The sequence below is a fragment of the Trichosurus vulpecula genome, chromosome 6 (genome assembly GCF_011100635.1).
Source record: "Trichosurus vulpecula isolate mTriVul1 chromosome 6, mTriVul1.pri, whole genome shotgun sequence".
Taxonomy (NCBI): Eukaryota; Metazoa; Chordata; class Mammalia; order Diprotodontia; family Phalangeridae; genus Trichosurus; species Trichosurus vulpecula.
The window spans coordinates 183,047,584-183,335,941 of NC_050578.1; the positions used below are offsets into that span (position 1 = coordinate 183,047,584).

Sequence of the window (288,358 nt, forward strand, 5' to 3'; positions counted from 1 at the left end):
TCAGGGAAAGCCTCCTGAAAGGGAAAGGAGCTGAATCACTTAAATACTGCGGTAGGCTGCCTGTGTCCACCTCAGCCTTTCTTTCCTTGGATATGGGGAAATGGGTTCCCTCTACTTGCTTCTCACAAGGCCTCATGTTTTCGGGTAAACGTGCAGGAAAGAATTGCCCACAGGACTTTTCTATGGAACAATGGCTTGCATCCTCCTTGTTGACAAGTTGTTACAACCAAACAGAATAGGCAGACAGTGGAGAATCGTGAAAAGAGCACAGAACCTGGAGTGAGAAGACCTGGGTTCTGGTCCCAGCTTGGATACTGAAGTAGCTATACTACCCTGGATATACTGCTTTTGTGAGGAACAAATAAGACAATGGATAACAAGTGCTTTGTATAGCCATAAAAGGATACATAAAGTTATTCTTATTACCAATAACTAACATTCTCAAACCCCAGATACCAAACACAGGAACATTCTGGAATGCCCTTAATTATCGCTCTCATTAACAGTGATGAAGTTCCCTTAAACTAGGACCTAGTGCACACAGAGGAAGACTCTTCTCTAGATAATTTCAGCCCAGGAACAAGACTGGCCTCACTGGGAGAGCAAGGACTATCCAATATTTATCCCTTATGAGAACATGAGTAATTATTAGTATATATTAAATAAATATGTATTGAGCACCCATTGTGCACTGGGTACCACATTAGGTGTTGGCAGAGACTCACAGGTGAGTGAAATATCACAGTCTAATAGAGGAATTTGCAATATAACAGATGGTATAATGGCATGGCATGATTTATGGGCCCCAGGGTTTCTTTTCCTCTGAAATTAGAGATTAATGTCTTTGAGTTAATAAGATGATTTTTTCAAATGGAAATACTACCTGAAGAAGTTAATATTTGTTCAGCTAGATAGCAGTTATTCATACCTTGGTTTGAATAAATATAATAGTTGCTTTACCCCCACCCCCGACAAATGAGACAAAGAGGAAAATGAGAATCTTAAACTATAGGACACTTTTCTGGGAGGGCAGGCTTGAGAATACTCTGAGAATGGTTGCCTGAAGGCGGAGATGAGGGGAAAGGGCAGGAGATTAGAGAGGGAATAAGAAGGAAAGAGAATGGGGAAAGGTAGTCAGACATGTACTTTAACTGCTTCACATTTTCTGAGGACAACCCTTTCCAGGAGCTAGCCAAAGGACCGTCTAGGAAACAGTCAACTCTTGGGATTTTTCCAATCCCATTTCAACAGAACTAATAGCTAGACCATGGAAATACTACAAGTCAAGGGAATTTAATACAAAAAAGGCTGGACTTGATTTGAAGGCGACTGGAGGAGGTCTCCTCATCCAATACCTGTTCTGGCAGCAGAACAGCATTGCAGATTCATTCCTTTGGGTTAAACATCTCTACTTCTTTTAATATGCATATATCTGTGGGAGGGCTAACACATCAAGTCATGGACACCTCATTGTCAGCGGATGCATTTATCAGATCAATTTCCCCAACAGGAAGGTATTGGAAAAGGGATAATGCTGTGGAGCCTGCAGGAAAGCAAGTACAGGAGGGGGAACTGGGAAGTTCCAAAGAGAAACTTAATTCAACCCCCAATTTAGTCCAGGGCAGTCATCCTAGACAAGGGGTTCTTAACCTTTTCTGTGGCATGGACCCATTCTGACAGTCTGGTAAAGTCTATGGGCCTCTTCTCAGCATAGTAAAGTAATAAGTAATGCATATAGTAAAGTGTATAGCATTATAAAGGAAACCAATTATATTGAGACGGTTATTAAACTATATATTTAAAAACCCCACGAGGTTACAGATTTTGAGTTAAGAACCCCCTGTCCTAGAAGTACTCTGAACCGCATTTTTTTTATTATTGGTTAGAAGACTTTCTGGAGGAAGTGGCATTTGAGTTGGGCTTTTAAGGATGGAGAGAAATTCAGCAGGCGGTGAGAAGGAAAGGCATTGCACATATATGGAATAATGAGGACAAAGGCCCAAGGCTTCCAACGTGTAAGAGAGATGGGGGAGGGTTTCTGGGGAACTAGCCACAAGCTAAGTGTAGCCTTTTGTCTAAGCTTCTGAATTCTTGTTTTGTAATAAACTCACCAACAGTAATATGACAGAAACTGAGGCTCCAGGTTGGGACCAAGGCTCAGTACATGACAGACATTTGTAAATTTAGGACTGGTGAGGTGGGGGAAGGATAGGGCTACAGATGTAGTTTCTCTGGGGGTGGCTACTAGTTCCTCGGAATGAAAAGTGTCTCTGAAGCCTTCCCAACCCTCTCCAGTCCCCAGTGATATCTCCTTTTTGCCCGTACTGACTCAAGCATGCATTGGCTTCTATTTCTTTAGCAATTATCATGAACTGCTTTGTGGCATCATTTAAATTACTGTCTTGTTATTCTGTGTTCATGTTTATGGTCTCTAGCTTCCTAGTCAAGTGGGAGGCTCAGTCATTTACTGGGAATGAGAGAGGAAAGTCAGAGTCAGGCTTTTGAAGAGAAAGGCATAGGGACGAAGGTCCTGGAGCCAGTTAGTGGACGGGAGCAGAACTCAGGTGTCCTAACTCTTAGGAAGTAAGGACAAACCTGATATGATAAGTGACTTCCCACACAAAAGGAGTTCAAGAAATGTTTGGTCAATCAGCAAACCAGTAAGACTGGCTCTTTGAGAACAGAGACTGTTTTTTTGTTTGTTTATTTGAAACAGTGGATAGAGGGTTAGGGCTGCGGCCAGGAAGACCTGATTTCAAATCCAGCTTCAGACATTTCCAAGCTATGTGACCCTGGGCAAGTCGCCTAACCTCTGCTTCAGTTTCTTCACCTGTAAAATGGGGATAATAATAGCACCTACATCCCACGATTGTTTTGAAGATGAAACGAGATAATAATCGTAAAGCATTTGGCTTAGCACAGGGCCTGCGACGTAGTAAACACTACATAATGTTATTATCTTTTTGACTTTCGGCACATAGCACCTACTGACACACAGTAGGTATTTCATACATGTTTGGTGGATTACTGAACTGAGCAGGTCTGGAAAGGGAGCATTTTCCACTCCATTCTGTTTCTCCACCTCATCCTCCTCAAAAGGGCTCCCAGGGAACACATGACCTCCAGAAGCAGCCCATTCCACTCTGGATAGCTCTAATTGTTTGGACAAGACAGACGGCCAGCAAAACCTCTGATTTGGTTTGTGGAATCGATGCTTACAGGCTGTGGAAAGAGCTTCTGAGAAACTCTCTGTCTCTGTAAATTGGTGCCAAAGGATGTAAGCTTGACTGATGGTAACTGCCAAGACAGGGGAAGGAAGGAGAACCTTTAGGGCAATAGTGGGTAGAAACTACAGTTCTATACTGAAAGCTGGACAGCTGAGGAAGGTAAGACAGGCTTATGGAGACTGTTCTTCAAATTCAAGGCTGGGGCAGGGGAGACTGGAAGCTTTATCTGTCTTCTCTACTCCTCTAAACATCTCTGTCAAATAACAGGAAGAAGTACAGCTGAGCTCCCCACCTTCCTTCCCCTCCCCCACAACAACACCTTCAAGTAGTTCTATAAGATATACCAGACCAAGTTCTGATTGGCCCATCCAAGAAGATCACAGTGGATCCTTCTTCTAGTCCAAGTCTGGTTAGGGAGGCAGAGAAGTCAACAGACACAAGGGACAGGGTCTAACTAGGAATAGCCATGGTGGAACATTCTAGCACATGGCTGTGCAGCATGGTGAGAAGAGGTCCCAGATAGAGCACAGAAAGGAGTGAGGGTTTGGGGACAGGTGCCAGCTGGCAGCTCCATCATTCATTACTTGGTTCTGGGTCGCACATCCAGGGAATTCTAAGGAAGGGATCTATATGTTGGGGTGGCATTTCAGAGTAAGGACTGATCATGGACCCTAGGCTACATTCTGAGCAAAGAGCAAGTTTAGCAACAAATATCTACTGTGTGGCTCCGACACCTGGAGCAGAGCAAGGTCTTAGTTCCAGCCTCCAATCTAGTTGGAAGCCTGTAGTGAAATGACTAAGGCAGAAATTCCAGACCAAAAGGAAGCCTGCAGTTCTGTCATTCTGAACCAGCAGAGATTTCCAGCTAGTTGAAAGTAGTTGAAGGCATAGACCAACGTCTTACACCATATACCAAGATAAGGTCAAAATGGGTACATGATTTAGACGTAAAGGCTGATACCATAAGCAAATTAGGAGAGCAAGGAATAGTTTATCTGACAGATCTATGGAGAATGGAAGAATTTACAACCAAACAAGAAATAGAGAACATTATGAAATGCAAAATGGATAATTTTGATTACATTAAATTGAAAAGTTTTTGCACAAACAAAGCCAATGCAACCAACATTAGGAGGGAAACAGAAGGCTTGGAAACAATTTTTACAACCAGTGTCTCTGATAAAGGCCTCATTTCTAAAATATATAGAGAACTCAGTCAAATCTATAAGAATACAAGTCATTCCCCAAATGATAAATGGTCAAAGGATATGAACAGGCAGTTTTTGGATGAAGAAAGTAAACGTATAGAAAAAAAAGTGAACATGAAAAAATGCTTTAAATCATTATTGATTAGAGAAACACAAATTAAAACAGCTCTGAGATACCACTTCACGCCTATCAGATTGGCTAACATGACAAAATAAGAAAATGATAAATGTTGGAGAAGATGTGGAAAATTGGAACACTAGCGCATTGTTGGTGGATTTGTGAACTGATTCAATCATTCTGGAGAACAATTTGGAACTATGCCCAAAGGGCTATAAGACTGTGCATATGATTTAATCCAGCAATACCACTACTAGGTCTGTCTCCCAAAGAGATCATAAAAAAGGTGAAATGACTCACGTGTACAAAAATATTTATAGCAGCTCTTTTTGTGACGGCCAAGAGTTGGAAATTGAAGGGATGTCCAACAAATGGGAAATGGCTGAACAAGTTGTGGCATATGAATGTAAAGGAAGGTTACTGTTCCATAAGAAATGGTGAGCAGGCAGATTTCAGAAAAACCTGGAAAGAACTGATGCTGAGTGAAGTGAGCAGAACCAAGAGAATATTGTACAAACTCATAGCAACATTTTGTGATGACTGACTTTGTTAGATTTAGCTCTTCTGAGCAATGCAATGATCTAAGACAATTCCAAAAGACCCATGATGGAAAATGCTATCCACACCTAGAGAAAGAACTATGGAGTCTGAATGCAGATCGAAGCATACTGTTTTCTCTTTTTTGTTGTTGTTTTTTGTTTTTTCTTTCTCGTGGTTTTCCCCTTTTGTTCTGACTCTTCTTTCACAACATGATTAATGTGGAAATATACTTAATATGATCATACATGTATAGCCTATATCAGATTACATGCCATCTTGGGGAGAGGAGAGGGGGGTGAAATTTAGAACTTAAAATCTTATAAAATTGAATGTTGAAAATCAATAATAAATAGATTAATTTCTAAAAAAGAAAAAGAAAGTAGTTGAGTCCAGGAGCATCCTACTTGAACTCCAAATGGGACAAGCCCATTTGTTGGGTTGTTCAGTCTCAAACTGAAGTCATGAACTTGCAGAGCTCAGACCAGGACAGAAGCAATTAGACTCAACCTTGGATCAGACCACTTTGGGAGCATTGAAAGTGCTTGCACGACCCAACCTGAGCTATCCCTGAGATCGTGAAATAACATGACACTCAATACCCCAAGCAAACAGCAGCAAGGGCATACCAGACATTCCTTTCAGAAGTTTAAAGAGCCTGGCCCTAGTACCAAGTCCAAAGTCAGAAAGTCGGCTAGAAGAATAAGCAAACAAAAAAAGAATGCCATCATAAAAAGCTACTGTGGTGACGGGGAGGCTCAAGACACAATCCCCCCAAAAAAGAATGACTCCAGAATACCTACAATCGAAGCCTCAAAGAAAAAGACAGTGTGGATACAAGTTCAATTATAATTAGAGATGAAGTAATAGGTTTAGAGATGAAGTAATAGGTTTTTTTTTCAGTTTTAAAATGTTTTACAAATGAGATGAGAACGTTAAAATAAATACATAGAGAAAAACCAAAAGCTATGGAAGGAAAATAGAAAAGGAATTAACAGCTTGCTACAAAATCTTACATATGCAACAAACTCTCTAAAAATTCAAATGGACCAAACAGATGACAATAACTTCATGAAACAACATAAAATATTAAAGCAAAGTCAAAAGCCTGAAAAAAATAGAAGATAACTGCAAAACAACTGACCTGGAAAACAGATTGAGGAGAAATAATCTAAGAATCACTGGACTATCTGAACAACATGACCAATTATCATGAGAAAAGAGTAGAGAAAGGGAAAGGAAGAGGAATACACTGGGTGGGGTGGGGGTGGGGAGATAAAGGAAGTGTAGGGGAAATCATTTCACATAATTTGGGGTAAAGGAGGAAGGGGTGGGGGAAGTGGGAGACACTTGAACCTCATTCTCTTCTGAACTGGTCAAAGAAAGCAACAACGTACACACACACATACAGAAATACATTTCATTTAATGGGAAAACAGATGGGAAAGAGAAGGGGGAGAGAATTGAGGAAGAGTAGGTTAAAAGAAGGATTAATTTTAAGAAAAAGAAACTCTAAGAAATGTGAAAGGATAGAATCATAAACAAATTAGAGGAGCAACTGATAGGGGACCAATTGCTATTGATAGGGGAAGAGTTCATAACCAAACATGAGATAGATAGATTCACAGAAGGTAAAAGGGGCAATTCAATGACTTGAAATTAAAGTATTTGCACTAATAAAACCAATGCAGCTAAAATTAGAAGAGAAGCATGCAAATGGTGGGTGGGGAGGGGAATCTTTGCAGCAAGTTTTACTGATAAACTTTCATTTCTAAGATACATTGGGAACAGATTTAAATTTGTAAGAATGGGAGTCATTTCCCAATTAATAAATGGTCAAATCACATGAACAGGCATTTTTTAGAGGAAGAAATCTAACATGAAAAAAAAAAAAGCTTTAAAGTTCAAATAATTAGAAAAATTCAAATCAAGACAACTCTTAGGTTCTACCTTACACCCATCAGTTTTGCAAAGTTGACCCAAAAAAGGAAAAAAAAACCAAATACTGGAGGGGCTGGTGTACCTAGTGTAAACAGGGATTTTTAATAGCCTATTGATGGAGCTCTGAAGTTGTACAGTCATTCTACAAAACAATTTGGATCTATGCTCCCAAAGCTATTAAACTATTCAAACTCTTTGACCCAGTGATACAAATATTAGGTCTCTACCCCAAAAGAATAAGGAAAGAGGAAAAGTACCCATATGGACACACATACAAAAATATTGATAGCAGAACTTTTTTGCAACAGCAAAGAACTGGAAATTGAGAGGATGCCTATCTACTGGGGAATGTTTAAGCAAGTTACGATATAGAAATATGATAGAATACTATTATGCTGTAAAAATTATAAAGGGGATGATTTTGAAGAAACCTGAGGACACTTGTATGAACTGATGAAGAATTAGGTGAACAGAACCAGAAAAGTAATCTTTCTAACAATATTATAAAGGCACACAGCTTTGATCGATGCAATGACCAAACACAATTCCAGAAAACTCATGATGAAACATGCTGTGCACTTCCTGACAGAGAGCTAAAGAAGATGGTGTAGAGATTTTTTGGTATAATATTTGTTTTGGAACATTGTTAATTCAAAAAATTTATTTTGTTTGACTGTACATATTTGTAACAAGAATTTTGTTTTTCTTGCTTTCCCAATAAGGGTGGAAGAAATGGGAGGGAGAGAAGGCAGATTTTCTTTCCTTGAAAAAATTAATAAAAATAAATCTCATTTCCATCATCATTTATCCTTTCTTTGTCTTATGTTTCAGAGGAAAGAGCAGCTGACTCGTGTGTGTGCGTGTGTGTGTGTGTGTGTGTGTGTGTGTGTGTATGTGTCGGGGGTGGGGGGGACGTATGTGCATGTGTACGTGTGTATGTGTGTGTGTGTGTGTTTGTGTGTGTGTGGACTCCTTTGGCAGTCTCGTGAAGCCCATGCACCCCTTTTCAGAATGTTTTTAAATGCATAAAATAAAATACATAGAAGTACAAAGGAAACCAATTATGTTGAAATATAATTAGCAATTATTTTTAAGTTCCCAGATCCCAGGTTAAGAATTCCTGCTTTAGAATGAAGACGGAGGCTAACAATGGCAAGTTAAGAGCTATCTATAGGCAAACGGAAGTAGGTTAAATTTGTTGTCAACACTCTGAGCTTCCTTTCCTTTGCTTTAACCAATTCAGTCTTCACTGACCCAATTGCTCCAGCTTTCTTTTCTGCCCCCTTTCCTAATTTCATTAATCCTAGCCCTCAAGAAAAGATTTGATCTCAGCCATTTACAGCTTAGTGTGAGTTGAAGTTTTACCCCTGCTAGGAATATTTGCATTTCAACCCTGCTCTCCCATGAAGGACTTTCTGTCTGAAGGAATTTGGAAGTCAGGTGTGTTGGCTCCTCCCTGGACCCTCTTTCCTTTCCCCTCCAGAATCCCTGGAGAGAATCAAGCTGCCTACCCTCTTGCCTATATTAAAGGTGACCTTAGTGAGTGACTGTCAGGAAACATTTCTTCAAAGAAAAGAGAGCTCATCCCCTTAGCTGGGCATTTCGGGATGCCTTTTTCCTCCCCCCACAAAGCTTGGCTGATTCCCCAGTCTGAATGAATGTGTATGTTCAAGAAGATGATTAATGTTAGCAGCAGGCTCCAGAGAAGTCTCTTTGGCCTCTTGTGTTTATTAAATATAAAAATCTATGTTTAAATAATGTCAAAGGTACAACATAGGCCAACATGATCCAGGACAAAATGTCAGCCTTAACCTTCAATAACTAAATGTTAGGCAAGCGTTGGTTTCAGGGCCCCAAGACTTCCAAAGAAGACTTTCTGGGGGCAGGGTATTCTGTGGATGGAATGGGTCCTAAAAGAACAATTCAGATTTTCTGCTTCTCCAGAACACCTGTTTAGAATGCATGTTCTTGATGGCAGAAATCCAGGCCTCTGGATGCTGAGTTGGGGAACTAACCTGAGGATGGTTCTTTAGTAAAACCAGAGTCAGGCAACTTGACCTCTGGCAAGTGGTCATTTAAAGGATCCCAAATCACTCTGTTTAAAAAAAATACTTTTGTCTAAAAGATGTATTAATAGTATATTGTATCACGTTCAGCTATGCCTTGGCTTTCCATTTCTCATCCTTTTTCTCTCTCTGTCCCCTTCCTCCTTTTTCTACTGTTCCTTACTTAAGCTCTCACCCTTTCTTCCCCTCCATTTTCCTAGGAAGCATTATCACTTCCAGCTATTCATCTCCTTTCCATTTCTTACCCTCCCTCCCTTCTCTTTACCCTTCCTCCCTTCTCTCCTATGCCTTTCCTTTCCATAGTTGGCTTCCCGGGAATTATACTTGTTCTATCTGGCCTCAGGGGCAGCTAGGTGGCACAGTGGATGAAGCGCCAGGCCTGGAGTCAGGAGGACTTGAGTTCAAATCCAGCCTCAGATACTTACTAGCTGTGTGACCTGGGCAAGCCACTTAAGCCTGTTTGCCTCAGTTTCCTTATCTGTAAAATAAGCTGGAGAAGGAAATAGCAACCCAGTCCAATATCTTCACCAAGAAAACACCAAATGGGATCATGGAGAGTCAGATTCAACTGAAACAACTCAACCAGAAGAAGTGGGTAGAAAATGATAGTGGACAAATTTAGACACTAGGAAAAATTTCATAACAGAGCTATTTGAAAGTGGCCTTGGACTGCCTTGGGAGGAGGTGGTTTCCCCTTCTCTTCAGGTTTTCAAGCAGAGTCTAGATGACCCCTTGTCGGCTATGTGATAGTCAGGATTCTTCTTAAGATGGTCAATGTGAGCCACAGAGTTGAACACAATATTCCAGATTTGGAATATGCATGTAGCACAAAGTACCTTGGGTCTATTTCTTCCCATGGCTTTAGCATTGCATTAATTGTATTAATGCATTTTTTTTTGCTCATAGTAAACTACAGCCCTAAGAATGCTTACACACACACACACACATACACACACACACACACACACACCACTACACAGTTAGGTCTCCCTCATTTACTTTTGAAAGAAATTTTTTAAAAAAGAACCATAAAAGTAGGACTTTACATTTATCTCTCATGGGGTTTTATTTTGTGCAATTGGCCAAGCCTTTGAGACCGTCAAGAAACTTTAGATTACCAACTCTGTCATATATGGCATGAGCTTAGCTTCTCAGCCTTGTCTCATCTGCAAATTTTATAAACAGGTCTTGTACATCTTCATTTGCATCAATGAGGAGAAAAGGGCCAAGAGTACAGAAGCAGACAAGCTACTGGGAGCCCTTAGAGATCCCTCCCCCACTACAGACAACAGTCATCCATTAATCAGCCTTATTTGGCCATATTTGATCACTGGCTTCCAGAGTCTTCTAATCATGCTATTATCTAGACCACATTTCACCAACTTATCTATATCAGTATCTTGAAAGATTACATCAGATGTTTTGCTTTAATTAAGATACATTTATGATGTCTAGATCATTTCCTTCATCTGCCAGACTAGCAAACCTATCAAACAGGCAAAAGGAAAGGACAAATGTGTGGGGATCCGAGTGTTCCTTTTTTCTGCCTTTTCTGTCTTATTCTATTTCATCTCTCATCTCCAGCACCCTTACCTCACAGATCATTCTCATTCTTTCTCTCATTTTCAATCTCTCCCTCTCTAATGCCTCCTTCCCTTCCATCTACAAATGTACTCAGGTCAAACCTCCCCTTTAAATAACAAACAAACCCTCCCATCAATCCTGCCACCCCTTTAAGGTTTTATCCTTCATCTGTCCTCTCTCACTTACAGAATTCTTGAAACAGTAGTTTATACACACTTAACTCTACAGTTCTCCTTTCTGCATCTTGACTTTCCCAGTTGCGGTTTCTGTAAATCGTGGGTTGGCATAAGAAATGAAATGGGAACTTGGGGGGAATTTTTTGGAAGCTGCAGCTGACGCTCAAAGGCCAACAGATGACACAGTAAAAAGTTTAGAAACTCAGAAATACATAATATATATATAGTATTGCATAACATCAACCCAAATTTTATAAGGTACTGTAAACACTCCATAAAAGAAAAAAAAATCAGACTTCTCTGGTATGAAAGGAGGGCCAAAAAATTTTACATGTTTTTTCCAGATTGTGGAGGCACCACACCCCTAACTCCTACAATGTGAAAGGGATAGCTATACTTCCTCACCATACACTCATTCCTCAACTCTTTGCCATCTGAATTCTATCCGCATAAAGAACCCCTAATGAGGAAACTCTCCACAGATGCAGATTCCTTTTTGCTCTGCAACTTATTGTCTTATCCAGTCAGTATATGTCAGAGATAGGACTCAAACTCAGAACTGGCTATGATGCCAGCTCTCTACGCACTATACCAAAGCTGCCTTAAAATAGGAAGCTACCTGTCCTCAGGTGCTACACCTCCACACCTCACATGAGTTTCTTCTCAATCTGGTTTAACTCTGTTGCCTTCCTTCCACTGGTGGCACCTCCAGATGCCCTTGGGGAGATTGCCACCAGTGGGGGGAAGGGAATAGAGTTAAAACAGACTAGGGACCATTATCCTGGCATCTCTGTCCTTAGCTACTCCACCTCCCAAAAAGCAATATCTTGAGGTCTCTTCCTCAGAGGCCTTGTGTCCTATTGTCTGTTTCTACCATTTCTCCCCCTAACTCTCTCCTCCCAAGTTGAATTTGTCTTAAAAATTTGATTTGAGAGCATGTTTTGTAGTGCTTGCCTCCAAAACTAAAACTGCTGTTTGTGGCTCTGGCTCTGGCTCTCACTTTGCTTGTTTGTTGTCAGAGAAACTGTAATAAGAAGAGATTGTATACAATAGTGAAATACAGTTATTGGGAAAAAAATTAAGAAATTTTGCTCCTTATTGCACATTATTTCTATCCTACCTACAGCTCAAGCTACTAACGTTGTAAAATAAAGGGTTTTATGAAAACTCTGTCTCCTGAGGGGAAGGGGGGGATAATTGAAGGTCCTATTTCCCGTTTGTGTAGCATAGTGGATAGAAAGTCAAGCCTTGGAGTCAATAAAGAACTGGATTCAAATCCTGAACCCAACATATACTAGCTGTTGAAGTCAGGTCACCACTCATTCTCACAGGAAGGAAACAAGCAAACATTTATTGAATGCCTATGTTAGCACTTAAAAAAAAAAAGTCCGATTTCATCCTTAGAACAACCTAGAGAGACAGGGGTTATTATTATCCGCATTTTAGTAGTTGAGGAATCTGAAGCAGAATGAGATTAAGTGAATTGCTCAGGGTCACCCAGCCAGTAAGTGTCTGCTGTCAGATTTGAACTCAGATCTTCCTGACAGCAGGCTTAGCATTCTTACTACTGCAGCTCTTGGCTGCCCACAGCAGCCCAGGTAACTTTCTAAAACAATAAAGTTGTGGAGAGGTGTTAATCTACATTGTTATGAGTTTCCTCATGAGAGAGTTCTCTAGTTTAATGAAATCACAAGTCAGGAAAAAAGTTACATTTTTACCTTGATTTCTTTGGGAATCATTTGCCCTCTGCAGGGTGATATTTACTGTGAGCAGGACTGAAGACACTTCTTTTAAAGAGTAACTTCAGACTTGCTTCCACCTAATGGTCAACATTTAAAAGTGCACTTACATGGAAGGATTCAGAGTTTAGCTGAAATCCAAATCACACCATGTAACGTGAAACATTAAGTCCCTAGAAAATGTAAGGAAAGGGACCTTCAAGCAGGTCTTAATAACTTCCCTTCACTGGAAAAAATATATATTTGAACAAAAACTACCATAATTGGGTTAGTAATAGGCCTTATGAAAGGCTTCACTCACACCTTTCAGCTTGATGAAATTTCAAATTTATTTCTCTGTATACCTATACATTCAATCAATCTTTTCCTTGGTGGATGCTAAAATGGCTCCTCCTCACAATACTAAAAACAAAGAAAATATTTATTAAGCACCTACAGAATACCAAGAAGAGAGTACTGTGCTAGGCTAGGGAGACAGCAAGTTTGGAAAAGATAAGGCTCCTGCCATCAAGAAGCTTTCAGTCATCTGGGAGATAGGATAGACAGACAGACAGACAGACACACACACACACACGCACACACACAAATATATAGTACACTGGTATATAATAAGTACTTAAACATCCTGAAACCATTAGGAAGTTAAAAAACAAAAGTCTTTCAAACTGCATAAACTGTCAGACCTGGCTGATGTGTTGGTTTGTTTTGCTGAGCTGATTTTTTTCCTCATTCTTTTTTATTCTTCATTATAAGCGATGGCTCTCTGAGTATAGGAAGGAGAGGGATAAATTGGGAAAAGGTAATATAAAAACAAAAGATACCAATGAACAATTTTAGTGTTCTCGCTGAGAGGTATTCAGACAATCCCTGAAGGGGTATCCCTGATGCTTGAAGAAGGCAGTCCTTTTGGGAGTATGTTGTAGAGTGCTAGATTCAGCTGGGTTCACATCCTGACTGCCACTTACTAGCTGCGTGAACCTGAACAAGACACCTAACTTCTTTGAACCTCAGTTTCTCTAACTGTAAAATGAAGGGGTTGGCCTAGGTAACCTAGCACATCCCTTCCATTTCTGAAGTATAATCCTAATACTCCCATATCTCCATAGCCCAAGAGAACCCAAGCTACTGGATTTATGCACTTCAATGGACAGCATCCTCTCCCATATCTCCACTGAACAGTATCACTGTATGCCTAGGGAAGGGCAGGAGAGGTGGAAATAACCCCAAGAATAATAGCAATGATGACTAATATTTATATAATACTTCAGGGTTTGGTAAAAAACTTTACACACGTAATTTCCTTATAATATCACAACAACACTGGAAGGTACATGCTACTACAACCCCCATTTTACAGGTAAGGAAATTCAGTGACTCGCCCAGAGCCACACAGCTACTAAGTGTCCGAAGATTTTAAGCTCAGGCCTATCTGCCATATTGCCTGGCTGTCTACAGAGGGGTAGAGAAAGAAATGTAGGCGGGCAGCAAGATCATCTATTTCCTTTCTTCTAAGACACTAGATATAAAGTAATTCTACCTTCTGAAAAAGGTCCCCAAGAAGGGAAAACTCCAGGGCCCTGCCCAAATCATCACCCTGACCTGAAGAACAGGAAGTCGTAGGGGTGGGTAGGGGTGGACCTGGGGAGAAGGGAGGTGTAGGCAAACTTTTCTAGTCTCAGGATCAAAAGGTCCCAATGGGTGAAATATTTGAGTCTCTTCTACTTCTCAGATCAGTTGCTAATCCTTTTTAGAAATTCTGCAATGCTTTGGTCTATTCTACTGCTATTTGGCAATTAGGAAGTTTTTAAGGGCTACACAAGTGCCAATTATTATTATTATGCTCTGTTGTCCTTTTGTCTTTTTATGTATGTGATCTGTCTCCTCAGAAGTCTCTGAAGCTGACTCAACTTGGCAGCCAAATAAGCTCATTTAATCAATCTTGGAGTGCATTGAGAGGCGCATTGTCCAGGAATATGGGGGTAATAGGCCTTGCCTTGATCTGACCACACCGAGAGTTTTGTGTTCAGTTCTGGGCAGCATAATTTAAAAGGACATTGATAAGCTGAAAGGCATCCAGACAAGAGCATCCTGAAACTATCAGTTGAAGGAATTGGGGAATTTTAGCCAAGAGAAGACTTCTGAGGGGTCACAATAGCTGCCTTTAAAAAGCTGGCAAAGAGGAGGCAACTTCTCCTTGGCCACTGAGGGCAGAACTGGGAACAATGAGTAGCAGGAGTAAAGAAATACATGTAGACTTAATGTCAAGAACCACTTTCTACTCATTGGAGCTAGCCAAAAGTGGAGTGGGCTGCCTTCAGAGGTAGGGGGCTCCCTCTCACTAGAGGTGTTTAGACAAAGATAGGATGCCACTTTTGGAGTATGCCATAGAAAGGATTTTTTTCTGGTACACATTGGACTAGATAATGGGAATATACAATTAGTGATTGAAAAGACCTCAAAGACCATTTAGTGAACTCCCATTATTTTAACAAATAGGGAAATGGAGTCCTAGGAATGTTTAGTGACTTGCCCAAGTTCACAGAGATAACAAATAAATGGCAGGGCTGGGCTGGGTCCTTGGACACTAAATCCAGTGGTCTTTTCACCATACCCTGTCCCTTCCAAGTCTGAGATTCTGTGGTTTTTCCATTAGACTGGAAGCATAGACTTGAGTGCAGGTATTAGGTTTATGCCTTTATATCCCCAGCCCCCAGTAGCATGGTGCCTTGATGTACCCAGTTCCCAGTAGCATGGTGCCTTTATGTCCCCATCCCCCAGTAGCGTGGTGCCTTTATGTCCACAGCCCCCAGTAGTGTGGTGCCTTTATGGGCCCTACAAGTAGTAGTTATGACAATAATGATAGGCCAGGTTACAAAGTGTTTTCCTAGGAAAAATCTTGTGATGTTAATTTGTGTGTTTTATTCCTTTGTAACAGACAAAGAAAATGATCTGCAGACTAGTGAAGTGACTTGCCTAGAGTCACACAGTCAGTAAGCATCCAGTCAAATCCTGTCCAGCCTTTGAGTCCAGGGTTCTTTCTCCCGCCTCTCAGCCTTGCCTCAGGTCCTAGTGTGGCAACCGCCTGTTTGTCAATGAAAATCACCTTGATGCCATTTCTGGCACTTGCCATGGTTTATCAGTTTCGGGTACACCCTGTAAACGTGAAGCTGATCTTTGTGTGAGTTAAAACACTGACCACACTCTATCAAAGCATGTACAGGGTGTCCCAAAGGTCTTAATGAGGTTTTGAGCTTTAATGGCATACAACTGCACTAAACTTTTTAGGACCTCCTATATATTAAAAAAAGCCAGTATATTTCAAATCTATGTAACCAGGTCTGTTAGCGTATTGTAATAATGACAATATTTCTATACCTCTTTCAGGTTGACAAGACACTTCCCTTACTGCCTGTGTTGGTAACCAAAAATGGGCTCCTTAGCACTTAGTCAACAAGTGCCCTTGACTAGTTTGGCTTTTTCCCCTGAACTGAATGCTGTTTGTATGTTGGGTTGGAGTAAGCTTGTCGGCCCCTTCACCTTGCTTCCCTTGCTTAAGCTGATGGAAAGAACCTGTGCTTTCCTGGTCAACCCCTTCACCTTGCTTAAGCAGATTGAAAGAACCTGTGCTTTCCCCAGGGTACCTTACACCCCCGCAGAAGCTGGATGGTTAAAAACAGCTTCCGTTGGACCCAGAGGCTGCTACAGCTACAGCCACAGCCACAGCTGAAGCAGGAGCTGCCAGTAGCAGAGCTGACCTACGGGAGGAAGCTGAACAAGGACTTCAGGCCAGTAGGTAATCTTTTTACCATAGAGGGGGAAGCATGATTTTGCTTTACACCATCATGCTTCTCTGTAGCCTCCTGGTTACTCTTGTGAGGCGGACTTATTGGGCCTGGAAGCTTTTGATCAATATATCAAAATGGGGATGCTGGTTCATGGGTTGGTTACTGTGGAGCCTAAATATATGCTTTGATTCTTCTGCCTCCTACTTTGAGAGTTTCTTATATCCAGCGGTTCCGAACCTCTCAGACATATATATGATCCTCTTTGAGATTATAAACTCTGCCCTCCTAATACACTGCCCTGTGAGGCAGGTAATCTAGGAGAGATCAAGAGACCTATTCCACAAAAAAAAAATGCTATATCAGTGTTTCCTTTTTGTTTGTAGAGATATTCCCTTTGCCTCCAACCCTAGAACTGAACCACATGTTACAACAAAAGAAAACAATTAAATAAAATTTCTAAAAATTGAAAAAAATACCATGACTGCATCTGACACCACATACAACTTTCTGCCCCTGTAGTCATCTTTAGTAAGAGGAGGAAGATGTGTTGGAGACCTTTAAAAGAACATTTTTTAAAGCTAGTATCTGTAGAGTGTTTCAAGGTTTGCTATGTCTTATTATTATTAGGTCTTATTTGATCCTCCCAACAACCATGTGAGGTAGGTCTATTATTATTCTTGCTTTTACAGATGAGGAAACTGAGGCAGAGAGAGCTTAAGTGACGTGCTCCAGGTCATGCAGTTGGTTAGGATCTGAGATGGGATTTGAATCTAAGACTTCTTGACTCTAAGTCCAAAGCTCAAATAGCTACTCCATCCAGCTGCCTCCCAAGGACAAAATATGACATACCTCTTTAAAACCTACCTTCTTTGTAATATTGCCTATAATTATTTTCTAACATATTGGAAATCCTCTTCTGATGTTTCATTGATTCATGGAGGTTGACCTGGGTGCTCAAAGGACAGTAAAGTACAAGCTCTGGCGTGTCCTAAACAGACTGGAAAGACTGACCATGGCATTCAGGTTCATCACACTCAGAGGCCAGCTCGTCATCAGAAGGTTGGTAGGCCGTTGATGAAGCCTCTGATTTCCTAAGGCTGGAAGTAGTCAGATCTGCCTAGGTGGAGCAAACCACCTCAAGTGGTCAGGGCTTTAGACTTGCAGTCAGGAAGTCTTGAATTCAAATTTGACCTTAGGTACTTAAAATCAGTGTAACCCTAGGCAAGTCACTTAACTGCTCTCTACCTCAGTTTTCTCATCTGTAAAATGAGTGGAACAGTGGCTTCAATGGCCTCTAAAGTCTCTTTCAGTTCTAAATCTAAGATCCTATGACATAAGAATGGAAGTTACGTATCAAGCTAGACTAAATAGCCAAGAGGAAAACGTATATCACATGATGAATGGTTCACTTCTGAAGAGGTAAGAAAAAGACTCTGAAAGTGGGTGAGAGTACCTCCCTTATCTCTGGTCTCCAGTCTTGCCCTTACCTAACAGGAGCAGGAGAGGAAGCTTCCATGATCCAGAACATTTCTGTTCAGTACCCACTATTAAGTGATTATGTAATCTAGCACAGGTTACAACCTCCCAGAGCCTACCTTCTCGGCAGCTTAAGTGGCAATAGAATTACCTATCTTAGCCTGCCTTCCACAGTTGAAATGAGGCCACAATATGTGAGAGGAAGATTTGAAAAATATAAAAATATGTGGTCTTATTATCCAGTACTCACCTATCTAGCAAATTCAATTATCTGGAATGCGTCTAAGATACTGTGAGGCAAGAGGGAATAAAAAAGCTCTGAACAGTCAAAATAGGGCTCACAAAATCCCTAAGAAATCTTCTCAGGCTTTCACTCAGCTCCTATTTGCTCTCACCTTGGACACAATTCTATTGTTTATCTGACTTCCCCACCCACAGCAGACTATCAGCAGTGAATTAGATAGAAGGGATGTGGGAGGCTGCAGAGGCAGACACATTGACAGCAACAACAACGGCAGAGGCAGAAAAATTCTAAGATAGATATATAAGAATTCAAAAAGCTTCGTAGTCTAGGACCATTAGGTAAGAAGTGGCAGAATTACAAACCTCAAAAGCCTCCAAGCCCATTGCTGTTTTAAATGTAACAATAATATTAAAAAAAGAATATACCTAAATTAATCTATCTATTCAGTGCCATACCAATCGAACTACCAAAAAATTATTTTACTGAGCTGGACAAAATAATAACAAAATTCATCTGGAAAAACAAGAGTTCTAGAATATCTAGGGTATTAACGAAAAGAAATGCTAGAGAAGGTGGCCTTGCCATACCAGATATTAAACTGTATTACAGAGCAGCAGTCATCAAAACTGCCTGGTACTGGTTAAGAAATAGGGGTGTGGATCAGTGGAATAGGATAGGCACACAAGTAGGAGAAATCAACAAGTTTAGCAATCTACTCTTTGATAAACCTAAAGAGGCCAGCTTCTGGGCTAATAATTCACTATTTCACAAAAACTGTTGGGAAAATTGGAAAATGGTAGGGCAGAAACTGGGCATAGACCAATATCTTACACCATACACCAAAATAAAGTCAAAATGGGTTCATGATCTAGGAGTAAAATCTGATACTATAAGTAATTTGGGAAAGCAAGGAATAGTTTACTTATCAGATTTATGGAAAAGTAAAGAATTCATGACCCAACAAGAGATAGAGAGCATTACAAAATGCAAAATGGATAATTTTGATTATGTTAAATTGAAAGGTTTTGTACAAAAAAAGCCAATGCAACAAAAATTAGGAGGGAAGCAGAAAATTGGGAGAAAATCTTTGCAACTAGTTTCTCTGATAAAGGCCTCATTTCTAAAATATACAGGGAACTGAGCCAAATATATAGGAATACGAGCCATTCCCCAATTGAGAAATGGTCAAAGGATATGAACAGGCAGTTTTCAGAGGAAGAAATTAAAGCTATCTATAGGCATATGCAAAAATGCTCTGGATCACTACTTATTAGAGAAATGCAAATCAAAACAACTCTTAGATACCACATCTCTCCTGTCAGATTGGCTAAAATAACAAAACAAGAGGATGACAAATGCTGGAGAGGATGTGGGAAAATTGGAACATTGCTACATTGCTGGTGGAGTTGTGAGCTGATCCAGCCATTTGGGAGAGCAATTTGGAACTATGCCCAAAGGGCTATACCACTTCTAGGGTTGTATCCCAAAGAAATCACACAAGCGGGAAAAGGACTCATATGTACAAGGATATTTATAGCGGCTCTTTTTGTGGTAGCCAAGAAATGGAAATCAAAGGGATGCCCATCAGTTGGGGAATGGCTGAACAAGCTGTGGTATATGAAAGTAATGGAATACTATTGTGCCATAAGAAATGGGGATGATACGGACTTCGTAACAATCTGGAAAAACCTACACGATATAATGCTGAGTGAGCGGAGCAGAGCCAGGAGAACATTGTACACAACCACAGATATATGGATTCTGTGAGGACCAACCCTGACATACTTCGCTCTTCTCAGCAATGTAAGGTGCAAGGACAACTCCAGGGGACTCACAATGGAGAATGCTATCTTCATCCAGAGAAAGAACTGTGAAGTTTGAATGCAGATTGAGGCACACTTCATGCTCGCCTTTTTTCTTCTCTTTTGTTTTTGTTTTTGGGTTTGTTTTTTTTTGGTTCTGTCTCTTCTTTCTCATGATTCACCCCATTGGTCATAATTCTTCTCCACAACTTGACTAGTGTATAAATTAATTCAATGCGAAGTTATACATGGTAGTTATATGAGATTCCATGCCGTCTTGGGGAGGGAAGGGGGAGGGAGGGGAGAAAATCTGGATCTCAAAATTATGTAGAACTGTGTGTTGTAAACTAAAAATAAAAAAAAATTAATAAAAAAAAAAGAATAACAACATCGTGTAGTCCCTCCTGTGCCTCGCATTGTGCTGTGCTTTACAATTATTATCTCGTTTGATCTTTACAACCAACCTTTAGGGTGTGTGTGTGCTATTATTATTGTCCACATTTTACCAATGAGGAAACTGAGGCTGAGAGAAGTTATGGAACTTGCCCACACAACTAGTAAGTGTCTGAGGCTAGATTTGAACTCGGGTCATCCTGACTCCAGGCCAGGTTCTCTATCTACTATACCACCAGCATGAGTCCAAATTATTAAAAAAAAAAAGGTTAAAAAAATAAAACAAAACATAATCAACATAATTTGTGTAAGAAAGGGACATAACCCTGCTTAGAAAGGGTTTAAGTTTTTGGAAATTAAAAGAGCATGCTTTAATTCTAGGGAAAATTCCCTCATGGAGAATTCCGAATATTTTGGAAAGGCCAGAGAATTGTCACCTTATTGTCTTAAAGTTATAGTACCTCACAGTACTTGCTCACAACTAAAGGAAGAGTATCATTTTGTATAAGCTTTACCCAGGCCAAATGCTGGCCTGTGAGGGAAGGAGGGATCAGGTAAAAGATTGTGGGGGTGTTTAATTATAATAGCAATTTAGATTTGAAGATCTTTCCCACTCATTAATAGGCCATGTGATATGCTTACATCACAGGAAGCCTAAGTCACATGTGGTGGGAGGAGCTTGCTGAGAGGAAAAGGAAGTTGTATCACAGGAAATGCTGAGAGAGCTGTTATGACAGTTAGAATTGAGGTAAAGAGAGCAGACCTGTGATAGCTGAGCAGACTGTGTTGGCTGTGGGTGAGTGAGTTTTGGGGAAGGCCCCAGCAGGGGGTTGGAGAGGTTTTGGGATGGCAAGGCTCCAGGCTGTGATGTTATGTTTTAAGTTCCTTGCTGTTATGATAAAGCGGGCTTACTGGTTTGGGGAATCTGGTTCTCTGGTATCTGAATAAATGTTTTACTTCTTCTGCATTCTATATGGAGAGTCTTTCATACTTTGCAATACAGAACTACATAGGCATATTCATGATTATTGTCGATGTTGTGTTTATTGCCTTACTGATACATTAATGCACAACAAATCTTCTTCATTGAAGCAAATCTAGCATAAAATGATACTGTCTGGGAGCTGGTTCTTTGCCTGAAGTGAATCTATGAGCTGTTTTCCTGACTGACCTTTCAGCCATTTTCCCCTCTAACCTATGGATTTGGTAACTCACTAACAGGTGAACTCCTGTCTCTGGCTACTGGACTGTAACCATGCTCTGTTGATCCCAGGCCACAGAAGGGCGCATCCTCTTTTAAGTGATGCTTGTTCTTTCTCCCACACCTTGGCATAAAACTATGGTTAGTTACTTATTTCCTGCCTATCTACTCCACCACCCCCTCTGCCTCCTCCCTAGGTGACATGACATAGGTAGTTTGGGGTGAACTTGGGTCCATGGCAAGATGGTTAGATACCAGCAGACTCCATCTTTGAGGATAAAGTCCAAGCTGAAAAGTCAATGTTCATCCTGTTCCTTGGTTTCAAGGTCATGAATTTTCATGTTCCTTCGTTTAAGGTATTTTTTCTAGCTCCATTAGAGTAATGAGAGAGCTCCTAGCATAAGGAGTCTTGACATTTTTTGTGTTGTGGACCCCTTTTGCAATCTGGTAAAGCCTATGGACGCCTTCTCAGAATAATGTTTTCAAGTATCTGTGCATGTGTGTATATATATATATATATATATATATATATGTGTGTATATGTATGTATATGTATCTATGTATGTGTGTACACATACACACATACATAGGATCAGTGCTCTATCCACTGTGCCACATAGCTACACGGGGCCATTTCTTATGTTTTGGTCTCTCAGAGCACCTGACACAGTGGTGGGACACAGAGTCAAGGAATACTTCTTCATAGATTTATTCCCTTTACCAGTCCAAGCTATTTATTTGAAAAGCACATAATAATCATAATTGATCAGAGGCTTAGATTTGGAAGGGACCTTAGGGATCTGATTCAATGACATTTGGAGGTAGGGGAACACTCCCAGCAGAAGTACTTATTTCTCTTCCTCACTCAGGAGAGAACTTCTCTTTTTTGGTTTCAAGCATGGAGTCACTTTGGAGCCTCCCAGCCCTCTGAACCAGATAAATGTTTAGCCTGCTGCACCTATGTTCAATTCAGTGAGTAGGATTAACAAATCTTTTTGGACAACAAAGATTAAGATAGGAGTGGTACAAATAGTAAACTTAAATCTGAAATCTTCTTTCCTCTCAGTTTCCCAAGGACAGATGTCCTTGGGCAGTAATTCCCAGAATGATTCTTGAGAACATTTTTACCCTTTTGACTATAGCAATAGTATAGCTAAACATGGAATCGATGTTTAGGTTCCAGTTGGCCTTTGCCCCACACTTCTGTTGGCTGGACATTATATCATTGAGGGCATTGTGGTATACCTGGCATAGAAATAAACCAGATCTAGAGGCTGTGCCATGTGGATTATGTTTTCTTCCTTCCTTTCCACCCCTCCTCTCCCCCCTTCTCCCTCTCTTACTCCTGGCATTTCCCGGAGAAATCAGTCAGAACTGGATGGCAGCTGTGTATTCTACAAACTTGGAATTAACAGATGTGGCTGCAGGTGTTTCTTAATTAGGCATTGAGTTTGGGGGGCTGGAAGGAGAGGAAAACTTCACAGCAATGTTGCCACACTCCTGGGGCTGGGGCTGGGGTGATGAGACTGAATCTTGAAACCTTGAATCAAACACTGGCCAGTTCAGTGATCCGAGCCTGAATGAGATCGTTAGGGCCCCTACTTTTCTTGCTACTCTGTGTCCATTGCACACAGAGTCCCAAGACTTGCAGAAAGTTAGCTAATGGGGTTCAGGTTACTTTGAATGAAATTAATTTTTAAATACTTATTTACAACATATATTAACCCTTTTGCCAGCTGGTTTGCTCATAGTTTTGATGGCCCATGGTGAAATCATTATGGACTGAATGCTGATGTGGATACAGTAAACTCTATTGTATGTAAATATAATTATCTCACTCATCAGTTTTCCAGAATTATTGGGGGCAACTATGACATTTTTTGTGTTGTGGACCCCTTTTGCAGTCTGGTAAAGTCTATGGACCAGTTTAAAGGCCAGTTTCACCCTCTCCCCTCATATACTAATTGATTATATTGATTACTGAAAAGTCAGAAAATTACTATGCCCTAAAGTCCTGGGTTTCAGTTCAACAAATATTTATTAAGCCACTGCTAAAATCCAGGCACCGGGGCTAGACAGTGGGAATGCAGAGACAAAAATTAAAACTTTACCTGCCCAAAAGAAGTCAATGTGTTGCTAATATTTGCATATGTTGGGAATGGGGCAAGCCATCATTGAGGTAGGTGGAGAGGGAGTAGAGCTGCTAATCTATCAAAATATTTTATCCTATTGGGAACTCCCTGGTGGATCTGAGTGAACATGTTGGCAAACAGCACTAGAATTTTCTGAAAATGAGAGAATTTGATCTGCTGCTAAATTATCACATTGAGGAAGCCCTTGTCATTGCAAGGTCATGGCTGGCAGATGACAGGGCAAATCACGTCCAAGAACTGAGTCAAGCTGGTGGGGAGGGACAGAAAGTGTAGCATGTATAATGGTAGTCAGGATGGGACTTTTTTTACTGTTTTCTCTTTTGGAATGCTAAGGTAATTAAATATCTTTGACGAGTCTTGCCTTTCAAATGTAATGGAAAACAAAGTGAGACTTTTGCTGTTTTTCGTTTGAGTGCTTCTCAGCACTGAGGTAATCAAGTGCCTTTGATGAGTCTTGCCTTTGTTTCTTTGATTGAATCAAGAGTCTTTGATGACCTGCTTAAGAAACAAGAAAGCCTAGTTCACATGAGTTTGAGTCCCATGGTTGTGATGCCCTCTGACCCTGAGGAGGGTATATAAGATCTGAGGTTGTCATTTTGTTTTGGGGTTCTCACTCATTGGAAGAGTGTTGTGTGATTTGACCAGAATAGATTCTGGGTAGATGTCATGGAGCCCCACCCTACCCCCCACTTTGAAAACCCAGATATTGGTGATTTTCTCTCTCTGGTAACTGTATGTATTGCTACAGTTAGACTGTTGGAAGCCTGTCTACTGATTTGTGTTCATTTGTTCTGTTTATATAATGTATGCTTGTAATTTCTGTTTGTATTTGCTCTGAAGTTCAGGGTGCTGACTTTTCCCCCTGAACTAGGTGAATGATACATGTTTGTTTAATTAAAGTAAGATTGTAAATCCCTTAAAGTTGCTTTCCTTAGAAAAGCAGATCAAAGAATCTGTGCTAGCAGCCCTTCTGTGTGCTGGTGTTATTGGCCTTACACCTCCACAGCAGCTGCAAGCAGCATTGTTAATACAGCATGCTCACAAGAACTTACCATGATGGAGTCTTCTGGGAGAGGAGGGCACTTAATCTGAGTCCTGAGGATAAAGCCGTGGTCAAATTGTAGGGTGTCAAGCCAAGCTTGCAAGCACAGGTTATGTATGATAGGCTCTCTGGATTAGTGCCCAGAGATCTAAGTTGCACAAGGGAGGGGATCTAAGTAGAAGCAGAGTCACAGTCTGTAGTCTATAGGCTGAGGTCAGAATTCCAGGTGCCAAAGGAAAAGGTAGAGAATAGAATCTGGGACAGAATCTCCAGCTCTGGCACAGGCCCTTGGTGGAGAGGGGGAGCAGTGTGGTGGGGTGGAGTTCCACATCACAGCAGAAGTAGAGGACCACTGTTGCCACAGTGTTAGAAACCCTTCCTAATGTGGTTGGCTAAAGGCTAGCATGTGTCAGAGTCTCCCCAGAGGCAGAAAGGTTTCTGTTGGTGTTATGCCTGGTGCTTATACTACAGAGACAGAGATAACTTCATGGTGGGATGGGGTGGAAGGGATCTAGGTGGGAGGGAGAGTCCCCAGAGTTTTCTAATAGGATCTTCCCCAACCACCAGGAATTCCAAGAATTCTAAGAACGGCTCTTGATAATGATTTAGAGAAGATGCCTCCTTTTTTTCCCCATTATGGACAGAGCGATAGCACACTCCAACACCTCCCCAAACCTTGAGGAGGATGGATATTGTATCAGTAAGACCCCTGTGGTAATCCTAGCATAGAAATTAACCAGACCTAGTGGCAGCCCAATGTAGATTCTCTCTCTCTCTCTCTCTCTCTCTCTCTCTCTCTCTCTCTCTCTCTCTCTCTCTCTCTCTCTCTCTCTCTCTCTCTTTTTACAACTGGCATTTCCTAGGGAAATCAGTCAGTTTGGTTGGCAGCAATGTATTAGCCAAACCTTGGATAAATAGATGTGGCTGCCAGGGTTTCTCCCTTAATTAGGTATAGTGTTTGGGGGCTGGAACAAAGTAGGGGCTTTGTAAATGCTTGTTGAGTGACTGATTAATTCCTTTTGTAGTTCTCTTAGAAATATTCTTAGAGATCCTGGTACAAGCAGGCACTATGTAAATATTAGTTCTTCTTCTTCTTATTATTATTAGTCTAGCAGTTCAGAGAAGAAATTCACCCAAGTGGTGCCCATGTCATAGACTTGGTTCTGAATCCCAGCTTTACCAGGAACAAGCTAAGTGACCTTGGGCAATGAGAATGAGAATGAGAATAATAATTCTCATTAATACTTACATAGTACTTGAAGGTTTTGCAAAGTTCCTTTTTTGTAATGAATTATCACATTTGGTCTTTGAAACCACCCTGTAAGGTAGGTGCTATCATTATTATTCTTAACACATGGAGAAACTGAAGCTGAAAGGTAAGTGACTTATCCAGGGTCACTGTAGTATAACCGTGATCAAAGATCTTCCCCACCCATTCAGTAGGCCTCAGGTGGGGCTAGGTGGGAAAGCTTGGTTATATCTGTGTTTATAAGTAGGCCTAAAGCCTCTACTTACTAGGTACTAAGCCCATTTGAGCTTGAATCCCTCAGGGCCTTACGGGGAGTTGCTAAGACCAGAGCCCATGGTGTGTGCACTGAGTTCTAGTCAATCACAAATTCAGCCAATCAGAGACCTGAGTTCTAGCCAATCAGACGCCGGCTAGGACTGTATATAAGGAGAGCCCAGACTATGAGAGAACCAGAATTGAAGAGGGACAGAACTGAAGAGAAGCAGAATCGAGAAGCAGACATCAAGAAGACACTGAGGCAGCAGACCTCAAGAGGGCGCTGAAGAGCAGACATTGAGGGAGCCAGCATGGACAGAGCTGCAGTAGAGAGTGCTGAGTAGAGAGTTAGGATTCCAGAGTGATTGTTTACAGGAAGACCCTAGCAAGGGGGAAGGTTCCTGGATGATTTGGTTCCTTGCTATAATACCATGTTGTAATCTCCTTGTTGCTACATTGAGGTGGGCTTACTGGTGTTGGAATATAAATACTGCTATATCGAGTTAGGATTATTGGTCTTGGGATTTTATCCTCTGGAGTTTAAATAAATGTTATACTTCCTCTGCCTTCTACCTAGAGAGTTTTTCATAATTTGCGATTCCGAACCATTCAGGCATGTTCATGGTCATTCTTGAGGTCATGAATCTTGCCTTACTGCTACAGTCACTCAGATAGCAAGTGTTTGAGGCAGGATCTGAATTTGGGTCTTCCTGACTCCCCAGTCCAGCGCTCTAGACATTGTCCCACCTGGTTACCTAACTGGCAAGTTCTTTGGTATCTCTGAGCTCAAATTTCCTCATCTATAAAATGAGGGAGATTGACTCCCCAGCACAGACACTAAGGCCTATTCTAGGTCTAAATCTGTGATCCTATAATCCTATCAGGCAGTCATGAGGTTGTAGGTGGAGCTTAGTTCTTTGCTTCCCTGCAAGTTGGCTTCCTCGGCAGGGCATTCAACTTTGGACTTGGATTATACAAACTGAACTCTCTGCCAGGAGTTCTTCTCCACATAAGAGAGTGCCCTAGATAGGGCCTGGCCTGCGCTTACTGATGGACTCATGAGATTTCTTCCTGTGTTTGTGCGTGAGGATGGTAGGACTGCCAGGAAGGAGCCATTGTTGAGTGATCCAGAGTAAACAGAAAGGAAGAGTCACAAACGGAGCCTGAGAATACATAAGATGAGGTCAAAGAGTAGTACTTGAACAAGAGTATGTGGGAATAGGCAGAAAATGGAAGGCCAATGGGCAAGGCAACTACAACTAATGTCTTGGTGTCCAGGATGGTCAGATGACATAGCAAATCAGTACAATGAGTAACTGGTGATGATGATAAGAATGAACAATAATAATTATACAACAGTCACATAGCGCTTTAAAGTTTATGATGTACTTCACAAAATATTATTTCACTTGATCCTCACTCAATAACCATAGAAGGCAGGTATTATAACTATTCCCTTTTTTTTACAGATGAAGAAACTGAGGCATAGTGAGGTTAAGTGACTTGCCCAGGGTCACACAGCTAAGAAGCATCTGAAGCTGACTCTCAGTCCAGGTCTTCCTGACTTGAAGTCCATCAGAACACCTAGCTGCTTACAATCCCAGGCCAGAGGCTGTGTCTCTGCAGAGGTTTTAGTCCGAGTAATTACTGCAAGCAGAAAAGATCTTGTTGCTCCCTAGAAGGAGTCAAGGTTCAGCAGGCATGGGTGGCTGATGATTTTGCCCTGATCAGCCACCTGCTAGGACCTCTGGGAAGTCCTCCTACTGTCCACCACCTGCATCAGCTGGGCTTCCGGCAGCGCAGCAAAGTCACTGGTGTTACCTCGCCTGTCCCTCTCCCTCCACCACCTGTCATTCGACAGCCGGCTAAATAGATATAAATGTGCTTTTCGGGAGGAAGAACTTGAGGAAGGAATTGGAACAGAATTGCATTTCCCTGTTCCCGAGTCCTCCCCCATCCTCCTGACCCAGGCTCCGGCTTCAGACGCGACACTTTCTCTTTCTGTCAAAATGGCTACAGCCCATTTGCTGGGAGCAGGCTCAGGAGACAAGGAATGAATGCTTAGACAATGGCCTGTCTGCTCTGGCCAGCAGAGCCTGCAACTCAACCTAACTGCCCCAGACAGGCCTGGGCTTAGTTGAAAAATTAATGAAAACTTAGCCTGGATGCAATTTTATAATCAACTGGTGACTCAATTATCTAAAAAGTAAATGGCCAATCGATTGAGTTAAACTCCCCACTTTCCATCCCCCACCAAGACAGATAAAGTCCAATTGAACAGGGCCTCCTGCCCTTTAGTCAGTTCAAAGGAGTCTTATTTTTCTGCCAGCATTTGCTTAGGAACCACTCCTGTTTCTCTGTCCCTGTGTCTTCTCAGTCTCTGTTTCTCTCTGTGTCTCTGTTTCTATTTGTTGCCTTGTGTGGAGACTTAGGCAACACAGGGATGGAGTGGCCAAGCTGTGAGATTCTGCACACCTGTGTGACACTCATAGTTTTTATCTCCCGCTGAGCTGGGCATGCTCAACTCCAGGAGATGAAAGCACCAATTATGGCACTGAAACATACCTGGGAAATTTCCTCAGCTATATTGGGGGAAGAACAGGTCTTCTCAAATCCCTGCCAGGGAGAACGCTCCTTGAGCACTTCCCACAGCATCTACCTTCTGGTGCCTATTACAGACTCAACAGCATTTAGAATTCCACATCTGATTACCAAGACCAACTTATCCTGACTATTTAAATGACTTACAGACTTCAGTTAGATTAAGGGGTGTGCTGGTAAAAGTTTATCAGCTATATGGGAAACAAATAAGCAGAAAACATCACACTCCATGACACTTTCTAGGGTGGAACAAGTCACTTACTATAGCTCTTGATTGGATTCCTTGATCATTATTCAGTCTGGTTTGAATTTCAGGTTTTTACTAGAGTAGCTACATGGGAGGAAGAAGAAGGAAGAAGGAAGAAGAAGGAAGAAGAAGGAAGAAGACACAATACTTTACAATTATTATATCATTTGATCCTCATGACAACCCTGGGAGGAAGTTGTTATTATCATCCCTATTTTACAGTTGAAGAAACTGAGACACATAGAGGTTAGGTAACTTGCCTAGGGTCACACCACTAGTAAATGTCTGAGCTCACGTTTGGATCCTGACTCCAGGCCTGGCGCTCTAACCATTGTACCACCTAATTGCCTCCTTTAAGGCTTTAGCTTGCAGAACAGCTGCTAATCTGCATTGGTAGACTTTTCCCCCCGCAAGGAATTAATTCCCTGAACCAATGAAGTCACAGATTTGTTCTGCCCCCTCCCCACCTAGGTCTTTGTAGAAAGGCTTATCACTCCATGAATTTCTTTGGCAACAGCAATTATTTTAGCCCAGAGGCTAGAGCACATGCCCTCAGAGAGACTGGCCTCTCTCCCTCCCTCCTCAAGCAAGCCTCTCAAATTGGGCTTCTCAGATGCTGATTAAAAAGGGGTACTCTCCATCCTTATCTTATCTCCCAGGCCCTGGCTATGCCACCTCATAGAACTAGATGGTACTATAGAAATAATAATGCTACAATGATACATTTAGAGGATCCTAGAGAACCAAGTAAAACACTACTTGAAATAAAAAACAACTTTAGTGAACTTGCAGGATATAAAATAAACCCACACAAATCATCGACATTTCTATATTACCAACAAAGCCCAACAGCAAGAAATAGAGAAATTCCATTTAAAGTTACTGTATAAAATATTTGGGAGTCTACCTGCCAAAACAAACCCAGAAACTATATGAATACAATTACAAAACACTTTTCACACAAATAAAGTCAGTTCTAAAGAACTGGAAAAACATCAGTTGCTCATGGGTATGCCGAGCTAATATAATAAAAATGACAATTGTACCTACATTAATTTACTTATTCAGTGCCATACCAATCAAACTATCAAAAAATTATTTTATAGAGCTAGAAAAAATAATAACAAAATTCATCTGGAAGAACAAAAGGTCCAGAATATCAAGAGAATCAATGAAAAGAAATGCTAGGGAAGGTGGCTGAGCCATACCAGATCTTTAACTGTATCATAAAACAGCAGTCTTCAAAACTACTTGGTACTGGCTAAGAAATAGAGTGGTGGATCAGTGGAATAGGTTAGGTACGCAAGACACAGTAGTCAATGACTATAGTAACCTCTATTTGATAAACCCAAAGACCCCAGCTTCTGGGATAAGAACTCACTATTTGACAAAAATTGCTGGGAAAACTGGAAAATAGTATGGCAGAAACTGGGTATAGACCAACATCTTATACCATATACCAAAATAAAGTCAAGATGGATACACAATTTAGCTATAAAGGCTGATACTATAAGCAAATTGGGAGAGCAAGGAATAGTTTACCTGTCAGATCTATGGAGAACAGAAGAATTTATGACCAAACAAGAGGTACAGAATATGATTAAATGCAAAATCGATAATTTTGATTACATTAAATGGAAAAGTTTTTGTGCAAACAAAACCAATGCAACCAAGATTAGGAGGGAAGCAAAAAATTGGGAAAGAATTTTTACAACTTGTGTCTCTGATAAAGGCCTCATTTCTAAAGTATACAGAGAACTCAGTCAAATTTAAGAGAATAAAGTCATTCCCCAACTGATAAATAGTCAAAGGATATGAACAGGCAGTTTTCACATGAAGAAATTAATGCTATCTATAGTCATATGAAAAAATTGTCTAAATCACTATTGATTAGAGAAATGCAAATCAAAACAACTCTGAGGTACCATATCAACCCTATTAGATTGGCTAACATGACAAAACAGGAAAATTATAAATGCTGGAGAAGATGTGGAAAAATTGGAACACTAATACATTGTTGGTGGAGTTGTGAACTGATCCAACCATTCTGGAGAACAATTTGAAATTATGCCCAAAGAGCTGTAAAATGTGCATGTCCTTTGACCCAAAAATACCACTTCTATGGCTGTATCCCAAAGAGATCATAAAAATGGGAAAAGGACCCATATGAACAAAAATATTTATAGTAGCTCTTTTTGTGGTGGCCAAGAATTAGAAATTGAGGGGATGCCCATCAATTGAGGAATGGTTGAAGAAGTTGTGGTATATGAATGTGATGGAATACTATTGTGCTATAAGAAATGATGAGCAGGTAGACTTCAGAAAAACCTGGAAAGACTTATATGAACTGATGCTGAGTGAGAGGAGCAGAACCATGAGAACATTGTACACAGTAACAGCAACATTGTGCAATGACTAAATTTGATAGACTTTGCTCTTCTCAGCAATGCAAGGATCTAAGATAACTCCAAAAGACTCATGATGGGAAATACTATCCACATCCAGAGAAAGAACTATGGAGTCTGAATGCAGGTTGAGTGGTACTATTTGCTCTCTTTCTGTTTGTTTTGTTTTTTCTTTCTCATGGCTCCTCCCATTCATTTTAATTCTTCTTTACAAGTTGACTAATGTGAAAGTATTTTTACTAAGAATGTATATGTAGAGCCTATATCAGATTGCATGCCATCTTGGGGAAGGGGGAATCAAGGGAGGGGAGGAATTTAAAACTCAAAAGCTTATGGAAGTGAATGTGAAAACAAAAAAAAAATAAATAAATTTAAAAATAATTAAGAAAAAAAAGAAAGAATAATGCTCTGCAGATCAGCACTACCATTTTGCCCTGGCTGGACCACAAACTTACTATGTGTTTGGGAAACTCACCGAACCTTTCTAAGCCATCTTTGTAATATGACATGGTTGGTCTAGTTCTCTGGGGTCTATCCCAGTACTAACATTCCTGGTTGTGAATAAATACTCTGAGTTGCTAAAGGTTTTTTAATTTTGTAAATTGAGGGAAATGGCTAGTGGTTATTAAGAGAAACCACAAATTAACCATAAAGTTTTAAAGAGTCAGGCGATCAGGACTGCCATGTGGAAAACCTTCAATACTTCCCATTGCTTAATGAATAAATGGCATTTATTAAATGACTACTTGTATAAGTCAATATGCTAGGCACTGGGAGAGATACTAAATTGATCTCTTACAGAACTCACAGCCTAGTAGGAAAACAATGTCCCAGTCCTTTAACTTGTCAGATGCCCTAGTGAATAGAGTGCTGGGCTCATAGGAAGACCTGATTTCAAATCCTGTGACCTAGGCAAGTCTCAGTTTCCTCAACTGCAAAATGGAACAATGATATCACCTACCTCCCAGAGTTTTTGTGAGGATCAGATGATATAATATTTGCAAAGTTCTTAGCACAGTGCCTGGCACATAGTAGGTGCTTAATAAATGCTTAGTTTCTTCCTTGAATTCTACTGCCCAAGTAGATTCCATAGAATATGATAAAGAAATAGTGTGGTGTAGTGGAAAGAATTATGGACTCTCTCCATACAACCCAAGATTCTAGAGATCAATTTGGAGTTAGTACTGAGTCTTAGACATATTTACAGCAGAAGATTCATCATCTTCACATAGAGGATGAAAAAACTTTTGAAAAGTAGCCAGGATGATGCTATCCAGGGTCTTTGTGGCTAAACACTTACATAAACAAGGACATTACACAGCATAAGAACATGCCAAACAACGCTGCGAGTGGATCGTCCAACGAAGAGCATTGACTAGAATGTCAAAGCAACAACGTGTAACTTTGAGGCATCTGTTCTCTCTCTGAAAGCAAACACTGAATTAGAGCTGATAAGAGAAAACCCATTCCACCAAAGCAGATTCATCTGCCAAATTAGTTAGAATGAATTGTTTTTAGTAAGTCTGACTGCAACTCATATTCCACTTGCAGTCCACTATGACTCTCAATCTTGTATATATGTATGACATACACACACAGACACATACACTCACATAGACACACACATACTGGTGTATGTTGGCCAAGAGGTTAAACTATTGAGTGAAATAGACTCTCACAAAAACCATATCTGCATCACAGACACAAAATATACCAATCATAAACCAAGTGGAATTACCTTGGTCATCTTCTTGCCATCTGCCCTGATGATCCATGTGGACCACCCACACCAACTCCACTTTCCATGTCCTGCTTTTGGAAGAGTTATAAAAAATAAACATTACCATTGCTTCTGGTAAGACTATATCAATTGACTGCTGTGTTCCTCTACTTGGCACCTCTGTGACTTCCTAGACCAAAACATGCGGTGATTATCACAGTACTTGGCATGTAGCAAATGCCTTCTCATTCATTCATTCTTGGAAGATGCGATGGACTGTTTTTCTACTCCCTCCTCACCCCTTGTTTGGCAAGGAAACCTTGTTTAGAATGTGTTTTGCAATATTCTAAGAATTGATGACTGATTGTCTAGGAATTGAGGAGGACTAGAGAAGAGAGAAGGAAAGAAGCAAAAGAAAAAAATGAAGAAGAATTACAGCTGGTGCTAAGAGATAAAGAGAAATTAGAATCCAGAGGGAAGAAGACTGACTGCAAAATGTACCCAAACCTTAAGGTTTATTTCACCTGCGTGATAAGGCTGTTGTCGCCCCCACATTGTGGTAGAGGTCTGTGGGCAGGAGGCGCCATCTTGGTGACAAGACAAAGAGACAATGCAGGGAGGGGCTGGATGAAAAAATGCTTTTATGCCTCATATGGAAAGAAGATATAAGGTTGGGAGGTTGAATGGGGACTTAGTTGTGAGATATTCCCTGCTCCCATGACTATCGTGGGGGGCAACAAAACTTCTTAAATGCGCTTTAGGAAGCTTCCATCTTTGTGTTACCCTGTCACCCTAAATATCTGCGGAAGATGACAGAGGGAGATGATGGTTGAAACTGAGGCTAGAGGGCTAACAATTAAGAAAGTAAAGCTGCATATTTCAGAATGACAGACAAATTCTGGACAAGTGAGTCCTAACTGAAGAAATATTCAATAGCCTGAAACAAATTTTTAGTTGTCATTATTTTTAATAACTAAATAAGGTAAAGAAAAGATTTGAAAGAGTTCATTTCATTCTGAGCCCAAAGGCAACCTTTAGTACCATCTCACCGGACACTTGACCATATAGCCTTGCAGTGACCCCAATAAGTACAGACAGGTCATCATCAAGATAATTGAAATTCATGGGTCAACATCTGTTGAAGATGACAGATAAGTAGAGAAATGTTATAAATACCTTGACAAAATCCTCCAAACCAAATCCAACATATGCCTTAATAATTGAAGACTTCAGTATGAAGACTGGTACAGAAAACAATTGCAAAAACTATATAGGAAATATAGTCTAAAATAACATGAAAGATGTCAAAGGCTTTCAGCCTATTGCGAAGTCTCATACCTACTTATCATGAATAGTTTCTTCAACAAGATAGTCATCCAAAACTAAATTAAATAAAAAAAGAATTCGAGTGTAGAGGGTCAGCTCTGAGAAAGTCCATTCTGGGATAAGATACAGGCCAGAGGCCTATTCTTGCCCTTGGGCTGATAACTCGGCTTGTGGGCTCTCTATCCCCCACCTCGACGTACACGAGCTGCTCAGGATGAAGGCTCTTCAAGCATCACAAGTGTGCTCTCCAAAGCCCCCATGGCACACACATGCTAAATAGCACCTGTGGGCCATTAACACAATATTGTTTATGGCAAAAGGGAAACAAAGGCACGAGGAAGTCATGCATTACGCAAATGCATCGCATGTGGATTTGTTGATTCTGCTTGTCTAAAAGGGTATATAAGTCCGGTCCCTCAGTTTAATAAATGGAGCTGTTCTTTACTCTTCTGCCTGGCCCGTGTTTTGTGTTTTTCTTTTCACTCTCCGTGGCATTTGGCCATCTCCGGCCATTTCGATGCCACAGCCACTGGCAGCATTTGAGTGTATCTCTAAAAAGAAATTGATTATATCTTTAAAAAAGAAATTGATTATGCCTTAAAAGATAGGAAATGACTGGTCATCAATAGAGTTGGTCCAGAATCAACTATTTGGTGCGTCATACAACTGATTGGCTAAAGCAATCAGTCAGTAAGTATTCGTTGAGCGCTTCCTATGTGCCAGGTTCTGTGCTAAGTGCTAGTGATACGTAAAAAGCAATAGGAAAGTCTCTTCTCTCAAAGAGCTTACTTTCTAATGGGGGAGACAACATGCAAATAATTTTGTACATAGTAGATATATGAATAGAAGGTAATCTCAGAGGGAAGACACTAGCAGAGGGGGGAGGCATGGGAGAACCAGGAAGGGTCGCTTGCTCAAAGTGGGATTTGAGCTGCATCTTGAAAGAAGCCAGGGAAATCAGGGTGTGGAGATGCAGAGGGAGACTTTGCAGACATAGAGAGGAGGAGGTAGCCAGTGAAAAGGCACCAGTTGGGAGATGGAGTATTCTATCCATGGATCACAACACAAGCTACAGTAGCTGGATCACAGATTAAATGGGAATAAGGGGTAAAGTGTAAGCAGCCTGGAAAGGTAGAAAGGGGCCAGGTTATGAAGGGCTTTGAGTGCCAAACAGAACATTTTGTATTTGATCCTGAAATTTATAGGAAGTCTTGGGAATTTATTGATTGGAGATGGGAGGGAGTGATATGGTCAGATTGGTCCTTTGGAAAATCATTTTGGCAGCTGAATGGAGGATATATTGGAGGTGGGAAGAAACTTGAAGCAAGACCAACCAGAGGCTATTGCAAGAGTCCAGGCATTAGGTAATGGGGTCTATTCCAGGTGGTGGCTGTGAGCGAAGAGGAGACAAATGAGACGTGATACAAAGGTATGAAAGACAAGATTTGACAACAGATTCAATATGTGGGATGAATGACAGTGAGCAATGATTACTAACATTCATATAGTGCAATAAGGTTCGTAAGGAGTTTTACATGTATTATCTTGTTTGATCCTCAAAACCAACCACGTTGAAAGGGGTGCTATTATCAAATGAGGAAAGTGTATCACAAAGAGTTCAAGCAGCTTGCCCAGGGTTAAACAGCTAGTGTCTGAAGCAGTAATCGAACTTGGGTCTTCCTAACTACAAGGCTGTTACTCTAAAACACTTTGTAAGCTAGCCTCACAAAATGAAGAAAGAAGGATAAGACACGGCGTGTGATTACAGAAGCTCCAGCCCAACTGGTTAAAACAAGCTACTGATTCTCAAAAATTGGAAGATAATATTTATAAGTAGCATTTTATTTCATAAGATTTCAAAACAGCCTAGAGAGAAAGATGACTTAGGACTTTTGGACCATTTATTTAGAGTTGAAAGCAAACTTAGAGATTATCTAGTTTAATCTCTCATTTTACAACTGAGGAAACTGAGTTTCAGAGAGATGTCGTCATTGTCGTCATTATAGTCATAGTACTAGTAGTAGTAGTAGTAGTAGTAGTAGTAGCAGTAGTAGTAGTAGTCATAGTAGTAGTAGCAGTATAGTAATAATAGCTAACATGCATATAGTTTACTATGTGCCAGGCACTGTGCTGAGTGCTTTACAATTATTACCTCATTCGATTCTCACAACAACCCTGGGTGGGGGTGGGGGGGATGTGCTATCATTATCCCCATTTTACCAATGAGGACACTGAGCCAAACATGGGTTAAGTGATTTGCTCAGGGTTATACAGCTAGTAAGCATCTGAGGCCAGATTTGAACTCAGGTCCTCCTGACCCCAGGACTAGCACTTCATCTGCTGTGACGAAGGCCACAGAAGCAGAAAGAATCCAGATTCAAATTCTAGTCCTGTGACTCTAAACACAGCACACTTTCTCGTACGTGATATTGCATGAGCTTGCAGAGAGTTTGGAGTAAGTTGCAGCTCAGACAGATAAGCCTGAGAACATCTGTAGACGAAAGCAGGAGGATAACAAACGGTCAGAAATGGAACAGATCCAGCATTTTTTATGGTGGTGGGACCTTCGGATTCTACTTAATGTGAAGCAGCAGCAATAGAAATAAGAGCTGATATTGGGAGGAGGGTCTAGTCCTAACCAAACCCATGCTGGGGACAACATCAAGGCACTAGTAGCAAGACCAAATGCCTACCAGGGCTCTTCTTTCTCCACAACATGGCTTAGGCAAGTTTTTCTCTAAAAGGCAACACAGCCAGAAACTCAAGCTGTACCTTCTTTGAATCAGGTTCTTCCTGATTCTTTGAATCAGATCATATTGACATAAGGTCCACCTATGTAGGGTTGGGGTCCTGAGACTTGCTAGATGTCCTGGGCCTGCTGGCCAGACATGTTTCCTTATGGAGATAAGGGGGAGAATTATATCTACCCAAGCTAAACTGAATATCCAATTTATGACAGAGCTAATTAAACCTCCTTTTGTTAACTATTCACATTCATATAATACAGAGTGCTTCATTTTATCCCAGCATCAAACCTGAACTAACAGGGTGCTGGCCCTAGTCAGGTTTGTCCCCCAAAGCACTGAAGGGCAAATTTTCAAGATTTAAAAAAGGCGAAAAATGTTAAAGTCTGTGTATTATTACCAAAATAAAGGAGAGCAAGATTTATCTGTTACCACTGGGGCAGCTAGATGGCACAGTGAGTAGAACCCCAGCCCTGGAGTCAGGAGGACCTGAGTTCAAATCCAGCCTCAGACACTTGACGCATTTACTAGCTATGTGATCTTGGACAAGTCACTTAACCCCCACTGCCTTGCCTTCCCCCCTCCAAATAAACCCCACAAAAACCGTAGTTCTCAAAGTTGGGCAGCTAGGTGGTGCATTTTTCATCTTGAAAAAATCATTATGAGAATACTCTATGCACACATTTAAAGTATCCTTGATGAAATTTGAAAAATTAGGTAGATTTTTTTCATTTGATTTTCTTTTTAAAAAATATTTTACTGAGAAAAAAAAAGTTCTGTTGATGCTTTTTGCTATTTGTATCATTGTCACTTCCCAATAACCCTCCACAGCCACAACCCTAGTCATGGTATCCTTTCTTAAAAACAAAGAAAAACAGGAAAAACAACAAAAACCCACAGTGACAATCAAAATTAAAAATGACACAGTAATTCAAATTAATTGAAAGGATAATGAATGAGCTTGGCCCCAAAGAAGAGATATGAGAAGGCACCTTGTTCCATTCTTGGCAGAAATGGGAAACTATGGCTATGGAGCAATACGGATAACGTAATTCTTTCATGTATTGGTTAGTCTTGCTGAAATTTTATTTTTCTGTTTTATTCCTTGTTATAAGGGGTGGATTTCTGAAAATGGGAAGGAGGGATGAAGTATTTATTGGGACATGTGGCTGATATAAAAAATTATCAATAAAATTTTATTTTTTAATAAATTGCTTGTAAGTTCGTCTAGACCCAAAGTAGGGTTCCTGTTTTTTTTATTTTGCTTTTGGAGTTAATTTTATGGCTTGTTCAGTTTATTCTTGATATTGCATTGTTAATCATGATTATCTTTTCCTAAATATACATTCATTTCCTTTAAATTTTCAGTTGTGTTGAGTTCAGTAATTTTCATTTAAAAATTCTTCTCCATTCATTGTGAATTTCTCCATTTTTAAAAATTTTTTGTCTCAAAAAATTAAACTAGCTAATGATTTATCGCTGTTATTGCTCTTAAACCCCCTCTCCTCCCACCGGATCTTAGCTATTAGTTTTTATCAATTCAATAAGGTTGCTTATTTGGTTACGTTTTCAATTTTGGTCATCTCTTCTTTGATTTAGGATTTCTTCATTTGTGCTTGATTGGGGATTATTAATTTGTTGATTTTCTGGGTTATTTTTAGCTGCATGTTCAGTTCATTGGTTCTCTCCCTCTCCCTTCTTGTTGCTATTCAATATGAGAAGCAGGGCAGCACAGCATAAGAGTAAGCTAAATTCAGAGGCAAGGAGGTCTGGGTTCAAATACCATCTCTGAGAGCACTTACCTTCCTTTTGTAAAACAAGTAAGAGAATGTGTAAAGCAGTTTGCATACCTTAAGGTGCTATGTAAATGCTAGTGGATACATCTATTACACAGTCTTCAATATGACTACATGCCAATCAGGCAATACTAATAATTAATATTAACTTGGGTGGACAAAGCATTTTCCTTACAACCCTGTGCACTAGGAAGGGCCCAAAATGTCAGAGCTGGAACAGACCTCTTCATTTAATAGGAAGGCACAGAAGGGAAAAAAAATAGTTTCTCCCAGGACATGATTATGTGCAAAAGCCAGAACCAAATCTAGTTCCAAGGCCACACATACTCTTGACATCTCTCAGTTAAGAGTATAACCAAAGATGCGGTTTGGAGCTGGAAATCATCTTTGAAATACTGCCTGTTACTTTTTCCCATTTCTATCGAGGACTGAGTTCAATTCATCAAGCATATATTAACGTGCTGTTGGATAGAGAACTGGTCCCAAGTCTCATCTCTGACACATACTGGCTGTGTGACTCTGGGTGAGTTGTTTAACTTCTAAGTGCGCCAGACTACTGTCTGAAAGAGCTTCTCATGGGGAATTTATTATTAATATTATTCCTGTATTCTATCAGTGCAAGTTAACAGTTTCTTTACAAGTTAGGGTTTTAGACAGTAGTCTGGATACCTATATATATAAAGCCTAGTTTGGCGTATAGAAAGATTGTATCGGTGCCAGGAGTACAAGGACAAAACAAAATTGTCACAGTATTAGAATCTCAGAGTAGGAGGGGGCATTAGAGGACATCCAGTTTAAGACATCCAGTTTAACCTATATCCGCAAATGAATGCCCTTTGTAAGAACGTCCCAACAGATAATCATCCACTCTTTCTTTGAAAACTTCTAGTGAGGAGGAAACTTACTGCCTCCCATAGTGGACAATTCCATTTTCGGATACCTCTAATTGCTAAGAAGCTTTTCCTTACCTATAACTTATATCTGCCTCTCTGCAGCTTCCACTATTTCTGTCCTCCAGGGCCAAGCAGAGCAACTTAAATCCTTCCTTCGGATCATGCTCCAATCACTTGACAACGATTCATTATGTTTCCACTAAGTCTTCTGTTCTCCTACTGTTCTTCATATAGCAGCGTGTGAAGGCCCTTCATCTTGGTTGCTTTTCTCTAGATACTCACCAGATTATCATTGTCCTTCCCCAAAAGCTGAATACAATACTAGGCATGGTCTGATCTGGGGAAGAATATAGCAGGACTGTTACCACTCTAGTTTTGGCAATATAACCTCGCTTAATTAACTTATATTTTATCAGATCAATCAAAATGTGAATAATTGAATACAAAATAATTTGAAAAGGAAAACAGAACTAACAATCGGGGGCCAGGAAAGACCATTCATAGGAAGGGACATTTGAGTTAAAGCTTAAAAGAAGGTAAGGATTCTAAGAAAGGGAGAGGAGTATTTATTCGTAGCTTTTAAAAAGGGATAGACAGGAGAAAGGAAAACTCATTTTGTGCACAAATCATTCTTAAAGATTTTATAAAGATGAGAAAGCAAGCATATAGGTTAGGGGCTTTTCAGTCATTTAAAAAAAATTATACCATCCATGATCTTTTAAATTTGTTTGCATATGACATTCATTGTGCTGCTTGTACCAAGTCCTAGAATGGTACAGGTCTCTTGTGGAACATAGGATCACATATTTGAGTTGGAAGGGAAGTGGAAATCAAAGAATCCAAAGCCCTTATTTCATAGGTAAGGAATCCGAGGCTCACAGAGCTAGTTCTAGTCAAGGTTACAGATCTAAGCATCTGAGGCAGGATTTGAACTCAGGACCTTATGACTGCAAGTTGAACATTATTCTATTCACTAGATCATATTGCCTTTTGAAGGGCAGATCCTTTGTCATGAGAACCATGAGTACTAATTAGCCTAGCAATACCTGTAAGCAAAACTATGTGAATGAGGAATGCTTACTACCCAGGTGACGGCATGGAAGCATAGAGGCAGCCTATTGAGTTATTTCATCAGTACACTTGTCTTAGCCATGGAGTGGGTCTAGAATTGATTAGAATAAGTTAGATTGCATTTCAGAAACCATACAGAACTTTCAACAATCCCAAACTTCTCCTTGCTGCAAAAGTACATCTCCACAACATCAACTTTTCCCTTCTAGGGCCATCTTGCTTTGAAATGTGGAATATATCATGGCCTCAGAAAAATGCAGGAGACTTTATGAAACAAGATGTATGGCTGGTTTGAGCAGGCTGTAGTATCAGTAACTATCAGTAACTTCCATGCAAGAGGGGCCTGAAAGACATCCCCAAGGGCAAAATGAGGCAGATTATTCATGTACTGAGAGGGATAAGAGAAGACAAGCTGAACGTTGCAGGCCTCCAGCACATTAGATGGGTACTCTATGCCATACAGTCTATGGAGGGTCTACTGAAAGGCCTCATTGGAGGTTGAGAGGCAGACGTGCAACAATCAATTCGTGGCACAGATTGTCTTTAATTATTATTGTATGATCTCCAACATCTTCTGGATTTATAAATGAAACAATTGTAACATCAGAACACAATACAGAATATTTCCTGGTGAAGAAACTGTAGGCAGTCTCAACTTTTTGTTATGAAGTATTGCTGGAAACATCATCATATACTAGATTATATTTTCTCTTACAAACAATATTATAATTAGAATTGTTATTGACCAAGATAAATCCTTGGTCAATCTAAAAAAAATGACACAATTGTAAACCTCAATAGTAATAAGAGAGCATGTATAGGATAGGCATGTACTATACATACTGATTAGACAAGATCATTTATGTAGTCTCATAGAAAATGTAACTTACTTGAAGGAAGGGCTACTTCATTTTTGTCTTTTTTCCTCCTAGGAGGTACTTAATTAATGCTTAAGTACATATAGAATCCACCTAAATGATTCTACTCTATTTGGTTTAAAACTAAATATTAAACATTTAATGAGAAATCATTTTGTTTTCCTTCTTGGTCTGTACTAATCAAGCCCTGGTATCCCAATACCTTCATTTCTTGGCAGAAAGCAGAAGGCATTGCAGATCATGCTTTTCGAAAGCAGTGACCATTACACCTACATATTTGAAGACTCCACTAGAGTTATATAAGGTGAGGATGAACAATGGTTACTTGACAATGTGCCCACAGTGTCAGGGAGGAAAGAGTCCTTTAGTATTCTGCCCAGTTCAGAACAGACGGAAGGCATTGTGTTCAGTTCTGGGAGTTGTATTTTAGAAGAGACACTGACAAACGGAAGGGTGGCAAGGCTTGAAACCATGAGCTTCAGTTCACGGAACTTGGGACGTTTAACTTAGGGAAAAGAAGACCTTGGGGAACATGTTAGCTATCTTCTGCTCTTTTTCCCCTTCTCTTCACTCACAGTCACTAACCCAAGTAGTTAAGACCTCATATAATCTCTCTTTGACTATTAAGATACCTATTAATCAGCCTCCCTACTCCCAGTCTTCTCTGCTCTCCAAACTTATTTCAACTCTCCCCCCGCTTTTTGTGGTCTGTTTCAGCTAAATTGGATTTTCTAGCAGTTTCTTCAACTTGGTGTTCAATTTCCCATTTCTGGTTTTTGCACAGGTTATCTCAAATCTGCAATGTATGCGTCTCATGTGTTACCTTTCAAAATAGTTTTGTTCTTTCAAGGTTTAGCCAAGATGCACCAGCGCTGTGAAGCCTTTACTGTTCATTGATCTCTTGTTAAGTGCATTCCCCTCACCTCAAAACACCTTGTATTTATTTAACCATGTACATAACCTATATCCACATCCTTAACTCAGTGAACCCTAAGGCCCCGGGGACAAGTAATGTTTTATTTGTTTTTGGATCCTTAAGATCTAGCACAGTATCATTCACATAGCAGAGCAGGTGTGTAATACATGATTACTGAGTTGAATTGTCATTTTGAAGGGATTAGACTTAATCTACTTGGCTCCAGAAGAGCCTCAAGATCTAGGATATTTTTTATCTTATAGTGACATAAATTTCAGAATAACTTAAGGAAGAACTTCTACATTAGCTGTCCAAATATGGAATAAGGGTGCCTTAAGAAAGTCAATTCCCATTAATAGAAGTGCTTAGTCAGGGGCTAGGTGATCATTTGTGGTGATACTATAAAAAAGAATCCATGATTCAGGTTGGGATTGACTAGATGACCTTTCAACTCTGAGCTTTTAGGATTCTATATCATTTAGAATTCATGCTGTAATGTCCCAGATAGCATGGCATATAAACCTTTCATCTTCATAATATGACTATCACATGTTTAAGAGTTTCCAGGCAAGGTAAGTCTACTGCTTAGTTATTTCACCATTTTAAAATGTCTATGAAGAAATTCTTTTAGTTCATACCAAATACAATATGTAGGAGGCTTTGTCTTTATTTGTTCTGCATGAAGAATGGAGAGTATCTGGCTATCTGTCTTTATACTGTTATTTGCACACCAAAGTAATTGCAAATATTTTCTACGATTACGAATGACTATAAAGTGTGACAAGTTACCATTCTTCCTGTAAGAGTACCTACTTAACTAGAATCAAAGAATTTTACAAATGGAAGGGGGTCTTTGAAATCACTTAATTTGACTTCTTGCTCTTACGATCTGAGAGCCCTGAAAGGTGAAGAGAAATTTCCTATAGTCCCATAGGTCATTAGTGAAAGTGCCTGGACTAGAATCCAGGTCTCCTAATTTCCAGTCCACTGTTTTCTTCAAGTGCTTCTACTGGTACAATTTATACCTTATTCTCATAGGGATGACTGCTTTTAGCTCTGTCTCTTTTCCTTCATTCACTTGGCAATATCCTTTCTTTAAAAGGGATTACTTACTCTTATCTATCACACCAATTTTCTTCTCTCAGCTATCAACATTAGTTTTACTTCTAAGTTCACCTAAGACATCAAAATGGCAATGGGATATTTTGTTTTTTTGGTTGTTTCTCACTGCACCATCTCAGTGGCAGAAGCCTACCTGCCACTGGGGACCCAGTTCTGCTATTTAAGATTGTTACCCCCTATATCAAAGCAATACATTTTTCAGCAACTTTAATTACTTTCAAAAATTTTGGATTTTTTCCCCCTCAACTATAAGAGGGATTCCTCCAGAAAAAAATCCATCTTCTAATGCCTTTATGATTTCCTTCCAAATTTTTAAGTTAATGAACTTACAATTCTCAATCTATTCCCAAATGAACCAAGGCATCTTATGCATTTATTTTTTCTTACCTTCAATGAAACTTTATGGCCTAAGTAGGAGCTTTTAGGTTTCTCAGATAGTGTGGTTAAACATTGAGGTCAGAAAGTAATTTATCACCACCATAATTTTAAACTCAAATCATTGGTTTATATTCATCTAACGATCAGTATTTTTAAATTCAGGTTGTCTTTAAATCTTTTAACACTTTCCCTTGGATATGCTGAGCCTCTAAAATAAAATAAAATAAATTATCTTCCTATATGCATTTGAAACACATCCAACTAAAAGATAATTACATAGCTATTCCCTAATCTTACCCCTCTACAGGCCTGGAAAGTTTAACCACTACTACTTTAAACATGTCAAATGCTAGTATATCTATTCTGCATAAAAATAAGAAAAATACACCCAAACACCAAAAAAAAAAAAAGATTTTTTGAAATGGACATACCAATGATGTCACATTAATTTTGAGAAGACTTGGCTAGCTAACAGTTATGTTAACAAGTTTTTCAATCTATGCTGATCACAATTTAAACCAATACTGCTAATTTTACAAGTGTCATCCTTTCACATTAGACCAGAGTCCCATCCTCTTCTGTTCCTCCAAAGAATAAAACAGACCAATTAATAAACCTGAAATGATTTTTGATCCATCTCAAAACAAATTATATTTCCATACTCCACACACAGAAAGTTATTTTGAGTCAAGAAACAAAGTGACTCAAGATAACTCACATCTAGTTTTGTTGAATTCGCTAGATGTTTCCAAATGAAGCCCTTAAAGGTGTCTCCTCTATTCTCAAGGAGAAGAAAATTGATAAGTTGTTAATATTGGTACCACTGTGATATGCTTCAAATGGAAAGGTAAGTTTGTGAACCCACATGAATAACAAAACATAGTATTTAATTCTCATCTTTTAAAAGGGTGTGAAAACAAGGATATATAAATGTATCAGGCAACATCTGACAGAAGACATTTAATGTGTTTTACATTTCACTTTTATTTATTCTTTGAAACTGCCCATAATGCAGGGTTGTTTTTTTTGGGGGGGGGGGGGAAGGAAGAGAAATGGTACTGAGCAGATTCATTTTTTTCTACAAAATTATGGTAAAAACTCGCTCAATTTTCTATCTTATTGCTAATAAACCTTACAGATGCACAGTTTGTAGATTATAACCCCTTAAGGACTGAATGCATATAGCATGCTGCAAGGTACAAGAAATAAGCTAAAAATGAGCATGTAACTTACATCTGGACCACGACAGTACTAAATGCTGGCAAATGTTTATTACAACATTGAAATGAATGAAGAGAGAAATAGTTCAGTCCTGAAAGGGTTAAATATAAACCCTAATATATTACTGTTTTCTAACAAAGCTGCCACTCAATCCCACATTACAGTGCTTGAAAACAAAGTAAAGAGTCTGGCACAGAAAATTACACACATTTGTTCAGTACTCATCAGAAACAGCTGCTTTTGAAAGAAAAAGTAAATACCTCAGTTAATAATTGGATATTTTGTTTCATGAAAGACCACCTTTCTCCTCCCTTACCCCAGCTCCTCCTGCCATTATTTGGTTTTAAATGGTTAGCTGGTTTCCTCTGTCAATACTTACATTAGAAATTTTTTGTGAGAACAGATGATACCAGGTTCATTTTTAAAAAATTAACAAGTTGGTTCTCAAATGAGTCTGTGCAGTGAAAGTGAAATAAATAATCACTCATTTTAACTAGAGAGACTTCAGATGCCAAGGATTAAGAAGTTAGCAGCAGCACATTATCATTATACTAGTGTTCAATTTTGAAACTTATTAGATCTTTATGAGCACTGTTCTTGTTTTCTTAGTTTATGTGTTAAATTCAATGTTAAGTACTGAACTATTAAAACCCTTTTTGGAAGACTGGCTCAAATTTCTATGTATATTTTGGGAAACTGCACAAAAGTATACAAGGCATACTGCTTGAAAAATACATACTTGGACATACCATTTATGTTTGTTAAAGGTACTTAACATTCTATTGACAGAGCCTTTATCATGAAAAGGACCAACTTTTCAGAACATCAGGAGAAAGCAAAAATTAACATTTAAATTCTATTAATAACTGAAGATATGTTTAAAAGGGGTATGGATATGGAATACATGTTTCATAAGAATAGAAAGCTGAGAGCTGGGCCACAAGTCCACAGAATAGATTTTTTTTTTAAAGTAAAGGTAATGCTAAGGAAAAAAAAAGTCCTGACAAAAGATAAGCTATGACAAAATCCCCACACCCACCCTATCTTCCTTTCCCCTCATTTCCCCCCCAGCACATAGTACAAAGGCTGGGAAAAGACAGGTAGGGAAAAACACATTTTTGTTACAAGAAGTTTCTTGGAACTTTTAAAAGTCCAGGAACATTGTATATAATATACAAATGAACAAAGCTGCTGGGGGAAAAAAAGGCATTTAAAACAAAAAAATGGTAGTTAAACACAAGGCAAAAGACGAAAAGTTGTATTGTCTAATGGGGAAAAAAAAATCCAAAAAATTTTGAAAGTATTACTTTAAAGACAAAAAGCTGTGGGTTCATATACTGGTAAGACAAGTTTGCTCTTAACATTTATCTGTTGTTATTGGCATCAGAGCAAATCCAATATAATTTCATAACTGAATATCAAAACTATTAAGTGAAGGAAACTCGTGGACAATTACACGTAAAATAGTACTGAAAATACATGCTTCAAACAAAAACATTGTGTACATTGTGTAATGACTGTAGCCATAAGAGAAAAGAAATTAAGTAGGGCAAAGACAAGTAAACAGTTTGCAAGTGAATGCCAGTAAACAGTTTAAAACAAAGAGAGATAAGGCCACGATGAGTTCCGCCCTTGGTCACAGAAACAGACGGTGAGTGAGGCAGTATTCGCTAGCACGAGGAGCTCGCATTTATAAGAAGATTGCAGGAGGGAAGGATACATGTAGTATAAAAAAGCCTGTGAGTAATTAGGCAGGCTTATAGAAGAAACAACACAGTGGTACTGATTTAACAACCAAATTTTTTTTTCTTTGAAAATGGAAGACAAAATCATTAACATAGATTAAAAACAACATTTACAGAGGCACAGCCCAAGCAAAACAGGGAATAAGGAAGACAAAGACTGAGAAAATGTCCTAAAATGGGCTTCCTCTTCCCCCTTTTAAAAAATGGTGAATGGAAACCTATTGAAAGAGCCTAGGGACCCTGATGGTAATGGTTTCTGTGGTCAACATTGCAAGGAATTAGGAGTTTGCATTCTGAAGGTACTGTGGCTCTTGTTTTATGGGACAATTAAAAGCTCACCACAATGCAGAGGTAGTTTTTACTCTAAGAAAGGATGACTGCATTGCTAAATGATATTCTGCAACACTGCACATGCAGCTCTAGTACTCATATACTCAATGGTTCTGCTGTCATCTCTAAGAAATTGAACAAATGTGCAGTCAGAGTATAGGAATGGAGACAATGTAAAAATGGTAGGCTTAGGGTGCAAAGCCTACAAAAACCCACTGAATGCAACCAAATTCTAACTGAAGGGAAAGGAAATGAAACCCTTTGGGGGATGGATAATATCTGGAAGGAGAAGACAGGATAAAGTTGGAGATGACTGGTATTTGAGAGGGGTAAAGCAGAAGGGAGTGAGAAAATGGAAGAAAAAGGGATAGGTTACAATTGTATCTTACAACTATCCATTTCTAAGTAATGTATTCCAGCTATTTCAGTTGATCATCTAACAAAAGCATCTTATTATTTTAGGATTACACCAATGTTTGGCCTATGCTACTAAAAAAAAAAGATGTAAAGGGGATAAAAACATGCTTTTGTAGAGATTTTTCTCATTATACAATAAGGGTTACCACCTACCAGTCCTACTGGTAGCAAATACTTTGCATGATACTTTTGTCACCAGCCAAGAAGGCAAAAAACACACTGCCAAATGAAGCCACTGGAAACATTCCACATTCAAAATAAAATGTTTAACTTACACATAATACAAGTTATGTACAAGATTAGAAGTGAATAAAAACCTGAAAAGATCCTGGAACAGATGGTTGCATTTGTGATTCGAAAGAAAAAATACAAAACCCTTCAAAAACCAACATTTTCTGTAACATGAACAGTCATTAACATGACTAGATGATCACATATAAGTTCATGTAAATGTTAGAACTTCTTGAGTTACCACTATAAATACATTTTTTTTTAAAAAAAAGGAAAACAAATAACTATTGACAATGACGGGAAAATAGAGCACTAAGTTAACATACATTGCATGTATTGCAGGCAAGGCAGAGGCATTTTTTTTTTTAAAGCTTTTGCACAGACTTCATATAATCTTAAAAAAAATATGCTGGCCTTTACAAGGTTCTACTTGCTGAAATCAAAACAATTTCAGTTCATAAAAAGTCACAAGACTTCAGTTTAAAAAAGGAACAGTTCCAGCCACAGACCAAAAATATATATATTTTTTTTAAACTGGAAGAGTATGGTAATTAGATTATAAAAGTATGGTCAGGTATGAAACCTGATTATACTTCAGAGCAAAAGCTCGGAGAAAAAAAAATAAACTATTTGGTAACAAAAGTGTACTATATGTTGTGATACAAAAAAGGTATGGTGAAAATGTACCTTTTACTAAAGCTTATACAAGTTCCTTGGTCCATAAAAACTATGTGATGTTCATTGTTTTCTAAACTTTGTCCCAGCCACATTTCTGTTTCTTGCCCATTAAAAAAAAATAAAAACAAAACCAAAACAAAAAACCAAAAACCCAGCTGAAAAATAGATTCCCAATAAAGTTTTTATATTTTGATTTTTTTTTTATTGTGGCTTCTGCTTTTCCAAATCAGTCAGTACTTGTAGGTAACAGGGCTCAAAGAGGATTGCTCAGAATGGACAGTTTTCCCAAGCAGCCACAAAATCTTGTTCCGTTTTCTCATTTGCAGCACTGGAGAGTCAGGATAAGTCCTAGGTCACAACAGTGGTTAGGATACAACTGTTGCTGCAGATGATGTGACATTGGTTGGATTTGTGCTGACATTTGTGTAACTTCCCTCGCTGTTTGTGTTTGATTCATTAGTGGCCATTAGGCTTGAATTGGCTCGAAGGATTGCTCCCGCTGCACTGCAGTGTGGCCGTGGCCCTGGTTCCGGTGTGTATGTAAAGGTCAGGCTGGTAGAATAGATTATTCCATCATTGCGAACCAAAGTTACTGGGACTTGGACTGGCTGACGAACCCACCTCCAGCCTTCTCGGAATGCAGAAATGTCTGGAACAACACAAAGCATGCTCTCTGCACATCTGTAGAACGGAAAAATATTTTTTTACAACTCCACAAAATACACAAAAAGCAACCAATACATTTGATGAAAATACAATTTTTCAGTATCAAGAATAAGCCCAATAAAGCAAAGAAATTAAGAATGATAAAGATCTACTGTACCTGTACATAGTTTCAGCTTCCACATCCCCAAACCAGACACGCAAATTTGGAGTGAAATTCTGTCCTGTAAGTTCTAGCATTGCTACATCTCCACCACCATTCAACTGTAACATAATCAGAAAACCATTATGGAAAAGGAGTATTTTTTTTAAGGGAGTATTCTGAAAGTACAAAAAGGATTATTATATATATATATATACCTACTATTTCAGTGCCCCAACCAATACTACAACAAATTAATAACAAACACCCAAACTGGATTTAGCAAATGAAACAAGCTGTGCATGAAAACAAAGAGCTGAAGTAATTAAATACTTGCTCACCTGAAGACTTTCTACAACAGGCACAGGTGTTACTGGAGCATGGACAGGTCCCATACCCTCATAGAACGTATATTCTGCCTTATCTGTACTAATGATTGTCCAGGAAGCTCCATCATTTATCATCTCTTTATTTGGTTCTTTCGGGCATGGAGTGGCCTAATGAAAAAAAGAATGGTAAGCAGTTGAGGTGCTATAAGAAGAATTATGAAAGTCACATTGACAGAATATACAGAATTCATGGAAAAAAATAAACACAACTCTCTTTCTCCTCCACCCCACTTCTCCTCCCCAAATTTGGCTCTTCTTAGGCTGACAATGATTGTGACATTGCCCGCTGCAGTGGAGCCACCTGCTTCAGCCTCCCTGGTAGCTGTGATTATAAATGTGAACCATCACCACCAATCAATTGATACTTTTCAAAGCATATCAGTGAATGACACCCTAATTTAATTAATAAAAGGATAATACTTTTAATATGGCTAGATAAATATTTCTTTTCATGAGCATCCATATTTGGCTGGCTAATTTTATTTCACAACAAAGTGGAATAGAATAGGATTATTCTAGAACACCAAGGCTAGAAACTAATATCATTATCAATATTATGATCACCAAGAACAACAAATACCTTATGTTTATACAGCACGCCACATCTCCAAAATGATTTAGCATATATCTCACCTGATCCTTATAATAATTATAATGATAATAATAATACTATGAGGTAGGCAGTATAGATATCATCACGGAGGAAGAACCTGAGACAGTGATTTTAAGTCACTTGCCCAAGGTTATACTGTAGTAGACCTAGACCTAGAATGCAAACCTTCTGAAGCCTAGTCCATTGTTCTTTTCTGTACAGCACTTGTCACTGTGATTTCCTCAGTCCCAGAGTTTGATGGTGTTAAATGATGGGCACACGGGTAACAACATAGAGAGATCTGTAAGAACCTCTCTACTGATGACCAATTTCTCCTATTAAAAGGATTCAATATCCCCATGAGAGGTTCCAAGGAACTATGATTTTACAAAAGCTCTGGAAACATTTTTTTTTAAATCAAGTGCAGCCATAAGGGGAAATTCATTTGAATTCGATTTTATTATCAGATACAAATGCATAAATATTCTTAAAAGAAGTTTATTGTTGTCTTTTCTAATTTCTTATGGCAAGAATTTTATCACAGTTCAAAATTCTAACGACTGTCATGTTTTACATTTTTCCCATAAATAACTCACTTGAAATTGGATTATTCTTTCTTGGGAAAGGCACAAATACATTCGTTCTGTATCTTTAAGATAAAATGCACATTTATGTAGCTGTGACACTGGATCATCTGCATCTAGTAATGCGGTCTGTTTATCAACTTTTCGAATTATCTATTTCAACAAAAACAAAAGAAAACTCATACATACATACATAGAAAAATGTACATTTTTAAAATTTCTATTAGTTAATAGCAAAGAAAGCATATATTGCATACATTGTAAATTTGGTTTATACCCACATCTCTGAAAATATTTTCAAATAATGGTTATTAAGGGCAGAAAATTTGAAACACTTCTTTTATAGACATGAAGCACTAGTCCCTAGAGATCTTATAAAGTAGGATTAATCAACTATCTCTTTCTCTAGATGACCTTTTGAGAATGACTCAACTGTTCTTCCTAATACATAATTATTACAGATACAAAATATATTTAATAATATTAAGTGCAATAGCACGAAACCTTAAGCCATGATACTTTTAAGAAATATAAAAACTGGTAATAACAACACCAATTTTTTCATTAATTCACTAATTGGCAGTTAGTCTACAGTTAGCCTATACTTCAGCTTACCACAAAAGCAAATGATTAGAATACTATTTCTCAGATCTGATTGCCGTCTGTTTAAGTGACAACAGGCTTAAAATATATAGCAGGTGCTTTAAAAAAAATTTAAATTGTAATTTAAAAATCAAAGAGACTTCATCCTAGGACCTCAATAACATTCAAATATGCTCTACACAACTGAAGGAGTCTTAAGATTTCCCCTCAGTTAGACTTTAATCAGTGGATATTCCCCAGTATTGTAAAATGCATTATTTGCATTTCCAAATTCTTAATTTAGCCACTTAGAGGTAAAATACTTGCCATTCTGGACAGGTATAATATGTGATGTTTCAGGATAAGCGGTGGAGTGTGATACTACACTTTGACCAACTATAGCTTCCATGGTGTTCTGCAAAGCTAAGTCATTCTCAGGTTGTTTAGTTTTCAAATCTTAACGATATAGACAAATATAAGATCCGGATCTAAGAGGAAGTGGTAACATCTCTGGATCAAAGAAAATTATGGCTGGCATTTATTCTAAATATTCCCTTTGACCATTTAAATCTCTGACTTGTTTCATCAGCCAAATCCTAGCTGTGCCCCAAATTCAGTGAGACACTGAGGTAGGGCAATTTCTAAATAATTAAGGTCAAGGATAAAGAAAATATAGACAGTATTTAAAGACAATGGACTTATTTTTAAGCCATCCCACATGGGTATTCTAACCCATAAAAACTTCAACTGTTTTGGTTAACCATATTCCAGGAGGGTATCAATACTGAACTGGAACTCTGGGAGACCCAGGGATGTGAAGCCCTATGAAGCCTGTGGTTTATTGGGTTGTAAGTTGGTTGCATGTGTGCTATAAAAGCATTCCAAAAAAACAATGATTTCCAACTTGGTACTTATATTCCAAAAATATACTAAACCTTACTACTGGGAGCTAACAACTCATATTTAAATACTTTAAGATACAAAGTTCTACAAAGCTAAAATGTTTAGTAAAAAGCCCCATGTCCCTACGTCTTTATATGCCAGATTACAGAGTGAAGATAATATCTCTGAGTTCAACAAACATTTACTAGAATCTTTAACTGATTGGGGCAAGTAGTTATGCATGTAATGTCTTACAGACATCTTTAATTCATCCTTTTGAGGGTAGTTAATCATGGCACGCTGACAGCATAATTATAGTACACTGACAACGCTATAATTGCAAAGAGCTCACTCTTTTCCATACATTCTCTAGGATTACTTTTTTCCCCCAATGTTTAAATACCATAGCCAGTATAGATTTAGCTGTCAATAATAACAGCACATTTAAAGATAATTTTCAAATGAGACAGAGACAATTGTTATTTTAAACATATCTATCAGTGAAATTTCAAGAACTGCATCAACTAGTAATCCAAACCATTAATGTTTCCTCCTATTATTCCTGCCTGCTTATTTTATGTCTTGCAGAATCTAGTGCATAACATAACTGTCTGAAATTCCAGATCTCACATTTACTAGTTATGTCCCTATGGACAAGTCCTATAACCTTTTTGGACCTCAGTTTCTTTATTTGTAAAATGATAAGGTTGGAGTAGATGATCTCTAAAGTCTTTTCTAATTCTATCATCTCGTGATTTTTGGTGTTTCAATAGCCACTTTATGTCAAAACAATAAGAGAACCTTACTGGAACAATGATTCAGATAAGGGGGAAAAGAACAGAAAATTATCCAGGTAATTGCTGTATTGGTTTTTTTGTTTGTTTTTTTAATTTTACTATTGGCTCCAGTTTTGCAAAGTTTATAAAATTATTTATGTTTTATATTCATCAGGATATTGTAATGAAATACCAAATAAAAACACCCTGCAAAACCATGAGACATAGTAAAAGACACAACCAAATAAAAAAAACCAAACAGTGCTTACCCGACCTGTTTCAAGCTGGATTCTTTTTCCAGCAGAGTTCTAGGGCAGTGATACACTAGCATATTGTCTGCTGAGATGCCTCAGAGAATGAGAAACAAAGGACTATTTCAGGGAACAAAAAACTGTAGTTTAAAAAGAGAGACATTTTAATTCATAAATACTTTAGGCCGTTTTCATAATTTTTTAAAAAATGTCACTTTTAAGTCACCTAAATAGTATGTATAGCTGTAGAAAAGGGGAAAATATATAAACACATACATATACATATATATTTTTTCCCTCTCAGACTTGAAAATATTTGGAAGTATTTTTATAACTTTGCCTGAGAAGTTTAACTTTTATAATTTAAAGTTTTCCTTCCTAATGAATAGGCAGCTTTAAAATTGCAACTTGATTTCTCAACTTGAGTTACGATTTATCTAGGACTACTAAGAGTAATAATAGCTATTTCAATATTTCAAAGACCTATGACTTTATTCCTCCATGATTACACATTGCAACCACCTATGCCTTAGGGAATAGTACCAATGACATAGATACTGTAGCCCCACTGAATCACTTAGTATCCAATTTGTTGCCAATCCTATCCAAAATGAATCCTTATATGGCTGACAGATCCTCCGCAGACAAGCCTTAAAGCCAAGTTTTTCTAGCCTAGCCTGATAGGACTTGCCAGAACTTATGTTCTACCTTCCGGGCTTCAAGGACTTCTTACCATGATGAAGCACTAGAACAGCAAGGAGACAAAGAAGTAGGGGCAAAATGCTTTAATCTCAATAATCAATATATTGTAAGATCTGAAAGTGAAGTTAGCCTCATGTTCATTTATTCAACAGCATTTATTAAATGCAAGGTGCTAGGTGCTGGGGATAGATGCTACAACAAAAAGCCTGCTCTTGGGAACTATCACAGAACGTTGGGTCTACCATAGTTTCCTCTGGAACTCAGTGGTTTGTTTTTTTTTTAACAGGCAAATGTCCCCTGAGTTGAATTTGTTGAATTGAGAATTGTTAATAATAAAGAATGCTGAGTTAATTTTAAAACAATATATTTCCTAGTAAAATTTGTTTTGACTTAACCAGAATTTCTATATTTTTGGATACCTAGAATACCAATACCAAAAGAAAATATTATATGCGGTGAATAGGCTCTAAGTAGAAAGCAAAATGAAGCACTCACAGTTAACCTGAGGATTTATAAATGCAATTTATAGTGCCCTCTACTGAACAGATTTAGTTATTCACTCACGATAAAATAAAGCACACCAGAAAAAAGTTATCTATGCAAAAACGCTGTAACAGCATCCATTACGAATGTCCATAAAAAATAAGTTCTATGATTATTTTACTACTATATATCAAAACATGGAACATATGTCCATGTGGCAACACAGTTATAATTTGATCATTTGTTTGCTGCAAAAATTAGTCTATATATTACTAAAGTAAAAGTAGAACTCTACCAATCTCGGGAGCGCCATGCCTGTAACTGAACACACAAGTTTGACAGTCTGTCCATAATGGATATAGCCATCTCTCACTGTGAATTCTTCTCCTTCTGATTCATCATCATCCACTGTAGAAAACAAATAAAACTCTGTCATGTCAGAATGCACCAAATGCTCATGAAGATTATATTCATTAGTATTTATTTTTTAATATTTTTAAAAAGGAATTATAATGTTCAAAATGAAAAATACTGAAAACATGTTTATACTCACAGAGATGAATATAAAATGCTCCCCACTGTTGTGAACTGGCATGGAAATTCCCTCCTTCTACATGTAAATATCTGGTGCTGACTGTTTGTGATCGAAGTCGATTAAATAATGCCACTTTTGTTCCTGAAGCTATGCATACTGTGAGTGAAAACATTTTCTATTATTTTTGTCTTCTTAGCATTTATATTTAATATTTAGGTCTTTTAATGAGTAAACAGCTTCTGCATAAATGTTAAAAATGTCATTTTCTGGTTTTTATGGTTCATAAAGGTTTTATGGAAACCTATCAATCCCAAAACGATAAACTTAGCCATTTTGCAAAACAGGCGAACAACATTATGTTAACATTAAAAAAGGAACTAGATGTAGCATAGTAACTGTCATCCTCTAAATTTCACTTAAAAATTGAAATCAATTCAACAACTGCTTGAGTTATATACAAGGCATTTTTTTCTCATTCAATGGAAAATAAGGTCGTGAATGTGAGAATAGGCTCCCTTCTTTCCTCTTCAACGTTAATATTATGTCTAATCACTTGTAAACTAAATTATAAAACTCAACAATACTTACAGTCAGCATTTTTCAATGACTGCTTCTTTTTAGAAGGTTTGGAGATGACTTTGATCCGTTTACTGAGGAACACACCAATGTCGTCGCTGTTGCCATAGAACATTTTTACAGATAACATGAAATGCTTTCGCTTGTCTGAATCAGATATATACAGTGTTTTGGCTGTACAATAATTCTGTGGAAAGAAATATTTAATTGCACCAAAACCATAACAATACACTATCAACAATTTAGAATGGCCATGTCTAGGCTGAGTATGGCTTTAAGATTTGTCATATTTCACTGAATAGCTTATAAACACTAGTGTCAAAAAGAAAGTTAACTTTGAAAGTGAAATTGTCTCCTAGAAAGTTGGCAAAAATTCATTAATAAGTCTTAAGAAATAACGTGTCAATTTTCCCTTTCAATTTTAACATTTAAAACAGTTTTGCCTTGCTGTCAATACCACTAAATCTTTTTAAATGGCTTTAAAAATAATTACAGAACTTCATTCAGAAGATGTATATTTAAAATTAAAAGTCCATGATTCTTTTTGCAAAGGCAAAAAGGGAAAAACAAGGGTATATGAATCTATTTTTATAAAAAAGATTTTAGCAGTCATCTTTAAAAATACTATATAAAATATTACTTTGATGTGCATTTGGCTTTATTTTTCTTTCTAACCAAATATCAAATAATAAACCCAAAAATTTGTGGGAAAGGACACTTTGCTAATTGTGCCACTAAATTACATAGTAGGTTAAAAAAAAAAAAGAAATATGTAGATTATATCCATTGAAAACAATGGCTAGTCATGGCTAATAGAAAAATAATTTTTGTTTAAATGAGATAAAAAATGTCAATTGCTTTGCAAACCTTAAAGTGCTATATAAAGGCTGGCTATTCCATCACCAAAAGAAGGGACATTTGATGAACTAGGACCACAACTGGATACTTAATGTTGATATGCTAGACCGAAAAATTATCCAACTTACTATGCAAATAACTGTTTATCATATCTGAGCTATGAATGGGTATAACATCTAGCATTTAAAAAAAAGTTTAAAAAAACTGCCATAAATTTTATTTGTTGCTATTTTAAGACCTCACTGAACTTTCATTTTTATAATTTTAGGTTTGCAACTTCTTTAGGAACACAAGGAGAAACACAAATCATTCATTACCTCTAAATTTTAAATGGGGAAACAGAAACATAAAAGGGTTATATGATAGAAGGAAATAGTTATATCTTCTTAATTTTTTTTGGTAAAATCCTCAAATGTGAAAAAATTTTATGTAACAACGTCATATTTCTTAAATAGGCATATTTTAATTTGGTTTACTTCTACTTAATCACATATATTTTTTAAATCTAAGATTGAGTTCATGTGATTTTGCCCAATTTATGTTTGTTTTGTTAACAGAATAATTTTGGAAATGGATGGTAAACCTCAAATTTTTTTGTTTGTTTTAATTCGCTTTGCTAGCTAGATGTACTGCCTTAGTAGCAGAACAAAAATATTGCAGGTTTATCTTAAGATTTTTCAGTAGCAGAGATATTTAAAAATGGAGGTTTGGTTGCCATCTTGAATTTCTTTTTATATTTGATGAGGTTTTTATAATTCAAAAGAGCCTTAAAAGCTTGATGAGCATTTGCTCTGCAGACAGCAAATTTAAGATGAAGCTAATAGTAATAATAAAAACAAACAAACAAAAAAAATAGTACTTTGCACTCACATAGCGCCTTTCATCCAAGGATCTCCAAGCGCTCAAAGATGGCATCTGTAAGCTGTTGTGGCAGGAGCCATGGGTCCGCCATACTTTTAAAGTGACAGCATAGTAGGTCAAATTAGCCTAAACTATGGAATTGTTCTGCAACATAAGACGAGGTCTATGAAAATGAAAATTAATGTACTAAAGTGTACATACACTAATGCAGGGAGCAAACACTAAGTGTCTCTAAATTAAGGCAGTTACAGTCTAATAGGAATAGCTTAATTTGGGGTGGGAAGGATAGTTGTATACAATCTAAACAGGAAAGGAGGAAGTAGTGAAGTTTAGCATCGTATATTAAGAATAAGTTAAGCTGTCATGGTAAAACATTGGTTAGCAAACACAAAGGGGAAAAAAGTACCATGGATATCTGATCATAGGAATTAGAGGCAAACAGATTTTTGTCTTTATAAAATCAAACCATACAAAGATCACTCTACTCTCATAGAAGAATTGAAATTTACTCGTTTCAATTCATAAAGTCAGATCTTAAGAAATTTTATTAGAACTACTACTTACTGGTAAGAAAGAGCTGGTTAAAAGCAATAAGGAAGTGGGATATAATGAATACAAACTTCTCAAATTCCCATACAGGGAAAGAAAAAAAGGAACAAAGTTACTACAACCATAAAAATATGTTGTCTTCATACAAGCTAGAAATTAAGTATATTTACTTCAGCATATAATGTTGCTAAATTAGCTGAAGGAGCTCTAAAACAAGAATACTGCAGGTGACAATTTCCCTAAAAGAGAAGTGCAAAAATACTTAGCTTATTTTCAAAGGGGCCTTTATAAGACACCGAAGTAAAGAAAAAGCTGCCAAGGAAAAAACCAGGATAATAATTGATCTGAATAAGATGACAGATACAAAAATTCATTTTTTCTGGGTAAGGTACTTTAGATAATACTAGCAAAAGGGGTGTGGAAAATAAAGTACAAAACAGATGAAAATAAGAACACTTAATAATTTGGATAGGAAATTCATGAAATAGCATATTCTAAATTCATCTATATAAGAAACAATTAGGGAAAAGAATTTTCACAACACATAAATATAAGACTGATAAAGGAAAAAAAAAGTATTGCCCTTAATGATTACTAATACTAGTAAGAAACAAATAAAATGCCATTGCAAAGAACTTTTAAGTGGTATCTAAATTCTTTTACTGTTGAACAATTTATTATTAGTATCTTGTTTGTCTCATCTTGTTTGATAGGGGGGGTTCAGATGCAAACAGTCCTTAGACAAGTCACTGTGCTGCTGTTAATCTTTTTATATTAAATATTTAAAGGAAGTGGCTTTGTCAAATATTATCCACATAAACAAATAAAAGAAATAAAAGAAGTGGTGGTGATTCTAAAGAAGTACTAGGATTGAAGGCTTTGTTATACAAAGATTAATTCAATGCTGACCAACCATTTATTTACATCATGAGGCACGTCAAAATGCACATTATCACTTTCTTTGGAAAACAGCTTTCTCTTCAAAGACGTGTACAAAAAGTCCTATTTGACTTTTCTGTGAAGTGTAGGTTTCTGTAAACCTTGCACCCAGAGAATCACTTTCTAACTATAGTATTTTATCAGTACTAACACCACCAAAAATTTACATAATGAATTCCTCAGAGCAGCCCTCTAAGAACTTTATTGTTTAAGTATTATTATCTACATTTTACAGAATAGGTAATTCAGGTTTAGCAAAGTCACACAGCTACTAAATGCTGAAGTCAAAATTTGAAACTAGGTCTTCTAAGCAGTGCTCTTTCCATCTTTCCACAATGTCCTACATTGAAAGTAAGTTAAAAACATGATACTATAGTTGAAAAATACATTCCCTATAAATTTGTGATTAATTGTACCTTTTAGTACACAGAGTGTGAGTATATGTTAAAAGTATGAATATGAACAGAGCAGTGGTAAATATTATTTTCTCCAAATCTTATTTTTCCCTGTCAGAATCAAATGTTTGTTTTACTCTTATTTTTTCTTCTAAATAAAACGTCTCCTTTCTTAGTCAGAGTCTCTCTTCATTAACCTGTCCCCTCATGTATCACCAACGTTGACCCAAAGTGGTATATGGTTACCCATGTAACTTTTAAGCAAGAAACTGCTTTATCAATACTTTTCAATACCACAGAACAAGACTAACTTCTCCTCACTTCTCCTATGAAGGATTATTATAGCTTTGGGAGGAAGTTCTGCAGGATTGTACATGTACCAGTGATTAACTCATACTGAAGTATGATGGAAGATAGCATAATAAACCCCACCTTGGTAAAGAAACCCCTTGGGAGCGGCTCTGGAAGGTGATTGTCAACAAAAGAAATAATGGGGCTAAATGTAAAGACAGACCTTGAGTGCCCAAGTAGCTGGAGTCCCTGGATTTCTATCACTCGTATCATTTGGCTGTTTCACCATCTATCTCTAATGGTAGCTTATAAGTATACTGCTCAAATATATCTTAAGTGACTATAGGCAAGTTAAACATTGTAAGAAACTAGTCTGCTGGAAGAAACGTATCAAAAAAGCATTTATTTTGCTAAATTAGTAAAAATTTTTCAAAGTTAATTAAAATTATATTTCTCTAGACAAAAAAATTGGACCTTAGAAATATATTAGAGACAATGAATTGGTTGGGAAGTCAAAGGGGAATCTGCACAGAGCCAAAAGAATTCACTGCAGTGGGATTTAACTTGGACTTGAATTTAAAAATAGTCAAAGTCAGACAGATATACATCCTAAGGAATATTATTAAAGAGAGAAAACCAAAAAAGTGATAGTAACTTGCAATGCTATGTGTTTAGTTTTCACTGTGAGTCCTTTAAGATTTCTTAGTGGAATTTTTTTTCTTTAACATTTGTTTGATATCTTTAAGTTGTATTTGGTTGCATAAAAATAATTTTACTTAAAATACCCTATTTTTAAAGATATATATTCTGGAAATGTTTTACATAAGCACATATATAACCTATATCTGATTGCTTACCATCCCAGGGAGGGAGGAGGGAAGGAAGGGATAGAACTTGCAAGTCAAAACTTTAAATAAAGATGTTAATAAAAAAATATATATTCAAGCAGTTCACAAAGTAGTTTAAAAAAATGAAAAGCAAAAGCTTAAGTGGCTATACAACTAAAACTTACATGAAATGTAAAGCCAAATGGGAGAAAATAACACTTGAATAGCTAATAAAAATGAGTAAAAAAAACTATTTAAGATTGTTAAAAGTAGAGAAAAGAGTTAGTTATTTCCTGAATATAAAAGGAGAAAGAATCAAGTTAGACATTAACACAATATGTTTGACAGTAAGGTCAACTAGCTAATGGAATAATTTGCTAAGGGAAAAAATTTTATTACCACCACAAAAAAATTCTGAAATAAAGCTTTTCTTCTATGCCTAACACTGCTTTGTTCCACATATAAAGCAAACTAACCCATTTTTTTTTCTGCATTTAGCTTAGAAACAAATGAATTGTTTAGAGAATTTACCCAGAGTTTTTTCCTGCCACTGCAAAGAGATTAGCATACTGTTTCCCATAAATTCTAATGATTATGCCTCAAAAAAGCAGATGGAAAATTAACAATTAAACATTCTACAACTGTTAAATTGTGACTCTTTAATTTGCTGGTGGCGTTAATTAGAAATCTCAGACTCCTTGACCCAGTGAATTCTGTCAGCAAGCTGACATCCTTAATGTATGTCACTGTAAGCCAACACAGTAACACTTAGCCAGCTGTAGACTAGTTGTATCTTTCAAACCCTGACTTAAATTTTCATTAATTTCTCTAGGATAGAAAGAACTCTGATACCTATAAAAATTACTCTCCCCCCTCCCAATATAAAAATGAATACAGGTGCCATGACACCCCTCATATAAAAATATGTCCAGGTCTTACTATACCTTTCCTTCCAAGTTCAACTGCTGCATTTCTTGGTCACTATTTCCTATTCCAATAAATGCGCATGGCTGAGATTCTTGTTCAGAAGAACCATCACGTTCCATTTGCTCCTTTTTTTTCTTCCATCCACTGCCCATAAGATATACACAAGGAGGAGGACAAAAAAACCTGAAGGTAAAAAACAAAAATGAGCTACATGAAAACCTTTAAATTTAAAATGGTCAGTAAATAAGATTCTTACAATTGAATCTCACTAAAATATACTGAAGGAATCCTCACACACTCAAATTTATAATGCCTTCATATATTCTCTTGAGTTTGTTAACATACAAACTATAGATTCTTTAGGACAAGACAATTTCATTACCTACAAACACACACACACACACACACACGCACAAATACAGTATACTAGTAAAGCTTAGAATATATCATTAGCTTTACTTACAGGAATCTAACATACCAGTTGATATATTTTAGTCCCTATCTAACAGGACTTTGTTGCAAGAAGGATTTTATTGCAAGAGATCACATATTTAACACTTCTACAGCATTATAAAAAGACTCTGGTATACACATATTTTTGAGGGTTATAGATAAGGCTTTCACTCATGCCACTACAATACCCCAACACAGTATGGAGGTGATCCTGGGTCTTTGAGAGTTATGCTTGGAGAGAAGTTAGTTTACAATGTAACAGACCAAAGAAAGTGAGATAGGGTTGGGAGCTGGCAAGCATGAGGGCAGGGCAGAACCAAATTCACAATGCATGATGCTGGGAAGGGCAAAACTTTTGTTCAGAAGAGTATACAGTGCTGCATGGTGGGAAAAGGAGGCAAACATAAGATTGGACCTAATCTGAGTACTCTTTAGTACAAAGCCTGGTCAAGTTCCAGAACTCTCTGGCACAGAGGCCAACAAAAAAAAGGGGGGATGGGAGGGACGACATCTGGGCAGGTATGCTCTTTTAAAATACTTGGAATGTAATCCTGAAACAAAAATTATTTTTGCTAGAATGAAGAAAGGGTAAACTTCACAGAAGCTCAAAAAAGCTTCCAATAATAGTTGCCTTTTTTATTTATTAAGAATTGAGATTTTTTCTTTTAAAAATATCAGTTGGGGGCAGCTAGGTGGTGCAGTGAGTAGAGCAATGGCCCTGGAGTCAGGAGGACCTGAGTTCAAAACCAGGCTCAGATACTTGACACACTTATTAGCTCTGCAACCTTGGGCAAATGACTTAACCCCAATTGTCCTGCCTTCCTCCCTCCAAAAGGAAAAAATCAGCCAACGATTACTTATAATGTGCTTACTATATGCCAAAAAATTTATTTATTACAAAAAGTGAGATTTTTTCTTTCAAAAAAATCAGTCAACTATGTATAATGTGCTTACTATGTGCCAAATACTTTTTAAAATATACCTTAACTCTAACCATTTAAATTGGCTTCATCAGAGAACTCTGATCATATGGTTGTTTCCAGTGTCTTGGTCATAATCACACTAACAACTGTTATCACAGTTTTCTTTTGATTTTAAAAGATTTCATTAGAGTTGGCACTTGATTAAGCTGGTCAACTTAATGCCTTTCTAACACAGGCACTCTCCACTTCTCAGTAGCCTAGAAGATTTTTCAGATTTGTACTATGATTATAAATTTATTAAATAACAGAAGATACCTAATTAATAATCTCATGATTTTAACCTCTGGTGTTTTTTATTTTGGCGGGGGGGGGAGGGAAATCCTTCACATGCAATACTGTATTTGTAAAATGATGTGTTTCAGCCTATCCAAACATGAGTTCTAAAGCAATTTCATTAAATTAAAACAAAAATAGTTATTTCCAGCTTAAATTCCCCAATTTTCCACACAGCAAATAGCCTAATTATAATTTCAATTAAAATGCTGTTTTTAAAATTATCAAAAGGCATTTTATCATGGTTTATTGTATGACAATTCCAAGTAAATAATATCATACTATATTTATAGTTTATGTTCTTTGAAAGTCATGCTTAAGTATTTGGGGCTGTTAAGGTACAAAGATGAATTCAGCTATAGACCTATCTTCTGCTGAGTTGTTAAACATCTGGTTTGAGCGAAGCCATACATGAGAACTGCTATTAAGAAATCATTAAAGTCTGCAGATATAGTATATAGTATTTAAATAACAGTACTCATCTGATGTAAGAAGTCATTTATTTGATGATTTAAGATATAAAATGTATAGTCAGCAGAAATTTGTACTAATGTAATTATACTCTTTGACCCAGTGATACCATTAATATACTTATTGACACTTTTTAGAAGGAAAAGGACTCACATATATAAAAGCATTTACAATAGCTCTTTTTGTAGTAGCAAAAAAAAAAAAAAAAAAAACGTGGAAACTATGCCCACCAATTAGGGAACAGCTGAATAAATTATGATATATGAACATAATGAAATACTATTACGCTATACAGATGGTTTCAGAGAAACCTGGAAAGGCATGAACTGATACAGGGTGAACTGAGCAGACGAAGAACAATTTATATAACAACAATATTAAAAAAAGAAATTGTAAAAGCCTTAAAAACCCTGATCAACACAACAATCAATCATGATACCAGAGGACCAATGATGAAGAATGCTATCCATTTTCTGAGAGAGGTGATGGACTTAGGGTGTTAAGAATGAGACACACATATGGATATGGACAATATGGACATTAGGGAAATCTGTTTTAACTATGCTTATTTATTATAAGAAGTAGGAGAAGGAAAAAAAACTGCTTTCTTGTTAACTGAAAAAAAAATTGATTAAAAACGAATGGACAGCAAGATGGCGGCTGGAAAGCAGTGAGCTCCCTGCCAAGTCCCTTCAAAAACTTATAAAAAATGGCTCTGAACCAATTCTAGAACTGCAGAACCCACAAAACAGCAGAGGGAAGTAGGGCTCCAGCCCAGGACAGCCTGGATGGTCTCTGGGTGAGGTCTATCCCACACGGAGCTGGGAGCTGGGAGCGGAGCAGAGCAAAGCCCAGCGTGAGCTGCTTGGACCAACCAGACCAGGAGCCAGGCAGAGCGGGCCCTAGCACCCTGAATCAGTGAGCTGCGGCAGTTACCAGACTTCTCAACCCACAAACACCAAAGACAACAGAGGAGGTTAGTGGGAAAAGGTGCAGGAGTGGAAGGAGTTCAAGGTTTGGCCACAGCCCTCAGGGCAGCGAAGGTGGGGCAGCGACAGCTGCTGTTGCTTCGGGCACCAGGCCCACCTGGTGGGAGGAATTAAGTGGCGGATCAGAGCAGGAGTGCACAGCCTTCTGAAGATCCGGGTTGGGGGTTCTTGGGGAAGGAGGAGTGCTGGTGTGGCAGAGCTGGTGCATCCCCCCTAAACGTGGAACATAGAACTCTTTAGTCTACAGTCATACCCCACTGAAAAACTCAAGGGTCAAGTTAGTTGGTTGGGAATATGGCCAGGCAGCGAAAACACACCCAGATTCAGTCTCAGACTTTGGATTCTTTCTTTGGTGACAAAGAAGACCAAAACATACAGCCTAAAGAAGTCAACAAAGTGCAAGAGCCTACATCAAAAGCCTCCAAGAAAAACATGAACTGGTCCCAGGCCATGGAAGAGCTCAAAAAGGATTTGGAAAAGCAAGTTAGAGAAGTAGAGGAAAAATTGGGAAGAGAAATGAGAAGGATGCAAGAAAACCATGAAAAACAAGTCAATGACTTGCTAAAGGAGACCCAGAAAAATACTGAAAAATACACTGAAGAAAACACCTTAAAAAACAGACTAACTCAAATGGCAAAAGAGCTCCAAAAAGCCAATGAGGAGAAGAATGCCTTGAAAGGCAGAATTAGCCAAATGGAAAAGGAGGTCCAAAGGACCAGTGAAGAAAATACTACCTTAAAAATTAGACTGGAGCAAGTGGAAGCTAGTGATGTTATGAGAAATCAAGATATTATAAAACAGAACCAAAGGAATGAAAAAATGGAAGACAATGTGAAATATCTCCTTGGAAAAACCACTGACCTAGAAAACAGATCCAGGAGAGATAATTTAAAAATTACTGGACTACCTGAAAGCCATGAGCAAAAAAAGAGCCTAGATATCATCTTTCAAGAAATTATCAAGGAGAACTGTCCTGATATTCTAGAGCCACAGAGCAAAATAGAAATCGAAAGAATCCACCGATTGCCTCCTCAAATAGATCCCAAAATGAAATCTCCTAGGAATATTGTCGCCAAATTCCAGAGCCCCCAGATCAAGGAGAAAATACTGCAAGCAGTCAGAAAGAAACAATTTGAGTATTGTGGAAACACAACCAGAATAACCCAAAATCTGGCAGCTTCTACATTAAGAGATTGAAGGGCTTGGAATACGATATTCCGGAGGTCAATGGAGCTAGGATTAAAACCTAGAATCACCTACCCAGCAAAACTGAGTATCATGCTCCAAGGCAAAATATGAATTTTCAATAAAATAGAGGACTTTCAAGCTTTCTCAGTGAAAAGACCAGAGCTGAATAGAAAATCTGACTTTCAAACACAAGAATCAAGAGAAGCATGAAAAGGTAAACAAGAAAGAGAAATTATAAGGGACTTACTAAAGTTGAACTGCTTTGTTTACATTCCTACATAGAAAGATGATGTGTATGATTCATGAGACCTCAATATCATAGTAGCTGAAAGGAATATGCATATATATATATATATGTCTATATGTGTGTGTGTGTGTGTGTGTGTGTATATACACATATATATAAGTGAATGCGCATGTATGTATATAGGTGTGTGTGTATGTATGTGTGTGTATATATATATATATATATATATATATATATATATAGAGAGAGAGAGAGAGAGAGAGAGAGAGAGAGAGAGAGAGAGAGAGAGAGAGGGAGGACACAGGGTGAGTTGAAGATGAAGGGAAGATATCTAAAAGAAATAAAATCAAATTAAGGGATGAGAGAGGAATATATTGAGAGAGGGAGACAGGGAGAGATAGAATGGGGTGGATTATCTCACATAAAGGTGGCAAGAGGAAGCAGTTCTGTGAGAGGAGGGGAGAGGGCAGGTGCGGGGGGAATGAGTGAATCTTGGTCTCATCAAATTTGGCCTGAGGAGGGAATACCATACACACTCAATTGGGTATCTTACCCCACAGGAAAGAAGAGGGAAGAAGATTAAAAAAAAAAGGGGGGGAGGATGATGGAGGGGAGGGCAGATGGGGGTGGAGGTAATCAAAAACAAACACTTTGGAAAGGGGACAGGGTCAAGGGAGAGAATTCAATAAAGGGGGATGGGTTGGGAAGGAGCAAAATATAGTTAGTCTTTCACAACATGAATATTGTGGAAGGGTTATACATAATGATACACATGTGGCCTATGTTGAATTGCTTGACTTCTTAGGGAGGATGGGTGGGAAGGGAAGAGGGGAGAGAATCTGGAACTCAAAGTTTTAAAAACAGATGTTCAAAAACAAACAAAAAAAAAGTTTTTGCATGCAACTAGAAAATAAGATACACAGGCAATGGGGTGTAGAAATTTATCTTGACCTATAAGAAAGGAAGGGAAAAGGGGATGGGAGGGGAGTGGGGTGACAGAAGGGAGGGCTGAATGGGGAACAGGGCAACCAGAATATACGTCATCTTGGAGTGGGGGGGAGGGTAGAAATGGGGAGAAAATTTGTAATTCAAACTCTTGTGAAAATCAATGCTGAAAACTAAATATGTTAAATAAATTTTAAAAAATTTAAAAAAAGATAACAACAACAACAAAAAAAAATGAATGGACAGAAATTGCAGATAGTCTGGCCACTAAGTGATGGCAACCCATGAAACAAAGAAAAATTTTAAATTTCCCTCAGACCTGCATATTCCCCTATTTTTACAGCGATAGTGTCAGAGTAGCAGAAAAGGTGCTAAGAACCATAGTTCTTACATAAACTATAAAGATTATCATTAGGAGGACTGAAACATTAAAAATTGATATTCCTGAGATAAAGGAAACAAGACAACATTTATCTCATTTTACAGTGCTCATAAGGAGCACAAGCAAAAAGATTAGCAGAAGGTAACTGTCATACAACTGTTCTAGAAGATGAAGAGGTAAAGAAATTATAAGAATTTCGTAAGAGCCTCCAAACCAAATCAACACATACTTTGATACTCAATAACTTCAAAGCAAAGGTAGACAGGAGAGAGAGTGGTGAAAAATATTAGAAAATATGGCTCGGATTTAAAATACACTAGAGGTCAAAGACTTGCAGACTATTCAAAGGTCTCATGCCTATAGGTTAAGAACACTTCACAAAAATCAGGAAATTTGAGAGTTGCAAGGGAACTCAGAAGCTACCTACCTAGTTCAACTCATACATGAAAGATTTCCTCCTATAAACATACCTGAAAAATGGTTTAGAATCTGTATGAAGACCTCCAAAGAGGGGGAACCCATAACTTCTTGGGAAAGAACATTTTATTTTTGGACAACCCTATTGTAAAGAAGTACTCTCCCTCAACCCCAAATTTAGATTTGCCTCTTTTCAACTCCAACAACATGTTCTGGGTTCTACCCTTTAGAGTCAAAAAGAAAAAAAACCTAGTATAGAAGAGAGGCAGAAAGCTTTGGTTATGGAGGGTACCAAATGTCACCAAAATACTTACACTGACTATCTTAACAGATAGGAAATGACTAATTATTGTTGCGGGAATCATATCAGAATTGGCTATGCAGAAGCAATTAGACAATAGAATAGTTAAAACGCAATAATATTTGTTAAAAAAAAATCTTAGCATAGTAGGTAATTAATAAACACTTGTTCCTCCCTACTTGCTCCAAGGTAAAAATCAACATCAAATTTAAAAAAAAAATTAATCTTTAGATGAGAAGCAAATTCTATAAATGTTTGTTTACAACACTATTCTGACTCATTGATAATGAAAGAGGGAAAAGGAAAAAAGAAAAAGACATTAATCTTGATTAGCACCATTTCCTAATAAAGTTCAACTGTAAAAATGTGGGTCCAAAAAAAGTGGGAAATTGTCTTAGCCAGCAAATACTTGATCCTTTTGCCAGGTACAGAGAGAGAGCAGCCAAGGCTAATAATAGTTTAGAATCCAAACTTATTTGTAAAACACTGTGAATGAAGATAGCAGAAAGTTATAGGCAGTATAATCATTTAAAATATCAAAAAGCAATGAAAATGAAAATAGGTCTAGAGAAAGCTTGAGGTGAGAGACCCAAATAAGCTGCATCATCTGAAGAGACTAATGGATAACTCGAGGGGAAAGGACAATATATGTATGCAAAGATTTGTTTCTATCCATATTTGGATGCTCAGACTTCAGTTCCTAACAGGCTTATCTGAAGGAGAAGTGACATTTAAAAAGATAAAGTTTGAAAAGCAGGTAAGAACAGATCAAGAACACGAAGGAATTCCAAGAAAGAATTGACAGCCATAAAAGTACTGAAAGACTGCTTTAAAAGCTATCTCAGGAAATTGCACATAACAAATGAGGGGCAGGAGGGCGCAACAGAGCCATGGATCCTATTAATACCCCAACAGATGTGACTAGGATAACATCAATAACTACCAACACATGATTCCTATGACATCATGTTTATAAAATCCTTAAAGATTGATCATTATGCATATCAAGGGTATATATTCCATGAAAATATGAGAAGAGAATAGGCTTTCACAAATGATTTTCCACAATGACCTCATTTTTAGTTAAATGAGCAAGATATGCAAAGATGTTATGCTTACTGTCTGTTAAGAAAAAACAACCTCAAAACATTTGATTTGATAGAACAAAAACAGCCTGAAGCATGGGCTCTTAACCTTGGGTTGTGAACCTTAAATAAATAAAAATAAATAAATAAATGGCTACACTTCAATATAACTAATAATCCTGTGGTATTTTAAAATATTAAAAACTTTATTCTGAGAAGTGCACAACAATAAAGGTTGAGAAGGCCTGACCTAGAAGAAGGCTTCTACCACGATAAGTAGCTCCTCTACTGGAGATCCATGGGAGAACATGGACAAGAACAGTATAAAAAAATGGCAGAGACAGGCTATGATCTGTATCAGCAGAATAAGTACTCACACCAATAATACCATGTATCTTTTGAAGCACTGAAGTTATCAGTAAAAATCAGAATCAAAATAAGAATTGCTCACTCACTTGTCAGCTACTTTACAGTATCTTGTTTTGTTCCTAGGACAGAGCAGTTGCTCTATAAGTAACTGTTGATGTTTACTGATGATGACTAAATAACTTAATAGACTGTATTCTTTTAACTAATATAAAGACAAGTTCTATTCTGGTTCTTTGACAAAAGTTTTGTGATTGCACATCTCCCATCCCTTCCCCCATGTTTCTCTGTCCCAGACTTGTTAATCAAATACTACTCAGCCTACCTTAACTCCTCTCTTAAGTAACTTTCTCAAATCATTCCAAAAAAATGACTTTTCCTTTCTTTTCTGTTACTCATTTGGCACTTAATTATATATTACACTGTAATGTTATTTATATTTTCACATGTACGTGACTGTGTGCTGTGCTGGGTTAAGTGCTGCCCTGGCATTAATGAAATGTTAAAGAACTGAAGGAAGCCCTTTAAGTATGGCAGGTTGATCCTCTGGTGAACAATTACACAGGATGGGGAAGGCAAGGACAATCTGAGATCTATAATGTTATAGTGATCAATAAGATCACTGATTCATTACGGTATTAATTTATATGCTTAATGCTAATACTACACACACACACACACACACACACACACACACCTATACACATGTATGTATATATGCACGCTTGATTTATATCAGGAATTCCAGATACAAGGATCTGGATACCTTTAATCTCTAAAAGATACTAAATAACAACTTTACCACTAATTCATTCAACAACTATTACCAAGTATCAACTACTTAATCGTTCCCATCCCAGAGACAACTTGAAAGTCCATCAGGACACAGGCATAAATATTAATAACTTAACAATCATTAAAATTCTGAAAATAAAAATTTTTTAATGTACATTAACTGTAAAAAGTAATGTAACAAACAAAAGGGTGGCGGTTTTCCATCCTAGTATAGTACTAATATCCCAATTCATTCAGGGATAAAGGTCTAGACTAGGATAGAACCAATCTTGGGTCATTTCAAATTTGGACAAATGCCTTACAGGTCTGAATTGGTTTTGGAGTGGTTCCAAATATTCAAGCCATCATTAGAGCCTATTTTCATTTACAGCTCTAGGAGTCATCTTAAGCCTGAAGAAATTCAACATGAAGATGGGCTCTGTCAGTGCTAGTATCAAGGGGTTAAAAGATAGAGGGCAAAGGCATCATTCAGAGATAGCATTGTTTTTGCTGGTTTGTTTTTTTTTAAATTAATCAGTAATGTTACAGGCCTGTGAGTAATAACTGCAAAATAAGAAGAGTAACACCTTAATATGTCAACACATTTAACAACAAGAGAAATCATCCAAATAAAATTAATTTTTTTATAAGCAAGTTTACTTAATTGTATAAAAATGTGGAAAAGATGTGGCACTGATAACTCTTTAAAGACTAGGACAAAAGGCATGAAAATAGAAAGTTTGATAGATCTTGATAAGTTGAACAGAAATCCTGCTGCTATAACACCATAATTACTCATAACTAGGACTGTGTTTTAAATAAAACTGTTCCATAAATCTTTAAGTAATAAATGTAAGCAGGATAAAGATTACTAACGAGTCTCCAATGACTGTTTTTAAGCTGACTAGATAACTAGCTAGTCTTTATCTCTACTCAAGAAAGGTATTTGTGATAATATATAAATGATACATCCATGATATTAATCCCCAATCTAAATTTTGAGATCCATTTCTTTCACTGCAAATTTTTTGGTAAACTTTCCAATATAACCTCTATATAATAGAGAAAATGTAGCTCAGAAGGATCAATAATGGTAACACACAAAGCATTTTACCAAGTAAAAATGCTCCCCCCCGCCACAACCTTGTAGGATAAGTAATGCAAAATACTACTACTTCATTGAGGAAACTACAGCTTAAAGAGCCTAGCTATAAAGCCTGAAAGTGGAGATTTGAACCCAAATCTATTAACACTAAATTCAGTATGCCTTTTCACAACTGTATCACACGGTCCTCAAAATTTTGGTCAAAGATGTGTATAACAAAGTGTCATGTAAATTTCAGCTAATGCTACTGATATTCTATATTTGATATCTTTACTAAAGGACATCTAAGTTTATGAGGTTGCAATACATGGTTCAAAAGAGATGTTAAGAAGCAATTTTGCCTTTATTTTTCCTATTACTTTCCATTTAGTGGTCAGACAACTGTTAAAACCAATGCTGCTCTCTTCCACTAGGTGGCAATAAGCACACAATTTTGATTTAATTTATGGCAGATGATTTTATAAAGCAATTTTTTAAATTCTACTGAATTAATTTTTAAAAAACTTACCTAAATATTGAAATGTATTACAATTTAGACTCTGAAAATGTGACACAGCATCAAGAAACCCTCTTTGACTCAATAACACTACCAAAATTATACCAGTTAAGACCAAAGATGTAAAGCTGGCAGGGCCCTTTGAAACTCATTGAACCTAATGCCCTTTATTTTATAGATAAGGAAACTAAGGGCTTAAATGAGGCTGTTAAGCTACTTTCCCCAGGTACAAACAGTTACAAAGTGCCAGATTTTAAACACATTTTTTCTGAAAATTTATAATATTTGTATAAATATTTTATTTTGCAAAGCACCTTACATATATTATCTCACTAGAAATCTAGTATTTTTTTCACTAGTCACTGTGACAAATGAAAATTTGTGATCTTATTGAGGACCTCTAATATTTATGAAATAATGAAAAAAACACTCCAGATTGAGAATGATTTACTTAACTTAATAACAATTGATATTTGCTTTAAGGACGGTAAAGCACTGTAACTACTACCCCTTATCTGAGCCTCACCATAGCCCTATGAGTGCATGTGAGGTAAGCAGTACAAGTATTATCATCTCCATTTTAAAGAGGAAGAAACTAAGGCCAGAGAGGTTAAATAACTTGCCCACGGTTTAAAAAAAAAAAAAGCTTCGGTCAGGGACCGGACTGAGCCCAAGCCTGCCTAAAATCAAGGTTAGCACTCTAACCACTAATGCCAGTCCTGCAAGTTAGGAATTGAAGGGCTATGAAACAAAGAAACTATAAAAATGATTTTAAAAAAACTCAAATCCTAAAAAAGACAATTTTGGATCAGATAAACATTATTGCTATGGAATATAAGCTCCAGTGGGAGTTGTTTCATTCATTGTAGACAGAGAAAGTGCTTAATAAATTGTCGACTGATTTGATTATTCTTAATGTCAGAGCTCCACTCCTATTATGCAACCTTGACATTTTAAAACCATCAGTATGGTGGCAGCATGGGATATGGTTTAAAGAGCTTGGCTTAGTCAGGAAGAGTTCTTAAGTTATGACTGACAAACGGGGCTGATTTTGCCTGGATGAATCATTTAGCCTCTCAGGGGCCCAAGTAACTCTCAGACAAAAAACTACACACAAGAGGCTAATTTACATTGGTTAAGAGTTTCTACAAGAGGAATCCCTAGACTGATTAAATCAAAGTTCTGGAAATACAAAAATACACAAGCAGCCTTTTAATTTATTTTTGCTGAAATATTTCCATCTTTTTTGGATAAATTTTTATTGATAACTTTTTTTACATTTCCAGAATTTCTCCTAATCTCTCTACCTCCACCCTCCAATAGAGCCATCTCATATAATATCTCCTTTAACAGAAAAAAAGCCAGGAAGATGGATGGATACATTTAAAAAGTCTAATAATATATGCAATAGAATCCATGTGTGTACCTCCCAACTCTGCAAAGGTATAGATAGGGTGGAGGCATCTTTTCATATCCTTTCTTTAGAGCCATGCTGGTTCTTAGTATTTCTGAAACAATCATTTTCTATTGATTTATATCATTCTTTCCATTTGCATTGTAGTAGCTTCTGTATATATTGCTTATTAGGCTCTACCTGCTTCATTCTGCATCAGACTATATAAATATATACATGATTCTCTGTATTCATCATATTCATCATGTTACAGAACAGAAATATTCCATTACTACAATTTGTTAAGCCATTCCCAATCAGTGGGCATCTACTTTGCTACCACAAATTTTGCTTTGCTACTAATACATTTATGGAGATACTCCACTTATAAATGATAGCTCTGGGGAATGAGTCTAGCAGCGCAAGCTCTGGGTCAAAAGGTAGGCACATTTTAGTAATTTGCACAATTTGGAACTGCTTTCCAAAACGGTTGTACTGATTCACAGGTCTACCAGCAATGAAATAGTGTGCCTGTCTTCCTATAACTCCTCCAACATGGACTACTGTCATCTTTGCCAATTTGCTGGACGTGAGGCAAAAACTCAGATAAGTTCTGATTTGCATTTCTATGTATTATTAGTGATCTGGTGTATTCTTTCATATGGTTATTAATAATGTGTAATTCATTTTAGAGAACTCGTTCTTTATAAATTCTTTTATGCTTCTCTATTAGGAAGGTGGCTTTGGGGATTGGTGTGTGTCTGTGTACACAAACACATATTCTTTTGGGGTTTTTTTCATAATTTTTTTAACACTAGGTTATTGAGTTCCATTGTTTCTGATTCTCTCTTGTCTACTATGTTTGACTGCTCTACTTTTTAATCAACACCAAATGGATGTGATGGTTCCTGCATATATACAAACATATATACATAAACATGGATATACCTACACATATATATCTATTTGAGAATGGCTTTCGGTATCTATATGTGTGTGCATGTGTGTTTTATTTCTGTCAGTAATATTTTGTAATATAATCTATAAAAGCATTTTGTGTGCTTGGTAGAGTATACATTTTATAGTTATTTGGAATGGCATTTCCTTTACTATCATCAATCAATAAACATTTATTAAATGCCTGCTATGTGCCAGGCACTGTTATAAGCCTTGGGGATGCAAATACAAAGAAAGAAAATCTCTCCCCTCAAGGAGTTTATAATCTAATGGAGGAAGACAAAACACAAAAGGAAGCTCAAAGTGGGGGCAAGGGAAAGTGGTACTGGACTGGAGGCATGGTGGAAGAGGCATTTAGATAAATCTCTAAGGTAATGCAGCCAAGTGGGAAATGACATTTCTGAGTTAAGATTTCTCTTTAAATGGAGATTTGGAGTTCATAGCCTCATCTTCCAGAGAGGTAGAGGGTAATGATGAAGTGGAAGCACCAAGGCTGAAGAGATCTTAAAGGATGATGAGGTTATCTCAATAATGAGTTTCCTGGGGCACCGGGGAGAAGTTAGAGAAGTCTCAAGGTAGTGCAGTCAGGGGAGAAATTTCTATTACTGTCTGTTGTGTTTTGTTATTACTATACAGAAATGCCATTAATTTTGTGGGTTTATTTTGTAGCCTATAAAATTTTTGTAGTCTAAATTTTGCTAAAACTATTAAATGTCTCAATTGGTTATCTTTTCTGATTACGTAGGATTTTCTAAATAAACCATCATATCATCAGCAAATAAGGACTGTTTTATCTCCTCTTCACCTATCTTTATTATGCCTTTAAATTCTTTTTCTTGTTTATGATGTTATGCTATTAAAAAAAGTCACTGTTTACACTTTGCAGGGTTTTTAACATAAATGAGTGTTATACTTTGTCAAAGGCTTTTTCTGAATGTATATGAGATGATTATGTAATTCTGGATGTTTCTGTTTTAATACGATGAATTATGTTGATTGTTTTCCTAATGTTCAACCATCCTTGCATCCATGGTACCAAATTCAACTTGGTCATAATGAATGATTTCTTGAATGAATTGTTATAATCTATTTGACTGGATCGATTCAAAATTGATATTAGTGGCATCACTCTATAGTTTTATTTACTTTATCCTTCCCTGGTTGAGGTAAGAGGATTACATTCATGCTATCTCAGCAATCCAACAGAGTTCTCTGCTTCACTCAATTTGGCTCAGTTTCCTCTGTCTTGAAATCCTTATTCTGAGATGTCTGGATTCCATTAGGTATATTGGAGGTCATCTTCCCTTGTATCATTAATATGTCCCTACTGGTCTATCTGCCTGTACTCGAGGATTTTAACTGAATCTTCTCCTCCTGAGATCTTTGGTAATTTTCCTCATTATCTCCTATCACTTACTTTCACTTTTCTCTTTGATGGCAGATGAACTAAGGACAGGACTTCAAATCTATCCTGACCACTTCCCATGTGGATTTCATTAGCTATTATTAGTTAATAACTTTTAATTAATACTAACTTTTTGCCAGGTTCAGTCCCTAGTCTAAACTGGGGGGACACTGAAATGGATACCAGTCTCCTTTCTTTCAGGCCTGGTGGAGCACTACACACAAGCTGACACCTTGCCATAGTTTCCTTTGTTGAGCTCTCTCGCTGGGCACTGCTGTACACAGCACAGACTGTCACCTAAGGGGAAATACACTCACTTTTCTTTAATTCCACCTCTTCCACTAATGGAGGGTGGAGGGGTTTATTTATATTGCTCCTTGCCATAAAATATTGGGGAGGGCATATGGTCAGAGGGGGCATGCTGACAGAAACTACAAGAGAACTGTTGAGTGAAACCCAGAAGACAAGCTTAAGAGTTGATCTGAAAAGCCATGCCAGAGCATAGGCAGTAGTACAGTAGTGGGTACTAAGTAAGCTTGTTATGGATTAGTTTCTGTACGGTTAAATTCCTCAGGTTAAGTTGTTAGGTTTTTGCTAAGCCTCTGCAGCAGCCTCAGCTGCCACTGCTTTACACTTTGTACAAAATTCTCACTTTATAGAGTTTTGAGAGGCATTGGGGATGAGAGAAAATGCCTAATCCTATATCTTGACCCAGAAGTCTTTCAATACAGTGAACATACCGAGGAGTGGGAGGCCATTTTCAGTCATGTTTTCAAGTTTCAATATGGCATACATGGCTGGTCAGAACCATTCTGAAACTGAATCAGCAAGGAAGAAGGATATTTTGGAGGGGAAATTAGGATCTTTCCTCCTACTTTTGGGTACTCTAAAGACTGAATGTTACTTCTATAAGTAGAGGACATTGAATTCTCTTCCCTAAACTAGTGAATCCCAGGAACTTTCTCATATCATGGGGGTGAAGACAGTAATTACTCTATTACTCACTCTTCCATAGATTTATCTTCCCATATTTCAGCAATGAAATTCCATAGTGTACTAATGAAAAACCTAAAAGTGCTCCTAATTCTGGGTAACAGAGTACTGTGTGTCAGTAACAGCAAGGCGCTACAGGAATTTATTGTAATGGGGGAGGGAGTCAGATCATGATCACACCTGTACTTTAGGAAAATCAATTTGGCAGCTGAGTGAAGGACTGACTGAACTGGAGAGAGATGTGAGGCAAGGAAACAATCAGAAAGCGATTGCAATAGTCTAGGAATCAGGTGATGAAGACCTTCACTAGGGTGGGGGCTGTGTCAGAAGGGATGCTATGCTAGAAATTTATGAATGTAAAACAACAGGACTTGGCAAAAGATTGGATATGGGGTATTAAGATAGTTGAGGATGCCACCTAGGCGACTGAGAGGATGGTGGAGCCCTTAACAGTAATATGGAACTGCAGAAGTAGAAAAAACTTTTGGTGGGATAGGGTGGGTGATGATAATGAGTTGGTTCTGGACATAATGAGTTTAAGTTATCTATGGGATTTCCAATTTGAGATGTTTAAAAGGCAGCTGGAGATGGAACACAATGTTAAAAAAAGAGGTTTGGGCTGGACAAAAATGTCAGAATGATCTGCAGGGATGATTACTTAATCTATGGTGGAGAATATTCCACTGCGAGCCTTAAGATCTTTAAGATCTGGAACTATAAGCTCTCAAAGCAAAGCAGAAGAGAGGGAGAAAAGAATAGGGCCCATGAAAGCACCTTGGGGAAAAGTTGCCCGGAAAGTTACCCACAGTTACCAGGAAAGATCAGTGTAACAAAAACCTAGACAGAGAAGAAAAATGAATAAAAGGTGATAGCGTCAAAGCCTACAGAGAAATCAAGAAGGACCAAGACTGAGAAAAGGTCATTAGATTTGCTATTTAAGAAATGATTAGTAACCCTGAAGAAAGCAGTTTCAGCTGAAAATGCTATCCACCTCCAAATAAAGAACTGTTGAACAGAAATATGTATAGTATGGTTTTACATATATTTATAAATATGTCAAAAGGTAGCCATCTCTAGTGTGGGATGGGGAGGGGGGGGGAAGGAGGGAGGGAGACAGTTTGGAACTTAAAATGTAACCAAAAAAATTGAATTAAAAAAAAGAAAAGAGTTGAACTATCCTCCTACTCTTCTTTATTGTTTGCTAATCCTTGAACTCTTTATCCTAAGCAATATGCCTTCCCTGATTCTCCTTTTTTCACCAAGTAGTGCTTTAAGAGAAACTGTTTGCTATCTTTAGCTTTCCTTGCCAGGCTCAACTTATTCTGAGCTTTACTAAATAAAGGCAGTATGGTAGAGCAGAATATGAGTGCTACTTTAGAATCAGAGAACCTAGGTTTGAAAACTCGGTCTTCTACATCCCATTTTATGATATGGGACAATCACTTAACCTCTCTAGGTCCCACTTTTCTCATTTGTAAAAAGAGGAAGTTGACGAAATGACATCCACAATATCTTCCAGTTCAAAATCTATCATAATTCCTGCAACCATTCTTACAGGGCCATGACATGATTTAGCATCTTTCACTTACAACCAGTCCTTACATCCACCTTTTAAAAAATCTAAATTGTTTGATAAGTTCCCTGTGTATTCATATTGGGCTCCTTAGATAACTACCTCTCTTCTTTCTTAACATTTTTTGAATATTTACTGAATCACCTTATATTTGGACTTCATACACCCTTACTAGGATAACTTCTCCTGTACGATTTTTGTACATAGGATAGTACATACCCCATCCTCTTTAAAAATCTGTTCTCCTGAAATCTCAGGAGTATGTCAGACTATGCCCAGGTTTCTTCTCCTCTATCACAAATTCTTTTGTGTGTGTGTGAGAGATAATTGGGGTTAAATGACTTGCCCAGGGTCACACAGCTAGTAAGTGTCAAGTGTCTGAGGCTGGATTTGAACTCAGGTCCTCCTGATTCCAGGGCCAGTGCTCTATCCACTGTGCCATCTAGCTGCCCTGCCTCTATCACAAATTCTAAGATGGAATGTTCTACCAGCCCCCTTTCCCCCCTTCATCCAGGTTCCAAGCATGTCTGCTCTATTTACCATTTTTTCCTTTATTGGTGAGAACCCCTGAATGAAACCAGGCAAATCACTTAGCATCCCTGGTCATCAGTTTCCTCATCTGTAAAATAAGGGGAATGGTCTATCAGGGGTGGAGAACTTGGGGCCTTGAGGCCATCTGTGGTGTGGCCCTCTAGGTCCTCAAATGTGGCCCACTGACTGAATTCAAACTTCACAGAACAAAACCCCTTAATAAAAGGATTTGTTCTGTGAAGTGTGGATTCAGTCAAAGGGCCACACTTGGGGACCTAGAGAGCCACAGGTAGCCTTGAAGCTGCAGGTGTTCCACATCCCTGCATCCTGAGGTCCCTTCCAACTTCAAATCTATGTCTCCAAGGTTTATTAATATCCAGAACACCTGAAAAGTATTTGTGTCAAATACTCAGACTGGAAGCCAGTGCCTGCCATCAAACCAGATTAAAATGTAAATGAGAAATATTTTACAAAATAAAATAAAAATACAATGGAACAGTGGTATGTTAGTATGTGGTTTTCTAACTCAATATGTAGTCCACTGAGATCCTTATGTATGGTTTTGTGGCTCTTATTTCTATTTGAGTTTGATTCTATTGCTGTAGAGGATCCTCTCAGAGGTTCCTGAATGTGGTGAAAAATGGAATCATTTAAATAAGTCAAATAATTATTAGCTTTCTTGGCTTTAGCAGAAGAGCAAAATACATATCATTGAAATAAATGACATACAGAAAAAAATTATTTTCCATTTAAAAAAAACATTATCTTACCTTTTTTCATTTCCATAAGACTTTTGTGCAACTTTTGCATGGAGAATTAGTACGGTTTGATCACCTCGCTCCTTTAGATAGTTTCGCATTGCTTCCCTACAGATCAAATTTGAAAGTGATTAGAGAAAAAAGTTTCAAAAGGATCTTTCTCCTTCATAGATATCAGCAGAGAAGCTCAGACACTTAACCACCTTCTAAAAACCAAATTAAATTTGATTAATATGGAAAATTTCAATCTTTACATATTTTAACAAGAAATGTTTGGAAAACTACAGAATAGCATGTTGGCTTACTTGGTCTATTTTTATTGGGATACACTTAAATAAAAAGATTAGAAAGGCATACAAAGAAACTAAAAGGTAATTACAATTTTTAAGTACTTATTATAAACAGTTCTGATTATGTGTTCACATTTTTCATTAAATTCATACTATAATTGCTTTAAAATGTTTTTCAAATTGATACTATTTACTTTTTTCCAAGAACTTATTTATTTTCCAATCTCAAGAATTCACTGTGGTTTAATCGATTTTAACCCAATTCAATATTACATCTCTCAGTTCAAGAATATTTAACATTATTATATATACTGTTAAAGCTACTTCAACTTTTATAGACCAAATAAAAATGCGTTTGAAGCTTCATGCTCCTAGTTATGCCTTGCCCCAGACCTCCTGAACTGGAGAGTATTGTTTTGCCTAAACACAAACCCTACGTATAATCAATCTGAAACAGAATTTTTATCAATTATAAAAAAAAGGAGGATCCTATGGAGGATTATGTAGTATGGACAAAGATCCAGGATTTTATCAGTAAGAACTCCCTCCTCTGACAGAACTCCGGACATCTCTCTCTCTCTCTCTCCTTCCCTATATATCTAATCACGTTTTCCTACAAATGCACCAAAAAAGTGTCCCATTGACATTAACTTTCCTATCACTGCCAGGGCTAGCACCAATCTCCCAGTCACCTAGGCCAGCAACCCAGGTGGCAATCTTTACTCTTCATGCTCTCTCAACTTCCCTTTCCTCACCATATCCAATCTGTTTTCAGTTCTGGTTTTACCTTTATGACATCTCTCGTATCCACCCCCTCTTCTCCTCTGACACTACCACTACCCTGATGCCGGTCCTCATTACCTCATGCCTGGACAATTGCAATATCAGTCTGCTTGGCCTCCCTGCACACTCAGTTCTTTCTTCAGTCAGCTGTCAAACTGATCTTCCTACAGTGTAGGTCTGACCACATCATCTCCCTATTCAATAAATTCCAGTGACTCCTTATCACTCCTAGGATCAAATGCAAAATTTTCCTTTTTGACTTTTAAAGCCTTTCACAACCTGGACCCCTCCTCCTCTTTCAGTCTTATGCCTTACTAGTCCTATCTCCCAACCCCGGGAATGCTCTGTAATACAATGACAATGGCTATTACTTGCACAAGATATTTCATCTCCCAACTCTGAGCATTTTCACTGGCTCATCCCTAAGCTTAGAATTCTCTCCCTCCTCATCTCCAGTCAAAATCTCACCTTCTTTGAGAAGCCAATACTCATTCCTCTTAGTTCTAGTGCCTTCTGTCTGTTGATGATCTCCAGTTTATTCCACATATATCTTGTTTGTACATGGTTGTTTTCTTGTTGTCTCCCCTATTAGACTGCAAGCTCCTTGAAGGTGGGGGTTGCTTTTGCCTTTCTTTGTATCCCCAGCACTTAGCAGAGGACCTGGGCACATAACAGGTGCTTCATAAGTGCTTGTTTCTGACTGAATGATTTACTTGAGGTACCAGAGGTCATCTTCTCTCAGAATCTTAGAGGAGTTGTAATGTATCACTTGAGTTATTGCTGATTTTCACAGCTCTGCCTATCTCCTTTTCCCATTACACACTTACACACACACACACACATCTTGTAAAACAATTAATGCACATTAATCATCTGGACACATATTGTGGATACTTATTTCTACCATGTGTCTTACTACTGCCCTTTAGGTCATTTTAATTTTTCTAGACTGCACAGTTTAATGATTTATGATCATATGGCATGACAAGGAGATTACTGGTTTCAGGGATTGTATTCCTAATTCTATACAATTTCAAATAAGTAAAACCATAGTAAAATTTCCCAAATGCAATCTACCCATATTTCTAAATTCTAAGTCTAGTCCAACTTAACAATTTGAAGCATAGTGTGAGGTATAACACACACACACACACACACACACACACACACACACACACAAACTTAAAGAGTTGAAAAAGACCTCATGTCATCTAGTTCAACTTGTACTTAATCCAGAATTCTTTCTACATCTCCAAAACATAGTTATTCAAGTCATCCACCTTAAAATATAGATTTTAAAATATCTGATGAAAGGGAACCTGCTACTTCACCAGGGGACACATTTCACTTTTTGCCAGCTATAATCATAGTTTTTCCTTACACTGAATTGAACTCTGCATCTTTGTGACTTCAGCTTCTGGACCAAGTAGAACCTGAACTCATTTTAAGAACCAGTGAAAAAGTTACACAAAAGGCCTTCCATGGAATATCTCCACATGATATGGAACCAAGACTATGTTGGCAAAGAAGTATCAAACAAATGGCTGAACTATGTGGTTTTGTTTATAGAAACAGAGACAAAACATAGCAATTCAAGACCCAAACAATGGTATAAGAAATTACAGAAAAGTTATCTGTTATAAAGACTCTGGACTCACTGATCAATGCAAATTGTGCAAGAAAATGCCAGAATCATACAGTAGAAACTTATCTTTCATAAACTGACAACAAATCCCCATATTATAAATACAGAACTCAAAAATTTCTTCAGTCTTCAATCAACTGACTAAAACTATAGCATTATCACAGACAAAACTGTTGCCCACAATTTCCTGGAAATAACGATTCATGAAAATTTAAGAACAATGTTTAGAATAGATGTTGTCATACTGAAGACTCAATCCCCAAGTTATATGGAATGTAAAATTCTCAAAACATAGAAACTTAGTGGGAAAAAAATAAAATCATGTTTGAAGAGGATGAAATACCTATCATGTCCATCACATTGTATTTTAATGGAACTGCCTCAAAGATGCTAGCAGCAACTTTATATGCCAGTTTATATCCCAATACTTTTATTCAGTTACACAAAAACACTAATTTTATTCACCAAAGCAGTAATTTTATTCACCTCTTCAATAGTTCTCAGAATATTAAGTATCAAATAATAGCAAGAGAGCACTGTTTCTATTTGAACTTTATCAAGTACAAAATGAGAAGAATGAGATCCATAATAATAGCTCGCATTTACATATTGCTTTAATGTTTGCAAAGCACTTCACATGTATAATCTCATCTGATCCTGGTTTCAGCTCTATGAATTAGTTAGGTGCTATTATCCTCATTTTACAAATGCAGAAACTGAAGCTAAGAAATGTGAAGTGACTTGTACAGGGTCATCAAGATAGCATGTTGAAATAAAGATTCAAACTCTGATATTTCTGATTACAACTCTAACATTATCCATTATGATATATCACCTCTAAAATGCATTGATCAAGGCTGAGCATTAGGAAGATCAATCTGCTGTCTGTGTTGAAGATGGAAAGATGGATGGGAGAAGAAAGAGATTAGAGGTAGAAAGACTTGTTAGGAATATATTACAATAATGCAAATGATAGATATTAAGAATCTTTATTGTGCACAGACCCTCATATGCTCCTTATACAATACTTTGTACTGCTGAGGACTCAATTAATCCATTATTAGCAACTCTCTCCCACCAAGAGTAAATACAAGGAGTATATAAAACAACATTTCTGCCTTGAAGAAGAGTATAATCTGACTGGCGAGCCAAAACATGAAACTATGAGAGCATTTTTTTTTTGGAAACAGTTTGCTAAATGTTAAATTACCCAAAAAGCTTAGCAAAAATTTTAATAACATGCAGGCTGACGAGATTCCAATTTTTTTTCTCCTTCTTCTTCATGTGAAGGAGAGCTTGGGGGGTGGGGAGGGGAGGAACGACTGAAGCCCCTATAATCTGGGTATTCCATTGGTATGAGTAAAGTATAAATTTTAAGTGGCTAGGTCAGCTAAAAAAATGCAAAAAATGTGGAAAATTGGGCTTTGAAATCCAGACTGGACATAGGAAAAATGCTTCATTTTTAAAAGATCTAATTTCTTTGTATCTATTACAATTACAATTTACCTATATATCCTCCTAGAGAATGACTTTACCATTCTTCAACAGATTTAAAAACAATGGGTTTCTATTCCCTGACTACTAAAGCTTAGCAGTATGACCAGTTTCAACCTTCTGCCCCCTTAAAAAGCTGTAAGAAAGGAAATGTGTTAGAAATGAAGTTGAAGGTCTATTTGCCCTAATTTCTTTGTATAAAGGAAGGCTACTCAAATACCTATGTGGGCATATTAAAAAAAAATTTCTTCTAAATGTAATAGACACTAATAAAATAGCTCAAACTTTCAAGGATAGCAAAAAGTCATTATGTCTGAGAGGAAAAGTATTAAAAATAAAATAAATGAAAATAAGTAGGAATATGGTAACTATCTAGATGTCTCATTATTCCCTGGAGCACAAAGACTCTGGTTTAGCTATTATTGTGTTAAATGGACAAGCTGAATTAGAATTGTCACCTGACTTCAATCAAGATGAAATACAGTGGAAATACTTTCTACAGTAAGTCAGATTTATAAGAGGTATAAGAAGAACAAAATCTTTATACTCCCACTTTCATTGACTTTTCCAAGACCCTAAGATTTGGACAGTGACTAAGTTCAATTGTTGAGAGAATGGTAAATATTGAGCAGTAAAGATTTTAGATAGGATTATGACCAATATAAAATATGTATATTTAACATAGCCAGCTATATAGGTATATAATATCCTTTAGAGTGAATGGCATCATGTCAGATCTATCACCAGTGCAGTTAAGAAAGTTCACTGGGCTCAGTTTAATTTTCCTTTTTGGGCTTATACTTGACATATAACACAATGCTTAATAACTATTTCTCTTTAGTCATTCCAGGTTGACAGAGAATGTATACAGCCATTTATTTTCTCTGCTCTCTCACCTAATTACATATTTGCCTTTGCTTTCCAGTTCTAAAGCATATTTAGTGCCTTGGAGACCTGTACATGATATAAATAGTCATTTTCCATTTAGACACCGGATACTGTTTACATGGCCCAAACACGAACCTGCATACATGTCTGTCTGGTTAATAAAGTACTATAGAAAACTATCTTAGTAATTTTCCCTCCCTTTTTACAGATGTACTAGATTTCTTGCTCTCTAGGAAAACTCAGTTGAAAAGACTATAAGCTTCATCAAAATTCCTGAAACCATTCAATCAGGAACTGCTTTACACTGACCACAGTACTATGGCAGCATATACACAAGAAGCCATGTAAGCCATTACAATCTTGCTAAAACATTACTGGCAATTGCCTTATATATCACCCTGCACCAGAAAACCAAAGATTTTCCCTGGTGATTCAAAGTTGAAAAATGCCTGTTGTGTGAATACAGGTAAGCTGTGCTGACAGGGAAAAAAAAGAAAAAGAAAACCTAGAAAATTAAATAAAGAAATTTGGAAGGTCTTGGGAACATTTGAATTTCAGAAACGTCAAGTAAGATCCAGATGATGTTTTGCAAAATGGAAGTAACCTCTGACTCAAAACATAAAAGCTAATCTTAGACCTACTACGAATGATAACATATTCAGACTCTTGAACAGTTTCAGCTATGTCTTCATTTTCAAGTTAATGATTTTTTTTTCTAATAGCAATCAAATGGCAAGATAGGTCCACAAACAAAGGGTAGGAGTACTATCAACCCAACATTACTTAAGTTATTCTAGATTAAAAATGGCAGGAAGATGAAATAAATTAAAATACAAATGTAGCTGCTAAAAATAGTAGTAGATAGCTGCACAGGTATAGGGCAGCCACAATGACATCCAAAAGAGCCATTTTAAAATAAATATGTAAATGATAAACTGGCATATTGACATTTTAAGGTGGAAGAAAATTTATCATTCCAACTGACAAAGGACAATAGGTTAGTTTGGTAGGCAACCAACTTTATTAAGCATTGAGGACACCAAAAAAGAACAAAAATTGACATCAAGGAGCTTATGTTGAAATGGGAATGGAAGGAGGCAGGACAACATAAAAACAAATTGGGAACACGTATGATAGATACAGAGTAGATGGAAAGGAAGCTATTAGCAGCTGGAGGATCAAGAAAGACCTCCTACAGGTAGGATCTGAGTGGTCTTAAAGGAAGTCTTGAAAACTAAACGGCAGAGAGAAAGGGACAGCTAGCTTAAAGGCATTGAGATGAGAGACAGAAGTGTCTTGTTTGAGGGAACTACAGGTAAGTTAGCATTCCTTTCATAGATGGCACTAACTCTAACACATAACAGATTCTGGAAATGTTTAGCTTTTTGTGTTACCAAGAGAGGGGTTATTTACTGTTCTTTGAGTTAGTAAGGAGAAATAAATTAGCTGTATCCCAGATGGCTGCCTTTTGACACTAAATGATGATGGGAAGTATTGTCCACAAGAAGTCTGTGACACTGTGATGCTGAATTCATGACAGAATTGAAGCAGTTTCATTGGATTTTTTTCTGAAACCAAACAGTATGGTTGATGTTTCCAGGTGAATACACGAAGATTTTTTTGCATGCTAGAATTTGCTGGCATATATCTGAATACATCAAAAGATCTGCTATTTTTATTGATAAGAGAAATGAAAATCACTTTCTACAAAAGAGTCTGCTGTAAATACATATAAATCTCAGTTAAACTGCCTCCTATGTCATCACATTTTTTGTGGAGCCATAATTATTGTTCCCAGCTACTTTCAACTTTGGCCATTGTTTCACTTCCTCCTCCTTCTACCATATTCCTACCTGTAACAGTCAATTAATATAAAGTTATTCCTATAGAGATGCTATCCTGACTTCAATCCAGCTCATCCCTGACTTGGCTCCTGGAACCTATACACTGGTTCCCAAAACACCAAAGCTAGGGGTTCCCCCTTCTGGAAAAGCAAGGAAGAAAACATGACTTCAGGGTGCTCAAGTGGTACTTTTAAAAAGCTTCCTGAATCACCTTCCCTCTTCTAAAGTAATTCTCAAAACACTTGGTTTGACAACTGTTAGACAAAACAGTTACGTTTAATTACCATGGCCCACAATAAATGTTCACTGAATACCTGTTAAGCAGCTACTGGTTCTGGGGAGACAAAGATTTAAAAGAAAAATACATTCCTTGCCTTTAAGGAGTTTATAGTCTAATTGGGGACTCATGGGATGGGTATGACATAAATATTATGCAAAGTAAGATATAACAGTAAAAGATAAAATAAGATAAGAAAAATTAAGGAGGGAGAGATGACTTATATGTGGGAGTTGAAGGAGAGAGGGGATAATGAAGGCTTCATGAAATAGCCCCTGGGAGAGAAGATAAGGATTTCATTGTGAAGATGAGAATATATTTGAGGCAGGAGATTACAGTTTACACCAGTGGTTTTCAGAAGGAGTGTGTGATCAATACCAATCAAGGTAGGAAGGTGGGTTGCAAGCCCGACCCCCACTCCAAGAGAGTCAACCATGGGTCCTTTCCCCAACAAAACCATGCCTACTTTTTTTCCTAACTCTCTCAGACTCCACCTTTTTCCTCCACTGTGAAAGCTCCTAAGCTCTCCCTTTCTAACTCAGGGATCACTACTCAGGAGAGTTATAATCTAACCACTGGTTCTAACCAGAAACCCATAGCAGCAGCTGCACAACCACCATTGGGAAAACCCTCCTCTCTCGTACCCACTCTCTGCCTCCCACAAAACCTCAAGTCTCCCCTGGAGGGCAGGCTCTTTGCTCTTCAGCAATGGCACGTAAGTATCCCACCCAAACAGGTTGGGATCTATTTTCTTTTTGAATGAAACAGAATAAATCACACAAGATAAGCAGGCATGAGTGGATTATGACCTACATGGAAGAACTATTTCCCTCCCTCTCCCCAAACCCATGCTCTGCCAAACTTCTCTAGTACTTTCCAGAGCACTGCCATTTCAGCAACTCAGATTCATTACCTTGGTGTCATTCTTAAATCTACTTTTGTTCATATCCAATCAGTTGGCAAATCTCATTGTTTCTACCTCCATATTTCTCTGTTCTTTCTCTTTCTCTCTAATTAGCCACCATCTTTGTTTAATTAAACCCTTATCACTTCTCATCTGGATTTCTGCAGTAGTTAGCCAATCAGTCTCACTGCTCTCAGTCTCCTCTATCTCTAATGCATCCTGCACACAGGTGCCAAAGCAATTTTCCTAAAGCATCACTTCTACTCAAAGTTTAATGGTACCTTAGTGGTACCTTACTGACTCTAAGAATCATCTTTAACTCACCATTTTTAAATTTCTATTTATTTTTGTGTAATATGCATGATGCACATAACTATTAGTAAACAGTACATTTATGATTTATGAATACTTAAATATACACATATTGGGGAAGAATGCTTTCTTTTTTTTAACTAATGGTATGTACCATCAAAAAAGTTTATAGACTATTATTCTACACAAATACATGCATGAAAAAACCTACAGGGTGAGATCAGAGAACAATAGATAGCAATCCAGTTTAGCTAAAATTTAGAATATGTGAAGGGAAGTAATATGAAATAAGATTATAATGGTAGGTTATAACTAGATTCTAAAGAGCCTTAACTGTCAAACTAAAGAGTTGGTCATTTTTCCTACAAGAATAGGGAACTACTAAAGCCCTTTCAACAGGGCAGTGGCACAGTCTGACCTGTGTAATAGGAAAATTTAATACGGAAGCTGCAGAGATCAAATTTCTTGAGGTTAAGTTTCGTGAATCTCACTTTTGTATTTCCATCCTCAATATCTAGCACAATGCTTGGTACATTAGTGGGTGATTAATAAATGCTTATTGACTGAAGGGTACTATTATAAGTCTAAGCAAAAAAAAAAAGTAATGAGTCTATACTGGGGTCATAGAAGTATGAGTAAAGAAGAAGAGGTAAGACAGAATGACAGATATAGGGGATGAATCAACAGGATTTAGTAACTGATTGAATGTAGAGAGGAGGGAGGGGAAGGATGACTGAGGTTTTGAGCCTGACTGACTCAGGTCGCTCTATTTCAGCTCTTTTTAGCAGAAATAAGGAAGTTGGAAAGAGGAGTATGTTTTTCTAGGGGACAATGACGAATTTTAGATATGTTAATTTAGAGGTATCAATGGGACAACAAGGTGGAGATATCCAACAGTGACCAGAAATATGCAAATAGAAATAAGGGAAGCTATTGAGGCTCACTATCTTCATTGAAGTGATAACTGAGGCAACAGAACAGTAAATCCCAAAGGGGATGGAGGAAGAAGGAAGGAAAGGAAAAGGGGAAAGTACTCACATTGAGAGATTGAGAGAAGGAAGATGAACCAGTGAAGGAAATAAGGGAGCCAGAGAACTTACGGAAGAATGAAGAGGGCAGTGTCAAGGAAGCCAAAGGAGGACAGAGCATCAAGTATGGGGTACTGGTGGTGTTACTCAGACTCTTTGTGACCTCATTTGGGTTTTTCTTGGCAAAGATACTGGAGTGGCTTGCCATTTCCTTCTCCAGCTAATTTTACAGATGAGGAAACTGAGGCAAACATGGTTAAGTGACTTGCCCAGGATCATACAGCTAGTTAAGTGCCTGAGGCCAGATCTGAACTCATGAAGATAAATCCTCCTGATTCCAAACCCAGTGCTCTATCCACTGCACCACCTAGCTGCTCCACTGGGGCAGTGGTGAAGAATATCAAATGCTGTCCAAGATTAAGGAGGATGAGGACTGAGAAAAGGCCAATAGATGTAGCAATCTGGCAATTAGGTCTTTAGCTAACCCTGTAGAGAGCAATGTCATTAGCATGGTAGGTATGAAAGTCACTATGCAAAGGGCTGAAAACTGAATGTGTGGTAAGGAAGGCGATGCACTAATAGAGATTCTAATTCTGTCTCAAACTACTGTAATGAAGTTATAAGACAACAGACAGAGTGCTAAAGGAAAGGCTTAAAACAGGGAAGAGTAACTCTGCTGTGATGTCAGCAGCATCTTCCTAGATTATTTCTCACATACAACAGCTATTGATACCATTTTTCAATGTCCCATTGGTCAGGATCTGGATTTTTTTTTTTAAATTCTGGTTGATCTTTAGGCTCTGTCAACTTGTATTTTATAATACATCCCAGCTACTGATAATTAAAACTGTGCTCGCAAACCTGAACAACAGAAAATAAGTAGTCTATGAAGGAAGGAAGTACAACAGTATTTAATTAGGACATGTTATCAATATAACTAAGAACTGCTGATCAAATAATAGGCACAGAATTAGAATTTTGAGGAAAATATGCCTGATAATTGGAAATGGTTAATATACACAGGAACCTCTCCAGCCTATGTGCATTGTTCTTCTACCACTGCACATTCTTATTATCGCCCTGGCTTACCACTTGCATATTTACATTTTGCCAATCCTTATAACTTCTAATGGCAACACTGTAATTGTAAGGCAAAAGGGTCTACATATCCAAGCCATAGTGAAAATATGAATGGATAATTTACTGACTGCATTCCTCCTCTACCCCAAACCAGCAGCAGTAAGAAGAATACAGGATTTAGGATTGGAGGACATGGATTCAAATCTCTCTGCTGCTTAAGGCCTGTATAACCCTGGGCAAATCATTTAACCTTCATGAGCCTCGTTTCCTGGTTGGTAAAGTGAGGCAGCTGTAATAGATTAGTTGATCTCTAAGGTCCCTTCCAGCTCCAAATCCTAGCATCGAAAGCAAGAGTTCTTAACATGAGGTTTGTGAACTTAAAAAAAAATTATAATTACTTCAATGATTGGTTTCCTTTGTAATTTTATGCATGTTATTTTATGTATCTAAAAACAGTTTTCTGAAAAGAGGTCCACAGACTTCCCCAGCCTGCTCAAAGTGTCTGTGACAAAAAATAAACAAAATTTTTAAAAAATGAAAAACTCCTGCTGTAACAGCACAAGGTCAACTCAATTGGACACTGTTGCTTTTATTCTTAATCATTAAAAAAAATCTTGTTAACAAGAAGGAAAAAAAGATTTCACTAAATAAAGTCAGCATATCATGAGGTCAAAGTTTTCACTCACAGTTTAGAATGCAGTAAAACGTACCCTTTTATAACAAAAAAAATCTATATAGCAGATACTTCTAAGCCTCCACTAACATCCTTATTTCATGTAATATTAAATACTACAAAACTAGTATAACAAAAATTAAGGGTCTTTCCTACAGACTGCTAAAAGAGAACTTGACTTGTGTACTATTAGTCATGGAACCTAATCTTTCATCTGACAGTAATCAGTGGAATCACATTATGTGCAAATCCTGCCACAATAGCTAACAACTTTGGGACTGAGGCAGCTGAAGTAGTGGTTGAAGAATTTAACTGTGGTTAACACACTCTTTAAGCACTCTTCCTTTTACTGTCAGTAAAGAAGCTATTGCTGAAAACCAAAAAATGGAGCATCCAGAAGCAGAGAAATTAGTAAGCGAAAAAAGAAATAACACATCCTCCTGTAAATGTAGGGGAAAAGATGAATAAAGTAAATGAAGGAGAAAATATTTGGGTAAAGATTAAATTCATTCTGGATGAATGCTAATCAAAAGATTTTTTTTTTAGTTTTAGCTTTGGGGAAATAAAACACTGAACTTATACAAATTATGCCACTAGAAAGTTAAAGTTTTCTAACTACTTGTTTAGAATATTTTTACCCCAATGACATATTATAATGCCAACATTATTGGAATATACTCTACAATATAGTCGATATAACAAAAAATTAGCTCCAAACTAAACTACATTACAATTAGTAATTTCACTGAGGACACTGGAACCTGAGTAGCAAAATAAGAAGGATCCCAAAAGTGGCAGGACACATAATTACCCTAAGTTGGTGGATCAAAAGTACTACTTCATCTTGCCAAAAAGGCCTATCTGCTATACAATATTATATCACCACCTAAAAGGGCATTTGATATCCCTAATTTAACTGAAAGAATAAGGAAAATTTATTCAATAGCCAAAACAGCACTGGTGCTGAAGTCAGAGAAAAAAGTTTTTGTTTTTAAATAAAATATTCTGAGTGTGTTACTAATATGGGAGTACATCAAATAGTATGACATTTGTACAGAGGCATAAAATGGAAAAAAACACTGGTCTTAGGAGTCCCAGGACTGGACATTTACTGGCCCTGTGACTTTGGGCAGGTCACATCATCTAAATAAAGTCAGCATATCATGAGGTCAAAGTTTTGACTAGATGACCTCTAAAGTATGCATTAGTTTTCTCGTGCTAAGGATATATTTTTATTTAAAGAGGGGAATTCTTACCTAGTAAGTCGTTTAGGTTGAGGCCGTTCACCAAATTTCCTATGAAAAAAGTAAAAAAAATTTAAAAACTTGTAGAACACATTTCACAGTAGAGCTGTTATCCCCCTTTCCTTTTTACTAAATTTGCAGATATAATGAAAGCCTTTCTATGATGCATATTATTTTCAAAGTCTGTTAAAAATATTCTGGAACACAATGAAAAAATGCAGAGTAGTAAATAAATGCCTGAACTCAGAATTAAAATGACATACAATTCTAAATACCTTTTAACAAAATATCCTTAAGTATATTCTTTTCCTAGGATCACAGAAGCATAGTTTTACAGTTGGAGAGGAACCTCTGAGGTCATCTAGCCAAAAACACTCATTTTAGAGATGAGAAAATTGAAGGGGTGTGGCATAACTATACCCAGGTCCTCTGACTCCAAATTCAGACCACTTTACCAATGTACCATACTGTTACTTTGCATTAAACTTAAGGCAAGTATTCAACAAAGCCCTAAATACAATAAAAACTCCTGGAGGCCAATTTAATTCTACTATATCCCCTAAGATTCTATTAACGAAAACAAGGATTTTCAATAACCTAAGAGTTCAAATAAGTTTGAAGATATGGGGCAAAGCCCAGAACTGTCCTAGAGACAATTCAAATTTCCTGAATCGTTCCCTGAACCCATTTAATCAATATTATTTACCCAATGGCATCTGCCCCAATGTCATACTTCAGATGGATCTAATACAATTCCAATGTCTAGTTTCTCAATCAGGTACAATCAGAGATGACAACAAAAACTCAGTCTAAAATCTATGGGAAATATTATCAGCCTAAAAGAAATCAACTTCCAGAACAAAAAAATTTTTATATACATAATATAATAATACAAATATCATAAACATTGGAATGGGGTTGGGGTTATACTCAGAGGGTGCAGCATCAGCAAAGCTACCTAAAGGGGGAACCACAGTGTTCATTTCTACAAGCCATTTCCAAGACTTGGAATCTTTTCCTACTTGTTTTATGCCTCATAGAATCCTGTTCTTTCAAAGTTCAGGTTAGGCACTACCTCCTCCATGAAGCCTTCCTTGAATCCCCCATTTGTTAGCACCTTCTCCCACTTCAACCTTTGTTTTATTTATGTGAGTACAAGTTATAGTCTCCATGGTGTCATTTTCCTCTAGTAGAATATAAGATCCTTGAGGTCAGGATCTGTTTGGTTTTGTTTGGGACATAATTCTTCACACAGGAATTCATCAAATTTCAAGAAATCCAGTTTGACTAAAACACAAGGTCAATGACGGTGAATTATGGTTGGAAAAGTTGGTTGGGATTTATCCTACAGGCAGTGAGTAGGAAGGCAGCAAAGGTTTTGAACAGGAACAGATGTTAGAAAACTGAAGGAAGACTAATATGAAGTGCTAAGCAAAGATAAAAGAAGGGGTGGAGGTAGGAGGAATCAGGTAGGAGAATAATTCAAAAGTCAGGAATATGGACCTAAACTATGATGTTTCCAAGTAATACATAAAAAATAATTTATAAATGACAGAACCTCATAAAAACTTGGATATTTTGGGCAGAGGGAGGAGAGAGAAGGAAAAGACAAGAAAAATAATATATAAATGACAGAACTTGATGAATGAATGAATGAATATGAGAAGGAGAATAAAAGATGAAGGCAATTTTGAGCTCCAGCTGGGCAAGAAATTGATCAAGTAAAGTTTCATGCTAAAGCTAACATTTGACTAATTCTGAAAGGAAAAGATGTCAAAAGGCAGAAACTGGAAGAGTGGGCCCAAGAGTATTCCAGGTATAGGGAGTGAATCATCAAAACAAAGGCTCAAGAGGATATAAGTGGTCCAGTTTGGCTAAAATATGTAAGAGTTAAGTCAAGTTAAAAAGCATTTATTAAGCACCTACTATGTTAAGTGCTATATGCTAGGATTATAAAGAAAGGCAAAACCAGCTCCCGCCCTCGAAGAGCTAACATTTAATGGGGGAGATAACATGCAGACAACTCCGTACCAATAAAATATATAGAGGATAAGTTGGAAATAATCTCAGTGGGAAGGCACTAGCGATAAGGAAGACAGGGAAAAGGCTTCTTGCAAAAGGTGAGATGGTAGCTGAAACTAGAAAAAAGCTAGGAGGCAGAGGTGAGGAAAGAAGAAATTCCAAGTAGAGAAAACAACATGTAAAAATGCCCAGAATCAGGAGATGGAGTGTCTCGTTTGAGACCAATAAGGAAGCCAGTAACACTGAATTGTAGAAGGGAGTAAAGTACAAAAGGACTGGAAAGAGAGAAAAGGACCAAGTTATGAACAGCTTAAAAACCAAACAGAGGATCTTGTATGTGATCCTCAAAGCAATAAGGAGGTAGTGGAATTTAGTGACTAAGGGAATGACATGGTCAGACCTGAGCTTTAAAAAGGTCACTCTGATAGACAAGTAAAGGTTGGACTGGCACAAAGAGAGACTTAAAGTAAGGAGACCAATCCAGAAAGCTAGTGCAATAATGTAGGTATAGGGTGACGAGAGGACTACACCAAAGTGATGGCAGTGTCACAGGAGAGAAGGGGCTATATACTACAACTCTTTTAACTGTAGAATTGATGGGACTTGGCAATGGACTAAATGGGGGTGGGGGCAGGGGAGTGAGAGTAAGGAGTCAAAGATGCCTCCTAGGTTGCCTGAGGTGGCTGAGTGGATGAACTCAATTTTGGACATGTTGAGTTTACAGGTTACAAGATGTTTACAACTGATCCAGTTCAAGACACCCAAAAGGCAGTTGGAAATGAGAAACTGGAGGTTAAGAGAGAAGTTAGGGTTGACAAATAGATCTGAGAATCATCTGCATAGAGATGATACTTGAATCCATGGGAGAAGAAGAGGTCACCAAGCAAAATATCACAGAAGGAGAAAAGAAGGCCCAGAATAGAGACTTAGGGACCATCTACAATAAATGGGCTTAGCCCCAATGAAAATCCAGCAAAAGGAGACTAAAGAGCAGATAGACAGGTAAAAGAAAGATCAGGTTATCAATGAGTTAAGGCTAGAAAGGTAGATTGATGTGAGATTGTGGAAGGCCTCAGATATGTCCAGGAGCGTGGGGTTTTATTTTGTAGGCAATGGTAAGTCACTGAAGATTTCTGAATAGTGGAATGTCTTGATCAGAGCTATGCATTAGAAAGATCAATCTGTGTTAAGTAAAATAGAAAAGGTCAGAGATGAGAGTTGAGAAATACCATAAAGGAAGCTATTATAAGAAGGCCAGGGAGAAGTAGGGAAGACCTAGGATATAAAGCCCTTTCCTTACAACACCTCTGTTCTGGGTTGGGCCTGACTTGGGACCAGGAACCTGATAGGCTGAAATGAAATGAAAAACTCATAGGTCATTCAACAATTAGAATCAACAATGATTTCAAAGTTGCAAAGCTTAAATGACTGGGAAGATGGGGGCTCCATGACTGTGATAGGCATGAAGAACAAATCTGAGGAGAAAGAAAATGAGCTCAGGGACTTCCAGACAAGTCTGAAACTTGATCAGTGCTGAAGATTTAGACATAAAAGTGTTCTATCTAGAGAGGATAAGTGAAACTATGGTAGTACATGAGATCACCAAGGGAAATAGGATAAAGAGAAGGGGGAAGGCTAACAGTAGCACTTTGGGAAATGTCTACATTAAAAGAGGGTGGGATAAAGAAGATTCATAATGACAGAGAAAGAATAATCATACAGATAAAAGATTCAGGTGTTCTAGAAGCCCAGAGAGAAGACCTTATGAGAGAGGTGGGTGTCAAATGCTACAGATAGGTGAAAGAAGACAAGAATACTATTCTTCTTCTCTCATATTAAACCCTTTCTTCATTTTCACAAGTCTCATGAGAGGCAGTAAGAGTACTGATATTGGACTCAGGCAAAAACTGGGTTCAAATCTTGCATATGACATTTCCCAGCTATATGACTTTGGGCAGTGGTTAGCCTCAATAAACTTTAACCTCACATTCTTCATATGTAAAATGGAGATATCACTTGCAATGTTTATTTCATGAAGTTGCTGTGAGGGACAAATGAAATAATGTATGTGAAGTATTTCACAAACCTGTAAGCACTAATTAAATGTCAACTATTAGCCTATGTTTGTTCTACTGGTTCGTCCCATCTTCATCACATGCTTTTTGCCACATCACCGTTTCACTAATTATTACCATAGAATATCTTGGCTACTGTCTTTTTGCTGTTCTCAACTTACAAATACACACAAACACACGTATGTATGTATATATCTTTGGGTATCTCTCTAATTAATCTTGTTCAAGGGCTGCTGAAAATAGGTAAAGAAGTTATGTCAATTAGGTTGATTTACTCCATTACATATTTATGGACTACAATCCCAGCTGGGACCCTTGCTATTAAATTTTTTTTTCTATTCCATCTTTATCATTTTCAAACTACTTCTATTTTTTTTACAATGGAAGAACTGATCTCTTACTGTACTGAGAAGATTGAGATCACCTGCTTTCTAAGCTAGCTCTTGCGTGCTCTCTCTCTCCCTCCCTCCCTCCCCCATCATACAAAACCTCCCCTTTTCTTTACCCACTCTTTCCTCCTTCCCTCTAGTCATTCTCTTTACTTCATCCTAGAATTCTATTCCCCTCCACCTAATCCACCACCTTACTTCAGCAGTCCTCTGTTTCACTTATGAATTTACCTTCAACCTTTCTCCCAGTTCCATCCCATCTGTTTACCAGTATATTCAGCCTTCCCTTCACCCACCGAACCATTTCAGCTACCAATCTAGTTCTTTTCTCCACTAAACTTTTGGAAAAAGTCACTTCCCATTCCTTCCTCAAACTCTTGAAAAAAGGCTTCCACCCCCGACACTACTGAACTGCTTCACAAAAGCCACAGTCACCTGACAATTCTCAATCCCCATTCTTCTTTAACTTTCTCTAACTTTTGACACTGCAAAACAACTCCTTTTACAAGATAATCCCTCTCCTCTTGACTTTAGGGACAAATGCAATTCAAGCTCTCCTACTTTTGCAACAGCTTCTTTACCGGCTTTTCATCTTATTCCTTACCCCTCAATCTAAGTATGTATCCTAATGGTTGTCCTCAGACTTGTCTTTTTTCTCTACACTTTCCCTTTGGCAAGTGTTGCTAAAGTTTATGTTGCTACAGCTTCTATCATCCCTGCACAAAACTGTTACATTTTCATCTCCAGTGCTGTGATCTCTTCTAACTTATACAATTCTAAAAGGTCATTTCAACCCAGATATGCTAACATCTTGAACTCAACACATCCCAAAATGAAACAGCTTCTCTTTCTTCCAAACCCTAACCTGACTTCATTATTTCTTTTCTATAGGCTATCATTTATCTTCTCTCCAATGCTTGAAACTTTTGGATTATCTTTGGTACTATTCTTTTCCTCATCTCTGATACCTATTAGTTACAAAATTCCTACTGATACTACCTCCAAAGTGTCTCCCAAATGCAATCCTTGCTTCCTATTATGATACAACTATTCTAGTGGAGTTTCTTCTTTCCAGTTGCCAAGACCATTTCAATAACTTAAGTCCCGAATCCATCAATCAGTCAACAAGAAGTTATCAAGCTTTTACAATGTGCCAGGTACTGTGCTACATTCTGGGGATACAAAGACAGGCAAAAACACAGTTCCAGACCTCTAAGAACTTACACGTTAATGGGGGAGAGAACATACAAAAACAACGTATGTAAGAGATATGCACAGAGTAAATGAAAAATAATCTCAGATGGAAGAAAGGGAGAAGAGAAAGATGACTAGGAAAGTCCTCCTGCAGAAGGTGATATTGGAACTGGGTTTTAAATGGGAAGAGGAGAACATGCAGGGAGAAAAATAATGAATTCTGTTTGAACATGTTAAGTGTGAGATGGCTAGGGGACACCTGGTTTGAGATGTTCAACAGGCAGCAGTAAGAGTCCAGGAAAAAGGTTAAGGCTAGATAAAAAGCTGGGAATCATCTGCATAGAGATAACTGAACCCAAAAAGATATGATGAGAGTACCTAGCTCCTTTCCTCCTGAGACCTGGGAGACACCTACAATAAATGAGTATGACCTGGAAGAAGATCCAGCAAAGCAGAATGAAAAGAAGGTGTGAGACAGGTATGAAGAGAACCAAGAAGGAACATGGTCACAGAAAACTAGAGAGGAGAGAATATCTAAGAGCAACAGGGGCAACCAATAACATCAAAGGCTACAAAGGCAATTAAAAGATCATTGGTAACTTTGGTAAAATCAGTTTCAGTTTAATGCTGAAATGAAAACCAAATTGTAGAGGACTTAGAATTTGTCAGAACAATCTTTTTTTGTGTGTGCATAAATCTGGTCATATCATTCCTTTCCTGATGAATCATAAATGACTACTGGCTACAAGTAAAATTCAAATTCCTTTGTCTGGTATTCAAATTCCTCTATAACACTGCTTTATGCAAAAAGAGTACAGCCAAACTGGCCTATTTTTTGTCTTGTGCCTTTGTTCACACTATTCCCAATGGTTGGAATATATTCCCTTCTTATGCCATCAAGACCAATTCAAATGTTGCCTTCCTCCAATAAAATCTTTTCTAACCCACTTCCCACCACTCTACCTTACTTGTTAATGACTTTCCACAGGAAGTCAAAATTCTACTCTGTTTGGCAACTTTCTATAGAATTTGTTATCCCTTTACTAGACTTCAAGCTCCATGAAGGCAGGGAACTATGTATTAGCTAATACCTAGCATAAAGGCTCTAACCAGCAAGCACTTCATAAGTATTTATTGGCTGAATAAATTAATACTTGTTAAATGAATGAAGGCTGAGAAAAGTCATTTGATTTGGCAACTTTGACATTCTATCTCAGTCATTAACTATCTGTAGTTAAGGGTTTTCTTTTCTCTGGGCTCAATTTCTTTATCCGTAAAATAAAGTGGCTTGTTAAGATCAATATTTAAAAAAAACCAAACAACTAATCTGGCTATACTTCAGCCAAATTAAATGTTTCCTCTTTAGTGGATGTCTACTAACAGAATGACAGCAGGGAACAGGGATTTTTACTACGATGAAAGGCAGGAAGGCTTAAAATATCTACACAGTATACTGTTAAATGCCAGCACAGCAAGGAAATAATCACTGAGGAAGAAACCAATTAAGTTTTATTTCTTTGAACATGTAAGGTCTATGTTTTAAAAAAAAAAAAGCAAATTGAACAAAGGAATAGGAAGATTTTCAGAACTCTGGTTACTTATAGATGTATTTAATAAATGTAATATATTTTAAAATCTGCATCTTGCTTAAACTGATTTATATGAAGCTTGTCAGAAATATTTTTCAAAAAAAGTATACTTTGAATGGGAACTCTGAGTCATACTATCTACTCTATATTTATGTATCTTACAGACATTAAAAAAATTCAATCAACCGACCTTTTATTAAAACATGAACTTAAAGTTTTATGGTTTGATATTATAAGATTCGTAAAATGTTATATACCAAGTCAGATGTTATCTAGAATAAGTAACTCATCAGCTGTCAGGATTATTCAGGTATTGATAAAACTTTACAGATTATCATGCTCCTTGCTTCTATTTACCTAGGGAGGAGTTATTATTGCACACATTTTTATCCTTATTTGCAAAACTGCTTTAAAATCATATCATTCTTGTTGATAGGCCTATGCAAAAACTGAATACAACTGCATTCAACCAACTTTAGATTATACTGTGAAATGCTTTTCAGAAATATATTTAGTAGTTTAAAAATATATACACATCTTAAAATGCAATAGGAAAGCCTCCCACACGAAGAAATATTATTGTAAATCTTCTTTGTAAAGCAAAGAATCATCTAACTTAAAAAAAATTCTTTTAAAATTTTACCAGAAGTAAAATTTCTCAGTCCTCACAAAAAAAATGTTGCTTAAAACATAAGAAAAATAACATGACTTGATGGAACACAATTGATAAATGGTCTTGTCCATAATGTAAAGGTGTTCTCCACAAATATATTCAGTCCCAGTACATTTAAAATATTCTAAAACTTAAAACTTTTTTAAAAAGGTAAAATTTTATATTTTTAACATAAATTTTTAAAAAATTAATTTATGTCTGGAAATATTCCAATATATTTTCCATCTTATTCTATATTAGGCTATAGAGATTTCAGTTGACTTATAAATCCTTTAATTAATTCAATGAACATTTGTTAAGTGCCTAAAAATTACCTTCATTTTTCTATAGTCTAGGAGAGGAAAAATAAGACATTTAAATATCACTACAACCCAGAAATGACAATTAAGCTAAGTCTATAGAAAGCCACATACTCAGAATACAAATGCCATCATATAACTGTAAACTAGCCTATATATTAATTTGTTCTTAAGAAACAAAGATCTCAATTTCACCTTACAGTTAAGGTATTATGATTTACATTAACTCAATCGCACTATAGCTAGGGAAAGCTGCAATTATCATAGTCTAATTTACAATATCTTAAAGAAAGGTATAGCATTCTATCTATATTAATTCTTCTTACCTGTAAATGGCATTGAGACAGTAGTATATTGTACAATCCATTAGTATTGTATCTGGAGCAACCTACTAAGTAGCTTTCATATGCAATGGAAAGAGCACAATGGATTTATGTATGATCCTATGCTCAGAACACTGCATTTTAAACCTGCTGAAGAAGCTGTATACACAGAGAATAAGTACTTCCTCTTAACTTCTGGTGAAGGTGCAATATTGTTTCCCCCACACTATATATGCATTTACACCTACATTCACCAACCTGTTAAGGAAGTATAACCACAAATGTATTAAGGTCAAACAAGAATAAAGCTATCAAAACAACACTATCTAAACCCTTTTCTGGCTAAAAATACTTTGGGTGAAAAAAAAATCAAACAAGATTAAAAAAAAAAACCCATTACTAGAAAAAGGCTAAAATGTCTATTAAACATTTAAGCAAAGTAATTCTGATTTAATTGGTAATAAACTGCTTGCTAATAACAAGCTTTGGGAGAGATAGCCTGAATTCTTCAGTCATGTTTATTAGAAATTAAAATAAAATCTTGCTCAGCATTCAGGGGAGAAGAAAAGGGTATTAACTGTCGGAGACCAAACTTCTTTTGTTTTTAATGAAACTTATCAAAATGGAGACTATCTAGTCATTGGTAGGCAAGTTTATATATAAAGTTCAAGGGTTAGAAAGGGTTGGTTGGTTTTAAGTTTATGAAACTTTGTTTTTGTTTTCTTTTTAAAACTGAGTAATTTTCTTCTAAATTTAAATAAGAGATCCACTACCAAGATGGATAAAATAGCCTTGGCCAGAGAGTAAAAAAGTTTTATAAAACTGTAGAAGTGCATTTGATATATAGTATAATTTTTCTTAATAAATTAATTCTAATTCCATAAGAATCTTTCTCCTCTATATACCAACTATTATATTCTAAGAAAAAAATTTTCATAAAGAATGAAGAAGTGATTTCACTTTTTAAGTCACTAGTAACTATTTTTTTTCGACAATTTTCTCAATGGCATCTACCTACCATAACAGACTTAAAACGTGGATACAAATTCACTAACAGTGATATTCTGTCCAACAGACAAATTCCTAAAAAAAAAAGTGTAAATTACTTTTTAAAACTGAATCATTTAAAATTGTATCACTACATAAAACTAAAAATGCTCTACAAATCTAAGGGAATGTTACACTCATTTGACTCTTAAGATAACTCTGTGAGGTTGCCAGGCCAAGGATTACCATCCCTTTTTACAGATACGGAAAGTCATGGTTTTCATAGTTATATAATTTGCTGAAGGTCACACAACTACTAAGTGGTAGAACCCAGGTCTCTTTGCTCTAAGTCATATTGCCTGTCATTTTAAATGCACCAAAGTAATAACACAGAGAATTTCTTAGTAAAGTAAAGCAGTAATTATCTTTGATGGAAGCCTTTCAATGGCTTGTTTCTGTACACATGAATTTCCCTGTTAACATAAGGAAATTTGCAACTTAATTCTTCTTTCACTGCCTATATATTTTCCACCTGGATGTCTGAAAAAGGTATGATACTTTAATCTTTTCCCTGTCAGTTCTTTGCTGAGACCACTGGCCAGATCCCATTTTTTTATGTTAGGTTGTCTGTGGACCTAATGTTAGCTTGCCCACTAAATTTTATCACTGCCTTCTTACTGTCAAGTGTGCTGTTCTTTCCATGTCCTTACTGTCAAAATTCATCTAAAACCTAGTCAGCTCTCTGATCTTGATATTTATCTGGCCTATCCATCTCCTATATTCTCAATACACGAACATATCCAAATATACAAGGGCCCTCTACTCTTTAAAACCATTCAGTAGTTTACAATCTCACTTCATAGTTGGTCTAAACTTTCTAATCCTAGCTTCCACATTCCCATCTTCCTCAACACGTACACACGAAGGAAGCTAAGTCCACTGAAGAACTTTATAATTATCAACTAACTTATGGGAGAAGGGAAAAAAAAATGTTGGCTAAGCATGAAAGTCATTTAAGGAGTAAGTAAAACCAGTTTTGATAGGTGATGCTCCTTCTTAATTGTAAGGGCTAAAAACATGAAAAGAACTATAAAACCACAAACTACCACTAAAACCACCTCAACTCACCATGGGAATTAGAATTTAGCATGACATTCAGCACCTTGGGCAACTTTATTAGTCACTTTCAACTCATACTCAATATTAATAAAAAATCAAATCAAATGACAAGAGTCTACTAAAGAAGAGGCACTGTGGTATGTTGGGAAAAGCTCTGGAATCAGTAAGCCCAGACCCTAGTCTCAGTGTTGCCATTAATTCACTATATGATGTGGGGAGTGGGGCAGTAAATCATGTCACCATTTGAACCTCAGTTTCCTCACCTGTAAACCTGGGGGGTGGGAAGTTCAACCCCCACATTTTACACATGAAGAAAACTGAGGTCCAAGAAGTGCTTTGGGGAAGGTCACACAGTTAATTAATAAGTGTCAGTCAAAAGCAGGATTTGAACCTAAGTCCTTTGACTCCAAATACAAAGTTTTTGTCACTTCACTAGGCTGATCTCAAGATTCCTTTCTATTCTAAAATTATACTGCTGTGTTAAGTCCTGAGATATTCCAATCTATTAGCACTAAGGTGATGCTTATGACTACACAATTTTGCTGGAGTGGGACCCAAGTGGAAAACAGCAGTCATGAATGAGTTTCTAAATACTGAAAGCATACTGAAGAGACAGTGATAACCTCAAATATGCAGCACAACTGGAAACTTCTGCAAAACAACAGTTGCAATAGACAAATTAAAGTGCAGCAACCAGAAACAGGTGACACTTCACAACCAAGACTGAAGCAGGCCAGAAAGCTTAAGTGATCAAAAAAAAAAAGAGACCTAGCATTTATAAGTTCTGGTATTATGAACCAAATAGCACTATATTTCTTGCCATGTACACAGAAGGGGGTGGGTGTGTGATGATCTTTTTGCTACTTGAGGCAGTTATAGGAGAACGAAGAATGAGCTGCAGAAAATGATCTGGTAAAAGAAGCAAAAATTAATCCCTATATGGCTTCGGACTATCTTATGCTTTATTAAGTATTTAAAATATCCATTGACCCATTTACACTGGATAGATAATCCATATTTTATACTTGAAACAGACAGTACAGATGGATAAGTTGGGCCCAGTATACAACAGAAAGAGATGAGGCTGGATTGCCTTCAGGAAATTGTTGTTGTCATTCAATCATTTTAGTGATGTCCAGCTCTTCATAATCCCATTTGGGGTTTTCTTAGATAGACAAGAAAACTGAGGCGAACAGGGTTAAGTGACTTGCCCATGGTCACACAGCTAGTAAGTATCTGAGGCCCAAGATGAACTCGTGAAGATGAGTCCTGACTCCAGGGCCAGCACTCTACCCACTGTGCTACCCAGATGCCTCGGGAAATTATAAAGCTCCTTTATTGGCCAGGATTCCCCCAAAAACAAAGTTCTATTTTGTTAATGTCAACATTCTACTAGCTTTGCTGTATGGCCCTCAAAATTAGAATGCAACGTTCTGCAAAGAATTAAAAATGAGCTGATGGAAAATGTTATCTATATCCAGAGAAAGAACTATGGAGTGTGAATGCAGAACGAAGCATACTAATTTTCACTTTTCTGGAGGTTTTTTGGGTGGCTTTTCTCTTTTGTTTGTTCTTTCACAATATGACTGATGTGGAAATATGTTTACATGTATAACATGTATAATACATGTTATACATGTATAACATGTATAATATGTATAACCTACATCAGACTGTTTGCTGTCTTGGTGGGGTGGGGAGGGAGAAAAAATTTGAAATTCAAAATCTCAAAAAACATGAATGGTGAAAACTATCTTTATATGTAACTGAAAAATAAGAAAAACTATTTACCGAAACAAACATAAACGAACAAGCAAACAAACAAATAAATAGAATTAAGAAGGAGTAACACAGAAGTCAGTCCAAAGAGGCACGGTAGATGTAGGCCAGGTATAACCCACAGCCAAAGAGAAAACCCAAAGAAGAGGAAGAAAAGATGTCATCAGGGAAACATAGGAAAAGAAGATAGGCTGGTCACATAACTAGGGCAAAAGATGACAAGTGGATAGCAGGAGCATTCCATTTTTGTTGTCAAGACAAAACAAGAAAGGTCTCCAGAGATGGATGTGATCTGTATCACTGGGGGAAATGTCCAAAGCAGAAAGTTTACAAGCCCATTTAAACATTATGATCTAAGCATGTACCTACTGAGGGAGAAAGGAAAGAGTTATGAATAATGTATGGAAAAGCAAGGTGAATGCCAGTCTTCAGTGCTATTGGGCTTTGTGCAATTGAGAAGACCAGATATTTAGCTAGAGGTCTGGATTCTAGACCTTCAAAGAGAGTAACAATCATAAAATTGGGGAGTTGAGGCATCAGTGGCCATTTATCCCAATCTGTAGCCCAAAAGAATCCCCACTATAACATATACAAGAAGTGATCATCTAGCCTCTGCCTGAAAACTTTCAAGGAGAAGGAGCCTACCACCCCTACAAGCAACTCATTTCACTTGTAGACAGCTTTTCCTGACATCCAATCTAAATTTGTCTTTTTGCAACTTCTACCCCTCTGGGGCGCTAATGAATTCTTCTACCATAGGACAGCCCTTCCAATACTTGAAATACATCTATTGGCCTCTAAGTCTTCTTTCTTCCAGGCTAAACATGACCAGGTCTTTCAAAGAATCCTTCCATAACATGAATTCAAGACCCTTCATCATCGCCCGGACACTTTCCAACTAATCAATGCTGTTCTTAAACCTTGGTGCCCAAAACTGAACACAATAATTTAGATGAAGTCTAAAGAGCAGAGGGTACAGCGGGATTACCACAGCTCTGTCCCTGGGAACTGTGCACTTCTTGATGTAACTCAAGACGGCATTTTTGGCTATCACATCATCCTACTAACATACTGATCTTGCAGCTCATTAACTCTCCCCACCCCTGCCCTCCTTACTGCTGGCTATCCATGCCTTCTCCATATTATATTTGTGGGACTGATTTTTCTGTACCTGATTGCAAGACTTTAAACCTATTGAATTTTATCTTATTAGATTCAGTCCAAAACTGCACTCTTGTGAAGATCCTTTTGGATCTCAGTTTTGTCAAGCATTATGTTGGCTATCCTTCCCAATTTGGTGTCAACTAAAAATCTGATAAAACACCTTCTATGCCTTTATTCAAGTTATTGATAAAATCAGTAAACAACACAGGGCCAAGTTAAACCTTTGTGGTACTCTACTAGAGACCTCCATTCACATGGACACTGAACCATTCATTAGCAACTACTCTTTCAAGTTTGATCTTGTGAGTTCTGAATCCATCTGATTGCATTATCACACAATTCATATTTCATCTTCACTACAACGATATGAGGTATGCAAAAGCTTTGCTAAAATCTAGATAAATGGCCAACCATGGTAATACACATATTATTCCAGTTATGAGGAAAGCTGGAGGCGGGGGGGGGGGGGAGGGGGAGATTGCTTGAGCTTGGGAGTTCTAAGGTACAGTAGGATTAAAGCTGATTTGATATCCATATGAAGTCTAGCACCAGTATAATAAGCCCCTGGGAGTGGGGCTGTTCAGGTCAGAAAAAAATGGTGCAGGTCAAACCTGACATACCATTTAGATCTGGGATCATGCCTATGAGTGGCCACTGTACATCTAGATAGGGCAAAATAGGGAGACCTAGTCTTAAGAAAACCCCAAAAGAAAACAAAACCAAAATATTTAGGTAAAATATACCTATAGTAATCCCCTCATCTACTCATTTAGTAATTCTGACAAAACAGGAAATTATGTTAGTCTGGAAGGATCTGTTCTTGATGAAGGAATGCCGGCTCTTTGAAATCATCATTTCCCTTCCTGGATGTTCACCAACCACTTCTTTAATGACCCATTCTAGAATTTTCCTAAGAAATGAAGTTAAGCTCACTGACTTGTAGTTTGCAGACTCTGTTCTCATCCATTTACTGAAAATTGAAACATTTGCCCTTCTTCAGTCCTGTGGTACTGTTCCCATTTTCAATGACCTTTCAAATATCATTGAAGGTAAGAGTGGCTCAACCATCACAACTGCTGTTTATTTCAGGACTCAAGAATACAGTTCATTTGGGTCAGGTGATGTTTTCGTAAAGCTCAAATAAGCACATGTATTAATCTTGGAGATCAACTTTCTCGGTTTTTCCCCCTATCGTTTCTAACGTAAATCTCATTCTTTTATAGAGAAAGTCAGTTGAGAAGCACTTATTAAGCACTTACTTTACTATGTATCAGGCACTGTGCTAAATACACAAAATACAAAGAATACAAATAAAGGCAAAAACAGTCCCTATCCTCAAAGAGCTTATATTCTACCAATGAAAACAACATGTAAATATTTATGTGATGAGGGCCCAAAACTAGGGTTATGGCTGTATGAGTGGAGAGATAGAGACATATGAGAGATGTTTAGAAGACAGAAATGCCAAGATCTAACAATATTCTACTCACTACCTCACCTCTGCTATAATTTTGAGCTATAACATAAAATACACACACAAAACTTTCCTCTTTCTATATTACTTTCTTTCCTTACAAAGTGAATAAATTTAAACACGCTTTAAGAAGGAAAATGATAAAAAAATTCTTCAAATTTCTAAAGTATACCTTTCTTTTAAGAGAAACTTCCCTTACCATTCAATTATTCTTGAACATACCCTTGCTTTACATAGTGTTTTACAGAACAGACAAAAGTTACATAAAGATGCACAGATATAAAGGTAAAACACACCAACAAAAAATGGAAGAAACATTTTTTCTTCCATATTTCAGAACACTATATTGCAATGTTCCCATGAATCTTTTAATGAAGTTAGAATAGTGCCAAGAAGGGGACAACAGAATAAACCAGCACCACTATATATGATTGTCAGTAACAACCTAGCATAGCTACATGTTAAGCCATAGGGCCATCCAAAAATCAGTCCAATACAAGGAACTTAGAGCTTTTGAACTGCCATGTAGCTAGCCAATATATGATGTGCAATTACTTCATATACACAATGTGCTAAAAAGAATAGGAAATCTACTCTCTCTGTCTCTTACCTTTTCCTTCAGGCTCGGTCTCAAAAAATCTTAAAAATTCCCTGAATAGGAAATTGGTATGATAAATTAAAACCCCCAAAAAAGTCTAAAAATAGCAAATTACAACTGACTAAATTTTCTTCAAAGGTATCAATGAATTTATTCCCTAAATACAAACTGAGTGCTATTATGACAGAATTTTTATTTGTGGGAATACTCAGAACAAGCATCTTAAAAAATTATTTAACAATAAGAACTGTCCAACAATGGAATGGATTCCCTTTTGAAATAGTGAGCATAAATGAAGTATTCAAGCAGAGACTTTGAGTAATATTATTTTAAAAGGTTCTTCCATGGGTAAGAATTTGAATTTGATAACCTTTATATTACCTTGAAATGATAAGATTCTCAAATTCTATTTTAAATATTTCTATATATTTTTAAATGGCATTTAAGAACTACAAAATGTTAAAAGTTACTTATTTGGATCTAATAAAATATAACTAACCAACATTCCAATACATCTTTTAGAGATTATGTCCAACAATTATTTCTAGGGTTCCCTCTTCTATCCCATTTCTGTTTAGTACACCTTACTCCATCCTTCTTATTTTCTGCTGTGCCTCACTTTCACTCCTTTTAAGTGACGTTTTATGGTTCATTTTTTAAAAGTTGTATTGATATATTTCGGTTTTAGACTACAAATATTTACATACTACCCCCACTTTGTGAGGTTTCTTGTAATAAATAAAACAATCAAATTTAATAATAAAGTGACTTCACCTTAAAGCGTATGCAACATTCTACATCTGTAGCATCCCAACCTCTTTATTCAGTTTTTTAAATTAACAAATGTATTTTCTCTCCCTCCCATCCTCCACACCACAGAAAAAAGGGAAAAAATTTTGTTATAACATATACACATAATCAAAACAAATTCCCTTATTTGCTGTATACAAATGATTGTGCGTCTGTGACAGAGAGAGAGAGAGAGAGAGAGAAAGAGAGAGACTGTATTGTAAATCTATTACCTCTCTGTAAAGGGGTGGACAGTATATTTCACCATAAAGTCTTCGGAACCATGGATGGTAGATGAATTTATTGATTTGCCTCACTTACAGAAACATCAATTCAATGCAGTAAACAATTTTAAATAGAAGCAGTTTTGTGTCATGGGAAGTATTTTGGATATCAAGTTACAAAGTCTGCTTCTATCTCTTTTTTTAAAAATCATGATCCTTCTTCCTAATAGCCTGGTTATCTTATGTCTGGTTCTATATTTCCACTACACTGGCTGCTGGCTTACCTTAGCAATTCCATACATCCCTTTCCTGGTTTGGATGTTGTCCTGAGAAGTTCAACCCTTTCTTGGATTAGGAATCTCCTCAATGTGCAAATTCTTTCTGATGAAATTCACTATAAAGTCCTATCTCTTACAATAGACATACATCTCTATCCCATCACGGGAAGTGTTGTTTAAGGTCATAGTTTCCTTGCTTTTATTAGGGAAAGCATCTCTAATTCCTCCATCCCAGTGTCTCTCCTCATTTTATTTTTATCCTATTCTCCCACAGCTCCTAGTGTTTTTTAAAAGTAATTTTATGTATATGTTTTAACATGACCTTCATTTCGGATAATTCCCCTCCCTTGTACCAGCCAGAGAACTCCTCCTTACGACTAAAAAAAGAGGAAGAAAAAAAGAATTCAACAAAACTAATCAACTTCTCAAGTCCTAAAGTATATGTAGTGTTCCATATGTATGGTACACCAAAGCCTCTTGCAAAGGAGAAGAGTGCATTTTATACCTCTTCTTTAGGAAATGGTTTGGTCAATATAATTATTTAGCACTCAGTTTCGGTTTTTGTTGCTGCTATCAACATTTTGATGCATGTCATTCCTTTTTATTTTTTAAACTTTGACCTCCTTAGAAGTTATGGGTATTTTAAATTACTTTATTTAAATTACTTTCTTAGCCTAGTTCCAAATTGGTTTATGGAATGGTTGAAACAAATAGGGCATCAGTGTGTCAATCTTCAGTCTGGACTATACCCATTTTTCATGATCTTTTGTCAATTTGTCTACGTATAAGATAACACACTCCACGGTTCTTTTGATTTATATTCCTCCTATTAGTGATTTGGAGCGATTTTTCAATTTTTTTGTACTCTTTTGAGAACCTTTTGTTTATTCAGGGGTGGGGAACCTGCAGCCTTGAGGCCACATGTGGCCTCAAGGCTGCAGGTTCCCCACCATTGCCTTCACCAGCAAGAAATTACATGTTTATATGTACACATACGTGTGTATATACAGATACCTACAAATGCATGTACATAACACACACTGCAATCAGACCTTTATTAGATATATTTGATGCAAATATTTTCCTGCTTCCCTTATGCTACCTGCACTGTTTTTAGTTGTACAAAAGCTTTTCAATTTCATGTAACCTAATTTATGTTTTGTGATCACCTATGTTTTGCTTATGAATTCCATTCCCTGGGAAAAGTACCTTATTTTTATTTTCTTATATTTTTTAATGGTCTGTCCTTTAATCGTTAGGCTACTTATGAATTCTGATATATGGTATATCCTTTAGTATATGGTATAAAATGTTTATCTAAACTTAATTTCCACCAAAGTGCTCTCCAGTTTTCCCAGCAGTACTTATCAAACAGGGCATTCTTCCCCTAACTAATTTATATTCTTGGGTTAATACAACACTAGGTTGTTAAACTTAATTCATTCTGCCTCATTCTTCCTAATCTTGTCTTTTTCGCTGATCTAATTTTCTATTTTTTAAACCAGTACAAAACTATCTTTTGTGTTTTAAAATACAACTTAAAATCTGAAAGTATTATTACCACATCATTCCTACTTTTTATTCATTATTTTTCTTAACTCCTCCAAATGGATTTTATTTTCTCTAATTACATAGAAAATCCCTTTGGTAGTTTGGTATAACACTAGATCATACATAACTCCATGAAGTATTATCATTTTTAGTATACTGGTACAGCCTGGCCATGAATATTAAATACCTCTCCAGTTATTTAAGTTTTTCTTTAAAGAATGCTTTGTAATTTTATCTATAGAGGTCTTGAGGGTGCCTTAGTAGACTGACTCCCAGATACTGTATGCCTTGGAGTGAGACTTCCTTTTCCCTTTTACTGCCTCCTGAGTTTTGTTACTGCTCTACAGAAATGCTGATGACTTTTATAGGTTTACCAAGGAAAATAATACCTCTTTACTGCTCACCTATGAACTTGGTCAGAGGACATTTCAACATCCTTTCTATTTTCACAACATTTTGCTATCTTACATCCCCCACCCCACCCCTTCTCCCAGATACTGATTCAGGCTATTAATTAACCTTCCCTTCTCCAAAATCTTTAGGTTCCCTCCAAATCATTAGCCTTGTATTCTGGCTTCCCTTAGCTTTTCTCCCCATCTTTAATAAATCTCTATTCTTTCATTTCCTTGGACTTTTGGGCTTTCCTCCTCTTGTATTCCCAGTCACTTGCCCCTGGTTTCCTTCCTCATCTTATTGATTCCCCTGAGGCTGGACATTTTTAGCTTTCCCAAGTTGGGAGGGTCTGGTTTTGGCCTAAATTGAAAGGGAGAGGGGGTAGTAGCAAAGGACAGTATTGGCCTCTTGCCCTGAGGTACAAAAGCTCTTTCTCTTCTTGCATCTCCATATTTGATTGGGCAAAAATCTCTGGGGGAGGGAAAAGGGGGAGGAAGAGAGAAAAGAGAGGAAGCAGTTAAGGCTGGGTCATTAGTATGAAGGAAGAAGAGAGAATAGAGAGGAATCTACCTAGTAGATAAGGTGGGGTAATGCCATGCTGAATGGAGTTATTGCACTAGGTTTTTACCATGTGCAGTGTTTCTCTCTTTTTATATTATGCATTCAAGCTTTACTTACTCAATATCTGGCACATAATTCCTTTTCTTGAGAAAATCTTAAAAACAACTATTGTGCTACTTTGTCTATCATATGAACTTTATTTGGTTTAGTTTACAATACAAATGTTCTTTAAAAGGAACAAAATTTTAAATTCTAAAGCATTTTTCTAACTCTACAACCATAGGTTTCTCTATCAAAAGAAATTTAAAATTAGTTCCCTCAATGAACCACATCAGATAGTGTATTTTTTTATTATTTATTTTTGTTATACATTTATTCGATTATTTATTCATTTACTGTTATCAGTTAATTAATGTGATCAATCTTCTCTTTTCTTCTCCTAGTAAGGTTCTAGTAAAACCAAGGGTTAAGGAAAAGACCTAGAATTATTTCCAGTTTATAGTGTTTATTTTTGTCTCCCTTTTAAACCCAACACAAAGAGTATATAGAGTTAGGAAGATCTGGATTTGAATCCAGCCTGACAAATTCTAGCTGGATGACGACAGACAAGTCACTTTACTCCTGTGGGCCTCAGTTTCTTCATCTGCAAAATGAGTTTGTTTTTTTTTTTTAAATGCACAGAAGAGAATAGAAGGAAGTTCAAAAGGAAGCAAATAAGAGCTGGACATATCTGAGAGTAATGTGTAGAATTTATTATGCACTCTTACTAAAAAAAAGTAGTATGAATTATATACTGATGGTTCATAAACAATCTTCTTTTTGAAAATGCTCTTTTTTGTTGTTTTTAAGTTCAGAAAAAAAATGTACACAAAACAACATCTAATCCCAGGTTATACCCAATTTGAGAAACCCTCAGGAGAGTTAATCTAAAAATGAATCTTCAGGTTCAGATAAAAGTACTTCAAATAAGAGACCCCAAAAAGTTAAGGAGGTCCTCCAGAAGGGACCCAGAGCTTTTCTGGATACCTCAGAGGCCACTATAGGCCTTTTGATACTGCCTAAGTCAAGATCTGTAAAGCTGAAACTGGGTCAATACTGGCCTCCGGAAGTGACAGCAAAGGTGAACCATGAGAACTGCTATTTGTTTCACTTAAATCTTCTCTGATTTCTCAAAATTTATGGACTTACCAGTCCTTCAAAACAGATACATGACACAGAAGGTGCTAGTAGTGACAACTCAACGAATAAGCAAAATTTTTCTCTATTCTATCAGTTACGCTACTCTGTCCATTCATCCTCACAGCGGCTCAAACAAGAAAGCATTTTCTTGATAATCTCTATTAGCCAAATACTACAATAAAATGATCTCATAATACAGTACTTTTTCACATGGGATAGACTCCTTGGGTGAAATTAAATACAATACCAAGAACTTCTTGAAGGCAACTGGTCCATGACCTTTGTAAAACAAGCATTTGCCTTCAATTTGGCACTAGAAATTAAAGCAATAGGTTTTCTGTGTTGTTTTGGTTTTTAATCTTACATACCAGAACTTCTACATCCAAATAAATGGGTATAGTCACAATCTTCAAACATTTTAGATGTAAAAGAACATCAGAACAGATTTTATACCACACAAGATATGAAAAGTGATATGTAGTAATAACAGATGAAAAGAATCAAGCAAATCAAATGAAATGATGAGACCCCAAAGATCAATTAGAAAGACTGACAACCTATCCCTAGGTTTAGGCAAGAGGCCCAGCAATCGGAACCCATGTGCAAATAGTAAGGCTATCAAGAGTCAAAAAAGCTGACCCAGGAAAGTATTCTCTATAGGAATAAAGAACACAATGATGTCTAATCCTGCTTTTCTTGGCTAATAGGGACCCTAAGATGAGAGGTCACCACTTTGTTAACTTATACAGGTATTCCAACATTGCTCAAAATGTTCAACTCCTCTTTTGAAACTGCTTTTAGAAGCTGTAGTATTTTCTTGAATACAATCGGTGGTAGCAAATATTAATTCGTGTGTGTTATGTATGGATGTGTATATGAATACACACACACACACACACACACACACACACACACACACACACACACACAGATATTTAATTGTAAAAATATATCACCCTGCAGGGAGACATCATTCCTCCAGTCACTTTTTGCTCGCGAGCTATAAGATCAGAATTGTAAAGTGAATGACCATGAATCAACCCAAAGTAGAATTTATTGAAAAACAATTCTAAATACTTGTGTAGGACAACACTTAATAGTGACAGATACAGCTTAAAAGAAAACAAACACTTAAAATGACAGCAATTTCAACATCTATCAACAAGTTGATAGAGTAGAAGAGAACACATAACGTTCATCAAAAGGGAAAAAAATTATTATGAGATGGTTAAAGGTTGTGAAGAAAGTGTCAAGAGGGGGCGGAGCCAAGATGGTGGCTGGAAAGCAGGGACTTGCATGAGCTTCCCACCAGGTCCCCTCCAAAAACCTATAAAAATGGCTCTGAACAAATGCTAGAACTGCAGAACCCACAAAATAGCAGAGGGAAGCAGGGATCCAGCCCAGGACAGCCTGGATGGTCACTGGATGAGGTCTATCGTGCACAGAGTGGAGGGGAGCGGAGCCCAGCACGGGCGGTGGCAGGACCAACCAGACCAGGAGCAGGGCAGAACAGGCCCTAGCACCCTGAATCAGTGAGCTGTGGCAGTTACCAGACTTCTCAACCCACAAACACCAAAGACAACAGAGAAGGTTAGTGGGAAAAGCTGCAGGGGACAGAGTGAAAAGAGTTCCTGGTTCAGCCACCGCCCCAGGGGTAGCGGGGGTGATGCAGCTACAGAACTACAGCTGCAGTTGCTTCTGGCCCCAGGCCCACCTGGTGGGAGAAATTAAGTGGCAGATCAGAGCAGGAGTGCAGAGCCTGCTTAAGATTTGTGTCAGGTTTGGGTTGGTGGTTCTTGGGGAAGGAAGTGTGCTGGGGTGGCAGAGCTGGCTGTATAGAAATAGCTCTGAAATCAACAGCACATCCCCTCAAGCTTGGAGCAAAGTACTCTTTACTCTACAAGCAGTCATACCCTGCTGAAAAATTCAAGGGTCAACTATGTTGGCTGGGAACATGGCCAGGCAGCGAAAATGCACTCAGATTCAGTCTCAGACTTTGGAATCTTTCTTTGGTGACAAAGAAGACCAAAACATACAGCCAGAAGAAGTCAACAAAGTCAAAGAGCCTACATCAAAAGCCTCCAAGAAAAACATGAACTGGTCTCAGGCCATGGAAGAGCTCAAAAAGGATTTGGAAAAGCATGTTAGAGAAGTAGAGGAAAAATTGGGACAAGAAATGAGAATGATGCAAGAAAACCATGAAAAACAAGTCAATGACTTGCTAAAGGGGACTCCCCAAAAATACAGAAAAAAATATTGAAGAAAACAACACCTTTAAAAATACACTAGCTCAAATGGCAAAAGAGCTCCAAAAAGCCAATGAGGAGAAGAATGCCTTGAAAGGCAGAATTAACCAAATGGAAAAGGAGGTCCAAAAGACCACCGAAGAAAATACTACCTTAAAAATTAGATTGGAGCAAGTGGAAGCTAGTGACTTTATGAGAAATCAAGATATTATAAAATAGAACCAAAGGAATGAAAAAGTGGAAGACAATGTGAAATATCTCATTGGAAAAACCACTGACCTGGAAAATAGATCCAGGAGAGATAATTTAAAAATTATTGGACTACCTGAAAGCCATGAGCAAAAAAAGAGCCTAGATATCATCTTTCAAGAAATTATCAAGGAGAAGTGCCCTGATATTCTAGAGCCAGAGTGTAAAACAGAAATTTAAAGAATCCACCGATCGCCTCCTCAAAAAGATCCCAAAAAGAAAACTCCTAGGAATGTTGTCGCCAAATTCCAGAGTTCCCAGGTCAAAGAGAAAATACTGCAAGCAGCCAGGAAGAAACAATTTGAATATTGTGGAAAAACAATCAGGATAACACAGGATCTAGCAGCTCCCACATTAAGGGATCGAAGGGCCTGGAATACGATATTCTAGAGGTCAATGGAGCTAGTATTAAAACCAAGAATCACCTACCCAGCAAAACTGAATATCATGCTCCAAGGCAAAATATGGACTTTCAACAAAATGGGGGACTTTCTAGCTTTCTCAGTGAAAAGACCAGAGCCGAACAGAAAATTTGACTTTCAAACACAAGAATCAAGAGAAGCATGAAAAGGTAAACAAGACAAAGAAATCATAAGGGACTTACTAAAGTTGAACTGTTTTGTTTACATTCCTACATGGAAAGATGATGTGTATGATTCATGAGACCTCAGTATCATAGTAGCTGAAAGGAATATGCATATGTATATATATACACATATGTGTGTGTCTATGTAGATATATATATACACATATATATGTATATATATACATATATATGTGTATATGTGTGTGTGTATATATATAGACAGAGGGCACAGGGTGAGTTGAATAAGGAGGGATGATATCTAAAAAAATAAAATCAAATTAAGGGATAAGAAAGGAATATATTGAGAGAGGGAGAAAGGGAGAGATAGAATGGGGTAAATTATCTCGCATAAAAGTGGCAAGAAAAAGTAGTTCTGTAGGAAGGGAAGAGGGGGCAGGTGAGGAAAAATGAGTAAATCTTGCTCTCATCAGATTTGACCCGAGGAGGGAATACCATACACACTCAATTGGGTATCTTACCCCACAGGAAAAAAGGAGGAAGATAATAAAAAAGGGGGGATGATAGAAGGGAGGGCAGACAGGGGGAGGAGGTAATCAAAAACAAACACTTTCAAAAAGGGACAGGGTCAAGGGAGAAAATTCAATAAAGGGGGATATGTTAGGAAGGAGCAAAACATAGTTAATCTTTCACAACATGAGTATTGTGGAAGGGTTTTACATAATGATACGCATGTGGCCTATGCTGAACTGTTTGCCTTCTTAGCGAGGGTGGGTGGGGAGGGAAGAGGGGAGAGAATTTGGAGCTCAAAGTTTTAAAAACAGATGTTCAAAAACAAAAAAAATAAGTTTTTGCATGCAACTAGGAAATAAGATACACAGGCAATGGGGTGTAGAAATTTATCTTGCCCTACAAGAGAAGAAGGGAAAGAGGGATGGGAGGGGAGTGGGGTGACAGAAAGGAGGGCTGACTGGGGAACAGGGCAACCAGAATATATGCCATCTTGGAGTGGTGGGGAGGGTAGAAATGGGGAGAAAATTCGTAATTCAAACTCTTGTGAAAATCAATGCGAAAAGTAAATATAAATAAATTAAACAAAAAAAAACCTTAAAAAAAAAAGAAAGAGTGTCAAGAGTTTGAATGGTAAGATAATAGGTAGGAGAAATACAAAGAGATGGGAAAAAGTCACAGTGCTAAAAAATGAAAACTTTACCAACTTCCTCCTCTCCAAATCTAAAAATTACACATGTCCTTTTCCTCTCTCAAAGCCTTCTCATTCATCATATATTTGTGCCCATCAAGGGTTATCATAAGCAACCATCAGCATGATAGTTAACTCATAACTCTTCTTCCAGTGTTACTTTATTTGCCATACTTCTAAAGTAATGGTGTCTATATTTTAAATTTTGAGACAAACTGCATATTTAACTCAATTTCTTAAGAGCGCCTGATCAGACACAAATTTAAGGATACTTTTCTTGATGAAAGGAAGATGAGTTACCACTATGCACGGCCTAGGTACTCTATAATCTACTTGTATGCACCTCCTTGCTGTTCCTCAAACCAGCACTCCATTTCCCCTCTCCATGCATTTGTATTAGTTGTCCCCCATGGCAGGAATGGTCTGTCTCAGTTTTTCCTGACTTCCTTTAAAATTCAGCTCAAATCTCATTCTCTGCAGGAGACTGTTCCAGATCTTGTGCCAACTACTAGTGCTTTCCCCTCTAAGATTACTTCCCATCTACTCTTTATGTATTCTGTATGTACCTCCATTTGAACTTAAGCTTCTTGAAGGCAGGGGCTGGTTTTTCCCCTTACCACAATGCCTGGTATATAATAAGCATTTAATAAATGCATAGTGGCCAACTGACTTACTAGAAACATTTTATTATTATGTTAGTGCAGACTAAAAATACAAATTCCATTCATTTCCAATACAATTTGCCAATTCTTCATATAATTTAACATACCCCTACTATTTTACTGGAACAAGAGAAGAGATAGAAGCTTAGACAAAGATATCTAAAACATAAGCAATTGCACTGCTCAATTTCTGAAACCTGATGGCTCTGATCAACTCTCTATAAAATACTCAGCATAAAGTATATTTCATCACCATCACCACACCATGAAATAGTTTACTTTTCTAGGTGCTGTGGACCGTTTTGATAATAGTCCAAGAAAAAAATAATAAAAACAGAACACTATTACCACTAGTATTTATGATACATGTGACACTAGCTCTTTTTTCTACCATAAAATGCCCAAATTTATACTTACCAATAAATTAATCATAATTCGATCTGTTAATCATTAATTGATCAACTAATCAAAATTAATCTGTTACTCATGAAAGCATCAATATATTTCTTACATAGGATGAGTCACAATGAAAAGATTAAGATAAATTAGGTGTTTCTCTTTTTATATTGTTGTTGCTATTAAAAATAGCAACCACTCACATTTACATAGTAGGCCCTTGCAAGCCTCTTCTGCACAATAACCCATGAGGGAGGAAGTGCAAGTATTATTATCTCCAGTTGACAGATGAGGAAACTAAAGCTCTGAAAATTTAAGTAATACTCATAAGTTTAGTGAGTATTATGTGGGATTTGAACTCTCCTCTTCTGAACAGACAACATAAATGATTTCATAAGACCCAAAATACTGTTAAATTATAAAAAATACTGCTAAAATGAGGATATAATTATTAATTTGATAACATCAAATCTCAAGGCTTTCATAACCATCATTATCACAATACAGCACACCTTAGTCACTCTGACTTATAAAGTGCTACTGATGCTTTAGTTTATATAGTGTTGCTTCTGAATATTCTCCTAAAACTATTCCTCACTGGGAGATAAGAGGGCCTGAGGTATGGCATGGAGGAATACATCAGAAGCAATAGTATGGCACAGCAACAAAAAATGGGTAGTAGTAATTCTTGGCCAATGCTACAGCTCTTTATGGTAAATACACACACACACATCATTCAGAAGGCATCAACTTTCAAAAGAACAAAATATGAAAGAATATGAACTTGCTCAGAAACAATGCTGCTTCCTTCTACCACCAAAGAGAATGCCAAGTAGAACGGAAGCATAATTGAAGGAGTTTTTGACCCTATCATTGTCATAACTTCATTTGTACTTTTGTAGAAAGAATCGTAAGGCTCAGGATTAGAAATACAGAAGAAGTAGAGAAGAGGGACAGTGCTAATGTTTAATAAGATGAGGCAAAGACAAGGTCAGAGGCAAGAGTCCTATGATTAGGCAGCTAAGGTGGTGTACTAGGCCTGGAGTCAGGATGACTTGAAGTCAAATCTAGTCTCAGACACTTACTATGTGACTGGCCAAGTCACTTAAGCTGTCTGCCTGAGTTTCCTCAAATTTGTTTTTTTGTGGGGATAAAATTAGATATTTGTAAAGTGCTCTGCAAACCCTAAAGCACTATATAAATGCTAATTATTATTACAACCCCAGAGGCATAGGAAAATTCAGAAATATAAGGCATAGCCCTTTCATTTTCCCCTTGCAAAGGGAATGGCCTTCAACTTAAAGCTGAAGAATGGATTAGGCATATACATTAGTTTTTCTCTCCTTTTTTCCTTCTATATAGCTTTTCCTTTACTACAGTTTTTAGAAGTCTGAAAAATATTATGGAATATAAATATAAATGGAAGAAAAGTGCCAGAAAAAAGGTGATTTTTAAAAAAAAGTTTAACAGCTATCTTTAGTGTTAAAATATTCCATATGAAAACCTTACCCAATCTATGGCTGAATTATTTACTGACTTTTCACTTTCCCCCTAAATTAATCCCCTTAGTTAGTGTAATTAAGTGATAAGAGGACAAGAGAGGTGGCATAGGATAATTTATAAGGAGTTTAAGTTGTATTTAGGAAGGCCTGGGTTCAAGTTTCACCTCTGAGACTAAGAGTGTGACCCTATGAAGTCCTACTTAAACTCTCAGTAGCCCAGACAATTCTATACAACTCTAAGTTGCAGAATAGGCGATCTTTTACAGTGGCAGAAGGAGATTTCTCATTGAGAATTTCTTAAATTAACGAAATCACAAGTTTTTCCCCAAAACACTTTGTGGGCTACGTTTAGTGGTTTGTTTGCCCTTGGATTGAGGGAACCCTGTAAATATTTCCTTTGACAGTCATACTTAGCTATCTACCCCACCTGCCTGCTGGCAATGCAGCACAATGGAAAATGTGCTGGATTTAAAATGAGATCTTCATTGAAATCCCAGTTCTGTCACTTACTGCAAAAAGTTGGATATGCCACTTAACTTCTACTGATGTAATAAAATGAGGGAATTAGATTAAATAATATTATCTCTAATGACCCTTCCAGTTCTAAGTCTTTGTTCCTATGATCCTATATGGACATGCAGGATCTCACAGCTTCTGTGTTAAAACAAGAAATAGAAATGCTTGTTATAGATCTAGGAAAATCCAAGACACATTTTAAATATGGAAATGAGTGGCAAATTTGAAAATGTTTTAGTCTTTGCAGAAAAAATACCCATTCAACCTTACCCAATTCCTCATAAAACCATTAACTTTTTTTGAGCTCACAAAATAGACCTGCAAAAACCAAATTTCTCAGATGGTCTCAATTACTTCTTAAAGCAGTCTTGGACACTGCAATATTATCCATATAGTAAGAACACTGACATAATTTTACAAGGTATCACTAAATGTCACCAGCCTATAAAAGTCATTTAACTCATAAGTAGATCTGAACCCACCCCCGAACCCCAGCCAAAAAAAGTGATGTGCAGTGTTAGAAAGGGAAACTTCAGTCTTTTGAATTCAGAATATTCCCATGGCCTTAGCAAAAAAGATTTTAAATGACCTGAAAAATCTAATCCTTTAAAAATATGGAATGTCTCATAATTTTTCCTACATATGACTTCCAAATATACTTTAGTTACTTCTAACTTTTTTTAATTGTTAACATAATCAAAAAATTATTTAGCTTAGTTTTTTGTGTTTTTGTTTTTGCCCAAGTAAATTTTAAAATCTATCCAAGGAGAATGCATTCTATGTCTTTCCAGTAAAGAATGGTTAAAACATTTACTAGAACTGAATCAGAATTTATTTTTGCTACTTGCACAGAGATACAGGAGGCAACAATAACAGCAATGACAGAACTCATTCACTAGGAATTAAAAGCCAAAGTATGAAATTTAAGAGTCAGAAGGAAAAAAAGGCTATAGATTTATAGACCTTAACTATTTCAAGAAGTTATTATCATATTGGTTTCCAAAAATATCAGAATACTGCATAGTGCTTGAAAAGCTTTGTAAATTAAGCAGGAAGAAAAGAAGTAGACGTTTAAGAGCTATCTTTTTGGGAAAAGAAAAAATATGACTTAATTATTTCTTTCATAAAATATGAATTTGGGGAGTATGATCATTAAAAAGGATACAGCAAGTACATAGATCAATGACCAACAATTATCAAGTAGATTAATTTTAAAAGATAACATTCTAGAACCTATGGCACTGTCACTACAAAAGAGAATGTCTTGAATTTAGTAACAGCTCCAAAACATGTTTAATTACTGAAATATCAAAATAATTTTGTAATAAGATGGTTTCACCAATAAATATGTGATTTGATGAGATTTGGGATATTCTATTAAATCAAATTGAAATGAATTACTTTCCTATCTGCCTCTGACATACACTGTTCTTTATTACTTAAAAATAAGAAATTTTGCACCCTGCATAACCTTCATAAATATAACATTTTTCCAGAGTTGTTTCATATCTTACTACCTTTAGGAAAGCTTTTGGCAATAAATATGCACTACCAAATCAGGGATTTTCCATGGTTTCAAAGAGTTAAAATGGTTTGGATTGCATCACTCATGTAAAACTACAGAAACATAAAAGCCTGAACATTTTTCAGTGGTTATGTGTACCATGTACCTAGAATTACCATTATTGTTAACCACAAACAACAGTAAGACCAAGTACCACAAACACATGAATTATGATTAATAAGACATACATCTGTGAATAAAACAACACACATACTAAAAATAATGAATCACTCATTTTCTTTATACGTGGAACAAAACCAGTATACACCATGGTTCTGGCCTCCAGAGGAATAATCAGATTTACTTATGACCCAAATGACAGCACTGAAGCAAAGAAACTAATCTGCACTCTGAACCAAAAAGTTAGTTACAACCTAAAAGAGTTCTGCTCTGAATTTTTGATGAAAAAGTTATTGCTCATTAACTGTTTTAAAAATTAGATAAAATTTAATAGTTGAATAATTCCGATAGCTATTTTTAATTCAGTTCTTGAATTTCTACAGCATGGCATGCAGTTATACATTTAATACAAAATGCTAATACTACAGACTCAAAACTGTATCTACAATCCACAAAATAAAGCACCTTAGAATACTCAGTAATTATTGCTAACAAAGCCTGGGATTTACACTGTCAATGACCTAAGAACAATGGGTCACTGGGATGTTTCCAAGCCATACCTTTTAATCCACGCCATGGTACTTCAAGAACATGTTAAGGTGAGCCACGGCTCGGCACACTTCGATGCACCTCAAAACACCTCAGCCAGTGTATCATTCTCCTTTCCTTTGGAGATCATAATGGCTCCGAAGAACTATAATGCTTCCATTTCAATGTCAGTCTCATACAAAATTTCAATAACTTTAAAAAAACAAAAACAAAAAAATGACTTTAAGTGTTAGTATGTTAAAACACTAGAGAACTGTGTTAAACAAACTGCCATGACCAAGAAAAATAAACTGCTGCTAATATGAAACACTATCATTTTAAATAAATACTATTACGTGTATAGGAGCAAAGTTTTGCCATAGTCTTCGGAGGGATGGTAATTTTTAAAAAATTATAATCTGTGATTAACTGTAGTCTCATTTTAGAATCCTGGCAAGTGGCGTGAACTTCAATTGTTGCTTCACGTTCTCCATCAACAAAAGAAAATAGAACAGATCACTCAGGCCAAAGTGGTCAGACTCTGAGTAAATATTTGGCCCAAAGTTGTATGGCACTTTTGCAGGCAGGTATTCTCTCACAGATACAAATTTTTTTGTAAGAGGAAATGATACAGATCTCCTCCTAAAGCGGAAATTGTGTTGAATTAAATTTGTACACTTTCTAACAAGTTGAAAAAATTTCAGTTGGTAAGGTCTTCCTTCTTACAGCATTCTATACAAATGCTAACTCAGAGATAGCAAAATCTATATAAGAGTTTGAATGTTAATCTCTTGATTTTTGATGATGTGGACTGGTAGATTTTTTTTTCTCATTAAAAACCATGCTTCATTTTTGGGGGGTGAGCAATAAGAAAAAATTTCACTTATAATTCCTATTTTTAGTCTACTACATATCTATTTTTATGTTTAAAAAAAGGAAGTTGGAATTTGGTCTACAGGGAGGGAGACAAAACTGAGCTAACAGTTACTCAAATACATATATACACACACATTTATCATAAAGGAAATAATGATGTTTTAGATCAGCTCTGATTAATCAAGGTAAGTGTGATGAAACTGAACATTAAATAAGAATTTTGACGACCAGAAAAAAATAAGACTAGGTAGATTATAAGAGATAAAGTTATTTCTATTTAAAAATGATATGGAATATGATAAAAATCACAGGACAAAAAAATTTACTTTATAGATGTTAGAAAACATTATTCTGAGACTGAAAGTAAATTCCTAAAAGACAACCCAAAATAAAATATTAACAACAAATTTAAATATTACACAAGGCTGCCATCATTAGGTACTACAACCTGGTATTCTAATTTTTTTTTTAAAAATCACCTTTTACCAAATAAATTTTAGTTTAAAAAAAAAAAGCACTGCTTTACAAACTGTCTCTCAAACTACTCTTTATATTCAGATTTATTGACTTTTTTATTTTTTAAAATGGAGACATGTTCCCATAGAAAATAACTCTAGTGCCAAGCAAACCTTTTAGAATTATATATTTAGAGAAGAGCTAAAGTATTCATTATTCATTTAGTAGTCATTTATTAAATACTTATTGCAAAGTACAGGCAGAGTATTGGGGAAGATATAAAGATAATTAATATTCCTCCCACCTCTCCCCATGGAGTAGTAGAAAATCACACACACTCAAAATATGCAGTAATATAAAATATACAAAACTATAATGCTAAATAAAATGTAACCTTAAGCATAAAACGTTATGCAAGGTCCAAGGAAGAAAAATTCATTTCCAATTTTTGGTAAGGGCTAGGGAGGTGGGTGGAGAAATACTTAAAAAGGAGACTGATGCACCTCAAGTTGAACAAGATGAGCAGGATTTCATAAATCAGTACTTTTTTTTATAAGCAGCACAGGAATATTTCTCAAATGCACTTTCATGAGCTAAAACTAGTCTCATTCACGTTTATCAGGTAACACTGTCATAAGCAAATATGGGCAAATACATGTACAGAGTGTAATAGGCATACTATATGTATTAAAAAAAAAGTCTGGAAAAAAGGCAAAGAGAAAATGGTTGGGAAATTCTAAATTTTATTGACCGTCGTCAATTCATTACATTCTTAATTTTATTAAATGTAACCTGCAAAATTGAGCCACTAGGCAGTAGGAGGTATGTTCATGTTTAAGTGTACTGATCTGAACACATTTAAAATCAAGGGATTTTAGCCTTTGTATCATGAATCTCTTTAGAAGGCGATACTATAGAGTCTTTCTTAAAAATAATGTAGTTTTAAAAAAATTCATAACTGAAGGAAATGCTAAATCTCAGTTTGCTGTTATTGAGTCGTTTTTCAGTTGTGTCTGACTCTTCTTAACCCCATTTGGGGTTTTCTTCCCAAAGATATTGAGAGTGGTTTGCCATTTCCTTCACCAGCTCATTTTACAGATGAGGAAAGTGAGGCAAGCAAGGTTAAATGGCTGGCCCAGAGTCACACAGCTAGGCAAGTGTCTGAGACTGCATCTGAACTCAGGAAAATGAGTTTCCTGATTCCAAGTCCAGCACTTTATTCACTGTACCACTGAGTTGCCCAATTAGAGGTTAGTGAAAATAAAGATGCAATTTTAAATTCACAGTCCCCTTGAAATCTACCCATGGATGGTGGTTTGTGGATCCCTAAGTTAAGAAGCCTTGGTTATAAACCAATTCCACAGCTGGTAAAAACAAACAAAAAATACCTTTTCAAAGAAAATCTACTGTGAAATACCACATTATATTTAATTATATAATCTTGATATGACACTTCCATGAGCCCCAAGACCAAAGACAGAAAATGGGTAATTGGGTAAGGCTTTTTTAAAGTATAAAAAACTACAAAATATCATCCTTCTCTATGCTGACTTAATTAAAATCTCACAGTCCCACAGTAAAAATAATTAATGACCATTTTTATATCTCTTTCTTAAATCTGTTTTTGTTTTTGTTTTTTAGAGGGGGAAAGGCAGGGCAATTGGGGTTAAGTGACTTGCCCAAGGTCACGTAGCTAGAAAGTGTGTCAAGTGTCTGAGGCTGTATTTGAACTTAGGTCCTCCCGACGCCAGGTCCAGTGCTCTACTCACTGTGTCACCTAGCTGCCCCTTAAATTACTTTTGAAGTTAAGGGAACTAATTCTAAATACTATAATTTGGATGTTAGTGGACATAAAAAGTCTCAATACTCAAATCAATCTCCACATTACAGTGACACATTTGGCATGTCTAACATAAAAAGATTTTCTAAGGTAATTTTATAGCTCTAAATCCTATCAACTAAAAAAGTCTACCTGAGAACTTAAAATTTTGCCTCTTCGAAATCAGTAGCTCCCTCTAAAGGAAACTTTTCCTGATAAAGGAAACTTTTCCTGATCTTCCAGACTCCAGTACCTCCCAGCTGACTTTGTATATATTTTACATTTAGTTGTGAATGTTTTCCAATAGAAGGTAAATGCCAGGAGTGCAAGGGATGTTTTCTTCTAGTATTTGTGTAAGAGGGACAGTACCTTAGTGAGACCCCAGAAAAAAGCAGAAAAGTCTGTGGGGGCTAGAAGACAGGTTGAACTTGAACAGCTCAAGTGCAAATAAAGAGGCCAGCAAGACAAAGGACTTGCCCAAAGGTAAAAGCCACCTCAGTTCATAGTCACTCACACAATTCGCTCACACAAAATTCCCAAAGGAGCATGGGAGATGAAATTCAATTGAACTGAAATTTACAACTAGGAAGGAGGCAGATCACCCAGCCCACTCTGGCTCCAGAAAAACCCTTGAGGTTCTCACCAGAGGAAATAAAGATCAAGATATCCAAAGAGAAATTATAGGAAGTGACTTCTTCCACATCAGAATTGAAAAAGGAATCTAACCAGAATCTTGAGGGCAATAGGAAAGGGGACCACCAGCAAAGCAGGCACCAGTTTAGGTAGCCTTCCAGCTTGATCAGAAAGAGGTTAGGGACATGCGTATCCTGCAAGGCTCTGTGTCCAGGTGCTTCAAGAATGGAGGGCTCCTCAGCAAAAGCCCCAGTGTGGACACCTTGTAAGTGGTAGACAGCAACAGTCATACCAGTCACAGTCAAGCCCTCAGACCTGGACAATCCAATCCTAGGGAGGTCCCTAGAATCATCTTCTGAGGTGCCACAGAGAGACCTGAAGATTCAGGGCTTTGAATCTCAAGAATCTATAGAGGGGGTGGGGTAACCTAGGGAGGTAGAAATCAGCACAGGAAACCAGGGCAAGACCAAAGCATAGCAGGAAGTGAAGCCTTACACAAAGCCCCAATTCATGAACTAAAGCTAGAGATGAGTAAATCAAAGGAAACAATGATCAATATAAAAAATTACTGCAAAACTACAGAGTCCTCCAAAAGGAGTAACTCTGTAACAACTGCAAGCAGCAGCTCAAAGGATAAAAATGTACTTCTAACAAGAATGATCTGCGTACCTGACTAAATGAAGATGGGGATTTTTAAAAAAAAAGTAATAAAAGTTCTTGAGGAAAGAACTGGAAGGAGAATAAATCATTTGGAAAAATTGTAAATTTCACTCAAGAAGTGAACTTCCTGAAAGTAGAATAGATCAAGAGAAATCAATTACTCCATGAAGCAGGAAAAAAATATCAGAAAAAAATCAAATTATTTTTAAAAACAAGAAAAGATAATATAAAATAAAATAAGATAATAATACAAGAAATATATAAGAATAAATAGTTTATTTATTCTTATAGAGGGAGGGAGGGAGAATAAATAGTTTGGAAAAGAAAGTTGTAAATCTTATTCAAGAATTAAATTTCCTGAAAAAGAAATCAATGACTCCACGAGGGAGGAAAAAATACTAGAACAAAATCAAATGATTTAAAAATACAAGAAAAGATAATGAGAAGATATAATAAGATAAGGTAATATAGTAATATAAGATAATAATATAATAAATACAAAATATTTTATATTAAAAACTGACTTAGAAAACAGTCAAGAAGAGATAATTTAATAATCATCACAGTCTCTGAAAACGATCATTAAAAAAAAAGGCTTGATACAATATCTCAAGAAATTATAAGTGAAAACTGCCCAGAGTTGTTAGAACAAAAGGGCAAGGCAGAACAGAATATGCATTTATGTAATGTCTACTATATGCCAGGCATTGCGCTAAGCACTTTACAGTATCTTCGTTTGATCCTCATAACAATCCTCCCCATTTTAGAGTTGAGGAAACTTAGGAAAGCTTAGATGAAGTGACTTTTCCCCCAGGGTCATGTAGCTAGTATCTGAGGCCAAACCCGAACTCAAGTCTTCCTAACTCCAGACCAGATGCTCTATTCATTGGGCCACTAGCAATCACATTCTAAAAGAAAACCACAAAGGAAGAGTCCCAGGAAAGTCAAAGCCAAAATCCTCAGCTACCGTATATATCAAAGGGAAAAATAGTGCAAGCATCAAAAAGCAAAGGGTTCAAGCATCAAGGAACAGTCAGGATTCCTGTTAGAGCAAGCAGTTTCTACTAAAAATGAGTATTGTCTTTTAGAATACTCTAAAAGGCAAACTTATACAGACATAACTCAAAATACTTTTGCACATACTGAGAGAGGGAGATAGGGAGAGATAGAATGGGGTGGATTATCTCGCATAAAGGTGGCAAGAGGAGGCAGTTCTGTGGGAGGAGGGGAGAGGGCAGGTGAGGGGGGAATGAATGAACCTTGCTCTCATCGGATTTGGCCTGAGGAGGGAATACCATACATACTCAGTTGGGTGTCTTACCCCACAGGAAAGAAGAGGGAGGAAGATTAAAAAAAATAAATAAATAAAAGGGGGGGATGATGGAGGGGAGGGCAGATGGGGGTGGAGGTAATCAAAACAAACTTTGGAAGGGGGACAGGGTCAAGGGAGAAAATTCAATAAAGGGGGATGGGTTGGGAGGGAGCAAAATGTAGTTAGCCTTTCACAGCATGAGTATTGTGGAAGGGTTATACATAATGATACATGTGTGGCCTAGGTTGAATTGCTCAGCTTCCTGGGGAGGGTGGGTGGGAAGGGAAGAGGGGAGAGAATTTGGAACTCAAAGTTTTAAAAACAGATGTTCAAAAACAAAAAAAAAAGTTTTTGCATGCAACTAAAAAATAAGATACACAGGCAATGGGGCATAGAAATTTATCTTGCCCTACAAGAAAGGAAGGGAAAAGAGGATGAGGGGGGAGGGGGGTGATAAAGGGGAGGGCTGACTGGGGAACAGGGCAACCAGAATATATGCCATCTTGGAGTGGGGGGGAGGGTGGAAATGAGGAGAAAATTTGTAATTCAAACTGTTGGGAAAATCAATGCTGAAAACCAAGTATGTTAAATAAATAAATTTAAATTAAAAAAAATACTTTTGCAGCATGGTGTTAGTATGATCAGACGGGGGAAATGGACTTTTAATAGGCAAAAAGTGTAAAACACCTAAGGAATAAGGTTAGTGGGAAGAACAGTTGTCTTGGGTTCTAGACTGAGATCTGCCAATTAGCTGTATTGTATTTACCTCAAGTACACCTTTTAACTGCTCTGAACTGATTTCCTGGTCTATAAAATGAGAGGGTTAGATGAGAAGATTTCTAATTCTATGATTAAAACCAGACTGTCACAAAATTCAGCTGACATTTGAATGGATAGGACTACCCTCAAGGTTTGTCAGAAATATTAAAATTTATGAAGGATAAGTTTTGGAAAAGTTTGTTTGATAGGTATAATGGGTGGTGTGCTGGCTTCAGAAAAAAATGTGACCTGATCATGATTTAAAAAGAGAATGAAAGAAGTGGATGATGTTAGAATAGTGCCTTCCAACTTTTTAAGAATTTTTGATTCTAAGAAAAGACAGGATATGGGTGACCAAGTAATTTAGACACATATTCTATGGATACTTACCTAAAAGCACTCTTGTTCTTAACTACTTGGAAATACTTAACTATGATTTAAAGCTACCCTCCCACTGTTAAAAATGAGAAACTCTACATGTTCTTAGAATATCAACTTCTACAGACTATTTTTTAAAAACTTAAGGTCAACAGGAAGAGATCTAAATAGTGATAGGAATTAGAAAAAAGTCTGACATTTAAAACATTAGTATCGTAATTCTAAATCCAACCAAATACTAAAAAAATTACTAAGTACCAACTGTTTAAGAGGCTAAATATACAATCAGTAGTTCTGAACTAGTAATAAAAACTAGCAACAACAACAAAAAAGATACTTTCTCCGTATCACTTTTGGGAAAGGAAAGGGTGTTTTCTTTTTTAAAGGGAGCGCCACTTGGTGGAGCTCTATTCTTTTAAACGTTCCCAATTTTTAGCTTCATTACTGTAAAACAAGTTAATATGGGACCAAAATTGACAATGAGGCACTTAATATAGTAATAACTTCAGGACTGAAAACAAGGAGCCACAAATTTCAGCCTTATTATGGGGTCTCACAGTAAAGGTAAACACAATTATGAAAAACAGATTGGTTACTCCATCCAAATTCAGTAAGGCAAACTCTAGCAGAGTATCTTTTATCTTTAAAAGCACTGTCTACTTAAGTGTATTGTAGTGAAAGAGCCCGGCCTCTTCCTAACCATTCTGAGCCTCAGTTTCCTCATCTATAAAACAAGTAATACTCTATCTAATCACAGGCACTGCTTAACCCAAGATGGCTGAGGATAGGGGTCTGAGGCCAGGAAAAGAGGACACAATAAAATAACTAAATTCATACAAATGCCTAGGATCCCAGAATCTCAGAGAGGGAAGAGAAGTTAGAAGTCATCTAGTCCAACCTATCCTCCAGTAGAAATCCTTTCTATGGCATCCCCAAAAGGTGGCAGTCCAGCCTGCAATTGATAGGGAAACTTATTTCATTTCTGTATTACTCTGATAAGACATTTTTTTCCTAAAATACATTCCAAATCTTAACTTAAATGTTAAACCTAAACATGTATATTAATAGATTCCTATACAAACTAGGCTATAAAAAAGGCAGTTAAATAAATGTGATTTCTTCTTTTTAATTACCTTACTTAAAAAAAAAGTGCGTGCGTGTGTGTATATGTGTGTGTGTGTGTGTGTGTGTGTGCGTGTGTGTGTGTACATACATATAAATACTGATTTCTTCATTGGCAATGATTGTATTTGTGGGTAAACTCCTAAATGTTCGTTTATAGTTTTAATGCTGTTCTACCCTTTCTTCCAGTTAACCTAATAATGGATATCAGAAAGAAGGCAGAGATGTGAGTGAAATTTTTTGCATGGGGAACAAAGGTTGTGGTAATCCTTTACCCAAGGCTGAATTGAAAACTAACATTTTGACAAAAATATTTGGTTAAGCTGATAAATTTTTTTATGTTAGAATAAGCAAAGATGATTGTGATATATATCTATTAACACTGAATTTTAAGTATAGCAAAGACATTCTGACATTCTAAAAGAGAAAAAATTTTCAGTCAACTTGATTATTTGAGAGCTGAGGATATGTAATCTGTAGGTTATTCAGCCTTCTCATCTGTTATTTCCCCTTCTACCTCTGGCCAAGTCAGTATTTTACTAGCACCAAAGCGAAGCAGAAATGAAACTGAAATCAGTCCAACTTCTTAGACTTTGGGCAAAGGAAAAAGATGAAATTCTTAGTAAAAGTCTAGTATTTAATGATCAGATTTTAAATATGCATACTATGCTGATCATTAATTTGCTGGCAGAGCTAAACAATATGTAATTTGCTAGAACATTTATAAAGTACTTACCAGGAGATTATTTAAGGAGAATTGTTGTGTTCTGTGTTAGTCTTTCTCATATATTGCAATAATATGGAAGTGATGCTACTTGAAAAATGGTAAAGGAAAAGAGCTAAAAGGCCAATAAACAAGGATGACTTGTAAACTTACCTTCCTCCACAAATAAGACTAACATCACCTGTAAGTACACAAATGAAGCTAAAAAGAACAGCTGTATATTTATTCAATATGACACCTGAAAAAACTCATTCAACTCCTAGTATTTATTTATATCCGATTAAAATTTACCTTTACCACTTTTCATATACCTTCCCTTTATTTTTCCTATTTTCAAATGCTGATTGGTTTAAGATTAAAGTTTAAGGCATAAATCTTGATCTATTTTTTAGGAAAGACACTTCTGGTAAAAAATCACATTATGATGAGTTAAAAGCCATACAGAATAATATATGGAAATAGAATTTTGTTAAAATGAGAGCAATGTGAGAAATAAGACTCTCAGTCTTCAGGCCTAGAGATGAGACTTAAAAGTGTTGCCTGAGCCACACACATACAAAGCACACACAGAGCACTGTCCACTCTAGTTATAGCTCCTGTATCTCTTGGGGTATTGTTTAGCTGTGACAGACAGTTTAGGGTTTAAGTGGTTGGGATTTTGGGGGTGAGAAGGGTTCAGGATGAAGGGCAATTGCTAGTTGATGGAAGGCCAAAAAGCTTAGCATTCTTAACTACAATTCAAATAATACTCAATCAAATACATTCATTATAGATGGCATTTGTTTCCTGGAAAGAGATCAGCGCACAAGCAAGCTCACTTGTACAGAATTTTCACCAACTAGAACAAAACCAAGCATTATTTTTATAAGCCTTCCTAAGGGATATGCAAGTTGCTTTCTGCAACGAAAGTTGTGTGTGTTTGTGTGTGTGTGTAATTATTCACATCAACATTAGTGATATTAAGATCAAATATATTTGAGTACTTATATTTATCAGTAGAACTTTGAAGTGACTGGAATCAGTACTGGTTACAGATAAAAGTTGAGTGACAAATACACATATTCACCCTAATCACATATATTTTGAGATGGCTGATCAAAGTTAGCCTATGTGACAAGGGAACATACATTCTTTGCATATAGCAATGTAGTTTACATAGGGATTGAAACTATAGCCTTACTCTTATGACCTTATCTAAATGAAAAAATTTCATCTCCTGTTCAATTTTAACCAATCACTTTATGAAGAACCAAAAGAGGAGATACGAAATATTAAGGAAAGTTTATGACTTTAAAATTGAGCTTCTACCTAAAGATAAAAGAATGAACAACTCGTAAGCTTAAAAATTCTGTAAAAATATTCCAACCCAATAAGGGTCAATTTTATACTTACAAAAAAAGAAAGTTAATTTCTCCTTTTATAATAATTTTTTTACATGGAAATTACTTGTTTTCTATTTCTCAGATTGCTTTCCCTTCTAAAAATATACACATTAACTGTGAAAAATTTAAAAGTTGAAGGGAAGAATATAAACAATCATGACTAAATACATAAACAGGCCAAAATCATTCTTACAAAGTTAAAAAAAAATTTAAATTTAACTATAGCTAAGTTATTTAAAATGCTCCTTAAAAGAATTTATTCATACATGATTTGTCTTATATTAACTCTTTAAAAACTAAAATATTTCAATTATATTTAACTTTGCAGGGAAAATTTTGCACATATATATATGTATATATACACATAATAATCACCATGAATATGAATACAAATAATACATAGAAAAAGTAAGTAATGCTTTACTTATCTTTAAGATTATATCCAAAATATATAGCAAACATATTGTGTATAAAGGGAGGCATACTGAACTGTCGCAATCAGAGATGATGTGACATGGTATTGGCTAAATACTTCAATGAGTAGCTAATGTGCAGCAATCAAACTAATATGGTTGATGTGCATAAGAATATAGTATTATTTAGATAAAACTGGACAATAATCTTAGATATCTAAACTTACAACATATCATTATCCAGCTAGATAACAGTAAGAATAAATTAAAACATGTTTCAACACTCTTCACTTGTACAAGACACCATGTTGAATAGTCCAATACTGTTGATGGTAACAATAATAATAAAAAATAGTGACAATAGCTAGTATTTATATAGCATTGATTTTCTTCTTCTCTAAGCTGCACTCCTGACTCCTTGGACTTTCTCTACTATGCTACAGGAACCTGAAAGCTCATTCCACTCTTGGACTTCTTACATTGGAAGTAACTTCTGCCCCTGTGGCCTCTCCCTCTGATTGTTTAGTTCCTTCTAGAACCTCCCTTTAGCTGGCCCTTTCTTTATTGCTCTCCAGGTTGCACTCTTGACTCTCTGGACTTTCTCTACCAAGCCAGGTACTTACGTTTCCTTCCCCTTAACTCTCCTTCACTTTTCAGCTTTTTTGTTTGTAGTCTTTCTCCCCATTAGAATGTAAGCTCCTTGAGGACAGGGACTATCTTTGTTTTCTGCTTTTATTTGTATTAGTAGCTCTTAACAGTGTGATACATAGTAAATACTCAATAAATGCTTGTTGACCTGATTTGACACGAAAATTTGCAAAACACATATGTGATGTCATTTGATCCTCACAAACCCTATGAGGTACTATTATTATTCACATTTTACAGATGAGGAAATAGAGGCTGACAGTGTTTAAGTGACTTGGGTTGGCTAGCAAGGATCTGAGGCAGGACCTGAATTCGGATTTTCCTAACTCTAAGGCCATTACTCTTATCCACTGTACCACTATGTAATATATGTATATTTCAACCTCTCTAGTATGCATGTAATTTCAAGTTGAAAACACTGTGCCCTAAACAAGCAAAAACTCTTGCACAAACTGATTTATACAGCAAAACTGGTAGCACAAAGACACAAATGTTCAAGAATGTATATGTGGAAGCATTGAGAGCAATTTTCTCACTGTATGAAATTTGGACAAATAAAAGTAGTACATTCTTATAAAGAGGACTGCAACTTGCAATTCCTAAATTAAACCAAAGTTTATTCTATATTGCATTATGGTAAATGGCTGAGTTTATTTTCTATCCAAAACCAAATTACAGTAAAATTTTGAAGTACATTATCTAGAAAAATCATTCATTCCCTGATAAGTGAAACTAACTAAATAATAATTTTTTTACAAGTTTATTTTCACAGAACTGCATTTTAACTACTTTGGATGAAAACTATTTTCAAAACGTACCACAGTTTCCTTATTGTTGCTATTATTACATACCACAATTTAGTTAGCTATTCTTCAATTGTAAGAGACATTGTTTATTTCTAGTTTTCTGAAATTAGAAATAGTATTGTTATGAATGTTTTGTTTAAACAGATTGGTCTTTTCTTCCTGTCAATAATATCCATAAAGAATATAAACATGAAAAAGGAACTGCTGGGTCAGAAAGTGTGAGCAGTATTCTACCTCTTATTATATCTAAAATGATTAAACCAACTCACAGCTTCCATCAGCAGGGAACTGCTTTTTTTTCCCCACATCGCCAACATCTAGTTTTTGTCATCTCATTACCTTTGCCAATTTGATATAAGCTGTTAGAGCTGATAATAAAAACATTCCTAATTCTTTCCATTTGCATTTCTGTAACCATTAGTGATTATGAACAGTAAAGGACTGAAAGAGGGGCAAATGGATGAAATATGGAGAGCAGTAAAGGTATCCAAAGGACAGGAACAGACAGTTCTCAAAGGAAAAAATCCAGTCTATCAATAACATGAAAAAAATTATCCAAATTACTAATAATTAGAGAAATGCAAATTAAAGGAATTTTGAGATGCTCACCTATTACACTGGCAAAGTACATAGAACGGGAATATGTCCATTGGAGGGCTCCAGGAAAATAGGCATACTTATACATTGCTGATGGAGTTATGAATTGGTCTGGTCCTTTTGGGAAGCAATTCTGAACTATGCTCTAAAAGTCATTAAATTGTGCATAGTTTTTGAATCAGTGATACCCCTAGACCCTCAAAGAGATCAACAACAGTGCAAGTGTTCAAAAGTATTTATGGTAACTCTTTTTGTTATGACAAAAAAAGGGGGAAACTAAGGGAGTGCTCATCAATTGGGGAATGGCTAAACAAATTGTGGTATATGAATATAATGGAATTACTATACCATAAGCCACTATGAAAGGAACTCTTTCAGAGAACCCTGGAAAAGTTTGTTTTTTTTTTATTGTGTTGTTAGTCCTTCATTTTTGAAGAGGGCCATAGTATCAGGGAAATGATGATATGACTTGCAGTTGACTTTGAGTAAGGGAGGACTGTGCAAGGTCACCAGCCTCACTTTCTCCTCCAGAGCAATCTGGATCCAGATATTCATTAGGATGACTGGAGATGACCCAGGATGCAATGGGAGACCCTGGTCCTTTTAGGCTAAGGCCTTTTCATGTACTCACTTAGAATGAGGTAATGTCCATTCAGTGAATAGGCTTCTTTAAGAAGTGAGTCAAGGGATGGCCCCTTGAATTAGAAAAAAGAAAAAAAAAATCAAGTTGAGAGGGGAAGACCCTCAGGGTTGCTATTTCAAAAAGAAACAGAACTGATGAAGGCAAAAGTGGGCAGAACCTAGAAAATAACTTATACAACAACATTGCAAAGAAAACCAACTTTAAAAGACTTAAGAATTCTGATCAATGTAATGACAAAATACTTTTTATAGAGGACCTATAATGAACCTAGATGTCTGTCTGCAACAGAGAGGTAATAGACTCAAAGTGCAGAATGAAACATGCAAGTTTGGAATTGGAAAATATATGAATTTGTTTTGCTTGATTATGCTTACCTGTTACAGGATTTTTTGATCTATTTTTCCAATGGGGATAAGATTTGGAAATGAGGGGAGAAAGAAGCTAGTAATAGTGTTATCAAAAACTAAAAAGAAGGAACTGAAGCATTTAAAGATATTCACAGAAAAGAAAAGAAAGTTCAGAAGGAAACTCAGAGAAGCAGGGCAGCTTTGAAAGTTAACATTGATTTATTTTCTACTTTTAAAAAAATATATACATAATAAGAACTTACAGTTCCACTTAAAATCCCTCTTTTCTGTTATACTTTACACATAGAAATGGTCTTTTGGAAGTGTTTGCTAAATTCAGAATAGTTTTTCTATAATGAAGACGGGAAGGAAAAGTCTAGGTAATGTGTTGTTGTGTTGTGTGTTGTTTTTCCTTCGTTCTCGAAGACGACCATGGCATCAGGGAAATGATGACATGACTTGCAGTTGACTTTGATTTGAGTGAGGGAGGTCACTAGCCTCATTTTTTCCACCAGAGCCATCTGGATCCAGTGACCAGATACTCATCAGGATGACTGGAGATGACCCAGGCTGCAATGGGAGAACCTGGCCCTTTTAGGCTAAGGCCTTTTCATGTACTCACTTAGAGTGAGGTAACGAGAGGCTAAGGGAATGAGCAGAACAGTGGTTAATGAAGAAAATGATAGAAGTGATGCAAAAAGGTGGGGAGGAAAGGTTCAAGGGAGAGATGAGAGAATGAAGGAGGAAAAATGAATTACAAGCAAATTGTATGTTAAGAGTACAACAAAAAAGCAGGACAAAATGTGAAGTAGTATTTAGCAAATAATCTGTTAATACTGAATAAAAATAGTAAAGGCAATGTTAAAAATAGTGAACTCCTGGGATGAAGGCAAATCTTTAAAGTCATGATTTAGTACCAATTAAGATGATACCTTTTAAAGGGAATAACTTAATCTTATTCAAATTTGCAGTTACCCTAGGTGCTATCACTACATTTATGAAGTAACTTCTATGTGCATGCTATTATTATTTATTATTCACTGTGCTAGGATAGTCTGCAGAATGAGTAAAAGATACAAGGAATGTCCTCCTGAAGCAAGGTATGATTATCTGGACAACTGGTCTCTTCTGTACTAATTCAAAATGAGATCTTGAATGTCTGTCTGTGTGTATTCATTTTTTTTTTTTGGAGTGGGGAAGGCAGGGCAATTGGGATTAGGTATCTTGCCCAAGGTCACACAGCTAGTAAGTGTGTTGTGTGTCAAGTGTCTGAGGCTGCATTTGAACTCAGGTCTTCCGACTCCAGGGCCGGTGCTCTACTCACTGTGCCATCTAGCTGCCCCATGTATTCATTTTTAAATGGTGCCAATAGCTTAAATGTTTGGTGGTTTTTTTTTTCCCATGCCCTAATAATGAATAAAAAGCAAACAGCAGTTAGGTCTAACTTTAAAAATTAGCTTCAAATATTTAAAAAATAAGATCACAAAAATAACTTAAGGGCTTAACTTAAGTTCGCAAAGTCAACTTAAGGCTATAGCAAACAAAATAGAATGCAAAGAACATCTCAACTACTGTGATAAAGTAGCTGAAGCAACTGCATGTACACATGCATTATAAACTATTCTAACTTTACAAGCAAGAGGCTTGATTTATTTTAAATTAAATGGAGTTCGAAAAATATACTCCTAACTTGTATGTTTTTGGTACATTTCAGCACCAAAAAACTTTATCAAAAGTTCTCAGGCTGTATACTAACATAGCACCCTGGAAATACTCAATATCCTGAAATACTTGTACTTCAAAGAGACTCATAAGATAATACAGTCTAGAATGTACAGTGCCTTAAAGATTACTAATTCAAGACCCCTTCCTTTGATGATGGCGAAAATGGCTCCCAGAAAAATGACATGACTTATCCAAAGTTGTAAGTAATAAATAGCAGAATCAGTATTTAAACCCAGATATTCTGATTCCAAATTTGGTGATCTTTCCACTAAGGCCTCTGACAACCATAATCAAAATTTGATACAAATATATTTGTTCCTGTTAAAATATTTGCTAATCAAACAAAATAATGCTGTTCAAAGTGATATTACATACCAGGATCAGATTATAAATCAAATCAGTCAAATGCCCACAGTTCTAAAAAAAGCCAATGTGTGCTGGATTTAGAATAGCCCAAGTGATTTAGACCAGTCACAGACAAAGTGATTTACAAACCTTAAAGTGCTCTAAAATATTGCTTATTATCATCATGTGTAAAGTGATTTGCAAACCTTAAAGCATTATAAATTACTTGTTATTATTAAGCTCTCTGGATCTCAATTTTCTCATTTGCATATGTAAAAAAAAAGAATTGGACTAAATGAACTTTAAGGTCCTTCAAGCTCTAAATCCTATGGTCCTGTGAACCCTGAAATTAGCAAATAACTGTTAAATAATTTATGCTTGCTATGTTTTCCCCACCTCAGCTTCCCCCTACAACTTACCTTAGGAAAGCAAGTGACTCAAGCTTACCTTCCTAATTACAGCTGGCTTAAGCTAATAAATCTACAAGCATTTGTCATCCTGCTATTACAATTGGTTTACAATCATTTATTGAGTGCTTATTCAATGCCAGCGCTACACTAAGCACTCAGCATACATAGGAAAGCAAAAACACTGGTCCCAACTCTCAAGAAACTCATGTGCTAAAGGAAGTGATAATGTTAAAAAAAAAAAAGCCCCATGTACATACATGATAGCCAAAACAGATGGAAGGTAATCTCAGGAAAAAGGAATGGCAAGTAATAGGGAAAGGCCTCCTATAAAAGGCAAGATTTGGGTTGACTTTAAGAAAGCCAGCAGGTAGTGGTGAGGAAGGAGAATATTACAGGCATGGGAGGTAGACACAGAAAAGGCAAGGGGTAGGGGAGATGTGTGTAAGTGAAAGGATTTAAATGTCAAACAGATGACTTCACATTTGATCCTGGAGGTAACAAGAAATCACAGGAGCTCAACGTGGGGGTGAGGGGGAAGGTTAAAAGAGAATGAGTGCACCCACAAAGCTACGGCAACAGTACAGAGATGATTAAAGTCAATACCGCAGGCAACTGTGTGAGTGGAGATAAGGGGGCATTTTAGGAAAGGTTGTAAAGAAAGAAAGGACAAGATTCAGCAGGAGACTGGATATGACTAGTGAGTGGAAGAAAGGGGTTAAGGATGACATAGGTTAAGAGAGCTGGGGTGATAAGAAGTATGTGACCTCGATAGTAATAGGGAAATTTAAAAGCGGGGAGGGTTTGGGGAAATAAGATAATACTGAATTTGAGATGTTTATGGGACATCCAATTTAACATGTCAAATAAGTGATATGAGATTGGAACTTGGGAGAGGAGTTAGGGCTGGATATATAAATCTTGGAATTGTCTGAAGAGATGATAAAAACCCATGAGGGCTGATTAACAAAACTGAAATACAGGATATCTTAGGCAGTCTCCTCTAGGAAATGCCATAGGGTCCTTATATCATGAAAGACAGACTTCATTTCTCAAACACATAGAAACCTGAGTCAAATTTATAGAAACAAGAGCCATTCCTCAACTGATAAATGGTCAAAGGATATGAACAGGCAGTTTTCTGACAAAGTAATCAAAGCTATCTACAATCATGTTAAAAAATGCTCTAAATCACTATCAATGAGAGAAATGCAAATTAAAACAACTCTGAGCTACTACCTCATACCTGTCAGATTGGCTAATATGACAGAAAAGAAAAATGACAAATGCTGGAGAGGATGGGGAAAAATTAAAAACTAATGCACTACTGGTACAGTTGTATACTGATTCAGCCATTCTGGAGAGCAATTTGGAACTATGCCCAAAGGGCTAGAAAACCATGCATACCCTTTGATCAAGCAATGCCACTACTAGATCTGTATCCCAAAGAGACAAAAAACAAAAATCAAAAGGACCTATACACACACACAGACACAGACACACACACACACGCGCGCGCACACACACACACACACACACGCACACTCACACACACAAATATTTATAGCAGATCTTTTAGTGGTAGCAAAGAACTGGAAATTGAGGAGATGTTCATCAACTGGGGAATGGCTGAACAAGTTGCTGTATATGATTGCGATGAAATACTATTGTGCTTTAAGAAATGATGAGCAGGATACTCTCAGAAAAACATGAACTGATGCAAAGTGAAATGAGCAGAACCAGGAAACATTGTACAAAGTAACAGCAATATTATATAATATTCATATAATTTATATAATATTAATATAATATTCATATACTATGAATAACTTAGATATTCTCAGCAATACAACAATCCAAGACAATTCTGGGGGATTTATGAAAGGTGCTGTCCATCTCCAGAGAAAGAACAGATAGAGCCTGAATGCAGATCAGAGATATTTTTTCTTTATTTCTTTATTCTTCCTGGGGTTTTTTTGTCTGTGTTTTCTTTCACAGAATGACTTACATGGAAATGTGTTTAGCATGACTATACATGTATAACCTATGTCAAATTGCTTGCCTTCTAAATAAGGGGGCAGCAAAGGGAGGGAGAAAATTTGAAACTCAAAATTTGAAGGAAAAAAGAATGTTAAAATTGTTTTTACATGTAATTGGGAAAAAATAAAATATTAAATAATATTTTTTAAAAGACAGCCCCAAATACCAAGATATGTAGTTAAAGTAATATATCATATATCCAAAGATTAGCTTTCCAGCAGATTCAAGCATTTGGAATATGCTTCTCTTTGGAACAGAAAAAGTTAGCCAAGTGGTAAATAACTGTTGAACTTCACAAAAGGGGCAGAATCTGCCTGTCCCATTCCAGAGGCCATCAAAGACAATCTGCTATTAAGGTATTAGATTATAGCAGCAAAACACATGTGAAAACGTGAAAAGGGGGAAAAGACACCCAACGGATCTGAAGTCAGAGGACCTGGGTAGAAATCCTGGCTCTATTACTTACTACTATTGTAGCCCTGGACAAATGACTTTACCTCTCTAACTCTCTGTTTCCTCATCTTTAAAATGAGGAACCTCTAACGATCCTTTGTACCTCCTATAAATGTTGAAAAGTAGAATGTTTCAATCAGCTTTCTAGTTATTGAATACAACAACCTCATGAATAACTGCATTACATCATAATAGTCAATGATAAGAGGTAGCTAGGCGGTGCAGTGGATAGAGAACCAGCCCTGGAACCAGGAGGACCAGAGTTCAAATCTGCCTCAGACACTTACTAGCTGTGTGACACTGGACAAATCACTTAACCCCAAATGTCTCCAAAATTAAAAAATAAAACTAAAAGTGTCAATGATCATAACAAGTCATCCAAAAACTTATGCGACTTTGGACAAATCTCTTAATCTCTCTGGCTGTGCTTCCTTTTCTTCATCTGTAAAATCATGGGGATAAACTAAGGTTCCTTCCATCCAAAATTCTATGATTTTAATAAGGTTAAACTATGTAACCTATGGATGATATCACATGATCTCAGAACCCTATGGCATTTCTGCTAAAATGTTACCTTTGTCAAGTTTTCTAGAGATTGCACTAAGATAACCTATATTTCAAATTCTGTTTAGTCATTGCCTCATCAGTTCCCAAAGAGTTCAATTTTCTCTTTGTAGATGACTACCAGATTTCTATGTCTAGCCGTAACCTCTTTCCTGAGTTCCAGTTTTACACCATCTCTTGAACATCATGAGCTGGATGTTCCATGAGTATTTCAAACCCAATCCAAATTTATTTTATTTCAGAAGACAGACAAATATATGAAGTCTTAGATATCTTAATCACAGTTTTCTTAAATTTTACTCCACTCCACATGTTCTCCCAGATCCGTGGGTATCTTGACTCAAGACAATTTAAAATTTATCCTGTATATCTTGTATGTATAGAATTGTTTGCTTGTCTTGTCCATTAGAATATGGGTTCCTTGAAGACAGAGATCATGTTTTGGTCTTCCTTTGTATCTCCAGTACTTAGCTCACTACCAGACATATAGTAAGTGTTTAGTAAATGCCTATTGACTGACCAAAAAAAACCCTAAACTAAATCTAAAAATATCGTATACTTAAATGGAGAAGGCACAGTTATCTGGAAATTTTCACTTATGTGGAAACATGCATCAGCTAATTATCCCCGAAAAAGTGTTGTTATTCCTATTTCATACACACAATAAGACTATATACCTTAGAAAATTATGAACTGGGACAAAGTATATTACTGTTATTCTTATTAATAATAGGTGACATTTAATAGTTAATAGTTGACATATAGTGCTTAAGGATCATAAATGCTTTACACACATTACTTCGAGTCTTACAACAACCACGTTAGGGTATTATTATATCTATTTTACAGATAAGGAAACTGATGAATTTAAGAAAGCAACTTGTCCATGCAAGTAATGAGACAAGACTCCAAATTGAGATTTTTTTTCATAAATCCCAGAGTGATTCAGATGCGCAGATAAATAATATCCTGTTGGGGCAGTTAGGTGGCACAGTGAGTAGAGCACCAGTCCTGGAGTCAGGATCACCTGAGTTCAAATCCGGCCTCAGATACCTGACACACTTACTAGCTGTGTGACCTTGGGCAAGTCACTTAACCCCAAATGCCCTGCCTTGTCCCCTCAAAAAAAAAATACCCTGTCCTCAAAGCCCTAAAGTATTGTCCAATTTCCACTCTACTCTGGGGCTAGGAAAGACATCTTAAACTAAGTCACTTTCATGTGTCCTTTTTCTAAGCACACCTGGTAGTTTATATATGAAAACATTGTAATGCTGCATGCTTTATGTCTGCATATACCAGAAACAATGACTACATAGGGCAAAGGATTCTCTTAAGTAAGAATGTACCCCAAGGTTCTATCCAAAGCCTTCTTCTCTTCTACTTCTTTATACTCACTCAGTGACCTCATCAGCTCCCCACTGTTCTATTATCATCTCTATGCAAATGATTCCCAGATCCACACAGCCAGCTCTAACCTCTTTCCTGAGTTTCCAGGTGTATACAGCCAAATGACTCTTAGGCGCTGTGAAATAGATGATCCATTGGCATCTCAAATTACGTCCAAAACAGAATTCGTCTTTCCCGAAACTCATCCCCCATCTCAAGTTCTCTATTTCTGTCAAGGTACTAACATTCTTCTAAGTCTCCAAAGGCAACAACTTTGGTGTCATGCTCAATTCTCCTTCACACATATCCAATCAAGTTCCTAAATCTTGCCATTTCTACATCCATAACATCTTTCATTTACGTTCCTTTTTCTTGATTGATACTATTACCACTCTCATTCAATATTTCTCACCTGAAATATTCCAAACATCTCCTAACTGGTCTCCCTGCCTCAAGCCTCTCTCCACTCTAATCTATCCTCTACACAGGTACCAGTGTGATTCTACTAAAGCTAAGATTTGAGCACGAGTCCGCTACTCAATACATTCTCGTACTTTCCTGTTACCTTGAGGTTCAAATATAAATTCTGTTCAACATTTAAACCAAGTCCTTTAAAACCTGGCCCCAATCTACTCTTTCAGTCTTATTACATATTACTCCCTTTTATAAGCACTTCAGTCCACCCAAACTAGCCTCTTTACTCCTCATAATTTGTAGTAAGCCATTTCTTATCTCCTTCCTTTTGTACTGGGTTTTGTACCCTATGCCTTCCTCCTCACTTATTACCCTCCTGCAACCTCAGAATCTCTCCTTTCTTTTAAGACTTAGCTCAAGCACCATATTGTACATTAGCCTTTACTGATCCCCCAGCTGTCAGTGCTCTTTCCTCAAAATACTTTGCATTTGTTTTGTACATGCTTATTTTATGTGTGTGCGTATGTGTGTTTGTGTGTGTGTATATATATATATCCTCCAATACAAGGTAAGCCCTTTGATCCAGTACTGCTTCACTTTTATATTTGTATTCCCAGCCTAACACATAATAGATGTTTAATAAATGCTTACTGATTATTAAAATGTTTCCTCCTCTTCTTCCTCCCTCCCTTTCTCTCCTCCCTGTTCCCCCTCCTTCGATGTTTTCCCCCTCCTTCCCTATTCTTCCTCCCTTCCACTGCTACCCAGGTATGCCTACCAATACAAATTTCTTTCTTCTAGTACACTCTAGACAGAAATGGTGACACGAATGGAGGTTTGGGCTTCTTAGACTGCTGCCTTAGCCTCTCCTTTCGTTTCCTTTTCCTATCAAGCCCAAGAATTGCAAAACTACAGGCAACAGAAAAATATGGCATTTGCACTGAAAATTTCTGAGAGATTTCAGATTATCCAGGAAAATGCTACATGGAAGATGGTGTAAAGAGTATTAAGCAATAGGAGTTTGTTAACCCAAAGGGCATTAATAGAATTAATGGATATGCCTTGGATATGCAATGAATGTTACCTTTGCGAAATAAACACAAACTACAAAAAACTCTTCAACAATAAGATCCAGTAATATACCTTTTGAAAAGTTTTTCCTAGTAAACTCTGAATTACCACTAAATTCTTATTAAGTTCCACAATATTAAAAAAAATATTTTTCTAGTCTGCCATGTCCACAAGTAGTAATATAACTTCAACGCCAACGTAAATCTTACTGGTCCCAAGCAAGGGATGATCCATGAGGCAGCACTAGTTTTAAGTTTCAAAGCTCTTGGCTTACCTCACTGCTGTGTTGCACCATCCTCATGAATGTACTCACATATAAGAATCTTGGGTTGCTATTGGCTCTGTAACTTCAATCCATTCCAAAATTATCCTTAGTAGCCACTGACGCCTACTTCATCTACAGCTGTCTAGAAAATTGTGGTCATTTTTTTTTTCTGTAGGTTAAATTCCTTGCAACTTTCACATTCAGCAAATCCAGTCCAGAAACATAAAACATTTCTATAAACTGTAACTGACAGAAACTTTATATATTTGAGAGGCCATAATGATTCAAGAACAAGTTCACATCTTCTATTAATAAAATGAAATGATATGTGATATGAAATAATTTGATTTCATACTTGGTATTTACATGCAAACTATAGATTAGTTACTTTAGAGATTATATATATCAAATTTTCGAAGCCATAGATGAGGTTCCTTCAGCCACCCACTCAAGTGACAGTGAGTACTTCCTGAATACCGCCTAATTTTAACATTAGGATGAGTCAAATAATAGGACAAGGTAAATCATACCAGCTCCCTTCCACCCCCTCCACCCCACATATGATTTTTAAAGCCAAATATATAAAAGGTTGGGGATGATCCAAGATTATCTATCCTACTATCTCTGTCCTTCAACACGAAAATCAAAAATTCACTAGTTATTTAATAGACATATAGTATGTTCTTATAATTTGAATGGCTCTTCTGGTTGGTTTTGTTTGTTTGGGTTTTTTTGGGGGGGAGGGGGAAGCTGAGTTAAAGAAATACTTATCTAAACTTCAAAGTATTATTTGAGTAAGTTATAAAACCTTAGTTTTTTCATCACAAGTTTTGAGCTAAAAGACAGGAGAACTGTGGGACAACTGAAGGAACACTGGATTTACAATTAGAGAGCCTGTGCTCCTCTACCATTGACTACCTATGTGAGCTGGGATAAGTTACAATCTCTCTGGGCCTTACTTTCCTCATCTGTAAAATAAGAGAAGGGCAGGGAAGAGAACAAGAATTTATTTAAAATCCACTATATGCCACGCACTGTGCTAAGTGCTTTTCAAATATTATCTCATCTGAGCCTTACAACAATCCTGGGATAGATGAAATTATTATCTCCATTTCACAGTTGGAAAAACTGAATCAGATAGGCTACTTCACACAGTGTCTGAGGTTGCATTTGAACTCAGGACTCTACAGCCAGCACTCTATCCACTACACAAACTAACTGCCTATGAAGTGATTGGAACACCTTCCAAATGTAAATCTAAACAATACTCCTTGTCATATAAGTATAAAAATTTTCAATAGACAAAGACAGGAAAACCAAAATGAATGAATTTCATTTGTAGCTTTTTGTTTGCTTTCACTGCTGTCTACTTCAACTTCAAGGTTAGGGACAGCTAGGTGGCACAGGGAGTAGAGCACCGGACCTGGAGTCAGGAGGACCTGAGTTCAAATCCAGCCTCAGACACCTGACACACTTACTAGCTGTGTAACCTTGGGCAAGTCACTTAACCCCAATTGCCCTGTCTTCCCCCTCCAAAAAACAAAACAAAAACAAACAAAAAAAAAAACTTCAAGGTTATACATTCCTTATTATGAATATAATTAACAAATCTGTTACAGAGTCTGAGCACCAACTGTCAACAAAAATCAATTTAAAATCATACAACTACCTTATAGGAGAAAACACACATTTTAAAATATCTAAATTACCTTAGCAATTCACTGGTAAAAACAATCCCTTCTGTCAGTACAAATTAAGGCAACATTCAATATAGCAATGCCTACTCTTAGAACTGCCCCAAATGTCATTACATTAAGCTGGGAGTTAAGGGTAGAAGAAAGGAAAACATTTATCTTCATACTTGACAAAATACCACAAATGCTTCTAGAACCAATTTTAATATCTCTAAATATAGTTAGAAAGCAGCCAATGACTTTAATGATCAGTCCTTACATTTCCTGAAAATCAAACTAAATACCTAATTAGAATTGATAAAGAGAACAATGTAGATACTCACCCAACATCTCAATCCAGGCTTTGGAAGTGTAGAAGCAAAAGAGAGTACTTTTCAGGCAACGATATGTTTGTGGCCAGTTGCTGATTATTGGTCAGCGAAAGGAAAAGTATCTCTCTCCCCCCAATAAGTGATATGGGAGCATCACATAATGATTGGCAATAGCACTAGTTCTGTGTTTATTAGCTATAACCTCCCTAATATTGACAAATGTTAGAAATGAAGAGCAGGGCTGAAAGAAGCAGTCTTGCACCTGCCATCTGTACCCAGTCACATCTTTTTCAACAGAAACACTAACCATAATCCTTATGCTCCATGCTTCCTAATCAAGTCTTCCTAATCAGGTTCTATTACTGTTACTATAACCTGTTTTTCTAGGAGCTTTCTACAATCCTTTTCATTACACAAAAGTATACCGTGAGAAGCCCCACTTCTCAAATCACTACTTGCTTCTTGACCATTTTTGGGCAGAAAAGTTCCCTTTTATTGCTTAGAGTACCTCTCAAAGTACAAGGATCAAAATTCTCTTCATAAATTTGCTAGGAAATCTAATGCTTTGCTCAATTCTCAATGTAAAACCATTTGCATACACTTTGATACATATAAGGGTACTATTTCATTACCAGAGTATTTAGGCTACCTGAAGCAAACAACATGTGATCTAGGCTGTGTAATTTTAGTACAGCATCTAACATAGAACTCTGTACAAAGGAAGGACTCAAAAATTTGTTAAATGCAACAGAAAACTTATTTCCATAAACCCTTTAGAATAGTCATTTTTATATATACACCTCCCCACACAGTAAGAAGGTAAAAGAAAAAACTTGACCTTGAAGACAGTGGTTTAAAAGGGGTGGGGGGGGGGGCAGCAGAGAGGACCTATCAGTATGTTAGTGAGTACTGAAATAATAACTCTAAAAATTTCCAGAGTGAAGTCATCCATCTCAGTCAGTGTCATCCCAACTGCCCATTTAGTGCTCAAAAGAAAACACATGAAAAGAAAATATTCTAAATGTTGACTTCCAAAGACTCTTCAATGTCCTTTAAATACTAAGTTGTTAAGCTACATATAGAGCTGCTACCCAAGTTATACTATAAAGATAGGGCCTAGACCTGGGATTGCCTTGATACAGGGAACTCCCTCTACCAATGTACCTTCTATACAACTTAAGAGTCGGGGGAATTATCTACCACTGAAGCGCAGGTCTTTCCTGGATAAACATGACAAACTTATGGTAGAAGAAATTAATGAAAATGCATTTATTAAGAATTTATTAAGTGATGTAAGGGAGGTGGAAAGGTGATGATCCTTCTAATGCTATGGAAGGGAGGATGGCAGAGGCCAGTGATCCTCAGGTATATTAACAGGGTAGATGGTAAACTCTGATGGACTTCCATCTTACCAAAGGGCAGTTGATCACATCCTGCTCATCAAAGCTGTGCGTGTAGCCGTGTCTGTCCAAAACTGAGGGGCCTAGAGAGGCCAGACCCATAACCATTGGGAAAAGGAGGACCCAATGAGCTCTGAGTAGAAAGGAGACTGGGGCTTTGGAGCACAAGCTCAGTCTCATTGGTTCTATCCATGCTTTAGAACAGGTCTGCACAACTTGAGGCCCATGGGCCTGCTTTCAGCACACCAAAATTTTGGGCAACCAGTAAAAAATGTAGAGGAAAACATCCTTTGTATGTAGAGAAAATCCTTTGATGGCCACGAGGTGTGCAAGCCTACTTTAGAACCATGACATTACATAGCAAAATTTGGGGCTTGAATGGAAATGTAAGACAGGAAAGTTAAAGGCAAATGACATATAATAATCTTAAAAGTAATAAATATTTTAATACCTTTATAATGTCTGACTTTTTGACATCACTTTTACATCTATTTTATGCCATTTTTATCTTCATAAAAATCCTGTAAGATAGATAGAACAAATATATCTTTTTTACAAGTAAAAAAAATTAGAACAAAGAGCAGTTAAGTGATTTCTCAAAGGTAATCCAGCAGTTTAGTGGTAGGCAGCACTGGAAACTGTATCCCCTTACTTTGATCTATATTTTTACCACTAGACCAGAATTTCTTAGCATTTAGACCAGGAAGGGATCTTAGAGATATGGCCCAATCCTCTCATTTTAAAGATGAAGAAACCAAGGTCCAGAGAATTTAAGTGATTTGTTCTAGATCACAAATTTAAGTAGTGACAAAGCCCAATTTCAAATTCAGGTGCTGACTCCAAATCCAGTGTTTTTTCACATTTTCTTCCCAAATGTTGTTCCAAAGAAGCCCAGTTTTTCCACAAAATGTGACTAAGAATTTCTAGAAGCTTTAATGCTAGTGATATTTTCCCCTCTAAAACATTTAAAAAATGATGTATACAACCAAAAATTACATGTGGCTATTTTGTAGGAAGAAGGGTGTGAAAACAAAACTTCTGTTTCTTTGTTGTGAAATTTCCCTGATATCCCCTTTTTCAATATAACAAGCACTTATTTAGCCCCAACCATATACAAGGAACACTTCCTGATTAAAATATACTGACAAAATCCATATGCGCAGCTTTGGAAATATTCCACTTGCAAGTATCTTTGAGAATAATGCCCACTCTATTTCCCTTTTGGATTTCACAGAACTAAAGTGAAAGAATACTAAACCAAATTTATATAGTGACCTAATCAAATCTATATAGAATGTCCCCCAGAGGAACATTTGTGAGTTCCATCAATATATTTCAGACCCCAAAACATTCTATGCCCAAATTAATCTAGTGTCAGAGTGCCAATGTCAAAGGAGAGAAAGGGATATCTACTAGAGATGTTATGGAGGTAAATTTAAACAGGCCTTGGCAACAGATTGTATATGGAAGGGGAGGGGGAGTTAGAGAGTATGAGAGGTAAAGGACAATACTGAGGTTGCAAGCCTGGGAAACTGGGAAAAGGACGGTATCCTGGACAGTAAGAAAAAGAAAGATAATGAGTTGAATTTGGGAACTGTCAAGTTTCAGATGCATAAGGCACATCTAGTTCAAAATATCCAATGGCTGCAAATCCAATGTTACTTTGAAATGCAGAGATAAACTCAGAAAAAATATGTTGTGATGGAGATCTTGGGGTCAAGAGAGGTCTGAATTTCAATCCTAATTCTGACACTTGTGTGACCTTCAAAAAGTCACTTAACTTTACAGAGTTAAATTTCTTCATCTGTGAAATGAGGTTATTAATATTTAAATACCTATAGCTCACAAAGTTGTTTTCATAAAATGCTATGTAAACATGAATTTTGCAATAGAGCAAATTTTGATCACAAATAAACCATATTTTTATAGAAATATTTCAGTTTAAAATCTATTCATTTTTGGAAAGTGAGTTTCTTTAGAATTAAATTTTAAAATATAAGTATAATAAGAAATTGAACTTGGTGTTTTCTGCTAAATATTTGTCATTTAATCTTTAGTAGAATTTTGAAATTCCTGAAAAACAGCATATAAAACATTAATATAGAATATACTTGTTAAGATAATGAACCTTACTTCTAAGAGACAGTACAAAGTATATTTCTTTTACATAATTATAGAAACAAATTAAAACTGGGAATAGTTCCCAATGTTAAAGAACCAAAAATAAAATCATTCCTAAAAAACCTAGACTACCAGATATATTAAACAAATCTTAATGTATTTAATCTATCCAACAGTACAACTATCATCTATGACCTCTATTTAAGATACAGTCTACAAAAGAACTAAAATGAATGAACCAGCACTTCATTTTACTTCAAAAAGTATCCATTACTCTGGATAAACAAAACAAAATCTAATCACCAATAAATACAAAATATGCCCTTTTAAAACTGTTTCCTGAAAGTCTATTGTTTACCAGCTCCCTAAATCTCTAAGTTTTACACTTCTGAAGCATACCCTTTTGAAGAAGTTTTTAAACTGCACTGCCAAAGTACCATTCATTAGCAAGATACTGTGAAACATTTAAACCCTGTGAATGCTAACATAGATTTAACACACTTCCACAAGGCTTAGACTAACATTGTTGGTAGCAGAATAGGCCTATTGTCTTTCGATCTGATACTATTACCCTGGAGTACGTAGTCTATTATGATGTGTACGTGTGGGGGGGAGGTTCTGTATGTATGTGTGTGTGTGTATACATATATATATATATATACACGTGTGTACATATATAAATATGTATATGTGTATACACACACATACGCACACATATGCAAAGGTTTCTAAAATTCTGTAATTCTTCTAGGGGAAGTACTGCACAGTGCAAACATCACTGGCTCTGGAGCCTGAGACCCTGAATTCAAATTCCACCTCTGGCAATACCTCTTTGACTGAGCAAGTCACTTAACCTTTCCTGGTGAGGACTGATGTTGCTGCTGCTCAAGAGGTGGCTGTACCACGCTAATCAATCTCTACCTTCATTTTGGCTTAAAAGTGCTCTAATAAATTAAAACTGGGATAAGACTTTTGGGACACCCTGAATGGATGTTAAAATACCTTGTATTAGGAAAAAAAATCAGCTGTTCTTCCACTCTACTCCCTTTTCTCTGGGCATTCAACCAGACAAGCAATGAAGGAACCAAAGAAGACAGCAGGTTCAAAACAAAAAGTCTCCATACAAGGTGGAACAAGAGTAAGAATGGGCAGTGAAGTCAAAGGCAAAGGTATTCAGCCAGTTTTGGGCAGCTCAAACCAGGATGAAGGCAGACATCGATCAGTATGGTACAGCTACCTCTGCTGACCCAGTGCTTATCACGGACAAGGGAAACTGAGCCACTTTCTCTAGAATAATTTGCTTTAAAATGGAGCATTACAGAAGATCATAGATCTAGAGTTGAAAAGGGCTTCTCAGAGGCTTACCTCTGGTCCAGTCTCCTCTTTTTACATATGAGGACAAGTTCCCAGGAGGTTAAGTTACCCAAAGTTACAGAGGTATTATCGGAGGTAGAATTTGAACTCAGGGTCTCTGCCTCCAGAACCAGTAATGCTTATTTATACTGTACAGTGCTCCCTCTAGAAAAATCAAAGAATTTTTTAACTAAAAGAAATGTAAGAAGTCATCTAATCCAATCTGATCATTTTATCAACTAGGAAAATGAAGCCCAAAAAGATTAGATGATTTCCAAAGTAATATTGCTAACCAGCAGCAAAACTGAGATCAGAAGCCAGGTTTCAATCTCCTTCTGGAATACGTGGCCTGATACTCACAGCACCAACACAGAGCATGAAACAGTCAACAAGGAGGCATAAAGCAAGTGGGCAGATAATCTGCAGGTTCTTGGTTATCACTATAATAATAAAAACAACCAACTACTCTTCACATTTACAAAGCATCTGAGGTTTATTATATACTAAGAAAAGTTGTTAAGCAACAATGACAGCATGCTACCAAGTTTTGGTGCTGGAGCCAACACTGGGAGATTTTTATACCCGTCACAATAATGGGAATGTTGTAACTTTTTGTTCCTTAAAAATCAACTTGAAAACCAAACAGTATGAAGATTTGAATGATACGAGGGAAAGGACACTGGAACCAGTATTAGAAGACCCAGGCTTTACTCCTAGCAATTATTGGCTAGCCATCAGACTCTTTAAGCAAAATAGGCCAAAGTGCTAAGTGTACTCTGAAGCTCCTACACACTCTAATATTCTTTGAATGTAAAAGACACATTAGAAAATGTAGTACTTTAAATGTAGAAATTACTACTGTAGTACTACTTTGCAAGAGCAAAAGATAATACTCCTGAAAAAAATAAGATGAAATTCGGTGAAAATATCATAGAATTATAGGGCTAGGGTAAAAAAAAGCTGCAGTCATACTCTTTTGTTGATATTACATTTGTAGAACACTAGATTTAAGATCAGAGGGAACAAGTTTAAAAACATGGCAGTTACATATTTAGTTGTGGGGATCAGGCAAGTCACTTTCTGGGCCTCAGTTGCCTCACCTGTAAAAAATGGAAGAGACTGGACTAGAACCTCCAGGAGTTCTAAACCTTAGGTCTGTGAACTTAAATATATAAGTGATACAGTGGATAGCGTGCTGGGCCTAAAGTCAAGAAGACTCATCTTTCTGAGTCCAAATCTGTCCTCACACACTTACAAGCTGTGTGACCCTGGGCAAGTCAAGTCAATTAACTGTGCTTGCCTCAGTTCTTCATCATGAGCTGAAGAAGGAAATAGCAAACTATTCCAGTATCTTTGCCAAGAAAACCCTAAATGGGGTCATAAAGAGACAGACACAACCGAAATGACTGACAAAATACACACACATATAGGTAACTATTTCAACATAAATGGTTTCCTTTGTAATCCTATGCATTTTATTTTATGCATTAAAAAAATGATTCGAGAAAGGGTCAATGGGGCTTCTTCACCAGACTGCCAAAAGAGTCATGACAGAAAAAAAAAGGTTAAGAAGCCACAGGCTAATGTTTCCTTTCAGCTCTAAATCTAGAATGCTGCATCCTAGGTAGTTAAGCATCACTTACTTCTTTTTAATCACTCTGCCAGAAAAGGAAGAGTTCATATCCACACTTTAGTGGAATATGCTTCCATCGAATTAGATTTCACCAAGCATCAGAAAAATATTCCCTCATATCTAGCATATTGGTCCAAGTATAGGATACTCCAAAACATAGGCCACAACATAAAATGAGATGTCTTTGAAACACACACACATACACATACATACACACACACACACACACACACACTCTTTTTACTATACTCTTGATTTTGCTGATACAGGAAGCTCCCAGTGAGGAATCTCCCATTACCAAGGTATATTCTTGTTACCTGCAGCCCAGGGAGTCTAGTGACTTTCCTAGAGCCACATAATCAAGCCTATGTTGGTAGCAATGCAATCTGAATTCAAGTCACCTGGCTCAGAGACCAGCTCTCTATTTAATATATCACACTGGTATGTGTGTATGTATGTATGAAATATGCTTTAAAAGTGACTAATGACAACAATCAGGTTTTATGCAAGTCAGATTTAGAGGAGAGGAATAGGAAGTGTACCTTATATTTGAACCAATACAGCCATCTAATTCCATCTTATTATACATAAGTAATCATCATATTCTACCCTGGAGTTGAAGAAAGAAGAACTGTTAACTATCCTATTAATAATAAACCTTCATACTCTTGGAAGACCAACAATGATTTTCCCTTGAGACACATTCACCAGGAGAAATCATCCTAGTTGCATTATACTTTTCCCATTTTCTATCTCACTGGCTTGCCTTTCTACTCTACCAAAGTACTCCATGTTCCTTTAACAAATTGAATCCAAAAAAATGTCACTGTTCTCTGATGAAGATATAACCAGAACTGAGTATAAACAATCTCTAACCTCATCCAGAACCAGTTTATTGACAGTTATCTATAAAACTGTTATTATCTGTACGTGTGTATGTATATATGTATATGTATAGCACCTCATGGAGGAATACTTAAGTATTTCTAGGTTAAATGCCACCAGGTGGGTGACATCACTTTCCTTTTATATGTATTCTGGACTTACTCCATCACGAAAGAAGAAAAGCCATCAAAGAATTAATATATTACTCCACGCTTCTCTTAAACCTCCCATTCATAAGCCTGAGACTACTTTAACTACCACCCATTTTTAGCCAAATAAATGAGTTTAAGGGTTTTTACATGGCCCTATTTTTCATTTCATACAAAATCTGCTTCCCTCACATGTGAACTTTTGAAAGTCAAGTTTACTGAAGCAACTAAAAGTGAAATTGTTATTTACACAGTACAGGTCTGCAGTTTTCCAATGTGGGAAAAATATTAAGATATTTTATCATAGTTTCAAAATAACCATTAGCTAATAGGTTTGAGATTTTCAAACCAATTAAGGTAGGCTGAAAAGAAGACTTTTTTAACTATTATAATTAAAAAAACTATCTACGGCATTGGTACTACATTTTTTTAAGCTATAGCTACTCAGTGCCAGGACATGTGCAATCTGTTGTCATTGATAAATGTGGTAGATCATAACTCTTGTTAATAAAATTATTACAAACCAGCTAACATTTCCCCTAGTTAATAAAACCTTATAAAAGTTATTTTAAAAATCTATTTCCATGGCTGTTTATCATCAAATTAATATCACCTTCCTCAAATAAGTCTCCATTCTTGAACTAAGTTATTGCTGGTTGCCAATAAAGTAGAGGAAAATTTGCATATTCATTCTAATTTCTATCTAGGATTAGAGAAACTGGAGCAATTTTTATTTTCTAATTTATCTTTTCCTTATCTCTTCTAACATCTAGTCTGATACCTCATCAAGGAGCAGACAGACCCTTACAACTAAAGGAATAGCAAGCTCTAGCAGGCTCTTACCACATCAACTATGAGATTGGGCATTGAGGGAATGATATCTGTTGTACCACACTGATGAAATCTTTTGAGGTACTGAAGAATTAATACCTTATACTCAACAGATACAGCATCGTTAGAACAAAGATTCAGCCCCTTAAATATATTAAAAGACATTGCTGCCTACCTTAACACTTTTATCTCCAACACCAATTCTACATCACCAAGTACCTGCTGGATGTGTCCACTTAGATGGTTCACAGGCATTTCAAACTCAACAAGTCCAAAATGAAACTAATCATCTTTTCCCCCCCATCAACATCTCTCCCCAGATTTTCATAATTCCAGTGAGGGCACTACCACCATAAATTCACCTAGATTCATGATATCAGATTCATTTTTGACTCTTCCCTGTGCTTCACCCCCTACATCCATCCAATCAGTTGCCACATCCTGTCCAGCCTACCTTCACAACAACTCTCAAAACTATCCTCTTTCCATTCACACAGCCACCACCCTAGTTCCGGCTCTCACCTCTTCCGTAGACAACTGCAACAGCTACCTAATCAATCTCCTCGTTTCCTATCTCTTTCTCCTCAGCTCCATCTTTACACAGATGACAAAATAATCTTTTTAAAGCACAGATCTGACCCTACTCACAAGGTTCAGTATATCTTTCCTACCTTTCCAAGTACATCTCACATCATTCCCCTTTCAGCTCTGCTGAACTGCTGGGTACCCAACGCCTCTCCCAACTCCGCATTCCATCTCCCACTTCTGAGCATGCCATTCCCCAAGCCTGGAACAAACTCACTCAACCTTTGTCTTTAATGAATCCCTTATCTTCCTTCAAGGTTCAGGCTCAATTACCAGCTCCTTAATCAACCTTTGTTTCTTAGTGCTCTACCTAAAATTACTTCACATTTACCTAGCTATGTCCATACAAAATCCCCTAGTGGCATGTAGGATTCTTCAAATCAAAAGCTTATTCATTTGTCTTTGTATCTCTAGTACCTTGCACAGAATAGATGCTTATTAAATGTTTAACTGAATATAAAGATTATTTTGTAATTTGCAACACTATTATACTGTATTATTACTGTGTCGAGTAGTCTTCAAAGCATATTAGACGGAAAAACTGACAGGTCAATTGTCATATAGACTTTAAGTCAAATCAACCTACAACAAGAATTACATTCAAAATGACTACTATTAACAATAGAGGGTGCCAGTGTGGTATAGTGGAAAAAGCACTAGACTTGAAGTTATAGGACTGGGGTTCAAATCTCAAATTTATTTACCTGTGAGAAAATTATTTATCTTCCTCTGTTTCACTTCCCCAACACCATATCCAATTTACTGTTAATAAGTTCTGCTAATTATACCTTCATGGCAGTCCCTGTACATCTCCATCGGCTCTGCCATCACCCTAGCACGAACCTTTATCACATCATGCCTGAACTACTGCAATAATAGTCCCGCTGATTCCCCCATCTCAAGTCTCTTCCCCACTCCCATCTACTCACCTATCAAAAGTGATCTTCTTAAAGAGCAGTTTTAACCATGTCACACACACCCTTCCTGTTCAAAAAACTCCAGTGGCTCCCTGTCATCTCCATGATCAAATACACACAGACATACACACAAATAAATCTTGTTTGGCTTTTAAAGTACTTCATGACCTGGACCCTTCCTACCATACTAGTCTTCTTGCACATTATTCCTTTCCACATACTTTATAATCTAGTGACATTGGCCTCTTTCCTGTTCCTCCCATAAAACACTCCATCTCCCAATTCCATTTCATTTCCCACCTGCATTCATTTTCACTGGCTGGAATTATCTCCCTCCTTATCTCTACTTCCTGGCTTCCCTGACTCCCTTCTTTTCATTGTTCAGTGTTTCAATCATGTCCTAAATCTTTGTGAGTCCATTTGGGGTTTTCTTGGCAAAGATACCGGAGTGGTTTGCCATGTCCTTCTCCAGCACATCTGACTGATGAGAAAACTGAGGCAAACAGGGTTAAGTGACTTGCCTAGGTCACAAAGCTAGTAAGTATTTGAACTCAGGTCTTCTTGACTCCAGGCCCAGTGCTCTATTCACCTGGCTTCTCAATCTAACTAAAATCTCACCTGTTAAAAAGCCCTTCCCAGTCCCCTTTAAGCTAGTACCTTCTCTCTTAACATAATCCCCCACTGATCTTGATTGTTCATAGTTCTCTGCATTTTAGTTTCACCATTAGACTGTTAATTCCTTGAGATCTGTTCTTTGCTCTTCTTTAATACCCCAATCACTCAGGCACAGTACCTGGCACACAGTAGGTGCTGAATAAATGCTTATTGAGAATTTCCCTGCAGTGAATAGAGCACTGGCCCTGGAGTCAGGAGGACCTCAGTTCAAATCCAGTCTCAGACACTTGCCACATGTACTAGCTGTGTGATCTTGGGCAAGTCACTTAACCCCAATTGCCTTGCCAAAACAAAAAAAAAACAAAAAAACCCAGAGAATTTCCCTGGGCCCCAGTTTCCTGACTGAAAACTTAAAGGTCAACTCTGTTCATTTAAGGGTCTGGATTAAATAATCTTCCTTAAAGCTCTAAATCGAAGAGCCTATAAACTGAATCAAATCCCTTGATGTCTCTATTCCATGTATTAGCTCTTTTAAGCCACTACACTACACTAATGAGAAAGAAACCACTATTTTTTCATGGTGTGCCAGACCTGAAGGGCATTCAAAAGTACTGGCAGGGAACATACCTAGAATGTACCCTATAATGTACCAGCTTGGCATTCAGAGCATCTGTAAAATAGGAATAACAGTATTTGTGTTACCTATCTCACAGCCTTACTGTGATTAAATGTTTTTGTAAATTGTGAGGGAAGAACAGGCTGGATGCTATTTATTATTATTACTACTATTATTATTATTCAAGCAACGGTCATGATGAAAGAAAAAAAGGGTGAGACACAACAGATGGTGGTGGCTCTGGGATATTAGTGGCAATAGCCAAGCATCCACTACAGATTAATACACCAAATCAGATTGTTTAACAATCCAAAGCACATGTGCTAAGAGTTGTTGAGAAGTACACTAAATACACTGTTGCTGCTCTATAACACAATCAATCAACCATAAATTTAAGTATAACAATCTTGCACGCAACCTAAGGGGGCTTGGTTTTTCCCCAGAAACATTTAACAAAGTGTCGAATTATAACACAAACCCTAAGAACAGCATAACAAGAAGGCTTCAGTGTGCACTCTCATCACCTGAAATGAATTGACAAGTATTTAAATGCTCGCTACAGGCCAGGCATCGGGCTAAGTGCTGACAATATAAAGAGATGGGGGCACTTCCTGCCCCCAATGAAGTTACATTTGAATGGGGGAGAAAATATACACACAAATTAGTATATATAAAATAAATACAGAGTAGATTCCAGGTAGTCTTAGAGGGGAAGACTGAACAACACTTAGCATGGGGGATGGGAGGGTGGGGAAGAGAAGGGGAGACATTGAGAGAGGAGGGCATTTAGAACTGACAACCACTCAGATACCAATCAGCGAAAGAAAATAGAAAATGTACAAGCATTAAACACCTTAGTTGCATATAAAACAATATAATTTAATAGATTAGCTAATAATCCAAAAAAGAACATTAGACCCTTACCATAACATTGTTCTCAGGAGCTATACTTTAGAAACGCCTTAGATAAAACCACCTATGATAATGTTCTTTTGGTACCTTAGTAACTAAATCCCCTTTCATGAGAACCAATATAACCTTATAATGAATTCCACTCCATGTGAATTACATTCTATCAAAGTTCCAGTATATCATATAGCCAGGTACTTGGTCTCACTTTCTTTAAATCAAAAATCATCTCCATGCTTACTGTTAGGAATATTTTTTAGAACAAGTAACTCAAGAGTTACTAAGTATGGGCAATTCATTTATTGAATGATTTCAGACTTGGGAAATACTTCCAAAATAGAAATAAGATCCCCAAAACGTGCAATCTTAACAGTTTATGTTCTCAAGATAATCTTATGGTGGAAAGTATATCTTTAAAGATAATTCCATAATTTACAATAAATCTTTGTTTTATTTCATACTGTGGTAGTTTTTATTCTCTGTCACGATCCCAAATAATACCAACACATTAATTCCTTTGTTTGCCCTCTGTTTTGTAGCAAACCTTAAGCATCTGCTTTGTATATCAAACTTAAAAACCCATCTAATTCATCCTTTTATTACTATTAAGACTTTCATGAAACTTAAAGAGTTTATAATCTCTGACTTTCCTTATGAAATTTAACCATATTCCACAGCAAGCTACAGTAATGATTCAAACACATGTTTCAACTGAGAAGACATCATGTAAACAGTAATATACAACAATCATCCTTTGCAGATACGTGGTAAGTATTATAATTCCCATTTTTTACCACATAATTGAGAAACTAACCCAGAGGGGGTAAACTAACTTGGACACAATCACCAAGTCAGATGCCAAGAACAACTTTCAGTCATTCCACGGGAAAATGCTGCCCCTAGTTGAGAAAATATGAAATTCAGTACTAAGAATGGCAAAGCACTCAAATAAAAGAACTTTAAGAAGTTATCTAACCCTTATAAATAAGGAAAGGGAAAATAGTAATTCAAACATTTATTAAGAATGATTGTGTGCAATGTACAATGCTAAAAAACTAATATGTAAGCATAGATTTTCAAAATAAGCCATTTCCCTTAGATCGCTGCTTGAGGAATGGTTGAATTCAACACAAGTGCTTTCCTGTACAAACTCCTTTTATAATCTTTATTTCATCCACTTACATAAAAAACAAAATTTAAAAAAATATTTTCACTGAATATAGTGATAGCAATGTTGCTATAAAGAAATGATAGCTAAGAACCTAATGACTTAAAATTGAGTACCTATGGATGTCTAAAACTTCTTTAAGTGACACCTGACCTTTTTCTTAAAACTATACTTGTTAATTTATCTATAGTTACCTACAAACTTAATTCTGTATAAAATACTACACTTTATTTGAAGCCTTAATTTTTAAATATCTCATTTCCTTAGATGTATGGCTTAAGTTTTCCAACCAAAATTCCATTTACTGCTGAAGCACTCTTTCATTCTTTGACTTGTTCTTAAAGAGGAAACAAGGTTCTGAAGCATGCACATGAAAAATGGCACTGAACTTGGGAATATAAAAACTGAATTACTGATATACTACCTCATTACACAACTTAGACATTACCAAAAAGATCCTAAATTTATATGTATTGTCACAAATACAAATATTTTACTTCTTGATTTCAGGTAGAAAAAAAATTGTAAGCTAATCTCTCACTGATTAATTTACAACACAAGATAAGATCTACACTTTCACTGGGTTACTCATTTCATTAATGGAACTCAAACTACTTTAAATTCTTATAAAATCCCATGAAATGTATTCCAACGGTGAAAAAATAAATGTCACTACAATCATCACAAATAACAGCTAATTTTAAATAAACCATGTCATGTGTTACTCCAGTAAATATACTACATTCTTGATTCCTTAAAACTATCAGACTGATTTATACCAATTTCTACAAATTAGAAAAAGGAACTCTCCATAATGAAATAATATTTAATTTATCTTCCAAAACCAGTTAACTAATCCTAGATACAGCAAAGCAATCATCAAATCCAGGTCAATACTCTTAGCTTGGTAATTACGTTGCACTTACTGATCAATCTACAAATATCTTTATGTTACAACTAATAAAATGTATTCCATCAGTTTTGGCCAATCTTTTAAGAAATATCATAACAATTCAAATTTGAAACAACCTAAATCCCCAGTATTATAACTAATTGATTAACTGAAAAAATCTGGTTGTTTAAAGTAACTTTGTGATAATTACACACTGCCATTTGATTAACCTATATGTCTTATTAAGAACCTATAATTAGTGTACACTAAGTACTTGCCCCTCTCACCAGAGTCAAAACTGCAGGGGTTTTGGTTTTGACAGTACCTGGCAGCAAATGTACACGATTTTCAGTTATTTAAAAGTTTAAGCAGGAAAAAAATTGTACAAACCTATTAGGTCAATTCCCCATCAGTTGTTTCCCCTCTTCCCTTCAAATATAGAGCTGATAAGTCCAGTAAATATAAAAATGTCACCCTGAAACTCCCAATGTTTCCATCAAGGACCTCTCCAATCCCACTAACACAAAGACTGAATATCCAATGGCGAAGATCTGAAGCTACTCAGGCACCAACAGAAAAATATCTTGCTTCTCTCTCCAGTCCTCCCACAATACCCATCCACCTCAGGTAAGCCGGGGGGGGGGGGGGGGGGGGGGAGATGCAAACAGCTGCCCATGTCCCGCTGGCAGAAACCGAGAGAGAAAGCAGGGACAATAATCACCAAGGGACCAGACTCTTAACACCCCACAAACCCTTCCTCCCCCTCCCCCCCCGCCACTATTTCCAAGCAAAACAACAACCTAGCCCGAGGAGATAGAGTACTAGGATCGGAGACAATGTAATCCCGGGAGAAGGGGGTGCGGAGGAAAGGAGAGGGTACTGGGGAGGAAACTCAGATGTGTCTGTGGCATCCTCCTGAGACCGACAAACACAACATCAAACCGTGGGGGGTCTCCACATAGAAGCACTAGATGAAGTCCCTGGGGCTGCAACGGAAGAGACAAGCTCCCCGGACAGTGGTGGGTAAATCAGACCGTGGAGGAGAAAAAGGGGAGGAGGGGGACCTAGACGGAGAGAGTAAATCACTGGATAGGGAGACAAAGCCCCGGGGGTAGAGAAGAAGTCACCCGGGGATCGGGACAAATGCAAAGCTTAGCAGGGAGGGCGAAGGGAGATGGAAGAGAGGTAAAAAATCAGGATAAAGATGGGGTGCCAAGGCAGGGGCTACGGCGGAGGGGGTCGGACAGGGCAGCACAAAGGGGTCGGGGGGGGGACGTGAAGAAGAGGCACCGGGGGAGGCAAGGACGCGGGGCGCCAGGGGTCAGACAAAGCGCTCGAGGCGGCGAGACAAAGAGGCAGGGATGGGGAGAGATGGAGGAAACGAGGGTTAGACAAAGCGCTCGGGACCCGGAGCGCAAGAGCATTGGCGGCACTGGGCGACCGGGCTGGGAGACAAAGCTGTGCGGGGACAGCTTCCGAGCCTCCCGCGAAGGGGACGCCCCCACGCCCCACGCGTGCACATTCACCCCCCCCCCCCACGCCCGGCCCCAGAGTCAGCGAAAGGGGGACAGCTCGGGCCGAGGGGGGCCGCGGGGGTCAAGCAGCCCTAGCAAGGGGCAGGTGTGGGTCGGCTTGCGCCCACGTTCATGCTCGCTCCCACGCACACGCGCGCGCGCACACACACACATATACACATACACAAACACACGGGAGCTGGAGCAAGAGTCCTGGGGAAGAGCGCAGCCCCGCACGCACACACGGACACGGACGCGGACACGCACCGGGGGCTCCGCTCCGCATGGAGGACGCCGCCCCGGCCCCGAGCCCCGGCCCCCACCGCCCCCCTGCAAGTCGGGAGCCGCCGGTAACTTTACCTCTCCCCCACCCCCCAGCTCTGAGTCCCCAGACTTACCCTGTCACAACAGGCGCCATCTTCCACAAACTCTCGCCAAAACTCTAACCCTCGCGAGATCCCCGCCGCCGCCTCCCCTCCCTCTACTCGCTTGTCTCTCCACCCCCTCTTTCGGTGGCTCTTCCCCCCCTTCCCGTTCCATCAGCCGAGGAGAGCGACTTCCCCCCCACCCCCCGCCTCCCAGTGGAGCACCGCCCTCGTAGTAGGAGATCCGGCGGCTCACGCTGGAAACCCACCCCGGCGGCGACGGAGCATGCGCACGCGGGTCCGCAGCTGGAGCTCCCTCTGCGTAGCGACCGTGGGGAAAGCCAGCTTGGGTTTTCCGGGGGTGGTGGTTGTTGATGTTTTCAAAACTCCCAGAGAGATAAGCCCGGGGACTGGGAAGACCTTAGGGGATTAAAACTGGAAGGGGAAAGGCCGGTCTTCGGGGTCAGGAGGAGGGGCATTAGAGAAAGGTAGGAAAGGACCTGGGAAGAGTCAACAGCAGATGGGAATTTTTCGTGTGGACTCCGCATACATCTTGTAATCCTTCCCTTTTAGTAACTCGGGATTCCCGAGTCTGAATTATGCAAGGGACCGAGTCACTAAACAACAGCAGCCTTACTGCTTGCTTACCCAACTTGGTCCTCATCTATCGAACAGCCACTATTGCCTTTGGTTTTCATAGTGTTAAGTACTATTTCTAGGTTCCCAAGTAGGTTACCTTCTAAAGGAGCTTTACATTTTAACTTTAAAGAAAAATGCTAAGCTTTTCATTCTGTCTCTAGGGTGTCCCACGAAAAAGTTCCCAACTTTTCCTCTAGGACATCCAACTTTAAAAAAAAAAATGAAATCCTCCTTGGGAGGAAACTCCTCATTTTCGCGCCCTGTGTTTCCATGGGAAATTGTAAAGTTTGCAAAGAGAGCTGACCTGTACTTGTGTTTCTTTATGACCCAGTTGTAGAAAACCAGTCTAGCGTGTGTTTAGGACGTTATCCAGGAGTGACTACATAGAAGGAACTACTTATTCCCTTGCCTGTAGGCCGCCCAGGTATTTTAGCTGTCCACAGTCTCCAAGTTCTCCAATAGTTAAATTTGCCACAAGTGTCTTTCTGTCCAAATTCCTTTTTATAATCTTAATTCCATACATGTTTTTAAAAAATGCTGTTGTCACTATACAGGATATCCCCAAAAGTCTTGGTGCGGTTTTAAGCCATCTTAAGCTTTAATAACAACTTAAAACCGCACCAAGACTTTATTATTAAAGCTATTTAGACTTTAATAATAGCTTAAAACCACACAGACTATTGGGACACCCTGTATAGTGACAGTAATAGGTTGGTATAGGGAAATGATAGCTAAGAAACCTTATGTCTTAAAACTGGAGTGTGAAATCTACATGCAGAAACCATATTATTGTATGCCCAACCTGCATGAGCCCATATGCAACTTTGTCTCTAGGGATTTAATGCCAAGCCCGGAAAATGTTGTACTCCTTTCGCCATGCGTTCCATTCAAACCCAGAAAACTGGGCTTCCCCCACTAAAACCTAAAGAAGGCTGAGGAGGATTAACAGAGCATGTGCGGACGGCCTCTTGCGCATGCTCGTCCGCTACAGCCTCCTTACTAAATGCGGGCGGCCTAGTCTCGCACATCACCTTTTCGGCTACCCCGCCGCCCCCTTCCTCCCCCCGCCCTGGCCTCTTCAGACACAACACGGCCGTGGGAACTTTCCCAAGCGTCGCGAGAGCTGCTCTCGATCTGCTGCGGCCGCCGCCACCAATCTCGCGAGGCTGAGCCGGGACAGGTCTCTTGTCCTGCCTCCACCCTGTATCTCTTCCCCGGCGCTGTTTAGAGCCGCTCGGGTTCTGAATGGAGCGCTACCCCGCGGGGCTCTTGCGGGATTGTGGAAGTCAGCAGATAAGATAGGGGCTGAACGGGGAAGAAAGGAGGGAAAGGCAGGCGTGAGCCCACTTCCACGTACTCCTCTTCCCCCCAGCCCCCGCTCCCCTTCCTCCGCCGACCTTGACCTATATCTACCCCTAGTGGGAAGACCCTGGGAGCAGTGGGAGAATCCTCCCGGAAGGGAGAAAGCCGCCCATCTGGGCACAGGGTAAGAAAGGGGTCACGGAGGAGTTCGGCTGAAGCGCCTAGCAGCGGCGGGCGAGGTTTCAGGTCTTAGGGGCCACCCTGGTACTTTCCTCTAGGTGCCAGACGAGGCCCCCGCCTCCGGGAGCTCGCAGACCAGCCTCCTCATTACAGCTTTGAGTCATTCCTCCCTGAGTCACCCACTCTGGTGACCGCTTATTTAACTTGGTATAACACAAGTTCAGAGCCCCTGCGTTACTTTCTTCGAGTAACTTTTTCCTCCACCTGTGCCACCCACAAAGACAGAACTGAAGAGGATGCTCCTGGCATTTGTCCCTCGCCATGACTTGAAGCAGGCGTTCTTAACCCTCAGAGAGTCGTGGAACGCCTTTGGCGAAGTCTATAGAGCCCTTCTTAATCATGTTTTCCAATTCATAAAATACCCAAGATTACAAAGGAAACCAATTAAATTGAAGTATCTATCATTATAGAGATAGATGAGCAGATCCAGCACTTTGCACAGATGAAAAGGGGAACCAAGTATATTGAAATATCTTTATAGAGATATATAGATCCAGCGCTTAGCAGTGCCTGGCACATAGCCGGTGCTTAATGTTCATTAAATTGGATATAAAAAGGTCAGGGCTTCCCAGGTTAAGAACTCCTTCCTTAAAGCATCCTAAAGTGACCCCAGTTGCTTCCTTCTAGTCTTTTCCCCGGCTGAACTTTTCTCTATTTTCCTTAACTATTCTTTTAAACATCCTTATACACCAGTTTCAATCCCTGCTCCTACTCCCACCAAACCTGTGGTAGACCACACACTGCAGGTTTTAACCCTTTCAATTCTGAAACTTCGGGCCTTGATCCCTTCTGATATGATCGGTGACTACTCTCACAAGACCCCTAGGCATTGTATACTCCCTTCTTTCCAGCAGTCTTCTCCATAGCCTTACCAAAATCCTTACAGCCAAGGTGGTTTCTAACCTGCCTTGCCCGAGCAGGCCCCCCCTTCCCTTCTTTCTGGAACTGTGATCAAATCAGTTCTACCATAGTTGCTGCATGGGGTATATCAGTCCACTCCCCTGTGGTCCCATGTATCCCTCTAACTTTCAGGTACAAAGTGCCCCTCCCTGAACAGCACAGCCCTGTGTATATTTAGCACTTATTTGAATGCCTAGCATATACTAGGCCCTTAATGCTTGCAAATTGATTATTGCCTCCCCTCCTAAAATATTAGCTTTTTGAAGGCTAAGACTGATTTTTCTTTTGTATTTCTATCCTCATACATTAAGTAAGCTCTTAATAAATAATTTTTCATTCATTCAGTCTTTTTAAACTCTTAACTCAAGTATGAATTCTCATTTTTGTTTCACTTTCCTTTTTTCTCCCAATTTGTTAAAAATCATACCATTTTTGGTTGTCATTCACAACTGGCTGTTATTCCTTGCTTTTTCTAATTATAGCCTGGCCATTGAAGTTTCTTTTCTAACTTCATCCAATGCCCTCATTTCATAGCTATGGTAATTTTGGCAATAATGATTGACATTTCTTTAGTGCCTTAAGGTTCACCAAATACATTTCTCAAAAATACCCTGAAATACACAGTGTAAGTGTTATTAACTTCATTTTACTTACGGGAACTAGGTTAAGCAATCTGCTTACAATCATACAACCTAGTGTCACAGCCAGGATCCAGATATAAGTTTCCTAATTCCAAGCCCATGGCTGTACTACATGTTGCTACTATGCTTCTCAGGAATGAGGTTAACATTGGTCCAATTTTTGCTTTATTTCAGGCAGGTACCATTCTAATTAAATTATAATTCACTGGGGAGTCAATAGATTTTTATTTCCTTTTTTTTAGTTTTGGTTCTGTTAAACATTATACTTTTCATTGACTAGCAAATTGTAATACAGTGGGAAGAAGTAAAAGTACATGTGTATATCAGAATGATTTTTAATTAGAATAGAAGAATATTAATATCTTATTTTCCTCTTTCTCTCAGGTCTCTTTATCTAACAGCTCCCTAAAAGGTTTCTCTACTTACACTCTTTCCTTTCTCATCCTACACAGCATTGCCATCTTTTTGGTGCACAGACATGATTGTATCAATCTATTGCTTAAACACCTTCAGTGGATTATGTTACCTGCTGAATAAAGATCAGGCTTCTTAACCTGACAGTGAAAGCTGTATGCCAGGGGTGGGGAACCTTGGCCCTCAAGGCCACATGTGGCCTTCTAGGTCCTTGGGTACAGCCTTCATACTGAGTTCAAGTTTTACGGAACAAATATTTTTATTAAGGGGATTTGTTCTGTGAAATTTGGATTCAGTCAAAGGGTCCCACTTGAGGACCTAGAGGGCCACATGTGGCCTCAAGGCCCAAGGTTCCCCATTCCTGTCCTATACAACTTCAGCTTTCCTTTCCATCTTCTTCTCATATCACTCTCTTGTCACATACACCAAACTCCAACCAAACTGTATTACAAACCGAAAAATCTTAAAAGTTGGAAGAGACCTGGGAGGACATCTAGTTTAACCCAAACCTGGATAAGAATCTATCCAATATATTTAGCAAGTGGTTATCCAGTTTTGCTTAAAGACCTGTAGTGGGAGAGAATCCACAACTTCATGAGGCAATACATTCCACTTTTGGATAAATATTACAAAGTTTTTCCTTGGTAGAAACCTAAAATTGCCTCTGCAAACTTCTACCCATTGCTCCTAGTTCTGATGGCCAAGCACAGCAAATATAATACTTAAAAGTGACATTTCCCTTCCCCCCCCCCCAAGTTTTTTCTTCTCTAGTATTCATTGGGAAAGGGAAGTAAAGTAGCTATCTAGATGTCTTAAGTATTTAAAGAGCTGTCACATGGTAGAAGAATTAGACTTGCTCTGCTTGGTCCCAGAGGTCAGAACTAGGTATTCTATAGGCATCTTAAAGTCAAGATGTCCAAAACAACTCATTATCCTTCCCCCTAAACAGTCACCTCCTCTGAATTTCCCCATTACAATTGAAAGCACTACAACCAGTGTGTCATCCTTGGCTCCTGGCTCACACCCACCCAATATATCCATTCTGTTGCTAAATCGTTTCTACCTTTGCAATAGTTCCCATATCTTCATTCACACAACTACCACCCTCTTACCACCCTCACACCATGAACTATTGCAGTAGCCTCTGGTTGGTCTCCCTACCACAAGTGACTTTCCACTACAGGCCATTCTCCACTCAACTGCCATAGTGTTCTTCCTAAAGTGCAAGTCTGACCATGTCAGTCTTAAACTCCAGAACCTCTATTATAGCCTCTAGAATCAAAAATAAAATCATCCATTTGGCTTTTAAAGTGCTTCATAACCTAGTATTCCTTTCTAATTATCTAGTATTCCCTTCCTTTCTAGTCTTCTTATGCTTTCTTCCCCTCCACGTACTCTACAATCCATCCTTGTTATTCTTTACACATGACATTCTGTTGCCCGACTCCCTGCTTTTTCATTGGCTGTTCCTCCATGCCTAGAATCCTGTCTAGTTTCAGCTCTGCCTCCTGTCTTCCAGCTTCCTTCAAGACTCATCTCAACAACAACCTTCTGCCAATGGTCTTTCCTGGCACCCCCAAATTCCTAATGCCTTCCCTCTGAGATTACCTCCAGTTTACCCTGTATATATCTTGTATGTACATAATATTTGCATATTGTCTCCTCCATCAGAATATGAGCTCCTTGAGGACAGGCCTTTCTTTTGTATCTCTAGTATCTATCAACATGCCTTACACATAGTGCTTAATAAATGCCCGTTGATCAAATGATTAAGATCTTTCAAATGAAAAAATCCAGTCCTTGTATCCCATTGCATTATTTGCACATATAGTTAAGTATTCACCTAAGGATGATGATCATATCAACCTCTGTTATAGATACTAAAAAAAATAAAGGGAACAGCTTTTTCTGCATAAGCTTTCTTCTTTTTTTTCCCCCTTAACATACCATCAGTTTTACATTATAGAATATTAGAAGAGACTTTAGAAATAATATAGTCCAACCCATTAAATGAGGAAGTAGCAGTGTGAGCAGGAGGAGTGATTAAATGAAGAGGTAGCCATAAGTAGGGAACCAGGTGATATCTGCTGCTACTGGAAGCCTTAAATGAACTAAAAGATCTGTTCTTGTGACTAGGGCCAGATCATTCTGCTGTGTTAACGCTTTATGGCATTCCTTATATTTGTAACATCAACCCTTCATTTAACCAATATTAATAAATTTTAAAAAAAGTCTTTAGAAGACAAAAAAAAAGTAATCTAAATTCCTTAAACTAAACATCCATCAAGGATCTGGGACTTTTTAGGTGTGGGAACTGAAAACTTTGATTATATATAATGAAAATGAGCAATAACACATTAGTTCAGAGACTGAAAGAAATAAGAAGCAATAGAATTAAACAGTATGTCTCAGCAAATCATAAAAACAAAAATAAAAACAATGTATCCTGCCTCTCTTTTTTAAATATTTATTTAATATTTTTTCCAGGATTGTCTGAGTAATGGGGATTTATTAAGATTCAACATGTAGTTCGTCAGTACCTACTATGTGCCAAGTACTGTGTAAGACACAGATGTTGAATGTGTTTAGCCTTAAGATTTGTGGGACAATAAAGGGTAGTAGGAGGAGTTGTGGAAAGGTTAAGCTCCTCAAAATAAATGCAGTTAGTACCAGTGACCATTTGGTGGGGAAAGTATTTACAATTGTAGCAATTTTCCATTGCTTTGACTAATTTAACAAATTGGAAGAAAATAATACCCTATCTTGATTCAATTCAGTTCAACAAACATTCATTAAGTCCTTACTCAGTGTATAGAGTACTGTTCTAGGAACTGGGAGAGATGCAAAACTTAGACATGGTCATTTTATAGCATGACCAAAATAATAAACCCAAGGCCCAGCAATATTGTCATTTTAATAAATGGTTAAAAAAACTTTCTGAATCATAAAACTAAAGCCATAGAATACTATACTATATATAAAATACATAAAAACGGTTTCCTTAAATGTATTTTTGTAGTACACTATGCAGTCCAACATCTAACATTTTGGTTAAAATTGATTTTTAACTCAAAGCTTTCTGTACCATTCATCTTTATACCCTTCAAACCTAATGCCTTGAACATAGTAGAAACAACAAATATTTGTTGAAATTATTTGAATAAAATTTAAGAATTAGGTTGACCTGTGTATTGCCATTAATCTTGGGCATTAACGACTTTTATCAGTTTGTTTTCAAAGAGAACCTAGCAGTTAGATTTCACTCTCTGTACTGTTTTATGTTAATAAGCATCTGTATGTAGATATGACCTTTTTGCACAACTGCCTTTATATAAAATAAAGATTGAGAGGACTAAGTTTGAACCAGTCTTTTACGGTATTAACCTAAAATAAGCTTTTTTTTTTGAAGTGCAAAAACTAGAGAGTTATTATTATTTTGTGGTTAATAAATTATCAGATTGGCTATAACACTTTCCCACAACTAAATATCACCATTCACCAGAACAGAAATTTGTACTTAACCAGACTGAGGAACAAAGCAAAAAAAAGCAGACATGTGAATATCACTAATAACTCAGCTTAGACTTTTCATGCCTGTGTACTGTACATCATTCTCACCGAAGAAAAGTGTCTGAACAGATTAGGGGGGCAATTTGGCCTCTACAACCTCTAAAATAAGTATTTTAAAACTGCTGGCTTGAATGTACCACTTTGCTAAAGGCAATTATACTCTTTAAGATGAGTTTAATATCTTGAAGCTTTAAATGCTGATTATTGAATGTCATCTTTTAACATAGCTCAGTGTTTCTTTTTGACATAGGAAAGATATCTGAGCCTTGATGCTATTTTTCTATCTTTATATTTATATCTTTGTGTGGATCTTTGATTTCCCCAGATAGGGAACTCTCTGGTCTGTGATCTCTCTCCATCATGTATAGGGATGCAATGTAGATCTACACTTCACCTCTAATTTATAGTCAGGGTCTGGGTCACTGAGAGATAAAATGACTTATCTAGATACACAGCTATTGTGTCTCAGATGCAGTACTTAAACTACTGTATTCCTCATACTAAGATCAGCACTCTTATCTATACTATGATTTTACTCTTTTACTTATTTTTTGGTTTCTTTTCTTTTTTTTGGAGGGGGGAAGTGAGGCAATCGGGGTTAAGTAGCTTGCCAAAAAGGTCACACAGCTAGTAAGTGTCAAGTGTCTGAGCTGGATTTGAACTCAGTTCCTCCTGACTCCAGGGCTGGTGCTTAATCTTTTAATTATTAAATCTGACTAAAGGACACATCATTTGAGGGACAGATAGTATTACTAAATGTACCATCTGTCAGTACATACCCTAGGAAAAAAATGGAGAATTTTACCTTTCTACTTGTTTCAAAATATAAATCATTTAATAGTCACTGAATGTCTTCTATGTGGAATGCACTGTGTTAGGCATCAGGATTACTATTTTTAATTATCATTTGGTAGTATATGAAGTATGTACAGTTTTAGGCAGTTACGTATCTATTACCATGATTAGTACTCTGTACAAAGCTGACCAAAACATTTTTGGGTGTTATGTATGAAATAACCCACCAACAAAAAGAAATTTCTCAAGATCTTCTTAATCATAAACCCCAAATCTAAGTTCTTTGGAAAGATTTGTGAATTTATTCATGATTCATCATTTTTTATTCACGCTTTCCAAACACTTTGGCCCAAATACTTCCCTCAGAATTGCTATTGACTTCAGTGAGAGTTATAAACTATCACCAGAGGAAAGAACTTGGCTTCTTTTTCTCTCCAATTCTCAAGTTCTTCAGAACTATTCTTATGAAATGTAAACCCAATTTTCATCATACAGCTTTACCTAAGTACATAATATTTTCCTTTACCAGCAAGTAGTAAACATTTATTTTTAACTAGCATAGTTATATTTATACTTTCATAGTACTTTCCAAGTTGCCAAAATAGACAGCAAAGTATAGACTCTCAGAAAAGGGAAAATACTTTTTGAAAAGAAAATAAAGCTTCCTGTAACATAACTTCTTAAATGCAGTACGTGACAGAGTACATTGTTTTGGACAATATATTTGTCACTGGTAAGTTGTATATAAAAGCAATATAAGTTAAATAATTTTAAGTTATAGGAAGTCCCATTATTTTAAAGAATCTCATGGGTATGATTTCTAAAATGAACGAGTCTCCTAAAAAGCAAATACCTCACAATTCAGTCAGTTTTATAAATTCAGATTTTAGCATAAAATAATTTTTAAACTTTCATTTTAGAGAAGTTCTTAAAAATTCAAAACAAAGAATCATCATAAACTTAGTTTATTTTCTTAAATTACATTCTTTTTTTGAAAAAAAAGATTGTAAAAGAAAAACCTGACCACCTCAAAGTTTTTGATTCAACATAAAATTTATCTTAAAATCTTTATGTAAAAATCGAGGGGATAGGTTATGTCATATAACTATTTCCTTAGCTTATTTTCCTCCATTAACTTCATTACAAGTGTTAGATTATATTCCTGATAAGGGATTATATAGTAATTAAGACTGTATTCAGTAATATCCTTTTCAGATATGTCACCAGAAACTTCATAATGATTAGTCATTTTCTCCAAACTATAATTTAAAATTACCTTACCTTAAAATATTCATTGATAGATTCAGAAAGTATTGGGTTGCGAGGAGAAACTAAAATATTCTATTATAGTCTATTCATATTTACACTAAGCAAGTGTTAGTCGAAGAAGTGGCATGACAAATCTTTAGTCAGTACCTCTAATTTAAGGTTTTATGTACCAGTAATAACCCTCCTTTCCTGAGGATAAGGATAAGGAATCATTTCAACCTGCCCCTTTTGCGGGGAGGGGATATTGAAGCTTAATGATTGTACAGACAGATTCATACTGGTGTTTATCTAGAGAAGACAGTGAGTCTTGGAACATATCTCTGTGCCACCCAGTTGGTTTATAAGGCTAGGTGGAACAGTAGTGAAAGAATAAGTAATGCTTTTGGAGAAACTAGATTTAGAAATGAGGAAAGATCTATCTATAAGACAGAAAGAAGGAAGCTCTTCCTCCTTCTCTAGCTTTGTCAGGCTGGGATGAGGAACTCTTCCCAGTTCTAATGATAGCTCCTTCAGAATGTGGCTGTGGTTCCAAGTTAACTTAGATATGTATTTACGTATTCTTGTCTTCTTAACTAGATTACTAGTGTGAATGCCTCTCAAAGTGGTGAAATTCTATTTAGTTGTTTTCATTTTTTAGAAGTTGCCTTTCCAAATGTCCCTCAAGCTAACACTTGATAATTGTCTACAGACAGTGGCTGTTTCTAGTTTTTAAAGTGAGAAGTCTCCCTAGTAATTGGCATCATCTCAGAAATACTTTCTTTTTCAGAGCTTAAAGTTATAAGATTCCAGAATAGAACAGAACTTAAAAGATCTATAATAAACATGGTGCCTCTGTCAAATTTAGATTCCTGGTCTAGACAAACTGTCAGTTTCATTCAGTATGCTGCTTCTTATAATGTAAAGAATTCAGCACCCTCTTCCTTCTTTCAGTTCCATTTAAAGTTTATGTATCAGTCATGGACTTGATGCCCCTGGCTCAGATCACAAACTGGATATCAAACATTTCAAAGTCCCATAGGTATCTCAATCCAAAACTGAATTCATCTTACCACCACACTGTACCCCCCAAACCTACCCTTTTTCCAAAATTCCCTATTTATGTCAAAGAGCACCACCATCCCCTCAGCCATCATGGTTCACAACCTCAATATTATCCTCCGTTCCTCACTCTCACTCACCCCATGTATCTAATCAATTGACAAATCTCATTTCTACCTGTCCAACACCTCTACCATCTATCCCCTTTTCCCCTTTCATACAGTCCTAAGTAATAAGGCCCACAAAGATAAGGGTCTGAAGAAGACCCTTATCACCCCACCCCTGGACTATGTCAGTAAACTTCTATTTGGTCTCTCTTCTGCCTCAAATCATCCTCACTCCAATCTACCCCCACAAAGCTGCCAGAATGATTTTCCTAAAGCTCAGATCTGAGTATGTTACCTCTCCCTACCCAATAAACTTCCATGGCTCCCTATTATTCCTAAGATCAAATAGAAACTGTTCTATTACTCAGAAAATCTAAAGATTTTCTCAACTTGGTCCCTTCCTACCTTGTCTAGTCTTTTTACATATTACTCCTCACTTCATATTCCAGCTATGTTGGCCTGCTTGCTGTTCCTCATACCCTCCTCATTCCATCTCTTACCTCCATATCTTTACACTGACTTTTCCCCATGCCTAGATTTTTTTCATTCACTTCTTAGAATTTCTGGTTTCCTTCAGAACTCACAGTTCAAGCACCATTTCTTCTTCAAAAGGCCTTTCCCAATTCACCCAGCTTCTAATATAAGCTCTTAAGCAAGAGCTGATTTGCATTTTTTATATACCCCTAGTTCTTTCTTAGCACAGTGTCTGGCTCATAGTAGGCATTTAATAAGTTCTTGTGGATTGACTGGTTTCCATTTATTTTTTCTTCATTCTGGAGTCTCTTTGCATTCTGTTATGTTATTCACTCAAAGTTAACCCATAAACAGTATGTCAAACAACTTGTGAAATTCACTTTTCCCTACATTTGCTAAAATTTTCAAGTAATAAACCTGAGGCTGACTACTTTTAATCTAAAATTTATATTTTAAGTAAATTACCAAAGAGTATGTAAATGAATGAGAAGAAATGACCTGAAACTTTGACCACAGCCTTCATGTGGCAAAGTTTAAGCAGGCCAAGTTAAGTGGTAGTAGAAAGTAGAAGTGGTATTCTCTTAGTCATTAATAAAACATTTGAGTGAGGGCTTTGCGTTTTACATGTGCGCTGTTTGGAAGGGGGGAGTATTTTCCCAATTGGATACCGCATAAGTCAGATTCACCACATAATTTCTTAATGTTTTACTTCAATTTGTCTATTAAATCACAGCAATAGCTTTGATGTAAATTAACCCAAGACTGTCAATATTCAAAAATAATCATCTATTAGTAATGGTGGCAAGGACTAAATTCATTTTAGTGCAGTTTGTTTCCTGAAAAGCAACTTAATTGTAGAGATATATTGTGAAGGCAACTAATGTAAATCCTGTTTGAGAAATATGGGCATTGTAGTTTATGAACACAAAATCTTACTTCTCTGTTCCTCTTCGATGAAATGATTCATTTCCTTTATGAATCAAACTTCAAAAAAATCCCCAAATGTAAAATTAGTTAATAAGTTTTTCTAAGAATAAATAGGATTAAAAAAAGAAAATGAAAATTCCAGGGGGTAGGGCAGTCTCCCTAGAGTCTGTAATTTATGGAAGGAAAAAATATTAGACCCCAAGAGTGGCTGCATAGATGAAAAATAGTTAATGTTTAAATGGTTATGAAATTTAGGGCAAATACATTTAATGAAGAAATTTTTAAAAACTGTTGTTTATGTTTGCCATGTTCACAAATTTAATGGTGATTATAAAATTGACCAGAATAAAAAAAAAACCCAAGAGCTATGATGTAAGAATCTCATTAAACAACTCAGAAGATGAACATAACTGTGAAATCCTTTTTATTAATCTATGACAAGTTCCCTCTATCTTTGACTTTCAATCTCCCATTTTTTTTGTCTTTGATAAAATAGAGGATTTCAACTCACTGTGCCTCCAAGGCATTTTTCCCCCTTCATTGGGAGCTTGAGGATCCAAAGTATAACATAGTTAGGGGGAGTTGTTTAGAATATCCTGAGCATCTGATATTCTGCTCCTACCAAGTTGTTGAAATCACAGAGGAGACAGTAACACAGTTCTGTTACCCCCTTATGCAGGGTGAAGTTGTTCTTCCTAATGGAATTATAGGGTCAACTTTCGATTGACTAGTTAAAGATCACCCACACCCCGAGTAACCTCCAAAAAAACAAGTTTTCCTGCTCGATACAGTTGAGGTGAAAGCAGTGTCAAAGAGTGTGAGGTCTGGCAGTCTAGAAGAGATCCAGCTATGGAGAAAGAACCCAGCCTTGAAAGACACATCAAACAACTTGCTGAAATTCACTTTTCTCAACATATGCTAAAATCAGATTTTCCTTCAGGTGGAGGGTTGAGGGTGAAAGAGGAGGGGGAGAGAAGATTAGGAACAAGAAGATTTTTTTCTCGTTTCTACTTCCCTACCCAGTTGTAGCAGATCTTCTAGACCAGTAAGAGATGATTTATCCATCAAGAAATAATCAATGGAAACAGCTCCAGAAAGTATAATCCCTGGCAACAGAGAAATGAGTTAGCTATAGATTCAAGAGAAGAATGGAAGAAGTAGGAGGATGAGCCCTAGGTTTGTGGGGATAATACTTTGTAGCTACTGTTATTACTGTATGCCATCTCAGCAAATGCCTTTGTTTTGAGCTAATTACACCTATTGACTATTAAAGGTAAATGTACCAGTAAGAGCTGATGAGCTATAATTTTTTAAGTACAGACCTACAGAGTATCTGAGGTACTAGCCACTTGGAGCAAACCTATGAATAGGAGAGTGAGTTGTGATATGTGGGTAGCTCAGAGGGGCTGCTACACTGTGGAAGCTTTCACAGATGTACATTTGGGATGCCCTATGAATTTTCAGGGACCTAGGAAGAGATTATCCAACCAAAATCTCCACCTGCAATAACTTACTTTTACAGGGATCTTCTAGACTAAAATTAGTCTTTTTTTTTCTTTTTGTTTTCATACTACGATTAGAAAATGTGTTTTTTGCTGTTTCTTTTACAAATCAGACTTTTTAAAAAAAAGGTAACTTTTGATGGTTGAATACTTATATAATGATTCCAAAATATTTCTGTGTTCATTATCATTATAAGTATGCAAGTCGATATAAGGGTATGGAAGAGGAGAAAATAAACATTTGAATAGCACCTACTATGTGCTAGGCACCATGCTAAGCACTATTACAAATATTGGCTCATCTGATCCTCACAAAAATCCTGAGAGGCAGGTGCTATTATTATCCCCATTTTACAGTTGAGGAAACTGAGGCCAACATAGGTTAAGTGATTTGTCAAAGATCTTACAGCAAGTGTCTGAGGCTGGATTTGAACTTGGATCTTCCTGACTCCAGGCCCAACAGTTGTTTCTACAAAGTATGGATGTTGCATCCCTAGGATACTGCTACCTAGTAATGTACCTAGACCACGCTGTTATTGGCAGTCCATAAAGTAAGATTTGCCTGATGTCCTCAAAATCTTGAGTAGGGCTTAAATCTCTTTTGGAGAGCATCATTCCACTTCAGTGCTTTCCTGAGTTTGATTTCTCCTTAAGCTAGCTTGCTTGTCTTAGGGCTTTTGCAATGGACTGTGTGTTGTAGGGATCCCTGGGGAAAGTTTGGGTGCCGTTTGTGTTGCAGAGACTCAGAGGAATTTTCACCAAGGATAGCTTACTTTGTTATTTGGAGATTAGATGTTCACTTGCAGTCAACTCTAGACCTGGTATCTTTGTTGAAAGCTTGAGATCTTTCCCTCTGGAGGGCAAGGAAGACCTTGCTTTTTTTTTCCCTTTTCTTTTCTTTATCGTCTTTGAGTTGGACTTTTGTTGAAATTCTTTAATACAAGAGACTGGGGAAAGGTGCTTGAAAGGACATTACAAGAAAGTCTCCAAATCATTAGCAAGCTATTCAGAATTAGATATTCAAAAATATATCCTTAGCATCCCAGTTGATATGCTAGGGAGAACAAATCTGCCCCTTAGGGAACAGTTTATTCTACACCCCCCCCCACCCCATTCCATTTGATGAAATCACAGAAGGAACTAGTAAATTAGTATTTTAGGAGTGCTGACCCACAAAGTATCCTGAACCCAAGATGGTGGCCATTCTTCAGGAGATCTGACCCTTGAGCAAGAGGGGACAGCACCCAGAGAGAGTGCCAAAATAGTGTTTCCTTATGACAGTTTACTTCAGGGGACTAACATTATTATCTCTTTGTGGCCAAGTGTTTTTTTGTTGTTGTTGTTGTTGTCCTTGAAGGCTAACTCTTAATTTCCTCCAATTGAGTATTCTACTTCCGTGTTCAAGTTCAATTTACAAATGTATGTTTTAAGTCCCATTCAGAATGATATTTTGCAGTTCATCAGTTTCATTGATTATTGGTTTTCCTGCTTACAAGAATTCAAGTTTTCCATTTTCTGGGACCTCATCTGGGGCTTTGAGCTTTTTCTTTTCCTTCCTCCCCTCCCTCCCTCCTTCCCTTCCTTCCTTCCTCCCTCCTTTCCTCCTTCCCTCCTCGCTCCCTTCCTCCTTCCTTCCTTTCTTTTTTTTTTTTGCTTTTCCTTACCCTACCCTCCACCACAAACTTTGTGAAGATCAAGCATGTATACTGAATTAAATTTTTTATTTCATGGAGATTTTCTAAAATTCTATTTATAGTTATTACTTGTCAAGGAGAGATTATTTTCCCCCTTGCCCCTCTCTACTCTAAAAGACTGATTTAGCTGTTTGTTTTGGAGCCATGTAGCTAATGTAAAGCACAGCAATGCAGATGTCTCATGTAAATCCTACATATTGTTTTGTAAAACTGAAACCCATCATAATCTTTTGGAAAAACCTCTCCTTTCAACACAGTGATGAGTTTCACTTATACAAACTCCAAACTTGAGTGGTTTTTGGATTTTTGCCATATTCATCTCTGGATGGTCATCTGAGTTGGTGAGGCCTGGGGAAAGGGGGATAGAGTTGATCCCAGTTTGTATATGTGTTTAAATGAAATTTGAAAAAATCTAAAAATACTGTATAGAAGCCCATAGCATGGGTTAAATTTGATTTTACATTTTCCAAAGGGGTCATATTTAGATTAGAATAATGACAATAAATAAACAGAATACCAGAGAATATGTTATTATTCGTAAATGTTTTCAAAATGACATATAACTTTCAGTCAGTGGTTTGGCTAAATTAAAATATTAAGCTGTTTAGTCTTTTGGTAATAGTACTAATGGACTTTTAGAATTAAAAGAAAAGAACTAAAAGTAGAAGATCTCAGGAATAATTATAACAACTCTTTTGTTAAGTGTGGTAGTTGAATTTTTGTGCATAAGGCAGCAGTCTTAAATGTAAATTTGTCCTATTGTATTTTTCCATTAAGAAAACTGAAGCACAAATATAATTTTTATGCAATTCAGTCTGCTTGCATCGGGTAACTCCTTCAAGATTTTTTTTCCTTTTTACTTCCCAAGTGATAGATTTAGCAAACTGGAGTATCTGGCTTTAGTTATCTATGTTCAGTCTCTCTATTCTTTTAACCTTCAATATTTATAAAAGATAACAGATGCTGAACTTACTAAACAACAAGTATAAGTAAATGCTAACATCATTTATCTGAATTCTTATTCATTATAAACTGATAAATTTATCCTCAAGATGTTTCAGTTTACATTTTGGCTATAAATCACACATACTACTAGTGCTTTCTATGATTTAACCTTTCTGGAATTCTATAAACACAGGATATGCAATATGGGTTAACCACTTGTCTAGGAAAGAAAATAAGCAGACAGTTGCCCGCAGAACATATCTTACATTTATGTTTATGTGTATGCCAGGAAAGTGATCACTTTAAGTCTATGCCTGAATAATAACAGGATCTTAAAAAGTACCACTGCTATTTTAAATAACTCTTACTTGGTAACAATACATAAAATGAATTTTAGCATCTGTAATAAGTCTTTCTGTTGTTGGGGACATGGTTGGCCTTAATGATCTCCCCAAACTGTGAAGTAGGCAGCAATTTGGGACTGTGCAGATTCCATGTTTTAAGAATGATATACTCAAATTAAAGAAAAATGTACTTTAAGTACTACAATAAAACATAAATTCACATAAATGGTAATTATCTATTTCTATTTGTTAAACAAGAATAATAAATTATAATATTATGAATTTATATGCCACCTTCCCCCCCCTTTTTTGACAAAGTTTTCATGGAACTTTATGGATACTTGACTGTCCTTACCACAGGAGGAGACAGGGTAGGGTGGCAATGTATTTTATTATGAAGTTGTGGAGCGCTGCAGGAGGAGCTTAGAGCAGTTATGTTCTGTAACAGTGTCACTATTTAGAGGTCCCATGATCCAACCTAATCCTAGCTATATAGACCTGAAAGGGGGAAATAAAGTTGTCAGCAGGCTAGGGAGGTGACTAGTAACTGAAAGATCAGGGAAGGCTAGTTGCCAGTGGCTGTAAAACTCAAGAAAAATTGTATGCCTCTGAGCTAGGCAGAATAGCGGAAAGAGCACTGGTTCTTGCTGTTGTTCAGTTGTATTTGGTTCCTCATGACCAAATTTGAGATTTTTTTGGCAAAGATACTGGAGTGGTTTGCCATTTCCTTCTCCAACTCATTTTACAGATGAGGAAACTGAGGCAAACAGGGTTAAGTTAGTTGCCCAGGGTCACATAACTAATAAATTTCTGAGGCCAGATTTGAACTCCTAAAGATGAGTCTTCCTGACTCCAGGCCCAGGACTCCAGCCACTGTGCTACCTAGCTTCCCCTAGAACACTGGACTGGGGTTTGAAAATTGGAGTTCAAATCCTGCTTTTAGGTACTTGCTAGCTGTATGTCCCTGGGAAAATCATTTAACCTCTTTGAGCCTCAGTTTCCTCATCTGTAAAATGGGAATAATAGCACCTACCTCACATAGTTGTTATAAGGATCAAATTAAAGATATGTAAAGTGTTTTATAAACCTTAAAGTGCGATATAAGTATTAATTGTTATTAATTACTTATACCAAGGGAAGAATAAAAGTGGCTTTTTCTTCTATTATACCTTCCACTTGGTTTAAAAAGTCATTATTTCATTTGTAATAACTCTCCGAAAGATTTATCTTTCATCAAATTCATAATATCCCAGAAATTAAAAGGAACCTTTCTGCATAGGAATAGTTCTGTTATTAGGAATTTTTTCCCTTATACTTCCATTCTCCAAAACTCTTGATCAAAACAGAAGTCTAATCTCTCATAAATATTTCTGTAATGTCTCTTCAAATAGCAGAATACTGTTATCGTGTTTTCCGCCCCCTCCAAAGTCTGCAACCGTAAAATCCCTATTTCTTTCAACCAATCCTCATATGCCATGATCTCAAGGCCATTTACTACCCTTGTCACCCTTCCTTGGTTACTTTCCAGTTTATTAGTCCCTTCTAAAAAGTGCCATTCTAAATTGAACACAAGCCATATGTAGTCTGATCAGGGCAGAGTACAGCGAGACTATCATCCTAGTAGTGGACACTGTGTCTCTCTTTACTGTAATCTAAAATAACACTGGCTCTTCTGGCTGCTATATCACACTGGTGAGTTCATATTGATTTCCATCCCACTAAAACCTGTCCTTGTCATGCCTCCCTCAACTTTTCTTGATTTTTGAAACCAGTTGTACTAGTTTACATTTATACTTTTATATTTAATTCAGCCTACTGTTCTAGCCTGTTGAGATCTTTTTGGAACCTGACCATCATCCAACATGTTAGCAGTGCTTCTCAGCTTTGTATCACCTACAAATTTAACAAGTGCCTCCCTCCAAGTCATTAATAAAAAATGTTAAATAGCAAAGGACCAGGGACAGATTCCTCGGACACTCCCCTAGAGATCATCCTACAAATGGACATCAGCCCATTAATAACTAACTGCTCTTTGGTTGCAGTCATTCAACCAGTCTTGAATCCATTTAACTATAGTGAGACCATTCAACACGTATTTCTCTGTTATGTCTACCAGGATAGCATGAGAAACTTTGTCAAATAATTTACTGAAATCTAAGAAATGCATCATATTTGAAATTTAAGTGGCAGAGCTAAGATTTTGTATCAGCAAGGCAATAGTCACAATATAGATGATAATTGTCAAAATGCCTATGTGGTTCTATATCACAAAATATATAAGACTCTCCACATAGAAGGAAGAAGTAAACCATTTGTTTAGACACCAAATAACCAGATCCCAAAACCAGTAAGTCTATAATATCACTGCAGAGAACCACTCCATCCCACAACCTTCTGCCCCCTGCTGGGGCCTTGCTACCAACAAGCAAACTTACAGCACAGCTATCACAGGTCTGTTCTCTTTCCCTCAGCTCTAACTGCTCTCTCAGCATTTCCTGTGACACAATTTCCTTTTCCTCTCAGCAAGCTTCTCCCACCATCTGTGACATAAGCAGGTCACATGGCCTATTAATGGGTAGGAAAGATCTTCAAATCTAAATTGCTATTACAGATTTAAATCCAGGTTTCTTGACTTTTAAGTCTCGTGCTATTTTAATTATACAACTAATTAGTATTTAAATGGATATAGATATTTAACATGTTAAGTTTAAAGACTCAAAATCTGGAAATTCAGACAGAGGGGGGTCCCCTTGTCATAGAGGAAACCCCTCAGGAAACTACAAGTTCCCCATTAATGAAAGGGCTCACTTCTGTCTCTCTAAAAGGATCAGATTCTCTGATTATTCTGATTTTGGCACTATAGGCATCACTTCAAGAATTTCCGTATTCCGGTGAGCATTTAAATGAGGTTTATTGTTGATTGATGTTTCATTGTCAAAATGGAGATCTTCAGACTTCCTGAAGAAATACATATATATTTGTATGTATGTATGTATATGTAAGACATAATACATATATGTATACACATATTAATGAATTGAACAATAACAGAGGTAACCCAAAATAGCCGCCCCTCCCCCAAAATCCGAATCATTGTTATTTGGCTTTGGAATGGATGTTTTTATAGTAAATTCCTAAGATCACGGAATTGGAAGGAATCTTACTACCATTTGGTTCAACATGCACCTAAACAAGAAATCCCTTTATGACACGCCTGACAAATAGTTCATCCAGCTTTTGATCAAGGCCAATATTCTAATGTGTGAATCTCAATAACTGACAGCAGTTATTACCTTTAAAATGTGCCTCAAAATATTGAATCCTAGAAGAGGTAGCAGGGTGTGGTAGATAGAGTACTGGGCCTTTAAAATGTGCCTCAAAATATTGAATCCTAGAAGAGGTAGCAGGGTGTGGTAGATAGAGTACTGGGCTCTGGTCAGCAAGACTTGGGTTCAAGTTTTGCTTCTAACACTGGCTATCTCCCTGGGCAAGTCACATAACTTCTAATTTCCGAGCCACCAATCCTAAACCATACTACCATGCTACTCCTCCCTCCCCCACCCTTTCCAGCTTCCCTTTGTGAATTGGCTTTCCCCTCAACTAAAATGTAACCTCCTTAAGAACAGAGACTGTCATACTTGTTTTTGTATCACTAGCTCCTAGCAAAATGTCTCGCACACAGCAAGGGCTTAACAAATCTCTGTTTATCTATCTTTGTGCCTCATTCAACTCCCTAAGACATGTCTACTAACTACCAGGAGTACCGTACACTGGAAAAATGTAAGCCTCAGTCCAGCTATCTCTTCCACAGCCACCACAACCACCTTGCTGCCTACACCAGAGTAGGCCCAAGATGAAGTTCCACCTTGAAGTTCCTCATTGTCCTGATTAGTAACTGCTTCTCTTAATCAGTATTTCCCAAAAGCCCTAGCTTCTCTCTAATTCATTTCTCTCTAATCATCTCCTTCCCACCACCCAACCAAATTCATCCATTTCCAGAACCATGACCAAACATACTTGGCCATTGTTCCTGAATGTACCTCCTATGACCCCACTTTTCTATAACTTTTAAAACTAAAGTGCTTTTTTTGTCTTTCCCCATTCAAATAAAAGCTCCTTGAAGACTGGGACTTTCTCTGCCTTTGTATTTATATCCCAGGAATTTAGTACCTGGTACATAGTGAAATTTTCTTTCATTCATATAGATAGTTCAATCAACAAGCATTTATTAACTACTTGCTTAAAATCTCCCAGGTAAGGTGCAAAGTTTAGGGGATAAAAAGAAAAACAAAAGTAAAACCAATCCCTGCCCTCAAGGAACTCACATTCTAATGGGGAGAAACTATATACGGCTATAGCACAAATTTTAAGTTATTGTATCCAACTGCTCCAATCTGTACTAATCTTGCTTTTCTCTGTAAACCTGTTGTTCTTATACTAACAGTTACATACTTAATTTTCCCTTACAAGTTTCACTTACGTTAGCTTCTTTACCCCAGATACATAAATTTTTGAGGGTAGGGACCGTCACTTACATGCATCTATCCCTCCATCCCCATACCTAGGTCACTATAGGTTATATGTAGTCGTTCAACAAAAAACATGTTGATTAGCTACTGGAATATCTAATCATGTATTCTTAGGCAATTTCTTCAAAATGGATTTTTCCCCCTCAATAATTAACTGCTAGTAGAGGAAGGATGGCATAGATTGAATGCTAGGATGAGTTTAGGAAGACGTAAAGTCAAATCCCAGCTCTCACACTCATTTGTAGCGTGACTCCAGAGAAATCGCTTAAATTCCGTGTGTCTCAGGCAATTCTTTAGGATTTATCCAGATTACAGGTGACTTGCTTCTGGGTCATGCTGCCAAAATTGCAGATCCTTCATGTGTTCTCATAGTCCTATTGTAAGAAATGAACTGATGCAGAGTAAAGCAAGGAGACCCAGGAAAATAACATGCAACTGCTACAACTGTGTGAAAGGGGAACAACAAAATGAACAGTGAACATTGTATAATTATGATAACTAGGCTAAGCTCCAGAGAAAATTGAGAAGACGAACCTTCCTCTTTTTTTTATAGAGGTGGGGGACCATGAATACAGATTATTGCTTATACTCTAAGACAGGGTTGATGAGTTGCTTGGTTTTGCTTTTTTTCTACTTTGTAAAAAATCATTGTTACGGGAATGACTCAGTAGGTAGGGATAGGGGGAAGAATATATTCAGAAATGAAGGTGATATAAAAACAAAAGCTATCAGAAAAAGGATAAAAAATTTAAAAGAAAAAATATAACCTTTAACTTTAATTACATTTTAATATAAAAAATCCTATACCCTGCAATACAGTGCAGAATAGGAAAGTCAGACAAACTTCTACCAGCTGTTCAACATACATCCCCATTATGAACCATAGCTAAAAAATTTTCACAGGATACAATATAAGTAAATAAAGTAATAAGTAATAAAATTAATCTTCTGTTAGGAAATGTTGGAAGATTGGCCATGTTTTCCTGCACAGACAGAAAGCCAACTAAGCTCCTCATGGCACACATGCCTGTGGGTAACCCAGAGCTGGTATTTTTAATGTAATTTGCATGACATAGTGGATGGAGCTGGATTTGGAATCAGCAAGATGTGGATTCTACTTCTATCTCTGATACATACTAACTATTTAGACCATGGTTAATCTACTTAACCTCTTAACCTAAAAGATAAACACATTAATATATTTACCAGTTTATAAAAGAAATACAAGAGTATCTCCCAGGGACAGACGGCCTTGTAAATTTGAAATACAAAAACAACACAAAACACAGCAAACTGAATTGATATTTTTAAAAAAAGAATATTATTTCATTTAAATAAAAGCTCTCCTCTCACTTTGTTGTTGTTAGTCATATCTGACTCTTCATGACCCCATTTGAGGTTTTCTTGGCAAGGATATTGGAGTGGTTTCTCATTTCCTTCTCCAGCTCATTTTACTGATGAGGAAACGGAAGCATTAGGGTTAAGTGACTTGCCCAGGGTCACACAGCTAGTACATGTCTGAGGCCAAATTTGAACTTTAGTCTTCCTGACTCCAGGACTAGCCTCTATCCACTGAGCCACCTCACTGCCCTGTCTCCTCCCACTAGGTTCACAAATAATAAATAGATCTAACAAAATCACTATTCTTTTCTAAATAAACATAAAGGTGTATGTACTTGTAGTAGCTGTTGTGGGGGTAAAAGACCAATAATACCAGCACACAGGAGGCCTGCTAGCACAGGTTCTTTGATCTGCTTTTCTAAGGAAAGCAACTTTAAGGGGTTAACAATGTCACTTCAATTAAACATATATATATATATACCATTCATTTAGTTCAGGGGGAAAAGCTAGCATCCTGAACTTCAGAGCAAATACAAACAGAAATTACAAACAGAGACAATTTAAACAGAGCAAATAACCCACAGTTATTAACAGACAGTCCTCTAGCTGTCTGACCAAAGAATTACCTAGTTACCAGAGCTGGGAGGCTCTTAACAACGGCTACCCAGGATCTCATCTGGTCAAATCACACGATGTTCTTCCAGTGAGTGACAGCCCCAAACAAGACACTAACCTCTGAGTTTATATACCCTGTTCAAGGTCAAAAGGCATCACAGCCATGTGCCTCAAACCTATGTAAACTAGGCTTTCTTGTTTCTTAAGCAGGTTATCAAAGACTCCCAATTTAATCAAAGAAACAAAGGCCAGACTTATCAAAGGCACTTGATTACCCCAGCATTCTAAAAGAGAAAACAGTAAAAAAAAAGTCCCACCCTAATTACCACAACAGTGCTTTGGACAAATCGATATCAATATATAAGACTTCTCTGACTAAATATTATCTATACGTCTTAGGGCACTTTTATGCTATAATATCATAGCTAATATAGATTTTAAGCTGTAATAAGCTATGACTTTTAATCTATAATAACTATCATAGCTCTTATAAGCTTTAAAGTATAAAAATATAAGCTATAAGTTTTAAGCTATATGATTGTTATAGCTGAAAACTGCACTGACTTTTGGAATACTGTTTATACATAATATTTAGTCAGAAAAGTTGATGTCTCTTTGTCCAAAGCACATGAACCTTCAGGCTTATTTAGGAAGGAATACGGATTTTGCTAGATTTGCTTATTCTATTATTTGTGTACCTAGTGGGAAGAGAACTTTTTTTTTTAAAATAAGGTAATATTCTTTTCTCTCTCTCTCTTTTTTTTTTGTATTTTACCTTACAAGGCTGTCCCTGGGAGATACTTTTGAATTAACAGGTAAATATATTAATGTGTTTGTGTTCTGAGGGATATATTTTAAGCTAACTCATCTTGGCAAGTCCAATCAGATGTAGTTCTTAGAATAAGGTACATAATGGGGCCACACAGAGGTTCTTTTAATTAAATAGGTGAATAGTGATTTATGTTGTTGTAGATATTGTTTTGGGGTCTAGATCCATGATTTCTTCGTTGTCGGGAACTCCTCTGAAGTTTTAGTCTTAGGTGGTTGGCTTTTATGTTAAGAAGTTAAGTGGCATAATCATGGTCTAAATAGTTAGTATATATCAGAAGTAGAACTAGAATTCAGGTCTTACTGATTCCAAATCTAACTCTATCCACAATGACATGCTGCCTACATTAAAAATACCAGCTCTGCCTGTAGACATGCATGCCATGAGGATCTGGCTTGGCTTTCTGCCTTTGCAAGAAACTATGTACAACCTTTAACATTCCATAGCAGAAAGTTAATTTGGCCTCTTTCCTATTAGCTTCCAAAGTTTATGACCTTCTTTATAAAAAGAATAGCTGAACTATAATATAGGTACTTGTTAGATTTCCCTCATCTATAAAATGAGATTAGATGAAATATCCTCTGAAGTCTCTTCTAGCTCTAAATCTATGATCTTACCATCCCATAATTTGATCAAGAATTGAATGAGGTGCAACACCTTCTCTGCTTCCTTCCCTGTCTTTCCTCTCCCTTCTTTTCCCCTTTCATTTCTCCCTCCTTTCCTTCCTCCTTTTCTTCTTCCCCTCTTTCTTCTTTTTTTCCTTCTCCCCCTCCCTCCCTCCATTCCTTTCTCCCTTCCTTCCTTTCTTCCATCTCCTTCCCTCTCTCGGTCTTTCCCTTTGTCTCGCTCTGTGTCTTTGTCTGTCTCTGTCTCATATTCTTTCACTCCACTTTTTCTCTGGAAATAGTTGGTGCAGTATTACTTACAGGAGTATAATGGTAGAGAAATCTCGAGTTAACAGTATAGAAGGAGTTCTGAAATGACAGTTAGGGGTTTTACCAGCTTGGTCTGTGTATACAGCTGTTAGTGCAAAGGGGAGGGAAATATTAGGCCTGGCTGACTGTTCAGAACAAAAAGATATGGCACATGTTATTAGTTCCAGATCACCAGAGCCCCAGCACCACCATCTGCTGAGGGTCAGAGCAGTTGTCCAGGTCGGCGTCAGTTATGCACAAACTCAATGCCCTCCCTGGGGCTGCACCCTGCTGTACATATTTGAAGGAACAAAAAAGCTAACCTGTTTTCCTGGACAAAGGCAGCACAATAGTCTGTCATATCTCAAACAGAAGAATACAACCATCATTGATATGCATTGCAAAAGATGAACTAGAGATCTCAACTTGGTAAAGTCAGGTACTAAATCTAATAATTATTGTCAGTTGCTTGAAAAACACGGAGGTAGCTATAACAGAAGACCATTGAGGAAATGGACTGAAATCTTTTCCCAAAGTGCATACCTGGAAAACACCCTAAGTAAAATTATCAACAAAACTGTCAAAATGTATTCTCTGTTCATTGTGTTTATGAAGTTAATCATTGTGTGATCTTGTTTTTGCCTCCTTGTACTTACTTTTCCCATCTTGCTTCAATTTCTCCCCATTTAGGATTTCATTCTCAGATATTTAAATGAAGTTTTTTTAAAAACCACTCAAATCCTCATATCAAAGACAATGCTTGTTATATCATCCTGGTTTTACCTAAACACTTCCCTCAAAAATCTATCATAATTATAATTAAAAGATATCAACAAATTCATTTAATATCTAATTCTTAGTTACATATTAATACTGCATGCTTTAAGATTTTTAAGTGTATGAATCAAAATGAATTTTAAGATGTGTAGATCAGAATCATCACTTTGAAAACAAACCAAAAAAAGTCCAAATAAGCTGGTAGCCTAGTCATTTTATTTTACTCAGGCCTTGGAATGTCTGCTTTTACTATATAAGTCAGCTATTATGGATTAACTACACTTCTATCTACTAGTTTGGGAACTGACCATTATTTAAAATGGTAATTCTGCATGGAATTGCATTTCAAATTCCAAACAACCAACTTAGAAACTTGAATTTTGGATTGTCTAGTTTGGTTTAAATTGCAATAGAAATATCTTAAGTCTAATTAAATTCCACTCAACAAATATGTAAGTGATTGTCTTAGGCACTGGAAATCCAAAGGTAAGGACACTAAGAGGAACTTTCTGACTAGAGCCCTTGTTCAGTATTAAAATGGGCTTCTAAATAAGCAATTCAATTCAACACACATTTAAATGCTTAAAATATGTTAAATGCTGAGGATATATGTCCTCATGCATATATGAGAGGTCTATCAGAGTAGCATGAGAGATAATACAGAATTATAAAATTGCAAAGTTGGAAGGGACCTCAGAAGCCACCTAGGCTAACCAGTAGCTAAACAGGAATCCTCCCTATAGCAGACCCAACAAATGGTTATTCAGTCTTTGTTTAACAACTTTTAATAACAGGGAATCTACTAGGTCCCAAAACGGACCATTTTGTTTTTAAATTGCTGTCACTATTAGGAAGTTTTTCCTTAGAGGAATCCTAAACCTGCTCTCTGTGCTTCTGCCCATTATACCTTGTTCTCCTTACTGAGGCCAAGCAAAGCAAGTCTAATACATCTTCCATAATACAGTTCTTCAGATACTTGAAGATAGCTATCAGATCCTCTCTAAAATCTTTTCTTCTCTAGGCCATGCATCCCAGGTAGCTCCAGTCTATCCTGATATGTCAGTGTCTCAGAGATTCTCACTATTCTGATCTCCTGAACTCTCTAATTTAGCAGTGTCCTTCCTAAAATGTGGTACCCAGTACCAAACCCAGTAGCCTAGATATGTTCTGAGCAGGGCAAAGTACTTCAGGACAATCATCCCTGTAGTCCTAGACACTACACTTTTCAATGCTGTCAAAGATTGCATTGGCTTTTTGGGTTGCCATTTCATACTGTTGACTCCTATTGACTTCATATTTCCAAATCTTTTTAACATTGCTGTCTAGCCAGGCCTTCTCTTTCTTGTACTTGTGAATTTGATTTTTCTTTTAAACTCAAATGTAAGACTTTATATTCATCCTTAAGGAATTCCACTTTATTAAATTTGAACCAACATTCTCATCATGATCTTTTTGGTTCCTACTGTCCAGTGTATAGAGCTTTCTTAGCTTTAGAAATGCTTCTTGCTAGAGGCAGTGAGAGATTTTTAAAAATCTCTTATGCAGAAAATTTTCAAAATCAGACATCCACATGCCCAGTCTAGTTGAGGTGAAGTTTTTCATGGAAGCAAGGAATCTTTACAGGTTTCTGTTCGCTGTTTTCATTCTAAGATTCAGTTTCTCAGTTAACTGTAGGCAAGTAGTCAGTTGTAAATGGTAAAAGAAATATGCCTAGTTTGTAAATTTTTTTTCATTATTTAGCTGAGCTGTAGAAGAATCAAAAAAGTATAGAGTTTGTAGCCTCTATGAAGAGAATAATATTCTCTGAAATGAAGAGGGCAGATTTCAACATAGAACAGGAAAAAAGGGAAAAGCTAGGAGATCTCAGGTAGAAGTAACAAAGAAGAGTGAAGAGAGGCAGGAAGAGAAATTACCATATTCATTCATTTAACAAAAATGCAGTGAGTATCTACTAGTTGTGCAGCCCAGTGAAAAGTAAGCCCTGAGGAAAATACAAAATATGAATAAGCTACAGTACCCTAACATTAAGGAGTTTAGTCAGGAAGGAGAAAAAATACACAAACATAAATAACTATGGTAAAAGGCAATGTGTAATGAGTGCCATAAATGAGAATAGAAGCAAAGTACTATGGCTGAACAGTATCCAGGGAATCTTTACAGGCTAGAGGGACGAGGAAGTGCTTTATGGATGAGGGAACATTTGAGATAGGCCTTGCTAAGGCCCTTAGACATCATCCCATGAGATCCTCCTTTATTTTATAGATGAGGAAATTGAGGCCCAGAGAAGTTAGGGGACCTACCCAAGGTCATATAGGTGGCAGATCTTAGACCAGAACTCAGTTTTTGTGACTCCGAGTTCAGTGCTCTCTGGACAGACAAGGTTTTGACACGAGGAAATGTGAGGCAGTGTTAAAGGTATGAAGAAAAGGAATGAGCTAGAGCCGTGAAGTGAGGAGGTCCCAAGAATCTCAGTTCTGCTATATACTACTTGTGTGACCAAGGAAAATCATTTCACAGGGTTGTGACAGTAAATAAGAAACTTTTCAGTGTTGGTCCTCCATGCTTGGAATGTTATTCTTTTTCACCTCCCTGTCTTGGAATCAATCGTTCTCTTCAAGATGCAGCTCAAGCTGAGGCTCCTTGTTAGAGGCCTTTCCTAGTTATTTCCTCCCTTCCCCTACTGTGCTCCCTCTTCCCCCAACTACTAAGGCCTTTGCCTCTAATGTTATCTTATATCTATTTTGTATAAATCTCGGGCATACCTATATTTGAACATCTTCCTCGTTAGAATGTAAACTCCTGGAGAGCAGGAACTCTTTTACTTTGGTCTTTGCATCCCCAGTGCTTTGCACGGTGCCTGGCACATAGTATGCACTTAATAAATGCTTCTTGGTTGATTAATCACAGTGGTGGCAGTGGGATTGGAAAGGAAGGGAAAGATTTTGAGAGAAATGGCAACATTGCCACGTGAGTTTCTCGTCTAAATGGATTTTTAAGTTCAATTCTTACTTAGGATTTTAAAGTAAAAAATTGCTCAGAATAGAGCCGGATATATTGGAAATGTTGTGGTCATGCTAAAGATTTTGCTGCAAAACAACAGTAACAGCAGCAACAACCAAAATGTGATTGTTACCACCTCAAAAAATTGGATCTGTTTTGTGATGAGCCCTGGTTCAGAGAGCCTGGAGCTTCCGGAGAATCACCCCTGGCAGGTTGTGCTCCTCATTGGAAAAGGCCAAAATGAAAATTAAAAACATATGATGAAGGGTAAGGAACTAGAAAGTCAGTCGAATTCAGGAGGAAAAAGAGGCAGAAATATTGAAGAGATAGAGACCTGAAAACTAAAACAAGGAAACATGAGCAAGAAAGGCAGAAATTTTATTTTTAAGTAAGTGGCAACTTAAAGGGATGTCAAGAAAACAATCATAAAGCTGACATGGATGCTTAAGAAATCAGTTAAAAGGAGCAGGATAGAAATCATGGGGAGAAATAATGACTTAAAACACAAATAACAAGGGCCAAATCCTTCCTGTGGGCAACGGGGCTTGTTGCCAGCTGTTCCTATGTGTAGGGAAAACCTAGGCCCACATGGACAAATCGACCCTCTGCCTCCTGCTGAGAGTCTCCGTCTCTTCTCAAACACCAGGAGAAGAGGTCTAGTTGTTTCTACTGCTGGGATAGGATACTTGCTCTTTTATTTCTTTTATAACTGATCCTTACAGCTCTGACTTTCTCTAAACTTTGTCCTTGCTTTCTAAATTGCCTGCAGAAGTTCTAGAGATACCAGTTCAGGTATGCAGTTCAATTCACAAAGGCAGCAGGTGGCCAGATGGGATATAACTGCGCTCTTTGGAGTTAGCCAGTCAACAAACATTTATCATGTAGCTACTATATGCCAGGCACTGTGCCTGATTCTGGGGTTACAAAGAAAAGCAAAAATATAGCTCCCTGCCCTTGTGCCCCTGAGGAACTCATTCAATTGAGGTAGACAACATAAAAACAATTACGTACAAATAAGATATACACAATTGGAAAAGGAGAAGGATGATTGGGAAATACCTCCTGCAGAAGATGGAATTTGAGTTATGTCTTGAAGGAAGCCAGGAGGCAGAGATGAAGAGGGTGGGCCCTCCAAAAATGAAGATAGCCAGTGAAAAGAAATGGAGTCAGGAGATTGAAGTATCATGGGCCATACACCACAATAGGTAGCTTGAGCTCTCAAATCGGTCAATTCTGCTAGAGGGATAGATTCCATAAAATCCATCATACATTTTTAAAGCACGTAATTGGTATAAGACACTATATTAGGCCCTGGGAATACAAGGACAAATACCTAGTCTTTGCCTTCAAGTTTGCTGTTCCCCAGATACAGCATTCCTTCTCTTGACTTACTGCCTGGAATGCTTTCCCACCTCCACTTCTTGAATTCGCTAGGTCTCTTCAAGCTTAGGTCATGTGCCACATCCTTTAAGAGGCTTTTCCTGATTTGCCCATTTTCCCATACCTTCTTCATTAAAATATTCTGGGCTTATTTTGTATTTATTCTTTATTTACTTGACTTCGAACATGCTCCCTTTCTCCAATCCAAGTTAAATGAACGCTTCTTGAAAGCAAGAACTGTCTCACTTATCCCTGGTATGTAGCAATGCAACTGGCACAGAATAGGTGTTTAAAAAATGTTTATTATAGCAACTAGTGGCACAGTAGATAAAGCATTGTATCTGGAGTCCTGAGTTCTAATGTGACTTCAAACACTAGCTGTGTGACACGGGGCAAGTTACTTGACCTGTTTGCCTCAGTTTCCTCAATGGTGAAATTGATATTATAATAATAGAACTACCTCCCAAGATTGTTGTGCGGATCAAATGAGATAATATTTGTAAAAGTACTTAGCACAGTCCAGGGGACATAGTAGGCACTATTTAAATACTTATTCCCCTCCCTTCCCCCATTATTTGATTGATTACATTCTACTGGAAATGAACTTTATGAACTTACAGCCAAGGAGTTGCCCCTTTGTTGGACTCCCCAAATTTTCCATTAATTATGTATGTATAGCCTTTTAAAAGTAGGTGGAAAAAAAGTCCATTTCAAACTTTAGTTTCACTTTATTCAAAACTGGAAGGGCTTTTAGAGAGCATTTAGTCCAACCTCTTCATTTTACCTATAAGGAAACTGAGGCTAAGAGAGGGAAAGTAGTTTGCCTAAGGTCACATAGGTAAGAAAAAGACTTTTTTTCATATTCAAGTCTCTGTCTGTTGGGACCCCCAAACAGAATATTTAAATGGCTCACAATCAATATGGTATGCCATCTAAGAAAAGAAATAACTTCAGATAGAAGGTTATGGATTGAGGAGAAAGTCATTATATTATACTGCCACTGTGAGGGAAACAGAAAATGGTTTCTTTACTGCTCGACAGCCTCCCTCTGGAGAAAAGAGGGGACTAAATCTTACTTTGGAGCTTCAGCATTTAGTAATAGAGCCTCTCTTTTGTTAAATGTAGGGGATCTTCAGTATGTTATTATTTACCTTCTAAGGATGTTTCTGATACCCTGATGCAACCAAGAGTCATCCCTCCTGTCACTTGACTTAGCCAGTCTCTTGGTAAATGATTTTAAGTATTTCACCTTATAATTTTAATCGAGGAGCACAAGATAATTTGAAAAATATGAAAAGAGATAGCATATATGGCATGCTAAGAGAAAAATGAATAAATGTATTTGTCCAAATTAGCCCTCTAGATTATCAATGGCCCAGTTGGTTGAACCAATTAGGACTGTAATTTGGACTGATATGTGTTGTTGTATCATTTCAGAGAAGCCATTTCGCCCTAACATCCTTTCTTGTATTCCTCCTATGAATGTTTCTCCCACTTAACTAAGCAAGAGTACTTTATATCCATAGTGTATAAAACAGTCTCCATTTGCAGCCTTGGTCTCTTGTCTTTTCATTTCAGCCTATCATATTTAAGTTCTTAGTGTGGTATTTTAAATTTAATACCTTTATGCTAGATATTATTATTTTAAAAATAAATTCAAAGGATTTTTTTTATTTAATTGATTTTCTGAGTCAGGAAATAGCACGATAATTTAGTGGGTAGATTATGGGGCTACATATCAAAATGCCTCTTATTTTCTTAGCTGTCACTGGCCTCACTTGTTGTTTGACCTTGGGCAATTCACTTAACCTTTCTATGTCTTAATTTCCCCTTTCAGTTATATTTATACTTACTTTACCACCTCACCCTCACCCCCAAACAAGATTGTAAGTAGAACCTTAGAAGTATGGATCTGGAAGGGACCTCTGGGATTATTTAAATTTGGAATACAGCACAAAAATCAGGGTGGTTTTTGCTACTGACAGATATACATAGTAAGGTAGAATGTGGGCCAGGAGAGAAGAGAACAATGACCCTGACTTCTTTGCTTAGCTATTTTGATAGTTTACATTCATTTGCTTGCCAATCCAGAGGGGATCTTGGTAGTAAAGTAGGCTTCATAGCCTCAGCCTACAAATAGTTTTGATGGAGTTTCTTTATGGGAGTCCACTGGAATGGGTTTGAGGGGCACTGGATCTCCATAGGAGGTTAAATGATAAATTTCTAACTCTCAAGTCTAGGGCAACAAACTTTGATTCAGTACCAGCTCAAGTAGTCCAAACATCTCCCCACCAAAAATCCCACAAACCGATGCCTACGGATAGACAGCCTAGCTTTTGTTCCAGTTTTTAGCAGGATGTGGTAGTTCATAGCCTGGGCTATAACTAAAATGATATCAGCTTGCCATTATCAGAGAGAGACTATCAAGTCACTACACTTTAGAAAATGGTGATTGAGATGGCCAGCATGTAATCCTGAAAAGATAAAATCCAGATGCTAAAAACAGAGGAGACCAGTAAAGCCAGCAGAAATGCCAAGAAAAGGCACTAGGAGTAACAAAGAGATGACACACTCCATAGAGAGATGAGATGCCTAAGGGAGAGGGGTAATGAAATAACAACATGAGAGGGGGAGGCTACATCTGAGGTCCCTTCCAGATCTAAATTTGCTTTGCAACATTGGGGTGAGAGTTTCCCTGACCAAGCAGATTGTCCCAACCACATGTATTCTCTATCTGTGGGAAAATACACCTAAATGTCCATAGTAGAGAATCTCTTTGTCGTTTTATGCTGTTTCATTGAGTGTGTTTTGTTTTGAACCAGTGTTGAAAACCAGAGTGACTGGTTGATAAAAGTCAAGACATCAGTGAGGACTTGTGAGCTATAGTTTTGAGTGAGTGCTGACCTACACGTTGCCTTAAGACTGGAGCAGTTTTTCCAGAGACCCAAATGGGAGCAGTGTTTACTCCAGATGAAATTGAAGCCCAAGGAGGTTATATGAGTAGTGAATGGTTTAACTAGAACCTAGGATTTCTGATAGCTGGTTCTGATCTCTTAACACTTATGCCATACTGAATGAATATGAACTCCCTTTTTAAAGTTGTGCATTCCTTTGTGCTTCTTGGAACTGGATTAGACATAAACGCCAATTATTGTTGTCATGGCCTTTGGATTTAAATTTGGAATACTTGAATGACCTAGCCCAAAGACTAGTAATTAATGGGTCAATATCAAACTGTAGTCAGGTCTTTAACTGAATATCCCATGGAAACTATCCTTGGCTCTGCTCTGTTCAACATTTTTTATCAATTACTTAGATGAAGGCATAGATTTAATACTTAACAAATCCTTATATGAAGTTAGAAGGCTAGCTTACAGGTTGGGCCACACAATCAATGTGGAAAAAGAGCAATTGAATAAACTGAGAATATTTAGGGTAATTTCATCCTTTCCCATCTTCTCCAGCAGATTGCCACCACCACCGTCCCTGATAGCTGTCTAATCTTCAGTTGATCCCTGTCTACTGGCTCCTTCCCTCATGTCTACAAACATGCCCAAATGCTCTCCTGTCTTTAAAAAAAAATCTACTGTTTGGGTATCCACACTAAGTTTGCTTCAATATGGTGAGCCTCCAACATCGAGCCACCAGGCTGTCTAAACAGAAACAGAGAAGTCAGATCCATGCTGATCAGTAAGTAGTATTAGACCATGAGTGGCTGCTATACTTCCAGCTTGGGTGAGATGGGGAGATGAGGTCTCAAAAACCAAAACAAAACCAAATCTCTCTAAATCCTGCCATGTCTGCAAGCTATCATTCTATGTTTTTCCTTCCCTTTTAAGCTAAAATCCTTTAAAAAGCTGACTATAATTGCTACCTATATTTTATCTCTCTTAAATCTTCTGTAATTTGGCTTCTGCCCTCTTCATTCTACTTGAAACTGCTCTCTCCAAAGTTACTGATCTTCTCTTAATTGCCAAGTCTAATAGCTTCTTCTTGATCCTAATCCTTCTTGACCTCTTTGCAGCATGTGATACCGTTAACCCCCTTCTCTTTCTGGATATTCTCCTCTCTACGTTTTCTTGACTGCTCTCTCTTGGTTCTCCTCCTACCTCTCTGACTACTCCTCAGTGTCTTTTGCTGTATCTTCATCCATGTCATGCCGCTAACCCTGAGTGTTCACCAAGGTTTTGTCCTTTCTCTCCTCTTGCATATCCACCACTCTAGTCAATGCCCTCATCATATCTTGCCTGGACTGTTGTGACTGCCTTCTTTCTGGTTGGTCTCTGCCTCAAGTCTCTGCCTACTCCAATCCATCTTCCACTCAGCTGCCAAAGTGATGTTCCTAAAGTGCAAATCTGACCATGTCAGGTAGTCCAGTTCCCCACACTACCATAAATACCAGGAAGTCCCTATTAACTCCAGGATCGAATAGAAAGTACTTAGGCATTTAAAGCTCTTCACAACCTGGTACCTTCTTACCATTCCAATACTTTTACATTCTCTTTGCCTTCATGTACTTTATGATCCAGCTATACTGGCCTGCTTTTCCACTTTGTGTATTTGCATACACTGGTCTCTATACCTGGAATAGTATCTCTGATAACTTACTGTCCTTGGCTTTAATCCTTAGCTCAAGTCACCTCTTCCCCTAGGCCTTTTCTGGTTCCTCCTAGCAGCTAGTGCCACCCCCCTTCAAGATGACCCATCATTTATTCTGTATTCATCTCATATGTTCTGATTTTTATATATTGTCTTCCCCATCACAATGTAAACTTCTTGAGGGTAGGGGTGATTTTTGCCTTTTCTTTTCTCTCAGTCCAGTATTTAGCAAGTTCTTAATGAATGCTCGTTGACTGATTAACATGATAGCCATCTTCAAAATTTGAAGGGCTGTCTTTTGGAAGATGGATTAGACTCATTCTCCTTAGCCTTAAAAGGGCAGAATCAGGAACAATAAGAACTTCTTAACAATTAGATTTGACTTAAAGTAGAATGGGCTGCCTCAGATTGTTGTTCTATCATTAAGATATTCAGATGGTATTTGAATGATGACTTTGTCTAGGATTTCATATGGGGATTCCTGTTCAGGTATGGATTGAACTAAATGAGTTTTCAGGTCTATTTGAGATTCTGAGATGCTGCAATAGACTAAACTATACATTTTATGCGTTCAGCAAATTTTTCTGTGACACTTATTGTGTCCAAGACAGAGTGCTAGGCCCTAAGGAGAATACAAAGATGAATAAGGCACAGGTTCTATCCTCAAGATGCTTCTGACAGCAATGGTGTTCTGGGCTGGACCTGACTAAAGGCAGTCCCTTGGAAGTTTAGGTGCAATATTATAACAAAATGAGATACTTGTGGGTTATTCAGCAGTTAACAAAAAGGAGATTAATTTGGTCAAAGCAGGATATTCAACAAGGATAGGTATTGAGGACCTCTTGAGTTGATTCAACTGAGTGAAAGTCCCTTTCTTGAGTTGCCCACCTTGATCTGCCAGCCAAGCATCAGAGTGCCCCTGGAGCTGTGGCTATTCTGTATTCAGATGACCGTAAACTAATTGAGCCTTTAATCCGCTGAGGCAACCAAAACTTGAGAGGATGGTCTTACTCCCTTTTAAGGAAAAACTAAACTAGCTTATAGAGGTGCAGGAACTAGGATAATGTGCTACCACACATGGTTGGTCTCTTCTGTCCACATATATCTCTAGTCTTGCCCATTTCTTTGAGCCACCTTGAATAGTTTAAGGTATGATTATTTTCCCAAGGAGATTCAGCATTCACTGTGCCATACAAAAGGGAACAGAAAAATAATTAACTATAATTTATACAGTTTAATTAGTGCCTTTCTGAATTTTTAAAATGGCAGCAGTGAGACTAAGGGGAAGTAATCAAGGCATCTTAGTACTTGTTGGTATTAAGGGATAGGGTTAGGGACTGGACCTGTGATTTCATTGGTAGAGAGAGTTTCTAGTGATAAATTTCTTTTTTGGATTCAGGTGAGCATCTTCAGTGCAACTTACAATCTTGGAGAGTTGCCTAAAACACTCTGAGGTTAAGTAACTTGCCCAGAGTAATTAATGCGTCCACTTTGTGTCAGAAGCAGAACTTGAAGCCAAGTCTTCAGGGCTCCAAACTCAACATTCTATCCATTGTACTATTCTGCTCCTACTTGTATATATTATCTGAATTTTTTTCAGGAAGGCAGACCTTCAATTTTTATCTTACTCTTAAGAGTTCTAGCTATGCCCAGCCAGGGATAGTAGTGGGGATGCAGGCAGGACTAGATTACCTCATGATTTCAGGGACTCCAGAATTATCTCTTTGCATGAAAAAAAAAATATCTCCCCAATTTGTTCACTGATTTTCCAAATTCTGCTTATAGGAAATAAGCCTGTGCCATACTCATGAGTGGTACGGAAAGAAAATTCCATTATTAGAAATGAGGCTTAAAATGAAAGTGCCCTTTGGAAAAATAAATACATTGACTTAAACAGATTCTCTCTAAGGTATAATTACAGATCCTTCCTCTAGAGCAATTTTTAATTGATTAGGGGTATGTGCATTAACCCACTGAGTTTCTGGAATACGGGGAAGAGGCAGAGGAGGAATATCACAAAAGACCAAAAAGTTTCAAAAGCCAAAGGCTGAAGATCCTAAACACAAACTTGACCTACAGCATAATTCTGCAAAACAGTCCCGCGATATGGCTGCTGGTGATAAGCTAGGTGTTTAGATAGTTCCATCTTCAGTACTTGGTCTCCCAGTCTCTTCTAAGAAGAGGGAGGGTATGTACAACTAATTATCAAGCAATGATGTGGATGCAGTTTTAAAATGGGATCATTTATTTGCCTGTTCCTCCTTCATTTTTCTAAATTTCAAAATTGCTCTGGAAATTTGTGGCGCTCTTTGGTTCTTGGACTCCTGACAGGCTATCAAAAGTTGGAAAGGTCTTCACGCTTAATGACTGCCAGGCCCAGGCTGAGAGGCCTGCCGGCTCTGAATCAGCTTACAATCATGGAGGTCGTCAGTTTTCTTTTTAATGGGAAATTTGGAAAAAGTCACTTGTAGTTTATAAAGTGGGAACTACTGTGGTGTACATACAATTAAAACCTGAAGCTGTGTGGATGATGAGGCAACAGTTTCTTCAAAGTCAGTTCAGGAAGTTTTACTCAAGTAAAAAGTGGGGGGCCTGGGGGAGTGAAGTTCAAGAGTTGCCAAATCAGGAAATTTGAAGAACTGCCCAGGAGCTTACAAAGATCCTGAAGCAATGAGAAGAGGGGAAGTTGGGGGGGTGGAAGGGTGGGGGAAACAGAGACAGAGAGAGACAGAGAGGCAGAGAGAGATCCCAAAACACTGACATTTGACTTTAATTCAACAAAAACAAGTAATTCTGTTTCCAAATATAGTCTCTTCATTTAATGCTTTTTAAAATTGTGTTTGCTTGGAGAAATTATAAGTATTATTTCCATGACTCTTCACTTCAAGAAATCTAGAATGTTATTTCCACCAGTCTTAGGAACAAGAAATCAAAACGTTAAATGTGATCTTCAGAAAAAGAAAAAGCTAAGATACGAACAAGGATTCCAGTGGTTGTCATGTAAACATTCACCTCAGTTCGGAAACTCTTGCTCTGACTGCTTGCATCAAGTTCCCTTTTCACACCACAGGATCTACCCACAGGTTTCTGGGTTATATATGGTTTTCAACAATGAGTAGTTTATGCAGAAAAAATAAGACTCTCTTCCCCCCCCCTCCCCCCACATACAAAATGCCTCTACTACCATTAAGTGTGCAACATCAAAAGTAAACAGCGTATCATAAGGTCAAAGCCAACGGACGCTTTTTCAGTAGGTGTTCAGGAAAAAAGGAGTGAATCAATATGAAAAAGATGAAACAAAAATATATTTGTTACTAAAACCTGTAGTGAGTTTTTTTTAGAGGTTATCTTTTAAAATGTTCTTTTGCTTATGTCTCTCAGTTTTATCTGAGACTAGGAGTCAAAGTTCTGAAAAATAGGGAGGATTGTATGTAGTGCTATTGACCCATGAGCCTTCCACCTAATTCCTAAACTTAATCATGAGAGAAATTGCTATGAGGTCTAGGGTAAATGGTAAATGTTGTTCCTTAGCGTATGCAATCCTGGCACCTAAATGGGGCCTTGTCACCAGTATCAGAAAAGACAGGGAGCAGGGGGCATGCAGTTCTTTTACTATTAATGCAGGGTGGTGGTAACAATCACATCGCACAGGGATAGTCTTCATGACTGGATTATACTTCCTCTGTATCCAAGAAGATTGGTTTTGTCAGGTAGTTAGCTGCTTAGTTTTATAAATGAAATTGATGCCTGTATATGTCTTGTTTGTATATAGTTATTTGCATTTGCATATTGTCTCCCCAGTTAAGACTGCAAGCTCCTTGAGAGCAGGGACTATTTTTTGTTTTTTTCTTTTTAATCCCCTGTGCTTAGTACAATATCTGGCACAAAACAAGGGCTTAACAATTCTTGCTAATTTGAATCGACTTGTTCTTTTTATTGAACTACCAGCTAAAAAGAGTAATACATTCCCTATTTGGGGATAATAAAACATGCTCTCTGATAAACCTAAGTATAACATTGCAAGCATTTGTTTTGTTTTGTTTTGTTTTGTTTTTTTTATTGCAAGCATTTGTACCACTAAAGTGAGTATCAAACTAAATACCTATATCCATACCAATTTTACTGTTTTATACTGGGAAGGGGATTTTATGAAATTTATTAGATTCCCATTTCACTAGAACAGGCCTATACGTAGGAATTTTATCACAATGGGATCCCAGAAATACTTATGAGATAAAGAAAAATGGACATGTCTAGGACTTTAGGGTCACTAAATGAACCAAAACTCCCCATTGCCCTACTGTGGTTATTGTTCTGCACTGGAGTACAGGGCTGATATGAAATCCCAAATTGCAAAAATAGTTTAAATCAAATAGAACAAATTTCCCCAAGACTAGAACATGGCACTCTTCTCCCAATATATACTTCTCCTTGTTTGTAAATTTGCCTCCTTTGTAAAGAACATGAACTCGTTCCATTAATAACTGCTTCATTCTATTAGACAGTACACAGTTGACTTGGCGTAAAGGATGGAGAAAATGGAATACCATCCTGCTCTCCTTTGAAGATCTTCTACCAACTCCCTCCCAAGCATTCTAGCACAGTAGCTTTATACATCTTAATCTATTTACTCTACCCTTTTCCCTCCCCTTCTCTTTAGTCCTCCTCTGTCCTTTCTTCTTTTTTTGCTCCTCCTCCTTACCTCTCCTCTCTCTCTACATCGGTATTAGAAGTAGATAGTGATAATTTAGCATTAGCTAAAGAGCTGAGACACAGAAAGGTTAAGTGAAGGAAGAAGGTAGTGTGGAAAGTAGAGTAGATGGCCATTGTAATTCACTGGGTTCTTAATACAGTGGGAAGAATATTGAACTGGCAATCAGAAGATCATAGTATTTAGAGCTGGAAAGTTCATTGGAGACCAATCCCTTCATTTTACAGTTGGGGAAACTGAGGCTCAGGGAGCTTAAGTGGCCAAACAGCTCGTACGTATTAAAAATGGGATTTAAACCCAGTCTTTATTTCAAGTCCTTTCCAGTATACACTTTGCCATGATCCCTCTGCCTATTCCTTCCTTAAAGAATTCTGTTATTTTCATTATTTTAACTCTTTGGGTCTCAAATATTTATCTCACCTGAATAATGAGGGGTTAACACTATGTTCTCTAAGATTCTTTCTAGCTGTAAAGATTTTGACTTTACTGTAAAGTATCTGTACTTAAGCACCTATAATTTCAGAATTCAGGATTTACTTTCCTGGAATAAGCCCCCTTCTCCCAAAAGATACATATATGAAGAATATATTTTTATGTAAGAATATGAAAAAAAGTAAAACTGGTATTTTGGAACTTGATAGGATCTATGATTTCATTGCTAAAAACATTCCCTCCATCAGGGCAGATCTGAACCTATGCAATCTGCCTCATTCTACGTCATTCTTTTCCATTTTGTCACATAGAGCCCTTAGAGAAGGAGCTCCCCAATGTACTAAAGACATTCCTTTAACTCTCTTTACACTTCAGGGGTACCAGTACAATACTCCATCAATTAGTTTTTACTCTTACCACATAATGAACCTTTGGAATCATCCATTTCTTCAGTGATATACCTTATATCACCTCTACCATGTAGGTCAAAGTTGAAAATATGGTGTAGCCCATTTGTGCCCACTATGCATCCCTCTGTTTTCCTTTGGTTGACCTGAACTTTGATTCTTCAGTCGCTTTGACATTCCAAGACTGGCCATCACAGAATATCACCAGGAGAACATTTGGGTTTAAAAAGAAAGGGATTCATAACAGTAAGCAGCTTGGGATCATTGAAAGCACCATATAATAATGGAGGTGTCCAGTTTTGTGTACAATTCTCTTTTCCTGTTCTACTGCATATATGCAAAAGCCTATTCTGTTGTATTTCAAGTTCAAAATTAAAATCAAAATCAATTTATATTAAATCAAATTTAAATAAATTTTTAAAAAGGAAGCACCATACAATTTTCCAAATAACATTCTTCTTTCTATGTTCTCTTCTTTCTATTCAATTCTAAGTCCAACTTATTGTCCACCCACAGTGCCTTTCCCAAGTTACGTGCTGATCTACTAACTCAATGACCACCTACCTGCAAGTCATAGTCTGGACAACAGGCATTTTTCATCCATTCAGTTTTTTTCCTATATGGTCTATTAGCTCAGTCTCTTTTGAATCAAACACATTTTCTCCATGCAATCATGGGTTTTGTTAAGGAGGTCCCAGAATGTTCTACAACGTAATGGAACCACCACAGCGTCATCTAAAAACAGTATCTGAAAGACCTCACTATCTCTAGGGGAATCTTCTTCCATTTTGTCCTTTTGCAGGACATCTTCTATGACAGTGGGAAATACCTTTGGCAGGCATCCATTTTTCTGTCTTATACTTCACTTGACAGTAATAATCAGAAAACCATTGAACTGGGTTATCTCTGATTATGTTTTTCAAAGAATCATGTATATTAACATATGCATGAGTTTGAAAACATAATAATTATAAAATTATATTTTCTACAATGCTAAGTGCTTAAATGAGACTCCAATATGTTGCTATAGGATAAAAATAGATATGTAAGTGATTCTGGTTCAGATTTTTTTTTTTAAAGGTTAAAAAAGAAGGGGGTGGGGTCACCTGGTCAGCAGTTAAGCAATCAGCAGACTTGAGTTCTTTTCTAGGTCTAGCCATCAAATCACTTTGGAGCAAATCACTCTCTATCACTTGACTTCTTAAGATGCAGACTAGAGATGAAAATACTTTCCCTCAAGCTACCTGATAGAGATATTGGAACAACACTTAAGTCAATATTAACAAGATGACTTGATTTCATTAAACCCATATATGATGAGTATGACCTTTCTTGGTTGTATGGTTCTGGTGTATTCTACCCAAGCAAATTAGAAAACAGTCCCATTACAGCTCATGCCAAAAGAAAAAGTCCAAAAGCATGAAAGAGACCAAAGAGAATTACATCATTTCCTCTGTATCTTCCCTACGGGCTCTCTGGTCTTGGAGAGTATGACTCAGGCCAAAGAAATGAAGTGAAAACAGCCCAACTTGAGATACTGATTATTTTGGATTCTTACCTTAAACAGAAGAGAGAAATATATTCCTCCTTGGTGTGAAACTTTTGGAAAAATAAGCAAGAAGAATAAATCAGGAGCATGACTTTCTGATTAGGATTATATTAAAGCAAGCAGGGCCTTTTGATAACTTTACACAGAACCTGCTTATAGCAGCTAAACCATAATACGTGGGATTCTTCTGTCCCTCAATCCCTTGTTAAAAGCAAAAGGGCTTACAAATTTAACCCAATTGAACTTTACATCCAGTAAAGTCCTTGCCACTGTGGCATCAACCAAGAAAGCTATTCTTTCTTTATGCATTTTTATTATTATAAGAATGTCAAATGTAGTTGGGTTGATAAATAAGTTAGACATTCTTCTTTTCATACTAACCTCAGCAAGTAGCTGTTAACTCTTATATTGAAATCATAAAGAGTTCCTTGCCATGTGTCTCATTACATCCATTCGTTGTGCCTCCAACAATAATAATTCCCTCTTATTTCTCGTTCTCCAGTGATGATTCTGATCCTGACATTTATATACAAATACACGTTGCTACTTTCTTCATGTCAGTTAAAAGTGCTCCCAAGAGAAGCTCAGAATTAGTCTTTGGACAATGTCTGTGACAAATTCATAATTTGGCAACCTTGGTTGCACTCGACATATTGAATTGATCATCCACTGGGGAATGAACCCAGGGCAAGCCTCCCAGGCTTCAAAACCATGGAGCACATGGGCAGAAATATCACTGGGGAAAACAAAAGCCAACCTCATTTTAGTTACAGCTTAGGCTTGGCAACATTTAAGTCTCCACTAAGGCTCCAAAGGAAAGATCAGGTAGTGTTCAAAAATGTGGTTTTCTATATTCTCCTGTTGGTTTATTTGAAAAAATAGATAAGACAAAGTGAAGGGGCTGACATCATACTCATGCTCCTTTGCCCAGCATGACTCTACAATTTAGAACTTATTACTCCCCTCTGTCCTAGTCAAATTGGATTCCTCGGGGTCCCCTGAATATAGTTTATATTTTCCTGCCTCCTGGGCTTTGCATAATTTCTCTGCTGTGCATTGGATGTCTCCCTCTCCCTCTTCACCCATTATCCCACCCTTGGATTTTGAGTGAAGGTTGATGAAGTGGAATACCATCTAGATCATTACTGGTCCTTTGCAGCCAAACTTCAATGCTACATCTGCCATGAAATCGTCCCTCAGCTCCTGGTCACTGATCACCTTTTCCTTCTTGGACCACACATAGTGCTTTATTTTACTTTATTTTCCCATTTCCCTAATGTGCTTGTAATTAGGTTTGGTCCATGCTCGAATCACCTAAGATAGAGACACCCATGTGGGAAATGGCAAGGATCTGCTACTGGAAGAAGATTTTTTATTCCCCTAACACCTGGGTAGAAGCAGCCTCTTTCCATTGGCTACATAGGTAGAATAGACCATGTCTTTAAAACTGCCAGGCTGGGACTGTCTCTATCCAGTAACAAGCAGGAGTGATGGTTCTATTCACCTAAAGCATGGTGCCCATGCACTAAGCTTTAGGACCTGAGGCCCCCACAAGAGTTTAGGATTTTGTTCTGTTTTGTTTGTCCTTTTCTAGGCACAAACAGTCCAGTAGTATCTGGGGCCTCCAACCATGGGGACTGTGGAATCAGGATTCCCAGCCAGATATTGCTGCCTGCCTGATAAGGAAGCCCTGAGAAGCCAGGGATGCTAGTGGGGGCACTTTGGACTTGGAACTTTGTGGAACTATTTTATATAGGAAATGGGTAAAGCAGAGAACTGAGTCACCCTTCCCTCCCCAGAGACTGCAGTGGTATGGGGGGATTATGCGCCCAGGTATTGGGAAGAATGTATTTGTATATTTGTTCTTGCTATACCTTTGAAGTAAAGCTTTTTTTTTTTACAAATATAATAAATTAAGACAAATTCCTTTGTAAAAGCTAATCTAACTGGGGTGCTAAGGACCCTCTAAAACTGAGGAAACAAAATAGGTGGAAGCTTGAGGCAGTGGCTGAGATTAGACACCCCCCAACTTCCTTAAAAGTACAGAAAAACCTTGGGGGGAGGGGTGAAATTTAACACACCTGGCTTATAGGGTGTCTGGGTAGTCTTGGTTACATGTGCTACACATGTAACCCCTGTCCCAAAGCCTATTGGTATGAGACTGTCTCCTTATTGGTGGAGATGAGTGCCGTGCCCTGTGTGAGGGATAGGTTGGAGAAGGCTGAGGCTCTTCTGCTCTTACCAACTCCACCCGTCCCTTGTGCAAGACAGGGCAAATCCCATACCAATAGACTTTGGGACAGGTGTTACACATACATTAAATATTCTCTTGTATTGTTGCTACCTGATTTTTGAAACCTTTCCCCTACTACATGTAATCTCATTGAGATTAAGGACCTATCTAAGCTTGGAATCTCTTCCAGCACAGAGCATATCTGTGAATTGTTAAGAATAAACTAAATCTTCAAAAGGTAGAAATTTCAGACATAATATTAGTATTTCCTATACCAACGAAATCCCGGGTACAGAACAAAAAATGATAGTTGGTGGCTATTAAGGAAGAGAAGGAAAAATGGTCCCTCATGGATACAAAGACAGATGAGAAATAAGAAGTTCAAATTATACAAAGAAAAGATCTGGATAGCCATGGGGAAAGCATTTTTTTAATGGCTAGACCTGCTCAAACTTAAGGGTGATTGAGGACCTGTTTAATCTCTACCTTTAGAATAGACTAATGACTCCCAACTCCTTTTGGAGCTGAACTTGATAGTTCCTTAACTTGTATGAACTGAACCCCTCTTAAACATCCTGCATGGCCTTCGTTTACTTCATAAAGTGAGTAAAAATTAATTTTGTTCTAAGAATTTCACAGCATTCCTTGGGATAATGGAGAAATCCTGGAGTGTCAGAAGACTCAGTTGGATTTGGCTACTTTAGATCAATTAAACAACCATCGAGCATTTATTAAGAGGTCCCAAGGCACTGGTCATACAAAAACAAACATGGAACACTCCAACACTCCACAGTCGTTTGATTGGAAAGTTGACACGAAGTATTAAATAGGGAACAAGGGAATGGAGCAGAAGATCTTGAAACACTGCCTCTGTTTATCCAAAGGGCAGGATGGCAGAGTGGGGAATGTGATTTTTAGAATCTAGCACCATCTGCCTGGTGCTAATAAGAGCCCTGTGCTACTGGGGCCCATACACCCACTAAAACAGAACGAAAAGTTGCAATAGCCTGAAAAATAGAAAACTGTGACCTTAGGTTCCTTTCATTATATTTGTTTTTTTTTTCCTTGTCAGTGTGGACATTTTAGCAATGGGGAAGACAGAGTTCCTTTCTTTGGTAAGTTGTTGAAAGCAAACTTAGTTTGGGATCATTATAATAACAAAAGAAATATAACGGCTTCTCTTTCTTCTTCCCCTTTGTCTTTTATTTACTTTTCTCAGTTCTCTTACCTTTGACCAAGGAATATGGCCTTCCTCATTTCTCCTATACTTCCTGATACTCAAATTAGTATCTTCTGAGTAACACAAACATTTTCCGGAGAAGAAATGTTTCTGGTCTTTTCCCTTTATTTCCACCTCTCTTTTTCATTCTCCTGCTCTTGTCCATTTTTTTTTCTCACAACGATAGCTCACATTGATTTGACTTTTTATATTTTACAAAGCACTGCCTTTACAATAACTCTGTGAAAGATGCCACACCTCTGTTATTCCCACTTTATAGACAAGGAGACTGAGGTTGAGAGCTTGCCCACCATCACATAGCTAATAATAATAATAATAATATAGCTGGATGGTGCAGTAGACAAGGGCCAGGAATCTGGAAGACCCAAGTTCAAATCTGGCTTCAGATACTTACTAGCTGTGTGACCCTGGGTAAATCACTTCTCCCTGTCTGCTTCAGCTTCCCCAACTATAAAACAAAGATACTAACAGCACCTACATCACAAGGTTGTTGTGAAAATGAAATGTGATAAAACATATAGAGCACTTAGCATTATTCTTGACATACAGTAGGCAGTATATAAACCCTAGCCACTACTATTAGCTATTATTTAAAGAAAGGTTGGCAAGACATCCAGTTTTAAAAGTTATCATAACAGCACTTATGGACAAGCATAGTTGGATAAGCAGAATAAAAATGGGAAAGATTTATAAAATATCATAACTGTGTTTTCCATCTTGAGCAGTGAAACCACCACACATCACAGTCCCTCCTGTGCTTTTAGGGTAAGTAGAAATGGTACCAAAAAAATAAAGATGGGGAAAATTGGCTCCATTGGACCAAGTGTACATAGAGAAGATTTGTGCTGAAGGTAACACAGTTGTGATGGTACTGAAGGATCAATATTCAAAGTATCTGAAGAAGGGAAAAATACTAAAGACATGAAAAAAAAAAACACAACTCAGATCTTGTTAATACCAAAAAAGGTGACCTAGCGACCATCAATAACTACCAACTTATTTATTTACTTAATAAATAGGATCACCTATGTACTAATCAAGGGTATCTGTGATGAGACTATAAGTCAGGAACAAGCAGGCTTTTTCAAACAATGCTCAACCAATGTTCAATGATCGCCTCTTTTCACAATTGACTGCAGGACGTAGGGAATATAAGATTCTTCCCTGCCTATTATTTTTTGATTATATTAAAAAAATTTTAGATAGAGCAAAATACTACCTTCGAGGCTTTTTTTGACAAGGTCTTTCATACCTTAGAATAGACTAGTGATTCCCAACTCCTTTTGGACCTGAACTTGATAGTTCCTTACTTGTATGAACCTAACCCCTCTTAAACATCCTGTCTTTCTCATCCATGTATCAAAATTATTCAAGATTCCCTGAAAGATATGACAACAGAAATGATCCTATTCAACAATTCTCTCATCATAAACATCATATAAGGCATAAAATAGGGAGATGCATGTTTGTCAAAGGTGTTTGTCATTGTGATGAAGAAGATCCAGAGGTATCACACTGTGGCACACAACATCCCCAAGTGCAGACAGAACCAGATTAAAATGTAATTGGGGGGATGGCCATCAATTGGGTAATGGCTGAACAAGTTGTGGTATATGACTGTGATGGAATGCTATTGTACTATAAGCAATAATGAGCAGGACGCTTTCAGAGAAATCTGGGAAGACTTGTATAAACTGATGCAAAGTGAAGTGAGCAGAACTTGGGGAACATTGTACACAGTGACATCAATATTGTATGATGATCAGCTATGAATGACTTAGCTATTCTCAGTAATACAATGATCCAAGACAATTCCAGAGGACTTGGGATGAAAAATGTTATCCATCTCCAGAGAAAGAATTGATGGATCTGAATGGAGATTGAATTAAAATTTTCTTTATCTTTCTTGTTGGTTTTTTTTTAATCTGTGTTTTCTTTATGTTTTGTACCACTTCACATGTATAATCTATATCAAATTGCTTGCCTTCTTAAGGAGGAGACAGGGAGGGAGAGAGAGAATTTGGAACTCAAAATTTTAAGAAACATGCTAAAAATTTTTTTACTTGTAATTGAGAAAAAAAGTGAAAAACGAGGAAACTGTAATTGAGAAATACTTAACAACATAAATAAAAATACAATTTAAAAATTTCAAAACTAAGTCAATATGCAGCCTGCAGGGATTTATATGTATAGATTAATGGCCCCCTCCATTTGAGGTTGACATCACTACAGTAGAATCCAAGTTAAAGAGAAATTCCTTGTGGGTGGTGAGGTCTTCCAGATGCTCCTGTTTGCAGATGACATTGTGCTTACTGTATCAAACACAAACACTTAAGAGTCACTGGGAGAGATGTATAAGAGTTTGATCTGACCATCTACATTGGAAAGGCCAAGTGAATGAAAATGCCCATTGCTCAATGTGCGTTTGAATGTACAACTTAAAGAGTTTGTACATCATTATGCATATCTGTGATGAAGTTTGGGGTTTTAGGGGTGCTCAAGACCCCAGAATACCAACATGCCGGGTCCTGCCAAATGAATTCAACTCAAGCCTTCTCAGCCAAGGAAAAACAAAGTTTATTAAGGATTTGCCATATTGGGTTGTCTTAAGAAATTTCACCCTTTGTGATGCTTGTTTTCACAAGCTAGTGACCTAGATTGAGCGCCTTCATGGAGGCAAAATGAGACATATACAGAAAGATTATGGGTGGGATTGAGGGGTGGTCAAGTAGTTTGGGGTGACTAGAGGAGGTCTTTAGGGAGGGTCTTGAGGAGGATCCCGATGGGACTGGGGTGACTAGAGGTCAGGACTCCAAGAAACAAGAGAATGGGATTTTGATAGGATTAAGGGTGGGAAGCAGCTGGCCTAGGCCAGGTAGAGATTTGGGCCTAATGATAAGGAAAGGCTTGTGGCCTTGGGCAAGGCCAGATCTAGTGGGAAGATTTAAGAAGAGTTCAAGGGGGGTTCCCAGGGACTCTACTCCAGATTCAAGGGGGTTCCCAGAGACTGTACCCTCATCATGTGGGAGAAGTAGTACAGATGGCCAATGAACTCAGGGTCCAGAAGCAAACAGGAAGAGCAAAGTAGGCCGAATTGCTTTCAAGAAAATCTGAAGCTGCTTTAATGATCCTGATGAGGGCACAGTCTCTATGAAAACCAAGGCATATCATTTCAATACCAACATTCTTCTGGTGCTATATGGCAATGAGTTATAGAATATAACAGTCTCCAAAGAATTAAAAATGAATATTCCAGAGGGCAGTGGAGAAGTGCATGGTGGGTGTGGGCCCACAGGATACAACAGATAAGCAAAGAGGAACTTCAAAGAAAATTAGTAAAAGATGCCATCAAGAAATTGAATGATAGGAAGAAAAGATGGGCTGGTCACATGGCAAGGGTAAGAGATAGAAGCTAGAGATCTCTACTGGTAACTTAGAAATGTTAGGAGAAAGCAAAAAAAGTCCCCCAGCACATTAGACAGCTAGGTGGTCCAGTGCATGGAGTGCTGGATTTGGAGTCACAAAGACCCAAGTTCAAATTCTGCCCTACACACTTAATAGCTGTGTAGATTAGGCAAATCACTTTAATTTTTTCAGCCTCAATGTTCTCATCTGTAAAATGAGGATTGCCAAGCCATCAAAATCTAAACAATGAGCCACTGAGGCTTGGACTGGGCCTATTATTGGCCAGTCAATGAAACCTAGAATGTTTAGGGTTTAAAGCCATAGACAAGTAGATTCATTTAAAACACAATGGGCTTTTTGTTTTTTTTAAGCTACTGGCCATTTAGGGGCTGCTAGGAGGCCCAGTGGATAGAGTGCCATGCCAGGAGTCAGGAAGGCATTCATCTTCCTGAGTTCAAATCTGGCCTCAGACTCTTATTAGCTGTGTGACCCTGGGCAAGTCACTCAACCCTGTTAGCCTGTAAAATGACTGAACCACAACAGTAGTACCTACTTTGCAGGGTTGTTGTGAGCATCAAATGAGATTAACATATGCAAAGTGCTTTACCGAAACTTAAAGTGCTATATAAATGTTAACTATTTTTATTGATGTTAATATTATTAGGTAGAACCTCCTATGGCAAACATATGGCAAGACCCAGACGAGAATCGCACAGAATGAGCAAGCATGAAAGGGATATAATCTGTATCATGGAAGGGAACTTCCAAATCAATAAGGTCCCGTGTCTTTTTGAGAATGATTACTGTGTTTGTCCTTTGTTTCCCAAAAGGGCCATGGCATCAGGGAAATGATGATTTGACTTGCAGTTGACTTTGATTTGAGTGAGGGCTGTGCGACGTCACCAGCCTCACTTCCTCCTCCAGGGCCATCTGCATCCAGTGACCTGATGTTCATTGGGATGACCGGAGATGACCCAAGATGCAGTGGGAGACCCTAGCCCCTTTAGGCTTAGCCCTTTTCATGTACTCACTTAGAGTGAGGTAACGCTCATTCAGTGAATAGGCTTCTTTAAGAATTGAGTCAAGGGATGGCCCCTTGAATTAGAAAAAAGAAAAAAAAATCAAGTTGAAAGGGGAAGACCCTCAGGGTTGCTATTTCAAAAAGAAACAGAACTGATGAAGGCAAAAGTGGGCAGAACCTAGAAAATAACTTATACAATAACATTGTAAAGAAAACCAACTTTAAAAGACTTAAGAATTCTGATCAATGTAATGACAAAATACTTTTTATAGAGGACCTATAATGAACCTAGATGTCTGTCTGCAACAGAGAGGTAATAGACTCAAAGTGCAGAATGAGACATGGAAGTTTGGAATTGGAAAATATATAAATTTGTTTAAAGAAGGACTATCAGAGGGAATAAGATTCATGTTATATGTATTATTTGCGTGTTTTGATATATTAGTGATTGGTTCCCTGATAGCCCAAAGAAAGCTCTATGAACAAAGCAGAATTTCAGTAGTTTGAAAGAAGTGTGAGGTGAGCAAACAGAGACATCTCCACTCCAAATGTTCATATGGACCATTTGTATCTGACCTTTAGTAGAGCCTTCCAAGCTCATATTTGTCTGGTTAGCCAGTGGGACACACTGTACCTTGACCCCAATACAGTGATGTCATTTTGGTCCTCTTTGAGAATGAAGGACAACAACCAACCAATTATTATTTTGACTTGCTATATACATAAAGACTAAAGCAGAAATCCAGTTTAGTGAGGAATATTATTTTAATTGTCATGACCAATTCCTTACATAACAATTAGGAAATTAACACCTTGTTCTTCTTGCAATTTAGCTTTTTATTTGCTCTTCTAACTTTTTCTTGCTGTCCTGATTAGTGCCACTAGTGACTGAGAGTAGGCTTCTATTTCACTGGTTTTTCCTTAAGCCCTGATGAGGGCACAGTCTCTGGGAACCCCTTGAACCCTTGAACTCTCCTTGAGCCCCACATAGTATTCAGGCTCTGGAAGCATATGTTCATATACCAGTATGTCTCACCAAATTAAAACTTTAGCTGAAACACCTAAGTGCTTGATTATCCAAGAGATAAACACATAATTTGTAGATAACTCCCTCTACCCCATCCAGTCAGAGGACCACATTTCAGGATTTTCAGTTCTCCAGTTAGGAAAGATCAGATAGATAAAGGGAGAGAAGACATTTCAAATTAGACTGCTAATTGTTAGTTTCTATAACAAGTTTGATTATAGAAGAAATAGGAAATAATTGACTAAAAAGAACTGCTCTATTTATTAGTGATTTTCATTGTATCAATGTCCTCCCGTCCTGTAGACACTTTCTTCAATAGCTGCCCCCATTTTTCCAGGGATGATTTAGAATGGGATATAAATACAAATTATATAAAGTAGTGGAAAGACTACGGACATAAGAGCCAAAAAACATGCGTGTGAATAGCACTCTGGTGCTTGCTAGCTGAATGACCTTGGTCACCCCTCAGAATGTTTCCTCATTTGTAAAAATGGGGATAACACTTGTGTTACCTATTTTCTGGGGTTCTTGTGAGGATCAAATGAAATCATGCATGTAAAATACTTTGTAAATTTCACAAGTTAATATTTTGTAGTATTTAACTAGCCATATGACTTCAGATAGGCAAAATCCCTTGGAATTTCAATTTCCAGATCTGTCACATGGGAATGATAATGGCATTTGAATTACTTCACAGGGATAGTATGAGGAAAGTTGTTTTTAAATTGTAATCTCTAAATGTGGCTAGTTACTACAATTTTAATCACTTATGCCATAGGTGTGATAGAAAAAAATCTCTAATTGTATCTAGAATCAAATTTAATTTCTTTCTGATTAGCTAGTTTGGACTTCAACTCTGCTAGCCTTTGCATCTACTCTAGCCAATTTTCATTTGTCATGGAATCTGGAATTGTATACAGCTTAATGTAGTTATTCTATACATTAATACTTTACATCAGCATATAACAGACTATTTACAGATGGTCTCCATCATACCAGCATCCTAAGTGATTAACGTTTAAAGGTGCACCAGGACTCTGTGAAGACTCTAGTGGCAAGTAGAATCTAGGAAAGGTAACCAAAAACCTCAGATCAAGCAGCATGGGTCATGATTGAATGTCATTGGCTCTGGGAGATTTGTAGTAACTTTAATCAAACCATAAGTTTCTGTAAGGCTGTTATCAGCCCAGTGGGCTTTCCCCAGCATTTGCAATTCCAGCTGAAATCTGTGCACCCTCCCTTTTGTTAGCTAGGAGCCAGGGAGCCTTCAGCCTTCTGTTGCATTTGGTTTCCTTAGGCTGGGTGGGGCTGTGGCTTTGGCAACTAAGGGTGTGGTTTTGATGGGGATGGCCATGCAAGTGAAGAATAAACAGTGCAACATGTGGTTGTGATGACAGTTCAGTGTCCAGAAACCATACATTTCTAGGAGCCCTGTGGTAACAATTTAAATGCTTTTAACTGGTTCCTTTAGAACCATCCAAGGAGCCAAGTTGAGTTTTGCCTTAAATAAAAGAAAGAAATCAAATAGCAAAGTAACAGTGAGATAAAGCTAGTTCATAGAAGAGCTTAATAAAGGTCTGTTGACTTGAATAGAATCAAGTTGGATTCACTCAACAGATAAAGAAAGTGGGGTACAGAGAAGTTATGTGATTCTGCAAATGTGCTCCTGACCATCACTTTAGTCTTTATCCCATCCTCTGAGTTGTTCATTGTAGAAGGGCTAGCCATTGGTCTAGGAAGGTGCTTAAAATGACATTTACTTAGGAAAAACCTAACAGGAAATTAAATCAGTCTGGGTCCAAGAGGCAAGTTTATTGTCTCTGGCCACTTCAAGATTAAGGTGGGCAATGACTATTTTGCATCTGAAAGCTTTTGACTTTATATTTTAGTGTCTCTATCTTTTAGCCCCTTCTAACCAGCTTCATTGAAGTCTTAAGATAACACCAGATTAGTTATCCGAATGAACACTGAGCTGGAAACAGAAAAAACACTGAGCCTGAAACAGAAAGAACTGAATCTTCTCCCCTTTCCTAGTGCTAACTAGTGTGGACTTGGCCCAAGTCTCTTAACTTCTGCGAGTCTTGGTTTCTTCATTTGTAAAATATGGGGATTGGACATTTCAGTTGTTTTTTTCAGTCACATTTGACTTTTTTATGACCCAATTTGGGGTTTTCTTGGCAGAGATACTGGAGTGGTTTGCCATTTCCTTCTCCAGCTCATTTTACAGATGAGGAAACTGAAGCAAATGGGGTTTAAGTAACTTGTCCAGTAGGTGTCTGAGGTCAGATTTGAACTCAGGAGGATGAATCTTCAGGCCCAGTGCTCTATCCACTGCACCACCTACTTGCCCTGGAATTGGACATAATTCTCTCTAACATCCTATCTGACTCTGAAATTCAATATACTGTGAACCAGATTTTCCCTCTGTTTGATAGCCTTTTAGAAGAGACAGGTCATCCCTGTCCCCAACCACTCACCCATATCTCACTGGGTCAGATCAGTGGTTCAGTAAAACAAAAACAAAAAAACAACTTCCAGGTCATAGTCTGGAGTTAACAGAAACTCAACCCAGCCTCCTACACCTTTTACTATCTATATCTGCTTCTCAGCTTGCTAGGTGATTTACTATAAGTTTAACATGACATATCCATGAAGGCTGGCGAAGTACAAATCTGGGAAATACAAGCATGTTTTCATGCACTCATAGCACTAGTATATCCAAATCCATACATGAAACCATACGACAGAGATCAGCTACCCCTGAAGTTCCACAAGAATCTTGGGGTTCTGTCCCAGAAGAACATTGACACCTTAGGGTGTGGAGACCATTCACCTTTGAGACAAGGTAGGTAGGAGTGGGGAGGACAAATATTTGAAAGTGAAAGACATCAATAAAAGTCAGATTTAAGAGCTATTAAAAAATTCAAATTGCCAGAAATTGATACAATACTCTAGAAGTGTTGTATTTTTTCCTAAAGTGAGACTCTAGTGTTCTAGCCCAGGAAATTGATATCTAAGCATCTGCTAGAGGCCCAATCTCAGACTTCTTTACTGGTACCACTCATACGTTAAAAAACCAAAACCAAAAACCCATTCTTCCTATTAAAAAAAAAAGTTACTCTTTTGAGTCCTGGCCTTTTCCCTACACTTGAAAGCTATCCTGGTAATACTATTTTCCCTTTTCCTTGTCTCTGGCAGTCTGGCACACTGAAATGGTTTGGGAACACAGCTACATTTTTCTATATTGTTTCAAGGCATATACCCTATTATAGTAAGGATATTGCACAAATTGTAATTTCCTATTGTTCAGTCAGCTCCCTGAGGTTTAAATTAACTCAGTCATCTCATTGCCCAACAGATGATAGCTCAGGTTTAGAAGTACTCAACAATCCTTTCCAGAAACTCCCTGCCATTAATCCCTATAATCCCTTAAAATTCTTTTCTATTTGTGCTTTAAATCTGCCTTTAGCTGTAATGCCCAGAATTGGATATAGCACTTTTAGTTTCTGGCTACACTGATGTTATAGGCATCACCGACCCATCTGGCACTCCTGGTTTTGGCCCTAGGAAATCTATTTCTTCTTGGTAGTCTTTGTGCTGACAATCTGCCATCTTGGATCCACCATGTGTTTTCCCTTTTCTTTCCTATCTCTTCAAGAAATTTTCACATTCCATATCCCTTTTCCGTGTCTCCCAATTCTTTAGAGCCTGCCTCAGTCTTACCTCTGGACATCATCCTTGCACGCCTGACCTATTTGGAGCCAATTCACCTTACCCTTTTACAAGAATCTCTCATGGCTTCCTTCAAAATACGTGTTTACATTCCAGTACTTACTCATATTGGCTTTAGTAGCACTTTAAAAATATTCAAAAATCTTACATTTATATTTTAAGACAGACTAATCTGGCTCCCTTTCAGTATTGATCTCCTTCCAAATCATGATCCGTTTTAGAAGAGGTGAGATAGTCTTTCACACTCTTTCCCTTCTGAAAATGATATAGGAAAGTGCTAGAGTGTGGATATGGGAGCTATTTTTCTGCTACTAAGCCTTTTCCTCAAAGTTCCAATAACTAATTCCATCTCCCAACATTCCAAAGGAAACTATGGGAATTTGGCAAGGAAGCAATGAAGTGCAGTGTGCCGTCCTACCCCTTTGGGACACAGACAAGCTTGCTTTTCCTCCCTGCTTCCTATGTGCCATAAGCAGAGGACTGTCTTCTGCCCTCCTACTTGAGTTTATCTGATTCTATACTCTGAATTTCATAGTCCTAAAACCGTATGATTGTCCTAGAAAATCAGAAAGAAACTACTATTTAATTTAACAAATATCTATTAAGTGTGGGCATATTGGAGGCCACAGGAGATTCAATTACAGAAAAGAAATAATCCCTCTACTCAAGGGCTTTACATTATACTATGGGGATATAACCTGAACACAGATGAATATCTGCCCTAGGATAGGTGAAGGTTTATGGGGATGAGTTGGGGGTGAGGAGTTAAATAGCTGTGGGGAATGGGGACTCCTGCCAGTGTTATTAACCCTTACACTATCAGAGGACTCATCTTATCCCTAACTTATTCCATGACCATATCCTTTTTTGTCTCCTGATGGCTCCAAAACAGGCATCCCTGCCCTCTTTTCCAGGCACTTCCCTTCTAGCCAAGATTTCCCAGCACATGGAAGTACAAAAGTAATGGCTATGGAAATGGGAGAAACCTGGACTTTAATCCCATTTCTGAAATTTCATAGCTCTCAGTTTCCTTATCTGTAAAACAGATCTGTACTTCAGAGAACTGTGATTTTGTTTGTGGGAACTCCCTTCGTCATCAACACAAATCTATAAAATGGGAATGCTGATAATTATGGCTGCAGTATCTAATAAGGTTGTTTTGGGGTTCAGATGAAACCACATAAAGTACTTTTTAGCTACAGAGAGGTCATCAACCTCGTTATTGCTAGCAACTTTCCCAGTCCCTTTCAGTCTTGCTCTTGGCATGGGATTTGCAGAGACTGTTATTGAGGGGATGGGAATGCAAAGAAATTGAAATGAATTTTCTAACCCTAACAGAATAGGAGAGGCAGTGTAATGTATTGAATAATGAGCTGGCCTTATAGCAGGGGAGCCTTAGCTTTCAGTTCTGTCTCTGACACATACTAGCTGGGTGACTCCAGGTGAGTCACAACCTCTCAGTGCCCTGGACAACTAAGACCGTAGTTGTAGAGAAGGTGCTGACCTATAGTGATAGAGGGAATTCCTTCACCTGGGAGTTCCCATTATGAAATCACAGGTCCAGTTCCTCTCCTTATCACTAATGAGGTAGATTAGGGTGATACTGAACCTGAATCAGTTCAGTCATAAATGCTTATAGACTTCTCAAACTAGTGGAGTGTGACTGGATGGAGACTACATCATAAAAACTAAAATATACCCTGGAACTATAACCTAAAAAAGTTGATTGATGATAAATGAGTGTTGTAGGGAAAAGGCCATATGGAATCTGAAGGCAAGTAGATAGATATGTAGCAGAGAGAATAGATCAACAGAAGACCCTAGCTCAGAGGAGAGAGAATCTCAAATAATATCAGAAGAAATCCGCAACTCTGCAGGAGAGTGAGCAAACAATTTGAGTTGTAAGTATGAGCTAACCTGGCTATGATTTCCTTGGTCTTGTACATATGAAGGTCATACTCCCACAGATAGCCCATTCCCTTTCCTAGCTCACCATTTATCAAGGGCACCTTTGTCTTTTCTGTCATTCACATTCACAACATACGAGTCATTCTCATTTCTTTCCTCTTCCTCAGCCCCATGTTTGGTCAGATGCCAGGTCTAATCAGTTCCAGCTTCGCATCTCTGTAATGAACCCCTTTTCTCATAAATAGGATCCATTTAAATTCTCTCTACCTTTGCCTTGTACTATTATACAATAGCCTCCTAATTGGTCTCCCTGAATCCATTCTCTCCTCTCTCCAGTGTACACCTATACAGCCATCAAACTGATGTTCCTGGAACACGTCCGACCGTGTCCCTCCCTTGCTTAGGAGGCTTCCGCAGCTACCTATTGACCCTAGGATGCAATGCAGATTCCTTCATTTGATATTTGAAGGCCTTCATGGTCTGACTTGGGTTGATTTTTCCAAACTGATCTCCTATAACTTCTCGAACATTCTGTGTCCCAGTCAAGCTGTCTTCTTTGCTACTCTTGCTATATGACATTCACCTCCTTTCGTGCCTTTGTATAAAGTATAAGCTGTTCCCCATGTCTTAGATTGTTCAGCTTCACCATCATCATTTTGTGTGGTCCCTAACTTCCTCCAAGGCCTCTTTTGGTCTCTTCACTTGTTAGTGTTTCCCCAAATTACTTTCTACTTACTCTGCATATATTTTGTACATGTTTTTGTCTTTATATATACATCTCCTAGCCCAGTATCTGGGGCACGATAAGAGCTCAATAAATGGTTAAGTGAATTCTTTGTATGTGTTTCCTTTTCCATTGGTGATATGGTACCTTACAGGAGAGGGTATCCGTTATACACATTACAGGCTCAAGGGGAATGGCTTTGTTAATTATTTTTGTACACCATTTAATCAAATGTATTTTGCTCTGAACTAATGAGTTCAATGATTAATGGGTAAAAGAAACACATCTATGAGGTTTAATGAGCTATGAAGTCTAAGATGCTGACCAACAAGGTGCTTCTGGTAGGGCAGCTTTCAGGGACCTATGTGTGAAGGGGTCTCTTGACTCTTTTGTAGGGACTCACTAAGAATTTCTGTTTTAGATGCCCTACCATGGGAGGGGATCCATTAAAGATTTTTTTAAATGCTTTTTATCCAGCGGGATTTTTCATTTCATTTCAATGTAACTTTTGTTTACTAAACCAGTGTTTCAAAATGACAGTTCTGGCATGCCACTGATATGTTGTTGTTTACTGTGCTGTGGTTGAATATTGAGCTAAACAGTACAACTGGAGAGTTGGTGCATAGCAATAGGACTTGAACTTCATCAGCTGTTAAACTTGGAGCGGGGAGATGTTACCCATTGAATATGAAATGGATGCTATTATAAAGATTCTGACCCTTGACTGGGAGAGCATAGAGTATGGGCTATGGGCCACAGTGATCAAGAAGAAGCAGTCACTTTATTATGTTGTATAAAATAAAAATGAATCCCAGAAACCCCAAAGTGAAAACTGTTAATAGAGTTGTTTGGGAACTAGTTGTCAATCCCTCAACTTTTGCCTGGGAAATGAGAAAAAAGTCCAAAAACATCCTGGGAAAGGAAGAATGTACTGTAGAGGAAGTGAGAAAGCCACTGGTACAGGCAGCACTATCACCAGCAGCTAATGATGCAGGGGCAACCCCATCTTCAGCAGTTTATGATGCAGTAGTGGCACCATTTTTAACAGACCACATCTCCATCAGCAACCAGCAGTCTCTAGCCAGTAGATACTGACTGACAGCTTAAACACACTACTTCATGGGGTTCATGCCCATCTACTAAAACACGAAAACTTTGATACCTTCAGTTGATGCATAACACAGATTCGATACAGGGATGCCGTGGGACTAATGGTTTGAGGATCAGATGAAATAATATATACATATAAAATGATTTGCAAACATTAAACAGCTTTAAAAATGCTAGCTATTATGATGATGACATAGTGAAATATGGGCAATTGTTAAGAGAGCCTAGGCAAAGCACATATAATGTATGTACATTCAAGATGCAGCACCCTGATATGATAGTATTCAGATGCCTGATGATATTAGACAGATAATTTAATAATGGTGGGAATGCTGAGAGCATGGTACAATAGAAAGAGAGATGAATTCTGGAACCACAGGATTTGAAGTTGAATTCCAGCTCTGCCACTTACTACCAGTGTCACCTTGGGCAAATTATTAAGTGTCTTTGACTTTCAGTTTCCTTATCTGTAAAATGAAGGGATTGTACTACATGACCTCAAGGGCCCTTCCAGATTTCCTAGATGTAATACTCTTAGATTCTATGAGTTCTTTTTTTTAAATTATATTTTTTATTTTTAGTTAACAACACTCAGTTCTACGTGTTCTTGAGTTTCAAATTTTCTTTCCTTCCCTCTCCTCCCTCCTCCCCCAAGATGGCATGTAGTCTAATATAGATTCTGTATAAACCTTCACATTAAACTTATTTACACAATAATCAAGTTGTAAAGAAGAATTATAACCAATGGAATGAATCATGAGAGAGAAGAAACAAAACCAAAAAAGATGAGAAAAAAAAAGAGCAAATAATTTGCCTCAATCTGCATTCAGACTTCACAGTTCTTTCTCTGGGTGTAAATAACTCTCTCCATCATGAGTCCTTTGGCACTGTCTTTGAGCCTTGTATTGCTCAGAAGAGCCAAGTCTATCAAAGTTAGTCATCACGGAATCAATATGTCTGTGGTTGTGTACAATGTTCTCTTGGTTCTGCTCCTCTCACTCAGCATCATATCACGTAGGTCTTTCCAGGTTATTATGAAGTCCGGATCTTCCCCATTTCTTATAGTACAATAGTATTCCATTACATTCATATACCACAACTTGTTTAGCCATTCCCCAATTGATGGGCATCCCCTTGATTTCCAATTCTTTGCTACCACAAAAAGAGCAGCTATAAATATTTTTGTATATGGAGGTCCCTTTCTAAACACTTGTGTGATCTCTTTGGGATACAGCCCTAGAAGTGGTATTGCTGGGTCAAAGGGTATGCACATTTTTATAGCCCTTTGGGCATAATTCCAAATTGCTCTCCAAAATGGCTGGACTGCTCACAACTCCACCAACAATGTATTAATGTTCCAATTTTCCCACATCCTGTCTAGCATTTATCATTTTCCTGTTTTGTCATGTTAGCCAATCTGACAGGAGAGATGTGGTATCTAAGAGTTGTTTTGATTTGTATTTCTCTAATCAGTAGTGATTTAGAGCATTTTGATTCTATAAGTAGTTAATTATGTCCCAAGGAAATGGGGTGGGAGAGAAAAGGGAGGCAAGTTTCCAACTGGTATTCAGAGCTGTCAGGCCTCTTTCTCCGTAGGGAGAGAGGTCTACCATCTCTTTTGACTCTTTAGCCCCAGGCAATATTTCTACTGTACCATGCTCTTTTTAGTCATTTAAGTCTGTCTTTTGTCCTGATTGTTTCTGTATCTTCTGCCAGTCCCTTACCCCAGTCTTCTCACTCACTAGAGGTGAGAAGATTCAGAAGACTCATTTCAACCCCTTTGTATCCCCATCATACCAACCGTAGTCCATGTAAAGCTCACAAGATTGAAAAGGAATGTGTGGAGCTGACAACCTTTGGCCTTTTTCATTTCCAGTTACTAGGCCACTGCCCTCCCTGTATAACCTTGAAACATTTTATTATTTCTTTCCTTCCAAAAGCCCACTTTGAAGAGAATTCAGACTCAGTGTCGCCTCTACAATCTTGTCCCTTAAGATTTTTGAACTTTTCTTTGTTCATTTGTTTTGTTTTTGTTTTTACTAGTAATAACAGTAGGGAAAATAGGGAGTATAAAGGTGCTCTTCAACCTACTTTCCCCCCTTCTTTTTTCTCCCCTTGGACTCTGTAGGAAAAAAAAAAAACAGGTTGCACATAGGTGCTAATAGGGGTGGGAGTTGGTGTATAAAAAGCCTGAAGTTAAAATTTAGCTCTATTTCAGGAGAAAATCAGGATCAGGCTTTCCCTGGACCTGTCTTCATAGGAATTGAGGTTGAAGCTCTGGTTGATAGAGGACGTAATGGAGAAATAGGGACACTGGCCAGGTATGTAATATTCAGAAGCTTTTCCATCACTTGCTTAGGTACATTAAGAAGGATCAGTTATAGGGGTTTACTCTTATATCTTCTGTCTCCAGTTCACTTCCAGCTACCAGTGCTGCCATTGCCAAACCTGACCTTTGGGCAGAGATGACAAGTGGGGATGGGGATGGGTTGGTTTCAGGTAGCAAGTTGCAATGGAGAAAAGGAAGGAAAAACAAAAAGGGAAATCCTATCTGAGAGTTAATTGCTGAAGCCACCAGCATGTTTCTGATAGCTCTTCATATATAAGGGATGCATATTAGTCAGGCCAAGGTAAACTGGGCACTGCCTCTGTGGCAGATACAAGTGAATCTTTATGATCAGGGATTTTATGGAGTCTTAGGGTCACCACTTTCAACAGCAATGCTTCTCTGTACATGTTAAAATAGAAAAGATAGGACTTTGGGCTGAATATAAGTTGACCAGGGGACAACTCTGAAAGTTACGCTTTGAAATAAATCCCCAGTATCTTTTTGTCTTACTCTCATTTGCTTCTTTCTTCTGAAAACAGAGTGCCCCCTATACTATTTTTCCACAGCACCATTCCTGTTAATTAAGGGTTCTGATGAGCTATACTCTTGTAAATTGAGGTTTCATTTTATTTGGTAGTGCTTTTAGTCCTGTGCCTGTCTCTACTAACCTGGCATTTCCCCCTTGAATGTAGACACTGTCCCACTAAAATGTTACCTTAACAGAATTTTTTTTTTCACTTTCAGTGACACAATAGAAGGATATTTTCTGAAGAGGGATTGCATTATAGAATGGAAATGTCTCATTTTAAAAACAATAACTTTAGTCTAAGTGGAATTTTGATGTAATTGGAGTATGGCCAGAGTGTAGCTGGCTGTATGCAGTCCTTACTAAAGCCATTTGGGAAGTTTAATCTATTTCCCCATAAACATAAATTCACTCTGGCCAAGGAGTGAACTCGGCCTATCATTCTAGCCACCCCAACCCTGCATTGTCCGCTACCCTATTTTTCCGGAAACTTTGCACTGTCTTCTCTGTATCCATATTTGAATTGTTAGCACACTGCTGATGAATCTGAAGAGTTAGCAAACTCCCCTTGGTTGGCATCGTGCTAATCCTAGTGTTAATCCCACTAACAATCACTGTACAGGATTTCCTCAATAAGATTATTGTGCTCTCCACAATGTAACTATTTATTTGCAGAGTCACTTAACACTGACATTTGTGTGCTCAACACAAAGTGTTACCAGTAGTTTCTTTCACTGTTTCTCTTCTGTAACCAAGAAAAGCAAAATAAAGTACAAATAACTCTGCTTATTCAAAAAGAAATCCGGAATTGTTCCCTAAACTTGCTTGGGGCAGCGGATATAGACTTTTGAGTGATCTGGAAAATATGAAAAGAACTTGGCTGGAGAACAAAAACAAAACTGATACATGATGATGATGGCGAAAGCAGAAGTAGACACTCAATAATAAAAATGAATCATAGTACAAGCAAATGTGGCTCTGCTTGGCTTCAAGGCATGAAGCAACAAACTTTCAATGAGAATATCACCCTCTAGCCAGTGGCCCCTCACCCTGATCTTGCAAGAAGAAAAAGGACTTTGCTTCTAGGGCTATCCCTTAACTTGAGGTTTGATGATTTTTTTTTAGGAGACTTTGAAGCCCACTCTGTTCCTTGCTGCTGCTTCCCTATTCCTTTGATTTCTGCTGCCCCCTTCCCAACACCCACTCTTCCAGCAGTGCTGGCTTCCTTACTACCTACCCACACTCATGCTTTCCTCTTACACCTTGAAACTTTGGACCAGGCTGTCCTATCTGCAGCCTGTCTCCTCCTTCCCACTAAGCCACAGCCCTCCCTTTAAAAAAAGAAGATAGGAAAAAGCACAATAAATATTTGTTTACTCAGTAGACTTTCTCACTACCTCCAATATAGGCATAGAGTGTCAGCAAAGTTATTTTCCAAGAATATGAGGTTCTGCCACTGAACCTCTACACTAAGACAGTGTTTGGCACATAGTAGGTGACTAATAAATATTTGTTGATTGATGGATTAAACGTACCTTCTCCAGGTACTTCATACATGTGATTAGTTAGTAGAATTGAAAAGGAAGAATATTGAGCTGTCAGTGTTGCCAATTAATCTCTGAGTTTAGAAGCAAGATGAGGCAACTTCGTGTTGGTAGATTTGAAATTAGAAGGCCTGGGTTTAGAGTATGTAACTTATGGCCCAAGGCCTCCAGCTCTGGATTATAAAGATAGGGTCCAATCTTGGGAAGCTTCAGGGCCACTGATTGGTTTGGCCCTTACCTCGAGTTTATTCTGGGGAATCTCAAAAATATAGTTCCTATTTATGTCTCTACACAAGTGTGAGTAAAAAGGTCTCCAACTCTCATATGAGCACATAAGGCGACAAATGTATGTATGGGATATAAGGACGGAACTTGTGATTTCCTTGGTATAGGGAATGCTCAGACAAGGAAATTCCCTCTGCTAACTCTGGTTTGTACCTTATCTGTATCTTAAGAGTTATCTAGAGGACTAAGAGATTCAATGACATGTCCAGAGTCACACAGCCACTATGTGTCAGAGGCAGGAATTGAACCCAAGTCTTCATGACTCCAAGGATAGCTCTGTACAAGCAGCTTCTCTTGGGGCATTTATTTTACCACAAAGAAAATGTAGAATTTGCAAAGAACTTATGCAAAGACATAAATAATTCAGAAAACACACAAAGGACTCATGGTAGCCCACAGGCAATCAGTATCATTCTCTTCCCTTTCCAGTAGGCCCCACTTTTTCTCAAAATACTGAATCCTCAATATTTGGGAATATTCAATGATTTAGATTCCCCTTGGAAGGTAATTTAACTTAGGGTTGCCAGCAAGGGAACCCCCAACATTCCAGCAATTCTCTCTTTCCCAAAGGGTCCTACACAGTCTCCTACGGATTTTTTTTTTTAGTGCCATTCTGTGGTTTGGATTCTCCCTGGAAGAGAAACATACTCTGGGGCTGCTAACAGGAAATACCCTGACATTCCAGTGAGTCTGTTTAACCTCATAAAGACCCTCTAAGGGTGTGGACTCCCCTTAAAGAGAAATATACTTGGGGCATCTAGAAAGACAGTCTCCTTTCCACAGGACTATGCTGTCTGATAATTAACTGTAATAGTGGAGTGAAAAGTCCAGGTGCTTGTACCTCCATATCATAGCTTTTTATCCCTTTCTACAACTACCTAGCATTAGTAGTCATGTAAATAATTTTCTTCTCTTTCCAAGACACATACTGCTAAGGACAAGATGTATTTGGGATTTCTTGAAAAGCACCCCTCCCCCTGACAGCTGAAGTAATTTTCCTTCACTGGTTAGAAGCCCAAATTCTAGGATCATATTGCCCAGCAAATGCCTCCACCCCAAAATGTCCCATATTAAAATATTATCTATCTATCTATCTATCTATCTATCTATCTATCTATCTATCTATCTATCTATCTATCATCTCAGCACTATTTGTAGTAGGAAGGAATTGGAAACAAAGTGGGTGTCTATTGTTAGGGGGAATGATTGAGCACATTATGTTATATAAATGTAATGGAATATTATTGCACAATAAAAAAATTTCACAAAAAGAATTCAGGGAAACTCAGGAGGATGAGTATAATCTGATAGATAGCAAAATAAGCAGAAAATTTGAGGAGGAAAATATCACTTTCACTTGGTAGGGATTTCTGTTGACCTTTGAAGGAAGACAGATTTCAGCAGGCAGAGGTGTGGAAGGAATGCCATCTAGGCATGGAGGGTGGCTTGTGTGAATTCAGGGGAGTGGGTTAGAGTAAGACAAAATCAAGGAGCAGCTAGGATTTCAGTCTAACCTCAACATATGGTACATGAAGGAGAGTGGTGTGAAAGAGCCTAGAAAGATAGGTTGAAGCCAGATTGTGAAGGGCCTTGAATGCCCTACTAGGAAAGCTATATATAGATGATGGGGACTCACTGATGGTAAATCAACTCACTGTATTTGACTTCTTGTTGGCTAAGTCAATGATCATGCTTTCCTCTGGACATCTGAGAGCTGGGGATGGAAAGAATGACAATTTGATTAGGAAAAAGGGAAGAAGGCATAGTTTTGGAGCAGGGGGCACTTTAGCAGATGGCAAGCCAAGGTGGTATGCTCCAAGATAGGGCTCTAAGCAGCCACAGGGTAGCATGGAAACACTGAAGGATGGAAAGGAGAGGGATGGAGAATGGGAGCTAGGGGGTACTGAAGATATCCTTTGCTTGCTCCACAAATTCATGCATCATCTCATTTAATCATCACAATAACCTGTGAGGCAGTTCACACAAGTATTATTTTCCTTATTCTACAGATGAGAAGACTGAGGCTTAGAAAGGTTAAGTGAATGACCCAAGATCCAATGACCCAAGTGACAGAGCTGAGGTTCAAACCAGTTCTGCTTATTTCAAATGTCTTCACCACTACATTATCTTGCCTCTCATAGGGGAGACTACTCTGGCCTTGTTCAGAGCAGACCAAAAGCCAAGCAATCCAAGGTAGCTGAACAATTCCACTGCAACCTCATGCTTGTATTTGGGAAGAGCTTCCCTAACTTTATTAAGCCTCCTAATTTCTGCTGGAGTACATCCCCATGAATAACCTCATTTCTTTGGCTACTTTAAGTCAAAATGGAAAAGTTGTTATTTGTATTGATGATGGTGATGATGATGATTCTTTAAAACCTCCGTGGATCTGTAATCTCACCAATGTGGGCACTTCCTCCACTGGCATAGATCACAGACCACCCATTCATTCTCAAGATCATATGATCTTGTCAATCAGTCAACAAGCATCAAGCGCATACCAAGTGCCAGGCCATGGATTGAGCCTGGGGGTACAAGTACAAAGGATGAAACAATCCTTACTCAAAATAGGCTTATGATGTAATGAAGACAAATACAATGAGTTCTGCTATAATCCCTGTTGTAAAGAAGTGAATTTGTTCTAATGATATTGATTTATCAGTGAACAATTGGAACATAACAAAAATCTTGTGTTTATGCACAATTTCATCTACAAGAAACAATGAGAATGCAGAAAATTGTACCACTTCCCAATGACTCCCAAGCTGCAATCCTTCTTGTGCCCACTTGTAAAAGCAAACTTCATGTCTTTTTCAAGGTAGAATGTCATTTGTATTGTATATCTTCTGGTACAGTAGAAGCTGTGGTCCAAAATCACTCCACCTCCCATCCCACCCCACCATGGCTAACTGAGGAACCTTTCACCTATAACTTTCAACTTTGACAACCTGGCTGTGGAAACCTGGCAGAGGCTTAGCATCAGCTACAGGCACCCCCACCACATGAAATGACAATCATAATAATGCTTCAAAACTTCCATGGATCTGTAATCTCAACATTGTTGCCATTTCTTCCACTGGTTTAACTCATAGACCACTCATTCATTTATTTGTTGCAGTATTTATGTATTTCTTAACCATTTAATATGTATAAAACTACACTACCATTTTTATTAGGTTCCTATCTTCAGGTTCTCTGTCTAATATTCTGGAGGCCTTCCTCTAAGTCTTTTAACATTTGGCTTGTACCAGGGCAGCATCCAAGCTCTTGATCTATTATCTTTTCCTCTCCTTTGTCCATCTACTTTTTTAGATAATGCAGTCTTCTGAATAGCTCATTTATTCTACTTCCCACATACAAATCATCTTTGGTAATATGCTGCAGCTTACTTATACACCCCCATGCACTGTTTTTCATTGATTGAGTCACTAGCAACTTTGATTCTTTTAAGATAATGATATTCCATGAGTTTCAGCTCTATAGGATCACCAAGAGAATATTCGTATTAAAGAGATGTACTTTCGTGAAAGGGATAGCTTATTCTTCTTAAGAGTACTTCACCATTTTCCAAATGCAATCCAGTCCTTTCTTGTCCTATGCAGTTCTGGCTCCAGCTCATCATTCATCTTTGGTGTCTGTCCAAGATGTATGTACTGATCTAATAACTCAATGGGCTGCCCATAAAACTGTGTGTTGTAACACACATTTATAGAGATCTTTATGTTTTACAAAATGATTTCTTAAAGCAGCTCTGTTATATAGATAGGGCAACTATTACTACCCTTTGATGGACAAAAAAAAATCTGAGGCTCAGATGAAGTGACTTATCCAGCAACACATAGCAACTAAGTATAGGAGGCAGGATCTGAACCCAGGTATCTTGGCTGCAGGTACGAGATCTTTCCAGTATACTTCACATTCAATCTTATCTTGATGTCTGGAATAGTGTAGTTCTTTTAGAAACACTCCTCTTCTACTTGAGTCTACTATCTTTCATCCTTTGTATTCTTCATTTTGCTAACAAAACCTCCTCTCTCTCCACCACCCCATCCTCCTCGTCTCCCAGGTGCATGTATATCCCCAATATCATCTCATGCTACTGCCGGTCTTGAGGCAGCCCACTCATTTCCGAACTCCTCTACCCCTGTTCTTCTGCCCTCATCCAGAACTGAGGCATGACAATTGAGAGAAGGCTATCTTGTGCTGGTATTTTACACAAAGCTTGGCCAGCAGTTAACTTAAAAAAAATAGAAGAATGAAAAGTCAATTATGGTAAGGAAATATTTTTTCCTTCCTAACTCTTAAATACCCATTGTCAGACATAGGATCCTGTGTTATACCGACTCAGAAAGAATTCATGTCCCCTTTTCAGCTGTCTGCCTTCTTCATCCCCCTTGATACTTTACTACTCTTCATGCCTGAGAAGAGCTCAGAGGAAGGGGAAAAAGATCTCTTTAGCTGTGATAAACACTGGCCACCAAAGGAGCTAATATACATAGTTTTGAATCATCTTTATCAAAACAAAGAAACAAACTGAAGAACACATGTACTGCACTTTTTCCCAAACACTGTTCACTGAGTAACTGGACCCAACAGTGATCTTTCTCCTAATTCAGATTAGCATACACTTGTTTAAATACGATTTGGGAATTCTTTTCTTCATTCATTTTTGTATGTCTCCACTCCCCAGAGAGGAAGACTCCACTCTGTATTCTTTGAATCTTGTGTACTACCTACTACAGAGTAAAGTCTAAACCCTTCAACTTGGCATGCATGACTCCCCACAGTTTGGTTCCAACGAACAACCTTTTCAGATTATTCACACACTCCTTCCCTGCACTCCAGCTGAGCTGGAGTACTGATTTCCTTAATGTATCCTAGGGATTCCTCCCTCCGGAACTTTGTTCAAGCCATACTCTATTCTTGAAATGCCACCCTCTCCACCATTTCTATGTGTTGAATTCCTACTCATCCTTCAAGTGCAGATTAAATATCCCCTCCTTTATGAAGCTTTCCTTATTGATCAAGCAAGAACTGATACTTCTCTCCTTCAGACTCTCTTAGCACTTCTTCCATGTGTTTTCACATTCTACTTTTTAATGATATTTATTTGTGAATATATCTTATTCCTGCTCTACTAAAAGGTCAGGACTATCGTATTACCTTGGTTAGTTATGCAAGGAATTTCACAATGATCTGCACATAGTAATTCATTGATTAAATCTTGTTGGATTGAATTAACAAATGCTTGTGGAGTTTTTGGGGGTGAAGATATTACTTCACCATTTCTCTCTCTCTCTCTCTCTCTCTCTCTCATCCCCCTTGCCTCCTCTAGAGACATCAACTTAAGACCCCATCAAACAGCCAAAATGATTTATAACACACCATCCCAGCACTGAGCTGTGATCTCTGAAGCTCTAGGTTAATACTCTTTACATTTCATAAATGTTACGTTTAAAAATGTTTTTGAAATACTTGATTCTTGGCTTCTCCTCAATTCAAAAACAGGAAGCCCATGTAGTCACCAAGCTCTGTTTGTTCACTCCCTGTGCGCCCCCCCCCCAACTCCAAACTGGAATCCACCATTTCTAGTTTCTAATTATGATCTTTTTGTGCAATGAGGTTTGACAGGGTTTTTTTTTTAATAGTTTCCTGCCTTAGTAGGAGACATCCTGTTATTCTTAATAATACTTTATGCCACCTAAGTATTATAGTGTCTCAAATTCAAATAGAGACACTGAATAGTAGATGTATTTATTCCCTTTGTTTTCTGGGAAAGAAGCGATTCACACAAACCCTTTCAAAGTTGTTTTGAACAGGATCCTCAGCTCTCACACATCAACATGATCCCTTTTTGGCCTTTGGTGCTTTCTTCTCTGGCATGGCTCATGCATATTTTGTTCTCACCACTTTTACTTTGAATACAGACTAAAATAATGATGATACTACTTGAGAATCCAGCGTATAATTCTGAAAAATGATTAAAAATTATATACCAAATTCAGACTTGGAAACACAAAAAGCTACATGGTCAGTGCTTCCATCAACTTTACTAAAATTATGTTGATGAAGCAGGATGGAGGTGAAATCAAAAAGCTTGTTGTGGTAATTTATCGTAAGTTGAGTGGTACTTGGAATGATGACACAAAACTTGGTTCATGACAGTTGCAGGCAATGAATAATTGCAAACAAAGCAATTGAAGAATGGCGTTCAATGGCTCCTGGAAGGGTTGCCAGGATATTCGAGTAATTAGCTCTCAAATTATGGCCCTTCATACAGTATCTTGAGAGGGGGGTCACCTAACACTCTATGGTGATTTTAACACTACAATTTTCAGTTGTTTAGGGACTTCAAGGATGGAAAACAGGATTCTGAATACCTGTTGCCTGTGTACTTCTTTCTAGAGGGTGTCTTACACTATATTTAGGGCTCCTTGAAAGGTGCCATTTACTTTAAAAAAAATTCATTTTTAAAACAACTCTGAGGTACTACCTCACACCTATCAGAGTGGCTAATATGACAAAAAGGCAAATGCTGGCTGTTGGAGGGGATGTGGGAAAACTGGGACACTTAAGCACTGTTGGTGGAGTTATGAACTGATCCAACCATTCTGGAGAGCAGTTTGGAACTATGTCCAAAGGACTATAAAATTGTGCATACCCTTTGATCCAGCAATACCACTGCTAGGTCTATATCCCAAAGAGATCCAAAAGAGGGAAAAAGGACCTATTTGTACAAAAATATTTATAGCAGCTCTTTTTGTAGCAGCTAAGAATTGGAAATCAAAGGGATGTCCATCAATTGGGGAATAGCTAAACAAGCTGTGGTAAATAATTATAATGGCTATAAGAAATGACAAGCAGAATGACTACAGAAAAACCTGCAAAGATTTACATGAACTGATAAATAGTGAAGTGAACAGAACCAGGAGAATGTTATGCACAGTAATAGCAATACTGTTTGATGAAGAACTGGGAATGATTTAGCTATTCTCCGCAATACAATGATCCAAGACAATCCCAAAAGGACTAATGATGAAGCATAGTATCCACCTCCAGAGAAAGAACTGATATTGATTGAATACAGGCTGAATGAAGCGTGCTATTTTTCACTTTATTTCTTTCATTTATTTGAGTCGTCTTGTACAAAATGACTAATATGGCAAATGCTTTCTATGATTGCACATGTATAACCTATATCTGATTGCTTACATTTCAGGGAGGGGAGGGATAAAATTTGAAACTCAAAACTTTAAATAAAAATGTTAACAAATTTTTTTAAAAATTAATTTTTTTCAATAAATAGTATTTTCTCTCCCTCTTTCTTCTTTCTCCATTGAAAAAAGAAAAATAAAGCTCTTGTAACAAATGTGCCTAGTCAAACAAAACTATTTCTGTGTTGTCTGTATCCCAAACAACATGTTATTCTGCATCTTGAGTCTATCATCAACCGTCACTTTGTCAGGAAGTGGGGTAGCATGCTTCATCACTGGTCCTATGGAATGGTGATTAGTTATTTCACTGATAGAGTTCTCAGGTCTTTCAAAGTTGAGTTTACAATATTGTTATTGTGTAAATTATTCTCCTGGTTCTGCTTACTTCACTATATATCAGTTCATACAAATCTTCCCAGGTTTCTCTGAAACCATCCCTTTTGTTACTTCTTACAGCATAGTATTTCATTACATTGATATACCATAATTTGTTCAACTATTCTGTAATTGATGGGCACCTCCTTAGTTTCTAGTTTTTCGACACCACAAATATGTCTTGGAAATGACACCTTAATCAGAGAAGCTTGGTGCAACAATTTTTCCCCCAGTTAACTTCGAATTTAGCCAATTCTTCTAATTTTAGCCAATTAACTTTTATTTGTCCAAAACCTTTTTATGTAACCAAAATTATCCATTTTATCTTCTGTGATCCTCTTTGTTCCTTGTTTGGTCATAAAGATTTCCTCTATCCATAGTTTAGAAGGGTAAAGTTTCTTCCTTGCTCCTCTACTTTCTTGATATTGTGAGAGATTTTAGCAAATCTACAGAAAGAAATTTACCTCTTTATCTTTTACTTCTGGCTACCATATTGTACAATTCAAGAATCAGAACACATGCTCTGGTGAAGGGTATGCTTTATTTTTAAAAAATTAACTAAAATTTGCCTTCTGTCTTTCCCACCTTCCCCATCCTCCCTCCTGCCCCAGTTGAAAAAAGAAAGTATGTCTTTAGCAAAACCTCACTAAAATTATACTTTCTTTTCTTGAAATTAGAACTGTTCCAGAAATTCTGAAATATATTATTGCTGTACTGATACTCCTCATGGTTGTGGAAGGACCAATGATGTGAAAACTTAGGTTATCCGTTCAGGGATAAGGTTAAAAACAAACAAACCAAACAAGACAAGTTGGTGAAACTTTTCTTTATCTGCTGTCCAAATCAGTCCATTAAGGACACTTGATCCAGTGATATGCCTAAAATGCTATCATGCCTTAGGCCCAGATAATTTCACAGATTTAAATCTGAGGATGAGAAGTCCTTCATCTAATTGTGTGCTAATATATGTGCAGCAAGTTTTGAGATCCATGTAGAAGATTTGGTCAGGTATTAAGTTTATTATCAGATATCTAGACCTCATCTTTTAAAGATTTTAAAAATAAGGTTTACGACACTTTCCCGGATCCTTTACTGCGAAAAGTTTAAATTTTTTAAAATCTATATTCTGATACAATATTACTACAAGACTTTGAATTAGTCTCTAGGAATATTACAAAATGTTTGAAAGTGGGGGGAAAAGGCAGTAAGACAGTGATTAAGCAGGTTTTTTGTGGATAATATTTATGACTCATCGGCAGAAAGAATTCAGATCAGCATCTTGGTTGTAACATATTGTCTTTGAGAGATACCTGGGCAGACCACTGAAAGATTGAGTCACTGGTGTCCCACAGACTGATGTGTGGGTGTTGATATTTTCCTAGTCAGGATGATAGTTGGTCTGGGACACTCCGTAGGCCTGGACAAAGCACATCTTTTTCTGGAAAGCATGGAGGGGAGAAGGAAGGCAGGGATGGTGGAATAATAGTTGTGTTCTTAGCTCTTGCTCTTCCCTCCAGACCTGGTCAGCTTTATCTATATACTTCAAAAGATTTCTCAGGGATATGTAAGTTGTCTATTGGCCTATCATTTCTAGTCTTTAGTATGGCTGCCAATTTATCATGTAATCATTCACTGAAAAAGTATTTGCTATTGAATGGCACTGGAGTTAGGAAGATGAGTTCAAATCCCTCCTCAGATACTTCCTCAGTTTCCTCCACTGTGAAATGGGTATAATAATAGCTACTACCACCCAGGGTTGTTGTGAGGATCAAATGAGATAATTTTCGTAAAGTGCACAGTGATCGACACTTAGTAGGTATATAGGTATAAACGCTGGCTATTATTATTAATATTAATATTATTTGGGTGTCATTCTGAGCAATGTAGAAGAAATCTAATTTAAAAAGAGCAATGAGCTAGACTTACCTTCAAGTGAATATAAAAAGAGCTTCAATAACTATGACAAAAATAACCAACAGACATTACATAAAATTAGTTAATAGACAATCACACCTCTGTAGCATCTCTTTCACCTATCCTGTCCTCTGTATTCCAACTACCACTACCCTGATATAGAGCCTCATAACCATTGGACTATTACAACAGCTTCTTAATAGGGCTTCCTATTTCCTCTCTCTCCAATTCATCCTTTATACTGTTCCCTCATAGTTCTTCCATGATAATAACAATAATAATGATAATAAACTAGTCATGTTATCTCTTGCTCAGAATTCTTCAGTGGTTTCCTCTTGCCCTGCTTTTAAGGCTTTCCACAATCTGGCACTATCCTGCCTTCCTAGTCTTATCTCAAATTACTCTCTTTCACATACTCCATGCTGTATGTAGCCTGGCTGCATTCTTCACTATCCCCCAAACACACTTTCCCCTTTTCTCCCTTTGTACTTTTGTTTATGTAGTTTATTATTTTGAGAATGTCTTCCCTCTCCCTGTTGAATTACTACCCATGCTTTAAAGCACATTTCATATGTCATTTCCTACATGCAGCCTTCCTGATAACCCTAATTAGTAATGAGCTTTCAGCTCCTCGGACCTTACATAGCACTTTGAGGGCACCTCTCATATACTTATTTATTATAGTTATTTGTGTCATATGGCACCAAAACTGCTCCCTTCTCCCAGATATCTGGACCCCTTTGGCATATTGAAAGAAGATTGAGAGAAGGGAATTTCTTCGCTAGAAATTCCCTATACCAAAGAAAGCATTAATCCAGTCTAGAAAAAGGTCACATAAACTCATTAGACTGTAAGCTTTAGGAGGGCCAGGACCGTGTCTCAGCTAAACTTTGCAGTTTACACAGTGCTCTGTACCAGGAAATATTTATTGATATTGGATTGATTTGAACTAGTTATAACTTGGGGTGAAGGGACTGTTGCTTACAATTCAATTATCTTGGCATTTCTGTTTCATCATGAAATACTTTGGAGCTTAGAATATATTGACAAAAGTCATAAATATTGATCTGGGAGGTCAGGAGGTTTAGAATACTAGATTGTGAACTGCATTAGGGCAAGTATCTTATGGAATATTGCCCCCAAATATGTTCAATTGTATTTTTTCTACATTGCTCAGAATGACACCCAAATCAATATTAATAATAATAGCTAGCACTTATACTTATTACCTTCTATATGCCAGTCACTGTATCTAACCCAGGGTTCAGAGCTAAGCTTCCTGACTCCAAATTCAATGGTAAGGGAGACAGTGTAGTGTAGTGTGTAGTGTAAAATTTGACTTAAAAAAAATCAGAGTGGAAAATGCTATCCACATCCAGAGAAAGAACTATGGCATATGAATGCAGATCGAAGCATACTCTTTTCTCTCTCTTTTTTTCTTTCTTGAGGTTTTTCCCTTTTGTTCTGATTATGCTTTCATAAACATGGCTAATGTAGAAATATGTTTAATATGATTGTACATATATAGCCTATATCAGATTGCATGCCATCTTGGGGAGGAGGGAGGAAGAAAAAATTTGGAACTCAAAATCTTGTAAAAGTGAATGTTGAAAAAAAATTTTTTAAAAACAAACAAAAACCAAATCAGAGGACCTGGCTTTAAATCATGGTTCTTCTACTTATTTATATGACCCTGGGCAAGTCTGGGCTCTAGGACTATCAGTTTCATCAACTGTACAATGAAGAGGCTAAATGACCGAAAATGTCCTTTCTGGCTCTAAATCCATGACCCTCTTTCTAGTTCATCCCCTTGCCCCCAAATATTTTTTCTGCACCTGCCAGTCTTAGTGTCTGAAATTCTCACCACTCTTTACTCCTTTGTGTCACAATACTGAAAACAGTTGCTAAAATGCAAGAATTATTTGGGAGGGAAAGATTCACTAATTCAGAGACCGTTTTGGTTTTTGTCTCTGTGTCCTTAGTCTCTGTTTCATTTGTCCTCACAGGTACAAAAGACAAAAAGGGAACTGGTCCCTGCCCTCAGGAGACTTCAGTCACTGAAAATAATTTATACCAATAATCCACACAGGAGAAACCAAGGGAAGAACATGCAACTGGAGGGATAAACGATAAAGCTTGTTCATCACTATGTTGATGTGTACATACACATCTATTTTGAACAGATACCATGAATGGTCTCTTAGTTGGGCCCAGGACTAAATGGGAAGGGGAAAACAAGCTGGATTACCCTTAGGAAATGGCAAAGTTCTTTGAATGACCCCAAGCATCTCCCTGAAACAAAAATTCATACTTTTAATACCAATATTTTTCCAAGGATGTTTTAGGACTGAGCTATGTCACATTATAGTCTCTGAAGAAGTGAAGTTGAGGATCACCCCAAGGCCAAGGGAGAAATGCATGATGGGCTTGAGCAGCTGGCCACACTTTACAAAAAAAGGAATTATGAAGGAGAAGTGGTATGAAGGATGTCATCAAAGAAATGTATAATTTTAAAAAGAAGAAGATAAAATGAGGAAGGCTCCCAGCACATCGGGTAGACCCCTGTTGTGATCTTATGGGAGGACATCAACAAGACCTAAATAGGATGGGCAGGAATGACAGAGAGAGAGCTGTGATTTGCCTAACTGGAGAAAATAGTCACATCAGGGAGACAGATCACAGGTTTATTGGGTTATTTGTATACTTAGTCCCAGGGGCAGTACTTTGCGCATAGTAGCACTTTATAAGTGCTTACTGAATTAAATTAACCACTAACATTCTAGCTCAAATTAGTCATAAGATCATAGATTTACAGCTTATAGGTCATCAAGTCCAACCCCTTCATTTTTCAGGTGAGGAAACTGAGTGCAAGAGCTCTGTGCCCAGAATCACCTAGACAGTTCCTTCAATTCTTTAGCAAAATTAGGGCTCTAATGAAATGAGACCCAAGATCAAGAAGGGTTCAGGGGTGACCAGGAGGAGATTCAAAGAATAGGGACCTGTCTCTCTTTGGTGTGGCACTATAGTAGGGGTCCCTGGGCAGCTGAGGAGTGGACAGCATGGAAGCCGTAAGAATATCATAAAGGAGAGGAATGCTGATGGCATCCTTTATCGACTTCCTAATTTGCATCAAGACTAATCCTGAATCAGGTAATTTCTGTGCTTCTCAGCTTTTTAATGAGACCACTCGCCTTTAGGATGTGACTCTTCCCCCCTTCTCTTCTACACTAATCCTTCATGTTGCTTGCCAGCCACCTGGGCTCCAAGAGGCAAAGGGTCCAACTGCAGCAAATACCGTTTTTAAAAACTCCCGCACATTGACAAGCAGATTCCCAGAAAATTCTAATAGAAAGAAAACAGAAAGGAAGAACAGTGTTTTAAAAAATTAAACTTATGTTAGGATTGCTGCCTGATTTTCTTTCAGCCCAACTCCCTTTAAACTTCTTCTGATTTCATTTGGAGACCACAGGTTTACACCTAATTCACTTGGCTGGGGTCATGAGTACTCAGTAGTAGCCTGGTGTAATAAAAAGGCCACCTGGGTTTGAATCCTTACTCTGCCACTTGTTAGCTATGTGACAACGGGCAAACTACCCCAGAGCATTTCTCTGGGGTTCAGCTTCCTCAGTTGTAAAATGAAAGGGCTGGCTCTTAGGGAGCCCTTCTCTCCCTAAATGCTTTAACTTTTCAGAAGACTGAAACTGAGTTATTAATTAGGAGTTGATGACTCACATTTCTACAGTCTTCTAAGATTTGCAAAGTGCTTCCCCCACCACAATCTTATGACATAGGTGCAGATGAGGAAACTGAAGCTGAAGGAGGTGAAATTGTTTGATGACATCATTCTAAGTCAGGCCTGCACAACCTGGGACCTGCACAGCTGCCACGGTGACTTGCAGGACACGGAAAGCTTTCCTCCACATACAAAGGATGTTTTCCTCAACATTTTTTACAGGCCACCCCAAATCAGCAGGCTGCAAGCTGTCCGAGGGCCATAAGCGTGGGCTACAGGTTATGCAGGCCAGTTCTAAGAGGTTTGGGTAGAGGCTATGGGACACTAGACTGTCTTATTTAATCTTGTATTAAATACAAGTTGTAATTGAAAGCTACCTGTCCTGACTGCATTACAACACCCTTTCCATTCTACCATACAGTTTCTCAAACTTCATTAACACCAAATACCTAGGTATTGCAGAGCTAATAAAGTTGGGGGGAAAAATTACAGAAAACTGTAATGGTAATTAAGGTGGGACTTTTTTTTTTTTTTTTTTACTATTTTCTCCTTTAGAATGCTAAGTTAATTAAGTGCCTTTGATTAAGTCTTGCTAGGTGAGAAGCTCCAGGCCCACACCCTTTTGCTAACTAGATGTGATGCCCCAGGCTCCACACCTTTTTGCTAAGTTGACTTCAAGCCCTCAGGACCCTAAACAGGGTATATAAACTCAGAGGTTAGCAGTTTTGTTTGGGGGCTCTCACTCACTGGAAGAGTGTTGTGTGATTTGACCAGATGAGACTCTGGGTAGCCATTGTTAAGGAGTTCCCCGCCCCGCTTGAAAACCCAGATGTTGGTACTTCCCTGTTAACTATGTACTAAGATGTTGGACAGAAAGCTAGAAGCCTGTCTACTGGTTTGTGTTATTTGATTTGTTGATATTTTCTGTTTGCGATGTCAGACAGAAAGCTAGAATCCTGTCTACTGGTTTGTGTTATTTGATTTGTTGATATTTTCTGTTTGTGATGTCTTGATCAGACAAAAGCCTGTCTGTTGATCTGTGTATATTTTCTGTTTGTATTTACTCTGAAGTTCAGGGTGCTGACTTTTTCCCCTGAACTAAGTGAATAATATATGTATGTTTGATTAAAGTGAGATTGTTAATGCCTTAAAGTTGCCCTCCTTAGAAAAGCAGATCAAAGAACGTGTGCTGGTAGCCCTTCTGTGTGCTGGTGTTATTGGTCTTTCACCCCCACAACAGCTGCTAGCAACGTTGTTGTTACAAAAAAAAAGAAATATTTTGAAGTAAAATTCAAAATGTAATGCTTTCTGTGCATGGTATACAGGGAACAAAGTATTCTAGGTACAACAAAGTCATACTCTGAAACTTAGAAAGGATATCACTGACCACATTTTTTGATAGTCAATGTAAGATAATTCTTGATAATATGATTTCTTATGTTTTTCTCAGATTCATTATAAATGTCTTTTTAAAGTTATAATTTAGATTATAAATTGCATAATGACTGTTTGGGCTTTTAAAAATTTACTACTTTTTTTAAAGCATAGAAATACGAAAAAGCTTGACAAAAATGAGAAAATATTTATTTAAAAAAATGACCTGGCTTTTAAAAATCACAATAAAATTTAGAAGTAAACCAAAGAATTTTGATTATTAGTTACACATTAAAAGTTCATTTTTTCTTAATGCATTTCTTAAAAGATTGTGGGGTGAGGACTTGAAAACTATATGAAAATAAGGAACTAGATATTCAAATGATATTATAATAACAATAAATTAAAAATAGAAAAAGGGAAGAATAAATAAATAAAGTCTAAATGGAGCATCAGTGAGTTTTTAAAATGTTGATTATAGCAACACACATGAAGCCTGCATAATGCTGAAGTGGATCTATAAGCTAGACTCCTCCTGTGTGTGGTCAACACTCATAATAAGAGACAAACTGAAAAGGAGAACTGGGAAGGCTGGCCAAGGTAGAAGTGATAGCAAAAGGAGACAAACCAACATTCTGTTGCTGAAATTACAACCAGATTGTCTCAGAAAAGCAACGAAACAAGAAAAAATAAACACATGTGGCTGAATCACTTTCATGACCATACCTGAAAGAAGATGCTTGGGTGCCAATAGGAGAAATTGCTAAAAGTACGTTTCAAGATGTAGCAGTCTGTAGAAAACATGATTCAAAACAAACAAACAAACAAACAAAACCCCAGAGGGAACCCTGACCAAATTCAAGAACCTTAGAAAACTACTTGCCTGCCTGCTAACCAAAGCATTGCTCTAGGTATATGGTAGGAATATGGAAATCATTGATATGAACTTTTGGAGACAGAAAACAAGTAGCAGTCCAGAAAGTAAGGGAATGAGAGAGGTTAAGGCAAATTCATTTGGGAGATCGGGGAATTGAGGAATGTAAAAGCAAGCAGAAGAAATGATAGGCTCGCCAGCAGGATTTGGAGTAAGGAACACAAATGTGTTTAAATGTGACATGTGTCAGCCACACTTATATTTTCAATTACGAAAGAAAATGCTGCTCACTGTTTATGAATGTCCAAGTCACCTGCAGCAAATTCTGGGAAAATACTTTTCCCTTATGGAATGAGAATGGACATATGGTACTATACATGGAGACTACCAGCCAAGAGAATATGAAACTGAGCCAAATCCAATCAAAAAGAAACGTTTTAAAATTATACAAAACTGGAAAAAATTCATTCTGGTCGGCATGGCGCTAGTCCAACTGAATCATCCACTTCTTTACATTCTGGGACACAAAGTACTTGCTAACTCCTTTTATAAGAAGGGTAGTCTTACCTGAAAAAAGGCTACGAAGTTAGACTGTACATTGGTTAAGAAATGGCAAAAAATGGGCAACATAAGGCCTTAAAGAAAGAATACAAATTTACCTAGAATAGTTCCTATTTACACAGAATCTAAATAAGGAAGAAAATTAAAGTTTAACGCCTTTCTCTTTGCTAATGCTAATCCCTCTACTTGCATAGCTTCCATTCTATGCCACCTTCTCCATTAGATTGCCCCTTTTTGTCATCTCTACTATCTCTAATCTTTAATCTCTCCCTGGCTACCAGCTACTGCTGCACTACTGCCTACAAATATGTTCATGTCTCCCCATCCTCAAAAAAAAAATCCTCATTTAATTGGGCCTTCCCCATTTCTCACCTCTCTTTTGTGGCCAAACTCCTTGAGAATGCTATCTATAATTGGTACTTTCATTTCCTTTCTTCTCACTTTCTTCTTAACTTCTCTACAGTCAGGCTTCTGACCTCATCATTCAGTTGAAACTGCTGTCTCCAAAGTTACCAAAGATCTCTGAGTTGCCAGATCTAATGACCTTTTCTCAATCTTCTGCATCCTTTGACATTATCACCCTCTTCTCCATTATATTCTCTTCTCACTAGGTTTTCACAGCACTTTTCTCTCCTGGTTCTCCTTCTACCTGTCAAATCATTCTTAGTCCCATTGTTGGATCCTCATCCAGGTCCCACCCACTAACCATGGGCATCCTCCGAAGCCCTCTTCTCTTCTTTCTCTGCACTATTTTAATTAGTGATCTCCTCAACTCCCTATGGATTCAGTTATTATCTCTGTTTATTCAGCCCCAACCTCTTGTCTTTCATCTACAACTGCCTGTTGGATATCTTGAACCAGATATCTTAAACTGAAGACATCTTACACTTAATATGTCCCAAACTGACCTCATTATCTCCCCCCCAAGCTCATCCCTATTCCTAATTTTCCTATTGCTGTTGATGGTACCACCATACTCCTGGTCATCCAGGTTCACAACCTAGGTGTCATCCTTGACTTCTCACTGTTTTACAGCACCCCCTGTTGCCAAGTCCTGTTGAATCTACCTTCACAACATCATACACACACATATATGTGCATGTATATACACACATATATCTGTGTGTATGTTTGTATATGTATACAAATGTGTTTGTATGTATATATACATATATCTGTGTACATTTGTGTTTACGTACACACACACACACACACACACACACACACACACACGCACGCACGCACGCATGCACTGCCTTCTCTCCTCTAACACAACCACTACCATGGTGTAGGTTCTCATCACCTCATATCTGAACTACTGCAGTAGCCTGCTGGTTGTTCTCCTTGACCCAAGTCCAAGTCTCTTCTTATCCCTATCTTATCTCCACCTAGCTGTCAGATTGGTCTGCCTAAAACTCAGATCTAAGTCACTCACTCTACTCCCTTTCAATAACCTCCACTGGCCCCTTACCACCTCCAGGATCAAATAGACAGTCTTTTGTTTGGCATTCAAAACTCATCATAAACTGTTCCCCTCCTACCTTTCCAGTCTGCTAATACCTTACTCCCTCCATGCATTCTGCTGTGACTCTGGCCTTTTTGCTATTCCTGGCACAAGATAATCCCTTTCCAAACTGAGCAATTTCACTGACTCTCTTAAGCCTGGAATTCTCTTCCTCCCCCTCACCATCTCCTAGCCTCTCTGCCTTCCTCCAAGTCCCAGGTAAAATCCTACTTTCCCTAAGCAGCCTTTCCCAATCCCCCTTAATGCTAGTGCCTTCCCTTTGTTGATTATCTCTCATTTATCCTCTTTTTATCTTGTTAGTACATAGTCGTTTGAATGTTGTCTCTCTTATTAGGCTATGAGCTTCTTCAGAGCAAGAGCTGGTTTATTTTTTTGCCTTTCTTTGTATCTCCAGAGCTTAGCTGCTAAGATAGTTTTATGGATCTTAAACCTGTCACACAACAAAGTAGCTATTCCCTCCCAACTTCAGGTCTGAAAATTTGACAATCATGTGCTCTTTGCATTCAACCACATCATGGACTATGTGGAAATAAGTCATTATTTATCATTTATTAATATCGTTTGCACCTAACTTTATGTGGCTAGCAATTGGATTGTCTGGTATGTACTACGGGCTTAATAAATGCTTATTGATCCCCTGATTGATAAAGAAAAAGGAAGTGGCTGAAATCAGAGGTTTATTTTTTTTAAACTATCCAAGGCAAATACAAGCCTGTAAACACTCTACTGCTTCTCCTACACTTTCTGAGTCCTGCTGTACAAGGAGAACCAACAATAACAGCTCAATTCGATATAATGCTTTGAGTATACAAAGCCCTTTCAGCACTGTGCCTTAGCTGCTGCTTCTCTCACTAGGAACCTCTATTTTGAGGAAGGACCCAGATCAGCCAAGCTTCATTCTTCGGGCTTTGCCACCGTTGCCCCCCTTTCCCTACTCCCCACCTCCACAAGTATCTCTCTTACACACACACACACCCCCATCCACCCATCCCCAGCTTTTCAGCCCCGTATTATGCATTGTCTTTCCCAATTATGGTGTAAGCTCCTGGAGGCAGGGACAGTTTTTCTTTTTGCTTTTCTTTATGCCCCTGGTGCTTAGCACTCTGTAGCACTCCTAGTAAGTGCTTAATAAATTTTATTTTTTTACTTGACTTGACTTCCTTCACAATATCCTTGTAGTACAAGTCTTATTATCCCCATTTTGCAGATGAATAAACTGAAGTCCAGAAAAGTGAAATGACTTGCCCAAGGTCATATAATAATAGGTAATAATTAGCTCGAATAGCTTAAAACTACACTAAAACTTTTGAGATACTCTGTAAAGTGCTTTAAGGTTAGAAAAGCACTTTACAAATATAAGTTCATTTGAGCCTCATGACCACCCTGGGAGGTAGGTGCTATTACTGTCCTCTTTTTACAGATGATGAAACTGAGGCAGACTTGCCCAGGGCCACACAGTTAGCAAATGTCTATGGTTGGGATTTGAACTTGGTTCTTCCTAATTCCAGGTCTAGGTCTCTATCCTGGCCAGTATGATGCAAAGCTGAGACTCAAGCCCAAATATCTTGCCTCCCAGTCCAGGGTTCTTTCTGTTATATACCACACTGCTTCAGAATGTTGATTGTAGAAATCTTAAACATCCTGAACACATTTCTGAATTATCACAAATTCATCATCATCATGAAAATTAAACAATATGGTTTTAGTTTTCAATGCATTTTATGTTCTAAGTTTTGGAAGATTGGTTATGCAAGTATCAAATCTGGAAAGTGGTTTAGAAATGGTCTAGTCTAACTCCTCTCCCTCCATAATTTTTTAAAATTGTGAACTTAACACTGAATAAAATGGACATTCCCATATGTATTAGAACAGAAAAAGAATTGTACCTAATACTGAAGATCTCTATAATATACAACTTTCTTTTCTTTTTAAGTATATAAGTAGTTCAACTAGTAGATTTTAAAAGTGCTTTGCTTTTCTGTGCTTCTTTCTGGCCATCCTTCTGCTCTCTCCCCTGCATTTTTTCTTTAAAAAGGTATCTCATACCACCTCACACCTATCAGATTGGCTAATATGACAGAAAAGGAAAACGATAAATGTTGGAGAAGATGTGGAAAAATTTTGACACTAATGTACTGTTGGTGGAGTTGTAAACTGATCCTACCATTCTGGAGAACAATTTGGAGCTATGCCCAAAGGGTAAACAAAGGGCATACCCTCTGATCCAGCAATACCACTGTATTTGAGTCTGTATCCCAAAGAGATCATAAAAAGGGAAAAGGACCTACATGTACAAAAATATTTATAGCTGCTCTTTTTGTGGTGGCAAAGAATTGGAAATTGAGGGGATGCCCATCAATTGAGGAATGGCTGAACAAGTTGTGGTATATGAATGTAATGGAATACTATTGTGCTATAAGAAATGACGAGCAGGCAGATTTCAGAAAAACCTGGACTTACAGAAACTGATGCAAAGTGAAGTAAGCAGAACCAGGAGAACATTGTACACAGTAACAGCAGCATTGTGTGGTGATCAACTGTGACTGACTTAGCTCTTCTCAGCAATTACAATGATCCAAGACAGTTCCAAAAGGTTCATGATGGAAAATGCTATCCACATCCAAAGAATAAACTGAAGGAATCTGAATGCAGATCAAAGAATACTATTTTCACTTTATTTTTTCATATTTTTTTTCCTTTTGTTATGTTTCTTCTTATACAACATGCCTAATATGGAAACATGTTTTACATGATTGCACACATATAACCTATATCAAATTGCTTCCCATCTTAGGGAGGAGGGAGAAGATGAGGGAGATAATTTGGAATTCAAAATTTTAGTTAAAAAATTAATGTTGAAAATTGTCTTAACATGTAATTGGAGAAAATTAAATAGTATTTAAAATAATTTTTTAAAATAAAAAAGATACCTCAATGCCCCTCTTTTCTTTTTTTCTCTTTTGCTACCCTATCTCTATCCATCCTTATCTTCCACTCTCCCCGTAGGGAAAAAAACCGGAAAAACAAAGACCTTGTAACAAATATGTATAGTCAAGCTCATGCCGGCTGTGCCCCCAACATGTATTCTGCAATCTTGAATATATCACTTCTCTGTCAAAATGTCTTCTCCCTCTGTTCTAACATGAAAGCCCTGGCAATGCACAGGGTACTGAAGGGTCAGAAAAGAAGAAAAGAAATGTCACCAAAAGGAAAGAGAAGTAAACTGAAAGAGGATGTAGAAGAATGCCAAAGGCAAAAGGAACATGGGTCTTGCATTGATGGATAGAATATTTACAAAGGCTGCTGGGTTTTGTCATCCCCCTTCCAGTGTTTCTGAAGATCTGTCAGAGCATCAAGGCAACTGACGCATCTGAATCCCGGCTACAAGGAGCCAGACAGGTATCCAAAGAGCAACAGAAAGAGAATTGTTAGGTTGATTCAAGAGAGAGCTGAAACTGTGTTGACCAGCTCTGAGGCATACAGTCCAGGCAATCTCACTCTGAGAACAATGACAGTTTGCTGAAGCAGTATTAGCAGTAGTAGCAGCAAAGATGAGAAACAGCAGCAGGATAGAGATTTAGTAGATGACAACTAAGAAACCTGATAGCAATCTCACAGCTGAGAAGCAGCTGCCAGCAGCTTTGGAGGCAGAGAATGGAACTTGAGCAGGTTACAGGCTATGGAGGTGGACAAGAGTGGCAGCAGCAAGAGAGCCTCGAACCATGCCAAGGAACTACATGAGGCAGAGCCAAGAAATAGTAAGGCACAGCTTGTTGCCAGGAGACAGAACTCAGACATGGGAGGTTTTCCAATTTTGATACATGGCAGATGCTACTGAAGCTGAAACCCTTTCTCACCTTGGAGTGTTAGCTTTCTAGAATTTTCCCCCTCTCAGTGGCCCTTGGATCTGTGGGAGATTTTACTAATTTGTGTATGGAGCCTATGAGAATGATCCTAGTACATTATTTCTTCTTGTCACGTCTTTTGCTAATCTTTTCGAATTAAATACTTCATTGTTTTGCTTGTGGTTTCTTTCTGGTCCTGGTAGAGCAGGCAGTAGATGGGGGCTCAAGAAATATTTCTCAACTTTATTGAGTTCACGAAAGATGATTCCAGAGTCGAGTGGGATAGCACTAACAGTCTTATATCTTCACAAAAAATAGATGCGGAGAAGAAGAATGTATTCTCATCATTACTGTCAACTATTTCTTATTTAGACCATACATTGATTCAATGCTGCTACCTCTCTTTTATTTGGATTTTGGATTATCACCGGCCATTCCCCTCTTACCCCATAGTGGTGCCTACTACCTCTAGAATCTAAAGACATTCAGGCAGTACATTGGATAGACCTCTGGGCTTAGAGTCAGCAAGACCTAAATTCAAATTCAGTCTCAGGCACTTCCTAGCTGTGTGACCCTAGGCAAATATTTAATCTCTGCCTGCCTCAGTCTTCTGAAATGTAAAATAGGGATAATAATAGCATCTACACCTCAAGGTTGTTGTGAAGAGCAAATGAAATGATATCTGTAAAGTGCTTAGCACAGTGCCTAGCACAGTAGGTACTTAATAAATGCTTATTTTCTTCCCCTTCCTTTAGTATCATAATCACGATGTTACATGGTATATGTTAATAGCCAAACATTACTGAATTTCTGGCATGTACATACAGAATACTAGGATAGTCATTTTGAGTAAGAGGAGAGAGGTATACAAGAAGCAAAAAACTCTGAAGGGGAATCTCTCAGTGACTTATCGGAACTAAATGTTTTCATTAAGTGACATGAGAAAAGTTTGGGTACACAATGCAATGACAGATTAAATACACAATTCCTACAGGAAATTTCTAAGAGTTCTTCTGGGAGATGACACCCATTCAGTGTGGTGTCCTAGTTTTTAGGAACATAAGAACATGGGATTTAGAGCTGGAAGAAACCCTAGGTAAGAGGTCCTTAACCTGGGTTCTTTGAATTTTTCAAATAATTCAAGTATTATATTTCCATATGATTGGTTTCCTTTCTATCCCTCTGTATTTTATTTTATGTATTTAAAAACACTGGCTTCACCAAACTGGTGGTTTCATTACACACAGAAATTTTAAGAATCACTGCCCTAGAGTCTATCTAATTCAGCACTTCTTAAACTGTGGGTCGTGACCCCATATGGGGTAGTGAAAAATTTAGCAACAGCAAAAGGTTTCTGAGCGTGCAATGACCAAAAATTAATTTCAGAATCAAATTCATAATGAATCCAAGGTGTTTCTTGGCAATACTTGCCCACGTTGTATAGTGCAACTTTACTGCAGCCTTGTTTCTGAACACTAAGCATGTGCACTTTGCACTGCACATACCCTCAACACTATACAATGCCAACTAATCTGCCAAAAGGCAAAAAGGGGTCAAGGGTGGAAAAAGTTAAGAAGCCCTGATCTAATCCAACCCTCTCATTTTACAGATGTGTGACATATGAAGGAGCGATTAAAATTACTTCATTTTGCTTCTGACATACACCTAACACCAATGGATGAAAATCCCAGGGAAGCAGCTTGTGGCCCAACATAGGGAAGGAACTCTTAGCGATGAGAACTTTCTTATAATGAATACACTGCTTTGTAAAGTAGTTAACTTCCTGTCATGAAGGTGTTTAAGCAGAGAAGGGCTAACCAATTGTCAGGGATGAAGAAGCTATTCCTACATGGGGCAAGAGGTTGGACTAAATAACCTTTAAAATGCCTTTTAATTCTAAGACTATCATTTTATGGCCTATAACTAGTAGCTGAGGACTTTGCCCTTTCACTGGGCAGAAGGGCACAATGAGTGGTATATATTGAAGGAGTTGCTGAAGCCTGCCACACATAGTGTGGGAAAGGTCACCAGGGTGATTTTTCAGAGAACTATGAAAGGGCATACACAAAGGCAGGGGATGTTAGAGAGATGTGAGGTAGGAAGCTTAAATTTTTTTTTGCTTGGGAATAATACTAGCTGGCATTTATATAGTGCTTTGAGATTGGCAAAGTACATTACACACATTATCTCATTTGATCCTAATAATAATCAGTGAAACAGGTAGGTCTTACAGGCAGTTAGTTGTTCGTTCTTCATTCTCAAAGAGGACCAATGATATCACAAGAGTGATATCTTGACTTTACAATGAATTTGATTTGAGTGAGGCAAAGCTGCACAGTCTTCAACCCTCAGGCTCTCTACTCCAGAGTCATCAGAGTCCAGGGGCAAGACGAAGGTCAAATCAATAAGCCACAGAGACCTTTTATTGGCTATTCAATAAAAGCTAGAATGATCTGGGTTTAAAGGCATAGTCAAATAGCTCCATTTAAAACAAAATGAGCCTTTTCTCAAAGCTACTGTCAGCTAGGTGGTAGAGTGAATAGAGTGCCAGGCCTGGAGTCAGGAAGATACATCTTCCTGAGTTCAAATCTGGCCTCGGACCCTTGTGACCTTGGGCAAGTCACTTAATTCTGTTTGCCTCAGATTCCTCATCTGTAAAATGAGGTAGAAGAGGAAATAGCAAACCACTCCAGGGTATCCTTGCCAAGAAAACCTCAAATAGGGACACAACTGAACAACAACAGGCAGTTATAATCCTCATTTTTCAGGTAAGGGACTTAGGACCCAAAGAGGACTTGCCTAAGATCATACTGATAATTAGCAGGAGTAAGATTCAAAGCTAGGTTCTCTGACTCCAAATTCAAAGTTTTTTCCATTCTACTATTATGCCTTCTTCTGTGACCTCAGGCTAGCACCTGGTACATAGTAAGTACTCAATAAATTCTTGTAAAATTCAGTCTCTTCTTTGGCTCCCCTCTAGGCAAGAATCAAAGTCTCTCTTGGAGAGAGGCAGTCAAGATTCCTGACATATCCTTCAAAGGTTCTCCACTACCCTACCTATATGGCTAACACAGCCACCTACATGAAGATAGAACTTCTACCTAGTATTTGCTAAAAAATGGGGCTTGAGGCTCATTTCAGTCTTTGCCTCCCACTGAACTGCCCCGAGTAGCCATGAAGTAATGCCTATAAAACAAAACCATATAAGCTAAAGGCAAAAAGGGAACATCTAGTGCTGGGGATCTTCATTTTTTATGTCCTGGGCCCCTAGCAGTCTGCTGAAGCCCATGGATCCCTTCTCAGAATAACATTCTTAAATGCATAAAATAAAACATATAAGATTACAAAGAAAATAAATTACATTGAAATATATATGTTTTAAAAATTCACAGACTCCCAGGCTGAGAATCCCTGGTCTGGTACAATCCCTTCATTTGTAGATGTAAGTTTTCTGAGGCCGAGAGTTATTGACTTGCCCAAAGTCACACAAACAAATCACTAGAAGAACTGAGATGAAGAGTACAATATCCGGCTACTTAACCACTCTTCCACATCACCTCAAGAGATGGAAACTATATAACAGAGAATTCTAGAATCATAGAATTGGAGAATTGGAAGGGACCTAGGCAACCATCTAATCCAACTCATATATACCTAAAAGAATATAACAATATCTTTTCCTATGAATTCTAATAACACTTAATTCTCTACTGGAGACCATAGCCTGGCAGAATGAGGCAGCAAGAGCAGGAAGAGCTAATGAGTGGTGAGACTTCATTCTGGGCCTGGGTCAGCAGGTTAGGTCTTGATGGTGGCTGCTAAGGATTCTTGCCACTAGGAATAGATCCTTAATCCATAAGTACTACACCAGATCTGGATTGGGGGAGAGGGGGCAGGAATTAAACCTCCAAAGCTTTGGTAGAAGAACAGGCAAGGTGCATAGGGGTGCTATGTGCATCTAAAAATGGTTCACAGATTGTACTAGACAGCAGGGTTTCTGTGGGTAGAAACCAATTTGCTTTCCACTTTCTAATAACCTCAGTGCCACAAAGAGAGGAGACCTCTGGACGTGTACCTGGTGTGCTTACTAGTTAGTTCAACACCGGCTGCACCTGTAAAAATGTTGAGATATTTTCAGAAGCACAGAACCAATAATTCATAAATTGTTGTGCTTGGGGCTTTGCACCTGGAAGTTATTGCACATGTAACTTCAATAGGGCTTCCAGACTCTTCCATTCAGCACCACATTTTTGTACCCTGAAAGTAATATCCAAACTCTCTTACTCATAAATAGCAAAGGAGATATTAGCAAACCAGTACTATATGACTAGGCAAAAAGCAGCAGCAGAAGAGTCAAAGGGTATCTGTTCAAAGAAATTTGCTGTCAGTTTCCTAGAGCTGGGGAAATATGTCAGTGGACTGCGCTTCATGACCCAACCCAGTATGCATTTATTACGAGGGGAAAACAATTCCACTGGAGGACACATTCTAGAGTTACCTTTCACAAAAAGTGAAAATTTCATCTACTCGATTCTCTATTTGCATCACCCAGGAATTTATTTGCAACTGTTACCCAGTGCCCAGAACTGAGGCTGTGTCATAGGAATTCATGATTGTCAGGTGGGCGCTTGGGGGTCACCTTGTCAGAGAAGGTTAGAGCAAGAAAAGGCCTTAGGCACATAACCCAACCCCCTCTTGAAATCAACTGAAGCCCAGAAGAGGAGAAGGGATTTATCCAGATTTCTGTAGTGGCAGAGGTAGGTCTGGAACAAAATCTTGAGACTTGAAGTGAGTGTGCTATAGGGTAAAGCACACTGTGTTTTGGAATCAGGGGACATGGGTTTGACTACTCAATTATTTCACAGATTATAGAATCTCGGAGACTACCTAGTCCAACCTATCCCTTAGTGAATACTTTACCAGACAGCAGACAAATGGTAAATTAGGGGGTTTTATTTAAATACTTGCAGTGAGGGGGAGTCTATCATTTCTTAGTTCCACTTAGGGATAGTTCAGTTCGTCAGCAGTTGGCAAACATTTATTAAGCACTTACTATGTGCTAGTTGCTAACTGCCAGAGATACAAAGGAAGGCAAAAGACAGCCCTTACCCTCAAGGAGCTCAAAGAAAACTTATTTTCTTCTGTAGGGTTGTCTCCTCAATTATCCCAGTCATTCAGCCAATGAACATTTAGTAAATGCTTACCATGTCCCAGGCACCGTGCTAAGTGCAAGGGATACAAATATGACTGGTTTTTCTTCCAAGCTTCAGGCTTTTTGTGTGTGGCTGAATATGCGGAAGGAAACCTGACTCTGGATTGGCAGAAAGAAAGCTGGGCATAACTCTTCCTCACCCCTTCCCTTTCATCCTCCTCTTCCTCATCTTCCTCTTATTCCTCCTCTCCTTTACTCCTTCACCTCTCCTCTCTTCTTTTCACCTCAATGGAGTACCTTTAAGCAGTGACTCAGTTTTAGTGGTAGTGCTGGAGAGACTAAGGAGAAAAATGGCCAAATCCACCTTTCATTAATACTCAAGGTACCATCTTCTGGATCCTTTCTAGCTTAGCAATGTCCTTCCTAAAAAAAGTCAGCCAGAAATTAACACCACATTCCAGACGTGATCTGATCAGAGCAGAGTACAGAGATACTTTCAGCTTCCTAGTCCTAGAAACTTTCCCTCTTTTAATCTAACATAAAATAATATTAGGTTTATGACCTGTGTGACCTTGGAGAAGTCAAGGGTCTTAATCTCTCTGGACCTCAGTTTTCCCATCTGTAAAAATGAGAAAATTGAGCTAGATTATCTCTAAACTGCTTACCAGGTCTAAATTTTAATGATCTTCTAACTTTCAACCCAGTGTTCCTACTACACCAATCTATATGATCGGTCACATAGTGATCCAACTGCTCATTGAGAAAACAGAAATAGCTGGATGGTCTATTTCTTTGTCTCATGCTTTCAGCTCTATAGCTACATAACCTTAGCCTCCCCAAATTCCATTAATCAACTGGTAGTTGCTGAGTGCCTTCTGTGTACCTAGCACTATATATAAGATAAATATACTGTAAATGGAAGATAATCTAGCTTTGTATTTTAAGGAATATAAATAAATACAAGACATAGTCATTTGTCTCCAAGGTGCTTATAGTTGGGAAGAAGTGACATAAATACATAAAACCATAAGAGAAGATCTTGAAGCACAGACTTAGGAAATACTGAGGGATGTTTCATTGTCCAAAGGTCCTTAGACACCAAGTGGGCAGGATTTCAGAGTTGGTTTTCAAAGTCCGCTTTATGCCATAGTGGAAGGAATTGGGTGCAAATATCAAATACTTGGCTTGTGTTCTTGCTGGTTTCCCTGGCTGCGTAATTTTTCCACCCACTTCTGGCTTTACATTGAGTGCAGTGGATGCTGCCAAAAAGGAAGGATGCTCTGGGCCAGGAGGCATGAGGCTGCTTCTCTGGCACAGTTCTGAAGGGCAGCTGGGGCTCAGAGTTCTAAGACCCAAGCTCAGGCCCCTATAATAAGGTTCCAGCTTACTCACTATCAAGCCTCCTAAAGAAATGATTGGATTGTTGGGGCCCTGCTAGAGCCTCCTAGGAATGGGAAGTCTCCTGAAGTAAACCAGTCCTCTTTGCCTTAAGTAATAAAAATACCGGAATGAAAATATTTGTATCAACCGCATATCCACATATTCCATGCAGAGACTGTTTTAAAAAACCCCAAATTACAGAAACACTGATCTCCAAGGCCACAACAACGCACAGTTTAATGGAAAGTGAAGGGATATTTTCAGTGTGAGTTCAGCACTGAACAACACAGGCTCTAATTTGTCCTCTTTAAAAAAAAAATCCCTTCTGAGACTCCAAGGATAATTTAAAAGTGGTGACTCCCTTTTAAAAAGTCTTTTGACCAGGCCACCATATGCTCTTCTTTTAACGTATTACCCTAGTCCCCAAATATGCCCAGTCTAAATGCTCGTTGGAGCAGTTGAGGATCTATAAAGTTTAGTGGAAGGGGGTGGGCCCTTGGAGGGCCTGGAGCTAGGAGGTAAGGGGGAGGAGATGAAGTATGGAGCAGAAGATGCCGGAAGCTTAGCTAGACACTAGTTGTTTTAGAGCCACACCCAATCTGTGCAAATTCAGACAGACACATGTTGGGGCCTGGAGATGCTTTGGGTATGGGATCTCATGTTGAATGAGGACCAGGAGGCCCCAGAGCATTGACTCCCTGCCATATGGGGAAGAAATTAACCTGAGCCTCAAGTACCTCCGATTATGTCAAGAGATGTTACAACATTCTCAAATAATTCTCCAAACAAAAAGGGATTTCTTGTACGTAGTGCTAGGTACACAGAAGGCAGTCAGTAATTACCTGCTGATTGACTGAATTCAGAGAAACTAAAATTACTTTTCAAAAATATATTTAGATTGAAGATAGCATAAAGTAATTTTTTCTTTGTTTGAGGATGGGATTTCATTGCTATTGTCAACTCCCGATGAGGAAATTCCCTCAGCTAATGTAAATGGATATCTGCTCTGTAACTTTTTGGTTTGAGAATTGACAGGGTTAAGTGACTATTCCAAGGTCCTGTAGCTAAGAAGTGTCAGAGGAAGGACTTGAATGGAGGCCTTCTTAACTCTACGAGTTGACTCTCCATAGACCATACCAATAACATGTATTTTAAAATGTATTTTAAAAGCATCTAGGTTTACAAACATATAAATTAACCAATACCTATTTACCAAGTACCTAATAAAGGAAATGCAGTATAGATAGAGCACTGGAATTAGAAAGAGAAAACCAGTGTGAGCTTCACTTGGGTGACCTTTGGCAAATTATTCTACCTCTCGGTTTGTTCATCTATAAAATCAAATGAAAAATTACTTGCAATATTGACTTTGGTGGATTATTGTGAAGGCCAAATGAGATAAAGAGATTCAGTGCTTCACTGTAAAAGACAAGGCAAATGAGAGTTAGCATGATTGCTTAATCTCCTTGGGCCTCAGTTTCCCTATCTATAACATCCACTCATTCATTCCAAAATAAATACTTATTGAATGCCTTCTCCTCAAAAAACATCGTGTTAAGGCTCAGAGCCAGCTGATAATCTCTCTGAAGGCTCTTTCACTTTTAAAAATGCTTTGATCTCATAAAGGTGCCCACACTGGAAGGAGAAAGGAAGGGAGGAAGCATGTAGATAGAACCTACTATGTGTGCCAGGTACTGTGCCAAGTGCTTTACAAATATTATTTTATTTGATCCTCACAATCACCCTGCCTCCTGGCAGGGGCTATTATCATCCCCATTTTACAGTAGAGGAAACTGAGTCAAACAGAGGTTAAGTGACTTGCTCAGGGTCACACAATTAGGAAGTATCTGAGTCCTAATTTGAACTCAAGTCTTCCTGACTCTAGGACCAGCACTTCATCCCCTAAATAAGGTTCTTGAGAAACATGGAAGAAGTAGAAGACATCATCCCTACTAAGAAAGAGCTTGCAATCTAGGTGCAGAGATGAGACCCAAACAAGCAAGACCACTAGAAACTTGCAAAATGGAGCATATATGCAAATACTGAGTGTGTAATCTGCATCAGTAGCGAGAGTATCCATTCCCATGAAATCACAAATCTTTCAATTTGAATCTTTAGATCTTGAATAAGTTAGTAAAATTTTAGCCAGACTTTTTATTACAATGCAAGTGTTTTCAAATGGAAAAAACTGGTTTTATTTAGTCCTGAATGAAATTGCTCTTCGCACTTGGCCTGGCCCACCTGCCAAATTTCCAAATGAGCCAATTTCTCCATCTGGGCCTTAATACCCCCCAACAGACACACAGAAACCATATAGTCTTTTTAGGAGAAGTGAAGACCATGAGAAGAGGGGAAATGTCATGAAATCAAACAAATAATTTTTTTAAAGCAGCAAATCTGGCAAAGTTGGATATAATCTCAGCTCTAGAATAGAATAACAGAATTGTAGAACTACTAAAACATGGCTTAGCCTCTGCCTTGAAGGGATTTCTTTCTGCTTTCCTCTTGGATTATCCTGTATGTTATGTTCTTCTGTTGTGCTCATGTATAATAATAATATTAATATTAATAATAATAACCATCATAGACATACATATCTAGGCCAACCCAGATGACCCTGTTTTTTTCAAGGAATTATGGGACTCTGAGTGAAAAGCAGAAGGGGAGGAAAAAGAGCTTTTCTATCCTTAAGCTGGAAAGAAAACTCCCCCAACAGTAGTTTAAAGTTCTGTGGTGGGGCTGTTATCACATGAATGTTTGGGTTGGCATGGGCTATTGGCGTCATAAGAGCTCTCTTATCCCAGTCACTTTACCCACAATCTGACAGCAAGAGCTGTGGAAAACTGAAAGTGGCACCCAGGAGGCCAAGGTAAAGGAGGAGGAAAAGGAGGCTGGGACAGAGACCAAAGGGAAGGGAGGGACAGCAGAAAAAGGAGGAGAAGGAAGGGCAGGTGAGCAGGCTGTATGTGTTTTAACCACATCAGTTTAAATATAAAACCCTTTCTACATGATGCAGTGGGATGTGTAAATTATTCGTTGCCGGCATTATTGCTAGGCCTCCAATTTCCTCATGTTCTGGACCAAAATTCTTAGATTTTAGGCAAAACTTGGGCAGAACTCTTAAACCAACAACCTCCACTGATATAAAATAAAAAGTTAAAACAGCCAAGAATGGTCATATTTTAAGGGGAAGTAAAAATTATAGAGTACCAGGATCTAACTTTTTATAAAAATATGACAATCTTAGTCAACTTGACAAACCCAACCAACCTATGTGCACTGGGAAGGAAAGTAAAAAACAAAAACCCTCTAATAATTCTATTCAGAAGAAGCACCCATATTTATAAAGATCCATTTGACCCAGGAGATTCTCACAATCCTGTCAGGAACGGTAGGTAGTACAGGGACTAGTATTCTCATTTTATAGATGAGAGAACAGGTTCAGAAAATTAAGTGATTTGCCCTTGATCATACACGATCATACTGTTGCTTCCTAGCAACAGAGTCTAGACTAGAACTCAGAACACCTGACTCCAGATCCAGATGTTTTTCCGTCATGATAGCGGCCTTTCGGTTTGGAGGTAAGGGAGACAAGACATGCATCTGTAGTATGGGAAGGCAACAAGAGGTCAGAGAAGGGAGAGGCTCTCAGGAAGTTAAAACTGAGTGTGAACATCTTTAAATCAACATTGTCTCCTACTCACTCCAAGAGGTAGCAGACAAGCCCCATCAAGTGATGTCTGCTGTCTGACTCAAAGTCAAGAAAACATTTTTGGACTTGTGGTGATGGAATCTTCAATCATTTCAGAATTTACTTGAATTCAGTGGCCTTTTCATTTTTATTCTCACTCTTGAAATACATCATTAACTCATAGAATCTGTTGTCCTTTGTGTGGGGTAGTGATAGTGATGACTATGAGGCCATTGATGTGTGCGGGTAGCTGGAAATAAAAATCAGTGTTGAGCCCATCTTTTTCTACACCGAATGTGTGAAGATTGCCCTTGGGCCTCCAGACGTAGTTGCTCTTTGTGCTAGTTCTGCCTCTGACTCATGGACGACCTGGGTGCTGGGTTTGCTCAAATTGTGCCACCCGGTTTCCGATGACTGCTCGCCCAGCCACGTGCTGCTCTGGCTTACCAGCATCCTAAGCTGCTCAGACACACTTTTGAATGTCCTTGAAGTGTTTCGCCTGTCTGGTTGGTTTGTCTTGGGTCACTCCATGTCAGCTCATCCAAAGCATCTGCTTTGGATATATAAAGGAGGTTATTCTACGGGAACAATGCACCCATTTTGAGTTTCCAGGACTGTATCCATTTAAAAAAAATGTATTGAGAGTCTACTGTGTGCCCTTGAAAGTGTGCTGGGTACTGTGGAGATAGAAAGAGAGTACATGGTCCTTGCCCTAGAGAAGGTAGCTGGATTGATTTTTGTTGTCATTGTTCAGTAGCAGACTGTACCAGGGCTCCTCAGCCTTGACATTATCCCACCCTAGTCATGTATTCTCAACCTGACCTGCCTGTGTCATGACAATGTGGCTCTTTGATCTCCAAAAGGTTGCAAGGACTTATTTTGCAATGTGCCCTCTGGTCTCTTTTCATTCCATAGGAGTTTCCATTTTGGAGCTGGGATTCCTCTGCCTGGTCCATGGGAACGGGGACTATGGCAGGACCCAAGCAGAGAAAAAGCCACCTGCAACTAAAAGAAGGGACAGCTAGGATAATTCATGGAATTCTCCAGGTGGGCAGTGCTGACGTGGAATAACCCAGCCTTGGCCACCTGAGGAATGTACACTCTAGTGACTGACACTAACTCTTTAAAGATTTAGATTTACAGAACTCTGTGCTATGCAACAGAATTTTCCTCTCTCTATCTCTGCCTTTTTCTCTTTTCCCTCCTCCTTCCCTCTCTCCTTCCTTCCTCTCTTCCTTTCTCACTCTGTTTCTGTCTCTTTCCCCCCTCCTCCTCCTTTTCCCTCCCTTTTCCCCCCTTCTCTCTCCTTCCCTCCCCCTTTTCCCTCTTTCCTGCTCTTTCTCCCCTCTCTTCCTTTCTCCCTCTCCCTGTCTCTCTCCTTCCCCCTCCCCCATTTCCCTCTCCCTATTTCCTCCCCCCCCCCCATCCCTCTTTTCCCCTACCACTACCACTCTGAAAAAAATGTTTTTGGCTGCTTTATAAAAAATTGTGACTGTGAATATCCACGGAAGTGGAAAGCTAGCGCTGTTTTTTTTTTTTTTAAGTCTGAAAGCCTCTCATTTTTATAGTTTCGAAAATCCTTGGAGTTTAACTTTGAACTTTCACCAAGAAAAATTATATCTTATAAACAATGGCATTTGTTGATTGGATGAGGGACTAGATCAATATTGGTTTTGGCAAGTAGTTCTGGCTACAGTTGCCTTCAGAAATATGCTGGTTGTGGTGTTAAAAAATTATGTCAGTTCCTCAACATGTGCCTCTTTTTCTTGGAGTTTTGCCGGAGAATTAGTTTCCAAAGTTACTTCCAGAAGTTAACCTAGAGGCTGGCCTCCCCAACAAAGGAAGTTACACATAAACTAATGGAATGCAGTCCCACTGCTGGGAGGGAGCCTCAGCCTCCCCAAGACCAAGTTTCTGAGGAGATTGCCCAGGGAGAAATCAAATTTTTGGAGAAAGATTTTCTGGGGAGGGATAGGGTGATGTGGGGTGACTCCTAATTCAGCTATCACAGTCCAAATCTCTATAATGCAAAAGGGGTCCATTAATAATGCAAAAGGGGTCCATTAGACAAGAGCACAGAGGGGAAGGAAAAGAGCAAACTTGAATCCAGAGGGTGAAAAAGCCACTGCTTTCCAAGAAAAGGACTAACTGTATTGTAGACGTTATGGCTTTGCCTATGTTAGGAAGTCTTAACTTTCTTTTTTTGACTGTAAGGTTTATAGTTATTTATTTTGGGCTTCCACATTAGGAATTAATCTTTGGCAATATAGGTCCATGCCCTGTTGTATGTGTAATTGTATATGTGTATAAGTACATTCTAAATGGAATATAAGAGGCAGCAGGGCATATTGGATAGAGTACTAGCTAGCTTTGGAGTTAGGAACGCTTGGGTTCAAGTTTTATCCCTGGCCCATACTGACCGTATGACCAGACAGGTCACTAAACCTCTCAATGGCACCCCGAGGCAGCTCTCTAAGCCTAGAAGTGACAGGTGAGTTGTTGAGCTGTATCAGTGGAGGGGCTTTCCACTCTTGGGAGTTCTCCCACATCAGTGAAATCACAGGTCTGGACCAATGTAATGGATTTTACACAGCTTAGCTGCTTATTGAGAGGGTCATTCACTTCTAACGAAGTTTTTGCCTTAGCCCCAAACAGTAGAAAGAATAAGGAGCAAGGAAGAAATCAAGAAACTGGGTTCTACTTTTGGTTATGCCACCTATTAGCTGTGTGACCATAGGCAAGTCACTTAACTATTCAGTCTCAGTTTCCACTGACTTTATAGAGGTGTCGTGAGGAGCAAATGAGTTGAAGTATATAAGATGCTTTGTAATCATAAAGGCATAGATGAATGTCAGCTGTGATTTATGCTTTCTACTGATGTTCACACTTTAATAGCAGATGAAGGAATAGAGGTGCTCTTTTAGAAAGCTAAAGAAATGAATTTCACACAATTCATGTCAAACACTAGGATCTGAGCTGATCATTTGGAGACATTTGTGCTAAATAAGTTTAGTTCCACACATTGTGTATACCCTATGCCATAATACATTTCAAATGGATGAACTATCTAAATATCAAAAAGTCATAGAATAAAATAATATGTAGCAAAATAGAAGGTTACATCTTTCACAGTTACGGAAGGGGAAAATTCTGTAAATAAATATAAACTAGTAGAGATCATTAAAGGCAAAATAGACAATTTTGATTGCTTATTATAAAGTTTTGCCTAAATTAATGCACTGGGAATTAGAAGAAAAAGATGGATTAAAAAATCTTGTGTTAGATATCTCTGACAAACGTCTGCTGTCCAAAATTTATAGGAAACTCAATTTTATGTTTAAATTCAATCATTAAGAGCCATTCCTTAACAGACAACCATTTAAAAGATACCAATTTTCTTTTCCCTTTCCTCTTTCCTTTCCTCTTTCCCTCCTTCCTCCCTCCCTCCTTCCTTTCTTTCTTCCTTCCTTCCTTTCCCTATCTCTCCTAGGCTGGAGATATAGTAGCCACTCATGGGCCTGATACCACTATGGGTCAGCACTAAAGCTTTAACTGGCTTCTTTTTTCCCTCTCTGGGCCATCTTAAGCAACCTGGTGGCTTTCCATTCCTGGGGATTCAACAGATTGATACCATACTTGGTTCAGATACCCATCTGGCTTAATTTATTTCAGTCCAGTCCACCTGAACTTCAGAGATTCCCAGGCAGCAAAGTTTACAGATTGTGCAATGCCATACCCAGCAATAAATAGTTTTCAAATAAATAAACTATCTGAAAAATATTTTCAATTACTAATAATTAGAGAAATGAAAATTAAAATAACATTTCATGTATGATATGCTGTATCATATCACAATCATCAAGATAGATGGGAAAACTAGTTGTTGGATAGGCTGAGAAAAAACAGGAGTGCTGATTCACTGCTGGTAGATCTGTGAATTGTTTCAATGTTCTAAGGAACTCTTTAGACTTATTCAGTCAAATTAACAAGCAGTTATTAAGTACCCACCGTGTACTAAGGGACAAAATCACAAAGTAAAAAATAATCCCTGTCTTCAATAAGTTTACATTAATAAAAATTTCATACTTTTTGGTTCAGAGACTCTATTCACCCCATATTGCCAAATTTTGCTTTTTCTATCTCCACATCATCTCTCATGTATGTACCCTTTTCTCCACTCACAGAACTTTGACCCTAGTTTAGGTTCTTATCATATATCATCTAGACCATTGCTTCTCAAAATGTGGTCCTGGAAGTTCTTGAGACCCTTTCAGGGTCCACCACATCAAAAGTATTTTTATAATAATACTAAGACTTTATTTCTAATAATACAGTAAATATCTATATAAACTCACGTAAACAAAAGCTCTTTAGGATCCTCAATAATTTTTATGAAAGTATAAGTCTCCCAAGACCAAAAAGTCTGAGCTATTCATTGAGACTATTCAATAGCCACCCAATTGGTCTACCTGACTGGCCCTTCCTATTCTAATCTATCCTCCAAAGCAGAAAGTGTAAAGTGGATGTAGAGATGTTATACGTGAATAAATTTTTAATCAGCTAAAGAGGATTATAGGGCCTTTGGTCACTGCAGAGCAAAAAGGAGAATATATAATATGAGACAACAGTGTGAGTCAATGTGGAGTGAAAACAATATTCTGGTCAAATACAATGAATAGTTGATGTCAGTTTTAAAGGATACATCCTTCTCTCAATAAAGTTACTTTTTGTGAAAAATCACAAATCACTGTTTGATCAGTCAGTCCATAAGCATTTATTAAACACCTACTATTAGCACTGTTCTATCAGTCAATAAGCATTTATTAAGCACCTACTGTGGCACTGTGCTAAGTGCTGGTGATAAAAAGAAAGACAAAATAAGAGTACCCGCTCCTTAGGAGCTCATAGTCTAATGTGTGTTTGTTGGAATGTGTCTGTCACAAAAAAAAATCTATAAATCCTTTTTTCAAAGACCTTTTTTTTGGTCAATAAATGTTTTGGAGAATGGTAAGAACAATTTGCTGTCAAATAGTACCATTCTTTAGCTCAGAGGTTGGGAAATTCTGATCTAAACCACTATATACTTACTTTATCAGGGGTCAGCAACCTCAGATGGCAAATGCAGGCTGATTTGAAGTGGCATCCTGGACAGTCATTGCTATCACCTCCTGCCCAACCCAACCACTTATGAAAGTCCAACTGTCACCACTTGAGAAAACCCCTGCCACAAGCCACCTCATATTCATTAATCAGGAGTCAACATTGTAAGATCCCCCACCTCCACTCTACTCTTAAGATGCAAAGACCTGTTTTCCTTTTTCCACCCCCACCCCTGTTCAGAAGAGCCAGGTGCTTAATCATCAGCCCCATTGCCTCCTACTCCCATAACCCCTGGCTAATTGGAAAAATAGGCGTTACAGGTCAAAACATTGTGACACCACTTTTGAAGTGTTGCAAGTCCTCATCTTCACACGCTTTTTGTCTGGTGTCTCAGTCCTGAGGGGGAGCAGCAGGGTGATGGGTTCAACTGACCCTAGAAAAGAACGTGGGGCCACTGAAGACAAGGGGTGGATTAAATGACCTCTAAGGTTCTTTCCAGCTCTCTTCTGATGATTCTAGAACCACATCCATGCCTTATCTATAATTAAAGCAAAGGTTGGGCTGGGTTTTTTTTAACCATTGGTGAGTCAAAAAGTGTGCCCTTTTCCTCCCCTGCCTCCTGCATCTTATATGCATACCATAAACTGAGCTGGGTTTATGCTTTGTATAGAAGCCTCCCAATCTCACTGCTTCATGACTAATAGAGTAGGCCAGATTCACCCCTTGCCTAACTCTCTCCCATTCTCAAACTATCCTAATCCAGTCTCCCAGGTTTAAAAACCATTCTGTCAAGATAAATTAAAAAAATAGAATGTGTTCTATGTGGTTTATTTATTAATTTCAGTTCTATATTAGTGTGGACAGTCCATGGCCTTTGGAGAATTCCCACATATGACTTGAAACAAAGATAAAGAAAAAAAGTTTGCTACTAACAACTGCAGTGAAACTTGGGAGATGTGTATGTGAACATTATGTTAATTGTCGGACGTGAACCATAAAGTTTTCTTGGGTTGATTTAAATTAAAAAATGAATATTAACATTTATGAGTGCCTGTGTGCATGCTTACAAAAACAGACACTGTCACAGCAACAGGTTATTTGTTGAGTGCCTCCTATGTCCTCAACACCAGGCTGGTGAGTACCATCTGCTCTGCAGATGGGGTCACAAAGAAAGTACAAGATTTTTCATTTACTTCCAGAAGACTATATTTGTTAAATACTTAGAAACAATGTACAGGTTATTTTTAGACGTGTAATTATCACTGTATTAGATAGCGTACTTCTTGCTTTGGTTTTTACAGAAACCGGGCTTTCAATCAACGTACATCAGAAGTTTTTACTAATCTCCTATCTTTGCTGCAAAAAGAGGATTCTTCTTAAAACTGTTGGAAGCTTTAAATCAGCATCAACACAAAGATAGAAACTGCCTGACTTGTAAGCATCTTAAAATCTTCTCTGCCGTCAAACGCAGCCCATTCTGGGAAAATTGCTTTTACTGCAGTATTCCTGATGGATTGGACTTAAGAGTCCTCTCTTCTCCTTACTCATACATAAAATGCTAATTTATTAATCTTCAAAGAGTTGTCAAAGTGCTAGTTTTTCTAATGTTAAAAAAATCACACTTTTTTGATTATAATTCATAGGGACTAATCTATCACATTAATATGGTGTTTCTGATCTTTCAGGTCCTATCTCCCCAGCCCCACAATCTTACAGTCTAACTGACTGGCAGTGAGTATTAACAGGCCTATATATGTAGAAATTTACTGTGCCCCTTCTCTCTGCCTTCAGAGCTCCAGTCTTTGGCTAGGAAGTACTGCCAACTGAACCCAAAGCCTTGCTTGCTGTAACCTAATCAATTCCCCTGCCAAAAAGCAGGAAAAAGTGGTACAACCCACAGAACCATTATACAGACCAGGCCACGTTCCCCTTTAGATTACTTTGTTCCACTTGGTCTTTCGTTCGACATCTGTTTTCTAAAAATTTAAGGAACAGAAATATGTTAAGCAGGAAGGCTTTCGATTTTCGATATTCGGCTATAGCTGTCACACATCTTTCCTTACAGATGCTGCTGGCAGAAGGCCTGCCAATTCATGTCCCTATTTCTCTATCTCCAGGACTTGAGTGACTCATAAATATATTGGACTTCTCCTAGGGAGTCCTATAAATACAGCACTGCAATGCAAATAGAAATAGGATTTCAATAACCCCTGTTCTGTTTATTGACATTAGCCATCAGTTTCAGATGACTTCATAGGAAAAAAATGTTATATTCAGTCAGGAGCAGAGATGAAGACCAGAGGAGATGTTGGCTAATTAGAATTTCAGGTCACCACGAGAATGCCTCAGAATGTATCAAACTATGTCAAGTGGTTATTTTTCCTGGCCTCTTCATAGCACTGCAAATTCAGTTGTAGATGTTTGGAATAGACAGAATGCTATGGCTGCTCCCTTTACAGCAAGGATGGGAACAAATCACCCATACGGGACAACTGAAAAGAGAAATCATTTGCCGTCCCTGTTGTCTTTAAACAAATGACTTCTATTTAGTCCCTGATTTGACATACACAGAGCATATCAAGACAGGTTGTATGAAGTTGAACAGTGAAGAAGGAATGCCATATAAACTTTTTCTCTTTGTAAAAGGAAAATCCTTATGTGAGTATCGAATTAATGAGGAATATAGGTGCTCATAGGGAAACTGTGGGACGATGAACAGCAAGAAAAGTATTTCAGACTCCGGAGAGAACTGACCTTGGAATCAGGAAGAGCTGGGTCCAAATCCCATCTCTGATACATACTAGCTATGAAATCCTCAGTACCTCAGGTGCTTGATTCTAAGTCTATAAGTTACAAATGAATTTCCAATTTGTGTAGGTTTCCACCCCAAGATTTTCCCCGTGAATGATATTAGCAAAGGATGGGACCAAAAAGAAAGTATGCGTGTGGAATGGGGTGAGGCAGGGTGGGGTGGGTGATATCAGTGGAAATGATAGGATTTAGAGTTGGAAATGAAGGAAATGAGCATATATTAATCACCTACTGTGTGCCAGGCACTGCGCAAAGGACTTTGCAGATACTATCTTATTTTATATTCACAACAACCCTGGGAGGTAGGTGCTATTATTATATACATTTTATAGTTGAGGAAACTGAGGCAGAGTGACTTGTCCGGAGTCCCACAGCTATCACGTGTATGAGGCCTGATTTTCACTCCAAATCCACTGTGACGCCTAGCACTCTCTGCCTGGAGACATATACTACTTATACCATCTTCTGCCTTAAACCACTGGGCTTCACTCCTCCCCATAGTTTAGTCTGCCTCACTTTCCTCAACTGTAGAATGGGGATCATAATCGCACCTACTTCCCACAGATGTTGTAAGGATCAAATGAGGTATCTGTAGAGTGTTTATCACAGTACTTAGCACATAGTAGGCAATCAATACATGTTTGATTCTTTCCCCTTATTCACCTTCGGATCCTGAACATTATTCCTCTTTGTACAGCCTAAGATTGCATTCGCTCTTGGGGATGCTGTGGTAGGCTATGACCAAGCCTAAACCCAACACACGCAAAGGAGCAGGCCTCATCAAACAGATCTATTTTTAAGGGGGAAGCCTTGAGGCTGTACAGTTGACAGGATTACAAGCCATGTGGGAATTAGAGGATGCTGCTGACCAATGACCTCTGCTACGTAGGCAGTTAGAGCACAAAGGTCTTTTTGTTTCATGTATAATAGAAGGCTTTGCGCTGGTGATGTGGGCCCTGGCATTCCCATTAGTGTATCAAAAGCACCCAAGGCAGCGACTTCCCCATCCTGACAGACCTGGTCTATGCTTCCCTTCATGTGGACTACCATCCACCTGTCACTGCTCCAGTGTTCTTCCCCATGAAGGAGTGAGGGAGGCCAGAGACTCAGCCAGAACTGTCAATGTGGCTCTTTAGCCTGTGTTTGACAATTCTTTGCTCAGAAGCTAAGTAAATATTGCTTGTATTGTATTACTCATTTTTGTTGTCATTTTCAGTCATGTCCTTCTCTTCATGACCCCATTTGGAGTTTTCTTGGCCAGGATACTGGAGGGGTTTGCCATTGCCTTCTCTAGTTCATTTTACAGAGGAGGAAACTGAGGCAAACAAGATTAAGTGATTTGCCTAGGATCACACAGCTAGTAAGTGTCTGAAGCCCCCTTGAAGAGGAGTTTTCTTGACTTCAGGCCCTGCACTTTATCCCTACACCACTCTTTTCCAGATACCCAAAGTTAGGATAACTGCCTGTAGCCTGTTGACCAATGTTGAGTTTGTAGTCCACTAAAGATTGTTTTTGGGTGAGCTATAGTCTAGAATATGAAACAAAGAAAAACAACCTGTCTTAACAGCTTAGATGGTTGTGTGACCTTGAGGAGGTCACCTGACCTCTCCAGCTGCACTTTTCTCAACCTGATGAGGGTCCAGACTAGATGCTGAAGTTTATACTTCCAGCTCTAAATTCTGTGACATTAGGATCTCTATTAGAACTGTATCTAGGTCTTTAAAAAGGGTTATCAAGATTAAGAACCAAAACTGAGCAAACAAAAACACTACATATTTTTCATGAGATAAATTTAATTTGGGGATTCCCAAAACAGAGATGATGTCATCACCACAAAATGTCTATGTTGGTGATTGGTTTATGATATTTATTTCCCCTGCCTCTGACTTGGGCCAGGTCTTAGGTTCATAGAATTTAGAGATGAATGGGACTTGGGAGATGACCTAGTTCATCTTATTCCTTTTACTCATGAGAAGACTGGGGTCTAGAGAGGTGAGGTTTTTTGGCCAATGTCCTATCTACAAGAAACAGATTCCCAGGAGGAATTCTAAGCCCAGTCATGGTATCACAGAGCTAGATCTGGGAAGAGGCTCAGGGGCCATTTAGCTCACTTGACCCCCTTATTTCATAGATGAAGGAATAATCCCAAAGAGGTCAATGGACTTACCCAAAGCCTCACAGATAGTAAATAGAATATCTTGCATCTGAACACAAGTTTTCTTTCTCCAGAACCAGAGTTTGTTTTCCATACTAATACAGTGAATAAGTTTAGAGATTGAAAATAGCTAAGAAATATTGATTGATGGCACAGTGAATAGAATGCTGGACTTGGAGTCAGGAAGACCTGAGTTCAAATCCTGCCTCATACCTTATTAGCAGTGTGACCCTGGGTGTGATACTTAATTTCCACTTTCCTCAGTTTCCTCATCTGTAAAATGGGGATGATAATAGCACCTACCTCCCAGGGTTGTTGTGAGGACCAAATGAGATAATTGTAGAGAGATTAACATAGTACCTGGCACACAGTAAGTGCTATTTAACATTTACATAATATTAACTATTATAATTATTTTTTTTCAATTACTATGGAATTATCCTAGTGGCCTAACTGGGTTAAAACATCTCCATAAAGTATGTAAGTGAGATAAAGCCATCCAGTGGTACGCTAATAAATATTTAACAACTAGCTTTCCAAAGGAAAAATTACTGTGTACAGGACACACTTTTGAGTTTAATCTACATTATTACAATTTTCTCCTATCACTTTCTTAAGTCTAGAAGACAATCAACAAAACTCAAACCCTAATTTGTAGCCTTTGATGATTTCCAAGGTGTAAATGCTTGCTCTGAAAATTTAACAATCAGTTCACATCTGGTCTAAACCAGCTCCAGCACATCACTGCAAGCCAGGCCTTAAACATTTACTTCACCAATGATTTGTAATCATTAGCCCTAGACAGGCCTAAGAGAGAACTTAGCAGGTTATTTTCGGTCAGTCATTTTTTCACTAGGTTGGATCAATGTACTTTCATTCAAAGACCATGAATGACCTTGTCAGTAGAATGTTGGGCCAAATCTAACAAGATGAAATTCAATAAAGATAAACCTAAAGCCATATCCCTGAGTTTCAGAAGACAATCTCAAAAGTACAAAATGAGGGTGGCATGGCTAAACAGCCACTAAATCGAAATATTTGGAGGCTTTAAGGGACTGAAAATTGAATCTGAGTGAACACTGTGATATCAGAGCCTAAAAAGGGACTACAACCTTAGGCTTCATCAAGAGAAGAGAAGTGATCAAGATAGGAGAGGCCATCGTCTCGCTGTCAAGCTACATCTGGATATTACGTGCATTTCTGGGCACCACATTTTAGGCAGGACACAGATAAACTGGAAAGTGAAAAGAGGAAGACAACTGGATGGCAAAGGGCCTTAAGATGACTACACATAGTAGACACTTAATTCTTATTGAATCGAATCCATTGAAGAAACTGGAGATTTTTAGTCCAGGGTAAAAAAGATGGGAGTGGGATGTGGGGAGGGAAGGGATTGGAGTAGCACACAATAGTTGTCTTCAAATATCTTTAAGGGCCTTCAAAGATGGATATGTGGACAAAGAATAGGCCTTGTTCTGATTGACTCCAGAGGGCAGAGCTAGGAAGAGTGGTAGAAAGTTCTGGAGAGGTAGATTTCTGTTTGATGTAAAGAAAAACTTCCAAGTAGAGCTATTCCAAAGTAGAATAGGCCCCCTCAAGAGGGAGTGGGTTGCCTTTCTCTAAAGGCCTTTAAAGACCAGATAAACCTATGTCTGTTATGTTATGGAGGTGATGGTTAAAGTTACTGATGATACCTTCCCATTCTGAGACTGTGATTCTAAGTTTCTGGCCACTAATAATTCTGGCTTACACTAGTGCTATGGGGGAGATAATTAATTTTTTTAATGGGCCAAAGTGGTACTTTGTAAACATTACGGTGAAACAATTTGTGATACTTAATATTCAGCTTTTTCTTGCAGTATACTGTGAATTGGGATATTATCCTCTACCTGCTTTGTGGCTTCCCTGCAGCCTTTAGTCCAGTCATCCACCCAAAATGGTGCTTGATAAATATGGTTCACTGTGTGGCTTTGGTGCTTTATATTCTGGGCGGACTCTAGAAGCTGTCAAGCTCAATCCTCAGTAATCACCTCACTTTATACCAAAAATGCAGCCTTCCTTTAAGTGGAAGATGACAGCCCTTGGATAATCATGTGGCTGAGTCTTTCCTAACAACTTAGGTTGGAAAAAAAGAAAAAATAGAAAAACAGCAATGAACCTCATTCCTCAGAAATCCCTCTTGTTCTTGAGCTCTAATTGAATATCCAAATACCTTCTAGGTGTCGTGCATACGTGGCATCAGTTGGGTGCCTATGATCCAAATTTTAGAAGTAGGATTCTAAAGCTTCCTTTGCTTCTTCCCCTTGGGAGTAGAATCGTAAGGCTAAGGACCAAGATGTGAGCTGGGCCCCATTAGCCATCCACCGGGACTCGACCTTTTAATCCGATCTGCCACAATTTGGACTTATATAACTTATTTGTTTATTTTAAAGTCAGTCCATCCAAGTTTGAGAACACTTAAAGCTCTCCTTTAGAGGAAAATTGGAATACAACATTATCATTAACTAAATCAACAGCAAGGGTTCTGTAAAAATACCAAGCCGTGCTGTTTTATTTTACTTTTATTGTAATGTTCCCTGTGGAATTACATCTCGTTTTCTCTGAAAACTTTTCCTGGGATTTGTGCATTATCGCAGGCATAAACAAGGCACATGTTGATAAGTTATTCTTCTGTAGCCCCTTCCTTCCAACCCAGAATTTTTTTTTCCTTGAGGATGTGGGGAGAGATGGGCTGGTACAGGAGCATTTCCCAGATTGCTAGAGGGCTCTTCACTTATATTTTATTAAGGTACCTGAATGCATTCTTTAATCTGTTGACACAGACTTCCTAATCGCATCCAAGGAGAACTAACTCATGTCCAGTGTTGTTGTTTTTGAAAGCAATGCCATTCCTGGAGGTTTGTCAGGCCATTGTCACCTGGATTTACATAAACTGGGGGCAGATTGCTCAATATCATACGAAATAAAACAAAGAATTTTAGGGCTAAGAGAGACCTTAGAGATCCCCTATAGGACATCCTCTTTGAGTCTGTTCACTCTCCATCCATCTGCCAATGGCCCACATAGTGAAGGAGCTGAGAGGGTTGTAATGGGTCAGGAAGAACAAATAAGGGCTGTCAAAGGAAGCCACCTAGGAGTGAAAGCTATGCATAATTCACCATTTCCTACCCCAACAATCTGAGGTTTGGTTTCTCTGAAGTGATGACTCTCGTGTTCCAGCAAGAATTCACCAGTATAGAGTAATAACCATTCTATGCCAATTAGAGTGTGAATTCATTAGAACTTTACAAATACAGTGAGGAAAATGAGGAAGTTGGATTAGATTAATTCATTTTATCTTTCAAGAAAAAAATCTACTAAACTAAAACTCGTTTCTGTTTCCTCATAACTCAAACCCCTGGCTGGTCTAGCACAAGCTAGTCCACATATCAAATATGTAACCACCTGAGATCAAACCAAATAAGACAACATAGTAAGATTTCGGGGAATATTTCAAATGAAGGATTTGCTGATTTTAGGTTCTGCCATTGTCTAGAGTCGACTGAAGTTCTGAAAGTGTAGGTCTTTGGAACCCCAAGACTCTTTCAGGGAGTCCTTGAAGTCAAAACTATTTTCATAATAATAGTAAGACATTATTTGCCTCTTAAAATACTCTTCCTTTTTCCAACTACCTCTCTGTATGAGGCTGGATTTTCTTCATGCACTTCAACCAAAACAACATATCACAATAGATTGAATGCAAAAGCAGAGATGAGAATGCAGCTGTATTCCATTAAACCAAACATTAAAGAGATGCATGAAAATATGCAAAACAATGCCACTCTTCTCACCACTTTTTTGTGTTTTAGAATATATGGGTTTTTTAAAAATATGCTTTTTATGTTAACATATAATGGTTTATTATATCAAACTTAATAGTGCCAAATCTATTATTTTAAATGAATCAGCAAATGAATATTTTAAAATTTTATTAGCTTTCATTTGGAATATAACATAATTGATAACTATAACCCAAATAAACAAAAAGTCTTTGGGGTCCTTTAAGAGCATAAAGTTGTCTTGAGATCAAAAAGTTTGAGAACAACTAGTCTAGACAAATGGTTTCCAAAGTAATGGCTGTGACCCACTCTCCCCTTTTCTCATTTTGAGTGAGGTGGAGTGGGTTGGGTGGGATAAGCAAGCATGGATGAGATTTGATGTGTACGGAGGATTTAATGACATTATCTTTTCCCTCAACCTCCAACCCCTTTCTCCAAGCTCAGTCCTCATTAAAACTTCTCTATTGCTGTTAAGGGCATCAATCAACCAAACAATAAACATTTATTAAGCACCTACTGTGTGCCAGGGACCATGCTAAGCACTAGGGATTCAAAAAGAGGCATTATCATCCTTCCAGTTACCCAAGTTCACAACCTGGATATCATCATTAACTCTTTAGCTTTTCTCACCTTACATTTCAATCTGTTGGTAACTTTTGTCATATCTACCTCCATAATCTTTTTCTAATATATCCCCTTCTCTCCAATCAGACAGCCACCATCCTGATTCAGACCTATTGCCTGGATTATTCTAATAGCCTCTAATTTTTCTCTACTCTAATCCATTCTACACACAGCTACCAAAAATATTTTCCTAAAGTCTGACCATATCTCACTCCTATCCAATAAACTATTTTTTCCTATGATTCTAGGATCAAACATAGTCTTGTTTTTATCTCATCCTTTTAAAAATTCATTTTTTTGTGCAAGTTTTATAATGCACTCTTTAGGGTGTGTGTATGTATATGTACAATTACATATAATTTATAAATAAGTAAATATACTTGTAGTGCGGTTAAAAGTTCAATCTTTATACTAATAGAGTTCAAAAACAAAAAAATTTTGGAGACCATTGGTCTGGACAATTCTTTATCTTTTATGGTTAACTTCATCTTCCTTGACTTTTCTGCATTATTTAACACTGTCAGCTACTTTCTCTCTTCCTTGATCTTCTCCCTCCTAACCTTTACTGTCTCCAGTCTCCCTGCTCCCCACTCCCCGACTGTCCCCTTTGTCAGTTTCCTTTGCTGACTCCTTTTCCTCCTTTATTCCCCAAGTATGGGCATTTCCCCAGACTCCAATTTCTGCCTCTCTGCCCTGTTCTTTTCTCTCTGAAGATTCTCCCCCTTGGTAATTTCATTCTCATTCGCTCTCTCTCTCTCTCTCTCTCTCTCTCTCTCTCTCTCTCTCTCTCTCGCTCTCTCTCTCTCCTAGTTTCAGTTATCACCTTCATACACATCTATATCTCCAGCCCTGACACTTGTTCTGTGTTCTGTAGTCCATTGTTTCTGACTTCCAACTTGCTGTTTCTCCCTTCATGTCCCAAAACTCACCAATTCCAAATCTGAATTCATTTCTCTCTCACAACTTCCCAGTTTTGTTATTTCCATTGATCACAATCACAATGCCTATTATCATTCAGGCTCCATAAATTAGAGTGTACTCTTCCCTCTCCATTATCCTCCACATCCAATCAGTGACCCAGTCTGGTTAATTCTTTCTGAAATACAACTTGTATCCATTCCCTCCTTTTCACCGATACTGTCAGCACCCTAGTACAGGCCCTCATCACATCTCCTCATTAATAACTTCCAGTCTCTTCACCACACTCTGATCCATCTTTCTCACAGCTAACAAAATAATCTTTCTGATAACAGTTCTGACCTTGTCACTTCTCCTTTGTTTTATAATCTCATTCTATGCTACTCTTTTTTGTGTATTCTGTTTCAGCTGATCTCATATGTCTGTCTCCCACCTCTCTACATTTGTGCTTCTTTCATTTCTGAATTGGATGTTCTCCACTCCATTAAATCTTTTCTTTCCTTCATGGGGCCCTTCACCTCTACAGTGATCCTCCTCCCCAAATCCCACTGTTTGATACTCCTTATGCATCTAGCATAACCTAACTCGCATCATATTTATTTGTGTATATATGGTATCCCTCTACTAAACTGTTAGATCTCCAAGATCAGGTATTATGTTCTTTTTTCTTTCTTTTTTATCTGCAGCATTGACACAACCTTTATTTAGTTTTTTAATAACAAGCATTATTTTTCTCTCTCTCACTCCACCCCCCTCTCCTGAAAAAGAAAAACTCTTATAACAAATATGTATAGCTAAGCAAACCAAATTCCTATATTGCTCATGTCCAAAAATATGTCTCATTCTGCATCTTGAGACTATCACCTCTCAGAGAGGAAGTGGAGAGTATGCTTCATCATTGTTAGTACTTGTATTGAATAGAGTTCTTAAGGCTTTCAAAGTTGTCTTTACAGAGTTGTTATTATGTAAATCATTTTCCTGGTTCTGCTCACATCACTCTCCATCTGTTCTACAAGTTTGTCCAAGTTTCTCAGAAATCATCCCTTTCATCATTTCCATAGTGCAAATACATTCCGTTGTATTCACATGTCATAGTTTGTTCAGCCACTCTCCAAATGAGTATCCCCTTAGTTTCCAGTTTTTGTCACTACAAAAAGAGCTACTATGACATATAGATCCTTTCCCTCTTTCTTTGATCTCTTTGTCAAAAAATATGCACAGAGTATGTCATCAAAATTATCTATTGCATCTTCTGTAATTCACTCTATGTCTCATTGGTCATGAACTATTCACCTAGCCATAGATCTGAAAGGTAGTTTCTTCCTTGTCCTTTAATTTGTTTATAATATGACCTTTTGTATCTAAGTCATATACACACTGAAAGCTTATGTTGGTGTAGAGTGTGAAGTGTTTGCTTAAATTTAATTTCTGCCAAACTGCTTTCTACTTTTCACAGCAGTTTCTGTTAAATAGTACAATTACTTTTTACAAAGCAGGGCATAGTGCAAACTTGGTGCCACTAAAAACTGTTGGGGAAACTCAGGATATATATAATACCATTTTATAGGGAAGAAAGGGAGAAAGGAATTTCTCTTTCTTTTGCTCCCCTATGATATCCCTCCCTTCTGATCCCACCAATATTAGTCAAGGCTCCTTTATTTAATTCAGAATCATGGGAACCATAGTACTGTAAGAACAAGAAGAGATCATAGAGATTGTCTAGACCAGTGGTGTCAAACTCAAATAGAAACCTATCCCTGCAGGCTGCATGCTAACTTAGAAAACCACAAATTAACATTATCTGTGTTTTGTTGTATTTTTTAATTTTGTTAAACATTTCTCAATTCCATTTTAATCTGATTTGGGGTCCACTTGGGGGTTGTGCAGGCTGCATGGTACCTAGCAGCAAGTTTAATACCTCCGGTCTTGACCAGTTGCCTTATTTTACAGATTAAGCAGCTGAGATTCAAAGAACAGGGCCTGGAAGCCACATCACTTGCTACTCAGGCCAGTGTACTTTCCACTATACTGAGTTGTTGCTCCTGTCTCCAGCTTGTCTGCTGGGGGCTCCCAGTACTTTTATAAGACTAGCAGAGGATGAGTCATATTTCCTGACTTTGTCTGCTCCACAAAAGACTTTAGTCCTCAGTGAACACAGAGGTCTAGGTGTTATCTCTTGAATGTATGAATTACATATCAGTTCCTAAGCTTGAGGGAATTTTCCCACCCAAGGCAGAAATCAGGGCCAAGGAAAAGTAATCCTACAAAAGGAATTCTTTTCTGATACTCAAACATGGTTTCCTTCTAGTTTGGGCATTTCAAATCAGTTCCTTAAACGTTGAATAACTGTATTAAAATTCTTATTTTTATTTCCACAGAAAATGGAGGGCAGAGGTATAGTAATAAAAATAGACTGGGGAGTGATTCTTGTTTCATCTAATGGTTTATGCCAAAGATCCTTTAAAAAGGGAGAAGAAAACCCTAATTCTTCCAAATATGTGGACTTTAAATCTACCCGAGGAACTAGATCACTTTGAGGTAGGGGTATAGGGGTGTGTGTGTGTCTGTCTGTGTGCGTGTGCATGTGTATGTGTGTGTGTGTGATGTATGGTGACACTATACCTATTGATACTATGTGGGCAGTCCCTTTGCCAAACAACTTTGTTCCAAAAAGTTCATTTGTATTCAACTCCAAGTAGCCTTTATTAAATGCCTACCATATACAAGGAATTGTACTCAGTGCTGGGGATACAAAGATAAAAACAAGTCCTTCTTGCCCTCATAGAGTTTGCATTCTACTGGTGAGTGAAACTGACATGCACACAGATAAATAAATACAACATATGTGCAAAATTATACAGAGTCATTTTAAGAGGGGAATAAAATTAACAGGAGGATCAGGCTGCCTCATGTGGTACTCAAGTTGTGCTTTGACAAGAGCTAGGGAGTCTGAAAGGTAAGAGGTGAAGATATGTATTCCAGGCATAGGGACAGCCAGTGCAGAAGCATCCAGGCTGGAGATGGAATGGTATACATATAGGAAACAGCTAAGAAGACAATTTGACTCGAATGTAAATTGCATAAATGGCATGGGAGCAACTATAAACTTTGACTGGAAATATAGGTGAAAGGCAGCTTATAGAGGGTTGGGCTAAACCTCTGGTTGAAGATTTTGTGCTTAATCTGAGGCATTGAGGAAGGAACTACTGAAATATCTGAGGAGGGGGGTGACTTGTTGAGGTCTATGTTGTAAGAATGTGAAGTTGGTAGTTGTGTGGAGGCTAAATTGGATGAAGGAGAGATTGGAAGCAGGGGAATTGATTAGATTACTTCAATAGTCTAGGTGAGGGCCTGGCAAATGGCCTGCTGAACTAAGAATGGTTTTTGCATTTTAAAATAAAGTTTTATTAGTTTTTACATTTTAAAGTAAACTGTTATTGTATTTTTAAAATGAAAATAAATTCTTAGCTCCCAGACAGTATAAAAACAGGTGGTCTGGATTTGGCTTTTGGACAGCAGTTTGCCCACCCTTGGTCTCAGCCATAGGAAATGAACAAGGGTAGAGCTGTGTGACCAGAAAGAAGGCTATTAATATGAGAGGTGCTGTGGAGACAAAACCAGTAAGACTTAGTAATGGGGAGGAAGAAGAAAGAGTGAAGAATGACACCAGAGTTTTGAACCTGAGTATCCAGGAGGATGTTTATACCCTCAGCAGAAAGAGGGAAATGTGGAGGTTGGATGAGTTTTAGGAAAAATGTAATGAGGACATGTTGAGCTGGAAGTGTCTAAAGGACATCCAAGTTAAGATGTATAATGGGTAGTTAGTAATGCATGACCAGAATTCAGGAACAAGACTAAGGAGTTAATTGCACAGAGATGTCAGCGGTTACAGTGGGAGTGGATGAGCTTACCACAAAAAAGTGGAAAGAAAAGACAAAAAGGCCAGACTAGAGCTTATGGGGATAATGATCTAGCAAAGGAAACTGAAGAGAAGGAAAGAGACATAGAGACAGACAGATAGATAGACAGACAGACACACACACACACACACACACACACACACACACACACACAGAGAACAGTTTCAAAAGGCAAGAGTTTCAGGGAGGAGGTAATGAGCTAGGCTGGAAATTGAGTAGTGGAAGGTGATTCTGGATTATTTTTGGAAAATTACATAACGCTTTCAGTGACATGAGACTGCCTGTCCTTGTAAAAGCTCATCTCTTTGCAAGAGCTCATCTCTCACCAACACTCTCCCTGTGATGTGATTTGCCTGATTCAGGGAACACCACAATCTCAGAAGAATAGAAGTAGAAATAGTCCACAGTTATAGAAGGATATTTGGTGGGTCTTAGTAAACCAGACCTGCACAACTTGCAGCATGCTGAAGGATTTCCTCTATATAAGAGATGTTTTCCTCTACACTTTTTGTGGGCTGTCTGAAATCCTTAGACACACAGCAAGTGGCCCATGGCGCACAAGTTGTGCAGGCCTGAAGTAGACTGAAACATGATAATAACAGTAACTTCTATTCAGGGATCATCAAGGATATAGGTATGTCCTTTCTCTCTTAGAAGAAGAGGTGTATTGACTACATAGTTAGAATGAAGTTGGGGGCAGCTAGGTGACGCGGTGCATAGAGCACCTGCACTGGAGTCAGGAGGATCTGAGTTTCAAATACAGCTCCAGATACTAGCAGTGTGACCCTGGGTCACTTAACCCTGATTGACTCACCAAAAAAAAAGAATGAGGGAGAATAGATGGATACTTTGTGTGATACAATGATGCATCCAACATTCTGAAGAACCAAAGCATGGCCTCTTGCTGGTTGTGTAGATACTCTGCGAAAGACTCAGAAAGATTCACATGGACAGATCTCACCAGAGCTGGAACTAAGACAAGATGATGAGATTTTTTTTTCTAGACCGTGACATCTGGGGGTCAGGGGGTTAAAGTGATGCTTTCTGCTGGTCCCAGTAGCACCTGACTGACCTAGCTCTCTCACTTGGCCCTGGTTGGAACTGCCCAGGGTTCTGTGGCTGTCATATTCCCCCTCCAAAGGCTATATTCAGATCACAACGTTGTGCCACCTGACCTGGGGATCCATGGCATGTGGGATATTTAAGATCAAAGTGGGGTCAGCGGAGAAGTCAGTGACAAACACGGGATGGGGTGGGGGGAGGGTGAGTGTTAGCTGTCACCCCTCTGCTCTTCATAGAGTGGACTCTATGAGGAAAGGGACCATGCCTACAGCATACCACTCCCTTTGGGGGTCTTCCTGACATGGAATGCAGGGTTCTGCACAGAGTAAGCATTCAACAAAAGGTTGCTGATTTATTTCTTGTTAAATAATCTACCCTCACATCATAATCAGCTGAGGTTTCTACCCCCAGAGGTATTGGCACGCCATCTGATTAAAGTCAAATGGAGTCGTTTTAGTGAATTGAATCAATTTAGTTTCTCTATAACTTGATTTGCCGCCAAACGCTGCAACTAGAAAATTCTTGTTTTCTTCTCCTTTAATCCCTGTGATTCAGAATCACCTTCTGCTGAGGCAAAAAACTTCACCTCTCTCCACATTCAACCAAAAGACCAGTGCAATAGTTCAGCTGTGAAGTGATAAGGCGCCTATTCTCAACTATTCATGAAATACCCCCATACAATCCAGGAAACTACCTCAGCGTTCACACTCACCCTAATTGTAGAGACATTCCCTGCTAACCTACTCATTTATGGTCCCCTAGAGAGACCAAGTGCAGAAGGCAGATGCAAAGGTCAGTTAAAATTTGGTCACCATGGCTCAAACTGGGTTGAAAGACACCTGGGGGCTCAGACAGACATAAAGACTACACCTCTCTCTTTGGTTCATCTATCCTCCTATCTATCTATCTATCTATCTATCTATCTATCTATGTCTGTATATACATACATACATATATATCTATATATCTATATATATATGTAAAACCTCCTTTCTCCTAGTCACTTGTTGAATTACTACTAATCCTTTCAAGGATAACACAAATGCTGCCTCCTGTGAGAAGTCTTCTCTGATTTCCTAAACTGTCCTAATTCCTCAGCAATTATTTTTCCCCTGAGATTTCAATGTAGCACTTTGGTTCCCCTCAATGTGCGAGACTATGTATTATAGTTGTCTGTGTTTGTGTCTAATCTTGTACTATATGTAAGCTCCAGAAGGGCAGAGATTGGGGTTTATCTAGGCTTCGTATCCCCCCTAATGCTTACCACAATAAGCACTTAATGGTAGAATTGCCACTGGCCCTAGTTGATGCAGGTAAGCCAAAGGATTTGTCCCATGGCAAATGCTGTCAGGTTCTCCACTAAGGGTTTAATGACCCAACTACATCATTATACAGAACAGCCAATATTACAGAGATAGCCCTATATCATGAAGGTAGTCCATACAGGGCCAGAGACAATCTTGGCATCCAGCCTCTTACCTAAAATACTTTTCCTTCAACCTACCTAAACCACATCCATCTTTCAGAGCCCAGCTTAGTCTTACCCCCTCCAAGAAGAGTTCTCTGCCTCTACTATCCTTCTTCTCTGATACTCTTTAGATGTGGTGCAGTTACAATATATTATCTTTCATTATTCACTGTTTCAGTATAGGATAATCAAAAGAGCACTGAACTTGGAGATCCATGTCTGATTCCCATTTCTGACACTTAGCACTTATACAATTTTGGGCAAATGACTTAATCTCTCTAGGACTCAGTCTTCTAATCAGTAAAATGGACTACCTAGGTTGTTGTGAAGATTCAATAAGACCACGTATAATATATAATGTGCTCAGGGACCATAAAGGGAAGCTCTCACTGTAAGCCTCCTGAAGGAAGAGATTGGCTAATCCTTCTGCTCCCCCACAACACCTTACACGGTGCTGAGCACATAGCTGATGTCCAGCAAATAGATACTTAATTGGCCAGTTGTTATTAGTTTATTTATCCAACAGTAAACATTTATTAAGCACCTACTATGTGTTAGGCGCTGTGCTAAGTGCTTTCCTTGTTAGTGGGAGGAGCATCCCATTAAGAGGTTAAGAATGAAACTTCTGAAATGATTTGCATCTGGAAGAATCCTAGATTCTTTTGCTTATAAAAGCTATTTCCATTTCTTTTCTTTTTTAAAATAATAGCAGGTGTTTCAACAGCACTTTAATGTCTGTCAGACAGTTTTACACATTATCTCATTTGACCCTCACAACAACTCTATGAAGTGGTGCTATCATTATCTCCATTTCACAGATGAGGAAACTGAGGATGAAAAAAGGTTAAATGAGTTGCCCAGGGCCACACAGTAAATGGCCAAGGCAGGATTTCTACCAGGGTCTTCCTGACTATCCTCTATGAAATCTAGCTTCAATTCCTTTTCATGAGATGGCAAAAGAAGGTTCAGAGCTGAGAAAAGTGAAGAGAGAAGTAACACCGGCTAAGAAACACCTAGAAAAATTGACTTGGAGGTATAGACAGACATGGTTTCCTAATTAATAACAACAACCTCTAGATGCAGTGTCTTAGAGTTCCTTAAAACACTCCTCACAACAATCCTTAGAGGTAGGCAGTGTGTCATTATCCCTCTTCAGCGGACAAGGAACTGTCCCAGAGACACTAAATGACTCATCCCATCATCAGTCAAATGGCAGGGGAGCCAGGACTTGAACCTGGATATTCTATCTCCAAATAAAGTTCCCCTTTATGTACTCTGTGTTGCCTCTCAATTGGAGAATTGCAATATTCTCTGGCAAATTGCATTCCATTTTTTAACATGAAATCCCCAATGCCCTCTCAGAAAGAGGAAAAAACTCTCTTATAGGTAAAAGATGCCCATATGGTTGTGGAATTAAATGGTTAAGTAAACCTTGAGAGGAATATGGCTGTACACAGTCAATTACCGTAGCTCGTGAACTGAGGCATTACAGACACTGTGGATGGTGACTATAACAAAGACGACTACTCCGAGGAATCACTTACCCCCAGACCATTGGATAGGTCAAGCTGATCATCTTGTACCCAAAGCCCTGATATGCATTCTTCTTGGAGGCCAGAAAGTCAGGAAATGCTATAGGAAGGAAAGAGCATATTCCTTTACCCAGAAATCAAAGGCCACTTCTCCCCAGAGCAAAGGAAGTGAAACTGATTAAAAGAAATTCAGATTTGCCTCTTCTATCTAAAGGAGGATGGAGGAGGGGCTTGGGGAGAATTTAATGACTAATTTTCTAGGAATTCCATGAAGAGAAACATGATTTTCTTTATTATTTCTTGCTCTCTGTCCTCCATCAAGCTCTACTATTGAAGATTATTCCATTCCAATAGAGGACAAACTCTCGTAGGCTCTACCATACTGGAAAGCCTCTCCTGACAACCAGTCCTAATGACATCTGGGAATCGGCTTTCTGAGGACCAGCCTTGCTAAGTATGGAAAGGCTTGTTACCAGTAGGCTGGTCACCCAGTGATGAATCCTTGGGCCATAGGAGCCTAAGAATCAAAGAAAATATGAAATCAATCAGTAAGCATCTCTTAGGTAATTTCTTAGGTAAGCATTACCTACTATGGTGCCAGGAACTATATAAAGTGCTGAAGACACAAAGGCAAAAGGGAAGGCCTGTTCTCAAAAAACTTACACTTTATCAGAGCAGATATATAGGCATATACAAAATATATAGTGTAATGGGAAAAGGCTCTAGTGGCTGGGAGGATCAGGAAAGGCTTCATGTTGAAATTGTCACTCGAGCTGGGTCTTAAAGGGAACGTAGGAATTTTAAGACACGGAGGTGAGGAGTGTTTTCCACACATAACACAAAAGAATGGAGATGAGAAATGTAATGCTACATATGAAGAACAGTAAGGAGGTCAATTTGGCTGCACCATAGAGTGATTAAAAGGGAGTAGCATAGAATAAGGTGGGGTGGTAGGTTGGAGCTAGGTTGTGAAAGGTATTAAATTCCAAACAAAGGAATTTATATTTGCTTTAAAAATAATGAGGAGCCACTGAAATTTGTTGAGTAAGAGGAAAATCACATTGATTGCTGTGTGGAAGATGAGATGAGACAGAGAGATTAATACTGCCATTGTAGTAGTTCATATGAGAGGGGATCAGGATTTGTACTAGGGTGACATGTGGGTAGAGAGAGGGGCTAGCTGTGAGCAATGTTGAGAGCATTGAAACAATAAAATCTGGCAACTAGTTGAGTTGGGTGAGAGTCAAGAATGGAGGATAACTGAGGTTGAGAAATGGGGTGACTGGATGATTGGTAGAACCTTTAACAGAAATGGGGAAGTTCAGAAAAAGAGGAGGGAAGAATAACGAGGTCTTTTTTGAACACATTGAGTTTGAAATCACTGTGGGATGTTCCATTCAAAATGTTCAAAAGGTAGATGATGAAATGGAACTGGAGCTCAGAAGCGACTAGGACTGGATATACAGATCTGGAAGGTATCTACACAGAGGCAATGATTTAAACTATGGGAGCACATGAAGTCACCAAGTGAGGGAATATATAGGGAGAACAACAAAAGACTCAGGAGAGACCCTTGTTCCACAGGTACATGTAGGGGGTGTGAAATGGCCAATGATCCAGCAAAGGGGACTAAGCAGGAGAAGTCAGACAGGAAGGAAGGAAGGGAAAAAGGAGAGATACCAGTGTTATGAAAACTCAAGGAGAACAGTGGGGTTAAGAGAGTCAATGGCCGTTGAGAGATAAAGGATGAAGAATAAGAAAAAGCCATCAGATTTGGCAAGTAAGAGAGAATTAGTAAATTTAGGGAGAATAGTTTCAGTAAAGTAATGAGGTTAGAACCCAGATTGCAATGGGTTATGGAGTGAGAAGAGCAAAGTAGAGGTACTGGGTATATGCATTTTTTTGCTTATTATCTTGTTTTTAATTTATGGACTAAAACAAGCACTTCCATAGCATAGTGTAATAAAAGAAGATGACTATACACAAAACTGCAAATCTATTATGTACAATTTGCCATTTCTTTTAAAATATTATAAAGTTATCATGTAAATTTCTTTTCCCTTCCCACCCCCCCGCGAGATGGCTCCCATTAGACACAAATAGGTATATATGTAAAATTATCTCCACACATACCTATTTGTCAGTTCTTTCTCTGGATGTAGATTTTTCTTTTAAAAGACAATTTAATTATTTTTCCAATTAACAAGCATTTATTTTCTCTCCCTCTCACTTCCCCCACCTCCAACTTGGAAAAGAACAAAGCTTTATAACAAACACTCAGAGTCCAACCCCATCCCCCAATTTCCACATTGGTCATGTCCAAAAATGTATGTTGACAGCTTTTTGGGGAGAGTTTTGCTCTAATAGGTAAAACAAATATGGGATGATAGCTATAGTGGATATCTGAGTCTAGTGAAATTATTTTTTTAAGAATGGGGCAGACTTAGGCATATAGGTAGGCAGGAGGGAAGGAACCAGCAGAAAGAGAAAGATTCCAGCTCAGAGAGAGGGGATAATTGTTGGGCAATCTGCTTGAGAAGATGGGAAGAGATGGGGTCAAAGATACATACAAAAAGGTTGGAATAAAGAAGTTCCTGATTGGGGATGATGCCAAGGGGCTACGAAATGTGGAGAAGAGGGAACTTATGGTAAATATCCTCTGTTTTCTCAGTAAAGTACAAAACAAGATCCTCAGGTGAGAAGAATGCTTTCTATAGCCAACCCGGAAAACAGAGGCCTGGATTTTCTGAGTTCTTTATATCAAGTAAATCATCAAGAAAGAAAAATTAAGATCCAGAAATATGAATCTAATGGTGCCAAAATGAAAGATGGACTTACCATCCCTGCTACTACCCCTACCAATTGCCAACAGAAAATGATACAAGCCAGCCTGTTTTGTCCCCCAAGGGGTAAGTTGGGACATTATGTATCAGGAAGGTCAATCCACTGCCATCATCTCCCCTCAAAACCAAGTCCATCCAAGATCTTGAGCCCTAGAACTCTGGGAATGATAGTGTCTTCTGGATCACCATTATTCCAAGAAACAGCCTTTGGGGGATGCAACTTGTTACCTGCCTCTGTAGGTGCTACAGTGCCTTTCTTTTCAACATCCAAAGCTACAGAAAAGAAAGTTCTCCCCACCAAAGTCCTTGGCACCATCAAATGCCTCAATATCAGAAATGGATATGGTTTCATCAGAGGAATGACACTAAAGAAGATGAATTGCCCTCTGTTTTGCCACAGTAGCCTAAGAACTTCTGGGTCTTTCCATCTGACTGGCAGCTAAAATACCTTCTATGTGTGGCCTTTCCCTATTAGAAAGTGAGTTCCTTGAAAAAAGGGATTTTCTTGCTTCTCTATTTGTATTCTCAGTGCTTTGGCACATATTGAGCATTTAATGAATGTTTTTTCAATTTTTGTTTTCTTTATATTTATTCAACATATTGATTAGCTTCTGTGTGTACTTCCCAGAATACTAGAATTAGAAGGGCCTTAAGGACTATCTTTAGTCTAAGTTATTTTGTAGATGAAGAAACTGAGGCCCAGACTGTCTTGAAATATCTCCGTCTTCTCCACAAGTATAATATGATTTTAACAAATGCTTTGCTCAAGTCTAAGTTTATATCTATAGTTTTGTCTTGCAAATGAATTTGTATGCTAAAACTATTATTGTACTTGGCTGCCTTAGAAAGATTCTCTTCTTGGCAAGAAGATCAAGAATTTGCTGGGTGAAACCATTTTCTGGCCCTTATTCAGTAGATACTTTCCTTTGCTATCATGTAACAAATGGTGATAATCAGAGTCAATGTTGTTGTTGTTGTTCAGTTGTGTCCAACTCTTTCTGAGCCCATTTGGGGTTTTCTTGGCAGAGATGGTTTGTCATTTTCTTTTCCAGCTCATTTTACAGATAAGGAACTGAGGCAAACAGGGTTAAGTAACCTGCCAAGGGTCATACAGCTAGTATGGCCAGATCTGAATTCAGGAAGACTCATCTTCCTGACTCCAAGTCTGGCATTCTATCCACTGTGTCACCTAGCTGCCCTGATTGAGTCAATATCTTTACTTTTATCCATTTCTCATTATTGAGAGTGAAGAGTTTAAGTCAATCAGATTGAAGCTTTTATAATTGCACTCAATATGAAAGATCCAGTCTACTTTGGGCTAGGCGGTATGTCACAGTAAGTACCTACTATATACGTGGTACTCTACCAAGCACTCCAGATACAAAGAAAGGCAAAAAAAATAGTGCCTGCTCTCAAGGGACTCATAGTGCAATGGGAGAAAGACAAGATGTGAATAATTATGTACCAACAAAGCACATGTAGCTTAAATTGGAGCTAATCAAGAGAAGGAGGACATTAGCATTTAGGATGATGACAAAACCTTTTTACAGAAGGTGGGATTTTAGCTGGGATTTGAAGGAAGCAGAGGCATCTAGGAGATGGAGATGAGGCAGGAGAGACTTCTAGGCAGAGGGAGACAATCAGTGAAAATGTCCAGAGTCAGGAGATGGTCATCTGGGACCAGGGGAAGTGCTACTATGGCCTCAGTTGAATTCAACTTCTACATTGCTATTTCAAAACCCATCCCAAGAGGACCATGAACAGCCCATTTAAATAGGACATGTCTATCCTGAATAGGGGCTCCTTGAGAGCAGGGACTGTCTTTTCTTTTCTATTTGTATCCCCAGCTAAGGAACCACCCTTTCATAGAGGGAAAAGTACCCTGCTAAGGTGTGACAGAGACTTAAAGTCCTAGAATAGTTTCATTTTAAAATCATGAAATATGGAGAAAAAAACATAATTAACATGAGATTAGTAATCCATTTACCTGAATTCTAGTCTACATTTTGCTAGACCACATAATCTAACTTGTTCTATGATCTCGAGCAAGTTTTCTCCCAAGAAAAAGTAGGTGGGGGTTCAGGGGAGAAGGAGGAGTTGGGGTTGGACTAGATAAATGATTTCTGAAGTCTTCTAGAATACTAAAAGACATGATGAAATGTTGAACTTGGAGTCAAGAAGAAATATGTTCAAATCCCACCACTAACAAACACTTACTAGCTATGAATATGGACAAGTAACTTAATGTCTCACTATTATTTCTCACAAGTAACCTTTCTTCTAATTTGCTATTGATTCTAACCTTTGTTCTAATTAGATGATGGCCTCTGACCAGACACCCAATTCTTAAATGATTCCCACTTCAGTACTGAGTTTTTTCTGTTCTATAAAGGCAGACTTAAAATGACGTGCTTCTCACATTCAGGACCTTGATGAGGGTGACCCGTGATGTATACTATAGAGATAACTTACAAGACTTTTATCTCTTTCATTTCTTAATCCAGAATCATATCTTCCAACTTTTTTTCCTATACTCCCTTGTGCTCACCTATGTATTAAAAGTTACTGAGTACCAAATTAAACACTGACTTGAGAAGCAGCACTGTCCAATGGAAATAACACTGGCTCTGAAGTCAGAAGAATTGGATTCAAATTCTGATTTTGATGCTTCCTGCATGCACTATTTGGACGAGTTATTTAACACCCTGGCCTGAGGGGTTAGTACTAGATGGCCTCCTGGGTCCCTTACAGCTCCAGATCTATGATCCTAAGGACCCCATCAAATTCTTCATAGAGTTTTTCTACATCTTTCTCCGTGATAGACTCTAAAGGGGAAATTATGTTGCACCCATGTTGAAGAAGGCCCATGGTTACTTGTGGTATTACTAGAGGGTTTGGAATAGCAATTTGTCCAGCCCAACACCTTCAGACATCGTCCTGGGAAGTAACCCCTATAGAGATACAGCCCAGCATCTGTGCTCCTACAGGTGCTCCAACCACAGCTACTAAAAACTAAAAAAAAAACAAAGAAAGCTCTTGTCACCCAAATCCTTGACACTGCCACATGGTTTGAAACCAGAAGCTGACACATGAAAAGGACATTTAAAAAAAGGCATCTGCTCTGGTGCAGAACCCTAAAAACCATGGGACCTTTCCACCTGACTTGCAGCTGATCAGAGTCAATGTGTTGCCTGTCCCAAGAGAATGGGGGCTCCTTGAGAGCGGGGACTGTCTTTTCTTTTCTGTTTGTGTCCCCAGCATTTAACACAGAGCAAGTACTTACTAAATGTTTTAAATAGCTGTTTAATAAATTCACTGTATTAATATATTAACTAATTTAATACATTCAATTTCATTCATTGTAGACATTAGCCCTTGCTTCCTAATCCCTGCAAATTATGAAAGAGTGTTGAGAAAGTTCTTCGAGTGCTGTGATCAATAAAGTAGGTATAGTCAGAAAATCTACCCTTGCGAGTTTGTGACTGACTATGTCAGAAGCTACTAAGGGTAGGAGGGACTCGTGGTATGGCTGCCAGTGTACAGTGAATAGTAATGATGTATCCTAATGAGGGAAAACAGAACAGTGTGGAAGCTGAGAGGAGATTTTGTCCCTGCCCCACTCTCTGCCTTCCCTTCTAAACTTCCTTGTGACTGTTGAGGGCATGACCATGTCATCCAGGTTGGCAACCAGAATGTCAATCTCAACTCTTCAGTCTCACTCACTGCCCCATCTGTTGCCTAATCTGTCATTTCTGTCTTTGCAATATCTCTCCTATACACTCCCTCCCTCCTCTTTACCTCTACAGTTCCAGCTCTTGTTCAGGCTTTTCTCACCTCTCTCTTGGACTATTGCAATAAATTTCTATCTAGTCTTCCGTCCTCAAGTCTCTCCCCAGCTCCAATCTATCCTCCATTCATCTACCCAAATTACTTGTCTAAAGTATAGGTCTGACTGTGTCATGCCACTCACTGTTCATTGAGTTCCAAGGGCTCCTCACCTCCAGGGTTAAGTAGCAAGTCCTCTGTTTGGCAGCTCCCCATAACTTGGTCCCTTCTTATCTTTCCCTTCTTTCTGTATTCTCATTACTCCTCTCTATACACAGTATGATCCAACACCACTAGCCTAACCCACTTGTCCTTTAAACACCGCATTCTCTTTCCCATCTTCCCAGCCTTCGCATCAGCTATCTCCCATGCCAAGAAGGATCCTAATTTTCACTTTGGATTCTGAGGCCCACCCCTTCAAGAATTTCTCTTCATCGAATTTCTCTCTACTTCTACCTCTGTGACAGACTCTGAAGGGGGAATGGTTTTGCACTTGAGTTGAAGTGGACCTACACTCACTTGTGGTATTCCAAGAGCCATGAAAATAGCAATTGCTTCCAGCCTAGTGCCATCATTTTAGGTGCAACCGGGCATGCCCTCCTTCAGATAATCTGGCCACAGCTACTGATCCAAAACAAGAAAGTTCCTGCCACCAAAGTCCTTGGCACTGTCAAATTGGTCCAACATCAGAAACTGGTATGATTTTATTAGTGGAAATAGCATTAAAGAGGAAGCATTAGCTCAAATCTTACCTTCTATCTTTCCCAGTTCCTCCAACTAATGCCTCCCCTGCCCTCTCCTCCCCTCCCCTATCCACCCCAGCCCTCTCCTTCCCTCCCCTCCCCTCCCCTCCTCTTACCTCCCCTTCTCTCACCTCCCCTTCTCTCCCGTCTTCTATGTACCTAGTTATAATTGTCTTCTTCAGGCCCCAAAATTAAGGTGCGTCTTATACATGGGGAAACACGGTACTTTACAGCTTTGGGGATGAATGAGGGAGATGGAGTGTTCTGAGTCCTAGG

At 37.9% G+C, this 288,358-nt stretch overlaps 1 protein-coding gene across 3 annotated transcripts; it reads right to left on the reverse strand.

The window, feature by feature from the left end:
- Positions 1 to 48,257: 48,257 nt before the first annotated feature.
- RBPJ (recombination signal binding protein for immunoglobulin kappa J region) lies at positions 48,258 to 162,736 on the reverse strand. Of its 3 annotated transcripts, XM_036763249.1 has the most exons (12): positions 162,691 to 162,736; positions 122,487 to 122,667; positions 92,279 to 92,317; positions 79,817 to 79,912; positions 61,737 to 61,902; positions 56,085 to 56,259; positions 55,515 to 55,652; positions 55,257 to 55,369; positions 51,298 to 51,438; positions 50,062 to 50,217; positions 49,739 to 49,842; positions 48,258 to 49,596 (listed from the first exon to the last, which is right to left on the reverse strand). In XM_036763249.1, the coding sequence occupies exons 2-12, from the start codon at positions 122,501 to 122,503 to the stop codon at positions 49,281 to 49,283; spliced, it is 1,461 nt and encodes a 486-aa protein (XP_036619144.1). In that variant the 5' UTR covers positions 122,504 to 122,667; positions 162,691 to 162,736; the 3' UTR covers positions 48,258 to 49,280. The 3 variants fall into 3 exon arrangements, with proteins under 3 accessions (XP_036619144.1, XP_036619145.1, XP_036619146.1); XM_036763250.1 differs by lacking the exon at positions 92,279 to 92,317 and having other exon boundaries at positions 162,691 to 162,726; XM_036763251.1 differs by lacking the exons at positions 61,737 to 61,902; positions 79,817 to 79,912; positions 92,279 to 92,317; positions 122,487 to 122,667; positions 162,691 to 162,736 and adding an exon at positions 57,801 to 57,980.
- Positions 162,737 to 288,358: the final 125,622 nt, after the last annotated feature.

Coding starts and splice junctions, on each gene's coding strand:
- RBPJ (XM_036763249.1), bottom strand. Junction 55,370..55,514: donor AGCATTTTATATTCATCTCT/GTGAGTATAAAC, acceptor TGTTTTCTACAG/TGGATGATGATGAATCAGAA. Junction 49,843..50,061: donor CTGTTGTAGAAAGTCTTCAG/GTGAGCAAGTAT, acceptor ATTATGTTACAG/TTGAATGGTGGTGGAGATGT.